The sequence below is a fragment of the Psittacula echo genome, assembly GCF_963264785.1.
Source record: "Psittacula echo genome assembly, chromosome: Z".
Taxonomy (NCBI): Eukaryota; Metazoa; Chordata; class Aves; order Psittaciformes; family Psittacidae; genus Psittacula; species Psittacula echo.
The window spans coordinates 15243860-15532217 of NC_137742.1; the positions used below are offsets into that span (position 1 = coordinate 15243860).

The following is a 288358-nucleotide window of genomic DNA, read 5'->3' on the forward strand; positions in this document are numbered from 1 at the left end:
TGTTTACAATGAAACCCGTGGTATTTGAATTATTTTTAAGGTACAATGAACTAAATCCAAGGAAAGTCTGTCTTTATGTGCACAAACAGCATATAAATAGATCAAATGCTGAAATGTGGCTCTCACATTAAATAATATATTGAGAGTAACAAGCAACAGTTGTGCAATATCCTTTTGGAGTGAATGTAAGGAATGAGAGTCACTTACGAGAAATAAAAAATTGATTTTTTAGTAATCGAGGGAATGGGCAATTCCTGAAACTATAGGTCTATAGTTTCTGATAAATTTACATTGTCTTAATCTTTGTTGAGACTTTAAAAGCTCTTATGCCCTGCTGTATTTGCCCTCTTAATAAAAGTACCAGACAAGTCACATGAAGATGTACTACAGCATGTTACCATGCACAGACTACCCTTTTACTGGGGTGAGCAATTGTCTTCTTCTTTGTTCCACTCCAAGGTGGGTACTCAATGCTGCCATTCCCCTTTCAAGCTCTCCAAAGAACAAAGATCTACAATGGAGTATGACATTACCACAACAAACCTGTCCATATATAACAGTTGGCATTTATTTCTCTCACATACTGTTTTAGTCTTACCTTATTCTCCCCTTTCCCCCTGCACCCAGCTTTTCATTTGTGCATATACATCCATATCCTTCTTTTAAGGTGGCAATGTGTAGGAAATTGTAAGAAATACAAATATTGACTTCTATACTGTATATGCATCAGAGCTGGTCTCTTTCCTAGTTAACTTTCTTAGACCCAAGAGAGACCATTGCCAGGCTAAAAGAAATAAATATTAAATCTTGCACTTCTGTGTGCATATACACAGGCAGACGTACTGGAAACTGAGACTCATTCTCTCACACACATGTGGGTTCATGATACCCGGACCCTTTCATTGTCTTGCTGTTCAGAGCCTTCACTGGAGTCGCTGACTCAAAAGACATGCAGGCACACCTAATCCTCCTTGTCTGCTCTGCAACACTCACAAAGGTCTCCAGGTTCCTGCAAAGGACTTATGGTCCACTTGTGGATCAGTTCTCATAGCAGCACAGCCAGCAACACAGTGGCTAAACATAAATTCATTCATTCATGTTATCCTTTCTATGCCTCTGATGGACGTTGACACCTCCAGAATACAATCTCAGGTCAGTTTTAGTGTACTCCTCCATATTACCCTCAGTTCTACCAATATGAGGCACCTGCTTAACCGCACTGCCCTAACTGAAATAAATAATTTACTGCAATACCAAAGGCACAAGATGCAATTGTTTTACAATTAAATTAATATCTGGTTTTCCATTTCAAATAATTTAGTCAGAACATTGTTTTAAAACTAAACATATAAAAAAGTTGAAATTTCATTTTCAATTTCTGCTAAATTATTTGAAATCTGATTCAAACATAGATCTCTCAGTCCACAGTAGTGAAAAAGATGCTAAAAAAATCCTAAGTTTATTCAGAATACGCCAAATGATAAGTTTACATCTTGTCCATAGGTTGGATTTATCTATCTTAGAAAGTTTCTTGGTTTTGGTTGACTTAAATAAGCTTGTAAGCTCTTCAGCTGTTTCATGGAGGGTCATATATTGGAAAATACTGCAATAAAGTACTTTGCAGGGGAATAAAATACTTGAGCAAACCCTGCACCATTAAAATAATGCTTAGCAAAAGAAAAAAAAAATCAATGAGGAGCTGAACATCTTAAAATAATAAGCAAGATGGCTAGGACCCATATCTATCATTTTTACTGCTTTAAAATAAAGCAATGCTTTTCTATCATTGCTTTCAGAACTTAGCAAAAGCAGTGAATTGAGTCCCTGTATATAACCCACCAGCAAGTGCTGAGACAGCAGTGTCTGTAAGGCTAATGGTGACACACCTCATTTAAAACTGAAAGCAGCTCCTAGAAAAGTGAGACTGCTACTAATAGGACATACAGTGAGTCAGTTCCACAAGTCTCTCCTGTCCTGAATCACACTTAGAATAAGAACACGAAACAGAAATTTTCAAAGCCACATCTGCACTTCATCTCACATCTTCACGTCATTTTCAAATGACCATTACTATGTGATCTCTAACTTGCATCTGCCTCTTCCCCCTCAATCCTCCCCTGAAAGCAAGACTCTTCTCCTGAAGATCTCCTTTTCTTTCTCTTCTCAAGGGTGACCATAAAAAAGGGCTGTGTAAAGGGAAAAACAACCCTGGATTTTACACACACAAGTCATTCCAACTTTGCTATCTCTGTTTAACAAGGTTCTTCCTTCCTGCTGTTATTAGTAAATCTCATGGTTTACTTCTCTCAGTATTGAGCTGGTAGATGATGTACAAAAGAAGAAGGATTTCTTACTTATTAGCTTCTATCGCCATTAAATTCTGTATATCTACCCACTGGCATGAAAAAAAATCTCTTCCTGTGGAAGGCTGTTCATCACATTTTTCATGCGTTGTTGCTGATATGTTCAACATTTTTGTTTCACAACTCAGCAATGAAGCAGCTATTGTTTCCAAAGTGCTGAGCAAGTCCAACTGTGGGAATGAGAGACGTGAGACAACTCTCAATAGTCTCTCTGATGGCTGCTCTGTGAGGTGCCCGGGCATGCGAGGGGAGAAAGCAGGGGTGAAGGTAAATCTAACTGCAGAGAAGAGTTAATTGCACAACTAACTTTTTGGTTAGTTACCAAGAAAGTCATGCTCTGCTTCAGTTTATTTTTTATTTCTATGCCAGCATTTTATTCCTTAGGAAAATTTCTGCTCTTTATGTATCTAATCAAGTCCATCCAGATTTACAGCACACATCACACAAGGCCAAGCATGCTCTAGTAAGTTTACCTGTCTAAACCTGTAGACCGGCAAAACCTCTGATGTAAATTTCACAGTACGAAATACCAAATTCCCAATTATTCTTCCTTTTGGAAATCCTTTTCTACAAAAGCTTGTGCTAATCTCACCATGAAGCAGTTCATTAGAACCCACATAGCACTTAGAAACAACATCACCTCAACCATCTTTGCAGATGATACTCTGCTTTTTCCATTTCTGCAATTTTCCTTATTGAAGAATTATACACTGGAGTAGTAAAAGGATCATACTTGCAAAACATATTTAGATAACAATGCATATGCCTTAGGGACATAAATATTTGACTTCAGAATAACATATACAGAGAGCCTTTGTGAGCTATGGTAGAAGAGACTGGAAGGATCAGAGGTACATATATATATATACGTACCTACATATATATAAAGAATGCAAGTGACAAGTATCTTTTTTTTTCCAAGTAAGAAAATTTAAAATAAAAAAACCAAAACAATTATCATTAAATATGGTAAAAATTAATTTACATTGCTTTGGAAAATGAGATCAACTGGAGGTAATTATTCCTAAAAATTCTTATTAAAATTATCAGTTCATCAAATATCTGTGTTTAGATTGCAGCATTTCATTCATCTTAATTCTCAAGTCCCATGAAACAAACAGCTAAATGCTATCAGAGATCACCTGTGCACTCTGACAAGAAGGTATTTCAAAGCCGTGGAGTGCTGCTCATGACTAACTGCTGATTTACGCAAGATAATAAGCCTCAGCAACCACATATATGAATTTGCTCCTGAATTTGCGAATACAAAACTATATGACTAATTCTATCTTAAAAATTAAGGTATGCATAAACTTACATTTGCACTGTTGGCAGGAGCCTAGCTGCAGGAGCCTGTGACAGTCTCAGTCCTTAGTCTTCAGCATGGGAAAGCTGAATGTTGAACTGGGCAGTCACCTGAAGTACATGAAGATTCATGTATGAATTCTTCATTCATCATGAAGAATGCTACACTAAAGGAACACTGAGAAAAGGTGTGGAATTATAAATGTATCTTCTGTTTATACACCTGTGTAGAGAGGAAAATAACACTATTCTGCTGAAAGCTTGTTAGTGACCTAATTCTACCAGCAGCTATTGTAATGCTGAGTGCTTGTTCCCATTTCTGTCTGCAGTAATCACTGCCCAAACGCCAACCGAGAATTACCTACTGATTAGCAAGCACACACACAGCAGGGCAAAAGGATAACAGACAAGAATCTAATGTTTTCAAGGATACATTTTTCACATATTAACACCAGTTGCACGAGTTGTGCAAAACACCAGTTGAAATAACGGGAAAGCAACTGAAAACATTCAATTTTCAAAGTATCAGCTATCACAGCATAAGCAAATAAATACATAAAAGTCACTGAAAATGAAAGTCCTCACAACTTACTCTGTACAGATGAAGCTGCCTTACAAGAGCACTCAATCTAACAGCACAAGAGAAAGATCAGTCATTTATTAGCAGTGGAAATGGTTTAATCCAGTACAAAGTCGATTTAAATACAGGATCAAATGATTACTTAGAGCAGTTTGAGTCTGAGAGATTGCCTGTTCTTGCAAAGCCTAAAACAATGCAACTATTTAGTTCAACAAGGTTACTTGATCACAGTTCTCAATTACCTACACAGAGAAAGGATTTAAGCATAACCCACAATTTAGGAGATACAACAGTCAATGCCATGTAGTAGACCTCCACTGAAAAGCGCACATTGTGAAAAGTAAAGCTAATTAAGTATTGCCAAAGCTTTTCAAGCATGAGATGAATGGATTGAAACAAAAATAAGACTGGATGCATTCCTAAAAGTAATGATAAATATAGGCTCAATACAAGTGTTCCTAGATTAAAGTTTTTGGTTCACATTACACCAATGTCAGACTAGATTAACGTGAGTCTTGCACAGATGTCACGTTAATAAGCATTTTAAAGCTGAAGGAAGACAATATTCAGGGGACAAACTACAGATTTTGAGGTAAGATTTAAAACAAGGTTCACATGATAGCTTGCTGGATTTACATCCAGACTGATCCTGTCATTTGTAACATGGGGCAACATTTGGTCAAAAGCATTTTCTTTCAAAAATTTCCTAGCATATTGAAAAAGAAACAAGCCAATCACATTAAATTTGGAGGAGAAGGCTGTTCTATATTTGGAATCATGACAATGCTATTCTAGCAGATGAATTACGAGTTACGTGCCTGGAGACCTGTACACTGAAGACTTCTCATAGCCATGACCTTTGGAAGAGTACGGAGCAGGGGGAAAGAGGGGAAAAGGAAGAGGAACAGGCAGACTCTAGAGAACAGATATTATTATCATCAGAACCAGCAGAAACCATAGCAGAATAAAGAGAGTTTGATGTTTATGTCCACCTCACACAAACAGTACTTCAGTGCTTATTGTACGTAACTCAAGTCAACACTGAAGTTGACAACATAAATATAGCACATTTTTGTTTTGTTTTTTTCTCTCTCTTCCTCTCTCTCTGCTCCTAGGATTAAACATTAAAAGCTTATCTCTTGGTTTTAGCTCCAGAATAGCTGTAAAACCTCAAAGGTCAAACATCTCTTTTGCTGCAAGTGCTGAACTTGATTCAAAACATGAAATATTGTGAAAATTAGATGTAGTTGGAATACTTATAACTTACATTCACCTTTGGGCTTCAGTGTCTGCGGAAGCCCCACCTATAATATTGACTGCTATAATTTTCTTTGATTTAAGCAGCATTTTTGCCCTGCAGTAATATTATGACCTATTATTTGAGAAAGATATTTTGAAGCTCTGTCCTCACTGATTTTATAGTTAAGAGAGGCCATTAGATCACCCAGTTCAAGAAGGGCAAATTTGTGGTCAGCCATACAAACAGGGTTACATCACATGATGAGCAGTATTGCTGTCTTGGCGCATGAGCTTCTGGGTGACCACGTTAAGTCCTGTTTGGAAGGAAGAAGGGCTGCCAGGTTAAGGCAGATACCACTAGACAGTCCCAAAAGGCAACTGCCTGCCCAGGCTAACCCCACGCTGGGCAGAGCCATGCCTCACCTCCCACTTGTCCAAATCTCCCTCTCCTCTGAGATTGCCAAGATACGCAGGATGTGCCGTACAACTCTCAAACATGCAAGTAATTTGAAATGCAGCTTGCAAATTTACAGAAAGCATAAACATCTGAGATGCTCAAACTGCCTGGTGGACTTCACCCTCAGCCCAAAGGCTGCAGGGGGGCTTGCCTTCACACTGTTTGGAACTAACGTGGAAGTCGTCCAGACTACACCACTTTGCAGCAAATGGCCCAGGTCACCATCTGGCTCCAAACCAGCATTTTCTGTGCTTCTTTGAACTCTGTGTTCAAAGTGTTTGAAATGAATAGAAAGTAGTTTTTCAGCTTTAGGCTGAAATGTATGCAGTGCCCAAGGGCACAACGTGGTGGGCATTTAAGGGCATAAAGCCACCTGGGATAGAACTGGCTTGTTCTGCTTACCATGCTTAGCCAAGCTTGCCATGGGTGATATCCACACCATCCAGAATAAATGTTTAACTGTGCTATCTAGTCAGCTGAGCCTGCATTTCCTCTTGGAAAGAAGTAATTGATTCATTTAGGGAGCAGAACTAGCTTAGACGGATGGCTGAAGCCAGGCTGAAAATGTCAACCACTTGTTCCTTGCACTTTTATTATACTTTTAAGCAACTTGTACAATAATGACAAAATTATGCAAGCATAAGAAGTATTCCAGCATACTTTTGAGAAAGTATTTATCCCCTAAAGAAATCCTACAAATAAAATGTTTTATTTAAATTTCATGATTATGCACCACAAACTACCAGACAACCTTGATACAAAGCTATCAAGGTTCAGTCAATACACAAAACTATGATCAGTGCAGCTATAGGTACACAGCAAGCACAACATATATCTCTATTTTAGTAATAGATGTATATTCCAAAAGAAAGTGCTTCTGACTGATGATCAAAATGCAGTAAGCTATACTGGCAGAGAACACTGGTATTATGTTGCTCATCAACACAGAAGCATGCAAAAAGAAAGAAAGAAAATATCAAAACTCCATGGTTTTCTCTTACCAGTGTTACTGTATCAGTGAAACTATTTGGCTGGCAAGGAAAATGTTGCAGCGCAAAAGCAACCCCAAGAAAGCCCTACTTCGTCTACAATCATTCTATGATCCTATCTACCTATGAAATTCCAGGATTTCAGGAAACTTAAGGAGGCCAAGGCTAGCTGAAAGGCTGTGCTTTTTGGTCTTGCAGGAGGCTGTCCCTGCATTGCTGGGTTCACAAGTGAGAAAGGACTGCTCCCTGACAACACATGGCCCAAGAAAAGGGAAAGCCATCCCGCTCTCAAGCGCACCCCTGACACCAACCTTACAACACAGGGTGCCTGTCCTCTGCTGTGGGCTGTGCTGTGGGTCTGATGTTTGGCAGGGTAGGAAGTGAGGCAGAAGGAATTGCTACAGTGCTGTCCTTGTTTCCATGACACGTGCTTTTATAACTTGTGCTCCCTGAGGTAAAAGGCATAATTTGGACTCAACAGCTGACAACTCAGCAGTTCTCTGCCTGTGGGATGAGGGAAAGCTGCTTCTGTTGTAGCAACAATCTTTGACCCAGCTCCAATGCCAGCTTCAGACTGTGCATGGAAAGGAGAGGAGACATATGCCCTTCAAAACCTTACACCCTGACCAACATTCATACCAGTGGGTTAGGAGTTATTTTTAGTTTAAGCACTTTCTGCCTGCAGTGAAACCTGCTACTAGGAGTGATTCCAAGGGACAGCAGCAGGCAAACGCAGACAGCAGCAAAGCGGCAAAAGCTCCTGCTGAGAATTTCTTGCTTGCAGGAAGTGCAAGAACCTTGACACATGGCAGGAGGGCTCCCACAGTCCGCAGATTTAGGGATTGCGCATTTTCCATGGGAGGAAGGACAGCAATGATCAGCAAAAACTAATGATGTACACCAAAAACAGTCCCTGTGTATTCTCAGTGTCAGATCAGAACCTCCAGATACCATTCATTCTAATTACCATCTTCTAATTTATAACTCAGTAAGGCAGGCAACAAACACAGGAACCTCAGCATTTGCTCGTGATTTGTATCTTAGCTGCCACTTTACGCCCCCCCAAGGCAGGTAAGAAGACAGCTCTGGCCATCTAGGAATTTATATGGCCCCCATCACTGCTATCCCAATGACTCTAGAAAAGATTCATATGATTCTGGAAAATGATCCTTGGAGATGCTTAAGCACTCACAAAAACCAAACTTTTGATGCTTAAACAGGGGGAGGAGGATGGGTTGAAGGAGAAAAAAAAAGAAAAAAAGAAAAGAAAAGATATGATGATAAATTTTGTAGGCTTCAGATGCAGTCTCATCTTTGACAGGGGCACACCACCTGCCTGATGCTCAGACACTCAGGATTCACAAAGCAATTATTCCCTGCCTGTGCCTGCTGATAAAATCTGCACAGAACCACAGAATGAAGTTCCCCAGAAAGAACAGAAGCTGCTGCTTTTGTTTATAAAGACAGAGCCAGAAAAATAAAGCAGCAATGGTGCTCCCTTTTTGTACAGCAGCCCAGCCACTGCAGCACACGCTGGGGTGCAGAAAATACCTCTGACTACCCCAGAGACTACTCGAAGTAACAGACAAGTCAGGATGCAGACTGCTCCAGCCCTTCTGCAGATGGCATTTGTCTCCACAGCTTAAGTAACCACTGACTTGGAGCAGGATTCCATGCCCTTGTGAGAGGGCATTTGCTAGAAACGAGGGACCATGGGTTCCAGGTCCTGCTCCCAAGGATTATTTATATCCTCCACATTAAACTTTTTATGGAATGAAATACATCAACTAGCTTTGGCACATAGAGCACAATCACTTCTCAAGGCTTACCCAGAAGTAATCTATTTTTCTTGGGTTTAGACAGAAATTTGATGCCTAACAGCCAGAAATAAGTCATAATTAAATCTCAGGGGAGATGATACACTAAAATATTTACCATTTCAACTAATTCTGGCTGATTATGATAACAGGAGTAAAACTTTCAGACCTGTTCTCCTTGTCTCCCTGCATGTGAATAAATGTCTAACTCAGAACAGCATCGCCTCTCAAAGAGTCACCAGTATCTCCCTTGAGTTCTCAATCCTTTCACATATGCAAGTATCTGTAAAGCTCCTTCATCAGACCTTTTCTTTTACTGCTAATTAATCTCTTCTGTATTTCAACATCAGTCTGAATCTAAGATCCCAGTGTTTCTACTGCATCCTAGATCAATATTGAAAATAGAAAAAAACTAACTCCAAGAAGTTTCCTGATTTTTTTCTGCCTTTCCTTCCATTGTTCAAAAGCTGCTTTTCAACAGCTGAAATAAGCTCATTTCAAGATAATATAAACTATAATTTAAAACTCTATCAGATCATTTTTGCTTTTGTCCAACACATGTATCAACACAACAGGAACTGCTGGATTTAGAATCCTCTGCATTCCTCTGAGCATTAGCACACAAAGTAAGTGGCAAAGAACCTCATTTACCTGGTCACATCATCTATTGGGTCATTTGCAGAGAAACGTAATTGGTCTGCATCAGCCTTGTGATGCAAGATAGAGTCAGTATTTATAAAAATCTAGATTGTTTAAGATTGCCAGGTACTTTCTTCTTGCTGTATTGTTTCATCTTTCAGTTGGAATTCTTGCTAACATACTGAATTTAAATACATCTCATAAAGTACAAAACTTGCTGCCAGTCACCCACCAGTCTGAACAATCTAATATTAATGCTCTAAAAGAGATGTTTCTAATAGACTTACAGACTCTGTTCTAGCATTACCTATGGATATTAATAAATTCAGATTTCCTTTGAACATTTACTAAAGCCCTGGGCTGGATGACGTTGAAGCAGATGTGATCTTATAACCAAGTTCTTAACTCATCAAGAATCTGAAAATTAAAGCCCCATGAATTCCCTCCTAAAGTAGCAGCAGCAGTTTGGCCACCTATGAGAGTATTGTTCTCTCTTTCTTGGAGAGCACCTCCACCCATACAGACGTTCCTGCGTATTCCTAACTTGCCTTTGGCAAGTCTGGGAGAATGCCCTCACCTAAAGGTTAAGTCTCTCCCTTTCCTCATCAAAGCCATAAAGGGATTTTGCACAATCTAACTCAAAGATAGTGCTTGCCACTGGTTGCTTTAAGTGACTACAGTGATATATTTGGAGAGTGCACAATGGAAATTGTTATCACTTAATAATGCTGACAGAAGTTTGAATAGGTGAAAGAGTGATAAGATGAAAGGATGCCTAAACTGAGTAAACAGAAAGCAAAATCAAAATCAGGTGACCTACTGACTGCCTAAAAGCTATACTCCAAACCAGCTCCAAGTTGGTGGCTTTTATGTTTCCCATTTGTGGACTTTGGCATAATTTTGTAGTTTAGATACATAGCCCTGCAGCTGACTGACACTATGCTGTCTTTTCTTAGTAGCCTCAGCAGACCTCTCAGAAGTGACCTGCAGACCTCTATCAAGCTACCCATGCTAAGTAATACCATCCAACTGCAGATGCGGCACTACTTGTTCTGTGGATTTACTCCCTGCATTTGCTTCTGTTTCTTCCACATCCTAATCCTTACCCCCATCAAACATAATTTTTGTTTTGATTTTGATTCCCACTGGGGCCAAATTCAGGAGATTTCTACGTGCATGCTTACCTTTATCACCAAAACCGTGCAGAAGTCAAAGCTTATCTTTATCACCAAAATCATACAGCATACAATGGCTGTGAAGTTAAGTACAAGCACAAACTTTCTGCAGATCAAGGCATTCATGCATTCTTCTGAAAAGATGTGCAAAACTTCATATAAAAGCACATGCGCACTGATGGATCTACACTAAACAACTTACTGTCCCACCTGGCATTGCCACATGCTGATTTGAGAGGGAAGATGGCATGACATGGACTTTAATCATCCCGACAGCTACTAGACCTTCTAAATCTGATGAAAAGTCCAGATTCATGTTATGGAGTTGAAATAAGAGTTTAAGAATTTAAAGTAAGGAATTTTACAGTAAGGAAAAAAGGCAAAATGGACTTCCAGGTGAGATGTCAAATGCAAGTCACACTGTCTTACTTAGGTAACAAGCTGGGTTTCAAATACAGCAGAAAGCTGCCCAGTGCCTGTGCGCTCCTGAAGGGAATTTGACAGGACATGGCCAGCTTGATTATGGAATTTTAATATTTATCTGGTTTTGCAATGGATATGTTAAGTGTGAAAGTCTGCGGAAAAGAATCAAAGTGACAATTACTACACAAAAGCTAACAGCCTATCCCCAGCACTAGATGATTACAGTACTTATGCAGAGCTTTACTCCCATTTATAGCAAGGTTCCCAGGCACCCACCAATAATTACAATTTAAAAACGAAAAGCCAAAACGAATATCACCAATTCTTACTGAAGCCACACAGAGCATGCCAGCACAATATGCCCAGTTCAGACTTACTTACACACGTTGAATTTTAACAAGGGAATGACGTTCTTTCCAGAACTACCTCAGAGGCTCAGAGAGATCTTTTCTAAACGCAACCTCTAAACACATTAGAAATTCAGTCACTCAAAACAGACACAGAAAGCTGCTACTGCGCTGGTGTCCCTCTACAGCCAGCGCGCAGCAAGACGTACAGCATGCCTGGATGCTCCCCAAACGCATAAGAGTCTCTGGATTACCATTCTAAGCTCCCCCTCTTTATGGAGGGGTGTTAACTTATTTCAAAAGAAATGTCTAAAAGCACGAAAAGAGGTATAAACATTATTTACCCGCCGCTCAGTCCTTGAACCAACCAATCTGCCGGCCAGCAGAATGAGCTGTTGACAAAACACAGCCTCTATTTAAGCCGCAGGCTCCGGCCACCGGCACAGAGGAGACGTCGGTCTGTCCCCCGTTCTCCCAGGGGAAGCAGCCGCGCTCTGCGCTTGCACCGGCTCCGACCCCGTCGCCACCTGCCCCAGCCCCGGCCCAGCCCCGACCTGCAGCTAAGCAGGGAAGCTGGCGGGGGGGCTTGGAAACTGCCCTTGGCCCCGCTGGGCCCCGGCCGGGCTGTCAACCTCGCCTCTGCCCCTCCTCGCCGGCACCTCCCCGGAGCGGACAGGGGGACGGAGGGATGGAGCGGGCACCGCGCCCTCGGGCCGCTCCCTCCCAGGTGCGAGCGGGGCAGCCGCCGGGAGAAGCCGCCCGGTCCCGGGGCCCGGCACTCACCCGCCGCCGCCTCGCCGTGCCCGGCGGCAGCCTCATGCCGCAGGGGCTGCGCAGGGCTGTCCACGGAGCGGTCTCGAGCGGCCCAGCTCCCGCGGGCTGCAGTGCGTAGCGCCGACAGGAAGGAGGGATGGAGCCGGGGCTAGAGGGCGGGAGGGAAAGAGGGAAGCAGGGAGGGAGGGAGGGAGGGATGGAGGAGAGGGGCTGGCGGGCTGCCCGCGGGAGGAGCTTGCGCCGCGCACCGCCCGGCGCCACCGCCACCGCCGGTCCTGCCCCTGGGGCACCGCTGCCTCCCGCCGCCCGGCACGGAACAGCCCGGACGGTGCAGCCGTGCTCCTCTCCGCCTTGGGGGCCGCGCTCGGCTGTAGGCGCGCCGGCGGCAGTTCGGGTTGTGTAGGGCAGAAGCTGTCCAGGATTTCGGGCTGACATCCGCTTTTACAGCCTTTTTTGCGGCCGGGGTGTAGTCGGGATGATGTTGTTACAGGTAACGCAGTGGCGGGTGCTTTCGTTGTTTCCCCAGTGGGCTGTGAAGAGAGTGCTGCTGGGCTACATGAAGCCATGGACCCAATCTGACCGATTCGGGCATATGACACTGTCAAATATCCCTCTTAGGCAACTATCCTGAGTATCTCCAGTGCTGCCAACCCTCTAGGGTTTGAAGTGGAGGGCCTGGACCTACAAACCCAGGACATTCTTGATTTAGTTTATCTTTGTATTTGCTCTAGTTTTTGAGGTCTGGGACTTGACCTCCAACATTTCTTTGAAGCCACAACAGCTACATGCCAGCCTCTCTTTTAAATTAAACTTCAAATCTTCACAATCCCAGTCTCAAGAGTCAAGCAATTAAAAAAATATATACCACGAGGCCCATAAAATCAGAAGAGTTGGCAAGCCTGTGGCTCCTTTCTTGTTCCCGAGTAAACCACAGCAGAGAGGGGAGAAAGAGTAACTACTCAGTTTTCCTTGCATTACTGCCTACATTTTCCTACAGAGGTTTTCCAAGTTGCTGTAAATTGTTTTTCTCAAAACCTGGGTGATAAAGAACTGCAAATACATGTATGTGTGAAGGTCCTAGGCCAGACGTGTGCCCCATCTTGTCTATGTGTATTTCAGGTCCTCAAAGCCAGAATCTCCTGCTATCCTGCACATTCCCTGCTCATCATTAAGTGAATACCGGCTATTTTGTAGACAAGAAATCTTCCACCATTTCCCCCCCTTCTGGTGTTTTTTGCTTATGCAAAGATAATTGAAATTTCAGTGGGCCAGCAAGAGACACATGAACCTTGTGGCTAGGTCATGCAGCTGAACGTAAGTCCAGATCTCTACTGTCTTAAGAGCACACTTGACTTCAGGCCTTGTATCCTGAGACAGTTGTCTATTCATTAAGCTGTGTCACTTTCTCAAAAGGAAAGACTAAGTCTCCTTATACACATACATTCTTGGGAAAGAAGCATTTTTCTTCTAAACAGCACTTAAAGAGAAGCCCTGGGCTGTGAATCCCAAAAAGAAGGTGATGTCTCGTCCTGATGCACATTGAAACATTCGTAGCTCCAAAGACAGACAGACTTCGAGAGTTCTCTTAGGGGTCTTTTATCTGGTAGGTTTAAGCAGCACATTAGTCAGCACTTCACAGTCCCAGATCTCTTCCTTCTGGGCAGATCTGCTGGATGGCTAGTTCTGTGGTCTAGACTTCAATCCAAGCACGAACAGGTTTGGTAGATCAGCTGCCCAAGACCACCAATTTTGCGTTTAGTTCCCTGTTTCCATTCTAGTCCAAAAGCCTTCCTGCCCCTCTGGCTGCGCTGCAGTAAAACTGGGAATATCCATAGCACCAGAAAGCTTGAGGAGAAGGTGACCATTTCACTGTACATGACTTATCCAAGGGAGGACTGCCTCAATCTTTCTCTTTCTAGACCTCATTAACTGGAGCCTGGTTCTTTCCCTAGAGCATTGAAAATGCTAACTGAAATTGTGCCACTTTTCTTTCCTGCAGTTTTTGTTATTTCACCTGTAGTAAAGGCTCACAGGAATCTCACTTGTCAGGAAGCTGTGTACCATGTACATGGTACCCTGTGTACTATGAGTAATTGTGGAAGATCTGGATCATTTTCTAGATGTTGAAATCAAGCAATAGCAATTTTTACTGTTTTGTCTTTTTAATTAGCAAGGCAGCTTCCCTGCAATTCACAGATACTCCATACAGGAACTGGGGAAAGAGTTGTGGGTTGGATTTTTGAGGAAGAAAAATGTGATTGTGAAATTAGAAGAAGCTGCCAGAAGAAATAAAAAGTAAGGGTAGTCCCTGAAGTTACTTTAAGGTTTTTATATTGTATTAATGATTAAATTTTTAATGACTGAGTTGGAAGTTAAGAGACTTTCTAGATCTGATGCTATTTAAGACAAGTCTGCATAGTACAAATTTCAAAGTGATAAAGCTACAGATGGTTGTTACCAATTATCTCTTTTTTATAGAGTGAAATATGCTAATCTTTATATAAATATCCCATAGATAAATGACTGTTCTAATTACCCTACTACTTCTCATCTGCAGAAAATATGCTGTCTATGCATCCTGTCTCATCATGGGACCTTTCCTGTAAAGTAACATAGCCACTATATTTTATAGAGAATCTTCTCTGCATGTCATACATATATGCAGGACATTTATTTTGTTTCCTGCCTTATCTCTGGTTTCCAGAAAACTGAAGGACAGATGCTGGAACCCACACTATGTCTTTATGTCATTGATTTTAACAGCAGCGGGGCTGTGCCTTTCAACATTAATGTTTTGGACAGTAAGAGGGAAAGGTTTAAGTCTCTCTGGATAGTAGGCTAGTTTTAGTTTACCTTAGATTATCTCAGGGTTTAGTATTACTTAGAGAGCAACATATCTGTTGTCTAGGTCAGAAAAACTTGTTGTGGCCTATAAGTTCTAAATGAAAGTGAGAAGGCCAGCTAGGACGTTTTCATTAATGAGAGTTTCCTGGAGCCATTTAGTCTTGTATTTAAGGGTGTGTTGGTTATTTATGGCAGAGAAAAGGAACGGATGTGTTGATGTTCTGGAACTTTTCCTTTGTGCATTGTTTCCCGTTTCACAGTTGTATTTGGCACCCACTTTCCTACACTCAATAAAGAATATTAAAGAACTTCCTTTGCTGAGAAGTTGTGCACACATTTTACAAATCATACAGTTTAACCAGAAGTTTGAGAGGTAGTACTTCTACCAGCATTAAGAAACACCAGAGATTGTAAATATATAATCCTGCCAGCAAAGGTTTGCCAGAGATTCTTATTATGGATGATCTATTCCTGTTTTCTTACAAAAAATTATTATATAATGCAACCAACAAGGCAAATTTGGGTCTGACTGAATGTATTCAGGAAAGCCAATAACAAAACTTACACTGGCTGTGATAAGAGCAAGATTAGTCTCTGTTTATGCCAAGAATAATCTCAAGTACTGTGGATAGTGCATGTTGTTTGGTGCACTCACAAAGCAACAGCTCTTTCCTATGAGATCTCAGTGGAAGCATCCCTGTGTTGTCAAGTTGAAGCAGAGCTATTCTTGGAAATGAGTACACTGACCCCAGAGAAATAAACTCTTTGTAATTAATATTTTTCAAATACAGAAAGGTTTGTTTATCATTAAGGACCTATGCTGGTAAATACAGTGACATGTTAGCAATATATTGCTAAAGGGTTTAATTTCATGGTGTCCCCTGCCTGCAGAACAACCATATCATGGGGTTTGTGTTTCCAGGGAGAAGCAATGAAGAACTTAGTTCTGCTGACCTGCACTAACTTAGATAGTGCCATAAAAGTAAAAAGAAATGGAAAGAAAAACACTACTTGCCAAAAATAATTAAATTGAAGGCACTTGCATTCCTTTCACTGGAAAAAATGCTATTTCAGATGCCTGAAATATACATGGTGTGGAAATACTGGATTCGCTACCAGTAATAAGACCCTTATGGTCAGCAATGAAGATAAAACTTCTCCTATGTATTACAGAGATGCTAGCAGGTGGATCTCATTGCCACACACTGCCAAGTGTCAAGATCTTTGTGTCTAAGTAGTCAGACCAGGGTCATTTGTGCATAGGACAGTGGACAAGGGGCACCAGCTGTTGAGTCCTCACTATGTTGAGTCTGTCTTGACTGGCAACAACAATTTTTTGAACAGGGTTTTTATACCCTCCTGAGTCAAGCCACTGTTATGCAGTGGTTTTGCCCTAGACCCTGGCTTGCCTTATCATCTAGAAACCTCTGGAAAAATTCCTGCCCGTCGCCTTATTTCCCCATTTTGTCATCTTTATGGCTACTGTCTGTCTTCCTTTTGGGAAGATGTTATCTGAGCCCATGCAATTACAGCATGGTTTTTGGGGGTGATGATTTGCCTGTCCTATGGTTTTATCAGAGCAAGGGCTTTGAACATTTGGTCTTATCTTGTAGTCTTGATGTAAACAACAAACTCCTCACTGTTCCCTGATGTGACTGCTGTCATTCATGTCATCATGTCCATTAATGTTTATTCTTTCCGTCCTTGCTATAATGCAGCTTTTGATGCTTCCACATGCAGGCATTTCCATTCCTACTTCATTCAAATGAGTCTTAATACTTCAGTTACAAATGTCTGCACTGGCTACAGTGGTCCAGCTCCTGAGAATGGACCACTGCTAAAGTTCCTCTGCTAAAACAAACTACATGCTGTAATCTGATTAGCAGTTGCAGGTCTGCTTCCCAATCCAAACATTTGTGCCATCCTGCAGTTGATTATACTGACAATGTGAAGTTCAGCACATGCTTAATCATCATGTTGGATGCATCCCATTGCTGAGTCCACAGAGTAGCATGAGAGGTCAGTCTTCAGGTCAGTGAAATAAGATACAGCATAGTTCTTGGAAAGAAATGAAGCTAAATATAAATTTCTGAAGGAACACCAACAAATGGTAACAATCGTACTAACTGTGGAAGGGTTGGTGGAACCAGTCCTAGAATTAAGTCTGCTTTATGGATATGCAATTGAAGAGGCTTACATTGCAGAGTAGTGGAAGAGCCTAATTACATGACAAAAAAGGAGGATTTATTAGAGTCAGAAGCTAATTAAAATTTGTAATAGCCGGAGAAACAAGGAAATCTACAAATAAAAGCTACTGAGAACACATCAGATGTTTATATACTTCTAATATTGCAAAGCCCTCCTTTGGCTCCCCAGCATCACTGTATCATATTCTTGCTCTGCTGCTTTCAATTATGCTGCTTATTTAGCAATTCTTGTCACTGTATTGGCCCTGTTTCCAGTGCAGTGCTGTTTCCATCAGTCATACCTCTCTGCTCACTGATTTTTCAGTTAGATATTACCATGTTTTCTGTATTTATTCCACAAAGACATGTCCCCTGTACTGCAAAGCTTAGTAAATTGATGTGTCAGATTTCCTGTGCTTCAGTTCATGAAGCACATGTTCAGGCCTGAACATGTCTGATGAGTGTCGGATGAATTTGAAGCACCCTAAGCTGTTATGAACTCTACATGCACTGCAGAGCTGATCTCTACATCAACAGGAGACATTCAAACAGAACTCATGTAACTCAGCTGAGCTTCAGTGGGTCTTGAGTGGCTGCAGTTTTCAAAATTCTCCCTGCTCAAAGTTTCCAGGCAGCATCACCCTCTCCCCACACTGAACCATATCCAGGGAATACACCACCTCCCATACTATCCTTGGACTGAGCTGGAAGCCCATTCACTGCTTGGAACCAAATTCCTATGCATCAACATAAAAGTAGCAAGACAAAGATAGCTCAGCTAGAGAAGAGGTGGAGATACATAACAAACACTTCTGAGGAGCACATGAAGTTCTATATTTATTGGTTCATGGCATTCCTTCTGTCATTCTTTCATTATTTTTTTCAGATGTGGGTTTCAATACCACTTAAGACAGTGCATGAGAGCTTGGGATATTATAGTATTAAAAGATGGGCAAATAAGATACTTTAAGGTGTGGTCTTGAAGGACACAATGGCAAAAGCCATTTATTAGAAGCAACTTTACCCTTTCTGCGCCTGATTTCAAAAATATTATTGTTTGGTGTGTCTCAGTTACCCTGATTAACTACAGTTCTCTTGCAGGCTAATAAAAGGTCTGTATTTGTACATAAACAGAAACTCTTAAGTGTAGTAAAGAAAATTATCCCAGCATATTTGAAAGTCAGGTTGAAAGATGTTTTCATAAAAGTAGGCAATTGTTTGCATTAGGTTAAATATGGTAGCAAATTCTGCATCCACTACAGGAGTTTCCATCAAGGTGGACCTATTTTTGTCCTCTGGTGTGTTTTTATTTTTATACAAAAACATCTCTACCAATGACGTACAATTCTAACCTCATAGCCACTTAATTACATGTCCACGTACATCCTTGTATCCTCCCTTCTGCTGTAACAAGCACATTTGCTTTCATTAGTTTCCAGATTGACAGCAATCTCAATTTGCCTCTGCACATCCCAAAGGAGCTGCCCTGCCACAGAATGATTTGTTGTAGCATCAGGGCTTTAAGATTAAGCTTCTTCAGGCAGAAAATTATTTTCTGTAAAACACTTCTTAGAACATGTGTGGACAGCACTGGAGACTCCAGAAATGAACATACATGCTGAAAACAGTGCAACAGAGCATGCTCTGTCTTGTGCCCCCATCTTTGCCAAGCTGGCTATCTAGGCAGCTTCCTTCCTCACTTGGGTTGCCTGAGATACAAAGAACAGCCATCCTCTGAAGCATAGCTCACCATGGAGGCTGCAAAGCATGTTCTTGAGAACAGATACTGTGAGTGCATGAAGCGCAGGCTGAGTTAGTGCATGTACTGGCCTAGATTAGGGTTTTTTGTTCCAGCAGTATGAACTTGAGCATCTATTGCATCCCGTCTGCTGTGATTCTCTACTGCATTCTGTTAGTGTAAACCTTTGCACACATCCACACAGTAAGACAGGTCAAGGAAACAATCCTTTTTTTTTCATTTTTAATTAAACTCCCCTAAAGGTATTTTTTAACTGAATAGTTCCCTTGCTGTGAATTACACTGAACACAAATATCAAGCAACTGCAAGGCTGGTAGGAGGTAGGAATAAGCAGGAATAAACAGCCAAGGGCAAGAGTTGAAGGAGCACTCCTGCCGTGTGTCAAACCACAGTCCTGGGCTCTAGGCTGTCCTTAGCCTCTGAGAGGTGGTGAGTTCAGCCTTCAGCTATGTGCCTTAGCCACTAGACTGGAGTATTTCAGGCATGGCCAGGCACCCAAAAACACAATATAGCTAGGACGCAATAGCCAGGACGGACTGACAGTAGGAACCTGAGGAAAACTGAGGGAACCTTAGGGAACTTGCCTTTTGTCCATTGTCTGAAGCAACATAGTGACAGTTGTGAGAGCAGAGCTGTGTCCATAATTGCAGAGATCATCTGGACTCTGCTCTTTGTGAATCCACATCTCAGCATGAAGGCACTGCTCATCCTCCACAAACCTCTATGACCAAATAATAAGGGTACCCATGTGGAAACTACCTTGCCTAAGAGGAGTACCTGGCTTTCAGGAGAAAATACATCCAGGAAGTCTTCATGAGGCTTCTAATTTCAATTTTGGAGGTACTTCAGTGCAGTCTCAGTAAAGATGTTTGGTTTTGGCAGGCTGGCTGTTGCAAACTCCAAGGGCTGACTGCCTCACCAGCCTGCCCCTCTTCCCTGTTTTATGCATGGTGTTGCCGTGGAATGCAGCCTGGAGCTGAACATGCATAAGTTACAGGCATAGCAGCACTCAGCATTTTAATGTTCCTCATACTTTGGTTAGCCTGCTAGTATAAAGGAAAATTTAAAGAGAAATTGAGATCTCAAAAAACATAAAGTCCAGGCATACTCTTTTCTAAATCTAAAATATATAATTACAAATCCATACAGGCATCTAGTGAACAGCCAAAAGGCTCACAGGAAGCAACCTGCTGAGCACAGGGCACTTGTTCTAGCAAAAAGGAAATTCCTGTTGTCTCATTTCTTTTCTAAGTTTGGCTTTCCTACACAGCTCTGTAAGCTGAAGTTTTGTTGTCTTCCCTCTTTTGATATGCACCAACAGGCAGCAATTTCACCATGCCTTGTTCCGGACCCCTGGCCTTACAGGTAGTTTTCCTTGTTATCTGTAGTTAGCAAGGCTGATGTCAAGGAAGACTCTGAAAATCTTGACCTTTAAGATGTAGAATGCACACACTCTGTAAAGTCACATTTAGATGGAGTTTTTTCTGGCTTTGGAGATGATACCATAAACATAAATTTTTTATGTTACATCTCATGCCATTTACTCACAATCCTCAGGCCTCCCCAAATAGTATTTGTGGCCTGAAACCCTCTCTTGAATTTAGACCTCAGAAAATGTTCTAAGAGAAAGAGAGAACATGGGAGAAAAAACGGATGCCATCATATGTTGGTGAAAACATCACCTCCAACTACAGAGGTGCTGAAAGTCTTGTTTGGGAAGTGGAAGAGCTTAGGTGCAATGGGCAAGGGTGGTCCAGGGGAAGTTTCCCATGTCCACACGGTGCTCTGACCACCTCATTAGGCTAGAGGGCACTGTCCACTCTGCTTTTAAAGCATCGACATCCCTCAAAAAACACCACTGAAGTTATTGAAGCAGAAAATGCTGGAGCAGAAGTGAGGGTGATTGTGCAAACAGTAGGTTTTTCCCCTGGGAGGGAAGGGAAAGTGCAAACTTCTGGTCCCCACTCCAGGGCATGCATTTTTTGTGTATTCAGGTGCAAAAGCCATGTTTTTCACATAGAATAGTTAGGCGTGCTGAGGAAGTTGGGAAGAAACTTGTATTTGCCCATGACAGTCACACTATGATTCACTCTGTCCCTTATTACAGGCAACGACCTTGACCTATCTTGTGTGATCATACCGCTTTCCTGGATTTTAGAGGAACACAGCTCTTTGTATTGAGCTATTCCAGAATGGCCTGATTCCTCCCACAGAAAAGCCAGCACAAGAGAGCCCTGACAGAAGGACTTGCGGAGGTTTCCACTCCTTCTACAGTTCAATGTAAGCTGTTCCAGTAGCAGGTTTTTCTTTAGGGTTCAAGTGGTAAAACGGTCCCCAAAGCCTTCCACATCTGGAGGAGACAGGAGCTAGAGAAGCCATTGGTACGTGCCAGCCAAAGTTCAGCAGCCATGAAAAAAAGGTGATCCTCAAGAAGTAAGGGCTGACTACACCATTTTGAGCTGGGAGTCCAGAGCAGCACTGCCCTGCAGTGATAACAAAGCAGGCATCTCAAATGTGTCCACGTCCACAACTCCAGAGTGAGACTCCAGAATGAGGAGATGCTATATATGCTACACCAAAGACAGTGGTTGCATAAATGATTGCTATTTCTTTGCAAGAAGTGGTTGCCAGAGACTGCAGGCTGGCTGTTGTTATTGCATTCGGATGTGAAGTCTGTCCTGGTAGTGCAGCTGGCCCTGACTCCAGAAAGAGGGAGTGTACCAAAGGCTTCAGGGAGAATTTGTACCAGTTTACCTGTGGGATGGGTTCCCACAGCTGGTAACAGGAAGAACAAGAATAAAGTCTGATTCCAACAGGAACTATTCAGTGTAGTCACAGACTGACTTAGAAACAAGCATTTCAGTTAAGGAAGAGACAGTTTGCAGGACAGTGTTACCTCAAACCTTTAAAAATGTTTAAAAATGTTCTTTGCTTTTGCCTATATCTCTAGCTGTGTTTTGGTTAGGGTTTTTTTTCCCCCTTTTTCTTTCATTTTATTATCCTGAAGCTGGTTAAAGAGCTACTCTTACACTTTTTTTACAGAAGATTACCTCTGCAGCCCCAAGTGTCATAGAATTTTCCCGACAGCTAGACCTCATTTCATATTGCAGCAGTCACTGACCAAATGTGATGCTACTCCTACCTTTTGAGATAAACCACAAGCTGCAGAACCAACCCACTAAATAGCCTCCCAGAAATGCCTTAAATTTTCTCCTCTAATTGCAGAACTGTACAGAGAAATAACTTTCACAGGAAATCTCTGTACTGGAAACAAATGGGAAGCATGAGACTCTAACGATTAGAGAGGAAAGGTTTTATTTGTGTTTAGCTAGCCATTTTCAGTTTTCAGCAGTTTGGAAAAATAAATCTACATAACTTATATTTTATTAAGGGACAGAAACCAATTCCATATTTATTAGCATGAATGTTTAACATCAAACCTGGCTGGGCAAAGGGAGTATGAGTCCATTATCTTTGACATATGCAGGAGCAGATCAGGCCTATGTAAACCTTTGCTGTTAGTTCTAGTTCTAGCGAGAAAAGAATTGAACTCTTTACTATATGACGTCTGCCCTCACAAAGCTTTTCCTGAAGAAGATGAATGGAGCAGAGAGAATGACTTTAGTGACATTATCATTAGAAAGATTGATACTTTACCACTATGACTCATTCTTCCCCCCTAATTTTATTTCTAAAAGCCAATTAATGATGTTTAAAAGATGTGTGTTAATGCTTGGTCTTCCAGACAAATGTAATTAACATGTAATTTGTGATTTTGCAATTTTACTCTTGAAATTGATGCAAAACATTTTGTTTTTCTTGAGGAAAGTTTTTATGGATGAAATCCTCTTGTTTGAGCAAAAGAGAACCAACATTGGGCAGCTCCTGAAAAATCTTACTGGTAATTGCTGACCGGTCTATACACAGTCACTACCTAACTTACAAATGTTACTTTCATTACAAAAGTTAGCTTTCCTGTAGTTCCAGGCTGGTACATTTCCTGTATTCGTTTGCTTTATTATTATAAAAGTATTCAGTTTGGTTTTACAAAACACAGAAGAGGCAACAATTAACTCTATCAAGGGAATATATTCCAACTTTCTAGTCTGTGGGTTTTGTGACCTTTAAAACCTCCTGTATGACCCTAATCAGTTCATAATATCTAAAATAATCTGAAATTATTTCCATTATTTACATATGATTTTTCATAAGCAGAAGAGGACATCAATTAATATTTTTGTATGACTCATTATCTAGCAAAACCTGAGGTGCTGATGGCTTGTGAAAAGCAAGAGAAGATGTGGAGATCCAGACCTAGAGAAAGAAAGTATGTAGAGCCATTTTAGGCATCAGCAGCATCATCACTGCCTCCCCAGTGCTTTGTGGAATATGATCCTATTCAAATGATTTTGATGACAAGAGCTTGCAATCTCTACAAAAGACATCTTTCAGTGCTGATCTTGCAGGTATGAAAAAGATAAAAGACTGTTCTTCATTTCCAGGTGAAATCACAGGGCTTGGGGTGTCCCAGCATCCTTACAATGTTTATGTAGTTTCCTACCACTTCAGAACAGCAGAACTGAAATAAAAAATTGTCCACAGAAAGTGTGAGTCTACTGTTCTTTGTAAAAAACAAACAAACAAAACCAACAAAACTAAAACCAAACAGAAAGTGGTTTCAACTAAGATACGTTTTCCCTACCCGAAATGTTTGTTAGGAGGATTCTCATGGTATATATTTGTGAAGGGCTATATAGCCAACAGACAAATAATCAGGAAGAGAAAGTGGCATAGAAATACCAAATGTCGCATGAAGTACTTGCCACAGGCACCTGAGAAAGTCAAACAAGAACTTCTGTGAGTGCCAGCTGAAGGAAACAGGGAATTATGAGCCATGGAAATGATTCCTGCTCTCGGAGTCTGGTGTACTCTGAGTATACAGATTTGCTAGGTTCTTTGCAAGTAAACTAGAAAACATCACAAAAGGTCTGAGACTGTCACTACCTTCTTCTCTGAATGGGAATAATCTACAATAGCTCGCATTTTGTTATTTTGTTCAAGTGGAAGGCGGGAGAGACCACATTGCTTGGAAGGGTCATATAAAACTATGTAAAATTATAGGATACATGCATCTTAGAAATATTTTAATACAAAGTATAACTACTGAGTACTGAGCAGCTGCTCAATGTCCAAAGTGATGTTTCCCTTTTTTCCTAATGGTTACTACTGCAGCCTAAAGAGCAGGCAACCAGCCTGAAAACTGAACACTGTATCTAGTCTTCATCTGCCAATAAGTCTTGTATAAGTATGCAGATTTGAAGAGGTCTGGGTCTCTTTTTTTGTTTTTCACTAAAACAATTTATAAATGTCAGTGTAATACATGGCATAAAAATTAATTTTCACAGGTGAGTTCTGTATTGGAAAATAACATAAAACATGGAGTTATTGTAGTGGTCAAGGTGGAAAGGTGTAGGATTACTCTGAGGACAATGACCAGGGCTTTGCAAATACAGTGGTCCCCAAATTTTTGCATAAAACACTGCTATGTTTTTGTCACCAAGCATAGCCTGACTGGCATAGTCACTGTAAAGAAAAGAAGATATTTTTGAAGGTTATCTGGCACCCACCATTCGTATTTGTTTCTGCAAGCACAAACCAGCAGTTTTGAGCTGAGATCCTCCCTCTGAAATAATGTGGAAATGCTTGCAAAAGAAAACCAAGTGAGAAGAAACAGGGAACAAAAGAGGGGCAAATACACTTAAGTCCACCTGTCACCAACTTCTGAATACAACCTCTTTCATATTAGAAGAAGGGGAGTGCATTTTTAAATAATAATAAAAAAAATTATGTCCATATTCTGTTACTGAATATGTAGCATTCTAACATATGTAATATTCTGTTACAGAATATGGAGAACTTGATGCACCTCTGGAAATGTCAGCGAAAAATGAGGGCTAAAAATCATTTATAAGAATGAGCTGAGGTGCTTCAGTCAGTTAAAACTTTTTCAGCAAAAAACATACTCTTTGTGTCTTCTGTTTGTGAGTTTTAAAGAACACTTTACCAGTGACTTCTCCTGAAAGACATAATTTGATCACGATAGATTTAAGCACTCAGCATTCAGTGGTGCCCATATGCTTTTCATTGGAGTCAAGAAAAGAATTACACTGGTGGTTTTCACAGATGAAGGCTTAGAACAAGCAAGGAAGTTTTGAATGATTTTAGATTTAATGACACAGGCAGATGCCAGCTTGAATGTCTGAAAAGCCACATGTGGAGATATGCAAAAAGATGAAACATGGCCTTTTAAACTACTCATACATGAAGTTTATCAGCAAAATTGTTATGGTCAAAGGTTTATTAAATGTTGTTTATGCTATTTTTTTCATTTTAAAAATAAAGAGAAGTGTAGGGTTTGTTTTGTAAAAGCCTATCAACACACATAGAAGTCACTATTTTGACGTGACCCTGAACTTCTAAAGGGATGAAAAACATGTTCTGAAGTCCAAAATCTTAAGTTGTTCATTTGTTGGAGAGATGATGCCTGCAGCAACAGATCTAACGCAGAGGGAACCTCCCGAGGAAGCCTGAATATGTTCAAAAGCTTCCGAATTATTCCAGTAAAAGTCCTTGTACAGAAAGTTCCAGCTCACTTCTTGTTTACTTGGTTAGCTGCTGTAGAAGAGTCACATAGGATTTCCCTAACAAATCACATGTTCTCATATTGCAGCATTCTTGAGCCAAATGCATAGAAAACCTTGGGTAACCTTTTCTTCCTGAATATACACAGAGAGAAATAATCTGTTTTCAACACTTCTGGCCCCTGCATTACATAGATAATAGCCAAATAGTGACCTATTTCGGCATATTTCCTCCTGTACTCTAAACAGCATCTGTATCATTTTCTGTCAGTCTTATCCTTAACTCACAGTACTTTATAAGCAAGAGGGTCATACATGCAGTAACATTACATGAGTGTAGGTTTACAATTCTGAATATTAGCTTGCGGGAAATTACTGTGTTCCATGTGCTGTGAGCTATTTTCCCATGCAGTTAGGCATGAGTCTAGAAGAGGTTAGAAGAGGCTTTGAAAGAGGTTTTGGAAAACCTGGCTTCCAATATCCGCTTTCTTAGGCACTTCAAAGTCACACGTTGCCTCGCCCTTGAGCATTTGGCTCTCATAATTGAATCTCTGAGCAATGAGGGCAAGGAACTGCCTTAGGTCAGTGTTCTTATTGCAAAAGATGCGTGAAGGTAGCCAATACAAAACATGAACAACATGGATTTGTCCAGCTTCCTACTGAAATGGGGAGATAATGAGAATTACATGTGTTAAGTTGGTACTTGTCAAGAGAAGGGGAGACCTGAATTCTAATGCCTGCTCCAAGGACTGCGTATGTATTGAACCCAGTTATTGTTTCACATAAATAGTCCTCTAAGCAGGTTTCCATCAGTTCATGAAAGTGCCTCAATTACTGCATTAAGAGTTCAGGCTCCTATTGTTTTTTTGCTGCTTTACAAGACTTGAAGTCTTTCTACAGAGTGATTTGGCTTTCACTGAAGGAGTGAAAAAGACAACATCCATTGCCCCTCTCATGCATACTGTTTAAGGAATGACATGCCTTATGTATGGAGTTTCCTTGAGCCAAATGAGTAGGACACTTTAGGTAGCTTTTCTTTTTCTTTTTTTTTCAGTCTGCACAGGAGACAGATATACTTTTAAGTACCTATGGCACTGAAAATATAATGTATAATCTCAATAATCACAATAAAAAATATTGAAATGTAATTTACAGTTCACACAGTCTTGGTGAGCTGTTGAAAACAATTCATACATGCCTTCCACTTAAGAAGGAAAATATGAGAAATATTTTCATTCCCGTTGTGAGGAGAGGGGATAGTGCACTCACAGCTCAGGCAAAAGGGTGAGAACGTGATGAGAATTTCCAGTGATGTTTTAGGGGTGCCAGATTTTTTATGACATAGTTTATTTTCATTGCTGTCATCACACATCTCTATCCATATTGTCACATGTAAAGCAAGACCTGCTTAAGTATAATTTATTCTTTTTAGGAGACTATTATCATAGGGTTTTTTTGTTTTCTTCATTTCAGGTGGAGTATGATGGCTTTCTCACCAGTTTGCTTCCACAGATGGCAATAAAAATCTTTGCACTGGCATCAGATTGATACTGATAGAATGTATCTGTAAGAATAGCAAGAGATCTCGTCAGGATTTCATGTTAGTAGTAAACACTTTGTTCAAATCCTCAAAGTGAAAAAGCTATTTTTGAATCCAATGAGCTTTGGATAAGCTGCTTGGATTCTGAGGCCAGAAGTTTTTCTTCACTCACATAGATTCATTAATTTTATAAGTACCTGCAAAATAGGCATGATTTTTTGTAGGTAAGAAAAGTTGCACAAAGAGAAATTTTAGTGATTCATTGACAATAACAGCCTAGATAACAAGTCTGTGGCCACACTAGAACATAGGTTTGTCTGGCAAAAACTAGGCACCTAATGTTTATGAAACGAATAAAACCGTATCTCCACTGCCATACAATCTTGAAATACACCCAGAACAGAAGCTCTGAACAGGAGCAATGCTGAAAAATATTCCTTCTCTTCAACTAATACTTTGCAGGCCAGGCCTGTGGTGCATTTCCATCGTGACCTGTGTGCAAGCTTTTCAGTAAAATATATCCTTCCCACATTTGTTGCAATTACAGCACTGAAGAGTTAATGTCCTCAATAATATTTTCATTTTTGCAAAGCACAAACTTTGCAAAACCAGAGCATTTTGTTTAAAGGATATGTTTAGTTCCCCTAAACCAAAAGAAATTAAAGGTTTTGGAAACCATGCCAAGCTCACTGTATAGACTGCACAAACTTTGTGGTTACTTTTGCCTCCCTGGTGACTCAGCTGAGGTTTCTTTGTATTCTTAAAATATAGATTTAGCTTCAAATTCACTTTAGCTTGTAGGGTTACATTTAATCAAATCTGGAAGATATTTGTAAAATATTTTTTCTTCTCTCAGTACCACTGATTCTTTCCAGAAGATGCTAAGTGTTTCATTTAGCTCTGTTTTCAACTGCAGATAGAACTTGGAAGAAAACTGCTAGTTAAAAATAAATCTGTTATAAAATTATTTACATGAAGGAAATACCCTTCTCTAGATTTCCAAGCCTAAAGGTGACACTGTCTTCATGGTTCCATGAAATCATACAGAATAGAGAGTTTGGGAATTGCCGGTGGTTAGCTGCATCAGAGTGGACAAGGACAGTTTTTGCACACTGGAAAGCATCCTCAAGCATGAGCATCCAGACTTACACATGCTCTTCAAGGACAAAAATCCCTATTTGTTCTGATTTCAGGAACATGGTCTTGTTGTGTTAGGAAAACTACAGTGTAACTCCTTTTGTAGTAGTTCAAATTGCTACAGAGGTATTATTTGACTCCAGGGATATTTTAAATGCAAGGACCAAGAGCATTATTACTCCATACTGTGTATGTCAGGGCAGCAGAAGGTGCATTTCAAATACTTAGGCAAAAAGATGGAGCCTCCAGAAAATAAATGGGAAAGACTTTTCTTCCATAACTGTGATTAAATCTCCCTTCAAGTCCACAGCCTGCTTGGTAATTCTGAGCAGATTAGCTCCTTGCACAGCTTCTGCAGCTTATTACAAATCAGCAGTAAATGCTCAATTTTTGTTTTAACTTTCAGTATAGTGTGTGGCCAGCCCAGCATTACAGTGTGCATTATAAGCATGTACAACTCAGCTCACTTTCACCTCAGTGGCACTGGCATTAGCAGCAGCTGGACATTCCCCACGTCTTTTGAGACTTATGGAGTATGTTCAAACTTCTGTTCAAGATGAAGTAGAACCTCTTAAAATACAAGGCTCATCTTTGTTTATTTGAGATCTATATGAGTAAACTCAGGAATGATGTAAATGGTGATATGGCTTATAGTTTGGTTTGCTCACCATTTGGCAGACCACAGTCGCAATGTACTTGTTTGTTACACATCTGCCTCTTACTGTGTGTGGCTATGCCTGCAAAGCACAGGTCTCTGCTGGTGGTCCATTTCATTCCCATGTACTTCCTTCCTTCCTCCCTTCATGGTTTTAGAGATCATACGGACTCATGGCTCCACAGTTTGCCCCAAACTCCATTAGGGCACAATTTTTGTGTTGCTGCCCATGTGTATTAAGAAGATGTTTTCAGCTTAAGTTTCCACCTCACTTCATTTTGACTGACCAGCCTCAAGCAGCAGTGGAAGGGCTTTCCCCAGATGCTTCTTGGTCTGTCTAGTGACATTCTTAAGCACACACTTTGCCTACTGAATCTATGGGGATTAAATCACTATTTATATATATTTAATTATAATTTTTATTCTTTATTGAACACCCTCACCTACCATGATTCCTAATTAAGTCTTACCCCCACATCCTTGGGCAATATTTTATTTCTGAAGTTACCTAATTTCTGTCTTTGTTGTTTAAGTAACTGACCAAGTGTCACTTCTATGTAAAATTAAAGACATTAAAATGGTCTGGTATATGCCGACCTCTGGTCTTCTGATTTTAACATAAAGGAACACAAATTCCTACTCCATTTAATTCCTCAGACTGGCATTAATATCTATGTTCTCACCAACATTCTGATTGTCAATGCTCTGAGGTAGCTCTGAGGTAGTTCAGCTACCAAAGTTTTGGTATGTATCGTTACCAGCTGCTAGAGAAGCTTGTTTAAAATGCTCTCAACAGATTAAAGCTAATAGTTGGTTTTATCTTTATCTCAAGTCTCATTTTTCTTTCTACTTTCTTGAAGTCTCCAATTACATTTGTATCATATTTTGTGTCTTCTGCAGGGCATCAAAATTATTAGTAACATCAGAAGGCCTGATGAAGATCATAATATTTCAGAAAATTTTGTAATTGTGCCATGACTCCCAGGACACTTTAAGAAGACATGAAGGAGCCAACGTTTCTGTCTACCCCCACTCTTATTTTCCAGAAACCACATTGCTATTCAGCCGTTATCTCTCCTGTGTAAGGGGTGGGTATATAAGACTCACAAATTGGAATTTATGAACTGCGATGAGCAGGGAGTTTTGTGATACTTATTACTGTCTATTTAAACAATTGTTTAAAAATCCTGGAGAAACCCTATTTTCATTCCAAAAACATCAGTTTGAAGAGTCTTTAAGCTACCTTATCCCACCATCCCACAAAGTCCTTTCCATCATCTCTCTTCCTTCAATAATTCAGTTTTAGAATTCCCAACATTTTGTTCTTTGTTGTGGCTGAAAGTTCAAACTGACTCTTAAATCTCTTAAAAATTTATCTTCTACAAACAGCTCAGCTATCTGTAACATGTCTATACTAAGAAAGTCATTAAGGAGCTCCCTCCCTCGCTCCCTCTGTCCATAACTGCATTCTTGCATTCTGTTCTTTATCACACTCACAGTTGATCTTGTCTCCATAAAATTCTCCTACTTTATACGCATTTTCCTCTTGCTCCATTTGGTCCACCAAATCCTGCAAACCCTGGACAGTCCTTTAGGTCTTTTTTGGTCTTATCACATTTAGCATGAGACCAGCTTGGAAATTATATTCTCAGTGTTGCATGTCCAGTTACATTCCCATGAGCTGTTTGATGATCCCTTGTTCCTTATAGTTAGAATTCTCCTAAATTATTTTATTTGGTTCAGTCTGTCATGATATCTCCTGAAGCCTGTTTTTAATTGCTACCTATTCCAGCCTGCCTTTCAGATACTTCCAGGATGTTGTGTTGTATCTGTAACTTGTCTACTGAATTTTCTTTTTTCCCTTTTGTTCTATCATTCTATGAGCAGCGTTATTGCTTCCAACCTTTGGCTTGCATCTTGAGACAAAATATACAATCTGATTATGAGGAACCACCTCTGTAGATAAATTGATATACCTGAGAACATTTTTATTAAGAAATTTTCTGTGCTATTCAACTGTATCCTTAACTAAATCTCATGTCATTCTAATTGTTAACATTGTAAACATTAGATTCCTCTCACTGTCTTCACAGAATCACAGAATCCGAAGGGTTGGAAGGGACCTCAAAAGATCATCTAGTCCAACCCCCCTGCAAGAGCAGGGTAACCTAGAGTACATCACACAGGAACTTGTTCAGCCGGGCCTTGAATATCTCCAACGTAGGAGACTCCACAACCTCCCTGGGCAACCTGTTCCAGTGCTCTGTCAGTCTCACAGTAAAGAAGTTTTTCCTGATGTTCACATGGAACCTCTTATGCTCCAGTTTACACCCATTACCCCTTGTCCTATCACTGGACATCACTGAGAAAAGCCTAGCTCCGTCATCCTGACACTCGCCCTTTACATGCTTGTAACCACTGATGAAGTCACCCCTCAGTCTCCTCTTCTCCAAGCTAAAGAGACCCAGCTCCCTCAGCCTCTCCTCATAAGGGAGATGTTCCACTCCCTTAATCATCTTTGTGGCTCTGCGCTGGACTCTTTCAAGCAATTCCCATCTTCCTTTTCTACTTTTGTATTACAACCATCTGCCATTATTTTGGTGCCACACTGCAAGATTCTTGAAGAAGATTATCACAATCAGCACAGAATTAATATCTTATGTTAGGTATTTCTCTGCTGGAAGAACATTTATTTGTCCATAATGTACTGGATGTTCCCCTAGCTTGAGGTACAGTGAGTTTGCTTGGTTTCTCTTTCAATGCTTATAAAAGTTGAGACTATCATTTCAGTGTGTTGATAATAAATCATTGGAGATATTGAGGTATAATCGCCTCTTGCTTGACCTTCTTCTTTCACCTTTGCTGTTACAATAAGCAGTGATAATCCTTCTTAAGAAGCAGAAGTAGGCTTGGACATTTTTCTCTGTATTTGATATAGCCCTTAAGGACCACCAGGGAATGATACTTCTTTCCATGACCATGGCCCCACTCAGTGTGAAGTTTATTTCCATTAAACTGTGATTGTCTTGTCTGAGTAAACCAGCAGGAATTTCATAAACTTTATTAGCAAGGCTATCACGTGCATGTCATTCTACATTTGTTGCACTACAGTTTAGAGTACTCCTAGCCTGGAGTACTTGAGCGTCTGGTAGGGATTAGCAGGCAGCAAAGAGTATTGATTGCAGCAAAGAGTCAATCTAAGCTTCAACAGCACAGAAAGAACAAAGGCTCCAACTCACACAGAACTGGAGTACTTATGTCCTTGCACTACTTGGAAAATTCCAGCCCAAGCACAGCACTCACTGCAGCTATCAGATACTTTGAGACATCTCACAGAACATACACTTTCATGGTCTTTCTGTCAGCACGTATTATGTCAAAATAAGAAAGAGAGATATTGTCCTTTACAGCAGATATTACTCCAAGATTCCTTTTTCTTATTAAAATCAATTGAAATTGTTTAGGCAGTAGACAACATGCTCTCATCAATGTCACGTCTAGAAGTCTGTGGGAATTCCTGTAAAGCAAAAAAACCCTTATGTGTCCTTTTAAGTAAAACTGGCATGAATTCCCTTTCTCTGGATATCTGCCTATATATGTATGTCTGACTATGCATATCTGCAGAGTGGCATTGCCACTGTGGGTCTAATTTGACTATTAAAAGAAAACTATAACTTAGAATTTCTCCTCAGAACGTTTTTATCTCAAATTCCATTGTTTGTAATACTACAGCACAGCCATACTTCCCTGCTGTTGAGATGCCAAGATCACAGCTAGAATGAAGTAGGAAGTGAAACACAGTAAAAAAAAAACAGGCTGCCTGTAAAGGATTGATTCAGCAAATTATATAAGCAAGTTTTAATTCAAGTGGATATTGAGTTTCTTTGTTGAGCACAGATGGATCTGAGAACAGAATTAAAATATAGCTCTCTTCTGAAATGCTCTGTTGAGACATTATCTCAAAACTGATAATGATTTTGTGTGATACAGAAGACGTTACAAATTCCTCCTACAGAGCACTTAGTAGCCTGTACCAAGTTGCACCTCAAAGTTGCACATGGAGAGTTGTCTCTATGCGTTTGTCTCCTAGGTTTGAATTGGAGAGGATATTCAAGTGTTTCCTTGGCTCTATTCCCAAACTGCTTGACTGTGCAGAGTTTTGCAAGACTCCTACAGGTATAAGTAACCAGTGATGAGGTAAACAAGCCAGCATTGGCAAGAGGGGTAGCAGAAGGAAGAGCAGCTACCTGGAAAAGCCTTTAGCTCACATGCCAACATTCCAAAATACCGAGGGAATATGCTCTGCTAACATTCTGCACTACAAGAGCTCTCAGATTTTAAAGAAGAGAAACCAGTGAAACTGGGGAAAATTCCAAAATGGGTAAGTACTTGGGATGCTTCCTATGCCACTTTAATAGATGCATTTCTAATGGATTCTTATTGCAAAATATTATACAGTAATACAATCACAGGATATACTTGATTGCAAATCTGGCCCCTCCAGATTGCACCACCACCCCTCTCTCCCCCCCCCAACACCGGAATAGTTTCCATATGGCAACAGATGAATACAGAAAAAGCAGAAAAAGAGACTTTGTAAAGAGCAAGACACTAACATGGAAATTAGGTCTGGGCTCAGTTTTACATAGTTCCACACCTGTAAATCTTTGAGAACATCACTGACGATGAGCACTACAAAATCTGTCATTGAGAACGTGTAACTCCTTCTTCAGCTAGACTGAAATAACAGGCTTTAGTTGAACACACAACAACTTTTGTCTATGACAGACCCAAGAATTGGAGGTCCAGAAGACAACACACAGAGCGAGGAGCACTGGAGCTGCTTAGAGCTGCCTGAAAGGAAACAATATGAGGATGTGTATTTACTGTGTTTTTCACAGCCTCCTTCTCCCCCATACTGCTACCACTTAGTGGGACTCATTTCCTATCACATTAAGGGGGAGTCTGTGTATGTGTATGTCCTATTTCTGCTCATCAGCATCTTAGCTGGATGATATGGATTGTGTCCATACCAGCTGTTCTCATTAAAAAAATGGACTCCATTATTGACTTACTAGCGGGTTAATTAGAACACCTAGACTGTGACCTGTGATCTCCTCTGGTTAAAATTTGAGAGCAGATCTTTCCTATGTTAAATAGAGCATATTTTTTTTTCCATTTCTCCCATAGAAGTTGTCTCTCTCCTTACAAATTATTGAAATAGTCTTTGGAGAAAAAAAAAAAAAGAAAACTGTTTCTGTCTCTTGATGCTTGGGACACAATCCTGGAGCACTGGGATTCTTGTCGTGGTTCCAAGCAGATATTTCAGTATTTCATGTGAACTAAAACTTGAAGACTCTAAAATATCTGCCAGTCTAAAATATCTGCTTTAGAGGGCTGTGACTAGAGTGCTCAGCTGAGGTGCTCAGCTGAGGGATGGCAGGGCTAGATTTAAATTCTTTCTTCTTTAAAGAATCTGGAGTAAGGATATAAACCCAACTCTTCTGTTTGCAGGGATCTCCTCTTCCTGTCTAACTTTGGAGTGAAGACCAATGCAGAGGACTAATGCCTAATGGTAGAAACTTCAGAAATGTTAAAGGCAGGAGGTCAAACACAGAGGTTTTAAGCAGCTAGACAGCTACTTGGCAACTGGCTCTGCTGTAGAAGTTCTTGTTGATAACATGGTACTGAAAAATGGGCCCTAATATATAAGCATTTAATTGTTCTCATAAATTTAGTTGCTGTGACTTTAGAGGCTATGCTGAGACCTTTCCTCCTTCTCCCTCAGTGAGATTCCGCACTGTCACAATCAGAAGATCTTTCCTATTTACAGTGAAAAATTTCCCAGCAGGTATTGTTTAGCGATCAAAGCATCAAGGTGTTGCTGAATGTAAAAGAATCATAGGGCATGAACAACACTTACTGCCTTGTGTGGCAGTTCTGGGCAGGCAGTCTTGAGATACTGGACACTGGAAGATAATGGAACTGCAGCTTGTGTAACTCCTGAAATTGTTTTCTTGTGCAATATAACTAAGACATATGTAGTGTTAAGGCTGTAAATAGTCTTATTATGTACTTCTTGGTCCAGAAGTTTGAAGGTAAGATTTTATAGTGGAACCATTACTGTTACATGCCCAAAAAGCTTATCTGTGTTTTCCAGGTTGGATCAAACTGAGACAGTAATTTCCCCTACAATCCTCACCCCATTTAGTGTAGAAATCCTATGACTACTAATAATCAAGAATTACAGTATAACTAATTATATATAACTTTTGGAACTGCATAAAATGAAATTTGTGACCCTTCTTTACTTCCAAAACTTATTGTGCTAAATAGAGTGTACTGAAGTACTTTTGGAAGTCATTACTTCAGAATAGGATTATCTGATTAAAAAAAACTTGGGAAATGGTTTTACTCACTGTCTAGATCATATAAATAAGCATGAAGTCTTCATTTTCCTTGGCACTTTTCAGCATTACTAAATAAGGAAAACAAAAAAATATGAAGCTTACCTGTGAAAATCCTCATCAATTCAGGTATGCTATTGTTGAACTCAATTAGCACTTTACAAGGTAAATATGTAGATGTGTTTATGATTCTCACCTTGCTTTATAGCTCCTGTTTAGAATAATGCTTCCTGTGTGCACGCTTCTAATGCTTGTATTCACCTGAACAACCTTTACATGCTTTCAGTAACCTCATCAAGAGCTGCTAGTCACCAAAAAGATACCCTTGATTAGTTATGTTCTAGAAATATCCCAGATTAAGTGAATCTACCTTATTGAGCAATTTAGTAACCAGGTACCAAAAATATAGTTAAGTAAATGCAGCTTTAAGTCTTTACTTTGTGGTCCATAAATAAGCCATATAAGTGAGACCACTTTTTGAAGGCATAAAAGATAACATAAACCCAAAATGTCATTTGATAAGCTTTAACTGCTTCAGAATAGTGCAATTATGTGAACTGAACATAAAAGAGCTACAGCTAGTATTGTATGCTGTTTGACTCAAAGAAAATATTTATTGAAAGAGATAGGACAGGGTGCTGAATTTTATGAGACGGTAATTACAGCCACTAAACAGGATAAGCATTCACTCTGAAAATCCATGCTTTCTAGAGAATATCCCTGAAATAACTAAGGGAAAAGATAAATAGGAAGAAAACTGAGCTCTGCCAGTCATGGCAAGACTGTTTTGTAGAAGGAGCAAACAAGATTAGCTATAATGAGATTATCAACTAATTCTGTGAGGCAATACCCACATAAATCAACAGACAAAGGGGAAAGAGGGAAGGAGCTGGACTCTGCAATAATTGTTAAAGCAGTAACGTATCAGTAATAAGAATAAGGCTTTTTCCACTCACAATGTGGATTACTGTTCTAGCTGTAGGACTATTTTAAAACTATAATTAAATATGGTATCTGATAGCAAGAGGTCTTCTGTCCAGCCTGTGAAGGGCATTAGAGCTCAAAGCTCTGAGTTTATAAGGGAAATTTCTTTATAAAGTAGCCAGAATTATCTTTTTACAACTTTTATTCTGTCAGTGTGTTCAAGCAAGACAACAGGACAAACAATGTTCCTATTTTGTCCCTTTTCTACAAATCACTGTTCCCTTTCTGCTTATTTCTCTGGACTCTTAAAGGCGCATGTGCAATAAGCCATCAAAACCAAGGTAAATGTGGTTTCTATCTGTTACCACAGAAGCAGGTCCACAATTAGATGAGTATAACCCATCATGGTAGAATCTCCTCTTTATTAGTGAGAGTTTACCTATACGGAGTCAAGCATGTGATAACCTTTGGAGGAATAATTTATCCCACTATAATTCCTGCTACCAAAGTCTGGTCTGATCTCTGGCTTTCCTTTTCCTGTGTTGTCACTGGTTGACTCAGAGTTCATCATATTTCCTGTGCTATTTAAAGAGCTTCTTGGGCTGGTACATTATTTTAAGCCTGCCTCTGTATTCTTTAAAATACCCACAGGAGCAATTTACCATACACAAACCATAGTAAATTCACAGTTCTCAGTGCATACAGAGATACCATATTTGGCACATTATATATATATATATACACACATATATATAAATATAAATACATATATATATAAAAATATATAATATATAAAAATATATATTATATGTATATTATATTATATGTATATTATATATATAATATATAATATACTTATAAATATAAATACATATATATATATATATAAACAAAACTAGGTTTGAAAACAGAGGACTCTGACCACATAACATTTTCATTTGCTGCCCATTCTTCAAACACACTTTCCATATTAGGGAACCCTACCACAACTGCTTGGGAAGGTCTTTGAATACAACTTGGGATGTGGCATGTGCATCATGCTGAAATGATCCTGTTATATCAAAGGATGTAGATGTGATCAAGAAGGATGAAAACTGGAACTTCTGAGAGCAACTGACTGTGAAAACAGAACTGTGTTGTGTCAGGACTATTTGGGTCCAATACTTGTGGTGTTATTTCATCTGTATACACCCAAGACCTTCCACCATATTTATTCTGCTTCTGCATGGTAGGAAGACTATTACACCTCATACTAGGGCCTCAAAAATGATGTAGCCTTTCTCCTTTCTCCTGTTGAGTCTAAACAAAAAGAATGTCAACTTATCTAATTTTATGAAAACTATTTTTTCCTATCGAATAGGCAGAATTGTGGCTTATTATATATCTAATGAATTTGAAAGGGAAAAGGTATGGAAAGGACCTAAGGTTACTCACAAAAGCCAGTGGGACTTCTTAGTACTATGTGTCCTGCATCACAGGCTGCCTTTTTTAAGAAAGGAGCAACCTATATGCAGAGGATTTCTCTAAGCATGATCTAGTAGGAGGATATAGGTCACACATCAAACATACTTGGATATAAACGTCCCACATATGAAAGACAATTGGCTCTTATTCATCCTTGTCATTAAATTTATTCTGTCCTTTGCTTTTTTAACCTTCTGGGCCTACAACATTTAAAGTAAAAAGTAAACAAAAGATCGGCTGAACCCAAACCAGGTTGCTGGCAGCTTGGTCTCAAGAGCTGTAAAGAAGCCAAAGCAAGCTGGCTCAAGGGAGTGCAAACAAGTGCTGGTACCAATTAAACAATTTTTCTCAGCTATTCCTCTTGCCTAGGAAGCATGGAGCACAGCTCCATCCACAGACCCCACATCCTGCAAGTGTTAGTGCTACCATGTGTGTAAATTCCTGAACAATTTGCAAGGATAGTGCCATCTAAAGATAAACTGGAAGTGATCTCTTCCTCACTAACATCCTCTTATATGTGCAAGAGCAGCTTCCTTCCCTTGAGCATTGGTAACCACAAATCCAAGCCCACATATGCAGAATTTCAGAATGGCTGAGGTTGGAAGAGACCTCTGGAGGTCATCTGGTCCAATCACTGTGCTCAAGCAGGTCACTAGTTACCTAGGACCATGTCCAAATGGCTGTTAAAGTCTCCAAGGCTGAAGACTTCACTACCTTTCGAGAGAACCTGTTCCTGTGCTTGGTCACCTTCCCAGTACAACAGTAGAGTGTCTCCTGACGTTCAGAATGGAACCCCCAATGTTTCAGTTTGTGCCCATTACCTCTGGTCCTGTCACTGGGCACCTCTGGAAATAGCCTAGCTCCATCTTCTTTACAGCCTTCAGATATTTATATGCATTGATGAGAGCCCCCCTGCATCTCATTGATCTCAAATGAGAACTCATCTCATTGATGAGATCTCTTCTGCAGGCTAAAGAGCCCCAGCCTTCTCAGCTCTTTCTCATAGAAAAGAAGCTGTAATACCTTGATCACCTTAGTGGTCCTTCACTGGACTTCCTCCAGTAGCTCCATGTAGGTTCTACCAGCTAGTGCACAAAGCTTTTTATTTTCAGCAATAGCAAAAAGCCCCCTGTGGGGTCAGTGGTCAGTGAAATCCTGTTTCCCACCACAACCATGCTGAAAGAGGTAGGGTTTCTGAAATTCTCTCTCAATTCACTTCAGGAGAACGGAAAGGAGGTTAAAGTGCCTTCCAATCCCTGATGGAGCGGTTTACTCTCCAGCACTTCAGAACCCATTAAAAAATTAACCAATCAACAAGCCCTACCCAAGCTCCACCAAACAACATCCCGCCCCCCCCCCAAAAAAAAAGAAAAAAACAAAACAAACAAAAAACAACCCCCACAATTACCTCTGAGAACATTAGTGCTTTGAAAATACTGTTTTTCATAAAGTTCACCTACTTCTTAGTCGTAAATGTTCCTTACAAAATCTCCACAAATAACACAAAAAACATGGTGTGTGCTTCCAAGTAGGATGCCTTACCCTTTTGTTTGCAATTGGTTATAGGATATATCAGAAAGAAAAAATGTGTTCCTAGGTCCAATGCATGAAGTCCTGCCAGCATATCATGTTTCACAAGTCAGTCTAGTATGTGTGATAGAATCTCTGTTCTTTGCAAGGCTAGCAAGGGCAGCATTATCTTAATTTTTTGCACTGCAATGTCAAAACTAGAGGCATGAATGTAGGACTCTGCTGGCTTGCTCTCCCCTTTCCCAGTACTTCACCTTCAAATTTTCCCTATCACCTGCACCAGGTTTGGCCAGGTTAGCTGGATGTCATGGGCTTTTTTCCAGAGGACAAAGTACTTGCATGTCATGTTGTGCTTCTCTTTTTAATGGGACAAAACCTTTTCCCTTTCAAAAGCTGATTATTCCTTTCTGTATAAGATTAATCCATTCATACCTCCTAGCAACCACCTGCCATTGCAAATCCAGCGAAGACAGCAGTAAACATCCACTAAGTACCTAATGCAAGTGGAGTTAATGAACTGCTTGTACTTACTGAAGTGTTTGTAAGTACTCTTCTCTCTAGCTAGCACAGCTGAAGATCTACACCACATATCTTTCTGTCACCACTCTCAGGAAAGAGATCTTGAGATCATCAGCAAACACAACAATGTGCTGCTGACTGTTAAACCTGTGCTTAGAAACTATGGAATAATACGCTCTTCTATTGAAATACCAAATGCACATCTGAACCTGGACTTACTATGGACCCTATGAATGCCATACAGTGACTGCTAAGGAGCTGGCAGAAATACCACTTGCAGTCATGCATTTAACCAAAGCACCTACATTTGGTGTTGTTATTCTAGGATCCTTATATAGTCAGTGGAAAGAGACACCTATAAAGAGAAATTTACATCTGAATCTGAACTGGACTCTGGGAGTGCCCCTTTGTCTCTCTCCACTAACTCCACAGTGAGTTAAGACAGCTGGATTTCTAACTTGGGCATTTCATCATCCGAAGGTAGGGTGAATCTGGGTATACCTTAGGAAATCCCAGTGTTTCACCTATGTCCCTATCTCTATGTATGAATAAGCAAAAGATATATAACCAGGCTGGTGTCATCTGATGTTTCCTGTGCATAATTTTGAGCTTGAACTCCCCTAAGCATCTCAGAGATGCACTTTATGTCAAGCAAAATTGTGGCCAGTGTAGATACTACTGAATTGTGAACATTTACATTATACAATTTATTTCAGTTTTCCCAGGGGATGCCCTCTAATGTCCTAGCCAAGTCTGTATGCAGGGGACAAGTATCTACTCTGCCTATTTTACTGATGAAGTAAACTCATTCAGGTTGTAACAACTGTGTGCCAGGTTCACACTTTCTCTCCAAACACAAATTTTAGAGGAAATATTGGCTTAAGAGGTTCCTGTCTCTTGCCAAATGCAAAGCTGCAGAGCTCTCTTTATTGCAGTAATACTACTGTTTGTGTGATAGTGTTATAATCTAGATCAAGAAACAAACCTAATTTGAAGAAGAAGCATCCAAACCCTGAAGATCTCTTAGACTGAAGACTGCATTTTAGAAAGCACCACCCACTGTAATAAATTCTGGGGTTGTTGTGTGGAGAAATCTGTTGTACTTCTCAGCTGGATTCAGATCAGGTTTATTTATTGCGTCTTGGCAAGTGAAAACTCAGGTCACACAAAAAGCAACGTAAGCAACTTATGATACAGTAAACTGTATGTGGAATACTCTGGAGAGCTCAGATAGATAGGAAAGATGGGATTCATCTCACTTCATGTTACACCTCTGCAACGTGGATCTCTGCTGCTGAAGATGTTGCCGTATGCTCCTTTAGAGATAATGGAGAGAAATAACATTTTAAAAATGTGATTTATTTCAGATGATAAGACAAACTGTGCTCTGCTAAGTGCCTGTTTCTCATCACTGACTGTAAGGAAGTGTGGAGTGTCTAGCTGAGCTGTGGGCATCTGTACTGTAGATAGCCATGAATTCCTCCTGCTTTTCCTTCAAGAGACATTGTCACACTGTTACTTTTGTGTCTGTGCATATGCACACACATGCACATGTGTAGATACGTATATACACACAGACAATTTAATTACAAGATAACATACATGTCTGTATGTGTTAGTCCCTATGTATAAGTCCATTCCCCTCTGATCTTATCATCAAAGAAGATTTCTCTTTATAAAGTGACCATGATATGTATTACAAATCATGTGGGTCTCTTCAAAGCTGAGAAGAAAGGCAACAAACCAGGTTTCCTTCTCTTCCCCAAGCTCTCCATCATCCTGTCAGCTATCAAACAGCAGAAGATTCATCTGCTAACAGCTCTCTCCTTACTCTTACTAGCTGGGACTGGGTTAAGCACAAAATCAAAACAGCACCAAGTGTCCCTATTAGCATAAAAAGCAGCCAGTCCTTGAATGTCCATTCTCCCTAGACAGTTTAAGCACACTTCCTTGCAAACCACATTAAATGATGTAAGAATGTACAAACTCCAAACTTCCAATGTTCTCCCTTTAACTAAGAAGAAATTTTAAGTTAAAGAAGTTATCTAATAACCATATACTAAGGGAAAGGTTGTTTGCTGTGGACACTGTGTTTACCATGTATTCCTCTTGCACAAACTTTCATATCTTCTCTGCTATACACACTACACTGAACACACTATCCTTTCCTATGCCTTGTGAATTAATCCACTCATTGCAGTCACACCTAAATAGGTGAAGCTGCTAGGACTTAGCCACCCTAGATACCTAGAGGCATACCTTTAATCTGCATTATTCAGCCTGAACTTCACTATTACTCCTTTCTCAGCTTGCAGATTGTAAATGTGTTAGACCTGCAAGAGTCAATGGCATGAAAAAAGTTCCAATACAGTTTGAAAAACAGCAACTAAGCATATTCACAGGTGTCCAACATATGGAGATTTCTGGGTTCTAGCTGCATTCTACATGGATTCAGAAATACAGAGGATTAAACAAAATTCCAGCCTCCTTCCTGCTGTTTTTCTGTCTCTTTGGACTAAAACCAAACTCTGCAGAACACAACATATTGCTTCTCAGTGTGCTTTCCTGCCAGAGCAATTTGCAAGCTCGAATTATGCATCACAACACTCTTGCAAGGTGGAAGGAAAATTAGAAAGCTGGCAACAAACCATCACTAGTTCGAACAATCTCAGGTAGGTCAAAGCTTACATTTGGGCCTAGGCATTTTAAGTGACAGGCCATGGGAACACTGAGGCAGAGGACAGGACCTCCATATCCCCGCCATTGTGAATGGAAATGAAGGCTACTCAGTGCTAACATGATCTTGGGCATCCCTCGAGTTTGATTTTTTCATCAAGTCCTGAAGCCAAGCGCTTTTGAGAAGCCAGATTCTTACAGTATTTAAAGCAGCAGAATGGGGATTGATAAGATCTCAAAAGCACTTACATCCCCAGATCCCATCTGAAATCCCATGGATACCAAACTAACTCTTTAGATACTTAATACTTTTTAATACTTTTTTAAAACATGGCCTTTCATAAGGCACATCAAATACAAATCTCGGAGGCTGTGATTCTCCATCCACTGAACAAACACCCTGCTTCCAGAAACAGTTTCTATCACCTTGTATTGTCTCTTATTGTCTCCCTGTAACATCCGCAGACGCTGCGGCACCATTTGGGCAATCTCTAGCAGTCATCTTCTGGGCCAGTTGAATGTTTATGATTTCTATTTCTTCCTGTTTTTAAAGTGGCTTATCTGGCACAACATTATTACAGTGTTATTATTTGCTGGCCAAATGAAAGTATGATTAAAGCAAAGAATATAAACAGCCTTTGGAAAAAGATGTAATTTAAATCCTTGCTGATTAATTTCATTCCTCTCTAGACTACCACTGAGTTTAGAATGAGATATGGGCCTCAGTCAAATTTAACATCTGGACCAAGAGCCAGGGGATAAATTCATAATAGTTCCTGTCTTTACAACAGAATAAACCACTCCTTTAACTCTATTCCCAGAAACTGGTACATTCAGCCTCAGGAGAGGACTGTGAGGTAAAACCCCATCTCTGTATCAGGCAAGTGTCTGGACCCCTGCTGCTTTGCAATCACGTGATGCTCAGCAGAATACTTTACCTCCTGAGAAGACTCTGGGTGATGATGCTTCCCAAAGTTAGAGAGCGCAATGGAGGGGCAGCCAGGAATTGCCTGCTGGTGAAGATGAAGCATAAAATAACCTGTTCTCTACTACCCCTAGCTCACCTGAAACTTTCTGTTACAGTGAGACTTTGAAGCAGAAGAAGAACTTTGAGCTCACTGAATACAGTCCTCTGGGAACTATCGAGTTTATTCATCAGGAATTATTCTCAACTGCCTTCCTGGGAGGAGCAAGAGGGAAGAACCTTTCTGTAACTGATTTGCAATGGGTCAGGTTCAGAGAGCATAAAATAAAGAGTCTTCTATGAGGCTGAAGTAACCCAGTCACTAGTGTAAGGAAAAGCAAACAAAGAGCTTCCCTTAGCTCAAACACTGTGGTATTCTAAGCCTGTGAACACTGACTGACTTGATATTATACACATACAGCCAAGCTCTGGCCTTCCCCACGTTTGCCCTTTCAGCAGCCACATCCTGGCTATCCCACAATGCACAAACCCAGCATGGCCACCCAGGCTGGAAGTGTGAGAATGGCAGATGCAGCAGCAGCTGTGGGCAGCATGGAGAAGCATGTGCTACAAAGGGCATGAAGTGCAGCACAAAAGATGCAGACGTGGAGAGGGCTGGAATCCTTCAGGTTGAGGGAATTCTCCCCCCACCAGTTTGGCTGGGAGCCACATTCCTACATTCCTGATATTGCCACCGAACAAGGCAGTGTTGTAGAGGCAAAGGCTGAATGCTTTGTTGTGGGTAATGTATGTCAGGACAGTTTGAACAGAAACCCAAAGTTTTACAGTTCCTGTGCTGGTCATATCCTGGGACCTGAACTTTAAAACACTTAACAGATGATTACTAGATTAAGTTATTCTGTAGTCTCTTTTGATATAAACCACTGAATTTTAAACTGTTTCTCTTACGTTGATCTGAATTACTTGCATTAAACTACAGCCTTCTTTCTTTTATTTCAGACACGATTTAGAAATGCTAAGACACAAAAAAATACTTTTCTGCTGAGACTACTAAAGAGATTTTACCTTGCAAATTAATCTCTGAGAATCACAATTGCTCCATACAAAATATGACAAGAGACTTACACTTCCATCAGCAGCTTATATGCCATTAAAGACTGTTTCTTTCATGTGCTGAAACAGCAGAACAGATAAGAAGTAGGAACAGACATAGTGTTCTGGTATTTACTATATTTTAGCCAACCATGTCTCAGGTGAATTACTCACCCACCTGTCTTCCAAGGGGTGAGAGATATGGGAGTTTGACACTTGAGAACAATGTTTTCATGCACTGATGCAATGGCTCACACACACAGGCAAGGGAAGAATTTGGAATTTGGATGCATTGCTTCACTATCTTCTCTGAAAGAGGCCTTTCCCTCTTCCTTCATAAAACACATGTGTGTTAGGGAATACAAAGCTTGCCACTACAGTTCCCCCTCCCTGTCCCATCCTACCACATAGATCCTTCCCTGCCTATGTATGTGTAGCGGGAAGAGGAGATACATCAGAATGTCAAGGTGAAACCTTCTGATTGCCACGCAGAGATCCTGGAACTCAGAATATCTTATAATATAAACTCTCATTGCACTCTTTTGGTATAGTGTCTATAGTGGTTACAGTCCATGGGACAATTAGGCTATGTTTATACTGGTAAACTACATACTGCCAGGAAACTTGTGTGCAAATCGACAATCAACTGCCTTCACCATTCAACTGTTAAAGCAGTTGAATAGTGGAGTATGACTTTAGCAGAGGCCAAGTAGAGCTCTCCCAGATAATTCCCAGGCATGCTTCCAGGAACCAGTCCCAACTGGTAGTCTGGATATAACCAACACATTTTGAAGGGCAAAACAGCTTAACAGCATGGACACAGCTATTCTGTGCCAGTTAAACTTGGTGCCAAAGAATACTTTTTGTTTCCTAGTATAGGAATTCCCTTGTATATAGTTAGCCTGAGAAGCCTGGCCTTGCCACGCTGAAGACAACTGATAGAAATAGGATATGAGCAGGTTTGGTTTTTTGCCGCTTTTTTCCTTCTCTCAATTCCTTCTGTCCCTATTTCTCCCTGTAAAATCTGTCTGTATGCTCATGCAGTGGTCCAAAATAGGCTAAAATCTGCATGTTATTTGGGTCCTGATGAGAAAAAGGAGGTCAGTTTAGGTCTGAGGAGGGGTGGGGAGGATAGAGAACTGCTGATCATGGCAATTCTGAAAAAGTATTAGTGACAAATAACAAGAACTGATATTTCTGGGTGTGTGAGCAGTAAAACACGGACGTGTTTCTTTTTAGAAACACATCCATGAGAGGCTCATTTACCATGAGCCAAGCCAGTCAATTGGAAATCTCTATAATAATTCATTTTTGTTTTTCTTATAAAGTGGACAATACAAGACAATGCAAAAATAACTTTTTTCAAACCAGATTCCCTTCAGTTTTTCTGTCTGAGGTGACTGGATCACAACTTTTGGAGAAAGTTTGTTTTCTGAAACAGGATCTGAACCAAAGGGCATTCAGAATCCTTTTCTTCATGGAAACTGTTCTATTTTTGTTAAATTTGATAACAGCTTGTTTTTACAGAATCAGACATTGATGCCAAATTGGAGCTGGCAATATAATTTAAAGAAGTGTCACTCTGGATATAAACAGGAAATGTTTAGAGTGCTGATCCAGTGATTAATGAATGTTTCCACATCGATATAGCAGCCAATTTTCCCTTTCCTTGGAGGCTAGTCCATTACATAAACTACAGAAGGGCCAGAACTTTGGTCCCACATATGGAAGTATACAAAAAAAATAGCACTTCTGTGCAAATGCTGCCATGGTTTTCTCCCGTTGAAATCAATTACAGACATTCTTAGTCACTCCAGTAGGAGTGGGAAGCAAGCCAAAGTCTGAAAGTTTTTTTGCTCACACCTCTTTTTTAGGGCCAAAGCAGTTTTCTTCTATAAGAATTCTCAGCCCTTTCTAAATTCATTCATAGATGCCACTCCTTAATAATCTGACTATAGGTTAGTGAGAAACCCCTCAATTTCCTCTCTCTGAGACACTCTAATATTTTTCCTGGCTGGGGGAAAAAAGAGTGAATTTGACTGAGTAGCTCTGAACCCTACTGTATGGATCTAACCAGACTCCTACAGTAGTCTTTTTAGGCTTCCCATAATCTAAACATACATTAAAAGGGAGCATAACTGCAGAGCCCTCTAACTGCCTGATCTAGTTGTCTGACCGAAGAGTACCAATTTAGGATAACAATAGCACACAGCAGAACTTGTTAGCTAGTACATGCTGTCTCCAGACCAGCAAACCAGTGAAAAGAGAAAAATAAAAGAGTATGTATTTATGTTGTCTTCTCTATTCTTTTTGCAAGGACATAGAAACCTCAGGCACCCAAGGGAGCACAAGACCTTTAGGACAGCTGCTTAACTTGGCACTTTAAGTTGCAAGCCAAGCATATCAGCATTTGCTTGGTAGAATTTCTGAGAAACAGCAACTGCTCTGACCAGAGCCTCTGTAGGCAAACTGAAACTAAAAATCAGGTGGAAAAAGAAAAACATGCTAGTGCTTTTCTAGTGAACTCATAGACAAGTTTAGACTTACACTCAAGAGCCAGCCAGGTGTTCCTCAGCTTCTGCAAGGTGTCAACAGATCTCTGCTTTTGCTGGAAGCAGCAGTAGTGAGGAGGACTCCACAGGAAACAGGATTACAATCCAGCATAGAGAAATAGAGAATAGAGAAATCCTTTTTTCTATGCTTTTTGGAGAGGTTTTTCTCTGGTTTTATCAAGCACAAGACTGCATTCTTCCTGCTTTTGCCATATGTTGGGCATCTGAGCTCTCCTGTAGCCCTTTGTTGTGTGAGGACAAGAAATCTCTGTATAAACATTCACCTACAACATAAAGACCATCTGAGGTAATAACTTGGCAGAAAGACTCTCTTATGTAAGAGGAGTTGCCCCAGCCTAAAATTCTTCTACCGCATTGCTTTCAGGAATGAAGGGTGTTTAAAGTTTATAACTCACTGGGTAATAGTTAACTTGCTAAATAGTGATTGTTCACTAAAAGAAACAGGTGACCTTAGGAAACAAAAAGAGAGTGACATAGCATACTTAAACCTTTTTACTAATGTTTAGCAGACAGGGAAAATCTATATTTAATATATAGCTTTATTCTATAGAAATGCCTGCATCATGTATGTATTGTGTGTCTATTGTGTGTACATACATAGCAATTAAATACTCTTATTAAGGCCATGACCTCAAGTTTGGTAAAGTTCATGAAGTTGCTATTGACCTAAATGACTTCAAATAGTTACCAGTCCTAAATACTCAAATTTGGAAGTCTCCACTAATGCTCATAAAATAAGGATTTCATTCAGGCTTCAGGCGTGAGTAAGACTTAAATGAGGCACAAGCACTCTGAAAGTCTGGCTCATTTCTTGAGGCCCATTGCCTCAGACCACTACTTCTCCTCTAGTTCTAACCAAAACACTACCTCACCTATTTGAAAAACAAGCCAAGGCCAATGTTATTTTTCACTGTGACACTGACTTCCATTCACAACCAAGTAAATAAACTGAACTCAGTGTTTATCCTCTTCTGCTTATGTGGTAGGAATGTGTGTATTTTCATGTCTATATTTATTTTGTGATCACTTTGTGCTTTCTGAGGCCACAGCTTTCAGAGTCATACCTGAGTATTCCCAGTATAATCAGACACTATTCAGGAAACAGGCAAGCTTCTGCTCTCCCTATTCAAAGAGATTAGCTATGTTGTCATGTTTCTGTATCAAAATTTCTTTTCAAGTGCAGACAGTAGTTTGCTCAACCACTTGCCAGTAGACAGCAGTCAGCTTAATCTCCTCATTCTCATTTGAGCAACTTGTCCCATCCTGCCAGCATAGTTCTTGGTATTGCAGATATAGGAAAGACTACAGCTGACTGTAAGAATGGAGCTGCATTACTGTATATACATGCACACATATTTGAGGAGAAAAATAAATATTAATTTATTACATTATATACCTAAATAATATATTTAGGTATTTAGGTACCAGTTACTTCCTTAATAATGACAAATATGGGAAAATGAGATAAATACATATGTTATAATTGGATGCATTTATCTTGGTCCTTCCATAGTCTAATTGTAGCTTGGTGAAGCACACACTATGCAGTGTAATGCATAGACTGTAATGCAAACAATTTCATTTCACTACAAACTGCCTTCAGTCCCAGAGTTTGTCTGAGATCTAATAAAGCTTAAGAAAGTCTTCATTCTTTCTTTCATTCCTTAAAAAAATGCTACTGTGGCTTTTGTTTTGTTCAGGCCTCTGGTTCAGCTATTTAATTTTCCTTTCTTGCAGGAGGTCTTGGAAACCTTTCACCATTAATGGATCTAACTTTTAATCTGAACACAGGCAAAACTGTCTTCAAAGTTACATTCTCTAAGAGAAATAAATGAAACTTTCATTCACTTATGAGGATCTATGCAGGTTACTTTTCACTGCAAGAAGCTCTCATTCATGTACAACTCTCTACATCAGATCTGTTAGCAAAGAACATACATCTCAGGAAGCAAGTCCTCCCTGTGACTGCCTTTGGTAAACACAAGTGTTAATACAACTGCTTAGAGAGATCTTCACATTAAAATTTTGATCTGACACCTACATCCATTAGTAATACAGAAGACCTGGGCTATCAAGTTTGCGTGAGACAATGTACTACTAGAGACATAAGCTAGTTCCATTGAGCTGACACGTCAAGTCTATGTAAAGCCATTTGGGGAAAGAGATTTGCTATTTTCACATCTCCTAGCAAGGTACTCAGTCCAAGGGTTAGATATACTGGTTTTAGCTCCACATTATTTAGTAAGAATACATAACTATTCTCTATTGGAGCATTACCAAGCACTAAAACATTCCACAATAAAGTCTGTACAGTACTTTATGCAGAACAGATTGAAATCTTGTTGTTTAGAGGGTCTTTGAAAAGTAGCATAGCTATTTTGAGCTTTCCTCTAGTCTGAACCAAGTCATCTGCAGAAGCAACTGTGGTAACAGTGCTTTGGATAGATTTTTCAGGGTACAATGACAGCTGGCTGCTCCATAAGGTAAGGGGAGCCAGCAGCTGAACACAATGATGGGATGGCAGGGCAGGGACCTTACCAGCTGGAGCTGAGACCCCACACTGCCCAAGCAAGCTGAGCAGGACAGACTCAGAGATGATAGCCAAGTTCAACAAAAGATCCAGATTATCAGGTGAGCTCATGGTGATACGGCAAGTCTGAGGTCAAGCCAGGAAGTAAATCCACAAGTCAGGACCAGGATCCAATTGGTAAGGGCAACCCAAGGCAAGATGCAGCTTAGCAATCATGAAGCAGGTCCACAGTGATGAGACAGATCTGAGAACAAGGAAAGAAGTCAGTCTGTGGATCAGGATCAATGGGATCCAATTCTAGGCTCAACTGAGGCTAAGTTAGAGATGAGTATTCCTGCAACATACCCCCATCATGACTAAATCCCTTACACAAGCTTAAAAAAGGCAGCTGGTTTCAAGGGCAGGGTGTTGTGGAGGCCCCAGGTGAGGCTGGTCAAGGCAATTAAGGCCTATGGGTACACCTATGGGACTTCCCAGATCCAGTATCAGTAGCTACAGTCTTCAAGATTAACTGAGTAATTCCAATTCAGTCTGTTACTCCTGAATCTGCATGTATGAGGAGACAGTTCCTCTTAAATCCATCATCATCAGATGATATTTTATGTATAATATATGTGATATTTTAAATATGGGTATTATAAGTACTTATATAATGAAATGATAATAAATTTTAATATAACAAAGCTCTTATCTATTTTTTCTCAACTATTTTTGTACTGCAGCTTTACTCACTCCTGCTATCTCTGTCTTCTCAGCCTTCATTCACTCTCATACTGACATTATTGGAAGACGATTCATTTTCAGTAGCAAAAGAAAACATTTTTTTCTCCATGCCCTTATAACACTATTCTTAGATCATACCATTGTTTTCACTGCACTGAACTTATCTGATGTATTACTGTTCATGTTCAATCAGCCATGAGTTACACAAGAAGGCTATTCAACCAGCGATTATTTGGATAGACACTCTGGCCAAAAACTGTTTCAGAAATAGAGATGTTACAACTGGTCACAGCTATTGCATGCTCTGGTTTTGCTGCATGCTCTGAAGAAGCAGGTGATTAAGGTATTCAACCATGACCTTCGTAATGGTACAGACTCCATGACAGAAGAACCACAAGTAACACTGCAGCATGAACAAACAAAGAAGAAAATGAGGGCTTAGAAGAAATGAAATGCAAATGAAATGCAAATTCACCTTTCTCTAAAGTTCAAAGAATTTGAGAGCAGGCTTTGTGCATGTACAGCTCCTGTGCTCTTTCTAGTATGTCTGGTTTAAGTCTCCAAATAATTAAACAACCTGATACTTTACAGTAACATTTACAGTCAGCATTCTCATTTCACACTCTCATTCAGATTTAAACTTAGCATCAAGAATGTAGTGTCCTACTTTGGAATTGTTACAAACATCCCATGTTTATTGACATACAGGTGCACTCCAAAGTGCTTCTAGTTATACCAAGAACCATCTCTTTAGGTCATGTGTTTCTGTGACCTACACAGGTTGTCTGGCTTTGGTCTAGAAGACTATGCCATGCCGGTATGCATGTAGGATGCAAGTTAAAGGAATGGGAGAACTTGTACATTTATAAGATTTTTTTTTTCCACTTGATAATTTTTGGACTTGAGAAGCTACTATATTCTTCTGTATGCACTTGCAGTTGCTAAACCACTTAGAAGGGACAGAGTGAAAAGACCTAAAACCCTATAAAACTATAAAAGTGTTGATTTCCATTTACACTGCACACATCTGCAGAAAGATAAGCCAAACAGTGTAAGTGCATCTTAGCTGGCTACAGTCAACCATTTTAGCTGCTGAATAGGACCATCATTTTTACTAGGTGATTTCAACTCTGGAAGCTTGTGGCATTTTGTATGATGCAGGGATCATTAGTTTAGTAGCCTTCTGTTGTTGATACATCCCTGAAGTAAAATTATATCCCTGATTTCTTGTTAGGAAATGATCCGGAAAGCTTGTTCGTTCTGGCAGTGCTTTGCATGCAAGCTAAAACTTAGCTACCCATCTCCTCACCTTCCTGTCTCAGCAGATTCTGTATCTGGAAAGAACAATAGGCTGTCATCTGCTACAGTCTGGCATTCTCTTCTAATCTATAGAAAGTAGACTTGAACCCACCATCAGAATGCTTTTCCCACAGTCATGCCTTTTATTTCTGTACTTAGCCTGGTGATCATGTTTTGACCATGACCTTTCTTACTAAGAACCATTAGTCATGCTTTGTCTATGCTTAGTATTCCAAAGTTCAGAGAAGTTTCACCTATCTGTATATCTTCAGTTTCTCATCAGTATAAAATTCACAAGAAATTATGTTAGTTGTGCATAGACAGATATAGACTGGCAGGTAACACATATGTTCCACATAGAGGTTAAAACAAGCAAGCAAGCAAACAAACAAACGGTACAAAAAAAAGAGATCAAATACTCATGCCTCTTTGCATTTCTATGAAACAAGGAGAGGAGCAAAAAGTAAAGTTTTTCCTCTATTTGCTGTTGAGAAAACCACTACTGTTCCATACCCAGAGAGTGGAAGACTACAAAGGCATTAATAATAGACTTTAAACTGCAGCGGCAAAGATGGAAGTTACATCTCAAGGAAAACCTTCTTCTAAGAAAAACAGTGCAGCTCTAGCATGTCTTGGTTACAGAACCCAAAGGTAGAATCTCCACCTTTGGAGGCTTTTGAGAACAAGATATGCAAATATCTGTTAGACATGATAAATGTTCTGTCTTGAGAAAGGAGATAACCTTACCCCAGGAAAAGGAAAGGAACCAGACAACTTCTAAGAGTCTTTCTGCAGGATTATTTTCTGATTCTTTGCATTTCAGCAGAGATGATTCATGGCCTGAAAAATCTGGCTTATTAATGGAGATCAAAAAGAAATTTATGTACTGAGTAAGTTTGCAAAAAAGATTAGAAACTCCATGGAGGCACTCTCTTTTAGGATATACCACAAGGATGAGAGTCTCGTTTACTGAAGTGACAATTTAACCTATCAAGGCTCCAGGCAAGTGTTTGTGGTGGTAAGCTACACTTAAAAAATTTAAAAAGTAAAATGTGATATGTAAACATCAGTCGTTAAAGGGCTGATGGCATATCCCTGCACTAGCACTTGGAGTGGCATTTACTGTTATTGCTTATAAAAATCTGTCCTCAACTAATTGTCTAGGTGCCCTCTATAGTCAGCTGGGAGAGAGAGGTGGCTCTTGGAGGTGATAGAGCATGCAGTGTCTATTTATGGGTTGACTGGAGAGGGAACCAACAAACACCAGAGATTAAAGCTGAAATGATATAGGACAAATTTCACTCTCAAAGTCTTGAGTTTTCTGAAAAATAGGGTAGAGTTCAACACAAGGAAAAGTGTTTGTCCTCCTATAACTGTAGGAATTAAAATTAATTCCCTCTGATCTTGGAAAGCTCCACATATCAGTCAGTCTTCTGCAAAATATCAGATTAAATAATTACCATGGTCCCATTCAGATTTGAATTATATTAATAAAAAAATTTGCAGTGACCAGTTAGATCTTATAGTTTCCACAAATGAGAACTAATGCACACATATTAAATATCAGTTATTAAAAAATTTCAAATGTAAAGGACTACATTGCCAGTAAAATTTTTTGCATAAGCTTAGAATTTGTCTGTAATAATAGACATTAGCATATACAAAAGATTGACAGTATATTCAAATTTAATGGGCTTGATTTAAATAACACATTCTCTAAAAGACTCATTATTCATATTGTCTTCTTGAGCTGAGCAGGGACGCAACATATTATAATTTGCAAGAAGAACTCAGAGTAGCAATAAGACAAGGGCAATGGGTTCAAACTTAAACAGGGGAAGTTCAGGTTAGATACAAGGAAGAAGTTCTTTACTGTGAGAGTGGTGAGGCACTGGAACAGGTTGCCCAAAGAAGTGGTAAATGCTCCATCTCTGGCAGTGTTCAAGGCCAGGTTGGACAGAGCCTTGGGTGACATGGTCTAGGGTGAGGCATTCCTGCCCAAGGCAGAGGGGTTGGAACTAGATGACCTTAAGGTCCTTTCCAACCCAAACCATTCTATGATTCTATTCTATGATTCTATTCTATGATTCTATAAAATAATCAAAGGCTAAATTTAAAGAATATAGAGCAGTCATATTAAAAAACAAAATAAAAATCTTTAAATAAATTCATGAACAGACATCTCAGCTCTTTTCGTTAAACAAATGATTCAAAATGCATATAGGGAATAGCTGATGTAATGGTTCTAAATTATAAACACATGAAAATTAGCCAAAACATTGCATTTATTACTTTGATTTCTTCTGTTTTGCCTGTTTCTTTGCTTATGAGTATTGACATATATGCTTGTATGCAAATGTTTTTAAAATACTCTTTTGTCATTTCTTTTATGGACCATGATTGTAGCACTAGAAGGCAGATAGGAAGAAAAAAAGGACACAAGTCCCATGCAGAAAGCTGTTGAGAAATGGTTTGTCTTAGTGAACTCTAGCACTTTTGTCTCCCTCTTTCTGTAATAATGAGCTACATAAGACTGTAAGTGTAGCCAGGGCCTATAAGCCACCAACAGTAAGATATCAGTGAATTCTCTCTCATCGTTGGTCACAGTCTTGTCTCATAAATGCACCAGCTAATAACTCACTGGATTATAACAGCTGAGAATGAAGAGATGGTTACCCCTGGAAAGAATTAGCAGGTATTTGGCTCAAGTTAGTATCATTCATTAGACTAGCCAGCATGCGTTTGTTGGAAAAACATCATTCACAGCTCACAATTTGGTAGAGTCTGAATGAAAAAGAATTCATACACTATGTCCTCTCAGGGCCAGATGTGCTGTAGTAATGATTAAAACCCATCTGGAGGTACCCATTTGTACCTGAGACAAATGCCTTTGTAAAAACCCTACTTTAACACTGCCCATATGTTCTAAGCAATACCTCCAAAGTTACAAACACTTTCGGCTCTAAGATGGTATTGTCTGCATTTGTCCTGACCCTGAAGATGCAGGCATCTGGAAATAGAGTACAATTCAGTGCAGAAATGTGGGCATGTGGCCAGAGTGGAGGAAGCTTCCCAACATTTCCCAGCCAGCTAGCCTCAACTGACAATTCCAGTGCCATGCCACAACACTGCTTTTCATTCACCCTATGATAAATAGTTTGCTCAGAGGACATTTTTCTTGCTGCACTGCTTGAGGCTAGCATAGGACAGAATTGGCAGAATGCACTGTCTGTACAGATGGACAGGCATCCTTCCCTACCTGTCCACCCTGGCACACGGAGAATAACTAGAAACAGCAAAGCACACATCCTAGGGCCTGCCAGGAGGTCAAGAGAGGTTCACATGGTACGATGCAGAAACAGGACAGATTTCATGTGAATCATACCTTTTTTTTCCGTTCATGGTGGGGCACATGCCTTACTAGAATGCAGACTGCTTCCCTTCCAGCAATCAATGCTTCTTGAGACTTGCTGATGAAAGCAAGTTTCTGTCGCTTCCGAAGGAATTAGTAAGAAAGATGACAAAGTGGCGTATTTATATTATTAACTTATCTCAGCATTTCATTTGACTTCATTTTCCATGGGAGACCTGTTTTACTCAAACATTCAGAGACAAAAATAAAGTGCCCTGCTGGTACTCTTCTTTTTTTTGTTTTTTTTTTTTTTTTTTTTAAACTCTGGTCTCTCAAGAGAGCTGTGCTGCAGACAGAAACCAGCTAGCAAAGGGCAGAGACAGCAATCAGGAGTGATTACACCATACAAAAATGTCAGTGGCATAACATGACTTAACTGTGATTCCACAAATTATAGATGAATGCAGAGGCAGAAAAATCAGAAGCAGAAAACACACTGTACCCTTTATATTCAAATCCCCCAAATTTTACCAAATTCTTCAGACCAGTTCCAGATGTTTACAGAAACTAGCGGCTGCTTTTTGCACTTCATCCCCTGAGAAATGGGTTTAGGGTAGAAAAGCTGACTGGAAAACTTGAGATTAAATATATACTCATCTTAAAAGTACAGATAGGTCATATTTACTGAGACTCAGAGAGTGGATTCCTACACCAAATGTGCTGATGGAAACAGGTCAGAAGCTGTGTGTAACAAAGAACAGAACATTTCAAAGGACATACAGAACATTGAGGTTTAAAGGGCTGGAACATGACCTCTAGGACTCTGCTCCTACAGAAAACAGCTATGTACACAAAGACCTGGAGGAGGAAGAGGGCAACATGGAAGCTTGCTCTCAGTGTTTTATTAGGTGCCTCTTCTTAGTGATGGACTATCAGCATATGCTTGAGCTGAAACCCACCTTGAGTTTCAAGTACAGGACTAGAAATACAGGGTGTCTTAATCCTGCATGCATTTATCAAAGCTTAGGGAGGGATGGAGGGTCTCTTCTGCTCCAAAGCAAGTTTTTGTAAGACAGGATTGACATTTGCTCTTGAATTAATGAAAGAAGCTATCCAGAGAGAACTTGCCTAGTCTGCCATCCATCCTGGACAGAGTTTCTGTTCTGAGAAAAAATCCTGGAGGTTCCATCATTTGTTTTTGGACTGTCTGAGAAGGAGAACTAGACTGACATATTTTTTTCTTACAAAAATAATCAAAATCAGCAAACAGCCCAACTGAAACATTAATGAAAAGTTTTCACCTTCTCACTTTGCTTTAACTCTACAGATAGATTTGTTTTATGTTAGTTCTGCGAGCAAAGCAAGAACATGCCAGCCCACCCCACAGCCTGGGGTGGGTTGCTGAGGTAGGACACTGCAGTGTACTCCAATAATCAGAGTCAATACAAGTAAATGCTTTTTCCTGCTCAGGTTAGGATTGTGTCTGGCTTCATCCTGGACTTTGGCAGAAGTTTTGTCAGTTCCGATAAATGGAAGTCTTTGCTTCTAAATCCTGCTATTGCCTATCCAAAACAGTTTACTACTGTTTGACAGAGACAAGAGTCAATCCTTTTTTAACATTTTCCCAGGACCCTGCACTGGTCTGTTACAAAGCATTTACATAAAAGAAATGGATGATTCCTCACTATCAAAATGTAGACAAATATTGCAATCTTTTGTGTATGGACAGGGAAGGGTTTGGTGTTTCAGGTAATAGCAATAACGTCACCTCCAGAGTCTATACATTAGGTGCTAATAGCTGCAAGTACCTGCTTCCTATACATCCTTTTATGTAAGCACCAATACACACAGATACATTGCATTCTGCAGCTTCTCCACGTCGTGCTGAAATCAGCCTAAATACAAAGTAATGTCCTTGCCAGAAAATTCTCCAAGCTCAAGGGCTCGAGGATCTCAGGTAAAGAACAGATGTCAGGAAATTCTGTTCCCTGGAAGATATATCAGGTTTCTTTCAACTCAGTTTTGTAATAGTAACAATTCTGAAGTTGTACTTCTGAAATTCCCTGGAAAATAGAGAAAACAGTTGCCAGTCAACAGCAGGGTACACAGAATGTCTAGTAAAATACTTCAAATCCCTCACAGTCTGTGTAAAAACCACACAAATCATATGTCCCTCAGCAACTGGTAAGTGACATAACATGAAAAGGTATTATGGTTACACAGATGGACATGAAGGGCTGTAGTTTCATAAGCAAGCTATTAATATTGTAAGGTCAATGCTTACAATACTTATTTATTTATTACAATTTTATTTATTTACAATGTTTATCCTGTCATGCTGTTCTTACACTCGAGGGTTTTGTCCGCTGAGCCTCTTTTTTCCTTTGAATAATCTTACTGAAAATAAAAGAGATGAAATCTAGGTGCAGACTTGTCTGCAGCTTAAGAAAACCTTTGAAGAGGCTACAGAATCATATCTCATTAAGAATGCATGGAGTATCAAGATCAAAAAACCTTGGCCTGCCCAACAAACCCTGCAAATGGGTGATGCCACCAGACAGGAAACATGTAGTGGCTCATCACATTGCTACAGTAAGTGTTGGATTTTTTAGCACTTGTCTCCTGTACTTCTTTTCAAAACCAGCACTGCAGATGCATGGCACTGTGAATCTCTCCAGTGATTCAGTCAGAAAATCCTGCAGCTTTTCCTCAGGGGTTCAGAGCTGATTGTAACTTGGCCCTTTCATCTGCAGCAGGGTGTCTGATAGATAAATGGTCTAATTCTTACTTATACCAAAGAGCTTATGGTGATATAGCCCCTCATATAAGTGTGATGATAAAGCTACTTACAGTGGTATGACATTGTCCTCTTCTAAAACAGAAAAAAAATCTTGATAATACAGGGGCATTCACACAACAGCCAGTCTAAACTTGGAAGTTTTACTGGCAGAGACACGCTGGTTAAGAGTGTGGGGAAAAACCAGCAGACATCTCTGACACCTGTACTGGCAGACACCCCAGAGGTGTCCCTAGATAGACAAAACAAGTTTCTGCATGGTAACTGTAGCTGCCTGTGTATGCTCTGCCCCACATGAGAAGCAAGGTAGTTTGAGTTAGCTTAGCTCTCTTTCACTGAGGTTTACCCAAGGTCTAAAGCCATAGTTGTACCAGCTTAAAAGTCAGCAAAGCTATTGAACTCCAGGAACTGGTAGAGACAGTCACAGCAAAACTGCTTTTTTACCAGTTTACATGTCTTTTCCCCAAGGAAGTAAGTACACCATTATAACTACTATAAATAAGGCCTGAAGAGCCTGTGTTACACCTCTTCAACTGTAACAGGAAAGATAAAATAGTCTAGAAGTCGGGGGAGTCTGAGACCACTTTACGCTTATAGTAAAGTGATACGGTAAGAGATGCAGTAAGTGATGCACTAGGACAATATATCAAAACAGTTATTAGGCAGATCACATATATATATTAAGCCATGGGGATTTATAAGCAATAACACTATTGTAGGAGAGAGTAAAATTGCAGGCTCAGGCAATGTCAGGGAAGCTTGTACAAGCAAGGGGATTCTGAAGAATGGCAAATTTGGACATCCCATTTGGGACTCAGAAGCTGGAGAGGCTGCAAATGCCTCTGCTGCCTCATGTAGAGTACTCTGCCATGTACATTTTTTCTCCCATTGTTTTACAGAGCTAAAATTAGTGCAGAGAGTGACTGTGGAAAACATGTTTGGAAATAAGGAAACTTGGCTGTACATGGCTTTGTTTTTTTAATCTGTATGTTGCAGCCTCAATTAAAAAAAATCAAGCCATTTACTTCAGACTTCGATCATCCTACTAACCATGTTGTGTTTCTGAAGCGCAGAGGAGGGATAACCTTTTCAGACCAAAGTCAGGCAAATAAGATGTCCAGTGTGGAATAGCTATAAAACCTAGGGTGGTGTTTCATTCAGTACTTCCTTGATGTTTTTTTATAACAGAAAGTTGAAAATTGCAAGGTCTCAGCATGAGGTTATGCTTCCATCCAGATGTCTCCTTTTCCTTCTATTGCCTGTGTTCCACAGCACTCCCAAACATCACTTTCCTTCTTTCCAGCTCTCTGCCTTCACTGCTGCATCAGTCTCGCATGGCTCCTTTCTCCTCAACAGCACTCACCATTACTATCATGATACGCCTAGAAGGCTGTCAGGGCCACGGGTGCTACAGGTCTTAATTAGCCTGATCAAGGTTTTATTCACTTCCTAACAAATATGTTCTTCCCTTCCACTCCACCTTTTCAGTTCCTGTAAAAATGTCTGCATTATCAGATCCCTTCTTTTTCCATCTATCTCAATATCCTCAAATTCAATGTGTCCTTGTTCCTAATCCCAGAGCAGCCAAAAGCTGAAAAGCCAAGTTTTCCCCACAAATGCATGCAGCTTAGATTGCCTGGCCATCGTTGGGCTAAAGTTAAGACTCTTTTATGGACCTTGGAAGCACTGCTTGGCAGACACTTATAGTTGCCTACCCTGACAATAACAGTTGTGATACCACTTGCTTCTCTTTTTCTCTTTGCGGACCTTATAAAACCTGCAGACAGGAACAGCTTAGATATTCCTATTCACTATTCCTCACCTACATCGAGATGATAATACAGCGAGCCTGCTTCCTTTTGGCTACCTCTGTCTTTAAATACAGCAGCAATCTATGACAGAATGTTCAGCACTGAAGACAGCTGTGGAGCTAGAAACAAATGAGAAACAGGTATGAGGGGACAGCCATCACAATACATTTATTCCGAGAATGGGAATCTTGCCTTCCTATAGAAGTGCCTAGACTATATACAGTGTGCTTTACTCTACTTTCCAGTAGAACAGAGCAGAATGTAGTTTTCTGATAAAAAACAAACAAAAACTGAGAAGTATCTTTTTCAACAAACATTTTCTTTTTTTTTTTTTTTTTTTAATTGGCCATTTAAAGCTTCCAAACTGACACTACACAAAAAGCTGGAGGGTTAGAAGAGGAGATACTGCTACCAAAATGACCTGTGGTGCTAATAAAGTGGGGAAAGTCCTTACATTGTTTAATTCTTCTCTGCCTCAGTCAGCTTCTTCTTGCTCTCCATAGTGAAAAGAAATGGAATTTATTTTATGCTCTCTGATCAGAACTGCCATAAAAGCTACAGCTGAAGATTCTAAGGAATATATTGCAAACCACTCTTGGACACCCTATGTATGGCAGCTCTTGGGAACTCCTCTACTGTTCACAAGAAAGCATGTGGATGATGGTTTTAGTTACCTGATTTAGTTTTAGGTAGTCCTGCAAGGAGCAGGAACTTGAACTTGATGATCCTTATGGGTCCCTTCCAACTTGAGGTCTTCTGTGATTCCATTAAATAGAGGAGCCTAGGAGTTAAACACTACATTACAGAAACCACATAGGCTAGAAGGCTTTGTGCAGCCTCTTATCAGTGCTTGTACATGTAGATTGGGAAAAGAAAAGGAGGAAATTAGTGATTGCACAATCGATCAAAAGATGCCAGGCAAGATTTAAGGGCAAATGCAAATCTGTTAGAGCTCTGTGCACACAAACTGGTGGAAACAGAGAATAGTTTGTGTAGTGCTTCACCACCCACAGCCCACAGCTCCCAAAGGCAAACTTCACTGGGGAAAAGCTGTTTGACAAAGGACACAGGGGTTGACCCTGTTTCAGCACAGATTTCTGCAAAACTCTCTGCAGTAGACAGAAGAAAAACATGCAAACAGAAGCCCAGGAGGAGAATGCAAAGTCAACATGTGGGTTAATTGACTAGTGGAGGTGGAGTGAGTGATTTACGAAGTCCCAGTATACTGAAGTCTGCACTTAACTGCTCAACAAACACAACAGTGCAGTGTTTTTGCATGCTCACTTGCCAGTAAGTGTGAAAACCAGGATGACATGTCTCAGGAGAGAAGCTGAATATATATTCTTTTCTTTATATCTAGTTGATGCCTCCACTGCAAATTACGAGAAATGCAGCTCTTTCCTTTAAAAGCAAAAGTGGAAATGGGCTTCTTGTCAGCAGAGAGACACTAGAACTCGCATTAATCTCACTTTCTTGCCACTAAAAAGCAGAGTTCAAACATCCGGCAACCTCTATGGATAGCTAATAACTTGGCTCTTAGAGAGCAAAGAATAATAAAAAATAAGATTAAAAAAAAAAAAAAAATTCTTACCGGAAAAATCAATGTGGCCTTTCCTCTTAATTGTAGCTTCAGTGCAGTGCATAAATTGAATGTAAAGATTTGCACCCTCTTTTGACAGCACTCCATAAAAAAGCCCACTATAGGCATGTGCAGTATTTACTGCTGGGTAAGTAGAAGAGATTCTATCTTTTGTGTATTGCTCGACCCTAAAGAAGAGCATCTCTGCTGCTATTTCATGTGCCTGACCAGTTGTTGAATATTAGTCATTCACACTGAGCATCTGTGAAACTGATCCAGGCACATGAAATTCCTTCATTCCCACTGTTAAAACGGTTCCTAATTACCTTTGCATGTACTTTCTCAAACACGAAGTCATGTTGGTTAGCCTGAAAAAATCTGCTCTAAGTATGTAGGAAGACAAACTGTACCAGTTATTATTTATAATTCATATGGTACGTTTAGCTTTACCAGTGTAATGCAGTACTCTAAACACAAAAATAACTCTGTAAAAAACCAGTCAGATCAAAGGCTGATGATAGTGATACATTAGAATGATAATAAATGTAAATGCTGACAACTACTTCCATAAAAAATAGGTGAACAAATGTTCATACAAAACAAGCATCAAAGTCATAGGAAGGTAGCCTTACCGCAGCAAAATCATTACAAGCTTGAAAACCTTGACTTTTTATTAATTATTCTTTAAGCCTTATAGCCAGCTCAGCAAAGGCAGGGTTTTGATGGCATGATTCGATACTTACTTTTCATGTGTGCCATGACCCATATGGTAAACATAGATTTGTAGCTTTTGCTTCATTTTCACTAGCCCTTCACATAAGAAGAGGTCTGACAATGTCTTTGAATTAGGGACAGTCGAAAAAACATCTGTACACTCAGACTATCAAATCCACTGATCTGTGTCTGTGGTAGACTTTCATTCCTGCCAGGTGGCAATAAAATGCATTTGCTGAACAGAACCAATAATGTTTCAAACACATACTCCACCTGTATGTGCTTACACACATTTACTATGCTCTCTCTTAGGTATCAAATCTAAGCCTTGAATAGTTACAGGCACAGGTAGGCACAGGCAGGCACAAGGAACCAAAATAAATAATCAGAAATAAAATTTGTGTCATTTATATAAACGCATTATCACCTCTGACTCAGGCTCCACCCAGCCTCTCCATGCTACACAATCCACCCTTTCCATATCGTATCTCATTCCCTCCTGCTGCCTGGTCCATTAGCTAGGCATGCAGTTTCTCACACACCACTGATCAGACAGTCTTTCTGAAGGAGCAGTATTTACATCTTCCCTACAGTGAATTTAAGAAGTGCTAATGGGACAGTGCTAAATCCTTTCAATATCCTACCTATCATTTATGCATCTTGAGAGGCACATCCTGGAAATCCCATCCTGCCAGAGCAGGCCCCAACCCCTCACTGGGAACCATGGCGCTGGACTAGGACAGTTGGTTCAGGTCTCCAGAAGGTACCCTGGGACATTGGGGCCTTTTAGAGGGTCACAGAATAATTCCACATCTGGACCATATTCCATAAATACGAGGAAAACAAAATTGGCATGCTTAATTTTTAGGCTTACTTTCTAGGCTTACGCAAGTACCTTGTGCATCCTCTTTGCCAGTGTACACTGAACACCCCTACCTGACTACTCTATTGCTAGGATGTAAGAAGGATCATGCAAACCCTTAGCATGTACCATGACCTCACCTTCCCTCTAAAATTAGGTTTTAAAGCTTCCTCCTTCTAGCCAGACTTGCCTAAAAATCAGACTCATGCTGATGCAAGTTTGATTTTGAAAACCTGCCTTATTATCAGACATCTCTGTCATGCAGACAGCTGTAACCTGTACTGTAAATGTCAATGGGAAGCTTAGTTCAGTGAATAGTATTCTTGTTTCATGTACTTTTCATCTACACAAAGTTCATATTTTCCTTTATATTTTTAAGAAATAGGCATTTCTTTGTTTCTTTCCTTTCACATGAAGTTACACTTGTATAAATGACTTTTTTTTTTGTAATAGCAGTTATTTTCCCATAAAATTCAGTGATTTCCACTTTAAAAATGAGAAAAAACAAACAAACAAAAAAACTCCACACTGAAAACAAGCTTCAAAATATTCATAAATAAATGGGGTTTTTTATTATGTAAAAGCATTACAGTGTCTCCAAGGTACTACAAATAAAATAATTTATAGTAAATGAGATTATTATTGCTGGGAAAAGGACCACTTAATGCCAGTTTTCTGTGGGAAAAAACAAATCAGAGTAATCCAATAGGGGTGCTCAGAAACATACAGCAAATACTTAAGAGCTTCAAGTGAAAAATACATGCTGAGGCAGCAATTTGGAACAGGGTCTGTCTACTCAACCTTATCTGAGGGAGGTAGTCTTAGTGTCCTGAAAATGACAATAAGAAGGCTATTCCAGTTTTATACCAACTTGTCCAAAAGAGTTCTACCAGCATAAATGTGAAGCAATGCAGTGTTGAGCCAAGCCTGGATACGCAGACCTGAAATAGAAAGTGTTCAGCATTGAGAGGATGTGAATTGCTGTCTGGAAATCCCATAAACAGATCTGTGTGGCTGCCCTGAGCAAAGCAGTCATATCAGGGTAAATTTGGCTCAACATATTGCTACAGCAAGCAGCTAGTGATGGGTCACCTTCCAAAGATAGCACTACTACAGAATTAGTAACTCAGCTATACAGCCACATAGCTGAACTGTTAAAAATCCAAAGCAAGCCTTGAAAATGACAAATAGGTGCATAATATCCACTAGATATAGATATCAATAAATGCATCAGAGGTTCATCTGACCCTTTTTACATTCACAGTATGGCAGCCTCTTCTTCTCCCACAGATGCCCTTGAAGCCCTGCCAAGTGTCTCAGCTGCAGTTCTCAAGTCAACGGGGATGATGGCATCTGGAGTTTACAAGATCAATAGTGTGGTAGGTTCTGTCCCCTGGACATTGAGAGCCAGTCACTATCTGTTACAAAGTACATTCAAGCTGAATTCTTAAAAACCTAAATGTCCACAAGTCCATGGGACTTGATGAAATCCATCCGCGGGTCCTGAAGGAGCTGGCAAATGAAGTTGCTAAGCCACTGGCCATCATATTTGAAAAATCATGGCAGTCAGGTGAAGTTCCCAACGACTGGAAAAAGGGAAATATAACCCCCATTTTCAAGAAGGGGAAAATGGATGACCCAGGGAACTACAAACCAGTCAGTCTCACCTCTGTGCCTGGCAAACTCTTGGAGCAGATTCTCCTGGAAGGCATGCCAAGGCACATGAAAAACAAGGAGGTGGTTGGTGACAGCCAGCATGGCTTCACTAAGGGGAAATCCTGCCTGACCAATTTGGTGGCCTTCTCTGATGGGGCTACGGAACTGATGGACAGGGGCAGAGCAGGTGACGTCATCTACCTGGACTTGTGCAAAGCCTTTGACACTGTCCCACACGACATCCTTGTCTCTAAATTGGAGAGACATCAATTTGGTATATGGACCACTCGGTGGATAAAGAACTGGCTGGATGGATGCACGCAAAGAGTTGTGGTCAATGGCTCGATGTCCAGCTGGAAACCGGTAACAAGTGGTGTCCCTCAGGGATCGGTGTTGGGACCGGTCTTGTTCAACATCTTTGTCAGTGACATGGACAGTGGGATTGAGTGCGCCCTCAGCAAGTTTGCTGATGACACCAAGATGTGTGGTTCGGTTGATACGCTGGAGGGAAGGGATATCATCCAGAGGGACCTCGACATGCTTGTGAGGTGGGCTGATGCCAACCCTATGAAGTTTAACCATGCCAAGTGCAAGGTCCTACACCTGGGTCGGAGCAATCCCAGGCACAGCTACAGGTTGGGCAGAGAAGAGATTCAGAGCAGCCCTGCAGAGAAGGACTTGGGGGTGTTGGTCGATGAAAAAATGAACATGAGCTGGCTTCAGTGTGCGCTCGCAGCCAACAAAGCCAGCCGTATCCTGGGCTGCGTCAAAAGGAGCGTGACCAGCAGGTCGAAGGAGGTGATCCTGCCCCTCTACTCTGCTCTCGTGAGACTTCACTTGGAGTATTGTGTGCAGTTCTGGTGTCCTCAACATATAAAGGACATGGAACTGTTGGAACAAGTGCCGAGGAGGGCCATGAGGATGATCAGGGGACTGGAGCACCTCCCGTATGGAGACAGGCTGAGAAAGGGGGGGCTGTTCAGCCTGGAGAAGAGAAGGCTGTGTGGAGACCTCATAGCAGCCTTCCAGTATCTGAGGGGGCCTACAAGGATGCTGGGGAGGGACTATTCATCAGGGACTGTAGTGACAGGACAGGGGTTAACGGGTTCAAACTTAAACAGGGGAAGTTTAGATTGGATATAAGGAAGAAATTCTTTACTGTAAGGGTGGTGAGGCACTGGAATGGGTTGCCCAGGGAGGTTGTGAATGCTCCATCCTTGGCGGTGTTCAAGGCCAGGTTGGATGAGGCCTTGGGTGACATGGTTTAGTGTGGGGTGTCCCTGGCCATGGCAGGGGGGTTGGAACTAGATGATCTTAAGGTCCTTTCCAACCCTAACTATTCTATGATTCTATGATTCTATGAGTTCAGTCTCATCTCATACGTGTGGTCTCATGAGGGACTCTTCATCAGGGACTGTAGCGGTAGGACGAGGGGTAATAGGTTCAAACTAAAACAGAGAAAGTTCAGGGTAGATATAAGGAAGAAATTCTTTACTGTGAGGGTGATGAGGCACTGGAACAAGTTGCCAAAAGAAGTGGTAAATGATCCGTCCCTGACTGTTCATGGCCAGGTTGGACAGAGTATTGAGCAACATAGTCTAGGATGAGGTGTCCCTGCCCTTAGCAGGGGAGTTACAACCAGGTGATCTTAAGATCCTTTCCAACCCAAACCAGTCTGTGATTCTATGATTCTATGTGCTGTGTTCTGGCTCTCTTTGACATTTCATGAGGCACTGTGGGGGTTCAGGCTATTTATTAAAAAAAACTACACATCTGTCAAGCTTCACCCATCTGAGGTTAACGCTTCTTTGCCATTGCCACTCTGTCTCACCTACTAATGAACTACGAGGAAATTGGTTTTGACTTTCCACATGCTTGTTGATGCAAAACAAACTGATCAAAACACAAGCACATGGAGGTGGAGAAGTCTGAATGGGAAATCTTCTGTAAGTTAGCTTATATGGTTAATGTTAGGATTAGCATCCTAACATTAGGATTATAACATCCTAACGTTACGATTATAACAACCTAATGTTAGGATGCTTACAATGTTAGGATTAGCATTTAAAGTAACCTGTGCCATAACAGTTTGCAGTTTGCAGAAATTTTTGCTCCTCACATGCAATACAGATGTGAACTAATTAATCCTCATTAGAACATCATCTTAAAGACAAAAAAGCTAGAAGAGAACAGGATTAAAGCTAAAATGCATTACAAACATTTGCTTACAAAATAAATGGCCTTACTGACCTTAAGGATGTGCTTGAAAGCTTCTTAGGTGTCTAACAGCTAAGTATCACTTGCATTTACAGCCAGGTTTCTAAAGACATTTAAACAGCCCATTTGATTGTAATTTGAAGTAGGTAGAAATTAGACAAAACAGCTGAAAAGCCTGGCACTAAGAAATTCATCTAAGTCCACACTGTGAAGACTGTGAGTGTGTGCCAATAGCATTTAATTGCTTGGACCAGTCTCATCTGGGACCTCCACCCTTTGCCGAAGGCCAAGGAGCTCCATGTAAGTTCAGACCAGGGCCTTTCATAACCCTGCCTGAGCTATGTTGTTAGTAGACCTACCCTCAGCCCTACCTTCTAGATGACTCTTGGGCCCATGTTGTAGCCTGGTTTCCAGTTCTGTCTCTGCTTCCATCTCCTGCTTCTCCAGACTAGACTTCCTGGACCTCATTCACCACCTCACTGTGTGTGGAGCCACTGAAGGGACCAGTTATCAACAGCCTTATTCTGCCCAGCTTGTTCAGTTGTGGTGGACCTGTGCTCTGGTGAGAGCACAGTCTGTGCTGTGGTTGCTCTTGGTTTGTCTTGCTTTGTAGAGTGGCCTGTTCTTGCTGTTCCTGCACATACAAGATGGAAACAGATTTTAGGTATCCTTCCTCTACTGGAATGAGTACATATAAGATCAAACCCAAAACTAGTGGTCTTTTAAAAAATGCTTCCACATTTCTGTTCAATGCATTGAGCTAAACCACAGTCTCAGCATCTGCATTGTAGAAACTGAACTTCTCCTACACATAATGATACTAACATAAAGTCAAAATTTGTCCAGAACATCATATAATGTTATGTAAGTGAACAGGGAATATATCACTGATAAAATAAAGTCACAGCTCTATTTTGAAGACCTGTGACATGGCTTCCCCACATTTTGTTTTTCAGGTAAAAAGATCTGATAGAAGCTTTGGAACCATGCAGGTCAGTAATATATAATGAGAAAATACTCTCTGTTGATTAATAGTTGAGAAGAAAATCAAGATAGCAGGTAGAAAGGAGGGAAACATCATCAGAATGATGTAACATCATCAGATGATGGAAAACATCATCAGAAAAAGCAAAGGCAGTAAGTAAATTAATAGAACAAATGAACAAAGTCAGGATCCAGTTTAGCAGGTGGAGACAACAGTGGAAATCAGCGCAGTGTGTCAACACTTCATGCTCTATCCATCAGCATGTGCAGCATAATTCTGCTGAAATTCAACTGAAAAAGAAAACCCCATGATTAGAACACATGGACATAGGGACTGAAAAACATGCAAACTGTGCTGCAATTCTTAATGGCATAAAAGGTAGAAAACTTACAGATTAAAACTCATAGAGGAAAATGAGTTCAAAACCATCAGAAGTACATTTTCAGCTGAGGGCATGTGGGAATTCAGCTGTAGTACTTTCATTTAGTTTAATTGGTGCCATGGTGTAAAATTCCTATGCATTAAGTTGTAAATGTACTCTGTGAAGAGTGGATTTAGGCTTCTGAAGGTACATTGAGGAAGAGTGAAAACAGCGAATTCACCATATTATGGGTTCTGAACATCTAAAATCTTTTTTCTTGGAGTTATATTATTACTGTCACTCAATTTTGACCTGCATGTTAGTAAATGCCATTTGCAGCAAAGAAAAATAATTTGCATGTTGTTAACCATTCTGAACCAGGACATGAGAAGGAAATACTTCTACTTTTGTCCCTTTCATTTTTTACTCAAGGGACTGTTTTTGCCTCTTCTCATCATGCTCATGAATTTTGTTCATGTCCTCTCTATGAATATTCACCATATGGAATAAGAGCTCAGCTGAATGCTTCAAATTAGGCCCAGTTTGTCTAGCTAAATTCAATATATTAACTTCTCCACTGTGAGAACCTAGGGGGATAGTGATTACTGGCACCAGAAGGTGCTAATGGAAAAAAGGAACCCTCCGAAGTTAGCATTCCATGTTTTTCTCCACAACAAATTGATGAAGTGTTGGAAAGTACTGACAGCATTGTGGATTCAGAGATAGAAGCATCTGCAATGATTTATAGGGTGAATATATTTAGTATTTTTCATAACGCAATCATGCAATGAAGCTGCAGTTCTTGTTTTTTTCAGTTTCCATGTGTCTTTAACCTAGCTGTCTTCTTCTATTCTTTGTATGATGAGTAGCCACTGAGAACATGAACAAGAAAGGGTGAATATTTGTTATCTATATGACCAGTATGCACTGTTTGCAGCAAATGCTGCTTCTCCTTTTAAATGCTCTCATGTTTCTTGTGTTTTCCCTTTGATCTGATTTTCTTTTTATGAGGTGAGAAATCAACTTTTATGAGATCAATTATGAAGCAAACTATGTAAATTCAATGACAGAACTTGATCTTGTTACAGGAATTTATGTCTGCTGAGAGACAACTTTTCAATTTCTGAAAAAACCCCACATGTTCAGATTTCTGAAAACAAGAAACTGAAAGAACCAAGATAATTTTAACTACATGCAGCTAGCTTCCAGACTGTTTCACAGTGTGTCACACTGAGTTGTCCAAAAATGGTGCTTGGCACAGCTTGCTTGGACCAAGATTATGATGAGAGATAATTTGGAAGACCAATGCCCTTTTGAGGAGAAATTTATGTGAGCCCTTTATGGCTACTATACATGTGATTAAAGAGAAGAGTTACTTATATCTCTTGTCCATTAGCCTTTCAAGGCTGCATTACCAAGGTTGTGTGATACAGGCCCTGTTCAAGAGTACCATACTATATATGTTTAATGATGACTAATACATAACAACTTTCACAGAGAAGTGACTCTAAAATGACTCGTAATTTTTCTCGTGGAACAAGGTAAATGTCCTGTTGAGGACAGCTGAAAGGTACAGCTCCTGTCAATGTTTTATGAGAGTGTTCGTGCATTGGTCTCATGGAAAGTTCAGGATTCCTCTGTGAAAGCTTCATTAGTTTGAGTTTGGCTAAGCTTTAATGTTTTTGAGATGAAAGGACATAAACTAGGAGAATAAACTTGTTTTAAAGGCGAGAAGGTCATATTGAGAACAATATAACTTAAGAAGGTTTACAAGCCTCCTAATTATCTTGTTGTTGGATTCAGATTTACACTTACTCCAGCAGTGTACTGGATTTCTGACATGCAACCAGTTCAACACAACTTCTCAGGTTCATAAAAAAAATCACTTTCTCTACCACCTCTGAGGTCTGGCTGGAGGTATGCTTCCAGCTTTTCTGATCAGCTTCCAAGTCTCCCTGGATCCATTCATTCTGTTAAGTGACACAAGGGCAGGGACTGTTCCCATGCCCTGGGCCAAATGGCAGTGCCCACACTGTACAGAGCTGGCTTTGGGTCTCCTTTGTGTTCTATGTGGTGATTATGTGACTCTAAAACATTTTCTGTATGTTTTTTCTTTCAATTTAAGATGTCTAAGGATAGGAAAAGGGCTGTGCTCAGAGGCAGAGCTTCAGCATATGAAAGGCACATGCTATTGCCTGAACCATACTCAGACAAGTATTTTCAGAAGGTGCTGGCTTACACAGACTGAAACTGTACCAGAGTGTGCTAGCAACTATGCAGCAGCTCAGTGTTTGCGCTCCACTCAAAAGCCTGTCTCACTTAGAAACAGAAACACAACCTTAGTGCCTCTTTTCTGCCTGTTCTACCCCATACTGTGGAAAGTGCTTTGTGTCCTGCTCCTGTTAAGTACATTCAGGTGTTCTTTTGAAGGAGGCCCTGAAAAACAGACATCCTCTCCATTATCTGAAATGCTTCTCCCAGGTGAATGCACAGACAAGATATAGTAAACTGCAACCCCTGCAGGCTCAAGAAAGGATTAAAGAATATTACACTCAATCTGTCAGTGGCTGTTAGGCACTCTCCAGATGCAACCACAGGCTCAGGAAGTCATTAAGCTGCCAATGACCGAAACTAGGACAGTATACCAGGCAGCAGATCACATCAACTTAGCTCTTGCTAGACATCTGTTACCGGTCCTTGTCAGGAACAGGATGCTGGACAAGAGGTCTTGTCTGCTTAACAGGCTTGTCAGCATGATAGTTCTTCTTAAGTGGTCAGAGTAATGATTTGACCTTCAAGAGAGGAGAAGGAAGGGGAAAATAGATTCTTCATCTTGCCTAGCACATTGTTTTTGGGTAGTAAAATGCCTAAAAGGTAATCTGTCTTAAGAAAACTTGGCTCCCAATTTCACCTAATGGATACCAATATAGGTGTAGTCTTATTATCAGGCACACTGTGAATATTTTCATGTGCTTATAAACACTGGCTTCTTAGGAAGAAAAATAATTTTAAATACATGAAAGCTGTAATATTAAATGATCTCTAATCTTCTTATTTCTAGCTGGTTTGCATACAAAAGATGACTTAGTTTTAGAAAATCATAACCTTTACACAGACAATCCCTGCCCACAGGCAGAATACATCAAAGAAATTACCTGTCATAATTTTTTACTTTCATGTACTCATGCAACGGTTCTAAGATATTTACTTAGTACAGGAGCACAGCAGAAAAGTGTGCATAAAATCATCTTCCAGCATTTAATAATACATACATTTATTTTTATGCAGAGATAATCCACCTTTTTTCACCTGAGATATTTTTTAAAATTGACATTAGAAAAAAAGACATGAGATCTACCCAAAATGACATATTACTATCAATTTATAATAATTTTGCCAATGCAGGCTTAAGAAAACCTACACCAGAACAAGCTGAGGTTTATTGATTCTTTGCTAGGTAGTTGTACTTCTTAGCTGCAAAACATTAGGCTGCAGGCATCTCAAATAAAACCTGTGGCTGAGATGGCCCATGAAGTTCATATGTAATACGGGAACTTAGCCCAGTATAGAACTGAATTTAAGTCAGAGACTGGTCTTATTATAAACAGTCTGAGAGAAGAAAGGAAAGGCTCAATGTTTAAGAAAATCAGCTGTTCACCATAGGACATCTGCAGACCTTGCAGGTGACTGTCTTTGATATTGACAGAGGGATGCTAGGACACATGATGGGGAAGTATTTCCTTTAAAACACGGGTCAACACATGGAAGAGTGGACAGGGAAAGACTTCAGTTCTGGACTGTGCCCCTGGTAGGGCTCTTTTATTTCAAAGGCAATGCTATGAGGTACAGACAAATTCTCATTTCTTTTCCTGCCTGCAGCACTGTAGAATGACCACTATCCTGGTCTGGGCCACTTGTGCAGGTGCCATTGATTTAAGAGCACACAGATGAGCCCAATCAGCTGCTTCTGGTGTCCTCAATGGGGCTGGATAGTCTTGATCCTCCACAGTACAATAAAAATGGAAGAAACTGAGGCTAGATTTTTAAAAATGTTTTGGGGACTCACTTTCCTGGGCTCCTGTGTTTTTCAGAAGGCAACAATGCATTGAAGACATCTATCATGCTCCAATTCTTGTGCATTCTAAGAGTCCAGCAGAAAATGTAACTGTCCCTTTGCTTTACTTTCTCTCCTCTTGCCTCTGAGTCACACTGTCATAGGAGTTGCTTTAGGTTGTAGAATTACCCAGTGCAAAAAAAGGCAAAAGGAATTGCACTTAGCCTTTTCCTTTAACTTTTCATTTAGAATTCTTAATAGGGCTAATGATTAAGGCGGAATAAAAAGCAAAGGTTAGAACCACAAATAGTGTAGGCAGGTATATGCCAGATATCATGTCTGTCTATCTCTAACACCTCTGGTTTCCCTGCTCTTGTTCCCACATAATCTTAACCAGAGGTCTCCAAGTGTGCCAGCTATTTACTTCCCTAAGAAGGTATGCAAGACAACCAGCTGATAACGCAGTGCATGTTACTTGTCACTCCAGAATTAGAACATTTCTAAATACTTCATTATTAATAACTTCAAGTTACCTGGTTGTTACAAGAAATGCAAAGGTCATAACACGTTCAAAACTTAGCTGTCAATGGAGCAAGACAGAAACTTCAAGCTGAACTTTTCTGAAAACCAGAAACAATTGATTCATCGTTCCCTTTTCTCTATGAATTAACTTAAATGAAACTGACCATAAAGAAGACAGCCAGCAATATTAAGTTATTGTTTCAATTACACTGTTACACACATTTGTTTTGTAAAACTTTAGCCATGCAAGTGTTGCTACACTGTTCTGGTTTGTTCCTGGTTTTGGCAAAACACCACCATTCCTGGGAGTAAAAATTGGGGAAAACAGATTGTATTACATTTAATAATTAATCGTAAAAACTTCAAGATTTGGACTAAATCTTGCAATATGATAATGGTACAATCTGAGAATGAGACTCATTGCTTGCATGAAGATCTGTTCAGATTTGGACAAATTACAAACTAATAGAAGAACCATTTATAGGAAAGCTTAAGAGCACTTGAACTAAGTCTGAACACAATGCAGTGCCATGCAAAAATGGTTATTTGGGTCCCAGTCCAGTGTCTCCAAGCCTAAATTTCTGCACAAGCTAAGTGAAGTAAGCAAGCATCATCCCACTGTATGTACGCTTTCAAGCCTTTTCCTTAATCAGAGCTGGCAGAGAGTCTTAAGCAATAAGTCACACCATTGATTTAAGAAGTTTCATAAACATGCATCATAGGGTCAGAAGGGAGTAGAGAGACAGTGCCACTTCAAAGACCAGCTCAGTACCAGAGTAGAAGACGACTGTAGTCAGCAGTTGAGAGAGCTATTTCCTTCTACTAAAACACTAACAAGTAGTGATAAGTAAGCTGTCAGTTCTGTACTCTTGGTATGTTACTTTACAACAAAATTAGACAGCTCCTTGGCTCCCTGTTGTCTCCCTGATTACTCTACTTCCTGTGAATCTCTACACATTTGGATTAGCTCCTATTGGTTGGGCTTAGACAAGTCTTGACTGTAGTAATAGCATGTCTGGTTATCACATACAGCCATGAGAAACAAAAAAAAAAAACCCAACTCTTACTTCAGACAGTGATATGGTATGGGCCATGAGGATGATCAGGGGAGTGGAGCACCTCCCATATGAAGACAGGCTGAGAAAATTCGGGCTGTTCAGCCTGGAGAAGAGAAGGCTGCGTGGAGACCTCATGGCAGCCTTCCAGTATCTGAAGGGGGGCTATAGGGATGCTGGGGACGGACTATTCATAAGGGACTGTAGTGATAGGATAAGGGGTAACGGGTTAAAACTTAAACAGGGGAAGTTTAGGCTGGATATAAGGAAGAAGTTCTTTACTGTAACAGCGGTGAGGCACTGGAATGGGTTGCCCAAGGAAGCTGTGAATGCTGCATCCCTGGCAGTGTTCAAGGCCAGGTTGGACAGAGCCTGGGTGGCATGGCTTAGTGTGAGGTGTCCCTGGCCATGGCAGGTGGGTTGGAACTAGATGATCTTAAGGTCCTTTCCAACCCTAACTATTCTGTGATTCTATGATTCTACGATTCTGACTCCAGCTTTCTCTCCTTTGAACCTGATGACAAACTCAAAAGGCTGTAAAAAAAGGGGGAAACAAACAATAAACATCTACCACATGAGTACTAAAATTGCAAAGAGCTGCCCATATTCATTTCAAATATGGGATGTTGAATAAAGCTTTTGAGGGGGAAAAATGTTTTTCTGCACAAAATGCCCAATGCAGCTCTCTAAAATCAAGCAGTCCTAAAGATTAGGAGAGGTCCTTTAAAAATAGCTTCTAAAATACACAGCCTTCTGTGTATTTTAAGTACACAGAGATACCATAAAAATTACTGAAACTACTGCCGGAAGAACGCCTGAAGTCATCTAGGTCATCTCACTGCCCAACTACAGTATCTGTGTCAGTTAGTGGTACTTGTCTACTTCATTCTTAGTTTTGTTTATGGGGATTTAAAAGTATCCAAAGCGACTTAATACAGAGACAAACCTCTACCTAACGCTTCTAGCACATATCCATGTTGCTGCAAATTCCTGTCCTCTGCAACACGTTACTCCTTTACTCTTTTCTGCAAATTTGAAGTGGTACTTTGCCTTCCCACAGTCTTTTCTACTCCAGACTAAACAATCATCTTTCTTTCCATCTTTCCTAACAGGTCATGTTTCAGACCTTTTGACCTGTAACTTTATTGCAGTTACTGCTCACTCAAATATTCCCTGAAATGATGCAATTCAGATACACTAAGGTTAGGAAGGTTGCCTAGTGGTGGCAACTAGTCATTAAGTTAAAACAATGCTCATGTGCTGCTGATTTCTAATCCCCAGCCTGTCAGTTTGTTTTAATTCTCTGTTGCATCTCATCATAAACTTCTTAATCCTCGATTACTTCTGAGCAGCACATAGTACAGTGAGACCACACACCTCCTACCAGGGCTTCTCATGGGCCTTTGTGTAAACATCTAATAGCACTCAAAACTACAGCTGAAGCACTTTGCAGGCTTGACAGGTTCCAAGTATGTTCTGACCTCCAGTGGACCTGGATTCATATACTGTTTGTGCAAAAGTGCTCAGTAGAATTCAGGTGGAAAATCTGATCAAAAGATTTGGGTTTTTTCTATAACTTCTCCCTGGCACCTTCCCAGGTCTCCAAGAGAAGAGTTCAACCTCACTGTTGTGGTTGCCAAGTTAAACAGCTTTTCCTGCATATTAGCACACTAATATTTCTCATCATGGATAGAGATTAGAGTTGATCACTGCTGTCAGTGTTAGGTAGTTCTACCCATGCATGAAATGATTTCAAAGGGGCTGAAGAGGGGAAAGAGAAACACACAGAGTTAAGAGGATGAAGCATACGTACTGCTGCATAATCATGAAAGTAATAGATTTCTGGAGGAGGTAGGATTTAGTCCTTTGGCTGCTTTAACAGAACAAATAGGAAATTATTTGCACAGAGCAGAACGAGGTCCAAGACATGTAAGGGCTTTATGTTGTTTCAACCATTACCTTTCGATTCACGTGGTTTAGGCTGTGCATTAAGAAATGGGAAAGCTTTTCCTGACTGCAGTGATGGAAGACCTTGAGCTCACTGAAAGAATAGATGGATAGAAGACATTTTCACCTCTGTTGCACAGATGAGGTCTTACTTGTGCATTTCTATGGTCCAGCACATAACTGCAATACAAAGCCAAGTAAAACTGCTTTGAGACAGTCAGCTTCTTTTCCTTACCACTCAGTTACTCTCTAACATTTTCTAGAGGGAAGCCAGACCAAAGGAAAGAAAACGTGCTATTATACATTTTAAAAACAGTGTTTACTTTCAGTGGCTGGAACAATTCTTTCCCAGTAGACCTTCCTACAAGATCTCTTCTCTCTTAGAATGCTCATTCAATCATGACTTTCATTTGATTTGCTTTGGAATTTCTAAGCAAATTATTACTCTCAGGTTTTCAAACAAGAAAATATGTTTTCAAACATGGTGTTATTTGAACCCTCAGATTCAGTTCTCTACTAGTACTGGTGCAGAACAAACTTGGACAAAACTCTAGTTATCTTAAAGGCAAATGAAGGTGTTCCCATGTGATGGCTACACTATATTTGAATATACTTAACCATATTATGCAAGGTTTCTGTATAGCAGAAAATACCTCCCAGTTTACTGGGGGAAGAACAATAACTTACATGTCTGCAGCTTCCAGATGAAGAAAAGGATATTGAAAAGCTCTAGACCATCTTACACGAAGATCATCCTAGCTTTACTGTGTGACAGCTCTGACAACCTTGCTTGAGAACAATTCTGCATGTTTGAGAAAACACCTGAAGCTTCGTTCTTTTGGAGGGAGGAATATGCTCATGGAATTGTTTCATTCTCTGAAACTTTTTAAGCTTTCTGAAACTGTTTAAATGCATGACAGGCCTTTACTGGCAGTTACTGGTCTTCTAAGTTGTAGAAGGTTAAGGTCAGAAGTACTAAATTTAATGTTCAAGTCGGGGGCAAGACAGTGATGCTGCAGGACATTCCATTTGGGAAACAAAGCAGAAGTCAGAAATAGATCAGGAATCAAGTAGAGATGAGAATTAGAACAGAAAGATGTTGGAACCTAATGCACATTCTTATTTATAAAATAAAAATGGAAATATCTCAAGGTTAACTTTTATTTTTACCATGAAGCTTCCTACTGTCTTACTCCTCAGAATCTATAGGAAAAGAATGTGTGCATATCTGAGAATCAACACTTTTGTCTCTACCTGCTGAACTGAAAAGAACAATACGGCTTATAGAAAACATCAGGACAAGGAAGTGAAACCTGTATTAGTAGCTGATGGAGGGCTGTGATATGCCATAGAGGAACCATGAAATACTACCTTTCTGCAGGAGTTGTTAGAAGCCTTCAACTGCTCTTTAGGCATTTTCTGGCATGCAGAGAAGCCTGTAGGGATAAAAGATACGCTTGTGCCTACATGCAATGGGAGGACATAGACCTAATTAAAACCTCTTCCCTGAATTTGTATGCAGGCTAGCATCACTAGTATTAGCTGGTCTCTGGTTTTTCTCTTATCCCACACTGGGATGGAAAGTGGAATCCAATAGGAGACAGAATAGTCTCTCTTCAGTGTTTGCCTCTGAAGAAAGGAATGATAAGCTCCAAACTTTCTACAAAAGCAAAAAAGCCCTTTAGACAAAGCAATATTCCAGCAACAACAAGGAGCTTTAATTCTTTGTTGTGAACAGTTTCCAGGGGTAAGTCAGTTAATGATAGCGTCAGAGCACTGAGAAAAGAAAAAAGGAAGGGGGTACCTGCACTTATCAGCTGTAGTTTAATATGCTGCAATAACACTTGGAGAGACCTTGATTATCTAGAGCCAAAAAGTGCTCCAAGAGATAAGTATCTTTATTTCATGTTTCTGCCAACCTCTTTCACTTTTCAGAGGCAATATGTGGAGGCCTGCATTAGTTATGCCGTAACATGGGATCAGGGCTGTCATCCTGGAGCAGTGCTTAGAAGTACTAAAGATTTGTCTGATTATACTTCAGATGCTTGAAAGATGGCAAGGGTATTTATCCCTAAACTTTGCGTTATGAAACTATCCTTTAGCAAATTAAAAGTCCCCCTTCTCACATCGAAAAAAAACTAAACCCAACCAGATTCTTAAGAGTCTCCTAAAAGTGCTTAGCAGTCCCTCAGAAATGGAATATTCTGTGAAGTTTCTTTCCTAGATTGTGCTGGTTAGCTGGTTAGCCAAGAAAATAGAGAACTAGAACTGGTGTTCGGATCAGCAGCTAAAAGGTCATGAGCTGATCTCTTGGGAGTCTTGGAAGGTGAGCTGCTTGGCAAGCTATTGGTGTTCAATCAACTCTGAACATTCAAATGGCAGTCATGACCTTGATATGTGGTTTTCTTCCTGGCAAAATATTACAAGTAAGGACTCCATCCCTAGAAACATTATTTGGGAGGATAGAAAGCATTTCTAAGCCAACAGCCCAAAAGAAAAGACTCAGTTCAGCTATAAAACAAAATAAAATATGGACCTCAAGGTTTGTTTTAGCAAAGTCTTTGGATAGGGCTTCTCAGTACAGCTTCAGCAGTTGATATACCCAGGCTGGTACAGCACTTTTGCAGTTCTGTGCACAAATAAAAAGATTTCAAAAGTAATTCACATGAATATTTCTCCAGTGTGCTTCACAGAACTGTGGAGTCACTGAAAGCCCACAAAAATTCCATGTGTGTGTTGAGTAGCAGCCCCATCCATAAAATGTCCCACTGAAGCCAATGGGACAAAATGGTACTATGGTACTGTATGGTACTGTATGGTATGTGCATCCTCATGGTACTGTAGCATCTCAATGATGGTATTAATTCCCCCTGTTTATATGTAAGGGATTCTGTGTTTCAGATGGGCATCAATGGATATAGGATGCTTAGACTTGGAGAAATAGAAGTGCAAGTATCTTCAAAGCTCCTCAAAATTCTAAATGAGGCCTAGAGATCTCAAGGAATATTTGATCCTATATTAAATGCCTGAACTCTACCTTCTGTAGCCAGCTGAAGAAATAAATCACATTCCTGCACTAAATCACTCCCTTCAAAGCTAGTCATGATTAGCCGAAAAGAAGCTGAGGGATTTCAGCAGGTCCCACAGCTATAGCCCTCTCTTCACCTCCCTCTCTGGTGTTCTTGGGAAAATCTAGTTAAGCTCCCCCCCATTTATCAGGTCAAATTTTTGGTTGTTTTTTTTTTTTTGCAGGCTAGTGCAAAACACTTATCCTCAAATGCTTAATCAATCTTGAAACAGAACAATAGTATAATTTTACACTGAAAGCTAAAATTGAAATATTATCCCCTTGTGAAAGCCCAGTCTAAAGTACAAACCACTGGTTGACTGTGCCCAAAAGGCTATATCAAGTCTGCTTTCATTCACAACTTTGAGGGTGATGACACTACCTCAATCCCGAAACAGGGCAGTCACAATCTCTAACTAAAGACCGAGAAAAGAATCATTTTCTTCAACACTAAATAACATAATTTAAGAGAATTCTTGTCTTTGTGGACAAGAATTGCTTCTAGATGCCCAGGCCAAATTATGAGGCATCTTACTCCCTGCAAAAGTAAAACTCCACTCTCAATATCTTGCAGCCTAGCATTGGTATCAGAACTAAGATGTTGTATTTCCTAGATTATATTCCCTTATTCCCCTTTGCATATAATGTCTAATTCTATACCCTTCAAAATATACCATCTTCAGAGAATATCAGTAGGACTAGCTATTTTAACTAGCCTGCTTCACAGGCTGAGCTTCTGAAAATCTGAAGTGTGGTGTGTTTACTGTCATTCAGCTAAGGCCCTAAGAATGTGATGTATGTCCTATTTACTTGATTAGCTAATAACTCAGAGCCAACCCCGTGCTGGGATTCCACCAGCCTCAGGCAGGAAAAGGATTTAGAGAACCTCCCTTCTACTCCAGCTGATTGATATGTACAGGACAAGCAGACTGCTCCAAGGTCCTGGAGAAGCTACATACCCCACATACACCCCACATACATCCCTTTTTCAGAGAAGTCTCTTCACTCATTTCACAGGGAATTCACTGGAGTTTCTACCATCTTTCCCCAGGTCATCACTTTCTAACTATTTGTAGACAGATCTGCCCCAGTATGAGGCAGTGTTTTTAGCTCTGTTAGATCCCTCCAGGATTCTGACCATTCGTGCTTCTCCCCTCCCTTCCTTCTCTTTCCCTCCCATTCCATGCATTTCTTCCACCAGTCCCCTTATTTTCTCTTATGTGACAGTAAACTGTTTCTCATCATTTCCTTATTTGTCATCCCTTCTTCAGAATCTAAAGGCTGACTAGTTTGAAATAGCAGTCTCCACACCTCTTGCACAATTTTCAGATGAGTGTTCTGAGCTTACATATACAACCAGGCAAGTCTATTTCTATCCTCCTTGCAAGTCCTTTTTTTCAAAGTCATCTACTGCTGCTGTATTGTGATTACTGTCTGCCAGTATGGCAGAGTTTTTCAGGGGATAAGAAATCACCCATAACTACCGTGTTTACCTTACTTTACTGCTGAAAATTATGTTTAATTTTCAGCAACGCATAACTAACTCAGATATAGAAAACAATGCTGGATTCTGTTCTGCCTCATATGTCATTGATAAAGCTGTCTTCTAAAGCTTTCCTTTTTGACTTTTGTCTCTGGAGACCATGACTGACCTAGAAGGAACTTGGTTTGGCTTTTACAAATACTGGTATATTGAAGTCATGGAGAAGGGCAGATGGAATGAAAAGAAAATCCCACAGAGCTCTTTTTAAAAAGATTTTTCTAATGACAGCTGGAATTTAACCAAGCCATTGTCCTTTTTTCTGAGTGTTGACAGCAGCAACACTTAGCAAGTACCTATATCTGCTCAGATGATGATGTGAGGAAAAAATGCTATTAAATTCAGATTCAGCATAAAAAAAGCCCTCAGACTGTTAGGTAGTTATTGCTCCTTTTTGAAACTAGCGTCTGTGCTTCACTTCAGAGGAAATGAAAAAAGGTATTAAAAAAATTAAGCTGTATTAGAATGAATGTAGGAAAAAGGGGATGTGCTCGGGATATAAACACAAGAGTTTATTCTATAAAGTTATTGGGTTTTTTTGCAATTGAATGTTCTAAAGGAAAATGAGATTTTGTTTAAAATCTCCTTTTCTAAAATTTATTTATAGACACATAGCTAATCCCATACAGCCACCTTTCCTGCTGCCTTCAGATGCAAGGTACAAGGCTTGGGTTTTGGATCAGTTTTGGTTTGTTTGCCTCTTTTTCCTTTCGGAATCACAAGCATTCTTAATCTCTTGAAGCTTGAATGGCTTCTTCTTTGGAGCTATTTTCTCTCCTCTTCCCTACCACTGACTGCCCTCCTGCTTTCAATCCTTGTAATATATTTTTGAGGCCTCCTCTCTGCACTTTCTTATCAGAATGCAAGGCATAAGTCTACTTGCTGTCAGCTGCAATTATAATGAAGCCACAGTTTAGCTTTTCTTTAAATAATTTCCTCATATTTCTTTTCCTTCAATCCAGACTTTTCTCAAGACTCCCTTACAAAAAAAAAGCAGAAGATAGGAAGTATCAGGGTCTATGCTACTGCCCCGAGTTTCATTGACCCTTTGTCCTTTCCTTGAGATTTGTGTGTTACTCTTCGAGACAGTGCTGGTTCCTTGAAATCGGTCTGAACTGAAAGATACAAGAACACTACCAGAACGACTGTGAAAACCTATTTTGCCAAGATCTTTGTATAAACTTTATTTTTCTCTAGATTATTTAGATTTTCTGAGTGTTACAAAAGATCTTTCAAAACCTAAGAAACTCAATAATCTCTTTTATTTGAATTGGGTTTCTCCTGATCATCTCTTCAAATGAAGGGAATGATTTTGCTGTTCCATAGAAAGTTTATAGCCATTTAAAGGTGTTCCCACATTTCTTTTGTGCAAATACACTGATGACTAAGGAAGGCCACCTACTTCTCCTAATGATTTGAGAAAACTACAACTATGACATGGTCTGAACAAAACGAATCAGCTCCAGTTAACAGTAAACTGAATGGTGCTCATTATATCAAGAGTAAATTGGCAAGACTACAGCAAAGTAGTTTCATTAACGAGTTTATCCCTGAGATACAGTTAAGCTGCTGGAGTGTGCATTTGTGCTGTGTTGCCAAAACAAATTATCCTCTGCTATAAAAGTCACTAGTGGTTTTTTTGGTACTGCAAAAGATTTAAACAGTCCAGAACTTAATGATCATAGTTCCTTTCAGATAAAACTGTCTTATTACAAGAGAGAGGGAACTTGACTGTTGGTCAGAGAAAAGGCTCAGGAAAAGATAAAGCGAAACGACTTCACCTCAGGTCAATCAATAACTTTGCACAAGTTCCAACCATTACATGCACTTCTCCACGTGCTCCAGAGAGAGCTCCAGGTACTACAGTGAAGAAAAATAGTCTTTACAAAAATCATAATTTTCAAAGCTATTTTCCAAGCATAAGGATTGGACCAATTAAGCACAAGACAAAACTGGGTCTATGCCACATGCAACTTTGAGAGCTTGAGGAGTTTTCTCTGTTCCACCCTAACCAACCCCTGAGCTGCCAAGAACTGAGTCAGTAGAAAGAGATTGCAACCATTTCTCCTTGCGCTGAAAACAGATAAGAGCAGATATGTCTTTCATGTCTGCACATTGGCCTTCTACCTCTAGCTTTCCTGTCCTCTAGCTTTCTCCTGTGCTGTGACTGAAGGTTGTAAAGAAAAAATGTGAAGGCTTCTGCCTATTGCTGAAGCATTTTGTGCTATTGTACTGTGATTTCATATGTACAAAAGCATTTTCTCATAAAGCTAAAATTTTAAATTTGAGTGGATGCTGAGCTAGGTAGCCAAACACTCACTGTAAAGGTGCAAAGTATGAGTTACTGAGGAAATCTTATTGCAGAGGGCAAGACATGCACTCCTGCCTGTTTCTGAATCTTGTGTGACTCCATTGAGCTACATTTTTATTAGCTAAAAGGATAGAAAGGCTGCACTGTCCCTATTGGACTGAGATGAAGACCTGTACACAACTGTCAGAAGTCTCCAGAAGCTTGGTCAAATGCACAGGAATCCTGCTGAGGCTGGACAATCTGAGATGAGCCTGCTGAATACACAAATGTCATGGAAGATCCACGACTTTTGGCAGCACTGCTTTTCTCTCTGACTGTTTTCAATTTAGAAACAACCAGTCATATCCTGTAGCATCTTTAGGTTCATTTTTATCTCTCCAACTCACACATGCACACACAGATAAAGATGAGACTTGACATTTGTGCAGGGAAGTTTTACTGCAGATGAAAAATTCAATCATTTCTGGCAGGCCTTACCATTTCTAACCTCTCAGAAGATTCACAGATGACCCAATACACTTCCTTCAACCCTACTCTAGCAAATAAACTGATGCAATACTTCCCGCTTTAGCCTAAGATTATTAAATGCTTGCACTGCTAATTTATGGAGACAGAGCTGTGGTTATTAAAGTTCAAATTAATATCTTATTTGAGAAACAAGATGTTCTCTGTATAGGTTTGCATTTTCAACTCTTGAAGAAAGCTGATCAGCTCCAATATAATTTTCCATCACTATTACCAAGCTGGCCATATGGCAAAGCACAATATGACGATTGGAAAAGTCTGCTTGTTTTGTCACTATATCTGCATACTAAAGAGAAGAAAATACTGTGGGTTTTTTTACAATTTAGCATCTCTAATCTCAGACAGTACAATCAGACTACTGTTGATAAGGTTTTGACTGTGGACATTTTTGTTTGCGTTTGAGTTTATAGGCAGAACCTGGCTTCCCTGTGCTTCAATATTCCAAATGCCTCCAGTGAAATCCAAACAAAGCTGCCTTTTACCAGAGTGCTTCTTAAAAACCTTTCTTAGGGTAAGGCATCCCTGCCCATGGCAGGAGGGTTGGAACTTGATGATCTTAAGGTCCTTTCCAACCCTAAATATTCTATGATTTTATGAAAGTACAAATTACCATACATGCATCAGTGAAACCTGGATCACACAAAGTTAAGAAATGTAAGAGTTTTTAACCCATTAGGTCCAAGTTTGAATATAATTTCAAACCACTGAAGTTTGAATATAACCGTGCAGATCAAAAACTTCCAGGATATAATGGATATCCTTACAATTGTTAGTTCAAATACCCCTGATGTTGTTCTCACTCTCTGCTGGTCATGTTAAAACATCTTTATTTTCCCCTGCCTCTCAGCCATGGTTTCCTCCTTGCACAACATTTACACAACTACACACCATTTTCACTGCTATATGGTGACACATCACCAACAGGTAAGCCATTGGCAAATTTTATAGTAGCTTTCAAGGCATTTTATTACTGCAGGCTACCACAAAGAAAATGTGCAGCAATGGGCAACCACAACAGAATTATCATGATCCTTTGATCCCCTCCCTTGAGTCAGAATGAACCAAAACCAGTGCAATCACAAACTCTTAAAAGTACATCTAAGCATCCACTAGCTGCTCAAAGGATTAATGTCAATTACACAGGAAAGAAATAATTTGTCTCTCACCATTCCTTTTCTCCACCCACATAGGATGTTTGGGATAGCTACAAAGATAACATTCACTGAGGCCAAAACAGAAAAACTGATATCATCAAGTTGTCATTCATGTATTCTCATGTAGGGTTTATGCATCCTTCAGAAAACTTTCTGGGTGAATAGGATTGGTGAGAAAGCAAATGAGATGGCATTATGGTTAGAAACATAGGTTTGCTGAGGAGTACTTTCCTTTTTGTGTGGACTGATCAAATGATGATATTGTTACTTCTTCTGAGTAAGCAGAAGCATGAGTAAGCAAAATAAAAGTATTTTTTATACAAAAGCTATCAATTGCAATGGTATAAATGGAATTTACATTAATTTAAAGGTACTTCATTTCTTCTTTAGGTCTGCTAAAAACAAGAACAAAATGTTACATGTGTTAAGTTATCAGCTGATAACTGAAAGGCCAGTCAGTATCTGGGACAGGAGACAAGTTGATACTGAAGCAGTGCATCAGTAAAGAGACAGAAAATCATACGGAGCAGCAAAGAAAAGAGTAGAAAGATGTTGAGGGAAAGTTCAAGAGTAGCATCTTCTACATGATTGTATCATCAGTGGTAAGAGTTGGTGTTTCAGTGATGTCAATGGACTTAACAGGTAAGTTTTGAGTCATAAACCATGGTAGCAAACTTCTCATAATCATGTATTCCCAAGCATAATTTTGATGATACCACATATCTCAGAATATGAAGAAATCCTAATGGAGATAGAGAATGACCCAAGGCCCACTACCCCATCAGTAAAACAAGCTCACTGTGTGACCATTCAGTATAATAAACCCAGATATATTAGTAATTTGTCTGGTTCTTTCAACTGATAATTAGGTGACCATGTTACTCAGAGATTTTTTTCCAATCTTAAACTGTTTGCTGGTAAATTTGATGACACAACCTTCTCAAAAATCCACTACACTTTCCACACTCTTGTTTTCTGAGATAACACCGTCTAGCCTCTCAAGTCAATAACCTAGCAATCATCACTGATTACACTCTCTTATGTCTTTACCTAGAGGTTAGGTCTAATTTTAAGCATCCTCTCTACATAACATTTCTATAACTTATCCTCTTCTACCTATATAGCTAGTTAAAACTCTTCTGAAGACTGCTGTCTCCCATGTCAGCCCCTAAGAAATTCCCCTCATTATCCTTGCTCATACCTATCTAACATACTATTGTCAGAATTTTGACTACATCTTTCAGTTTGACTGGCTACTTTTCTGTACCACACCACTGACTTCCTTCCTTGTGATATCAAATATCTTTTCTTTCAAGGCCTTTCATGGACTAACCCAAGCATGGACAACCTTGCTGACCCTCAAACCAGAGGGCTAGGAACCACAAGACACCCACCATATCCCTGAGAGAGCTGTGTGGAGAAAGAGCATAGTTCTGCAAAGATGACAGTGGCTCCCCAGGAGACCAACAATTCTGTGGTTTGGTGTTAAGCTGGGTCCTAGCATTATGTCGCAGTGTCAGCTTCAGAAACCCTTGCTGGCTTACTTTCTCCCATAGAGAGGCACTGAGAATACTCAGCAGCCTGTTCCAGCCTACCACTGGTGACATGACACAGACCTAGAGTGGAAGCCATGCTTGAACAGCTTGAGAAATACATGTGTTTGTATTGTGTTTGTTTCCCCAGAGCAAATTTTCACTCAATATCATAGGGATGTTGAAATTTCAACCATAACTAGACTGTCATATAATCCTGCTGCCAATACTTATCACATACCAATACTGTTTCTTTGTGCTCTCCTTTCTGCATAAAATCATCAGCTATCTTTTACTTCCACAGTTGTTTACATTTATTTTGTCCAATATTTGGGCAGGACCTGGCATAGAGGAGATTGAGGTTTCAGGAAAGAGCTTCCTCAATAATATAAACACCTACTGCTGACTTTTTCATCAATATGCCTTACCCCTCAGACTCCAGAACATTCCCTCCTGCAGCTTTCTGCTGAGAAAATTTCTTATGATTACACTCTATGAAGCATGTGGGCACTGGCTCAGTAAAACTGGTTCAATAAAAATGCTTAAGTAGAAGGCTTTTGCTGTTCTAAAGCAGCATCACCTTGATTCACTCTTCTGAATCCACACAGTTCCTTTTGTCATTGCTCTGCTGCAGAATTACTACTGTCGCTTTCCTTCTGTTTAAACCTGCCAGTTTTGTAATGGTTGACAATACCACAAAAAAGCTGGCACAGCTCTGTCAATTTTAAGAGTAGGAACCCTATCAGAACACTACCAAAGTGGATCTAAAACAGCTCCTTCCTTAACCCCATGATGGGATAAGCAGATTATCCTGGAACAAGATACAAATATGAGCTGCAAATGCTGATACAAGCTGTGTGCTGTGGTTCTCGGGATTTGTGCAGAATTAGCTTGTTTAGCTATTGCATTTCTAGCCTGGCAGCAGAGAGCTAACACCAGTGTGTCTCCACACAAAGGAGTAGGCCACATCACGCTGGGATGCCCAAAGCTGCTCTATGTTATAGAAGTACATTGTAGTGAAGAGCTTAAATCTATCACATACAGGTTTTCACAGCTTCTTACTCTTCAGTTTCTCACTGTTGCTTTCAGCTTTTGTGCTTACGTTGTGTCTCACGGCTGACAAAGATATTTTGCTTGCAGGCACTCAGCTCTCAACCGGGTGCTTACAGAGCACTGGTAACTTCTGCAAGCCATTTCAGGAGTAGAAATATCAAAAAAAAAAAAAAAAAATTGAAAGAGGAAATGGATTTTTCCTACTATCCATTACTGCCTGGATGCTAATAGCTTTATCCTGCCAGTGGCTGAGAATCTCCTGGAAGGAAGTGAATTCCCTCATTATTTTAATGTCATTTGAGAGCACTCAGTGCCTTCCAAAGGCACTTGACACCTCATAGGAGCAGATGCTAAATGCTCAGTACATTAACCATCTGACTGTTACTCTCAACCTTTTTGATAATTGGGGTTATTTAAAATGCCACATACTGCTGCTCAAATATTGATAACTCCTCTCCTGACCTCTTCCAAAGAATATAAATAACTCATTAATCATCACTTAGTTATCTTCTGCAAATAACAATACATGAGACAGACACTTATCTTGAGCTTTTTATGTAAACAATATTCTCTATCTGAGAAACTAGCAGTCTGTTACAATTTAATTTGGCAACAAATATTTGTTCCATTTAACACTTACTAAGTTGCTTCACAAAACTGTCCAGGTAGTTATTCCAAGTTTTTCCAAGCAAAACTTCACTACTAGACTCAGCTTTCTATTTTTTATGACAGATGGAAGAAGTACTAAGGGCACACTAATAATGTGCTTTCAGAAATTTTTTCTTTTCTGTGGAGAAAAAACTGACATTGAAGATTTCTTTAATGTTTGGTAAGTATTTGGAGACAGTGGTTTATTGGTATATAAAACATCTATAAACTTACCCCTGCGGAATTCAAGAGGGCAGTGAGAATGAAATAACTCTAATTTTCCCAAATTAGAAGCATCCAGAGTCTGTTTACCCTCAACTACACTTCTGCTTGAAAGGCAATGTACAAGAAATAAGAAATGTATTTATGTTGTCTTGTCCAGAAAGTGCCTTGGAAGCTTTTCTATGTGGACTTTTACTTGGGTAAATATTAAAATCATGAACCAGAAAAGCCACAAAAGCAATTAGTTTCTCCCGCATTAATCAATGCATCGATGTGTCAATAAACATAAGAGGGCTTGGAAATTTAGAGGAATTTGAAAACCCTAAAACGGCTGAAAAACTTTAATGCATTAACCTGCTGCGCCACCTAGCCTTGCCTGGAGGACATTTTCCCCTGGAATCTATTGCCCTGGAATAGTGTATCAAGTGTTTTTAAACACTAAGTACACACTGCATTTCTTGTCTTGAAAAGCTTTATAGCTAAATCAGAAAAGCTACCCTTGTGGAAGAAGACACGTTCTGCAATCCACTATGCATTTGTCAGCAGAAAAAGTCGGATCATACTGCTAAGTCATAGAAGTCCAACCTTGTGTGTGGCAAACACTACATCAGCAGAAAAGCCACCAGCATTTGTTTTTCTCAGGGCAGCAGTATAGACACTGAAGACAACAGGAACTTCCTTCTAATGTAAGTTTTATCACCAGCAGAGGCTTGCTGATACAACACTAGGGCTGTAATAGCATAATCCCCAGAATCATGGATAATAACTTCTGAGTATGTTCACAAACAGCTCTAATAATATGTTGTTTGAGCTGTTCCTTTCAAAGTCTGCCTCTTCCCTAGTTAATGGTCATTAACTGGCCACAGAGATCCCAACTCCTGGCACTCCACACAGTCTGCTTGATGCTGTCAGCTGACTACTCCAGGATGTTCTCACAATACCTCCTCTTCCACAATCCAGTCTTCCACAGCCTTGCCCAGATACACTGCTCAATGCAACATGGCTTTGCCACAGAGATTCTTTTATTCAGTATGGCAGATAGGAAACAGTGCACTAATTGTTGGCCATCAAACCACTGAGCATAACCATCTACAGAATCCAAGCTGCAGTCTTCTTTAAATGATATAGCTAGCCTTTTATACATTACAATATGCATTCACATTTTATTATCTTCTATGGTGAATTTATGATTAATTTCTTATTAATTACCTTATTCATTCACTAAATACACACTCAAGTTTCAAGCAGTAATAGCACTATTCATGGTTGTATAGCTTAAATATCTAAGAACTTCAGCTTACTAAAGAAATAGTACACAACACTAATGGACCTAAAATTTCAAGACCTTCTGCATTTTGATTCGTTCTTTCTTTAAATCTCATGCATCCTATGCCAGACTCTAAATTTTGGAGGAAGAGGAAAGAGATAGCTCACTAATTCTCAGTGACAGGAGTTCAGGTTGCTACTTCTAGTACATACATGTAACACCCAGCATTTTTAATTTTTCCATTAAATGCATGAATTTTGTCATCCAGGACGTATCAACACTTTATCATGAAAGGAGTTTGATTGATTCTGAGGTATTTTACATTATACAGCATTTGAGAAAGCTTACGTCTTGATTCTGCTTTCCACAGACTTTCCACTGTCAAGACTTTCAGGAACAAGGCTGCTGAATAAGCAATCCAAAGCCAAGACATGGAACAAAACAAACTTTTTTTTTTCTCATTGGTACACCAAAGGGCTTACAAAGCCATTTTCCAATTCATTTTACTGACTACTGTGAACTGACATATAAGCAGGTATATAAAGGTAGCATTACCATTTGAAGATGCTACTGTCAGTTATTTATCCAGCTGAAAAACTCAGTAAGGCTGGAATTTTCTGTGCCGGTTGTCTGTTGTAGGCCTCTGTATGGTTTTTTTTTAAACTTCAGTCCAAATGACTTAATAGTTTCTGAGAATGGCATTTGAAGGAAATCTGAAGAGTATTTACTGCTGTTCCACCACCCTCAAGGCTTGATATGGTGGAAATCCCCACACTAATTTTAAATAACTAGAAGAATAGGCCTGAAAGCATCTGGCAAGTTCATTTAGCCTGCTAGTTCATATTTCTCAATTCAGTTTACAGTAGACATATCCTGAAGCTGTGTGTAAACCAAGTAATTCCCTTATGAATTAGAACAGCATAGCATTAATTTGGGAAAGTGGAACACCGAAGGAAGCAACTATATTTTTGCAGCAAGTCAACAGTCACCCTGTAGGAAACAGTGCTTTGCCTTAGTCTCATTTTTGTAACTATCTGGCAGAAAAGCATGCCTGTACTCCATCATGTCCTGTCAGTGACTTCTTGCACTCCAGAACTCAGGAATGGCTTTTGGTTAGTCCCAAGCCACCAGGGGGATTTTTGCAGACAAGTAACCTGTATGTCATCTCTTGGTAGCTGTTATCTCCAGCTGGAATGTTACCTTTTGCATCTGAAAGCATTACTGTCCATACACTGATATGATCCTGTACCTTACATCCTTGATTTTTGTTATGCAAATGGTGGGACTCATTGTTCTCCCTTACTGCCTTCTTGCCCAGTGCGTTGCCTGGTTCTTCTTTGGTTACTCCAGTTTCATCTGTGCTAAACAGTAATGGGTATCAACTAGAGCTCCTTTATTGTTAATGGCTTCAGTGGGTAATATGCATGATTTCTCCATCAGATACTGAGTTAGCAGAAGACTTCCCATCTGTTCTTACATGAGAGTTAAAGCCCATATCACAGCAAGAATCCACAGGGAACCACCTTCTCCTCCTGGATATGTCCAAATCCATTACACAATCACTCAAAACAGGCTATATCTGTTGTACCTCGACATGATACTGCTGTATATATGACCTAAATAAATGCAGTCTAATTAACTATAAAGTTTATCAAGTAGCCCTGGTACCACTATAACTAATGTTCTGATCACACAGTCAGAACTCCTGAGTCCCTTTTTCATCCTAGCAAACTTTCTCACATTAAAAAAATAGCGAACTTTCTCACATTAAAAAAATAGCGCATATCCAGAATATCTGAGCACACAATCTCAATATATGACAATAGAAAACGACTTCGATCAAGAATGTTGCTCACTCTCCTATCCTGAAATCTATCACACTTTCGATATTAGTCCAGTGTTCCAAATACATAATGAATTTTAACCCGTGACTCCCCACACAAGTAAAAATGTTTGCTCTTGATGCCTCTTCCGCTAGTTTACCACAAGATGGTAGCAGAGAGTTTCTCCAGAAAAAAAAAAAAAAAAAACAAACCACACACAAAACAAAACAAAACAAAAAACAAACAAACAAAAAAACCCCCACAAACCAAACCAAAACCAACCCCCCCCCCAAAAAAAAAACCAAACAAACCACCAAACAAAAAAAAAAAATCCTATTTGAAAATAATGCCCTTAGTGCCTCAAATTTGAGACTCTGAGACTGGATATTTTTGAGCTTGATATCTTCAGGGTGAGCCAGTAAACAACACAGCTACTTAAAAAAGTTTTTAGGCAAAAGCTAGTTCCCCCTCTGGAATTTGTCTAGGTATCCATTAATCTGAAAGCCTGAATGCACGTGGCATCTCTTCATTCAAATTTCCCAAGCACCTAGACTTCATATGCACACAGCTGTTTCAGTGTGAGGAGAGTAAACCTGCACAAATGTCTCTGAGGTCAAAAACTAGGTGGGGGAATTCCCAGGACGCGAATTTCTGAAGGAATGACTATTGCATGTTGCACATATTTGTCCCTCACAGATGCTGAGGACACTCGCTTGTAAAATGTGAAGGCACACTGTCCTTTTATAATAACCTACTGACCAGAGTGCTCAATATGAAAGTATATAGAAGGATTCAGTCCTCTCTTCAGTTGAAAGAAATTCAAATATACACTTGGAACAACCCCCAGAAATGGCTAAAGGTACAGATTTAAGGATGGTGTAAATGAAGCCAGCCACTTTCCTCAAGTTAAGGCTATGACATTGTTGAGAAAGACAAAAGAGCTCATGGGAGTTTGAAAGGCAGCCTACTTGTGCCTTGTGCAACCTGATAGGAAAGAATAGTTCTGAGCCATGAGCAGGTTGGAATTTATCTACTCCGAAGAGAAACTAGGACTTTTAAAGATACTTGGGAGATGCTGGTCTCTAAACTCAAACACCCTCAAGGGTAAGTAAGTGTCTAAATTGTGTAAACACTCATTAGTTAGTGATGAATTTATTACTGTGCTTAACGCATTTCTAATACCACCACAAAATTTTGGTAGCTTTAGCATCTTTAATTTCCAATTAAGTTAGATGGAGAAAAGATGGGAAATTGTTATTAGATTAAATTGATGTACGTAAGTTTGAATTGTCTGACATGACAGATAACAGCCATAAACAAAAAGATTATAGAGAATAATTTTTTTTAGCTTCTGAACTTGGTTTGAATAATTCAGAATAACTAAACTGCAGCCTTTCCATTTGATAAGTGGGAGGAAATAAAATATGAAAGATCTACAGAACAAGTGAACTTCATGTATCTCAGTCTTCAATGGGAAATGGACATTGTGAATAAAACCAGAACTGAAAAAATTAAGCATTATATAACCAATTATATACAAAAAAAGTGACTTGAAGTTACATACTAATTCTTATGTTATTTCCTTACATTTCACTGCTTTTTCATCGTAATAACAATTGCTTTTTTGTGCAATTTGATTTTTGTGCAATTATTAGTTAATGGCAAATACCAATCCTTTTTTCTTCAGTAATTCCATGACTTATTTACGCTACTATGATTTTCATTTTTACACACCTACACTCGTTACTATTAGCTGAGATCATATCAGACTATATGTAATACCTGCACTATCTCTTTTTAGGAACCATCATTATTACTTGATCAAAGAGTATGCTGGAGGAGAGACTGTTGCTAGAACCACACAAGTTTGTGTACAACACACTGTAATTCAATAAAAGCTCAAGCCTTGCCCTTTACAGTGACCTACCACAGGCATGATGGAAATCTGTACAGAAAGCTCAAAGCATATTTGTGTAGGACACTTAGTGTGCACCTACAGAATAAAAGCAATTATGCCATTCCTCCCTCCAACATTTCATGAGACAGCTCAGGCTGGCAGCAAGGAATCCTAGCTTGACTCCAAGCTAAGATGCCATTAAGAAGCAAAGAATATTAGCACAGTCCAATACTAGCATAGCTGTACAGTTTCAATAACTCCTCTCCAGCTGTGGGATGACCAAAATTATTCCCAGAGGAACTTCATGAATACTGCTGAAAACCTTTTGTCATTCTGGCTGCACTAAAAAGAGCACCAGAAATTGTTCAGCCCAGTGCAGTTTAACTCAAGAACGCTTTATTGTCCTTTGCTCTGGAAGAGTATTTCTGCAACTACTAACTCTAAACAGAATTTGTTTCTCATTAGGAATTAAATCTTGTATGAGGAACATTGTTACGGAAAACAGTGCCACTGTGCAGTCGAAAAGCAGTTAGCAATAGCTCACTGTTTGGAAGGAATAATCATAGAATCATACAGGGGTTTGGGTTGGAAGGGACCTCAAAGATCATCCAGCTCCAACAACCATGGCCAACCTTCCACTACAACAGGTCACTCAAAGCTCCATCCAACCCAGCCTTGAACACTTCCAGGGATGGGGCATCCACAATTTCTCTGGCCAGCTTGTTCCAGTGTCTCACCACCATCACAGTGAAGAATTTTTTCCGAATATCTAGTCTAAATCTACCCTCTTTCAGTTTGAAGTCATTCCCTCTTGTCCTACATGACCTTGTAAAAAGTCCCTCTCGAGATTTCTTGTAGCCCCATTAGGTACTGGAAGGCTGCTCTAAGGTCTCCCTGGGACCTTTTCCAGCTGAACAACCCAACTCTTTCAGCTTGTCTTCCTAAGAGAGGTGCTCCAGTCCTCTGATTATCTTCATATCCCTCCTCTGGCCCTGCTGCAACATGTCCACCTCCTTCTTCTGTTGGGGATTCCAGAGCTGGATGCAGTACTGCAGCTGGGGTCTCACGCGAGCAGGGTAGAGGGGGAGAATCACCTCCCTTGACTTGTTGGACACACTCCTTTTCCTGCAGTGCAGTGTATAATGTCTTCAGTGGAGTTGGAAAGATCTGTCTTGGCTGATAACAGTCAACAATCTGATAAAAGATGCCTTGGATTTCCAAATGACATGAAGCTATGAGGGATCACAAGCACATCAGAAATCTGGATTAAGATTCAAAGACATGTTGAAAAACTAGAAAAGTAGTGCCTCAATAGGGAACCTTAAAGGCTCTAGTCTTTAGCAGAAATAATTGAACAACCAGGAAAGAGAACAGTTGGCATGGTCCATGATGTTTGGCTTACAGAACATTACAGGTGTATTGTAAATAAACAACATATTGCTTATGAGGATACAGCGCATACACAGATAGGTAGGAACAGAAGTGTCATCTGTGAGTTAATAAACTGTTGACAATGCTCCTGTTGGGAGTACTGTGTTCTCTATTTCTTCTTTCAGAACTGGACACAGATGTGAATAATGGTGATCATGACCTGCACTCTTTAAACGACTGAAAATCTTGTTTTGCCTGGAGAGGGCTGAGGAGGTCCAGTTACTAATTCAAAGGCTGCAAAACAGACAGGAATAAATTGGTCTCAATTAGTTTTAGGCAGACAGTGAGTGCAAAGAGCTAGTAAGTATTTTTGGTTTACATATGAGAGAACTTTCTACTGCTATGGATATTTAGCTCCTAGCTAGGGACTGCGTTGGAAGGCAGTGGAGTTTCTGGCAGGGAAAATTTTAAAGGAAAAATTATGAGAATGAGGTTGTGAGTGTGATTTATTCTTCACTGAGGCTTCACATGGCCTCTTTCACACCATGTTAAATATAAACTTATAGCTGAAAGGACTTAAAACTTCTTCATACAAATTACTCACTTTTAATAAGACAGTCAACATCTCTAGTAAACTGTTCAGAAACTCATGCATACGATCATTAGCTAACTAGAATCAGAAACTCTTGAAATACAGGCTAATATTTCTGATTCTACTTTAAATCATAGAATCATAGAATAGTTAGAGTTGGAAAGGACCTTAAGATCATCTAGTTCCAACCCCCCTGCCATGGGCAGGGACACCTCTCACTAAACCATGTCACCCTAGGCTTCATCCAACCTGGCCTTGAACACCACCAGGGATGGAGCATTCACAACTTCCCTGGGCAACCCATTCCAGTGCCTTACCACCCTTACAGTAAAGAATTTCTTCCTTATATCCAATCTAAACTTCCCCTGTTTAAGTTTTAACCTGTTACTGCTTGTCCTATCACTACAGTCCCTAATGAAGAGTCCCTCCCCATCACCCTTATAAGCCCCCTTCAGATACTGGAAGGCTGCTATGAGGTCTCCATGCAGCCTTCTCTTCTCCAGGCTGAGCAGCCCCAACTTTCTCAGCCTGTCTTCACATGGGAGGTGCTCCAGTCCCCTGATCATCTTCATGGCCCTCCTCGGCACTTGTTCCAACAGTTCCATGTCCTTTTATGATAAGGGTACCAGAACTGTGCACATTATTCCAAGTGAGGTCTCATGAGAGCAGAGTAGAGGGGCAGGATCACCTCCTTCGACCTGCTGGTCACGCTCCTTTTGATGCAGCCCAGGATACGGTTGGTTTCTGGGCTGCGAGCGCACACTGCCAGCTCGTGTTCATTTTTTCATCGACCAACACCCCCAAGTCCTTCTCTGCAGGGCTGCTCTGAATCTCTTCTCTGCCCAACCTGTAGCTGTGCCTGGGATTGCTCCGACCCAGCTGTAGGACCTTGCACTTGGCATGGTTAAACTTCATAAGGTTGAGCATTCGCCCACCTCACAAGCGTGTCAAGGTTCCTCTGGATGGCATTCTTTCCCTGCAATGTATCAACCGAACCACACATCTTGGTGTCATCAGCAAACTTGCTGAGGGCGCACTCAATCCCACTGTCCATGTCACTGACAAAGATGTTGAACAAGACCGGTCCCAACACCGATCCCTGAGGGACACCACTCGTTACTTATCTCCAGCTGGACATCGAACCATTGACCACAGCTTGTTGCATGCAGCCATCCAGCCAGTTCTTTATCCACTGAGTGGTCCATATACCAAATTGATGTCTCTCCAATTTAGAGACAAGGATGTCATGTGGGACAGTGTCAAAGGCTTTGCACAAGTCCAGGTAGATGACGTCACCTGCTCTGCCCCTGTCCATCAGTTCCGTAGCCCCAGCATAGAAGGCCACCAAATGGGTCAGGCAGGATTTCCCCTTAGTGAAGCCATGCTGGCTGCTGGCTGTCACCAACCACCTCCTTGTTTTTCATATGCCTTAGCATGTCTTCCAGGAGAATCTGCTCCAAGATTTTGCCAGGCACAGAGGTGAGACTGACTGGTCTGTAGTTCCCTGGGTCATCTATTTTCCCCTTCTTGAAAATGGGAGTTATATTTCCCTTTTTCCAGTTGCCGTGAATGTCATCTGACTGCCATGATTTTTCAAATGTGATGGACAGTGACTTAGCAAATGCCAGGTTACGCACACTATTGGTACTTACCAAAGATCTGCAGTTGGTGTGAGGTCTCTCTGCCTTGAGGGTCAACCTTGGGAGGTGCCCTAGCCCAAGGTGAGACTGCTATGCAGCCAGCTGCTTAGCAGGGATAGCTTAAAGGAAGCTCACTTAGGCAGTCATACTAATGGAATAAAGTGGTTGGCTTGTAGTATAACTACATGTGATGGGAAAGGTATACATAATATCCTTGTACCCACAAATGTCATTGTTCCTTGATAAATGAGTCTTGGAACACATGGCTATTCATGTGTTAATCACATGCATTGATGCTCACTTGTTCCTTTGTGAGTTTTCAAATAACATATTGGAATTAAAGAAGTTCTTGACATAGTTATGGCTTAATCCTTTACCTCCTTTGGAGCCTGTACCCAACTACCACTAGTTTAGTTAAGGAGTTGAGTGCATCCATCACACTTGGTCAGTTTTTCAGGTACTTTTAGCCAAGGGCAGAGACTCTGAAAGAAGAATATACATAATTCAAAACAAAACAGTTAGTTATTGGCTAACACACATTGGCTTATTATTTAGGGTTTAATAAGCTTTAGACTAACCATTAGCAAACATGCCACTCCTGTTAAGCTACCTGAGAAGTCTCTGCTGGACAGGCAGGTATGAGTCAAAAGGGGAAGGGTAACTTCTCACGGCTCTCTAGCATCACCAAGTTGCTATCCTCCACCAGCTCCATCCACACTAATAACATGACACAATGATACCTAGCTAGTCCCCAGCTAGACTTGACAAGACTTCCCCAGGTGATTTTTTTTTTCCTTTAGGATTTTATACTTTGTCATGTTGGTACTTTCCCTCTTGAACTACTAACTATCTCATGTCAACAGCCTTACATGTGTCTGTATTTCAATTTTCTCTTCTCTCTACAAATAGCTCTCATAGCTCTCTGTCCTGGGTTCAGCATTTACGATCTGGGCTTAAACCATGACACTCTCTCATAGCAGTGCAGTTATGCACCTGTGCCATATCAGAGCTGGGTGCTGGATACATGCACACAGGCAACTAAGCACCTAGCAGATGTGGGGTGAAATTCATAACTGTGGTAATTTCTTCTTCTGTGGTATGAAAAAAGAAGGTCTCAGGTTGGACCAGATGTTGCCTTCTAGGCCTTTCCAAACTACGTTGCTATGATTTGATATATGAAGAACTTTAGCACCTAACTTTGGGCTTTAAATTCTGTAGACACTGTGACACTTGACACATTGCAGTGCCAAGTCCTTTCATGGATTTACCTTTGTTCTTTTCTTGCTATTTCAGTTTTTCCACCTCAAATATGAGAAATCCAATAACTTGCTTTTTGAAACACTTTCTGACAAGGCATGAAAATTCCTTGTAGACATTACTCAATAAGTTGTTAGGTTTTTAGGTACTAATTAGTGCCTTGAACATTATTTCTAGATAGCAGTGAGTTCATATGTTCATAAGCCTGGAGCATTCAAAGGATAAGCTATTACATTGTCCATTCTGGAACTTAATCAGTGTGCAAAAACAGCATCCGAAATTATTGCTGCTACCTAAATGGAGAGGCAAGAGAGGGCTGAACATGTATAATCTGCAGAAGAGTTGAAGTGATTCAGAAAATGTTAAACATATCATAGTTATCTCCAGTAGAGGTCTAAAAGAAGAAACATTTTCAAACACAGATGAGGAGGCTCAAAGCAGAAAAGTGACTTAATATATTATCTTAAAAACAGCATCTGCAAAAGATTTTCACTCCTACGGAAGACAAAAAGGAGTGCAATGACACCCATTTAAAATTCAAAAAGTGCTAGAACTTAGCTGTCCTAAATTATTCCCTTTAGTTTTCATTACATGATGATATGCCATTTCCTATCAGATCCCTTAGTGTACAACCCCCCCATGTTTGATCTATGGCATATTTCTCAAATCCTGCTTTCAAATACAGAATTGATACATTTCCAGTATGCTTTTCTAATTCTGCTGTCTAAAAACATTAGAGGAAATAACTTATTAGCAGATTACAGAGAGTTGTGAATAACCATAAGGGAGGGGAAAAAAAAAAAAAAGAAATACAAAAAGCCAAAATTTTGGCATCCAATTTTAGACATCTTTCATATTTCTGAGTTCTTAAACAACTGTAACTGCCAGTATGGGGGCAATGAAAAATGAGTAAGTAGCAACCCTCTGTTAAAAGTTGTTTACATGACTCACACAGCACGCACAGAAACCCTGGGGAAGAAACAGATGTAGTTCTCCAGAATAAATATCTAAAGAATAAAGTATTCTTTGACTACTAATCATTTCCTTGACTAGAAAGCAAAAGCATCATGAGAAAAAGGAAAACCTGGCTAAAGAACAGGATGTTACTCAATAGAGGGAAGCATGAGATATCCCTACAACACACAGAGGCAGGGATCAACTAGCTAGTCAGCAACTCAGAAGAAGAAAAGCATCAAGGTGCTCAAGTGGATCACAAGCAAATTCTAAGTCAGCAACACTATGCTGTTACCAAAAACAAACAAAAAAAAAGGCAAACTATGTAGCAGGAAGCATAAGAAGTAATACAGCCTGTAAGCCGGAACACTTCCCAATCCATATTCATCCTTCCAACAGAAAGCAACCAATCTTTCAGAATCTGAGAATCCAAAGGAAGGCAAGGAAAACAGTGTCTTAATAGGTACATTATGTTTAACCTATAAACATACCTTAGAAAAAGTAAGAGACAGAAGACCTTTTTATGTAAAAGTGCTACAAACTGGAGAAACTTTCACCACGCACACCCTGAAAAAGGCAAGTAAGAAGTTTAAACAAACCTTTCTTACGAATACCTCTTCTGAAGGAGCTTGAGGCACACTGTACCTCTCTGAATGTGCTGCTGAGGCCTGTCAGATGGGACCCACAGCCCAAGGGCATGGCTAAAGGTGTGGTGAATTCCTCATCTCCTGTCCTGCCTTACGGTCCTATGACTCTGGGAGTGGAAAAAAAAAAAAAAAAAAAAAAATTCCTTAATGTGTCTTCTGAATGGGATTTTGTCAGACAGCTGCATGCGAGGCAGTGGTGCAGTATCACACAGGTTATGGACTTGCCTGTAAGCCTTGCTGCAAGAACCAGGCCACCTCCTCACCCCATCAACCTTGGTGGCCAGAGTGACTGTCCCTCTCCCTAGAGCCAGCCAAAGAGACACAGGAGCCCCAGGGCCATGGTACCAGAGGCACAGGCATCTTTGAGACATAGAATCAAGTAGGTTGGAAAAGGCCTTTGAGAACATGAAGTCCAACCATCACCCCAGGACTGCCAAGACCACTAAACTATGTCAGGGAGGGTCTCCTCTACATGTTTTTTGAACAGCTTCAGGAACAGTGATTCCACCACTTCCAAGGAAGCCTGTTTCAACGCCTAATCACCCTTTCAGTGAAGAAATCTTACCTAATATCCAATCTAAACCTCCCCTGGTGAAGCTTTAGGCTGTTACCTCTTGTCCTTAAAACTTGTTTCTTGGGAGAAAAGACAAGCCATCTCTTCTGTCTGTCGTTTTTCAGGTAGTTGTAGAAAGCGGTAAGATCCCCCCTGAGCTACCTTTGTTTCTCTTTTCTGGACCTGCTCCTGCACAATTTCTCTCCTGTAGTGAGGATACCAGAACTGAACACCTGATTCAAGGTGCAACCTCAGCAGTGCCGAATACAGGGGGAGTGGGGGGTGTGATCGCTGCCACTGGCTTGATACAAGGCCTTCTTGGCTTCCTGGGCACAAAGTGGATCATGTTAAGCTCCGTCAATCAGCACCCCCAGTTACTTTTCCACCGAGCAGCAAGGCTGGTGGAGCATTCCTATATGCAGCTCTTGACCAGCTCGGGACTGGGAAGATCGGGAAAGTGTCCTTGTGAGCAAAGTGTCCGTTCCCGGCTCCTCACTCTCCTCTCAGGCTAAGCCTGCTTGTCCTCCCCTCCGTGCCTGGCCACCTCACGGCCGGCCCTTGTCGCCGCTGACCCCGTGCCCCGCGGCCTCATCCCACCGCCTGACCCCCCTCCGCGGGCGCCGGCTCTCCTGAGGATGAGGCAGACGGCGGGAGGCGCTGCGGCGCGGACGGCGGGAGGCCGGCGGCCCGCCCCTGGGAGTACTGCCAAGGGAACCAGCCGCGCTTCCCGGAGAAATGGGGAAATTCCCGGGACGCTGCTCACCCGGCCCCCGCGAGGTGGGAGGAGGCGCGGCACTGCCCAGCGAGGGACTGCCACGCCGCAGCTCTTCCCGGCACTGATAGGGGGGGGCTGACGTGTCGCCCGTCTGTCCCCCTTCCCAGAGGTTGCAGCTCGGCGGCTGCAGGTGAGTGGTGCCGATTCCCCCCTGTCGCGGCAGACCCCCATTCCCTCAGTAATCTCCGCCTTCCTTCACCTCTCCTCCCGCGGAGTACCCCTGCGCTCTTGCTGAGTGGAGCACAGCTTGTTCCGCTTGAGGAAACCCGGCTTCTCCACCGCGGCACCTGTTTTGAAACGGTCCGTGGAGTTTTCACTTTGACTTTTAGTCTTTGTGGTACCCATTGAGCTTTTTTCACCCTTTGCCTGTCCTTTAACTCCCGCTCTTACAGGCATCCCTCGGCACGGCGGGTGCGGAAGGGCTGCCGGCAGGGAGTTCCACGTTCTCCAGACACACCGTCCCGGCAGCGCCGGTACTTGGTTGAATTTAAGGCGTTCTATGACCTGCTAACCTTCTCTGCTTTCAAAATGTCACTGCTTAACTACACCATAAAAGCTGCTAATTTGACCTGAGCAGCAATTATTTAGGTGAGCTACATCGTGGGATGTGGATGCTGCTCCTGCCAGGTGAATAGGTTTGGGTTTAAACTCTCCTGTTCCTACTACATCGAGAAGGTGTCGACTTTCTCAGACATGAAAGCTCGGACCTTTAAATCTAGCATCATACTGAGAAAGTGTTGCTCCTGGTTTCTTTTGAACAGCTGCAATCAGTCATTTAATGTCAAACCCATCAGAGTTAATGAGGGGGGAAAAAAAATGTAATCCAGAGTGGTTCTTGCATTCTTTGGAGTCTATTTTTTGGTATAAGCCTTTTTTCTTTCTTTTTATCTAACTATTGCAAGCCTGGACCAGTCCATACTCCAGCAGAGCAAACCAGATCCTAACAGCATTCCAAGTAGACCATGCCTGAAAATCATAGTAAATTTATTCTGCTGTTTTTATGAGTCATGCCACCATGTTACATGATTCCTTCTCCACAAGCCTTAGCATTTGCTTTCTGATGGGCAGGAGTAGTCTTACACGGCCTGTTGAGGACTTCACATTTTACAATCCCATTTTTTTCAAATATAATTTGCTTTTTTGTTTGGATTGTTTGTTTTGTTGCAGTCTTTGTTTGCAGTCTTTTGTTTGCAGTCTTGGGCCATGAAGTACATGATGTTTTCCTGTTTTGGTGAAGCTCTTTAGAAAATCAACAGAATGCATCAAAGAACTTTCTGTTAAAAAAAAAAACAAAACCACAGGAGGTAAAGCTATCCGTAAGTGATAAAATGATTACATGCCTACTAGACCTTAATTATAGAAATACATTTCTTCCCTATATAGCTTTTAAAACTGTTGCTCACCCATTAGATTGCGAAGGCTTATCAGGAACTTTCAGTGTCTTACATGTGTTTTGTGTTCAAAGTGTAATTGAAACCATTTTTAAAATTACCTGGGAGGAGAAAGCCTGAGTACAAGGCCTGAAGGAAGGGTTCATCAGCTTTAGAATTTGGTATTTCACCTATTCAGCTTTTTCAGAATTTAGAATTGTTGCAAATTAGCTGTGGACTTTTGTTTTCAAAGGGATATAGTGGGAATTGTGGGAATCAGGAAAGCAGAGGAACACTTTGTACAAATCATTGCCTTGGGGTGTTCTTGCTCGTTTTGGCACTTGGCTAGTTATCTGTCTATTCAAGAGTTAAAAAACACCTCCAGAGGACAAGTTAGTCTGTCTAAGGCCTGACTTGTTTTCTAGGGGTGTCTTTTTTGTGCCTATGAAAATAGTTTATTTGGTTTTGGCACCAAACATGTCAGTTATGTTAGCAACTTTCTACTGCATGGTGTATACTTCAAATTATGATTCTTATCCTCAGTCTGTCTGTCTATGAAGTAGAGGAAATTAGAATATGGGATGAAAAATGTCATGTAAATCCAAAGTACCATTATTACTGCTTTTGTCTCTCTGACAGTCCTCTTCCATGTCTGTTCTAGGAAAATTTATTTGATCAATAGTGTTTATTTGGTGTTCCTAATACTCTCCTGTAAATGGATAAAATTTTCTGGATCCTAGCAGCTGAAAACGTTTGTTTTCACAGCCTGAGTACAGGCTCTGATTCGTTTGAGGGTGTGGGTTGTGACTGGCAGCTGTTTCAAATAAGCAAAGCAAAGGGCACTGAGAAAGGAAAGTTATATGAAGTATGATTTGAAATATGTGGCTTGAGGAAGATTGATACAAACCAGATTGACTCTGTGGTCAGCTATGACTCGATGTTCATACCAGGGGCTTCCTTTTCTTGCACACATGAGTATTGCAGGAGAATGTGCACCACATGGCTCCAGCTCCCAGCCAATGACTACTCAATGCTATGAGCCTGATCTTGAAAGAGGTTTCAGTTAAATGTTGGTGCTTTAATGCCTTTAAAGAAAGGTTGGCAAAATGTTTATCTTGCGCATGTTTACCAGATGAGTAATGGGAATTTTTTTTTCCTCTGGCATCAGGAAAGTATTGGCCTGGATGGGACTTGAGGGATCATCTATGGCAGCCTTTTGACTGAAGGAGAAATAGTTTACCGAGAGATACTTATTTAGAGTATTTTCAAGCTACCTACTGAAGAAGATTCCATCTCTTCCCAAGGTAATTTGCTCCTACCTCCAGTTCTGAAGCAATTTTTCTTTAATTGCAGATCTCTGAACAGTTTGTGTTGCTGCTGAATATTATTGCAACTGCCGCCACATCTCCAAAATGGTTCTGTTCTACTGATGTATCTATCACTGCTGATTAATTTCAAATTAGGCTGGGGAGTCCTGAATCCATCTCTATCTCTTTTGTCACCCCCCAGGTTACATTTTTCCAATGGGAAGAATGACAAGAATAAATTAATGAATTAGAAATGTATCAGTGATTCAGGCTACAGCCTGACAAGACAAAAGTCTGCTTCATTTCCCTCACAGATGTTAAATTTTTAGAAAGAGGAAGAGTATAGGGTAAAATGAAAAATTTCTTGCTCAACTAACTTCAGTAGCACTGACAGATCATTTTGTGCCGATCATCCTCAAATTATGGCTTAGTATTTTCCTCCATATTATAAATAATTTCACAGTGTGAAATAATCACACTGGGATTACAATAGCCAATAACCAAATTCATCACAGAGATTAGAACTGTAACTACTGTTGTTACTAACAGCAAAGAATTAGAGATTAGGAGGGTGATTATATCCTTCTATTTAATACTTACGAGGCTATATCTAAAATACTGTGTACAGTTTTGGGCTCACAGTAGAAAGACTGTCAGACTGGACTGAGTGCAGCAGGGAGACACCAGAAGGCTTTGGAGGCTGAAGCACATCTAGGAATCACTGATGGAGCCAAGATTGCTCAGTCTTGAGAAGAGAAAGGTAAGGGCAGTTCCATTATTGTTAGTTCTTGGTTAATTAATTGAAAGTTACTGAGAAGACAGAGGTAAGCTTTTTGCAGACGAATACAGCAAAAGGGCAGGAGAGAACAGGTGCAAACACGTGCAAACAAAATATGGGGAGAAAATGAATATAGGGATATATGAATATAAGGAGGAAAAAACCTCCACAGTGAATGTGGTTAAGCCCTGGAACAAATTGCTTAGGGAAGTTGTGGAATATCCATCCTTGGAGTTCTTCACAACTCGTTTGGACAAAATGCTCTGTGATTCTGTGGTAGAGAAATGCCATTGCAAAATTATCTTAATGATAAATAATAAGTAGAAAAGAAAAAGCATTCAAATTGCATGTCTGCCATCCAAATTCAGAAACACTGGCACAAAGCTTCTTGTTCTTACCTGCAGTTCATGGAAACAAAGCACACAGGTTGGAGTGTGATGACAAAACATCTTGTAGGCTTAAAAAAACCCCTAATCAGTGATAATTAATTCTCAGATGAAGAACTGTGTGGCATGCTAGTACTGCATTCATATCTTTTCAAACTGGCGAATCTGAACCAAGCTATTCATCAGAACAGTGGTTGTGACAGTCACTTTTCTTGTGGTATTTGATAGCTGCTCACTATTTCTCAGAGGTAGTCCTTTGCCTTTTTAGGGTGGTGCTTTAGATACCTAAAAAACCTTCCCTGGTTTTCTGTCTTCATTGCCTTTGTTATTCAATTACTTTCACTTTTGGCAAATACGTCATTAATCTATTAGCAGCATGTGTTTTGTTTTAGTTTCTTTTTTAATTAAATTGATACAGTTGTATTTTGTACAACTGTTTTGATTCTCATGTAATCTTTGTAACCAAACTGATTTTTAAAAGATGATTTTATAAAGGTACTTAATTATTGATAAAACAGAAGTAGTGCTTGACATTAGTTGGTAGTAATTATTGCGTGTGATTAATTTGTTATAGTTTCTGCATAAGAATGGTGTAAGTCAGAATATTACTTGTATACGAAGGACTGTATTTCTTTTTTCTTGAATAGCATTTTATTTATTTAAATTTACTTCGTATTCTATTTTGTTAGAGAATTCCAGAACTTTTCCAATGAAAAAATGGTTCAATACCTACAACTGAATGTATTATCACAATTTATTATACAATATTATATTGGATTATTAACATACTGAATAGAGAAGAGCATTGTAGCTGTACAAAATATGTTTATATTCTGGTGGTTATTGTTTATATTACACTGCCCTATAGTAGCATACAGTGCTTGTACTATGCATCAATAGAAGTGATCGAGGCTGTGTCATTAGTGATCTGACAGTTTAGAGGACTGAAGAGAGATGGTTAAATGAGACATTTATTTTGATAGGGTAGTTGAGAATGCTTCTTAAGAGCAGAAAACGGTTTGGATTTGTTTTCAAAATAGGAAGCATTTTAAATAAATAGTCTAATATGTCATGACTTCCACAATAATTTGCCAAAATTATTTTTTTTGCTTAAATTATTATTTTTGCTTAAAGTGATACATGACAGGGCAAATTTTGTGTGTTCAACCCCAAAGATGTTTACAAAATCAGGGGTCCTGTGGGGCCAGGTTTTCATCATGCTGATATAATTAAGTCAGGAGTTATGCCACTGAACCAAACTGACCACCTTTGTATTAAATTGGTTTTAGAGCAGAGAGTCAACTCTCTTGACTTTAAAGGCAGTTTTCTTTTCATTTTTTATTCTGAAAAAGGGTATGCAGGATTTGACTTTGTGTCTCAATACTAATTTTGTATAATTCAAAGGAATAACAATCTATTGGAGAGTTACCAGAAGCTTTAACATAATCTGCCTTGGAAAAACTTCTTTTTTGTGTCACGTATTTGCCACTGTATAACAAAGAGCCATTCTATTGTGTTTATTCCAGGCAAAATGTATCAAATTATTTTCACTTTTAGGTATTAAATTTGATCAGGTGGTAAGCCTAAACTTAGAAAATCTATAAATAAGCAGGTTTCCCTAAGTAAGTGGAAGAGTCTACTAGTTGCATATGGTTGCATATTTAGATTTTTTGTTCATGTTGATTTTAGTGTTGTCTAAATACTTTTGAGGATATTGGTGTAAAGGCAAGAAAGACTGCAAAGCCTGTACATTAGGCAATGCAAGTTCAACTTTTAAAAATGGGGGGGGTTTCCACATGAAGCATTTGTGCTTACAAGGAAAACGTTGGGGCACACTGCAGCAAGGGTGTTTGTTGCTAGCATTTTTGGAGCCCTGGGTTGCAGGACTTTTATAATTTCCATGTGACCTTTAGAAACCTGCAAAAATATTTTGAAATCTTTTCTTTTTATCCTTTGGAGAAATTCAGAGCTTCTCAAAACCTAAGGATCAATAAATTGAAGTGTCTGTGGCTCTGAGGTGTTAAATTGGAGGTTTTCTGCTAGGAAGAAATTCTAGTGTGAGTTAGTGGCCCTTCTGAAATCAGTAAATGTTCTGTCCTTGGCTTTGTGGAGACAGAAAGTCATCCTGGTTATCTGTCTTGTGAACCAGTTTCAAATTCTGTTATGGAAACAGTGGTAGAAGACTCTATCAGTATTCTACACAGCTCCAGAAATGTAAAATGTGGAAATTAAAGATAGCTGTACCCATAGTCCTGTTCCTGTTTTCTGGATTCCTGTACCCTCTGTGCCTGAGTGCTTTTAACCGTTCTGGTGCTGAATGTTTTCCTCTTCCTTCTGCATGGAATTTGCAGGTTATTCATGTCTTATAAGATCTGATATACAATCAGTCCTTCAGGACTCAGCTGTGCAAGTCAAAAGGAATTTCATCAAAATGTAAGTGTAAACGCTGTAAAAAGAATGCTAGATAGAGCTATGTCATGCTTGAGGAGACAGTCCTAGGAATGGAAGCTGCTAAGACTTTGATAGGTTTATTTCAACTGCAGTCTTAACTAAAGCCCTCCATATAGTGTGCTGCCAAAGGGCAAGACCATGCTTGCCAGAGTCTGCTGGACTCATAAGCCAGATTGTAGGTGGAGCAGAAAAAGGCCTTTTGTATCTTTGATACTTTTTTTTTTATTTTCTCTCCTGGGTATCTTGTTACTTGTGCAGGAGTAAAGCCAAAATAAATCAGGACAAAATTTTGTTTTGATAGTCCATAGAAAATTTTAAGATACTGTGTTTTGTTTAGCTTAAATTGAACTTTTTGAGTGTAGGGTATTTTTCCTATCATGTAACCAGGTCCTAAAAACAGTTCTTCCTGAATTTCTCTTGAACTGCATAGAGTCTGTGTGGTTGGGTTTTTATTCATTCTTAAATACAGTACTACTATCTGGACTATTGCCTGGCATGCATTTTTCTTAAAAGAAACAAATAAAAAGAAATGTCTTCTTTCCTGATAAGTCTTGTGCAGGAAAAGGTGGATAAATGATGAATCACTTCATGGTTCTGGCAGTACTGCTCCCTCTGAGGACTTGCTACGCTACGTACTCACAGGAAGGTAAAAGTCTAAACATTTGCTTTTTTAGTTGGAAGCAATCTACAACAACTGAAGCTTTGGACTTGCGCATTTGTAAGTCTTTGGCGATTAAGTAACCTGTTACATGTTTAATGAAATTATTCTCTTTGGTAAGGTGATTAAGCAACTTGTATAATTACCTTTTGTAACCCCATAATGCAAAATTTCCTCTTGAATCAATTACTTGCAATGATGTGAAGCCAGAGTGTATTTATTCATGTGCCTCTCCTCTGTCTCATATTTTTTTGATCTGTATTCTGTCATCTTCAAAGAATTTATTTCCTTTTTGACAACTTCTATGCTTTTCTGCCTCTTCATGTTTGTGGTTCTTGTTTGTTTGGGGCTTTTTTTGTCTCATCTGTGAAAACTTAAGCACTTCTGCTGGCTGTTTTCTGATTGTGCGACAATATTCTGGGACCAGTTTTTTATTTCTTACACTTACATGTATCTAGCATAAAGAAAAAAGCCATATGCATGTATATTTGGAGGGAACAGAGTTGAGTATAAAGATAACTTCCCAGAATGCTGAGTATTTTAAGGTGAAAGTACTGACTGCACACTTGCTGTTGGCAGTAGCATTGGGTGTGACTCCTTTAAAAGAAAAAAAAAAAAAGGAATGGATATTTTGCATTGACTTTTCTGTGACTGCTATTAAGAAGGCAGAATTTACCAGACTACAGTCTGTGTTATAGAAGTTATATTGTCTTAGTGAAGTTGGTGAAGGAGGGTGGTTTTTTTGTTATCATACTGAAGGGGTAATATATCTGTTTCAGACTCTGTTGCCTCTCTTCAAACTTGAAATTCATGCGTTCACACTCTGTTCACCTAAGGTACCAACTCCTCACTTCTGAGACTGTTATCAATGCCCCTAAAGTGGCAAAACTTTGTAATGCAGGCAAGTCCAAACAGTTGCTGCATTACAGCAACTTGGTCATTTGTTTTCACATGCAGCTGTTCAGGCATAAAATTAGTCTCTGTGTTAATCATAAAGCTATTCATATAGTCTTGAGGTAGCTTTCAAGTAAAAACAAGTCTTAAGAGGCCTTGAAGTTTGCTAGGAGGGGAAGATTATAACTGTGAATGCTATAAATGTTTCTGCATGTGTCAGTCATACTACTAGAAGTCTTTAAGCCCCATATTGTAGCTCAGTGGTCTTCAAGATCTTGGGTATATTCTTAGCTATACTGTTTCTTTTGTTTGCTGGTACTATGTATAAGCCCTGATTGATGATCTAGATTGTCATATGCCAGGCTCTGCTAAAAACAAAATTGTGTGAAGTCTGAAGTGATATCATAGAATGGTTTGGGTTCGAAGGGACCTTAAAGATCATGTATTTCCAACCCCTTTGCCACAGATAGGGACGCCTCCCACTAGACCAGGTTGCGTAAAGCCCTGTCCAGCCTGGCCTTGAACACTTGCCAGGGATGGAAGTGTTCAAGTGCTGGACATCAAGCAGGATTTGTCCTCTGGTACCAGCCAGGGTGCAGGCAGCACATCCCCAGCTCTGCTGTCTGCTTGCAGAGCACCAAGATTGATGGCTCTCTGGGGCTAGGATGACTATGCCAGGCAGGCTGAGGTCCTATTCTACAGCTCATGGAGCATGGTGTGTGACAGCCCATGGTATGAGCTGGAAGCAGGCATGCTGTGCTGCATGCTTTGGCCACATCCTACGTCATCTAGTTAAAGAGAGACATTTGTACAGATTGTGAAAAACCGTAAACTAATGAGAAGTTTGTTGGGGTTTTTTTCTTAAGTTAATTAAATGTGGCAGGTGAAAATATTCGCCATGGTAAGAAAAGGGAAGACATTTTAGCTTGGACAAAAAGAGACAGAAGAGAGGCAAGCTCATCGTCAATGCAATGGGCACAGTAGTGACATTCTAGCTCACTCTAGAATTCTCTAGAGAAGGAGCAGAAAAGATGATAGGGAAATTCAGAAGATATGCAGGAGTTTCTTTTAATGGTGCACCCTGAAAAAGGAAGGGTTCTGCCAACTGCCTGGCTTAACTTGAGGTGTATTTGTTTCCTTTCCCTGAGAATATTACTTTGTGCCTTTGAATTTCATTGAGAGACTACCTGGGTCCCCTCCTTTATGTCTGTTTATTTGTGGTGGGCCCATCTGTTTCTCTTAGTTGCTTCAGCATTGCAAAAGGAAAACACAAGAATGGCGAGGTCCAGAGCTTTAAATCACCCACCTACTTGCATACATAAAATGAGATTCTCTCTGGGGCTTGGTATATAGTGCTTCAGGTAGAAGGATGATGAATGTACAGGTAAGTTTGACCAGAAAATGAGCAGCTAAAATTACATATTGGAGAGGAACAACATTACAGTCTCTTCCCAAGCATAAGTGGGATTTTAACAGCCTTTATCTTGTTTTGATGGTGAAGGTCACTAGAATGTGGGGAGATGAAATATGCCTTGTCTTACCTTCCCAAACTAATTTAAGATATTCTGCTTCCACAGTTATTGTTATGGCTCATTTTGTTGCCTTGGTTGTTCTGCTTCCTTACCTGATCGGTCCTTTGCAGTGAAAATAACAATATTTCTGTTGGCCAGTAAAACCTGAAATTACTGCTCCTTCATCATTCAGGGAAATGAAATTGATCCCTAGGCCTTCCACTTTGTTTATACATTTCAAGGCATCTACTAGTAGTCATAGGTGCTGGGTTTCCTTATGCTAGTGTAAAACTAATGGCCATTATTTTTCAAAAGCAAATGTCAAGCATCAGGTATGTTTTTTTTTTTTTAAGAACCATGTCATAACCATAGCCAAAAAGGAAATTTTACTTCTGCACGTGAAATATTTTTGCATCAACCTTGTGGAAGACACAGATGCTGTCAAATTCTGCTTTCATGTAATTTACACATGTTCATCTTTTCTGGTAATTATATATTAAGACTACAGGGAGAATTGATAGGAAGTATGTGTACATATATTTGTATGCATACTTCTTCCTCAAAAACTTTCATAGGTTACCACAGTTCTGAGACCAAGTGTTTGAACAATGAAGACTTGATTTCTCCCTCCAAGCATATCTTAAAGAAGCTCATGCCAGTAGTTTCCTCCAGATTGGAAGCATATGGCTTTAATTTGCTTTAAATTACTTTCAGTATCATTCAAACTGGAGTGGTTTAAAAATATACCAATGGAATTTGTTGATGATTTTCTAAAAGAGAAACAGTTCTTTCTTTCAACAGTTTTTTATCAGTTTTGGAACTAACGGAAAAATATATACTTTCCTCCATTTGTTCTTTTATAGGCTGAACTTGCATGAACAACTAAGCTTTGTCAGTGTCTGTATTTTCATAACTAATAAATATGCTCATAAAGTATTACTTGCTTCCTTTGATAGATCAGGGATTGTTATAAATGCTGCTTCTATTGAGCCTTTAATTTCCTACAGTTAATGTAAAGATCTATATGTAGGGAAACTGCTGCACAGAAATTAAGACGCTACAGGATAAATTACAAAACAGTTTGGATTGCTGCCAGAAGCATCTATCAAAATGTAGATTCTCAAACTAAATTTCCTGAATGCTTGCATTTGTGCCAGTAATATTCTATAGAAATGCTCAGGTAATCTTGGGTCAATGGGTGAAACTCAACTGGGAGGAATGACTAGAGGAGGCCATTCTGGGAAAAGGAGCTGCTGAGATCTCTCAGTCCATGTTGTCCCTAAGGAATGTGGCTGTAGTGGGACAGGAATGCCCAGAATGAGTTCTGTTTTATTAAAATATAGAGTTATTTCTGTGATTTCTGTGTCCTGTCAGCGTAAGCATTCTGACACTATCATTTGTAACAGGCAGAAGCATATTAGAAAGCAACTGTGTCAAAAGAAAAAGCCTGGTTACTTGGCTGTTTCAGCTCCCTGGCTTCATTAACAACCAGATCAATAGGGTTTTGTTTGTTTGTTTTTCAGGAAGGAGAGAAGATACAGATCAGTGAGTGCCATATTTCGTCTCTCCCAAGAGTTAGTTTTTCGGGGGAGAGGTGACAGAGCAAACATCTAAAAAGAGAAATCATGTATAAGCTGATCTATAGGTTTCAGCAGGGTAGTCTTCTTAAGGGCCTTTCCTTTCCTGACATCAAAAGGCACTTCAGTCTGACTTTTAAATTTATTTTATTCTGGAAATTAACTCCAGACCCTCAAAAAGAATGGAAGTACATTTATAAGTAGGTGTCTAATTCCAGAGGAGAATCCACAGGCCTGACTAAAGTACCTAAGCTCCGTGTAGAGCACCCATGAATGTGCCTATAACTAGAATATCATCTGAGCTGGTTAGTGGAGGGAAACTCTCAAACTCTCCAGTTAGGTCAGAGACTAAAATTGAGCCTGAATTTTCTGCCTAATGATGAGAAGGCTTGCTGGGGTTTGGGATTTCTTGGCATTCAGTCTTTGCTAATACATAGTGTTATTCTGCTAATACATAGTGCTATTCATTTTCATAAGACTATAAAGGGGATGGGTTGGTATTCCCATAAATTAGCTAGTAAATTAAGGGCATAAAGAAATTAAATAGCACGGCCAATCTAGTGGTAGGGGGACTGTTGACTAGTTTCAGGAACCTCAATCTAGCTGCTGATGCTTAACATAAAAAATTATCTTTGATATCAATAGCATGGGTCTTGATTACTTCCTCCCCCTCTTCCATCCCCGAATCAGAACTGTCTAGTTTGGATCCTATCCACTAGCTACTGTTGTTTCAGATTTGCTTTGTAACTTAGCTAAACTCTAATATTATCATGTCCTTTTTGTGTTCCTAGAATCCATTGTGTTTCCAGTGACGTACCTTAACATTTCCAAGGATTTGGCTCTTCAGCGGCTGCTGGTGGAATGGGATGTTGGCAAGTCAGCACATGATGCTGAGCTGGCAATGTCTTTTGAAATACAAGTCCGTCGAACATATGAAACTAGTACTATGTGGACAGTAAGTGTATTTTTTAAAAAAAGGTATATTAGTTTTTACAGTATAAAGAAAGCTAAAGGAAAATCAAATGTTCACATGCATATGCAGATAGCTTTCCTGTATAGGTTTACAACTTAAAACATACTAATTACAGAACTGTACTAGAAATACCTCTGTATTTCTACCTAGGTGCCAGACTTGGTCTAAGGTTATGCCCAGTTTTTGTATGAAAAAAACAAAGAAAACTGGCTCAGATGAAGTGATTTCCAGCTGTGCAGAATGTAGATATGCCTTGCATACCTATATTGAGGGATTGTGGTAGACAGACTCAGGAGATCTGATTTTGAAGGCCACTACTTCCCTTTCAAGGTGCAGATCCCTTGAGCAGCTTCCCAGAAACATCCCTTCTACTGCTCCCAAAAGCAGTCTTTTTTGTAGCATGATTACTATCCACAGGGGACTGAGCATGAGTCATGTTGCTGCAACTTCTCTCACCTTACAAACCGAACATAGTCTCAGTGTGAGTGAAGCCTTCTGAGCCCTGTGCTTGGCCCTGTTAGCAGTTATGTTATACCCAGTTACGTTATACTCTTCCAGTTAAGGAAGAAATAGTGATGACTTGTTTGCTAAGTCCCTGTACTACTGGTTTTCCTTAATACCTAAACCAGCCAAATTTTCTGAAGAGGTGGAGATCACTCAGATCATAGGCCTGTTCCTGATATTTTCCCCAGTTTGTGACTTCAGTGTGAGAACTTTTGTCTCCAAAGAAAATTTCCAAAATAAATTACCTCTGACAAAAATCCTTTGGGAACTAAAGGAATATTTTAGGGATATTATAGCTTACTGTGGATCATCTGCTGACGGAACTGTGAAAGAATACGCACATGTTAAAACTTAGTAAAAGCAAAAAACTGTTCTAGCTTATTTAAAGCTTCTATTTGTGAGAAAGGACTGAAAGGAGAGAAGGGCGGCTTTTTTCTGTAACCAGAAGTCAATAAAATAAGATAGCGCTGTTAAGAATCACAACTTACCCTGGTCAGCCAAGCTGGTATTATTTTATCTGTATGTTTGAAGAACCACATCTTCACTGCAGATGAGTCCTATGCAGTTCAGATACTTTTGACCACGGATACATGGGATAGGATTTTTAGTACTCCATGAGTAGATCTAACCTTGAAGTGAGAAACTGGGGCCATATAACTACAACTAAGTCGGGTTTTGAAGTGTGGTGCTGGAGGGAATAGATGCCATCCAGAGGAACCTGGACATGCTTGAGATGTGGATCTTATGAACTAGGCCAAGTGCAAGGTCCTGCACCTGGATCAGGGCAATCCCAAACACAAATACAGGCTGGGCTGAGCAAGGATTGAGAGCAGCCCTGAGGAGAAGGACTTCGGGGTGTTGGTTGATGAGAAGCTCAACAAAACCCGTCAGTGTGCACTCACAGCCCAGAAAGCCAGCTCTATGCTGGGCTGCATGAAAAGGAGCATGACCAGCAGGTTGAGGGAGGTGATTTTCCCCCTCTAAGAAGGACATGGACCTGTTGGAGCAAGTCCAGAGGAGGGCCATGAAGATAATAAAGGGGCTGGAGCACCTCTCCTATGAAGACAGGCTGAGAGGGTTGGGGTTGTTCAGCCTGGAGAAGAGAAGTCTCTGGAAGACCTTAGAACGGCTTCCAGTGCCTAAAGGGTTCTACAAGAAATCTGGAGATGGATGTTTTGCAAGGGCATGTAGAGATAGGACAAGGAGGAAAGGAATTACTTTTAATTGTCAGTGGGGAGATTTAGATTAGGTATTAGGAAGAAATTCTTTACTTTGAGGGTGGTGACACTGGAACATGTTACCCAGAGAAGTTCTGGATTCCCCATCCCTGGAAGTGTTGAAGGCCAGGTTGGATGGAGCTTTGAGCAACCTGATCTAGTGGAAGGTGTCCCTGCCCATGGCAGGGGTGTTCAAAACTAGATGATCTTTAAGGTCCTTTCCAACCCGAACCGTTCTATGATTCTATGAAATCAGCAAATACTTTCCTACTCTGCCTGTCACTGACGGTAGCACTGTCCTTAGCTGTTGGGCCTCAGATCTACCATGAGATATTATCTGCATAAATCCTAATTGGCTGTAATTCAAAGCCAGGACTATGTAACCTAGATCATTACACAAGGTGCACCTGCAGGCAGCTGCATTTGTGCATGCTGTTATTTATGTAGCAGCCTGCACAAATAGCATACAGAAAGTCTCTGAATCTGTTTCTTGAGAAGCAAGGCCTGACTCACAATTGTGTTGTTGGAATCAAATAGTCTTGCCAGCACATCAGTCACACCACTGCTGCTAGTACAGATTTGTAAGCAGTTACTCAGCTACTAGTTGCTTAGTGTGAGATCATGTGAAGCAAGTGGGTTTCAGAAATTAATTTTTTCAAAAGCATTTTTCTCTTTTGAGCTTTCTTTCATTGCTCGTGTTTTACTTTCAAAGTTTCTGCACATAGCCATGTTTTCAGTGCTTTGCCTTACTGCTCTTTTTAGGAGTTTCATAACACCACACTTGATAAATCCGGAAAGCCTCTTCATTGGATATGGGATTCAGACATACCTTTGGAATGTATGGCACACTCAGTGAGAATCAGGAGCAAAGCAGAAGCATCAAAAATCTGGAGTCAGTGGAGTCTGTGGGAGACTGTGCTAGGTAAGCAAAATAAGACTTTGCAATATTGGTTTTATTTTTTCCCAATACAAAGCTAGATTGTAATTCACTGGTGACTGTAATACTAAAATGTAGTTCAGGACAGATGGTATCAAATCAAGAATCCATTTCGAACTCTTTCATCTCTAAGCACTAATCAACTATTATTATTGTGGTTTGGTTTTTTTTCTAGTAATAGTAATATATACTATTAAATAAGTAATACATATACTTATATATAATAATATATACTTATATATAATATATAAGTAATAGCAATTGTTTAGCCATTGTTTTAAGTTGGAGACCGTCTTCCAAAGCTGTCAGATCAAAAGTTTTAGATCTTTTCTTGTTAATACATTAAAACAATACAGTACACAGAGTGGCATGGGATCCTGAATCGGCACTGGAATAGCCTGTCACTAGGTGGGATGCAGTCCTGGCCTAGTCTGAGGGAAAGGGTAAGAAGTGCATAGCTGTGACTACATCATCTACTGCTTTTGTCTGGAGTTCATAGCTTTCGTTTGTATTAAAGAAGCAGAGAGAGAGGAGCATGTCAGCTCTTTATGTCACTTGGAATGAACTTCTGTGAATTATGAGTGTAAAGAGGGAATGAATAAAGTAATTCATGATATCACAAAACCCTTTTTTTTTTAGATTACTATGTCTTACTAGAATAGTTTGGTTTCCAGATAATTTATTTAAAACAAAATATATAACTGCTTTATAAAAAGTGACTACAGTGTCTTTATGAAGAAACACTAGTCTTATTTGGAGCAGCAAGGGCTTTTAGTTATGGGAGACATCATGGATAGTAGAAGAATTGCAGATCTCTATACTTGGAATGTGGCACATAAATTGCCGATCTCCCCCCACCTTATACAATGGGAAATAGGATGCAAGTCTCCCTTGATTTCTCAGTAAGCTCAGTCATGGAGATTTTATTGTTTCAGTTGAAATTGGACATTCCAAGTTGAGTATCCCCTTACTGATCTAATGCATTCGATGTTGTTTCCTCTTAGCTGAGTGCTGCATGAGCTTCAGAAGATTATGTTTTTCAAGTCCCCTGCTTATGATCTTCAAGAGCAGGCATTTTGGCTGGGCATCAGAATCTTTATTGGTGTGGGAGGTAGTGTTCATCAGTAAAGGCAGTTCTTAAATGCACACTCTTTGTTTCTCCTAAGTGAAAGACAGGAAGGGAGATGAATTTAGTCTCTTAGGTAGTTTGTTGGACTACATTATATGTTTCTGGGTTTAAGAGAAATATAGGTATAATTTCATGTGGAGTTAACTAAATAGAAGTCCGTGAATGGATAATATAATATTAACAGATTCTTGTGTAAATGCTCAGTTATGTGTTCTGGTTGAAGGTTGCTGCTATGAGCAGATTTTGAAATGGTCTATTATGTATTAATTTGCAGGCTTGGACACTTCAAATAACAGTGGACCACAAATCTTTCCAAATGAGAAAATTGTAGAGGAGGGCTCTGACATCACACTTTGTTGCATTGGAAGGAAAGGTCAAATACTTAAACAATTCTTTCTAGCCCCAGCTGTTCATGTTTTCAGTCACACAGACAGTCAAATCAGGCTTCTCACTGTGAAAAATGTGTCACATCAAGGAGTGCCTCACATCACTGTCTACTGTCAAGAGTCTTGCGATGAGGAGCAATGCTATGATCATGCAGTTTTCTTTGTGGGTAGTAAGTGAATGCTTTATTACAATTCTATTTTCCTGTTGTTACTAATCAGAAATGGCTGTGGGGAATTGGCGTCCTGTTATGTGCAGCTGAACTCTGTTTAATGTCTTGACTTCATATCTGTACACTTGCATATAGAAACCATTAAAGAATAGCATTAAATATGTTCAGATTAATCTCATTAGTTGACCCTAGGCAGGTGACTGATTTTTTTTTTTTTAAATATACCTACCCACTTAGGAGTTCAGCTTCACTGTCTGTGTGCATGTGGTAAAAACTCTGCACAGTCCCCTTTTGAAGGCTAGTAGCAAGTTTTACAGATAGAAGACAGTGCAGATTAAATTAATCAGTATATGTATAAACCAGAAAACAATAACATACAGAAGTGGTCGGATTGAAATTCGTTTATGGTGTTATCCTGATTTCTCTGTGGAGTAGTCATTGAATAAGCATAACTGAAATAATAACATCTGTAGTAACCTAGACTTTGTGGGTTCTTGTAGTTTGTTAATATAGTAAAAAGGTTGATGACTTCTGCCTTGACTGCCATGCTGTTGGTGTTTTCTTTGTTTGTTCCTTCTGACAAGAATCACCTGATGCACCTAATGATTTTTCTTGCCAAACTCAAGACATGAGAACAGTGACATGTACTTGGAGCCAAGGAGGAGACACGTATCTTTATGGATGCCATTCACCAAAATACACCTTGTATGAAGAGTAAGTATGCTCATTGTTATATTAACTCTGGCCTCTGCTGTACAGAACAGTTATGTACTTTTGTTTAAAATCTGTGGAAATGTTTTATCCTTGTTGCAGTAGGCTGCTGCCTCTTTTCAGCTCACTGATCCTTTATTTAACAAAGTCTGAGCAATGCAAAACTGCTGTCAATTAGACTACTTACAACAAAGTTCCAGGTTCATGAGAGCAGGTTCTGCTTGATAAACTTATACTAACCATTCTTTTGGGTTAATTTGTTTGGATATCTTTCAGTATGTATGAAAACACCCTGCAATCATAATATAGATAACTGAAAAGTGTATCATAATTACTGGGTAAAACACACAACAGGTAACTAGGATTTAATCAGTTGGTATTAGTTGGTATTAGTGTGTTCACAAGCAATTTACATTAATGCTGATGCAAACTGATAATTCCCACCTAATTCTCAGCTAGCCTGATTAGCCTCGCTAGTACTTTTTCTTTAGGATTTTATAACTACATTCTAGTGTTTCCCTTCTTTTTAGTGTTTTTCCTTTTCTTGGGGAGGGACTATTCATCAGGGACTGTAGTGACAGGACAAGGGGTAATGGGTTCAAGCTTAAACAGGAGAAGTTTAGATTGGATATAAGGAAGAAATTCTTTACTGAGAGGGTGGTGAGGCGCTGGAATGGGTTCCCAAGGGAGGTTGTGAATGCTCCATGCTTGGCGGTGTTCAAGGCCAGGTTGGATGAGGCCCATGGCAGGGGGGTTGGAACTAGATGATCTTAAAGTCCTTTCCAACCCTAACTATTCTATGATTCTATGATTCTTGAGCTACTGACAATCCTACTTCTGCCTATAGTTTCTATAATTTCAGCTGCTACACAGCTGAGGCATATCAGACCTGGCCCTTGGCTCCTTGCTACAGAGGCATCTAAATGGAGAGGAAAGGGCTTACAGAGAAAGGGAAACAACAAACTTTCATCAAAAGATCTCAGCAGAAGGCAGGTCATCACTGCATTATACCTTCGCGGTCTCTTCATCATTCACTTCCATTTAGACATTATGATGCTGATTTCAAAATGGAAGGTTAGAAGATGCACTTGAAATCACTGCTTCATTTAAAAGCATATTGGTAGCTAGGTGAATCGTTTAATTCTTGGCAGATAAGTCCCTAGTTTAGAATTTCCACAAGGAAATAACTAAAAGCAATTTAGCCGTGTCATAAAAGGATAAAGTAAGCTTGACTGTGTCTTAAAAGTATGGCAATTTAGCTGTGTCTTAAAAAAATAAAGTAAACTCAGTCTTTGAGGAAAATTTTATTCTAATTGTAAGAATAACTGTAAACATCCCATGGCAGGCTAGGGGAAAGAACTGGGTAGCCTCTTTTAGTGCCACTCCCCTTTATTTTTTATAATGTTGTATTCTAGTTGGGCATTTTCAACATCTATGTCAATTGTACATTATGGAAAAACATCTTTCTCTCTTCATCTCCCCTCCACCCCCACTTTCTTTGATAGGTTTTCCCAAAAAAAGGTTCCATGCACAGTAAGTTGTTCTGAGCAGTGCTCGTGTTCTTGGGATATAGGCCAGCAGAGGATCCTGAATATCACAGTGACTGTGGAAAACCCACTGGGAAAGAAAACTGCCACAGATATTTTTGATGTAACTCACAGAAGTAAGGTGTTTTCTATTTCTTTGTTGAGGTTTTCTTGTCCTCCTTCTGATCCTAATACTTGAGTGTCCCAATTTAAAGGATGGAAGTCCTTGATTTTTATCTTCACAGTTTTTATTAGTTTTCTGATGGTGTGCTATAGTTACCTGCTTTCTTTTCAGTTTCAGCCTTGATAAGTTGTGTTAATGGTAAAAAACAGCTTCACTGCAAAGGTCAGATTTGGTTACTGAAATGACCCCTAAATGCTCAAAAATCTGCTGCTTTGCTGAAGCTGGTTCATAGTATAGGAAGCAACATGATACAAAGATATAAAATGGGAAGTTCAAGAAAAATGTCTGTGTCAGTTACTTGGGAATGCAGTCCTTTCTCCAAGGTATTATTGCTGATGTTACTGTCTTGCCAATACAAAATGGAGATGCACATTTTGAAAAGTAGGTAAATAAAATTACTAACACCTCTCCAAATGAGTTGTGATGCAGGTATAAGCAGCCATTGCCAGGAAAGAGGTCATAGTGCTAACCTTTCTTGATGCTAATATTGAACAGTAACGTCAGCAGTGCTATTGTAAGGGCAGAAGAGTAGTTCATCATCAGTGAAATAAAACAGGTTATTCTGTGAGCAGTAGCTGATGGCTGTGGTTTCTTCCCTGTGAGTTTTATACTTCACCACAGTGTACCCCAGGTCCCATAAGTTCCTACCTACTTCTGCCTCAAAACACCTGGGTATTTCCGGTGTATCCAGCAGTATTTCCATTCTCCTTGTGCCTTCTAGCCCCACCACATCACCTCAGTGTTCTGAAGATCCTGTGGCAGTGTTAGCTATTTGAAGAAGCAGGAGGCAACAAGTACTTTGCTTAGTTCTGAAGCTGACTCTTGAAGCTGTCTGATGGACAGGGAGTCTGGTGTAACTGCTGCATTCTGGCAGTGCTCAGAGGCATTGATTACAGTTTTGCTAGACATGCTTTTTAATATGAATTGTAGGAACTGATGTTAAGTGCCTGTCTTTGATAAATTTGTCTCAGAAAGTCATGATAGTTCTAAAAGTTGAGTATTTGAATGTTTTGGGGGTGGAAGAAATAGAGCAGAAAGAAAGTGAAGGAGCAAGTTAAGAGGTTGTAGTGATACAACACAATTTTATAAAGTAAGTTTTCATGGGAATTCAGGCTAAAATAGATTAAATTCAATGTGCTAAATACATTAAAGTTTTACTAGTTTTCCAGTTCTCATGATTGTTAAAAGTTAAAAGTGATATATTTATGAGTTAAGCTTTTAAATAGTGGTTGCTGTAAAGTCCTTTATGTTTTTTCTGATCCTGGACACATTTACAGTAGAATTTTCCTTACTTAAAGGTTGTCAGTGAGTAAAGGAAAACTGATGTCCATGATTTCCAATTCTGCAGGTGGCAGCTGGGACCCTCTGTATCAAAGCTCCTTTGAGTCTGGAAGTCCTCAAGTTGTAATTCATTGTCCATTTAGAATAACAGCCAAAGCTGTAAACATACCGCTTACTCACATGGCCATGTCTTATCCCTTACAATTGTATTGATAATATGGGAGAATTTGAGATCTGCTGCTCTCACTGAATACTGCTTACATAGCAGGAAAGAATCTCAGAAATCTTCTGGAAGAAGTATCATTGGCATTGTTTACCAGGGAGTAACTACTGTCAGGAGTCAATGTGAGAGATATGAATAAAATTTCTGATGAAAAGGCTGGATTCTGGGATATAGAAATGTGGGAAATGTTACTCACTGTGCTACATCAGGAGCCTCCACCAGCTCCCGGATTAGAGAATTTTCCAGTGTGTGCAATAAAAGTCTCTGAGTCTGTCTTTTGTTCACAATTTTCTAAAATATTTCCAAGTCAGCACAAGGGTTGTTTTGTTGGGGTTTTTTTATAATATTTACTTGCATTTATATTCTGAAATTAATTTTTTACTAATTTAGGTATGCTTCTCCTAGACTGGCAAAGAAATCTGTATTTCTTATTTGCTTTTACTACTCAACTAAAATACCTTAAAATTCCTTACGTTTTATGAGAGCTAACTCAGATCTTCCATTGACAGTTTATCCTGCAGCACCTTCTCAGCTGTGGGAAGAATGCACAGATACCAAAATCACATTATATTGGAAACATCGAAACAAAGGAATTGAACTCTTTTGTCAGACTGAAGTGCTCCTACCTGATGGAAAAGTAGAACTGGTATGAAACCCGAATTTCATACACAAAAAGATAGCGAGTATCTTTTGTCATGTGAGATTAAAAAATAATTCCCCAGCAATTTAAATACAGTCTAAATCTCATGTTGACGTGTCTGTTTTCTGGATTTGTTTGCTCTACACTCAGGATAGCTGGATAGGATAGCTGTTTGCTATTGCTTATCTTGATTTATCATGTTTTTATTACTCATCTCATCTTGCACACAAATGTTGGAAGGCATGTTGAAGGCTTTTTTCAGGAGCTTTCTGTGTACTATTTACTGTACTTGATGGCAGTGTGTCTGGTTTCTAGTGAGGGAACCCTAAACAGTTTTTCTTACCACGTTCTTCCATTTCCCTGAAGATTATCTGAGTGGCCTCCTTGTCTTGTTCCACCTGTTTCTCAAAGAGTTAGCCAGTCTCACCATTTGTATGTGTACTGTCGTTCCTCTGTAGCTCTTATCTTATGAAGGCAGCTTGCTTCTAGCATGTTAAAAAGGCATTATGAAGATCAGGATCAAGTTGCGTCCAGTCTTAAGTATTGCTCAGGAACTGTTAGGTCAAATGGCTGCTGAAATTGATCATTGCAGAAAACAGTTTAGAGGAGAGGCTTAAAAGCATGCTCACTTTCTGACTTTTGCTAGAACTCTCTCTGTCTCTTGGGAGGGAGTGGAGGAAAAGGGTGGGGGAAAAATGGAAAGAATAGATGCTGTGCATAGATCTGAAACAGCATACTACTTACATGAACTAAGTAAGAGGCCCAGACTCTGTGAGGTTAAGATCTCAGTAGATTCCCTGCTTGATGTGAAAAGTAGTCACTTGACAGGTTGAGAGTGAATCATACTCAGTTACACTGAGACAACCTGTAGACTTCTTTTTGGATCTCCCAGTCTTTTGATCTTGTGAACATCTTTTTTTAGGTTTTTTTTTTTTACTATTGTTTCATGATTATCTTTTCCAGCTCAAACTTAACTGGCTACTATAGTATCTAGAGGAAGAACTATTTTATTTTTTTTTTTAGACAAAAACGTCTTGCTAATGAAGATGAACTGAGCCTTAACTGTTCTCTTTTTCTGTCTTGCAGCATAATAGTTCAGACACACACCTCCATTATGCCTCACAGAGCATTACGCTGGATGGACTGCAGCCATACACTGAATACACAACTAGAGTGCACTGTGGAGCAGCTAAGCATTTCTGGAGGTGGAGTGAATGGAGTGAAGCCCGAACCATCAGAACAAATGAAGCAAGTATGTCCAGTCTATTGAGAAGGAAAGCTTTAAAGATGTTCTTTACTTGCCACCTCTCTTTGCCGTTTGTTGCTATGATCTTGCTGTGTAGCTAAAGCGGAAGCCTGTCACATGCATAAAAGTAGAGGCACACTAAGCAAAATTTAAGTAGGTGTCTCTTATTAAACAACTCTCATCCTAGCTGTCAGTCTGCCATTTTATCTAGTGCACGCAGATGACTGGGAGGATGGGCAGACTTGAGTTACAGTGTTCTGTGAGGGCTGGAAGAATGGTGCAGAGAACTGGGAACTGCAAGCAAAAAAAGATTTTCTAGGGAGATGAACGAGACATTCATTCAGAAAGAATAATGAAGAGAGAAAGAAGTTAAAGGATAATGCTTTGGCAATACCTGGCAGTGATGGGGAAAATGGAAAAAGAGGGTTTGGGGTTGGAATTTCTTCAAATAGGAGGAAACAATTGAATGGTTTATCCTTTCTGCGCTTAGAACACCTTTGATTTGCTGTATTAATTGCAGTTCCATCAGGGAAACTGGACATCTGGAGAGAAATTACACCAGTTCAGGGGGGCTGGAATGTGACCTTGTTCTGGAAGGTAAGGCATTGATACAGAAGCAGAAGCAAAGCCTTTCATGAACAGCTTGGAAATTTCTCCCATGAACTTTAACAAGTTTGTGTGCTCTTAATACCACTTCAGTATGAAAATGTCTTTTTAAGAATAGGAGACAAATACCATATATAACGTATGTTAAAACATATGTAGCTTTGTGCTGTCCTGGCATTTCAGACATATACTTCTGTTTTTCTAATTATTATAGCAAGACAAAACCCATTACTGAGATTTCTGCGTTTCTATTTCCACCAGTATGCATGTATGGAAACAAGTATTTATATTCTTACTGAAGTAATATATCCAATTAGTTATTTAAAGTTCTAAATGTTCCTTTTTTTTTTTTTTTCAAAATTTAGTAAGTAATTGGTGTCTACCCCTATAATTTTTTCCCCAGCAAGCACCAAGTTTTCAAGCAAATGGAGAAAATATTTCATATGAAGTAACCTGGGGAAAAGTAGAAGATGGTTCTAAGTCTGAAAGCATGTCCTTTTCATCAGTCTACAATAGCACAAGGATTTCCATTGACAACCATTCTTACAGAATCAGTATCACAGCAAAGAACAATGTTAATTATTCACTTCCTTCAGTATTGATAATCCCTAGCACTACAGGTAACAGTTTTCAGTTAGTTTCCATTATGAGAGTTTTGAAGCTTTCCAGTATGAGAATTTATCGTCTTGGGGGAGCAAACTAACCTGGCCTGTTAACTCACATCGCTGCTATCTGAAAATTATTAATGTGTTATTGCCTACAGGATGTTAACTGCATGAATATTTAGCTTAAGTGCCTTGGTCCATCCCTTACAACAGACAGTCTATTTTGCACAGACAGGCTCCGCAGAGCAAAACACATTTAGCCTTAAATTAGAGCCTCAGGCCTGCAGCTGGTGCTGTGAAGATACAGCCAGTGCCTTGCAGAGAGCTCTTGTGTGTGATTAGCCTCTTGTTATTATGTCTCCAGGTTTCTGAAGTTTTATGAATATATAGTAATAATTACTGGATTTTGTTTTAGCTGTCAGCTTTCAGCCTGTGAAAGATCCAGTATGTCTGATAGTGAAAGAATGTGACTATTTTATTATTATTTTTTTAACAGTTTAGCATAGAAACTATATTGATCTTCGTTTATGAATCAAGGGTCTTATGCAGGAAAACAATAGTGACTATGTTTTCTTCATTCCTAGACACCAAAGAGCTTAAAGAAGAACAGGTTAATGGTACAGATGATGGCATTTTTATTACCTGGGAGCCCAGACATATATATGACAATTACATTGTTGATTGGTGTAACTTTCCAATGTTACAGCCTTGCGATTTTCAGTGGAAGAGATTTGGGCCCAACACTTCCAGTGCTCTGATCAACTCAGGTGAAAGATGAACCATTTTTCTTTCTTGATGCCTGTGCAACAATCTTTCGTGCTGTGGGCATTAACTGAATTTAAGAAACAAATCCTGTGGAATGTTGAAATCTGTGCAGTGTAGGTGTAATTCTTCAAAGGCATGTGGCATCAAGCGTTGCCTAGCAAATGAATTAGACACCACGAATGTACCAGCACTAGTAAGCCTTGGAAATCAGCACAGTATTTTAGAAAAGTCAGTACAGCATTTTAGAAAAAGCTCTTCTGAGTGGCTTGTGGTAATGTCTTGAGGGAGGATGGTGAGTTTGATGAAGGAGTTAAAATCTTTTAGCAGGACAGATGCAAAACTGAGCTCTGCCTTATCTGTAACAAGGCTCAGAAGTTTAGACTCCAGCAATTTAACACCCATTGTGTAGTGAGAGGTTTAGTGCTGTCAGTGTACCACAAGTGACGTGTCTCAGAACCAGTCTTTGCTTAGGACCAGTTGTGTGGTTTTTCATCCCAGTGGTGGCTGGGAAAAAAGATTCTAGCCATGTGAAAGTTGCTCTGATGTACTTCCACATCTGAAAGAATATAGGCTTCCTGAATTCTCTAAAGCTGAGTTCACTTTGTAATGAAACATGTTTGAACAAAATTTGACTGAACATATTTCAGTATGCAATGAAGAGTCTATTGTGCACTCATCTTCAGTACACTAGGGCAACAAAAATATAGTAATAATCCCCCTCAATATCCTCTTTCAGACAGAATAAATTTGTTCAATTCACATCAGACACACTAAGAATTGGTTTATCCTGTGTCTCCTTCAGTTGCCTTAAGAGCACAATAGCCCACAAAGATTTCTAATGTAGAAAGTAGTTAAGTAGAAGCAAAACAAAGAGACAAACCGTAACCCATTTTTTAACTAGTTCCACTCTTTTCTAGCTGCTTTTATTCCAGGGGTGAGATACAACTTCCAAATCTATGGATCTGTTGCTAATAAAGCATCCTTACTGGAGAAGAAGACTGGTTTTCTCAGGGAGCTACGTAAGTTGGCAATATACTTAGGGTTTGTGTGTTTGCTAAATTCATCTGTCACAAACAGAAGAATTCCACATCCTTACTACTACAAGTACCTAAAAATGTATTTGCTGTGTTGTCTCTATATGAGCATTTAAAAGTTGTACAACAGTGTACACAGCCCTACGTCAAGCATATTTGACTAGTGCAGTGACCACATAGAGTCCACATTAATTAGAATAGCTGAACAAAGCTGTGATTAGCAGTCATGTGGACAGGCATAATGTGGACTGCATGAAGGCTCTGTGGAGAGCTTTGGCGTTGTTCAGCTTTTAAATACAAGTAAGATAGAAGCACCACTTGGGACTGTAGATGTTTTTTAAGTGAACATTCTTGAAGACTAATGGTAAGTTTAACCTGAATTTCCTTTCTTCCAGCTCCTGTACTTGACCCTGTTGTGGAAAAAGTTGAACTGACTTTCAATGCAGTAACACTCTCTTGGGATTCTTATCCCATAAATGAATCACAGTCTGGTTTTGTGAGAGGCTACCATGTTTATGTGTCACCTCTACAAGAGGACTGCAGTTTGAAAGGATCCCAAAAACATGTTCTTCCAGGTAACTGGGCTCTGGGATTTAGGAATTTATGTCATTAATGCAGGTGAAAAACTGTGTGGCTGGTGCTGATGCTGCAGCCTCTTAGAAAGTGGACATTAGCTCATTGGCTCATTAGCTCATTGGCTTATTAGGCAGTACACAGGTTTCAACACCTGCTGCCTTTAAATGCTCTCTAATGCTTGAGGTGCTAATGAACGGAAGTGGGTCCTGGCTTTATACAGATTTATAGACTCTGTCATGTTGTCCATAGTTCCTTTTAACTCCAGTGTGAGCTCCAGAAAAGCTTGTTGTAGTACTGTAGGAGGAGTCAAGTTTCTGCCTCTTATGATCTGAGTTCTGGATGAATTTTGAAAACATCTGTTTGTGGTCTGCTTGGATGAGAGTCATAGGAAGCATGCTAGTTTTACTAGGATTTGGGGTATTTTAGAAACAGATGGGATACAGTTTATTTCCTTCAGAATTGGAGCACTATGTGAATTCCCTATTTAAATTCTTTTATAGCGAAAGTATTTGTGCCTGTGCTCTACCATGGAGTTCAGCAGAACTGAGCTGTGGGGTGGCACAAAGCCACATTTAAACTTTTATATCTGATCTTCCTGCTCCACAGTTAAAACTGCCCCAGATGACTTCGCTCCATTATAATTTTCAGATGTTTCCACCATGTTTCAGGATAATTTCTTTTCCCCTTTGCCTCTACTTCCAGTTGGGTCATGTCCTGTGTCAGATCCTTCTGCTGATTAGACTAGTACCAAGCTGAAAAGTTTATGTTGAACTGAAGGAGGCTTACATAGATGAAAAAATGAACATGAGCCGGCAGTGTGCGCTTGCAGCCCAGAAAGCCAACCATATCCTGGGCTGCATCAAAAGGAGCATGACCAGCAGGTCGAAGGAGGTGATCCTGCCCCTCTACTCTGCTCTCGTGAGACCTCACTTGGAGTATTGTGTGCAGTTCTGGTGTCCTCAACATAAAAAGGACATGGAACTGTTGGAACAAGTGCCGAGGAGGGCCACGAGGATGATCAGGGCACTGGAGCACCTCCCATATGAAGACAGGCTGAGCAAGTTGGGGCTGTTCAGCCTGGAGAAGAGAAGGCTGCGTGGAGACCTCATAGCAGCCTTCCAGTATCTGAGGGGGCCTACAAGGATGCTGGGGAGGGACTCTTCATCAGGGACTGTAGTGACAGGACAAGTGGTAACGGGTTCAAACTTAGACAGGGGAAGTTTAGATTGGATATAAGGAAGAAATTCTTTACTGTGAGGGTGGTGAGGCACTGGAATGGGTTCCCAAGGGAGGTTGTGAATGCTCCATCCCTGGTGGTGTTCAAGGCCAGGTTGGACAGAGCCTTGGGTGACATGGTTTAGTGTGAGGTGTTCCTGCCCATGACAGGGGGGTTGGAACTAGATGATCTTAAGGTCCTTTCCAACCCTAACTATTCTATGATTCTATGATTCTATAGAAGTTCCTGTCAAAACTAACCTAACCATAGAAGTATCAGGTTTCTGCAAGTCATCCCAGTTAGACTTTAAAATGTTTATATCAAAAATTTCTTGCTTTGCATTTTGTCTGAGCTCAGACAAGGGGCATGACTGGAAAGAGGAGGAATAATATAACCCTTTTCTCCCTGGGGTCTGGAAGTTGCACAATAGAGAGGCAAAAGAGGGGTCTTTTCAGGCAGCAAATTCTTGCTTTTGGTTATCTTCCAAGAACTTGACCAAGGCTTGAGGGCTACAAGATTCTGGTGAAAAAGGAAACGGCAAAGCCCAAGTCATTCTGTTCAAAAGCTCTAGTAAAAGGAAATTAATCAGTTTCAGCTTTTGACAGCAAGTCATTAGGTGGTCTGTCAAAGGATGTGCAATGCTGTGGACAGTCCAGTTAGAAGGAATGTTGAGTTCCAACCAGTGTCAGTGAGTCAGGACACATCATCCTTCTCAGAAGAATGTACAAATTGCAAATGTTTTGCTGCTTTGGTTGTCTAGCATCTGGGTTAAGATAATTTGTCACATTTAGGGGAGAACTTAACTGCAGCCTTTCAATACTTGAAGTGGGCTTATAAGAAAGATGTAGAGATTTTTTTTTTACCTGTAGGTAAGAACACCTGTAGATTTTTTTACCTGTAGGGCCTGTAGCCATATGACAAGGTACCTGAAAGAGGGTAGATTTAGACTAGATATTACGAAGAAATTCTTTACTGTGAAGGTGGTGAGACACTGGCAGAGGTTGCCCAGAGAAGCTGTGGCTGCCCCATCCCCGGCAGTGTTCAAGGCCAGGTTGGACGGAGCTTTGAGTAACCTGGTCTAGACGAAGATGTCTCTGCCCATGGCAGGGATGTGGAACCAGATAATCTTTGAAGTCCGTTCTAGCCCAAATCATTCTGTGATTCTGAGATTCTATGATTCTGTCTTATCTGTTTCATTTTAGATGATTCGGTGCTATGTAAATACACAATTGAAAATCCAGAAGAAAAGAGATATACCGTGAAACACCTTTTGTCAAACACAAAATACAAACTCGTAGTTAAAGCATATACAGGTGGAGGGGAGACTCCCATTGTTAACTTTATATACATAGATACACCGCTTAACTGTGAGTATTGGCTGTGGAAAATTTGTCTTCTAGCAGAAAGAAAAATATTTAATCCAATGTGACATACATAGAGAACGAATCCAGCTGAGAACCAAAATGTGTATACCAACACGGCATTGTGATACTTCTAAGTTGCTATGTTTTTTTCCATTTTAGAAAGAAAATAATTTTACATCCTTATTGAAGTTTTATATCTTTCTGGGAAGTAGCTGAATTTATGCATGCTTACATGACTAGTGTGTCCTGGTTGCTAGAATGTGTTGAAGAATTGCATTTTGATTTAACTAGTTTTCTAATATAAATAATATATATGAATAATAACAATATATAAAACTACAGACCTAGTGCAAACAGGTAATTTCTTAATGGGCTCTTGAACTTCTAATAGTGATTATTATTCTCATCAGTCTTTAAATCCATTGTGAAGTTAATTCCTGCGTAAGTCAGTAAGAAGGGATTGTTGGCTCGAGCACCGTAGTTTGCTAACTAGGCAGATCTGGTCATCAAGGAAGAACAGGATGTCACTTGCTTGTAATTCTGTTTCCTTGAAAGTACCACTCAGCAGTCGTGGTTGGAAAACTTACTATCCAAACCAGAGATGCCTGGTTTGGAAAAATTAGTTGGGGGTGGAAGTGAAAGGGGAGAGGCAGGAAAGGGTGAAGCCTTGGTTCAGGCAAGGAGACTTGATGTTTTAGGCTAACTAGCAGAACAGTGCCTGCCTCAGACCTACGTCTAGCTCTCATTAGCCAGCCTTCACTTGTGCAGACACAGACATACATACAACTGCACAGGGAATCAAAATCCTTAGCTAACCAGGAAAAAACAAAAGGAGAATGCAACACATGCCCATTCCCTGCTGTGGTGTGTGGCAGGACACACAGACTCACTGGCACAGGATAAGGGCACTGGGTGGGGCAGGACAGCAAGCAGTAACTAGTGCTCCCTCTCTGCCTCCTTATAGCACCAGCTGTTTTGAGGAAAGCATAGCCCAAGGCTGTGTCTTCCAACAAGAAGGAAACACATTGGGTTTCTTGTGTCAGTGTAAGCCCTAGGAGAGCATGAACACTTGTGTAGCGTCTGTCTTGCTATAAACCAGCCATACCAGAGGTATGGATGTTCTGTCAGCATCTTGTGGTAAAAATCTGTCTTCTTCGGGGGTTGAAATGAAACCTAAGTGACGTTAAGTGAGGTTATTGTTGCTTAGCTTTTGGAAATTAACCCTTACAGTTAAGGTGTCAACATGAGAATAAATTAAAAGCAAAGTAGTATTAATTAAATTTTGGTAAAGGAAATCAAGGTTCAAAGACTTGGAGCTGTATCCCAGAACTTCCAGACAAACTACCTTGCAACCACAGACCACACACACAGTTTTACTGCTGAGTTAGTGGCAGCTATCCCATGTGGGCATGATGTTATTTTTGTCCTAGGAACTCAGGCTGTATTGACAGAGTAGAATTGAAAACAAATTCTTAAGTTATTTTTCTACCGTAGCCAACATGCTGTACCTCCTAGTCCTGCTAGTGATCGTTCCTGCACTAGTAGCAGCTATATGCCGCTGGAAGATAAAGTGGTAAGTTTTAATGCATTTTTCTGTTGTAGACAGAGAACGTAACTAGCGTAATTCACAAACCACAGCTGCAGCTTGTTGTTTCCAGCCTGTTGTAAGGCCTCATTCATTTTTCCTTTGGCTGTCCAACTGTGTGGATGGATGATTTAAGTATTTGGCTTATGGCATTTGTGACACATATCATCTGCTGCTGTTTCTGTACACATCTATGTGTGGCTTGTGCTGGTACAATATGCTTTAATGAGAGAAAAAACCCCTATGATTTGTTTTGCCCTCTTATTTCCAGGGTGAAGGAGTGCTGCTGTCCTGTAATACCTAGTCCTAGCAAGAGCAAAGTGCTGTCATTCAAAGAGTTTAAGGTATGACCATTGAAAATCTAGTATTTTTCATTTTTCCATTCTTTGATTAGTGAAGTTTCAGAAAAATACTCTCCTGGTGTTGGCTACATTTAAAAATGAGTGATGCTTATTATACAGAAATCAACATAATTTAATATCATCGTTTAGAGAAAATTCTTTCGATATTCATTTGACTCTACATTGATTATTCTATATTCTGTAGTCTATTACTGCAAAAAGTGAAAGTGGAACTGGAGAATAAATTAAATCTTTTGATACAGTAGGTGACTCATCCAGTATTACTGTTCAAAACCCAGCACTGTCTGAACACAACAGACCAGAGAATACAGCACTTTGCTGCAGCCTGTGAGCCGTCTACCCCATCCTCCTGCCCCCTACATCGCAGCAGGGGGCACTACAGAGATGTACTTGCTGGCGCCTGCGAGGATGCAGGGAGACCTGCCGGGCACTGCCAGGTCTGGCTGAGAGGAAAGGACTGGCAAAAGGCATTCAGCTTCTCCTGCAGGCCCGTCGAACCAGGGTCTGCTCCTTGCAGGAGGGGTCCAAAACTGGGGACACTTCTTCATCGTGATAGGCCTGGGGCTGCTGCTGATTTGGCTGCTGGTGTTCACTGAGCAGTAGCACCAGAGGGTGGACACTGTACCACCTAACCTCTGCTGCTGCTGCCTTCCTGTCACTTGCTGGTTCAGGGTAAAAAGTGCACACATCAAAAACTTGGCAAAGGCTTTAAAGCAAAGGGACATGGTTCATTCTTGAAATGTAGTCATACTGAACTTACTTAGATATCTCTAAATAAATACTCTTGATAAATGCCACATAAAATACAGCTTCTGTTGGCATTCTGTACGTGTTTTCCTTCAGTTTGTTTGTTTATTTGCAAAATCCAAGCTCAAAAAAATTATAAGACAGTAGAAGAAGTGCTTGAAATAATCCTTCCCTTTCCTTTACTTCGGGCTTATTACTTTGAGTAATTATTTTGGTTTATGATCTCTTGTAGATTGGTTCTGAGAAAATACTGAAAATAAGTGACTGCATTCCTGACATGCTAGCAGTGGACAGTAAGGCCGAAGCCCAGAAGCTACATCCTTGGAGCCAGTTGTCTTCAATGACAACAGATGATAAGATTGATGATCACAATTCTTCCTGCATTTACCTTAATGAAAATGAAGAGAGAGACTTTACACCCACACCTACACCTCAGACTCATACTTGGTTTGAAAATTTTGCTTATTCTTCTCATCTTGCAGTTGAATCTGATCCCTATCAGCTACCAGAGACAATAGAAGCAAGCAAGCCAGAACTGTCAGTCATGCTGTACCAGCCACACCTCTACTTTGACATTTGTAAGGAAGATGTTGCCTCAACACCCAGAGAAACAGCTGGCAGAAAGACCAACCTGAGATATGTTTCACAAACAGATGTGCACTGCCTAGGGAGGAAGCTTTGATGTACTCTCCTCCTTTGACTGCATCCAGTTTTTGGTTACACAATGTAAATAAGAACTTACAAACCCACACATTCTTTGGATGAAGGCTTTCACAAGCCCAACTGCACTACTTCAGTTAATGTTGAAAAGCTCTTACTGCAGGACTAGTTTAAAAATACTGTCTTGTGCACAGGAACGATGTGTGCTATGGTTTCATCACAAGCTACAGGCATTATATCAGCTTTACAGGCAGCTTTGTGGCCTATATTATGTAGAAAGTTAGATCACAGCAGTTCATCTTAGTCTGATGCAGAGAAGTACTATATTTTGCAGAGATTAAAAATGTATTCAGAAAGTAGAGGAACAAGTTAAAGAAGCGAGAGTGCTCACAGAGTGTGTTTATTTTACTTACTCTGTGAAGTAAATTACAGTGTGCTTACTCTGTGCTTTGGCCACCCCAGCAAGTGTGGGTTGCAGCTGTGATGCAGCGTTACTCAGCTTTGGGGTGTGCTCCAGCCCAGTAACACTGGGGGGGGTGGGTTGTATTTTCCCTCCCTTAGGTGATGTAAGGAATCAGCATGGAAGGCTTACCTGCATTCAGTGTGTGGCACATTGCTGAAAGATTAGAAGGAACTTTGACTTCTCTAGGAGTGCTACCCTGTGCACCAAAATACCGTGACTGCCCTGCTTTTACTCCCCTTGTCTTCTAACTACACTTGGTGGGTGAAAGAGCACAGAAAACAGGTTTTTATAGGGTCCAGGGTTCTAACAGGGTCAGGCCCTCCTAGTGGGCTGCTGCGCTGTTTCTGGTGACTGCCTTCTCTGGAGGAAAAATGACCCTTTGAAATCCTGAACAAAATCTCATAACTGAACAAAGAGATGTGGGGAGGTGAGTGGAAAGGAGCTGTTATCAACAGGACAGCTGTTTGCAGAGGTGTTACCATGGCACTATTTCTCTGCTTGTGCAGAAGAACTTCACTTCTTTTATCATTAACCCCTGCACTTATGCAGCAAGCCCCAACCAACCAGGTAAGCAGGCATATATGCATAGGTATATGAATTCCATTTGTGAAGAGTGTCATATTCAGGCTCTTGGCTGGATCTCCCAACACTACTTTTGCATGTACTAAAAATTGTATTTTTATTCTAACCAGAATCTCTACAGTAGGCAACAGGGAATTTGGTCTTCCATTTGAGCTAAAAAGACCTGTACTTTTGTAGTGAAGCAGAAGAGCTGGAATTGATCTGAGTGTCTTAGCAGATTAAACTCCTTAGTACACATGGAACTCATTGGTTTTGCTTAACTGCAATACTATCAATATCTTTCATGATTCAGGTAAATTGAATTCTTTTACGACCACAGGACAAGTAGTTCTTAGAAGGGAAAACATGAAGTGTTTTTCTACAGTGTGATCTTCAGCTAATTTGTTAAAATGCAGTTACTCATCTTTCCTATGTTTAACTTTACAAAAAAACAAAGCAGCTCCAGAGAGAAACAAGTGTTAATACTGAACCATGTCTAGGATTTATAGTGTTGCTTACAGATGGTGGTGTACTGTCCCTGAGCTGTGTTGCTCAGGAAAACTCACAGGATCTTACACAGACTTTGGGTGAGACAAGCGTTGCCTGCAGAGGGAAAAGTCTTCTGGCAGGTAGCAGTGCAAAGAAAAGTAGACAGGCCAGTGGCTAGCTGTGGTTGCTATCTGGTCAGTGCAGACTGTGCTGTGCCCACACGTGGGTCATGCATAGATTTACTTCAGAAGTAGAAGAAAAAAAGGGCCTTCCTTTCAGCCATCAGGTAGTGAGGTAAGGAAACAGCACAGAGAACAGAGAAGGAAGAGTGATGCTGTTCAGTGGAGACATCCTAGAGTTTTCCTCCATTTATATTACTCTCCTTTGAGTTACAGTGAATCTGAAAGTTTGATACCACAGTATCCTTGTGGCTTAGAACACATTTTCTTCTCCAGTGTTTCATCATAATCCTATATACTTGCCTAGTTTAACAGCTTTACTGCTAGGAAAAAGGACAATAAACAGAAGTGAGCTGTTCAGGCACTACTGAAATAAAACGGCCTAGCTCTGCCTTTCAAGAAAAGGTGTGTTTATTTAATGAGGTTTGAAAGGTATCCTAAACCAAGAGCTCACATCTAAGGAACTCTGATACACAAGTCAGTCCAAAAGCCAAACTACCTGACAAAGCCTTTAAAGTTCAACACGCTGCAGCTCCTCACACCAGGACAGCTCTATCAGAGCACAGATCGCTGCTTTTGAAGTGTGTGAGAAAAACCACACACTGTCTGTGGTGATTCCATCCAGGGAGCAAGTGGAGGGGCCAATAGAACAAGCTGTTCATTACTGGTGGCGAGACACCAAGGCCCGTTGAGACATCGCACCTCAGCTCCGCAGGTCCTTCCCACAGAGATCTGGCACTGATGAAACTGCTTTGTCAGGAAGCCAGAGGACACGTTGCCAGGTACCATCCGATGGCTGGTGAGGCCATAAGAAACCTTTCTGCTGGCTGCCCCTGAGGGCTGACATATTGTGAAACCACCTGTGCTCAAAAGCACACACAGAGGATTCCAAGGAGGACACAGTGACCTTTCCAGGGGCACAGCCTGGCCATGAGAACGAGGAATAAAGATTAGAGATGTGTTTCTGCCTTTGTGGAGAGGTATGTAGAACTTTTAGATTTAAGACATCTGTCTTGTATTAATGGTTAAAGAATTCAAAACTGTTGTTTTTCTCTTTTTATAATTCAGCTTTCACAGCTGCCTTTGAAATGCTAATACTTAAACCATCACATAGTGGAAAGTTATTCTCAGTTATCAGTATGCTACATTTGCAAAATAAAGATGGTATATAAACTCTTTAGTTCCCTTGTTTTTGTAAGACATCCTAGAAAGCATTAATGTGAAAATGTATTTTTAACACAAAAAAAAAAAAAAGTTTATTTGCAAAGCTTCAAGTTGTTCTAGTTAACTGGTAACTTAAAAATTTAAATAGAATTCCAATCCATTTCTAGTGCTGAGAGGTACACATGAAACCAGAACAGTTGTATGAGGTTTAAGTACATTTTATTAACAATGCATCCCTTTGATAAGACTACGCTTCAGAAGGCTTTTAATGCCCATTGACATGAACTGTACACACTATAAAAGAAGAAAAAAAAAAAAAAAATAAAAAAAACCAGAAAAAAAGAAAAAGGAAAAAAACCAAACCAAAACAAAACCAAAAACAAACAAACAAACAAAAAAAAAACCCAGAAAAAAAATCAAGGTGGGCAATATCATTTGGGACAAGCCTCTGTTTAAATTATACACAGCTCAATGCAATATTCTTACGGAAAATATATAAATACTTTTTCTTTCTATGTTACAGGTATACAATATAAATCAGATTTCAATGTCTGTTCAGTGACCTACAAACACTAGAACCCCCAAATATGTAGCAGCTTATTACTAAATAAGAAAACACCACACGGGGTAGGGAGAATAAAGTCTTGAGATATTCCTTGATCCCCTTTTTCCTCAGAAGGATTAATTTAGACAATCTCTTGTAATGAAGTTTTAGGGATGCTGACAGCCCAATACTGGACCAATTTTTCAATTAAATCTACAAAGCGTCTGCCTTTTCTCCCCTTAGACATTGCATCTTGTGCTGGAACACCCTATTCAGTGACAAAATGGTATCTTACACTTTTTGGCATAAATTACATTTCTCAAATAGAATAGTGTGTTTTACAAAGCAACTCAAGCAAAATGTGCAATTTCTGCATGCTGTGGCATTGTTGTCCATTTACATTACAAAAATAGTCAAAAGAATACCCACATTCTTTACTGAACATAGAAATCTGTTGAAAACAAAACTATTCAGGGAACCAGAACTGGGAGCTAAGCAAAATCTGAGGAGATCTGGGAGGCTTCTAGTGAAATACAAGCATGTTTTCTAGCATGTTCCCAAAGGTCTTTTTATAGTTCTCAGATTCTGCTCTCACCTAGTATACCCTTAATAAGAACAGGGGAATAGAAGTGTAGCTTAAAAAAGAAGTTACAGGACCTGCTTTCAGCTGGCTTCAGTGAAACCCCGAGTAACAGGATTTTGTGTGTAACCCTGCCAGGGGGCGAGCACAGACCTGGGAGATGCTCCCAAGCCTGTCAAAAATTCTTCCACTGGGAGTGCTCAGCTTGAGCTCACACTTAGAAGGTAACAACCAGCTTCCTGCAGTCCAAATACCAACTCTGGGACACAGGATAAGAAGGAGCAACAGCTGGCTTCATCTCTCACTAAGCTTTGATTACGGCCTATTTCTTGAATAGCTACCTCTCTCTTCAGGCACAGTAAAGGTGCTACAGTTTTTTTCAGTTTCATTGCAATCACAACTCTCCTTCAAGACCACTACATGCATTTCAAAATAAAATGACAGACAATCAGGATTCTCACTGCTTCCTTTCCAAATGTTTATAAGGGCAGACCACCTCAGTGTGTCAATCCACCATGCTCTTAAAGTACCGAATGCTTTAGCACTTCATTGTGTCTTGTGAATAAACATGAACAAAACCCAAGGAAAGCACATTTAGGGTACCTATGTCAGGTCAAAGAACACCCAGATGGGGAAAAGCAACTGTTACAAGCGTTATCATACCAGGGGCCCAGCATGCAAGTCTCCTCCAGCTCCAAGTGATGCTCATGAGAGCTGGGAGCTCTCAGTATCTCTGAATTTCAGACAGCAGAAAAAGTCTCTCTCCAAAAGGGCACTCGCAGCACCCAGCTCCATCCTCCTCCCCACTCCACTCATGGAGAGAAACAGGCCGTTGGGGAAGTAACTGGGAGACCTTTAGTTAGCTGTCTGGCCTTTGAAAGGGCTCTCCCCTTGCACTGACTGTAAAAGCAGACTGAAGAAAACTAGTCCCCTAACTTAGTAGAGCTAGCCTCTCCTTCCCACAAAAGCTTTCACCTCAGAGCTGAGCATTTTGTGTTAGCATAATTAATCATTTGGGAGTTTCCTTTGCCACAGCAACCAAACTGTATTTGTATATAGTGCAAGTGAAGGTTATATACTTCACCCTTTATTCAAGCATTTACATCAGCAATTGTTTGGCTTGGAAAAATCACGAAGCAGATGGTCTGTCAGCTTCCCTTGCAAACCTTTTCAAGAGAAATGGAAGGACTATTAATCAGGGTTAATATAAGCACAACTGTTATTTACTACTATTTTCTTAAGTTTTACCATGAAGCAAATAAAACCCCAATATACCAACTTTGAAAGGGATATCTGAGAACAAAAATCTATAGACTTGGAAATTCACAGTTTATAACTAGGCCAATATCAGACTCCTTCAATTACAGCATCCCTTCATTTGCCAATTAAAATGAAACACTAATGTGAGCTTCCTGTAAATAAGTAAATTCATTCTGGAAATGTTGTATATTATGTACAGTACAGACTTCCCATCCTCTATGTGTACTTGTTGAAATCTACTGACACTCATACATTTTCAGGGAAAAAATAAATCACGTTTTACAACTGAATCTGCAGCCATAATTTTTACATCATGTTTCTGTTGTCATGGATCCCCACACAAGCGAGTACTTAAGAACAGGTAAGCATTTCAGGATGGAGTCTTTCAAAAGCATACTAACACCGCTTTTGCTTACCTTTTTATAATCAGAGGCCTCTGTATAGTGCTTCCTATATTAAGTGCTACAGGTTAAACTGGTAACAAATGAACAAAGGTTTTTGTGTTGTTTTTTTTTTTTAGATGCAGGTGATAAAACTTGTTTATTTTGCTTTAACTGCAGAAAAATAACATGGAGTTGTTTAATGTAACCCCATAGAGTTATTAAAACAAATCTCTCATACTCTAGCCTAACTGAGGTAGTGTTTGAAACTACGGTATAAGATACGCTAGCCCCATTTTTGGGAAAACTACATTATTTCCTTTGGAGTTTATACCACTATTTGGTCTACTGTGATTGACATTTTGGTTTTACAGAAGCATTTATTTCTTATGAGCAGAAGTCCAATAGTTACCGGATATTTTCAGAGCATTTCAAACATGCCTTGACAGACAGATGTGTTATTTGTGTCACTAACCATAGAGTTAAATCGGTTTCTTTTTGCTCCTTCTTTCAGTGGGAACTCGTGAAAAGATAATCTTAGGAACTAAATTTAACTGTGAGCAGCAACTTACAATCTGCTTTACCAGAACATGACGGTATGCAGTGCACACAAAAACTCAGTGAAGTGATAGCTACAAAGCAGTGCTTATGTGTCTTGTTTTACTGTTCACAGGACTATCTATTGAAATCTCCAGTAGCATAGCTAGGAAGAACAGAGTTGTGAGCATCAGGATAAATTCCACTTATCTTCACTTAAGTATTAATCTGACAATTATAAAAAATGGTAAAAGTGAATGGAAAAAATACGTTCTACTTAGTACAGTCCAGCTGAGTTATTCCTATATCAAAATCAAAGGGTAATCCCTTCTATTACAGGCATTCTAACAAAGGTGGCCATGCTACTGTATATACACATTTGCATATATTTATATTACCTTCGTATAAAGGCTTCTGAATCTCTAGATCCATAATAAAAGTGTAAAATTGACAGGGATTTCTACTTTTTTTTTTTTTTTTTTTTACAACTTGCACTCATTAATTTAGAAACCTCACCAGCAACAAGATAGAGGCAACTATTTCAGTCATCAACAGTCACTGTCTTATTTAACTTTTGCAACAAGTCCTAAATACCAGTATAAAATTATAAGTACTGCTGCTCCAAAATTTGGTACTTAAGGCTTTTCACTACAATTATTAGTACTGTCTGATGCTTGATCACTCATCCATTGAAAATCCAAATAAATCTTTGTTTTTATAAAAGGCTGTTTCCACGGAACTTTGAAAACACTCATGTCTTCTCACAAAAGCAGCAATGATTAAATGTCTTCAAGTTTACTTTATACAATATTCATTTATCTGATACAAATCATGCTTTTTAAAGGATTTTGGTTAAGAGTAAGACCAACATTCGTACTATATGAGCATGAATGTAGAAACTGCAAACACATGCATATCATTCAGGGAGAACAATCTGATTTCCGCATCTTAAGTTTAAATGATTTGTTATTTTTAAAAATCAAACTGTAGTGAAAGTCCTTAACTGGTTCAGATAAGATACATGTATGTAAATGTCATGAAATTGGAGAGACTGCTAATAAAATGACTTAAAACTATAGCAATATTAAAATAACTTAAAGGAAACCTCAGTGTCACTGAGGCTTTTCTTTTTGTCTGAAGTTACAAACCTCCAAGTAGTGTTATAAACAGTACAAAAACAAACAGAGAAAGGCTAACACTAACATTAATCCCCTAGTCTCCAAGATTACAGCACAGATCCCCATTGCTGGCAACGGAATGCACCCTCATATCTCTCTCTGATTCCTGGTATCCAGCATTTAAAAAGCAAGGCATCATTCTACTTCTCTGGAACAGAATTGTAAGTCAATCAAAAAAAGATGTCTCTGCATGTTGTCTTATTTGTTTGTTTGTTTTTCCAATGAAATGAAAACTTGTGGAGGTGTTCAGTGCTTGGCTCTTGCATATACTGATATTACTATTATTAAAACTATGGTAATGTTTAATAAATCCCCAAAGGGCTCAAAAGACTTGGACAGTAATTGGTTGAGGAAGAAAGTTTTCAGTTCAGTCTTCAGGTACCAGCAGCTTCTGGAACGGTCTAGCAGATGATACTTGAAGCCTTTTATCCAGTCAGTCAGAGGCTGTCTGAGGATTTCAGAAAGTCTATATGCAATGCACTGCATGAGACAGAGGTCAGGATTCAGTTGATGTATCGATCACTGGAGGCTTTGTTGGTGTTGCTAAAATAGCCTCTGCTTCTTCATGCATCTAAGAGAAAAAGACAGAAGAAGTATTTGTGTTGCTAGTGATTTTTGCTAAATAGATATCATAAAATGGGTTCCTTTAAGATATATCTGAAAGCATCCATTATTCACAACATGAAACCTGCACACAGCTGGTGCAATTTGGTGCATTCAACACATCTGAACACTCCACTTACTTGTAAGAACTGTACATCTTGAAATAGTTCCTGAATGAACCTTCTAGATGGAAGCCGAAATGTACAATGTGCTAACAAGTAGGACACCTCAGAGTAAAGGCATATGTCATCAAATGCTTGGGGATATTTCTCCTTAATTCTGGAAAAAACAAACAAAACAAAAGCAAAAAACCCCCAACAAAACCAAAACAAAAAAAAAACAAACAAAAAACCACACACACAGAAAAACAAAGCTTTGTTAAATATCAAACAGGTTTCCATCATATTTAAAAAAAAAAAACAAACAAACAAAAAACCTCATTCAATTAGATTTTGATTGTCATCATTAAAGTAGAACTCTTCATTACTAGGCATCGTAAATTCTAGGTCTGACAAAAGTAAGAACATAAGGGCAGCATGACTTTGTACAAAACTGCAAGAAATCTGTATTAGTGAGATGAAACAGAATATACGATTTTTAAAGTTGTACAGAATTGCTGTACACCTGGAGATCACCTATCCTTAGAATAACAGACGTAGAAAGGGAACAGTATATTAAAGAATTGGCACCCACATGTACAGCAGTAACGAGAGAAATCTGAAAAAGCTAACTTAATTACCTGTAAGCATTGTTAAAACTAAAATGAACATTTCTTCATTTTCTTGTAGCAGTCATATGCCAATTTCCCATGTCACTACCCCGGGAACCTACAGGTTTTATTATGATATTTGGTACCTGGATTTATATTCCAGTATTTTAACACCTTTTCTTTTTTTTTTTCCTATAAATTAATTTCAGTAGTTGCATTCTTGCTTGAAGGAAATTTGTGTTTCTCAAGAAGTTACTTTCAGTTTGTTATTCTCTTTATCTGATATATGTTTCTTTGCAAAATGACAAAAAAGAATTACTGGTTTATTTGGTTTGGTTTTTGTTTTTTTTTTTAAAGATGTGTGATACACTGGGTATTGTAAAGGAATATCACTATAGTTGAACTACCGATTTTAGAAAGACTGGGGAAGAGTAAGAAATCAAAGACAGAGCAAAACCACTAAAAGAACAATTCTTTGTTTAGCCTTTATGTTATATTCAATCATATCTGCTTACAATTTTTTGATGAGTAAGAAACAAGATCTTTGGGATAGTGATTAACATTAAGAGCATACATACAACAAATTGCTAAAGCATCTGAAATTTACTGAACTTACGTCAGCAGTCCAGTTTCATGGCCCTTAGTTCCTACTGAACTACTCAAATTGATGACTAAACGTAAGACTTCCTTCCGCAGAAGTATTCTGCACACTGGTGTATCATCTGGGATTGATTTTACTCCTGGAAAAACAAATTAAACAGGATGGGGTTTAAACAGAATAATCTTTGTGCTCATCTTATGCCAAGTAAGTCTGTTTTAGGATTCCATAAACACATACACATGCATTTATGTATGTATTCTGAACTTTTAATAAATACTTCATTTGAATGTAAAACTTAAAAAAAAAAAAAAAATAAATCTATTTTCAGGAACTAACATAGAAAGATTTTAATACTGTAAACTACCATTTCATAAATGGAAAAGCCTGCAGGATTCAATTACAGTGCTGTCTCTACCACTAAACCATGCTGCAAACTGGGTGAGTGATTACCTGCTCTGTTTCTATCAGATGCTGCAGAAGTTAGCAAGCAGCTACTTCCTAAGAAATTACGATAATTCAAAACATAAAACATCAGCCTGAAAAGAGGAATGTCTTTCTCTTTACCGAAATTCAGAGCTATTTAATTTAATAACCTGCAGAAATGTTGTATAGCAAAAGCAATACTTAACAAATACTTTTAGAGTTAGTCTTTAATAAACAAAAAAGCTTCCAAACTTACCTAGCATAAGCTCTGTACTCTTGGTGCTGCTAGCTGAACCATGGGATACCGCATCACTACAGCCTGAAATTCCAGAAAATTTGGAGGAATGCACATCTAAGTGATTGTGTATGGTCTGTCCACACCAGTCAGTATATGGAATGTCTGAAAAATCTGACATGAACATGATGTTGTATCTTTGTTATTCACAGTTTTCCTCACTTCAAATGCTTTTCTTATTTTCCAACAATGATAAGCATTCAAGACACTGATGCAAGATTCTTCTGGGAGGTTTCACTATCCACAGCCTTTGTTATTTTTGATTTAAAGAGATAAATATAATATCCAAACTTCTAATTGTTGCACAGTTAACAACCACAGAAAAACATAGGTCTGAAGGGACTCCTGCAGATCACCTAGTTCAGCCTCTTGCTCAAAGAAGGGTGAAGGTCTTGCTCCCCTCAAAATGAGGTTATGTTACACTGCAAAGAGGTTCCTTCCCCTTATGTTCAACTGGAATTTCTACTCCTACAGCACATGTTCCTGCCCTCCTGTCCTTCGGCTGTGCACCTGACAAGAGCCTGGCTCTGCCATACCTCTAATCCCTTCACTACTTGAAGACTACAGCTGGGATTTTATTTGCCATCCCTTCTTGATACTGAACTCAAGCTCAAACTCTGCTTTCCGGGCCATTCCTCACATTGTCCTCTTTGTCGACAGTACTCTTTATGTGCTACTAGCTCATGTGCAACACTATTGTAAAACCGTGATTATTCCTACTAGGTATCCATTACTGGATTATGTTTCTGTTAGAGATTGCAAACAGTCGCGTAACTTCAAGCTCTGCAGAGGAGGTTAGGAAAAAAATATACTGAATCTGATCTGAATCTCAAAATATAAAGGAAGATAACTAAATCCCAGAAATTGCAGCTCAACTTAAAAAGACTCCTTAGATTTCCTTTATTTTTGTTCTATGGTACAGACTTTCTCTGAAGTCAGACTCTTCATAAGCTTGACAGCAAGCGCCAGTTTCCAAGACACAGAGTTTAAATACTAAATAAGGTTTCAAACTTTATATTTTTATAAGCTCTTAGAAATATTAAAAAAAAAAAATCATGCAGGCACCTAGTCATACTAACACTACTAGAAATCAAAAAGCTGGAAATGACCATAGAAATACCACTGGGTGCACAGTGAGCTTACTATGGAGTATTAATTTCAAGGTCAATAGTCAGTAAGAAAAAGAAACCCTCACAGAGTAATACATTTTCAAGATGAACAAAGTTCACTATTTTCCTTCAGTTTTACCACATTTCCCCACAAGGAACACTAACCTGTACGACCATATGAAGAGTTCACTTTACTGCTAGGCTGATAACCCAGTATTTGAACACAGACACAGTAAAGGCAGTTCTCATCTGTGTGCTCCTGCAGCCCTGTATCCTCTGTACCTTCTAAAAACTGAGAGGCATCTGAACGGCTGGTATTCATTATTTCTGTGAGACTGATCTGCTGTCGGAGCATCTGAAAAGGGCTTTTGACAACATCACTTGTACCTGATGGAAGACCTGTAGATAAGCAATTAGACATCAGAAAAAAAACCCAAAACCCAGCAACCATTATTTCAATTAAATTTCCCCTTTTAAGCCTGGAGAGGGTATGTGTGTGTGAAGATTAGAAACTTTTGAGTGGTTAAGCTCCCAAGATTGTTAGCATTTGGGAAACAGGTACCACATTTTAATCTCAGCTTATCACATATAAGGAACCATGGCAAAAGACATAATTCAACCTCCAAAAACACATACTGTACATACTTACTGTAAGATGATGTGTCGTAAGTCCTGAATTATGTCAGCATTAGTAATACCCATGTAACATTACCGATTTTCACAGTGTCAAACAAGATTAGTACAACAATATACTAACGTTTAAACAACACATGCATCAATGAACACAGAAGCACAATTAAAAAATCCTGTAACTTAGTGCCTGTAGTAGGAAGAAACTAGACTCAACAACGCAGACACAAGAGAAGACACTTTAGTAACATGCTCTTCCCTAAATGGAAATACTAACAAATATAATTTTGAACAATTTTGAAACTTAGCAAGCTACAGAAACACGTTTCCTGGAAAACCAGCTTTATATATTGCATCAACAACAAACAAGAAAAAGAAATGTCAGTAACGTATGTCTATTTAGGTGTTCAAAGTGCTTGTAGTACAGTTCCAGTTAACTAGGAGGTAAGACAACAGCTATCGTATACAAATACACAACAGAAAGGTACAGCAAAGGAAAAAAAGCAGTACCTCCTGCATCAGGTGCAAAGACCTTAGCCCCATGATCATCAAATGGAGGTGTGGTTTTCTTCTGGAAATATGGAGTTTCTTTTACCTGGAATATTCAAGTGAAAATTAAAATTAGCATAGGTGATAGCCATACATAAAGGACGAACAGATTTTATGACGAAATAAAGTCTTGTCCATTTCTTACTTCGCAAAAAAGATCTGATTAGAGAAATTAAGAATGGGCTCATGAGTACTAAAGGAAGCCAATGAGAAAAACATACATTCATGAATGAACATTTATTAAGCAAGGCTTACAAATAGTCAGTAAATGTTAAAACAGTGGTGACAGGCTGCATGGAAACCTGTGACCCAGAAGTGGATACTAATGATCTGTCCATGATCACTCTACATCACTGGAGATATAAGCAGAGCAGTGCAAAACCACACAGGACATCTAAAATGTTGCCAATAAGATGTAGTATTGTCAAGACATAACTCTCCAAAAAGACTTGAGAGAGAAGAAACAATGCAACGTAAATATGCCAAAAAGACAGCGAAGGAGAAAGAAAAAGTAGTTATTTCATCAAAGGAGAATACAAGCAGGTATGATGGACAATATTGACCTTGCTCTAGTTTTACTAAATTTTGAGGTTACTAAGAAACTACTTGGGTTTGAAAGACAAAGTAAACTAAAGACAAGGAAGCCCACTGATTTACCTTTGACATAGACAACGCTCTGCTTTTGATAATTAAGTAACAGTATATTAAACCCTGTGATGCATCAATTTGAGATGGGAATGTGTTTTAACCATGCAGAAAGGTGGCAATTGGTAAGACATTTAAAATAATCTATTTTAACCTAAATATACGCATATATATACATGAGGTTAAGTAAAGACAATATAATTTACTGCTATGACTACATATGCACACATCAAACTAGTCTTTATGGTAGCAGGAAGTTTACTGTGGGATTATGCATATCACTTACCATTGACCAATGAAGGTTTCAATTAGTTGGCTAAAGAGGTGCTAACAAATGTCCACAGACTGTGGATTTTAGTACAAAAGCCAATGTCAACTAAAGATCTTATGACATTATTTATGCTACCATTGTTTAACACTCTTCAACCTTGTGTTATTATTTGCCCAATACAAAGCAAACAATTTTCTGTAAACTGGGTTAGAAACTCTTGCTCTCCAAAATGCATTCTTTGGAAGTATCACATCCATTTTTCCCGATTTCTCTAGATCTAATCTATTCTGATGAAAATGCAACAGTTGACTACCTTTCAGTATGAAAATGCAAATAACCTCAGTAAATTATCACATACATACCTGAAATATTTCATTGATATCCACTGGGAGAGCAAGGCCAATGTAATCATCAGAGCTACCATATGTAGCATTAGAAACCATGGAGCGAACAGAAGAGGAACGCTGAAGTGTGTTTTGGTTAATAGGACTTAACAGATCTTCTTTATCTAATGAAGCATAACTTAAAGCTTTCATGAACCTGCAACATTGAAATAACAACTCACAATCCAGGTACATTTCTCATTCTGGCACATTAAAAGTTAGAAGGACTGATGACACAATGACTATTCCCACCTTCCCATTGCAGAACCCAGAGCTTGTTACTCTGACAAATTACAACTATAGGCTCATTGCTTTTTTCTGTCTTGTACTGTATTGCATAGTTTGCCAGTTCCTCGGATAAGTATTTTTTCTTCGAAAGTCCTAGGATAAGGACTTACAAAACGGCAGGATGAAACTTTTTCTTGAGGGCTGCCAACCCTGCGAAACCACAAATCTTCAACTTCCTAGGCTTCAAAGATTTACAGCCGAGACCCAGTCAGTAAATACTGAAACTGCTAACTGCCATATTCTGAAATGTACCTATATACTGAGTCTATCTCCTCTGGATACTCAGAAACTCCAAGCTGAGCAGGCACATCCTGCAAATGCAAAGCTTGGGCTTGCTGCAGTACCAGCAATGCAAGCAACAAACTTTTTTCCTGTACTCAAAGCTGCCACCCATTAGGTCACCCGAGCATGGAGGAAGAACTGGCTCAAGGTGAATGTGCAAAGAACAAACTTGAACCTGCGCAGTGAGCAGAGCTGACTGCGACAAGCAGCCCTCAGAACAAAGAAAGAAATAGGTTAGGAAAATGGGATGAGAGAGAGGAGGCTGGAGTCCTCAGTGCTGATCAGAGTCCTGATGATGGAAATTGCTCATTGGGCCACCTGTCATTTCACTTCTTGTTAAAGATAAAGCCAATAAATGTTTTCTGTCAATCAACCTACGTAGACGATCTATATTCACTGGGTTAAAGCTCCCTAGTAAAGAGACACACCTCAAGAACAGTAAATTTTAATTATTTTACTGTAAATTATTATACAGTAGGAGCTAAAGTACAGTAAGCACTTGATTTCTTGACTTTCCACTTCAGAAATAATTTTCTTTACAAATAATTTTCTATTATCTTTTGGTTTAGATGGGCAATTAAAATGTATTCTTATTCCTGAGAGGTTAACTGATTCATACTGAGATAAAAGTTACATTATCAAGGTTTGACCATGTAAGGTTCAAGAGATTATTATGCAATGAGAATGCACAGAACACAAGTTATAGGATATCCTATAGTTTTCTCGCTACTAAGCAATTCTGACCAATGCTAATGACAGAAGAAGTGGACTTACTATAAAAATCAAGCCATACTTCAAAAGAATAAGAGGAAATTGCTTCAAATTGGAGCAGGGAAGGCTTAGATTAGACATTAGGAAAAATTTCTCCATAGAAAGGGTTGTCAAGCATTGGAACAGGCTGCCCAGGGAAGTGGTGGAGTCACCACCCCTGGAGGTATTTAAATGTCATGTAGATGTTTACTTAGGGACATTGTTTAGCAATGGACTTGCCAGTATTAGATTTATGGTTGGACTTGAGAATCTTAAGGGTCTATGATACTAAAATTACCCCTAATATTACCAATTACATTAGTTATTTCATAATAAAACATTCTACAATTCCTCTCAGCATAAAATTAAAGATAGAAGCATTAACCCTAAAATTTGTCCCTGCTTTTCCTGGAAAAGTTAACAGATATATCATTAGTAGTGATAAACACTGGTAAGTTTTTATGAAAGCATGTCAGCAGATGGTACGGTGAGAGCCACGATCAGGATTCATGATACACACATCAAAATTTTAGTTGGCCTTTAAAGACAAAGGTGGGAAATTTAGCCTCACAAAATAAATTAGGCAAAGAACAACTAGAGACATAATAAAAAACCCCGATTTACAGCTGCTACCTGCTATGACACATAATTTTCTCAATAAAGTATGAATCAAAGAAATTTTTCTGAAGACTGACACAAAAATAGGCTTGGCAGAGAAAAATGACATATTTCCTTCCAGTTTATTACTTTAACAGCAGAGAGGGACAACATTTAGCTGGAAGTAGTAACATACTCTGAAATTAAAAGAACCACAATTATTCAGTGCAGGCACACAGCTGTAACCAGTACATGTAACACAAGTACTAGCTATATCATAGTCTTGCCAATCAATTATCTAAGTTACCAACACAATTGGACAATGTCTTGTAATATGCATCTCCGCAATTTTTTCTTCTCTGAGATATGAACACTCCAGCTGTTTCAGTTCAACGTTAAAACTGGTCAGCTCGAATCCCTGAGCCTACTCAATGATAAGAGACCATGAACAGCTGAACACCGGGAATACTGTTAGCATTACATTGCATGGAGTCTCAGGATGAAAGCCCACTGCAAGAAGGCTGCTTTGCATATCAAAGGCATGACTGCAAGGAATGGCACATTACTACAGCCACAACAGAACCTGTATGACCACTGAAATTACACCAATTTGTTCCTGCATTAGCACAGGAAGCCAGTGACAAAAGCACGAAAATGCACTTCTGATTTCCAGGATAATGCAGCTTAACTACTGAATCATCCTGAATTTAATCAGCACACTCAGTCTAGTTCTAACTGACCCAAGGGAAAAATACTTATCTTTTATACCATCTTTGCAGAATCATGTGAAAATATCAACACAGGAATGCTGCTCTTAACCAGGAAAAAAATGCATAGCAATAAACAGGCACTTATATACACTCAGCTGGATATGTGGAGTGCAGTTCAGGGACTTGCTGTTCTGTGCAGTAAGCAGGTGACTTATGTACTGATAGCTTCTTCCCCTTCTCTCACCTGAGAGGATGTTTAGCTAACAGCTGAGAAATAAAGTATCTTTTCCCTCTCAATACCAATGTGAAAATCCAATGCACCAGCTAAAAGATAATTTGAAAGGAAAAATCCGGTAGAAGAGTTTTAAAGAGAAAGCTGTTAAGCACTGACTGCAGTTGCTGGGAACAGTGTCAATGTCATGAGCTAGGTAGCTTACATAACTCTCCAATTAGTCTTCAGAACATCTAATATTACTCAAAAATAAAAAGGTGACACTGCCATCTAAAAATAAACGCTATGAATAAAATCTTTGCTCTGTTGTAGATAAGAAGCAAAACTGACATTCCTATCAGTGGTACCAGTATCTCATCACTGGCCTCAGCAACACACATACAGCATACCGGCAGGAGGCTGTGTCCTAAAACCTCACCGAATGGCATTGAGAAAATTCTCATCTGCAATATGGCTCATGTAGTGTAGTCAAAGCTATTTTGTGTGATTTCAACTTCAGTAATGTTAGCAGTGTGACTGTATGTAGATACTAAAAAATTAAACAGGAAGCCAATGTAATAAAAGGAAACACTTTGCCATTAACAGCACTGAAAGGGCTGAGCACAGCTATGAAAGCTGGGCTTCTCTGACGGCACTTACAGAGTTGAGAATTCTCATTCTATTATTCTCCTAGTATTGATACTGCTTCCAGTGAAGCTATGAATCATCCTGCAACAACTGTCACTTTTAGGTGAAGTTGGAAAAAAAAAAACCCAAGGTACTAGAAAGACACTTTTCCCATTTAATTGCCCTTACACCTCTGAAGTAAGGAGCACATTATAAGCTCTTACCGGCTTGGGGTTAGCCGAGAATCCAGGCTGCCAGACTTCATGGTAATAGTGTCAGTAAACAGCACGTCCTTTGCTGGAGATGCCAGGGCTTCTGAGTGAGACAGTGAAGGATGCATCCGCTGCTGTTGTAAGCGTTTTAGTGTAGCATAGCCAAAGGCATCTCGAGAACTTGTGTAGCTAAAATTATAGTCAGCAAGACTTTTTATTGTAGCAAGAGAAGGAGCTTTAAGAGACTGGGCTCTTCGAGGAAGTGTATGAGAAGAGCCTGGTGGCACCAGAGATACAGAGTTGGACTTTGAGAGAGGCAGGTGGTTAGACTGTGGTGTTGAACAGAGACTTGGTTTAACTGTTTTTGTGCTTACCACCGTACTCAAACTTCCACAGTCAGTATCTACATTCGTAGTGTCCACACCTACAGTCTCTCTTGAAGGGCTAGAGCTCATTGAGCTTATGCCACTTGTTGTGGTATCTGTATTAAAACTCAAGCTACGACTCTTGAAATGTGTTTGTGTAGTACCATCTCCTATTAGCTTTTCTCTGCTTGTGTTTTCCCGGTGAATTTCATTTCCAAGACCTTTTGGCAGCTTGAGATCATTTTCTCCAATACTTGGGGTACTATCAGTATCTTCCATGTGCTTACTTCCGACAAAAGAAGTTTCTAATCGTAAAGTCTGGATTTTAGGAACTCTGAAAACAGGGTTTAATTCTTCCCCAGCAGGAAACTCTATGCTACCAGAAGGTTCTGTTACTGTACGATTTCGCCTCAGGACTGATTTACTGTCAGATGATGCCAGCTTTCCTGCTTTTGGATCACTGCTACTTCTGTGTTTTTTATTAGGGAGAGTAAGAGAGTTTAGAATGCGGTTTTTCACAAGCCTACTAGAAGAAAAAAAAGGAAAGGGACTACGGTCTTTGTCCTTCGAAGGTCCAGGTCTGTCATAAAATATTTGTTCTGCATCTTCAGTAATATCTAGGAAGAATGTGCTAGTGGAAGTACTACCAAAACGGTCATCCTCCATGATGAACATACCTGAAATTATATGAGACTTTGTCACTGGAAGTGGACATGTCTTTGCAACTACGCTGCAAAAAAGTAAGCAATTCTACAAAACCTACAGTGAGAGACTGACTTACTGCAATTTTAATTTAACATTTTGTTAACTCAGTGTAAAGCACGAATGTTGAGGAGTACCTGAGCTGAAGGTCTCACTGCTTCAAAAGGAAAGCCACAGTATCCTATTTCAGTGCAAATATCCAGCTACTAGGATTACAGTCAATGTGCTTCTTTTATGATATCTAAATATCATTTAAATTCTAAATATTCATAGCAAAATTAAATTGCATTAGATACTCAAAATATACAAGAGTTTAAATACACTAATATTCTTTGTGTGTGCCTACACACAGAGAATGTATGCATTTATATTCTAGAATATTCCTTTGAGGACAACCAAGTAAACTTTTTATAAAAGCATGGAGATTTCTACAGAGTATTACAGTAAGCCATCATGACTGGACATAAAAACTAGTAACTTAGCCTACGTTAGAATTTCTTACTTCTATATCAAATGTAAACCTAAGACTTCTCAATTGCGTGTATCTCTCTGAATGACATATAATTCTCTCCCCTTGCTTGCATTCTCCTTGCAATAACAACTTTGCACCATTTGCCTGAACCTCACCATGGCAAAGTGTTGGTAAGAACACCAAAATGCTGCTTTGTGGTGTTTTTTTTTTGTTGTTGTTGTCTCTTTGTTTTGTTGTTACTTACTTGAAGGGGCAGATTCGCTTTCGCTGTTGTGCCTAGAACTGGTGGACTCAGAGTTCAAGCTAAGAGTGCTGGGTATAGAAGAAAGTTCATTGCAGAGCTGCTCCATATCATCAGGGACCACTGGCCAAGGCTGTCTACGGCTGTGTCTCACTGCATCCCAGTTGTGATGCTTCAAAATGTCACATCCTTGTTTAGTTTTGGCTATTAGACCAAGCACGTAGACACAGGTTCTGTATTTAATGTATACATAGGAGGAAAAAAAGAAAGCAACAATAATAGTATCTAATTTAACTAAACTTGTTCTCTTTTGAAAGGAAATAGTTTCAAAACAATTCTGCAGAAACTTCATAAAAGTGCCAAGTAGCTTTATGTTCATTTTTACTTGTAACTCAATTGAAGCTTCAGAAATGCATTAAAATATCTGAAAACAATACACTATTCAAAAATAAAAGTTCATTATTACAAGAGCCTGATTACATAAAGTAGAAGTACCTATTTTTATTTTTTAAATAAAGGACAAACACTAATGCAGTAGCAATATTAGGCAAAATACCATCTATTCATCCTAAAGATTCAAAAAAGTTATTGAATAAAAATGCTGGAATAATAAATTGATTCCTACAGAGATATAAGGAATATTAAATTTTTTTAAAAAATAATATATTTTTTCATGAGTTTCATTTGTTTACTGCATGTTCTTTCATGCCTCCTACAGGACTTCACAACTGATACTCTGTTATCAATGTTCAATGATCAATATCTTATTTCCAAGTAAGTGCAAAACTATATTCATATAAATTAGGTTTGACTATTTGAAAACCTAGGCAATTGCCATCTGAAAATTTTATGTATAAATCAGATACACATACCCTCTAACAGAGAGAACTTCACAATGTTGGGCAAGCGCCATTATATCAGGAATTACATTCTCCTCCTGAAGCAAGTTAAGACCCCAATTTGATGATCCAATATTGCCCTGGAATAAAAGTTTGTCAAGTAAGGTTTGATTCTGACATGATCTGCAGTACTACCAGTATAAAGCTTTTGGCATTTTTGTTTGTTGATAATATAGTTTTAAGCTCTATCTTCTTAAAGCAATTAAGAGATCCGAACAACATTTTTGGCATTTCCTAGTCCTTCAAATCCAAAAAAAGGCTCATCACACTATTAACTACTATGTATTCCTCATTTTACGAATTCTACTACAACCAGCACTATGATCTCGGTTTACTCATTTTACATCCCACTTGCACTGATGTCTTATTACATATGTACAATATTTTTCACTAACAGTCACCTTGGGCAAATGTTCCAAAATAAACTTTAAGGAAGACAGGAAAGACGCAGATGAACAGCTGACACTGCAAAGCAAATTTAGAAGTGTAGCTTGGATAGACACAGACAATAGGTTTTTGCCTGTCCTGAGCATCAAGAGTGTCACGGCCATATATATTTACATGCATCAGTGGCAGCCAACTCTTTCAGAAACACTGAATTTTGGACCACCACAGTACATACATTAAAATCAGACCACAGAAACTTGGAACTACTGGTTCCATACTAATATTGTTGCTACATCTTTTTATTTATTAAAAAAGTAAAAAAAAAAAAAAAAAAAAGTGAATACTGAAAAACAGAACAAAAGGTGCAGTAAACCATTTTCAACTGAAAGTTCAGTAAGGGTACAGAGAGCACCAACTTGGGAAAAAAAATAAAAATCACACATTTTATGACAAAAGCCCTAATTAATGATTTTACGGGATTTTGTTAGTTATTTCAGAATCAAGAGTCATGACAAAACTCAAACAACTGCAAGAAGTTTGTAAATCTGTTACTAACCAAGGCCCAAAGGGCTGCTTTCAGCTGCTTAATTCCTTCCCACTTATCCAGCATTGGGGAACGAACAGTGTAACTCAGATCTGTAACAATACTCTGAAGGAGAAAAACAGAACGAAAAAAACATCAGTTGAAAATGAAAGCAAGACCTCAGTCAAACAGGTTCTCTTGCATTTTTAATAAAAGGTAAAGCAATAATTTAAAGTATGCACCCTAAAATGTACAGTTCTGGAATAATAAGCATAAATTAACAGCAGGGGTAATGCAAGTAGAAAATTTTAATGTCACCATTGATTGCTTAATCTGTTATCTTTGTAAAATCTGAATTAACTTGATGCAGATGCCCTGGGTTCAGCAGTAGCAGTCATTTCTCTCCTCCTTAGTAGCTGGTACAGTGCTGTGGTTCTGACTTTCAGCCTGGGAACAACACTGATAACACCGATGTTTTTAGTTGCTGCTCAGTAATGTTCACTCTGACCAAGGACTTTCTGAGTCTCATGCTCTGCCACGAAGGAAGGGAAGCCGAGAGGAAGCAGAGACAGGACACCTGACCCAAACTATCTAAAGGGGTATTCCACACCACAGCATGTCATGCCCGGTACATAAACTGAGGGCAGTTACCCAGAAGGGCAAGATCTCTGCTCAGATCGGGCTGGGTATCGGTTGGCGGGTGGTGAGCAGTTGTATTCTCTCCCCTTGTTATTTCCCTTATCATTATTATTATTGGTGGTAGCAGTAGTGGTTTTGTGTTATACCTTAGTTACTGGACTGCTCTTATCTCAACTTGTCGAAGTTATATTCTTTCGATTCTCAGTTTCATTTTTGTATGCATAAAAGGGTAGGCACAGTTTTACCTGTTAGAATACAATTCACTCACACACCGGCTGAAACTGTTTTTATTCTAAGATTTTGCTAGCCATTTTAAGGAAAATGTTGCAAGGTATTTTTCTGGTATTTCAGTTTCAGGGAGAAATTCTACATGAGACTAGATGTCAAAGACTGTCTTCACAACTTTTTGGCCCCACATAAATTAAGACATTCATAATCAAATTATTTTGCGATGACCGCTAAATGACATCTTTTTTAAAACATTCTAAATAGGTTACAGTACTCTTTAAAGTCATTAATGTTATAAATAGTTATTATCCCCACCTGAGACTCCAATAAATGGCAGCCTGTTTTATGGTGCACCAGCTGGCCATAAAGGTGAACTGGCAGGTAGACATGCGGTCGCTGTAATCTGGAAGAAAGAAATCAGATGCTTTTCCAGGAATTCTGGTATTTTATTTTAAAATAAATTACACTGCAGTAATGCAATGAGTCACTCTTGAGCTTGTTCAGACCAAGAGGATTCTTTTGGAGAATTCAGAAAAGAAGAGAATAGAATATTTCAGTTGGAAAGGATCTACAGTGATCATCTTGTTTAACTTCAGAACAAGAACAACTTCAACTTCAGCCCTGCTTCAGGGCTGACCAAAAGTTAAAGCCTGTTGCTAAAGGCATTGTCCAAATGCCTCTTAAACACCAACACGATTGGGGCATCAACCATCTCTTTAGGAAGCCTGTTTCTGAAGTTTGACCACCCTCTTGGTAAAAAAAATGCTTCCTGATGTGCAGTTTAAACCTCTCCTGGTGCAGCTTTGAACCACACCCATGTGTGCTGTCACTGGGTACCAGGACTCAGAACCTCCCCTCCTCAGGAAGCTGTAAGAGATCAAGGTCACCCCTCAGCCTCCTTTCCTCCGAACCAGGCAAACCTAGAGGCCTCTGCCACTCCTCACAGGACATTTCCTTCCAGCCCTGTCAGCAGCACTGTTGCCACCTCTGGACACATTCAAGGACGTTCACATCCTTCTTAAATGGTGGGTCAAAGCACTGCCCACAGTGCTCCAGGTAAGGCTGCACCAATGCCAAATACAGCAGCAGAATCACCTCTGCTGACTGGCCGTTGATGCTTGTCTGATGCACCCCAGGATGGGGTCTGTCCTCTTGGGGAACGTTGCTGACTTACACAGAGCCTGCTGCTGAGCAGCACCCCCAGATCCCTTCCTTCAGGGCTGCTCTCCAGTCACTCCTCTTCCAGTCTATTCTTGTGCCTCGCATTACTCACTCCTAGGTGCAGAATCCTTTGGACTTGCTAAATTTCACCCTATTAACGGCTGCCCAATGCTTCAATATATCTAGATCCCCCCTGCAAGGCCTCCTGTCCTTCAAGGAGGTGAACAGCACTTCCACATCTGGTATCTTCAGCAAACTTGATAATGGATTGCATTTGACTCCTGCATCCACATCACTGATAAATATATTGAACAGAACTGCCCCTGGAGTCGAGCCCTGAGAAGCATAGCTGGTGACCAGCCACAAGCCAGATATAGCCCTATTTACTATAACCATTTAAGCTCTGGCTTTCAGCCAGTTCTTTGTCCAGCACACTATGAACCCACTCCTCCCACAGTCAGACAATTTGTCCAGCAGAATGCTGTGAGGTACAATATAAAAAGCCTTACTAAAATACAGAAAAACTACATCTACTGCCTTTCCCTTCATCCATTAGGTGGATGACCTTATTATACAAGAATATCAAACTAATCTCTCTTTGTGAACCTGTGCTGACTGTGCTTGATGATTGCCTTGTTCTTTAAAAGCTTTTCAAAATTACCTAGCGTGATCTTCATAATTCTTCCAGCAACTGAGGTTAGAGTAACAGGTCTGTAGTTTCCTGGGTCTTCCCTTATGCCCTTCTTGTAAACTGGAGTAACACTGGCTAGCCTCCAGTCAGCAGGGATCTCCCTCAACTCCCAAGACCTGTGGTGATCAAGAAGGGTCTTGCCATAACATCTGCTAGATCCTATTGATATGTGCACATTCAGCTGATGCAGCTGGTCCCTTACAATTTCAGTGTGCACAAATGGAAAGTGGCTGTTCCCACACTTGCGATCCTCTGACTCAGAGGACCGGGCAGCCCAAGACTGATCAATGTTATTAAAGATTGAGGCAAAAAGCATTGAATGCCTCCACTTTTATTTCATCCCTATTTATCAGGTGACCACCTTCAACAAGTATTGATACAATGTTTTATTTAGACCTCCTCTTTCTATTAACATATTTAAACCCCTCCTTATCTGACACAATACTGGCCAAATTTTAATTCTAATTGAGCTTTGGCCCTTCATGTCTTCTCCATGAATACATGAACCACAACTCTGTAATTTTCCTGTGAAGCCTGACCTCACTTATAGAGATAACACAATTTCTTTTCTCTCTTAAGCTCCACAAATCACTATCAGAAATTTCTCCTAAATGCCTATGGAGTAACTCAACAGTGCTAACATCCTGGCTGAACAATCAGTAGCAGACACCCACTACAATACCTCCTTTATTTTCCATCCCCCTAATCCTCACCTAGATGCTCTCAAACATGTTACTAAGCACTGTACAGTCAAACCTTTCCCTTACACACAGGGCAACACCTCCACCTTGCCTTCCCTGCCTGTCCTTCTTGAACAGCCTGTAGCCCTCCACCCCAGTACTCCAACTATGGAACTCATTCCACCAAGTCTCGCTAAGACCAATGGTATCATAGCTCTGCAAACTGACCAACACTTCCAGTTCATCCTATTTGTTTCTCATACAGCATGCACTGGTGTACAAACATTTCAGATATGCTTCTGAGCTATCCATGCTCCCAGGAGCAGTGTAAATGTAAATTAGGCTTTCCCATCCTCAGGCGATGCTGTATCAACCCTTGGCTTACCTACTGCAATCCTCTTGCTATACCCTATCCACTCAGTTCAAAGCTCTCTCAATCAGTCCGACCAGCTTATGCCCGAAGACGCATTTTCCAAAATTTACCTTTGGTTGCTCCGACGAACATAGTTATCACCATCAACAGGTTTGCGGTATGTTGTAAGTGCTTCATTTAGTTGTTCTTCGATCAATTCAACATACTTTAAGTTATATTCCTAAAAGAAGACACAGGTTGACGTAATACATTTAGTGGATTACGTTTTTTATAGTATGGTAACTTATAAGGAAGGAATAATTGAAGTCCTCCTTAAGGAAGGCTGAATTTTTATTTTTTTTTTTTAAGATCTGAATGTGGGGCTCATCCAAATTACTGCTCTTCATACATACAATGAGTTTGAAGAGTTGACAATTCATACCATGACTATTTTCGTCAATTTGCCAAAAAATGAAGAAGGAAATACTTCACATCTGACTTTAACCTGAAGAATCCCAACAGACCATCATGCGCTTCAGTATTCCTACAAAAGTGTCAGCTTATAAACTAGTAAAAAAATTGCCAGAAAGAATGAGACCAAGCACTTATAGTCAATTGTGAAAACAAAATAATGCATGGAGAGTTTTATTCTATTAATGGCAATGATACATTTTTCTTAATGGTCTTGTGTTCTTATTTACTTCCTAACAGCATAAGCTAATTCTATCTTTAAGAGCTCTAGATTTAACTTTAGTAATAACCAGAGATAATGGGTATCTTGAAGAGTAGTATTTCTTTACTTACTTCTGCAGGTAAGACCTTAACACCACAATTATTTAGAAAGTCACTAAACTCCTGAAATATTTCTTCCTGAAAATTTTTGCTGAAATATCCAAATTATATAAAAGGCCTGGATAAATTAAAAGCACGTATGTGCAAAGAAGCTTTGGAACTGTAAGTCCCTGTCAACCTTCTTCAGCAAAATCATTAAGTCACTGAGGCAATAAATATATGGGCATTAGCAATACAGTATTTTAAAGAATCTCTGACCTTAACCTGCATATTCACACTATTCCTCCTATTATCAAGCACACTTTTTATCCTTAGCATTACCTTTTGCCACTTTTCCATTTGTTTTGTTACATAACCTCTTTCATTTAGGTATGAAAACCCCTTTGGGATGGACAGAAATCTGCAAAGTAATATCAGACAATTAATACTTCAGTAAAATCACGTGATTTTAATAAAAAACAAACACTTACTTGTTGCCAGTATGTAAAGTCAAAGAGCACATTCAACATTTACCTTAGAAGTAGAAGCAAACCCTTGTCTCCAAGATGAGAAAGAGCTGGTTTCATTTGGATAAGGGCATGAAGATTGGCCTAAAATAATTAAAAATGCATAAGGAGTATCAGAGTATTACATAATTCTGAAAACTACAATTACAACAATCTGCCAGCAAAGCAGCAGGACGTTTTTTACAAAAGGAAGTATCAAACAGTTCTAACCTCCTCCTTATACTATCTACTTCGGGTACTGCACTTTTTGTCATTAAATATGTATCAAAACAGCTGAATTAGTCTGAATTCATATTTTAAATTAGGCATAATCCAAAAATCTGTATTTTCTTGTCATTAATACCGCAGCATTTTCACCAAGGATCTTCAGCAATAGTTCTACATTTTCAAGCATACATAGTTCAAGCATTTTCAGCAATAGTTCTACAAACTATTAGAAAGTCCATCAATGACAATCAAGAAAGGAAACCATCAGTAGCTTCTTGCATACTTTTACTTTGCTACTGAGGAAAGGAGTGGGGAACAGCTTATGGGGTAGTGTGTACCAAAAAGAGGTTGAAAAGAGAAAAGATGCTCACCTTGTCTTCACATGCCTCATCTAGAATATCAAGTGCCTCAGAAGAAATAGTTTTATTTTTATCATGTAACTGGGTCACCAGTAATTCAATCCCCCAGTTGCTGAAGAACTCTACATTCGCTCGCAGTAACACTCGCAAGTGTTTTGTGGCATACAACCTGCAGCTCTGCAAAAGTAGGGAAAATGCTTCCTTTAACAGAAGAAAAATAGCTAATGTAATTAATGATTTATCAGAAAATACATTTCAGTGACTGTATTTTACAACAAGTAGCTGTGATGCACACCTGTAGTGAAACTACAGTCTCTCAGAGAGCTGTTTCTGTCTTAACAAATGTGAAATTCGAGTCTGAGATCACAAGTAATCTGTGCATTGCAAGTCTCCTTGGAAATTCCTTATCAATTAGTCATTTACTGTGACAGCAACACATGAAGTAATCAGAATTAGCAGGAAAAATACCCTGTAAATGGTCAGTTCAACTGTATACTCTTTCATTTACACAATGCTTTGCAAAAATGCTAACAACCAAATACAAGAATCTCTGGGGAATTTATGTTAATACATTTTAATTTTTTCTCCTAAAAGCATTTGATCTTCAAAACGCCTCAAAAACCTCCTAAATAGAAAGTGTTGCTTTCTGTAGTAAGATAGTTTCACAGCACTTGGTTTATTAGTATGAATTTCTCCAAGTGACAGCAGAACAGTTCCTGTATTGCTGTTCAAAACTGACTGAATAAACAGCATGAACTGATCAACACCATTTTCTGTTAGAAAAAATACAAATAAAATAGACACAAATAGGCTTAATTGACAAGAATTTGCAGTGTTCTGGAGTAAGCACAGAACAAACATCACAATGTATGTTTCCTAAGACAAGTGCCATCTATGCTGAGACAAACATAGCTGGTAGAAAACAGTATCAGATGTTCAAATCTTATCTTCAGTTCTTCAGTTCCTACACCTTTAAGGCTATGACAGACAACCAAGTAATTTTCTTAGATGTTAAAATATAATTGGTCTATGCTGGGATGCATGTGAGTACCTGTACTGCAAGAGACAGGTGAACTGGCCAGGTTGGACACTTGAAAGAAAGAGTGGAAAATGTGAATGTGCATAGTTAATTTCCAAAACTTTGTCTCATTATTTCAACTCAAAATATCACGTGCACATTTCCACATATTCAATATACAAAGGCTTATTTTTTGGAAGAGAGACAGAATAACATACCACATGTATCAAGAAAGACTGTGGAACAGTCATTTGAAACTCTGACCTAGGCTGCACAATCACGTTGAAATGGCTTGCATTCCATTAGTGGTACACCTTGTTCTTGGAATAGACAACTAGCAGCGTAATTATTAAAAGAAGAGAACAACAGCCATTATGCTGAAATGATCACTCGGTAAGTTAAGCTTACAGAATAACACAGTAATACAAAAGCAGAATTCAGTGTTACACTAGTTCAAGTGTTAAAATCTGTCTAGAATGAATCTTTGTTACTGCTGCAACTATACAAGTATGATACAGAGAAAAAAGATCACAATTTTCACTTCTTGTAACATAATTTGTGAACAGGAATTAATCAAAATAGCTAGCAAAGAATTAAAACAATTATTATTTTCTGTTTGGAGGAAAAAAAAAGAGAAACTCGTGACTCTGATGTGACAATAAAATGGCAAGTAAAATTTACTGCAAATATACTTGAAACAATGAGCTAAAGTGAAAAAATACTTCCAGCTTTATACATACAATGGGCTCTGAGTCCCTGTTTGAATGGCTGAATTCCTTAAACACAAATACAATGTATGGTGTGAAGTTCACAGCAAACTGAAAAGCTGCATGAGCAGGAGTTTCATTTCTCTGAACACAAAAATAAAAACCTTTTTGGATATATAACAGCTTAAAAATCAAGTCATACACCTTGAATAACAAAATAAACATCTAGTGGCAAATAATGCTGGCACATAAGTAGAATCAGACTTACATCAGTAGCTGCTGTCAGGATTTTAGAAAGGATGACTCTTGCTAACCCATCTCTGCTGTAATCCAAACTAGAAACGGTCAGTTTTAACAAGTGATCCTGGTTCTTCAAAGAACAAAGATTAAGAAGACTGGGGGGAGAGGAAGTGGAAACGGAGAGAGAGAATAAAAAAAAATTTAGTCTTTGAACCCACTCAAACTGACTTATTTCAGTCATGAAGTTAAACTTAAGTACTTTGAATTAGACTTTAATTTCTATGCATAATACAAAGTAAGTTCTCATAGGAAATGAAGTTAACTCTAACCTGTTACATCTGTGAGAGTCAAATGGGGAGCAGACAATGCACTGAACTGCAAAGGGGAAAACCCCCAAATGAATATTTTTTTATAACTGTTCACTAATAATTTTGTCAGCATTCTTTAATTAGTGACTTTGAGCAGGAAAAATAGTGTTCATGAAGCTCTGTGAGCAATTCCTCATTGTAAAACATTCCCCACTATTCTAGCTTGTCATAAGGTTAGTGCTATTAACTGTCTAGATTTTACTGTAAACTAGGTTTTCTTACACTAGTAGAAAAAATTGCATTCTAATAATCATTGAAAACAATTTAAAAAAACCCCAGAGTACATCAATAGGCCTTAGTTTATTTGGACCTTAACAAAATTTTAACTTCACAGCTTCACTCAAAGATACTAGTCTGAATTTGGGGTACAACATGCATCATGGCATTTCACAAAGAGTATGATACCTGCCAGTTTTCAGTGGTGTGTGGGTTTTGCTGATTTGTTTGGTTTTGTTTCCCCTCCTCCCCCCATCTTTTCAGTAGAGTATCATCCTTCTTGATACTGATTTCTGTCAGATAGACGTGGAATTTCATGACAGATTCACAAAATCTGTCAGTAATGGCAGCCTAAAAGACTCCTCCTTAACAAAACCCAAACAAATGAACACACTCCCCTCCCCCCTAAAAAAAATCCCACCCCAAAACAACACCACTAACACCCCCCAACAAACAAACAAACAAACAAACAAAACAACCCGCACAAAAAAAAACAAAACCAAGGCATCCCTCCCCACTCCAACTGGGGATCTTTATTTTTCAGCTTTACAGATGGTGGTGCCCCTGCAGGTTATAATTTTCATCATACCCATAAGCACAGTTTAAAGAGAATAAAAACACTCACCACTGAAATACATTGCATTTTTCAAGCATTTTCACTCCATGCGGGTGACAAGAAAGAGTACCAAAAAACAGGAAGTAGTGCTGGCTAAGGGTATTCAGTAACCCATTATTTTGAAGACTACGCTCAGGTTTCATTCCTGATGAAGAGTTAAGCCAATGTACAATATCTTTAACCAAGTCCTCCAGGTAACCTTGTCCATCCTAATAAAGAAGAAGCTATTTACTAGAACTTGGTGTCTCGTTATTAAAATCCATTATTTTCATTTTCTTAAAACGTACAAACACAATGCAGATACAAAACAGAACGGCTGACTGGAAAACACAATTCAGACTAAAGAAAAAGGTTCAAGGCAAATAAAAGGGCTTATGCTTGGAGACATTTCAGGAGCAATTCTATTCTTTCCAGGGAAATGACTGTTCAACGACATATTGCTGTGACCTGAGGCATAAAAATTTTTTAGCACACAAGAAGAAAGGAGGTAGAGAAAGGAAGGATATACGTAGCAAAAATTAAAAGAACTCCAAAGCCTAAGTTGCATTTAAAGTAGCTGTATTTAATAATATTTAATTATATATTATTTATAAATATATATTCATTATATTTAATAATATATAATATATAATACAATATATAATATAATATATAATATATTATAATATATAATATATTATAATATTATTATAATATAATAATATTATATTTCTTTATTATTAAATATATTATATAATATATTTATTATATTTAATAAATATAATTTAATAACTTCTACTTATACACAATCATCTTCCTCAGTGTCTCATCTGGGTAATTTAAGATAGAATCATAGAACCATAGAATAGTTAGGGTTGGAAAGGGTCTTAAGATCATCTACTTCTAACCCTCCTGCTATGGGCAGGGACAGCTCACACTAAACCATGCCACTCAAGGCTCTGTCCAACCTTGCCTTGAACACTGACCACCAGGGATGGATCTTAAGTTATGCTTCTTAATTACATTGTCTATTTTATTTTTAACATCCAAAGTCTACAGAAGTCTTCACTAAAATTGAGTTTTTTCCTCTTAAGTGGCATACAGCAGCACTACTCATTCTAAAGAGCTGAAAATTTCTTACCTCTTCTGATTCAAGAAGAAATTCAGTAAACTGACAACCCACCACAGTGAGCTGCTTAGCCTTTGCATACTCCAGATCCAGGTTGGCATACAGTTTACTGCTAGGCTTGTAAAAATATAACAATCTCCTTACAAACCTATGGAAAGTAAGAAAAGATAGCTGTTTTGCAGTATGACAAGGACAGGCTCACAGTACAGAATGATGCTGGTAGAAAAGTTACATTATCACTAAATTAGTTTATTGGAAATACATTTTCAAATGCTATTAAAAAGAGTAGCAGGTAGCAGTAATGAGACTATACAGATACACCTTCAGAGATGCAACTGTACTACACATTATGAAGGGTTTTCCATGCCATGATTTAAAATAAGCAAAGGAACTAAAAATCTCTACATTCTTAGAACCCACAGCTTCCTTCTTCCCATGCTTGTAATTTACTTTGCTGCAGTTTAGCCTGTGGTGGAGTTTCAAAGACTATACTATCTTCACTTAAAAAGACCAAAACAAGAATTTGTGACATGAATTTTCTTCAGCTACTTTAGTTAATGCTACTGTGAAAAATACATTTTTGAGTTCTGCCACGAAAAGGCCGTATTTGTTCTGCAAGAGTATTTTCATTCAGCTCACTTTAGCATTTCTGTGGAATAACATAGTGATTGCACATGCAGACTCAGACTTTTTGAGATCATGGTATATATAGCTTGAGTTCTGCATTGCAGAAATCTTCAGCAGAGAGCTTCCCCATATCAATTCTTTGTCAAAAAATAAACACACACTTGTGCTTAAAAATAACACAGAATGTTCTGTCTGAAGGTAGGTATGTTGAACATTAAGAAAACTTAAATAGAGCACTGAGCCTTTGGTAAAAAAGTGAGAGTAAGCCACTATCCCAACTCCAAACACAAGATGAATTATAAAGGCAATCTGAGGGCTTCTTCAAATTTTGTCAAATGAAGTCTATTTTATTCTGGACTACTAGCAATAAATATGTTATACATATTAACACATTTATATGTGTGCCTGTATGTGCATAGTCAAATGTATATATATGTATGTATTTCCATGTACATGTGTAGACACACACTGCATTAACTATATTTCTATAAAATGAACACATCCCTATCAAAAATATCTGGAATTTCACAAAAGTAGCAGAAGCAGCTTTCCATGCCTACAGAACAGAATTAGTCTCCAAAGTAATTTCATCAAATAAATTTCTGAAATTCATGTTAAAAGGCACATTCAAGCACTAATTATAGTAACACTATTACCATACATGCACAAAAGTAATAAAAATGCCTAAATGCCAACAGATATGAAAGGAACCAGAGCTGTACTTTATTTTCTCCAAATCACTGATGCTTTCCTTGCCATTAAGAGCAACTAGAAATAACTTCCTTTTAGTTTTTGATGAAAGCTGAACTACATGAATGTACAATTGTAGACCTATTGTGTCAAAATTTGTCACGTGTTGACATTAAACAGTAATATATTAAATATCAAAGAGGTAATACTTCAGGGTTTAAAATGAAAACAGGTGTTTGTAAAGCTGGTATGATTCTTGTTAAGGAACAAACATATAAAGTATCTGTGCATGGAGAAGAAACTACTGAAGCTTAAAGTCCTATTTAAAGCAAATCCTGCAACCTTATTATGTTAATTTGCTAGTTTGCTCCTTATCTAGAGATTAAGTTTTACAAGTTTGATATGCAAGAACAGTTTACTGCAATATTAAAACCCAGTTTTTCCAAATTTCTCTCTGCAAAGGAAGGCTAATTTTTACATACCTGTGTAATTGTTCGTCTTTATAGTTCCTTAGGTTTACATTTGGCCACTAGAAAAACAGCAAATATATCATTATATGAAACTTGTACATCAGTCCTTGATTAGTCACTCAAATTTTGTCATTACTATTAAAGTTATATTTATGTAATAAATAGAAGTGTAAGTTTTCTTGCACCTAATGTTACCTATAAAATCCCCTTATTTTATTCACAAACCCACACTTCCTGCCCTAATAACTACCTTTTTTTTTCTAGAGAAGGACAGGGAATGTCAATCACATGCAATGTGTATATGGCCCCACTTCTAATGAAACCAGCAAACTATGAAAAGCTAATGAAGAAAAGCTTTTTCAGTTTCTTCTCTGCAAATAAAAAAACTGATCTGCATGATAGAGAAATAATTTTTTGTAGTAGTTTCATTATTACTTGTTTTAAAATAATCACTATTCTGTTACAATTCACTTAAATACTGCTTATTAAAATGGTATTTAAACTCTTCTGCTGATATTTCATGAATGTTTTAAGAAGGATCACACGAAGCCATAATACTCCTTCCTGGACCCATTCTTTCTATTATATTTTCCTCTGGTTTTACAGCCATCTGTTGTCTCTGTCGCTTCAGATCTACTTTTGTTGCTACTAGTAAGTATCTTCATAGAACAGATGGAGAAAACCTTCACAAACCATTCTTCTTTCCTACCTGATACACTTCCTTAGAGACATAAAACGCATAACTTAATGATTCATAGAACTGACTACACTAGTAACAGTGCCAGATAAAGTATGAAGCTCTACTGTCAATGACAAAGTTACAATTCCTCCATACTGACCACTGCCACTTTTGCTGCTCTTTTAGCAGCTTAGACAGCAAGCTCAGCAAGTAAAAGAAGCAGTAAAGGACCACAAGATGCAAGTAGTGGGGTTGTTAGAAAGCTGATGCTCCACAGCTGTCCACAGTCTGCGACAGAGATAAGAAGATCCGCATGAGATAGCCATGTACAAACACTGGAATCTGGATCCTTCTCATTTGAAGACTAAATATGGACCACTCTGATAACATTATCTTAGCTTATGCTCGTGTGCATTTTAACAGAAACAGAAATGGTTAGAGTTAAACCAGAAAACACACAAATTCCTTATTCTAAAACACAGAAGCCCCTGATTTTGAGACATTAGCAACAGTTTGACAGGACACTAGAAAATCTACTGCTGGAGAGGTCTGAGACAGCATGGAAACTAGCAGCTTGACTTAAATTTCACGTAAAAAAACCCTAACACCTTAGTTGTCAACTACATAAAGCTTCCATAGTCCAAGTATTCCTCTGATTAATTAGGAGTAAGATTCTGAAAAAGTCCGTTCATATCTTTAATACTGAATCAAAAGTAAAAAAAAAAAAAAAAAAAGATCTGATTAATCGTCATAGATCTGTAGTAATCCACTAAACTGCAGTTAAAAGCCTCTGAAAAGTGAAATTTGGTGGAGCAAAGCTACTTTAATATACATATTCAGGTCGTTATACAAGACAGATTCTTGCTCTCTCAAGTCTCAGGGGTTGAGAAAAAGAGGAATGATAAATAATTAACAAATATTTAGGGTTTTTACTGTTTTAATATAATATTATGATTGTCACCATTAACTCTTGATTGTCCTTTGATTATCTTTATAAAAACACAGTAAAGAAGACAATAAGAAAATGTTACTTGAGGTAACAACAAATGTCTTTGATCCACAGAATGACAGGAGCTATTTAGATTTGAAAACTGTACTGAGTACCCACTCAGAAAGTATTGTGTTTAAAAGCTGTGCATTAAATATATTCCAGATAATGCCCTCCCTATTTTTATTTTATAAAAACAAGTTAATTTTATAATAAACTCTATTATATAAGAATATTTGTATTAGTTTAAAACTTAGGAGATTGCATATGGAGTTAATGTTAGAAAGTCAAAGCTCGTATGTGAAATGCAGACTTCTTTCAATCAATTTTGTACAACTAATATCACACCCTTTTTAAGCGTACCTTCAGTATGGTCCCTATTAAATTCCAATTCCAGTCAAGATTCTCTTTATGATTGAGAACTTGGCTGTCTCGAAGATTCATTACAAGCGCTTCTTCTGTATCCTGGAATACAGACATGAAAAAACTCCAGCAAGTTTCCCTGCACCATTTTTTTCAGTCTTGTCACATGACATACTTACCAGTCATGCAACAATCATTAAAAGGGGTATGCTTCATAGTAGTTTACGTTTGAAAGTAAACTGCATGGCTATAATCTAATAGCAAGAGATCACAATTGGTCCCAAAAGGCATCAAACCTTGGTGTAATTTCACTCCTCAATTTCTAGAAATACAATATAGTATCCACAAGTACCTAACACAACAAATTAAATAAATAAAATACTACAAAGAAATCATGCAAATGACTCTGAATTAAACCAGAGTGAAGCTTGGGGGGCAGGATCTAAGCGTCCAAAATACGAAGTGAAATTCAGTTTGGAAAAATCGGTAATACCTTTAGAATAAAGATGTCTTTCTGCACACGGTACTGATCCCTTTTCTGGTGTGTTGAGATAGCTTTCTGAATAATGTGATCTAAATGGAGGCTGTAAGGTTTGGGTCCTCTTTTCTTCATCTCATGAAAACGTTTCAAGCAGTTGAGTGCGGCACTCGCTCTTCTAATAGGAAAAATACCCTATGATCAGTATTTGGCAATTGTTATCCAACAGCACACCACTGCTGTATCTTGAATAAATAAACATAGCCCATGAAAGAACCAACCAACAATCTGAAGCAAACAAGAAGAAAATAATTTTCTTAATACAAGTTTTCTTACACCCATAGGCATCAGTCTTGTACTGAAATTATACAGAAAATTATCTTTCAGAATTTCTATTAGTGAGGAATCTATCACACTTCACAGAAGATATCGTAAAGCTTAAAGTATAGTGAGATGCCACAGTAGAACAACATTCTGCAGTAAAGAGTTGAGTGAGGTAGTTTCAACTTCACCTAACAATGTAATACTTGTAAATTCTGTTGTTTATGAGTTTTGCCTGCCCCACTTTTTTTTTTTTTCCTTTTTTCCTTAGAGGGTGGCAGGAGTATAAGCAGTATTTCTGTTCTTTATATCTAAATAAGTCAGCAACAGCATGTAAGAAGTTTTCCAGGAAAAGATAAGTAGCAATAGAAACAGCAGTTGACAAGGACAGAAACAGTAATTACAAAGCAGTGGTAGCAGAAAAGAAAACTGCTGAGCAAAATAAAATAAGGAAGTCTAAAATGAGGAGGTAAGTCTACCTTTCTTCCTTGTAAATAAAAATTCTCATAGGGGAGTTTACTTTATTATTATTTCTATTATTTTCAAATAAAAGTACTTTTGGATTTGGTCACTTATCCAAATTATTTAAACTTAACTCATAACAGGGCTTACGAATTTCCACAGTATGAAACAACACAGTGTTGACCAAAACCAAGGTGTCACCCCAAATAAAAAAAAAAAAAAACCAAAAAATTTACTTCTACAAAATCACTTTCTTTCAACAAAACCAGGAAGTCTCACTACTCTATCAGGTATGTCTACAAATGTCAAAATGCAACAAAAAAAATGCAGGTAATCCAGAAATGTGTCCCATCTGCTCTTCATCCTTCCTCTGATCCACAACTTTGCTCGAGGGAAATCTGTGGAGTTTCAGCTATGCCTTTTTTGAAAAATAACTGTGTTATCACCTATCAAAATCTTCTACTGACCTATCAGAAACTTTCAAAACTAAAGAGCAGAAAAGCACCAAGTTTCTTTGAATCACTCTACAAACAGCATTTATTTCACAGTAGTATTTCAGAAAGAGTTTGTAATTTATTGCTGACAACACAATGAACAATAAAATAGAAAATTATGATACATTTATCAGCACAGTGATGTGACAAGGGAGACCTGGAATGGCATGAGTAATTAACAAAGACATTTCCTATAATTTAATGTTAGAAATCCTCCCCCCAAAAAATAACCATTTAAATTAAACTGTCTTTACAAACAAATGCAAGTACATCAGGCAGCATTTATATACACATGCTTTTGTTTGCTTTTAAATAAAGATAGTAAAGGTTTCAGCTACCAGAAAACTTGTAGGTTTTCACTCATCTGTAGAAGGAAAAGAAGATGTAAATAATTTTATTTAAGTGGAACTTAGAATTCTTACAGTCTTTTCTCTTTCATGATGTCAAAAGATGCTGCCATGTTCATTAGTGTTGGTAAGCAGTGCAGGTGATGGCTGTGAGAATGAGGAAGAATTGTGTTTGCCTAAAAACAACAAAAGACCAGTTAGAGTAACTTATTACAACATTTTCAAGCCATCTGTTTAGGATCAACATTTGAAGAATCTACCACTTTTCACAATACTTTCACTAATGGCTTAAAACAATTTTGGATTTCAGAGCCTTCTAATTTATTTAAGTGTTAACATGCAAAAACATGCAAAGCATCACATATCCTGATGTCATGTGTATTAAAGTACAAAGATACTTAAAACCAGAAACACAATTTAAGCTGATGATTTCCATTAAAAACTTTCTGCACAAAAAAACTCAACAAAACAAAACAAACAAAAAACCCCAACTCATTAACTAAATTAACATCCTAAGTTACCAGACACTGAATTGCCTTTGTTTTGGAAAACATAGGCAAGTATTTTTGGAAATAAAACAATGAAAATAAAGAAATTACTTCAATCTCCTAAACTAAACAGAAGCACACACATTTGTTAAGCATTTTAATAAACAATTCTCTCTGACTAATGAACTGTCTCTTCAGAAAGCCAAAAAATACCTGTGCTTTGCAGCATACTCAAATGTCAGTAACAGAAATATGGCATACAGTTATTACAAATTCCTCTTTTTAAACTACATGGCTGACTGAATACTTCAGAAATTTTCACCAATTATTTAAAGAAATATTACTAAAGAGGCTAAAGGACAGATTTGTTGTAATCGTGACCCATGCTGCTGAGCTGAGATGTTGTAAACCACTGAGGTAATAACCCATTCTTTTTTGGACCATTAACCATCACTGAAATGAGTCGATAGTCTGAATTTGCAGACTACGTCTGGTAACTTATATTCAAATTTTTGCAAAAGTTGTATTTTGCAATCTTACAATCTCTTAAAAAGTAGGGTTTTTTTCAACTTTTTTTTTCCAAATAACTGCAAGAAAAGTCATCAAGAAGTGCTCTGCTGCATATGCTGCTCTTGCCATCAAGAGAGGATGAAACAAAAGAACTGTTTTGCAAGAATGGTAAATCATATTACTTCACACATTACTAACAGCTCCTTGTGAAGCTGAAAGATAGCACTGGAGCATATACGAAAACAGTAATATCATCTCTATACTAGAATAGTTTAAATTAAGAGAGAAAAGCTACTGTAAAACGTACGTTAGGTTGAGGGAAGCAGCGCAAAGTAAGTAAGGTCTGCTTGCCTTCTCTATAGCATGGGCTACCCATAGCAGTGCTAACAGAGCACTCTGCCAAATTGTAGTTGCCTGAATGAGTAATATCAAGTGTCCTGGACATACCAAGCTGAACGTAAAGAAAACTTTTCATTTATCATCATTCTGAGGAAAGCAAAAATCAGAAAGTCCTCTTCCCAGACACAGCAACTGATGGACAAGTTTGCAGGACTCCATCTTAAAATACAACTGGCTAATGAGGCAAGGAAGTGTATTGGTGAGAGTCTGGGAGCTGAGGATTATCCTTGGAGCAGAGTCTGTAGCACTTTGAATACTTTCCAACCAGTCTTCCTGGTTTTGATGTATGAAGTGCCAAAATATGTAGTATAGATTAACCCATTATTCTGATGAAAAATAGATGTTCTAAATTCATAACACAAATTCAAAGCTATAGTTGGAAATACATTATTTGCAACTAGCTACTATTACTAGTTATTCTCAGCACAAGTTTTACTTACCATGTGCAAAAGTTCTCCTAAAAGGATAGTTGCTCTAACAGACACATGGTCATCACTACTTGTGATCACTTCAACCAGACCCTTCAAAAAGTTAAAGAATTATTACAACACTTAATGTATAACACTTTATTTAAATATTTATAGGTAAAGAGCAGGAAGCATCTATTCAAAAGTCATCAGTTACCTCTAGAAGTCCATTGGTAATAAAAGCTGAAAGCACTAAAGCCAAATAATTATCCATGAGATCAGGCCTAAGGAGAAAAAAAGTATGGAAACAGTTTAGAAAGTTAGTTTCTTATTGTGTCTGCAAGAAAAAACAACAAATATTTTGTTACCACCACCACAAAACAGAAACAAGGGTTTACAGTAAGCTCATTAAACACTCACCTTGACCTGGCTCGATGGGGTAATACAGTTTTAGCTTCAGCAGCTACAAAGCCGTCAGAAAGTCTCCAACAGTCCTGAAACCTGCTTGGATCTAGGACAGTATGGACAATTGTAATTATAACACAGGATTTCATAGTGTTATTTTAATGGTTATCAGTACGCAAATAACAGTTCTGGCAAAAAATAAAAACTAAAAATAAAAAATTAAGGTTTTAAATTATACAAAATTTTGTCAGAAGGGATCTCTAGGAAGTTGTCTAATAGATACTCCTGAACAAAGTAAAGCTAACTTCAAAGCTACGACAAAGACTGTATACACGTGTTAATCACAATAATGACATTTCCAAATCATAAACACATTAAACTTGTTTAACATAAAACACTGCTACATCAAAAAATTGAAAATGTACATCCATATAATGCAAAGTAGCAAGTTTGCAACACAGACCAATATATTTACTTATAAATGCGGAATAAGGATTAAACTTTTATAATCAACTAGTTCGGAGAATTGCTGGAACGCTACAGTCTGAAACTTGCTTCTTTAGGGCTCATACTTCTGCACTGTGAAAGAAAGCAGAGGATGCTCTTGGGTTTAGAATGGAGTAATTCTAAAGATAAAAGACTAACTCTGCTCAATACAAAGACATGGAAAAGCATACACTTGCCCTAGGAAAAGTCTGCTTAAGTGCAGTGGAAATGGCTAGCACACACACAATGTATAGAAAAGACTCCCATTCAGTTACTTTTTTTGTAACATTCCCTAACTCTTTTAACAGATCAAGTAAGTCCAATTTGTAGTAATATGTTTACACAGTCATTTGTGTAAATGCTCCATTATGCACCACTGCTGATCTTTATCAAACTTACAACACGTAACAGCTGATAAAGAATTTTAAATAGTACTTCAGAGCACCCAATGAATTAGTTGATGAAACAGGTAATAGTGACATAATTTACAGTACAGAGGAGACTGTGAAGGGTTCAAACTTGTAGAAAGGCTTAGTAGACAAAATTCTTATGTGAACTGTTTCTAAATACTCACCTACACTGAGAAGTGCCTCAATAAATTCTTCTGCATTAACAGGGAGAGGAAGGCGAAATATATCGTAGAGAACTTCAAGCAGACCTCGCTACCAAAAAAACCAAACAAACCCAGAATTTAATAGATTTACAAAAGTTGTCCTTTTGTTCTCTATTAATATCTAAGTTGATATTTCTAGAGTGTGCTAAAATTGGTATAACCGTTTCAGGTGGGGTTTTTTTTTTTTGGTAACATGATTATATTGATAAACTGAAATAATCTGAAGAGTAAGAGAAGAGGCTTGCTTACTTTAGAATTGTGCCTTATCACACTGAATTCTATAGAAATTCAAGCTACTTGGATTACAGACTTTTTAGAATAGTTACTGCTGCAACCATCAACTTCTTGGTTGGTAATTGGGAAGCAACATTTTTATTTATCTTGGATTTAACTCTGATTATTACGCTTTAAACTGAGACAAGGAGGCACAAAAGCATAAAATGTAACCAGTTCTAAGTAACTTTAAATTTGATGGCTTTGTAATGGAAAATAACTGAGGTGCTTGAAGGTCGTTGACATAGTTCTAGGTCCTTACGACCTTAGTACAAAAAGTGTAAGAAAAACAGAACAGAAAAACAGGACCTGGGGATGGGGAGTATCCGGGACTAGCAGATGTCCACCATGGGCACAGTTAAACTAACTGATAAGTAGAAGGACAGAATGATTGCTATGTTTTTTTGGTGTTAATGAACCCATTAAGCTGGTATAAACATCTACTGGGGAGTATCCAGACTAGCAGATGTCCAGGATGGGAGCAGTTAAACTAACTGATAAGTAGGACAGAATGATTGCTATGTCTGTAATGTTAATTAAGCTGGTGCTACAAAGACTGCCAGAAGTTATGAAGATTGTTAGAAAAAGTAAACGACACTCAAAGACCACCATCACATTTTTGTATGCATGCAGGCAATTGTCTGTAAAATGATGTAACTCATACATAGCCTCATGAATATGCATGTATGCCCAGTGACTATATAAGGATGGCCTGTAAAGCAATAGAGTGATACACGTTAGGAGGAGCTATCCCCCGTGTCTTCCGGCGCCGCAATAAAGAATACCTACTTGTCAACTTGAAACTTTGTTGGTTGTTCCTGGAGTTTTCTCCTAATCAAAACTCGTAACTGCAGCTACTGTGGAAACGCTCTGACTTGGGACCAGACTGAAAATTAATTTATGTATTTTTCTCTCCTCCATTCCCTGCTCTCAGACAGGGTGTGCTTTTCACAGGATTTTTATAATGGAATTATAAAGTCAGGGATCAAATAAACTCGAGGATAGTGGTCTCAGTGGAGTCTGTGTTTAAACCACTAAATTGTTAAAATTTTAAGAATATCTTAAGTAGAACACCCAATATTATACCTACATCAGTACTAAATGTTTATCACCTACCCGTATTTCCATATTCGGTATACAGAGTACCCCAATAAGAGACTGAATCCCTGAATTTCCAGGTTTGCACAGACTGATAATACCTAGAAAACATTAAATACTTAATAATATCCCTACACAAAAAAAAGAACCAAACCAAAAAAACCCCAAAACAACACAACCACAAACCAAAAACATTAAACACATTGAATTTTACTTCCACTTTGAGTACAAGCACAGATAATAGAACTTACCAATCATAAAATATTTTCACCTTTATCATGCCATCTCCTTTCCAACAAATAATATTTAACAAAACTTCAATTAAAAAGAATTGTTTCTTCATTAAAAACTATAGATATTTTACCCTTTCTGCTGTGCACAGTATTTTTAATTTATCTGCAAAAGCAGCATTTATTAAATAAATGGCAGAAAGAAAAGATAAAATTGTTGGTAAAGAATGAATCTTAAACCTGAAAGATCTGAATCATCTTGGCAGAACTGTGAGAAGTTTCTCCATCAAAAGGTGTATCTTAGCCTACCAAATTATTCAGTTCCTTTTAACATAAATGAATTCTAAGCAGCAAGTTTAAACATACTTGGAATATCATTCTCTGTGCACAGTTTTAAACCATCTTTTCCTAAATGACTAATGCTCATTTCCAGTTTCAACATCGTAGATTTAACTTTGCATAAAACCTCAAAGCCTGTCTTATAATTTGGTCCTTTCATACTGTATTTTTGCTCAGTTTAGTATTTCAACATAAATAGAGAAAACCTTCAAACTGTTTCTAAATGTTACACCTACAGGTTACATTGATCTTTACCCTCAATTTATATATGTCTCTTCATCAAAAATGTGGCTGCAAAGACAGTAATCCTGCTCATTTCCTTGACCACTTCTCTTCATACTTCACAGAATGAAAATGTACAGATAGATGCTATTCAGAAAATAAAAACACTTCTCCAAAATGCAACTTTAAATGAACAAAAATAATTCACTTTGTCTTACAGATCATAAACAAACCTCAAACCATTATTCATTAAATATTACTAAAAAATGGAAAACATCATCTACCAATTTATTTTCACTAATATAAATTTAATGACGTGTTTAATATGAACTCTACTATAGTCCTGAATTTCAAAACTTCATGTCACAGAAACTTAAGACATGTACATATGGCCATGTATGTAATAAGGACATTTAAGAGTGCTCCAAAATGCACCTCAAAGGTCTTTTGCAAGAGGATGTAGTGGCCACATCCCAAATGCAATGCAGAAATAGGTTTGGGTGCACGCAGTCATTGTTGCACGCCTGTTTTATCTCTAAGGACATGATTGCCTATGAGGATAAAGGACATAACAACCACCAGCTCTGAAGAATAATACAGCCTAGGAAATCAGGAAAGCAGAACAGTGTAACAAAAGCAGTATAGATATGCAAAAAAACCCACCCAAAAAGCCAAAATGAGAATCAAAGCCCTGCAGTCTGGTTTGGCTGCATGTCCTTTGGGAAGACTAACAGCATAAGGACATCTTTGTATTAAAAATACTTAAGATGTTAGGCACCAACATAATAAAAAAGGGCAACTGTTTAACAGTGAAAGTGCCATGGAAACTAATGTATTCCAAGACAATTGTTTCTTCAGCCACTTGAAGTTTCAGGCATATATAATTAGTTCAAAGTGCCTGAAGAGAGTTGCTGCATCTTCCTTACTATCAGAAACTGCTTCCTAAAATTTCAAAGTTTGTCACAAACTTCTGAAGCTTCCTCCCCAAACAAATGAGAACACATGCAAAAAAATTCTGAAGGATACCTGGATATTAAAAGAAGCTTAGTGATCATTTTCAGAACACTAAAAGACACAGCAAATAGTCTTACAATGAAGAAGATTCTCCATACAGTTTGAATCTTTAGGAAGTATAGCCTGTAAAAATCCTACTCAAAGTTTTGGTAAATTATCATATAAACTGATAAAGTTTATCCGCAAGACACCATCTTGTCTAAAAGAGTGAGCAGTCCCTAAGGCAGTATCTTCATGTTAGGTATTATAATAGTGCAGAAACAGGATTTAGGAGAAAAAAAAAAAAAAAAAAAAAAAAAAAAAAAAAAAAAAAAAAAAATGCTTTTTCAATTTAGAAGTGTCTTCTACACAAAAAGTCCCAAACTGGTAGTATCTCCTCACACAGAAAAAGATTTCTTATTTACACTGGCAGCACTGGCAGAATGATCTCAAGAGCAAATTCTTACCTTATGATGCTACTTCCAACACCCTCTCACTCAGCAGATGTCAAGAACTACCATCAAGATACAACTTTATAAGGCATTCTATATGAGAGGTGGGGAAGTTGTGTCTTGTCAAAGTAAACTATGTATGTGTCCTCAAATTTTACAATACCAAAACACATCACTAGCATTGTATGAACGTATTCATAGAAATTAGACATATCAAATTAGACAGACTGTCTCTCAAAACACTCTTGTATACTAGAAAATAAAATTCCCCTTCTAATCATCCAGCTTCAAACAAACAAAAAATCTTACCTGCCCATGATCGAAATGCTGCCACTATTCCCATTTTACTAGCTAGGAAACGTGCTTCTCTGTCCTCTCTGTCATTAAAACAGCAAATGTCACAGTACAGTTACTTACTAAAAACCAACCAGTGTTACTAATGTAGGAAGTAAAAAGTAGTTAACAGATCTTAGATGGGTTACAAAATCCAGAGTGAAAGAGATAGTTTACATATGCATATATGTGTGTATATGTATTTATGCAATATGTACAGAAGCACACAGAGAGAGAAAGATTAGAATTTTTGTTACCTCCCCTTTTTCAGGGGAGTTTCCATGGTAGGAGGATAACATCACAAAGTAAACACCCATATGTGGTCAGACAAATCACTCTGCACCTCCCCTGACAGGAAGTCTACATTAGGGATCTAAAGATTTGGATCTTACTTTGTTATCCAGACCTAAGCATCTAATGACATTTGGTAATTAAAAAAACCTCAATAATTCAAGTTGGAAGCAATCTCAGGAGGTCTCTAATATCAAAAGCTGGACAAAGAACTTATAAGCAATCAGACCAGAAGTCCTGGTTTCAGCATTTCATGCTCAGTATACAAACTGAGGGGAGTTACCTGTAAGGCCCAGACTGCTCCTCGCTTTGGGCTAGGTATCGGTCGGTGGGTGGTGAGCAACTGGTGCATCACTTGGGTTTACTAATTTCTTTTCCTTTCCCTCTTTTAGTTTTATATTCTTTCCCCTTATTATTTCTCCTATCATTATTATTATCGGTGTTATTAATTGTGGGTTTGTACTATACCTTAGTTACTGGACTGTTGTTATCGAACCCCTGGGGTTTACATTCTTTCGATCCTCCTCCCCATCCCTCCAGGAGCAAGGGGGTGAAGAAGTGGGGGAGTGACCAAGAGGCTGGAAGGTTCTGTGTTGCTGTCTGGACTTAAAGCATGACACCAGACCAGGCTACACTCCAGACTTGGGTTTTAGGAACTCTCAAGCATCAAGGCTACAGGACCTCACTGCACAGCCCATTCTAACACTTAACTAGCCCCACAGAAAATTCCACCCCCCCACCTTCTCACTCCTTATATCAAGTTGGAACCTCTCTTGTTTCAACTTCGCCCAGTTGCTTCCTGTCCTCCCACCATTCACCACCATGAGGGGCCCAGGCTACACCATCTTCTTAGGTACTAGAAAGGCTGCTATTTGAGGAAGCATGTCCCCAGAACTTCTCCTCTCTGGGTTACGCAAGCCCTTTTAAACGTTAAATGTTTGTTTAGTATTAGGTCAATGCTTTTATTTTCATTTTGGAAAGAAAAATAGTTCAATTTCAGTACCACGAACACAACTGATAGCACAAGTAGCAGCACTGGCACTTACTTGACTTGTCCTTCTGCTGTATCTGGATTATGCCTGTAGTGAAAATCCGTGTAAGGAGCTAAAATTCGCTAAACAAAAAAAAAAAAAAAAAAAAAAAAAAAAAAACAAAACACAACCCAAAAACAAAACAAAAAAAAAAAGAAAAAAGAGAAAAAAAAAGATATACATTACATACATTACTTTCACATGAGAATACAAACAGGTCTTGCCCTTTCCTCAGTCCCACTCCAATCTGTCATGTTATTCCTGCTTTATAAATCACTACGCTCTTAGCCTAAAATACTGTATTTTAAAGATTTTGCACTAACACAGAGGGTGAAATCCGAGATTAAACTTAAACATTTTCATTAGTAATACAATGTTTAATTTCTGTCACTAAATAAGTAAAACTGAACCCACCTCTAATTCTACATCTGCTCGCACATACTGTCGGGTCTTTGGATGATTAATGAGGTGCAAAACTGTAGTTATGAGAGCCTCATTTATTCTGCTTAGCTGACAATCAATCACATTTTTCAAGATGGTACTTAAACCACCCCGAAGAGCCACCACCTCTGGATTCTGAAGTGCTAAATAAAGAAAAACACATCACTTTGACCAGTGGTAGGAAAAAAAAACATTTCACGGCTTAAATATGACAAACTTGTCTGTTTAGTACATTTGTATTTTTCTTCCTGAACACTGCTGAGGCACATGTAAAGCTTTTAATGGAACTGACTGACATTAGCAATGAACTGAGATTGTGAAAGGTATATATTATTATAGTATTTTTTATATTCTAGTATAAATATTTTATACTAAGCCCAAAGAGTAACAGATTATTTATTTCTTTAAAACAGAAGTTTGTCTTCGAAACACTGCTGAAATTATTTCATACTGATTTTGAAAAAACTTTGAAAATCAGCACCCACAGACAAGTATAGGGAGCTGGGATAAGCCACCATCCAGATAGCCTTTAAGTGGTGGACATATACACTGACTTCCAAAAGCCACCAAACCACAGTACCCACTGTGAAAAAAATTAAAGGAAGATGTTTTGTAGTTCTCCAAAATCCTGTACATTTGTCAGCGTTTCACGGATGGAATTCTCCCTACTTTCAGTCCATTAGCTTTAGAAACATCAGCTGCAGCAGGGAAATATTTTTAATGTAAACTAAAAATTGGCAAGTCTTAAAGGAAAGAACAGCACCTGAAATCTTCAGGTACTTAGATTTTGATTTTAAGTTAAAGTGGTTTCAGTTTATATCAAACTAATGACTAAAATCCATGAAACTGACATTAAGAGTATTTAACATCTGATTATACTCTCAATTATTTGAATATCATCTATTCAACACAAACCCACAGAAAAGAATCTCTTGAAAATTGATGACAACCATATAAAAATTTTTCTTAATTAGCTTTCAGTTATCTTACCTAGTTCACAGATAATGGCTATACATGCTCGAACCATTCTGTCTCTTTCTTGAAGACCATCATTTCCAACTGCTATCAAAGAATTAGTAATAGAACTGGGGAACAATGATGCATTCACAGTGATCATCTGCCAAAAATGAAAGAAAAAGCCCTCTGGTTTCTTCACAGTATTTCTCTAAATGTACTCACAGATTCACCAGCAACCTGTTTCCTAGATACAACCAGACAGACTACTTCATTTATTACTTGGTTATACCTGGCTAATCCTCAGAACTATTTCCTTTGCTCTTGAAATTCTTTGTCAATTTACTTTACCATTCTCTTCCTGCGTCACTTTTTTATTTTTGTATTATATTTTCATAATTGGAAAGGGTTACAAATATGACTGTTGCAGTGAGAACTATGGATACCTTTTTTATATTTCTTTTTCCAATAATTTCTTTATCGGCAATGAATACTATACAATGACACAGTAGATTACAAACTCTCCTAGATTAAGTCATACCACAGCAGATTCTTCAATACCTATTCAACTGTTTCATTAGCCAAGACTAAAATCTGCTGTTTCATACAGAGATCCTTAGATTGCTGCACACATTTCAAACACATTAAACTGAAAGCAAAGATGAAAACAAGACCTGCGTCCAATTAAAGCAACCAATCCTTCAATTAAAAAAAAAAAAGGGCAACAAATTTGATAGAAAATAGAACAATGTATGTAATAGCCAATGCTCCTTTAGACTACTGAAGGGTCCTGCATTATGGAAATCCTCAACAGATGATCAGAATTTACACCAGATTCAGGAGCAAACCTCTGTGAACACATTAAAGGCAAAAAAGCCCTGCACCAGAACAACCAACCAATACCATCAACTCCTTGCCCTCCCCCAAATGAGGCTTTGACTGCAAAGGCTGAGTAACTCTTCACATTTTTTCACAGTTTGTGAAAATTAAATATACATATCCTTTTTACTCTGGAACATGAACATCACCAATCAAAATGTATTACAAAGGAGGAAGTAGGTTATCTGACTGCTTAAAAAGGGAAAAACGTAATGTGTTATAGCCCACTAAACCATGCAACTTTCTTTTTTTTTCTACTAATAAATGAAAGTGAGATGTAAAAATAAAAAAATTTTCAAGAAAAAGATAAATAAATAAAAAAATCCATCAAATATCTAAATACTTAAAGCTAGTTTCCAAAGTTTTTGTTTAATATCCCTTTTGCTGCCAACAAAAGCAAGCTTATCATTATTTTTCCAAACTTGTTTTGCCCTATATTCACTTTACAGCTCCTTCAGTATCTCATAGATATCTGTTCAGATAAAGGGGATTAATTGTTTTGCCTTCTTTGCAAAGTATGTCAAAATAAGAAGAGATCAACCATTTTGGCAAATACACTGTAACACTTTAACAAGTTCATTTTTAAAATGTGTTTTTGAGAAACTTCTTGTCGTATATAATATCGTCACCCACAAAACAGGAAGCTTTAAGATAGGACTCTAAAGAAAAAACAAACTTTTCCCCACCCACAGAGTCTTTCACTTTTACAATGCCACGAACTAAAAAGAATTAGCAGTAAAATGAGCATACCAATCTACTTCTACTAAGCTTTCACATTTGCTTCTATCCTGCTCTAGGTATTGAAATGAAGTTCTAAAGACCAAGGACAGGTGATGCAAGACTACTTACAAGCAGCTATGATGAAATAAGTATGCCTTTGTTGTTTAAAGATTCCTCTAAAGAAGAGGAAGAAAGAAGGTGGCTCATACTGTACCTAACCCTGACTCTTGCTTTGAAAATAAAAACATTCCCCTGTGTATTAAATTATTTTTAAAAATGGTCTTACTGACTTCTATTAGATGGAGAAATAATTTCTGAAGCAACTTTATGCCCTTCTTTTCATGGCTGAAGACACTGCTAAACTGTAAAGCTCCTATTAGGAAATACAGATGCGACTACAGTCAAAGAGATAGTGAGCACTCAAAACCTTAAAACAATCAGAGATTTAATTTAAAAATTTTAAAATTATCTTTCTCTTCCTGCATATATTTTTAAAAGAAATTTATTACATGCATTTTATAAATTCATTAAACAGGATGTTTTATATTTTGATTTTTTTCCTACTCTATGAAAAGAAAGTGTGAAAATATCTTAATTCTGAAGTTTTGTATCTATCCTAACGTAAGCATTTTTTTCCATCAAAGATAAGGTTAAAGAATCGCATCAAGAATTTGAAACTGAAAATAGTTCTGTGATGCTGGTGGAACCCAGTTCAGCTCTTCCACGGCTCACAGTAAATCACCTCCTGCACAAATGAATTAACTGTTTTATCTGCCATGTGCTGTCCTCTTCTAGACCTTTATATAAGCTTTTAGAAATCCTGGTATCAAGACACTGAGTCCAAGATACTGAGGGTGATGGAAAGATGACACCAAGCTGTGTGGTTTGGTTGATATGGTGGAGGGAAGGGATGCCATCCAGAGGGACCTCGACACGCTTGTGAGGTGGGCTGATGCCAACCCTATGAAGTTTAACCATGCCAAGTACAAGGTCCTACACGTGGGTTGCAGCAATCCCAGGCACAGCTACAGATTGGGCAAAGAAGAGATTCAGAGCAGCCCTGCAGAGAAAGACTTGGGGGTGTTGGTCGATGAGAAAATGAACATGAGCCGGCTTCAGTGTGCGCTCGCAGCCAAGAAAGCCAACTGTATCCTGGGCTGCATCAAAAGGAGCGTGACCAGCAGGTCGAAGGACGTGATCCTGCCCCTCTACTCTGCCCTCCTGAGACCTCACTTGGAGTATTGTGTGCAGTTCTGGTGTCCTCAACATAAAAGGACATGGAACTGTTGGAACAAGTCCAGAGGAGGGCCACAAGGATGATCAGGGGAGTGGAGCACCTCCTGTATGAAGACAGGCCGAGAAAGTTGGGGCTGTTCAGCCTGGAGAAGAGAAGGCTGTGTGGAGACCTCATAGCAGCCTTCCAGTATCTGAAGGGGGCCTACAAGGATGCTGGGGAGGGACTATTCATCAGGGACTGTAGTGACAGGACAAGGGGTAACGGGTTCAAACTTCAACAGGGGAAGTTTAGATTGGATATAAGGAAGAAATTCTTTACTGAGAGGGTGGTGAGGCACTGGAATGGGTTGCCCAGGGAAGTTGCGAATGCTCCATCCGTGGAGGTGTTCAAGGCCAGGTTGGATGAGGCCTTGGATGACATGGTTTAGTGTGAGGTGTCCCTGCCCATGGCAGGGGGGTTGGAACTAGATGATCTTAAGGTCCTTTCCAGCCCTAACTATTCTATGATTCTGTTCTATGATTCTATTAGAAAAGTGCAAGAGACGGTAACAAAAAGAAAGTGTGAAAATATGGAATGTGCCATTTGGGATGTGTGCCACAGTATTTCCTGTGAGAGTGAGCTTTCTCAAGTACTGACTGCCCTATGCTAATGCATGCTTAACTCAGATAGGACATGTGAAAGTTGTTAATTTTACTGGCAGGCAGGTGGGTTGGCTTTTTGTTAGTCTGACAATGTCTTTTAAGAAAAAAAAAGAATGTTCTAAGTAGCAAAAGGTGTTGGGAAACATCTTTCATCAACATAGTTCTCAGCATCAAAGAACATGCATCCCATGCACAGCATCCTTCTACAATGATGGAGGAAAAACCAGAACTGGTGGTCACTCCATGATTTTTTTAAATGCTTATCTTTCAGGATCATTTCTTGAAATCAAACTAGTGGAGTTACTTCTCTTGCTGCATCTCATATATTTCAAGCAAGACAGAAGTCTTTGATCTACTAAGAAAAGTCAAAAAAAGACCAAGAAAAATAAGAACATTGCTCTGACCCAAATAAAACCAATTATAAATCTGTTTCCATTCCTCTTCTCATTTAAGTTATGCTGGCTTCACATTGAAGCTCTCTTTTTTAAGCAAATTAGCAAAGAACTTTTACAAATTGTGACTTCTACAAGGATCCATTCCTTTATAGTAATGTTCTTCATTTATTTGAGTTTGGGGGGTGAGGGGGTGGTGCTGCAGCTTTAAAACTTTTTGGTGCAACAGTTTATCAAACATATTATCTCTTCTACAAGACAGAAACCAAGCGAGCTTATTATACGAGAAGAAATTGCACATCACATTTCCATATTTTCAACATATATATATAGCTAAAAAAATACATATACACACAAAACAGATTAAACACACAATGCTCCTGGGGAACCACTCTTCCAACTACCTAAAACTTTACTTGAGGTAGTTTTTGCCAAGATGCTCAGTAGAAGAATATAAGCACAATAAACAATAAGTCCAGCATAAAGGCAGAATACCTTATATAGCTGTATATACCAATTTCTCTAAAATGAACTTGCAAACACAGCTACCAGCTTCAAACATCTCAAATCTGTGGGTACACCACACAGTAACCACCACAGACTACCTACATCACATTGTGTATCTAAGAACTATGAATAGCATGAACCTGTATGGAGACAAAGCAATAAGGCTAGAAACATTCCCTCAACTGATTATTCCAGCATTAGCAATTTGTCTCATTTCTCAAATGGCAGAAGATCTCCCGTCCTTGATTCACAGATCCTTAAAACACACTTTACAACAAATATAAGTCATTAGATGAAACTTAATATATGGTTCTTATATCCTTGCATTCATTATTTGAGAAGTTTTTCCCAAATCTTGTCCAGTTTGATATCTATCAAAGGAAAATTAGCAGGATTCTTCTAGCCCACTCAAGATCCTCAGTGGTGAGAGATTAAAATCAAAGCAAGTGTCAGTGCTATCCTTCCTTCTCTCTTTTGAAATATCAGCTATAATTTCTTCTCAAATCAAAGTATGGTATTAAAGACTGTGTAAAAAAAACTGCTGATGAAGAAAACCAGGAGTCAGTATGACTGACAGGCATAGCTGATAAGACCATATATTAGGTTTTACCTTTCTGACTAATCGAAGTGCTTGTGTTCTTTCAACTTCATTACTCTGCTGTATGTCAATGCACCTAAAACAAGTTAAAAAAACACATTTTGTTTATAAACAACATTAACTTTCACCTTAACTGTTAACAATTTGTGTTAATACTTATGAAATTGAATAAACAGAATAAAAGGAGTATTATGATTGATTGTTTAAGAATTCTGCCTTTCAGCAAGCATACCTATTATGACTGGTCAATTAGCTTTGGTTTATATTCTTTCAGTTATCTTCATTAAAATTAAATCACTAGAATGTTCTCAAATATACTATGGCAAGGCATAATGACATTTGTCATTTCAAATGAGACTAACAAAGTATTAGTAATGTTTCACATCAACATGTTTTGTGTGTGTTCTGGGATCAGAAAAGTCCTTTTACTCCAAAAAGATGAAACAGTACACTAAAACTGACTATGTATATATATTTATAAGCAGAAACACACATCTGTATCAGTATATTGAAAACCAAGAAGATTTTAATTAAGGAAGCACTAGAAATGCTAACATTTACATCTACTTATCATGCTTATCTTATTGTCTCATTGTTAGTTTGCCTGTTGCTACTCTTCTCTTGAATCATGGGTTATAGTTAAAATACAAATTCTTGAGCATGAGCTACTTTTGTACTAGAGGCTCCAAAGCCTGATGATAATAAGAATTACATCTCCCATAAAACTTAAGACATTAAAATTATTGATGTTTCAACCTTCTAAGAACACCACAGATTAATTTATGATTAATGGCATTTATGATTGAAAACAGAAATTTGTATTACTCATAGTATCATTATTTGTATTAGCTTGTGTAATATATTATCCTTCTATTTCTAAAGGATGTTATTCACATTGAAGAAAAACGGCTTTTATAAAACTACAAATCAAGAATGTAAGAGGATATTAAAAAACCTGTCTCAACAGTGAAAAAACAAGTGATTTACAATTGTACAATTTACAAAAGAAAGAACAGAAAAATTACCTGGCTATCAAGTAATCCACTTTCAACTTCAGGACCTTCTGCAGAATACTGGAGTCTCGAATTAGATAGCGGAGAGCTCGCAATCCTGCTGCTCGCACCTCTTTTGCTTCATTCAGTAAAGCTAACCTCAGACTACAGTGAAGAAAATGAGGGGTACAAACAACTACTTAGCAGCAAGTTGACTTCACCATCTGCAGCTACTATCTACTCGTTTAAAATAAAAAGTCTGCTTTTTAAAAAAGAAAAAAAAGGAAAGTGTTCTGCATTAACTTTCCGACTTTGAGACACTTACCTGTACAGGCTGGAAGCCAAATCTTTCCCCTGCCAGCAGATATAGATATGTCAATCTGAACAAGCCACAAACCAATTTCCAGCCCCCTCATTCCCCAGAGAACAGCTTGTATATCCATGAAATAATACATGACCAAGACCTGTATACAACTTGTTATTTAATAAAACAGCTGAGCACAATATTAGTCAAAGAAAATTAACAGGTAGAGCACACTTCCTTCTCTGCTAGACTGCCAACCCATAAGCCCGGGTCCTCAAAACAATGTTTTGAAACAAATCTCACAAGAGACAAATATGACAAAGGGAGACAAATCTGCACCTTAAGTAATTATATGCACCACTCACTGAAGATGTTATGGCACCACGTTATTTTTGGATGAAATATGACAGTCATAACTTAAGCAGTCCTACACTGCACAGATTTCTATATACTTCATTTTAACACATAACCAAAACATTACTTCTCTTTATACAGATTTTAAAAGCATTTTGCTTGCTCTGAAGTGAGCTTTCTTAAACAGAACTGTCATCAAAACTGCCATCACAATATAATTCCTAAATTCACTATCTACGTAAAAGGAAACAAGATACTGAAGGCCTCTTGAGATAAGTATTAAATGACACACTCCTTTTGAAAGACCTCAAAAATTCACCCTTTTTTCCTTGACTACACATGGCAGGGGAAATACCCCAACCTCCCTATAACATATTTTAGTAGGATTCTTTCAGTGGACATCTAAGAATGTAAATACTTCAGCATGTGACAAACAAATGGCGTAATTTTTTCCCCTTTCTTATTCTAGGATAGTCATGCATGGTAATCAGCTACTCCAATGCCAAAACTCTTTTGAGTAGTACCGGAGAAGAACTGGCCTGTTGAAAAGTTACTGTAACAGGAACCTACTTTCAGGTGGTATCTAGACAGAGTAGGAAGGCTGCAATACTAGGCACAAATAAAGACTAACTATTACTTTCAGCACAACGTAGGAAATTACTTCAGGAAAACGCTGCTGCTATCGTATCAAGTATGATTCTTACATAAAAAGAGTGCCACTAATTGATTCTGTTTACTTAAGCTGAGCTAGACGCAAATTAGAAACAGATTCTCTATACACTGAGGTTAAGAAAAATTCTTCCTCTAAAAAAAGCTGTACTAGAGAAAAGATCTACTTCCAAAGTTATTCAAGAAAAGCAGAAAGTAATTCTTCAATTGTGCTGACTGGATAACTGGCATTCTTTACATCACAGATAAAAAATTATTTCTAGTTTTGCAGCTTTCCAGAGATGAAAGTCTGAAGAATGAGCACATAAGACCCAGTTCTACTCAGTGATATTTTTGCATTTGGACTTTTACCTCACACTTTACAATTGCTTTGGATATTACAGTTCACGACACTTCAGTAGAGTTTCCTTTTAGGGCAGAAGAGACCAGTAGTCACAGAAACGGTTTTGTTGCTATCCATGACATTTCTTATTAGGATATACCAAATCTGGATTTCCCATCACACCCCCCATTCCCCTCCCCTGCTCCTCCCCCAAGTACTTTTACATTTGAGAGGAAACATTTTTTGAATGGCAGGCCAAACCAATCTTTAGACAAATAGTTTCTCAAATGCAATCAATGATTTCAAAACTCATTCTAAATCTCACAAGGATGCTCTTAATTCGTAGACAGACATTAATTTAAGAATTTGCAACACTGAAACCACTACACAGGACAACGCTATCATAAGATCCAAAATCTAAAAGCAGAAGGTACCAAAAAGGGATGTGTCACTATCTTTAAACAGTGAGAATGCAATGAAAACATACAGCTAGCCAGAAAGATAATAGACCTAAAATAAAGGCCATAAAATCCTTAAGGGTCCATTGAAAGCAGTGACATATAAAAGCATACGAGGATGAACAAAAATACCTCCATTAAAAAAACAACAACAACAACAAAACCCACAAAAAACATCACCAGTTACTGACTGAACTGTAAAAACCTGAAAGAAACCTGACCTTATAAAGACAACAAACACACGCTACAGGAGACAGAAAAAATGATATGTAAGAAAACCTATGTGTACTTGGCTGTATGTGTCTACATGTTCTGACTTCTCAGCTGTGCCACAAGGAGAAAACCTGAAAAATTATATCAGATGCCCCAGATAACCCAAAAGAAAAAGAAGAAGGAACGAAGCAAGTGACAGACTGACAGAGGCACGACTGATACAAGCATTTTCTTCTCCTATGCTAAAGCCTTTTTTATTATACAACATTTGAGACCACAAAGTGAAAATGATGGAAGAACTGGAGGAAATCTGTCAGTAAGTATTGCCAGCAGCCCACCAAGCTTCACATGAACTATCTGCATATATTTGATAGCACCGTATTATAAATGGTTGTGGCCATGATGGAGAAATGGCAATAAACAGGTCTATACAAAAAGGACTCTAAAAGGCATCCAGAGGACAGTTAATGATCTCAAAATAAAATTACCTCAAAATAAAACTGGTTAGCCATGTGAAGCACCCAGTACTGTTTACACTAACTGTATTCTACTAATCTTTTTACAGACTTGAAAGGAGTTATTACAATAATATATAAAAAGGCATAAGATGTCACTGAAGACTATATTAAGGGATATAAAGAGATTATAGAATGATGAAAATTAGTTTCATAAATCAAAATATGAAAAAACAATGGAAGAGCAGAAGTGAGTGGAAGATTTTTGCCCTGGCAAGTCTTTGTCCCCATTTTTATCCAAGTTCACAATCTCTTTTTGTAGGCAGTATTTAGCGTACAGTAACTGATTTGGAAGAAGCAGGGTGGGTGGGTGTGCAGAAATACAGATGACAACATTATTTATATTAATAAGAATAGGATGGGGTGATAAAAAGCTCCAAGGGAACTTAAAAATTATCTGTATGCACAGTTAACAAGATGAAGCAAATTCGAGATTGTTAGATGTGACTTCACACACATCAATGCAAAAACTGTGTTTTAAACTCATACTATATGGCTCATCAGATCAAGAAAATTGGTATGCACATTCCACATGCACCTATTTGGCCGAAAGTGCCAAAAAGACACCATGATTGTGTAAGAGAAAAACTAAGCACAATACTACTTACCCTAGTATTTTAAATGTCACTGCAGAAATGAAAATAACTTAAGACAGAATTACGGGTTATAAACACTGAGAGTGACAAAAAGTCTGAAAGAGCTAATAAAGAATGGAATAAGAAAGGATATTCAATACCTATTAGAGTATCACTCCTGCACCTTCTTTTAAAGCACCTCATTTACTCACTATACAAAGATAACCATGGTTTTGACAAATCCCTGTTTGATCCAGTCAGGTAATAGTGAATAATCTGAATTGTGCTTTCATGGCCAAAGCCTCTTGGCACATTTCTAAAAGACCTCAAATGTTTCTGAGGCCTACCAACACTCCATTTTCTTCATGGCTCAAGGCTTCCTCTCATCTGTCAATGGTATGGTGCTCTGGGAACCGGGAAGACCCATCTACACTGGGAATGACAACAAAAGGTGTCACTATTATCTCCATCTGCTGGTAGTAAAAAACTAAAATTAGGCACCTAACAAAATTCTAAAAAGAAAATGAGTTCTAAGAAACAGATTTCTAACTTGAAGGCAATCGCAATTATTGCAGACTGTGACTGTCTTCAGTTTGGGTAAACAGTCTACCATGGTTAGTGACCTCAAACCCTAGGACTCTATAGGAAATCTAAAATTATTCTTGAAATCATAATTCTCTTCTAGTTTAATGCTCCCAGACTAGCCATTTATACCTCATAAAACCAGAAAACTCACAAGGTACTTCTTGCATTCAAATAACTTTTCACATTTTCAAAGAAAACTAAGTTTCCTCTGTAGAACAAAAAGGTTTCCCTAGGGAAATCCAAGATAATGTTGGGAACACCAGCAGAGCAAATTACAGCACTCGCATGTTATGTCCAAAGGAATACATGTACTTAGCCTACCAGAAGGTTGCTTCCAAAATCTATTAAAAACTTCAGATGTTTGCAAGTTACTCAGAATAACTGCATATCTTGCTATATAACAATGCGCAAACAGAATACTACCACAGAATGCCTATAACTCCAGCAATATTTTTAAGTTTGCCTGAAAAGTCAGTATTTCATGAAAACAACCCATCCTATAAATATTTCTGAAGAACCACAAATAAGCATGATTATGGTTGTTAAAATGTTAGTATCTGAGTGGAAACCTTGAGTTTAAAAATTAACAGCATAGCACAATAACCTACACACACACATTAAAAATTTACTTCTAGTGTACATACACAAAGGACCCACCGGACTGACCAAAATAACACCAACCAAGGTAACTTTCTTGATATATGTTTTTAGAGTTTGTTTGTTTGTTTTGGGTTGTGTTTAGTTGTCTTTTGGTTTTTGGGGGGTTGGTGGTTTTTTGGGTTTGTGAGGGCTTTTTTTTTTTTTTTTTATTTTGAGGAGCCATTTTTTGCATTTTTCTAAGCAGAAGGCTATTTTTCTTCATGTGTCTGCTGAAAACACCAATATCTGTAATTGTGTTTGGATTAGCAGATCTTTCTGCAAACTTCCGCCTATAAAAACAAACACTAGTATTTGCATAACCTTTTAAGGCTCATATTAAAAAATATTTACCAAAGAACTCTGAATTTTGAAGTTATACTCTTAAGTGATGTTTAGTCCCATCATAAAGCACCATAACAGATTACATAAGCTCAGAAGAGAACTTACTAAAGCTTACAGCAAAACATGCATTCACAAAAATACACTAACATTTTTTTAATTTTTTTAGTTCTAGCAAGAAAAAATTCTATTTAAAAATGAACTTACAATATTTCCACAAGAAGTTACACAAGTATTTCCAACATTTTACTTGAAGAGTGACTAGCTTTTCTAAGTTTGATAACTAAACTGAAAGAAGACAAGAATCATATTAAGTACTAGATCTTAGTTGTTTCTACCACCTATGTTGAGTCTCAGGATAAATTTACTAATGTTTGCGTAAAACCACAGAAGTTCTGGAAATAAGCATGTAGTTACTTTTGACTGTCAGAAATGGCCATAAAATATATGTATAAAAATATACTTGGAAGTACATACACAGGGCATTTTAGTAGCAGGAAACACAATGTTACAGACACATATACACAAACACAATTAACATAAATGTTTATCCTTAAATCCTGATGCTACATCAAAGGTATGCTCTAAATTCTGTAGGTGCTCATTTTCACTGCAAGTGCTTTCTGCAAGCCCAGAGATATTTGGAAGTATTTTTACTCTATGGGGAATATAAGTAAGAAATGCCTCAAAGTGAATAATCTATTTCTGATTTAACTCAGAATATTTGTAAGGTATATGTTTGAATTCGGAAATTTAAACTCATTAGGGAAACAAAACACTAGCTCAGAAATAAAGTTTAGTTAATTGCACTTAGAAAAATTAAAGTACCCTAGTAATACTCTAGTGTTCCTTACTACTTACCATATTATGATGCTGTCATACGTAAAACCTAGCTTTTCTTCAGCATGGCCAATATTACAAAGCAGCTGAAAATAAAAAAGAATAAAAAAAAAAAAAAAAACAACATGTATTATTTGTAACTTTTTCAAAATAATTATGTAAAACTGTAGATATCTGGCAATGCACTCAAAGAAACCTGAGGAATTTTATTCATGGCAAGGAGAAGCGTACCAACTTCAGACTTCCCTCAGAATTTCTGCTGTCACTTTTCTGTTCCTATATACATCATTCACACACAAATTTGTGGCCTCCTATACTAGCAGAAAGTTTGCACAATTGTGTAAGGTGCCTACTGGTCAGTTTTTCAACTCCAAGTAGCTAGTTTGGCAATTGCTAACCTGAAAAGAGATGAGAGAGACTGAAGTCACATTTGCATTCAAGAAGAATGAACTCTCAGGTGAGAGTTATGAAGCAACGATTGACACTGCTGGTCTACTATTATGTTTGGCTGCAGCAGCAGAAGTGTCAGGAAAAAAAAAAAAATCAGAAGGCATTGCCAATGGTAAGTGTTCTGTAACTGACATTTGGCCTAGCCTGCCATTGATTCCATAGAACTTGTACCTCTGAAAAACACCAGTACAGAGGCTGAATTAATGCACACAAAACAGCACCTATACACTGTCGCAAATTCTGAACATTTCAACTATATCTATCCATTCTGAACAGAAGACTGAAAATTTACAAGCACAGCTTTTACATTTAAAACCCATTTCAAAAGGAGGAATGTAGTGCACGCCAATGTTTTAGCCTCCTAAGGAAAAAAACCAGTCCCTTCTGTAAGAAGAGCTGATGCTGTTCTCCTTTGCAACAGCAGCAAAGAACTCTCACTTACTACCCCTAGCTAAAATGCTAAAATACTTATCACATCCAAATCCCAAATCACTTTTCCAAGCACTTGCAAAAACTCAAGTGACTAATACTGATTGCAATAGCTTTGCACTTTGTCCTCTCTTTTCAAAACAGGCACGTGTTCAGTTCTAAGCCAGCACAATATTAACAGCTTCTCCTCAGTGAGGAACTCAGGAAGTGTTTGTGCTAACTAGTGAAAACATTAGAATATATTAGAATATATCAAAACCTGTGCCGCATTCTTTGTATGTATTTACTACTAACAATAATAATACATAAAAAAAAAGCTAAACAGTTAAAGTAAGGCTACTGTAAGTTCAAATATTAAACACATTCCATGCTCCCATTCTACTCTTCACGTTCATCTGAAAAACCAGTATATTGCAGACACTCTGCTTTTAATTAAACCTATTTTATTAGCTTGATGGTTTAAATTCAAACAATACTTTCGTTTATGTTCAACAAGTACAAATTCTTCCAAGGATCACATCACATTTTAAGATAACGACTTTTTGTACTGTGAGAGAAATGCATAGTGATAATGCTGAAATCCAACGTTGTTAATGAGACAGATTATTAAATTGGCCTGGATCAGCTCCACATCTGGGTTCAAGTAATGTCAGTTTATTGAAATATTTTGGATTTTGCATTTTTCTTAACAGTGGCTATAACCAAAGATGATTATAAAACAGAAGGCAAGTTACATATTTTTTTTCACCACCATTCGAATTTAATTGATAATAAAAGACAATTGGCATATTAACTGGTTATAACAGCATGTCACTTCCTAGCATCAATCTATTTTTATGCCATGTTGTTGGGTTGCCTAAGGCCACCACTGCTGCTTTAGCATTTCTATTGGCATCTTATGAACTGTAAAAATTGGCTGGCAGAGTGTAAGCAAAACAGTGTGAGAAGATAGCGAGTAAAAACAGTTCATTGTTCACTTTCAGACAAGTACACCAATAGTTGTTTAGGCTAATCATTTATACATCTAAACATCTGCACAAAGGAGAAATCCTCATTTAACATCCCACATTATCCTCAACAGTGTTTCTTTCCTACTTTAAAAACTCCTATAGAATTGTAATTTTGATGTAGGAAAAAACATTCTTGAGAAAGCTGCTAGTTTGTGCACTACTGCATTCCTGAAGCAAGCCTCCCATCACTGCACTCACCACTGGTTTTCATCTTGAGTGGTCCTGAGATGAAACTAAAGCAGATGTGTTCCAAGAACCCATCTAACTTGCTGCTAATGAGCATTCAGTCCATCGGACCGTCTCTAGTCTAGTTCTCAGTAACCACTCTTACCAGATATATATAGTGAGGTTATTAGCTCCTCAATACCAACCATTTTCTTCTATATAATCTCCCACTGCACACATCCCTACTAACATAGAAAGAAACTCAAAAACTTAACCTTATCTTGAAACTCAAACATGGTCATGTAACCTGATGACAGTTACAACTTTCACTAAGTTTAACTGCTTTGCGGATGCAGATATCTGAATGTGTTGATAATTATTATCAAAGTGTTTGAGGATGCCTATGAACACGTGAAATATTTCAGAGAATGAACAGATAAAAAAGCCTAAAAAAAAAAAAAAGTACGAGATTATCTTTTTTAGCTATTAGTTTATTCTCATTCCAATGGACCACCATTACTTATGTATTAGCTTTCTTTGCAATTTACACATAGTAGTGCAATTACAGGACTTCCAGCTAGAAAAGGCTTTAAAAGACAAACAGCAAGATCAGAATTCAAAATGTTTCAGTAATTTGAAAGGAGTGCCCTAATTCAGTAAGAAAATTCAATTAAATAAAAGGAACAGATCCTTTACGGTATCACACATGAATAAGACGCAAAAACTGAAGCAAGTCCAACAGAGAAAGAAAAGACGTCCTGAAAGCATTCAGAATGTTAAATACAAAAACGAAATTCAAAAAGAGAGCAAGACTTCTAAGTTCCTGTGAACTATAAATTAAATGAATTAATGTGATGCAATTTCACAAGAAAGAAAAAAAAAAAAAGAGTAATTTTTACCCTTAAAAATACTTATAGGACTGCATTATGTTTGAGATTAAGAGACTTTTTTCATCATTTCCCAAGCTGCTCTTGAAACTGTAAAATTTTAGGTGCGACATTTTAAAAGCAGACAATCTGGGAAAAGTAGAGCAGAAGAATGCACAAGGCAGCTAGAAAATGTAACCAATACATCCGTGAAGGCTAAGACATTGGGTTCATTTAGTCCAGGTGAAAAAAAAAAAAAAAGTAAGGTTGGGTTGATATATGTTTAAAGGAGAAAAAAAAGGTCATGAAGCTGTTATAAAGAAGATACTGTTCAGCTCTGGGTATCCTCAATGCTTTGGGTATTTTTTTAGTTATAAATGTCTGATCTTAAACACATCATAAGGAAAACTTTGCCATTTCGTCTCATTTAACATTCAAACGATCTTAAGCAGGTCAATGATTCTGGCCAAAATGCAGTAATTTTTTTAGATGGCTGAATTCCTGACAAATCCAAGTAACTGTCGTATGTTTTACTGTAACATTAAACAATTAACATGCAAGTCATTGTAGTCTAAGTTTGTAGGCAAGCAGTACCAGAATATTAAAATCTGCGTTAGGCTACACATTGCTGTATTTCATGAAAATGGCTGTGGATTATCATATCATATAAATGCCTGGAATTATGCAAGTATGTTTATATTTCCATATAAATATATCTTGCAAAAGGTATATATTTTTATATATACACAATAAATGTTATTTATTTCTATATATACACACATAAACACAGAGAAAATACTTTGCTTGTTAAAACTTCCAACAAGTCAACTCTTAAAATTGAAAATGTTTGATACAATAGCGAATGTATGGGAAGAGCAAAGACTTTTTGCCAGTATGATTTAATATTAGCACAAAATGGTACTTACACTAGGCCAGACAGTGACTAACTCACAGTGAAGGGTTTTTTTTCATGTTTACTGTCAGCTATGAGCTTTTCATGCTACTTGGATGAGTCATAGCAATATGAGTAACACATCAACATGTCTTGGAAACAGTAGCTCAAAACAACAAAACCACAGGAGGTCAACAGCATACACAAGCTAAGCGCACACCAAGACCATTCAAATTTATATTCAATAGCATAGTCACAGCAATTACTAGGTAAAAGTAGGATATTAGTCTGTGCATCCAAATGTAATTATTACACTGTAATTTTGAAAATACAGTTTTCACCATCATTGATAATATCCATGAGAAGACTACTCAGTAGGTTCTAGTCTGAAGAGAAGCCTCTACTGAAATTGTGGACTGTGGATTTATACCCATTAATTCTCCAGGTTTGTTGCACATCTGAATGCCCCTAAGCAGTAGTTGTATTTATATCTGCTACAAGATTCATCTTGAAATTTCAAGTTTTGCCCACTGTGGTTTAGCTACATGGATGAATGTTACAGTCAGTCAACACTACATTCAGATTCTAAGATACCTGGGTTTTGCAAAAGACAAATGAGACTCTAAAATGACGGACTATAAATCGGACTGAGACAGAATCCGTGAAAGCCTCTATAGCCCCAAACTCCATCTATATCTGTATAGTGAAATTTAGCAGCATAATCAAAACCTCACAGATATACACAGCAGAAAAGTAGAGACTCATTAAATAATGATGAATGAGTTTTTAGAAGATTTAAAATATTATTTGCCATATCACATTGTCTAGTCAATTGCTATGCTTAAGCCAAAACAAATTAAGGTTCATTTTGTCTGTAAAGAACACCTTTCTTTTTCAATGAAAGATAGAAATCCCTATAAACACCACCTGGGGATCTTTTTTTTTTTTTTTCTTTTCTGTTCATTATTTAAATACCCTTTCAGTTTTAAAAAAAGATATTGAGGATCTCCCAGAAGCTAATAGTGGGATAAACCTTCTATAATAAAGGGTTCTAAATAAATAGTTCAAAATATATTTTCCACTAGGTAAATACAATTGTACAGTTCTTTCTGGTTTTTAGTAATTTATCACTTACTACTTCTCATGGGGGTGGGGAAAACCCCAAAGAAGTAACCATGATGTTTTGGTATTAATCAGCAGAAGCTGGGAAACTTCAAGGTGCTCACCCTATGTAGCTGGCCATATAAAGGAAACACAGGTAATTCTACTCAGCTTGCTGAAGCCAAAGGCACATATCGAGCTTGTGAACTGCTGTGACAACTGAAGGTATCACTATTTACTGGAGGTCAAATCCTCGAACAGTTTTCATGTCAGAATTCAGGTTAGCTTAAACAGTTATACAGTTGGTTTGAAAGGAACAAAATTATTTTTTGTCTAACACAGGTTAGGCTGTAATTTTGTTCACAAACTGCAGCTTCACTTATTTAGGTGATGAGCACCAGATGAGGAAAAAAAGTTCTAAGTTTTCCACTGCTCAACACTAAACATACCTTTCCACAGCCTGAGTACCACCAAACTTGGAATGTTAATTTCTTGGAGAAGAAACCTTACAGTGCCTGACGGGAACCTATGTTCTGCAGCCAAAGTGCCAAAAATGTGAGCAGTAAGGTTTTTATTAAGAAGTATTAGGTAAAACTTGATGAATGAAATGCAAGTTTTTCTAAAACATCATGTTAAGCTTACTTTGCACAGTAAGTATGAGTGCTGTGGGGACTTGAATATTACTTGTTAATGTTTTTCTTGAAGCGAAAGACAAATGAAAGGGAGTTACATCAATTAGGAATGCAAGCTTCAAAAAAACTATCCGCCTTACGGTATCATCCTTGCAGACAAAGTAACAAATCCTGTTGACTGCTGATCATCATTATTTTAATAAGTTTTATATATTTAACTTCTGCATAAAATCTGGAGCCTAGCTCAGTAATTTCTGAGGGGTGATTCTTCTGAAGCCAGAAGAAGCTGTGGCTGCCCCATCCCTGGCAATGTTCAAGGCCGGGTTGGACAGGGTTTGGAGCAACCTGGTCTAGTGGAAGATTTTGCTGCCTGTGGCAGGGGGGTTGCAACCACATGAGCTTTAAGGTCCCTTCCAATCCAAACCATTGTGTGATTTGGTTCTTTCTCCTTAAAAAAAACGGGGTAGAGGAAACAAACCCCACCTCAAAAATCCAGTCCTCTTTCAAGCAAGAAATCTGAACCTAACATACCTGAGACATCAAGTTTCATATTAATATCAAGATAACTATCACAGTTTCTGTCAGGAAAGTCCACATTAACTTACATTACTTGTTTTTACATTAATATACTCATTTTGCTTCCCCTGACCAAAAAAGTAGTACAGTATTTCTTCCAAATGTGAGATTTGCCCAGCCTTTGAAGGAAAAATTTGGGGCAGTAGCCAGCAACTGCTTAGACTGGTGCTGATATTTTCTTTTAATAAGAATAATATTTCCAGCAGGAGAGTTAAATTTTATATATTTTCTGTATTACTTTATCAGAAATATGCTATTTAAAATTTTTGAAAGGTCTTTTCCTGTCTACAGGACAAATATCCTAGACAACTAGCAGCCTTTCAAAAATGGATCACAAAAATGCAAGAATTTACAAACAAATCAAGTTCATCTTCAACGTTATTCCAAGACACGATACAAGCATCTCGGGTCTCAGCACATCTACCTTCCCCACACTCCTATCTCACAAATGGGGAACTGAGACTATTTCAATTCATGGTAGAAGGCCAGAGTGCAAAAAGGAAATAAAACTATCTCCCCCAAGCTCCAGGCTTTCACTCTTAACCACTAGAATAAAAAACACAGAATTGCTCCAACCACAAGGCAGATAACACAGTACAATTTGCAACCTTCATCTACTTTCATAACTGCATTTACAGTTCTAACAAAAATATAGTTTTCAAAAACAAACGTAAAAGGCAAACATTTATAAAGCAGATATTCCAGAGAGATGACTGTAAGAACACATATTCAACATTAAATAGAGTAGGATGATTCTCGTATATAGGGTCACTTTGATTCACGATCAAAACCAGGTTAGGAACTACAGTCTGTCTTCAAAAGTAACACTTCACTTTAGCAAGTTGTTTTTCCACAAATTCATACTTCCTTGACAGTCTTAACTCCAATTTATGAAAATCTTCCCCATGTTTTTGTAAGCATTTTCCATTTTATATCACCAGGTTAAGTATAAAGAACATATTCTTCAAATATTCAATTATGAAATAATTCAATTTTTCAAAACTATCTTTTTAAAAGAGTTTTGGTTCATCCTCTAATTACAATATGCATCTTTACAACTTTACCACATCTAAGGGTGCTTAACATCTGATTTTCAGTAGTAAAATCAACACTATTTTAACATCCATAGTTTTGCATATTGCCTTTTCACTGGGAATCATGAAATCAGCAAATCTAATCCAGCTCTTTAATTTTAAGGCAACTACAGAATTTGGAAGCACTCACATTCAAAAGTTTTCAGATTAGAACAAAAAGGAAACAGTTATGCATCAGCCTTTTCTACCAGAATAAAGGGCTTTCTTGCAACACAGTTTGGAATCTCACTAAAAACAGCAACATTTTGTCAATTGTGGATGTCTGACAAATAGAACGAGGCAATGACCCAAAGAAGAGATTTCACTATAACTAATTTCAGATCCTCAGTGAATGCTGTGCACCTACATGCGTTCTGGACCAACTCAGGAAATGGAGCATTTACAGATTTGTTATAATGCACTAGAAGATAGATTTATTTACTAGTGATTTTGTCCTCAGTACCTCCTGCTAACTGAATCTCAAATAATACCACTGAAGAGCTGTTCAATCTTACAAGGAGTGCTTTTAACAGCCAAAAAGCATGTCTACTTAGACGTTTATTGTGCATTTTGTCTTTCTCATACCAATTGGTCCCTCAAACCCACCCCTGAGCATTTTTTCTTTCACCTGAGATTGCCTCAAAAATGTCAAGTAGCCTCCTGGTTATCTTACTTAATGATTCATTACTAGCTTTTAACCTTAATTTCCCCACAAAGTTCTCCTCAACTACCTTGTTGCTTGGCTACCAATGATTGCAGGATCATCTTCATGCACAATGCCCCATCTGTAGTGCTCTGTCAGAACTGTGTACAATTCTTTCAGAGTATCAGTCAATCCATTAAGGTAATACTCACACTGAAGTGCAAAAATGTCTTCTAGTTCATGGACTAGGAGCATTTTTCCCTTGTTTTCATAAATGGAACGCTGGTCCAACCACAACCATTCAGTATGCTACAACAAGCACCATTTTTCTAACCCACTACCTATCTCCCATCAGCTCTCTCTGCTCCTCTCTACAGGCTTCTCATTGACCAAAAAAAAAAAAAAAGACGGTACTCGCTCTCCTTCTGAAGGCCTTTCCTGGCCTCCTTCTTCAGCCTACACTCTCATCCTGCAGTAGGCTTTTAATTCTTGCCTCCTGTCAATTCGCAATGACAGCTTCCGACATATCCATCATACTTTCAGGCAAGTACTTGTCACATTCCTATGACTTGGAAGCATGTATTCAATAATACAGACTAGAAATCATCCACTTTAAGTCTTTTTTCACTGGAAAACTGCAGTGAAAGTTGCTGTTACTATTCTATTAGCATCCTAACCACCATATCATACTCATTGACATAGTCCTCAACCTTACCACACTGTCAGTTTACATCAATGGAGTTGGCATTTTACGTTTTTGATTCAATTCTGTGAAGCAGGAAGCAATCTTTAGCTTTTTGTGCAGCAACTTAACCCACCACTTGTTTTATGACATCATTTAAGCTCTTACCTTAGTAAAATTATTCAAGTGACCTAGTTTTCTCATATTTGAAACGCCTTGCAATTTGGCTACATTTTGGAGAATCTCTCTCATATTATCAGAGGGTTCTGCAAAAGAAAACAGGCTATTAGCAAATACAGTTGAAGAAAAAGTCAAAAATCTACACATGCATTCAACATGCAGTTTTCTACATGTAACAGTTCTCTCCAGCTATTAATAAAGGATGCTGTTCATTTTCACCTCAAGAAGGATCAACTTGATCTGTTTAGAACCAAAATCAGGCATACCGAGTTCTCTAGAATAAATGCTAAAGCCCACAGAAAAGAGATACTTCTATTTTAAATGCAGATTTTAATCAATATGTTCCTTTTACAATTAACAAAGATATTCATTTAGTGGCTGAAACTCCAATCCTAATGTCTCGCAACTGAACAGCTTTATCTTTAACCCCCTTGTAATTTAAAGACAAGAAGTAAATGTAAAGACAGCAGTAGAAAGATAGCATGTTACTGCTGCACCACTTGACTTTTTTTCCCTCCTGACAAAGGGTTGGTGGAATTTGGAGAAAACAAGGCTCTTTTCTGCTTTCCATATTAACCTCCCTGTACAATCACCCTAAACTGTAACTAGAGGGCTAGGACTTTTGAGTGACATGGGAAGTGAACTACAAGATATATGGGTACTAGGAACATCATGCCCTTTCTTCCTCAGAGTCCACTATCCCAATTGCAAAAAAACCTCTACCAAAACCACGAACGAGGATTCAAACACTAACTGATAACCTTGCATTCTGGTCTAGGAAATGGAAAAGGGTTACCAAACATGGTGAGAAGAGACAATATTGCTCCATCTTTGGGAATAAGGTTGGGGGGAGTTGCAGCAGAGTGGGACAAGCAGCACAGAGTGGGGCTGGGCACAGACTGCTGCACACAGAACTACTGTAACATGAACTGCAGTGAGCTCTGAACATGGTGGTATTGCAGTGGGACAGTCTTCAAAGGGAGATACTTGAATGCAGGATTCTTATGCAGTCTTGGATCAAATAGGCATTGTATGATAGGCACAACAACAATACTATCAACAGTGCTGTAGTCTGAAAAAAATGACATATCAAGGCTATGCTGCAGATGTGAGCTCTTAGAAAGTATTACATTACCAAAAAAGGAAAAAAAAAACCCTCACTACATAAAATGAAGTCTTTAGAAAAAGCTGTAAGAGTCCAAACACCAGACATCTGGAAAGCAGCAAAGAGAAGGGTTTTGTGTGTGATGCCCCACACTAACTTCAGTAAAAGAAACTTGCTTCCTACTGCAGTATGAACAGCTACAGCTGAATTTATCCTTAATCCCCTTGTAATACAACTGAATATCCAGAAACCACATAGAGTTTTTTACTTCCCTGTTTATCCTGAAAGGATATTCGTATATTTTTCATAACACAAAAGAAATCGTAAGCGTCAGAAATGTAAAGAAAGCACCTCCTTCACCATCTCTCTATAAGTGAAGCCAAGTTTTTAATCACCTTCTGTAGTTTAAAAACTTTAAAAACCAACAAATTTGAAAAAGCAGACATAACTAGCCATCTTATCAGGATACATCCAGATCATATTTGCAAAGACAAGACATGTACTACCATCAAGAGTACAAGACAGTATTTAAAGAATTAAGACACCTGAATTAAGATGTGTAAACCTGTAAATGCATTGTAGCCAGAGGAGATCTTGTCTATCAGCCAATGAAGTTGAAAGCAGTTAAACTGCTTAGCTGCAAGATGCCTACTCAAGCATAAGGGGAATCAGTTACATTGACTACACTGCTTATAACAACACATTAGCACATGTACAGACATGCTACTGCCACAAAACATAGTCGTGACTTTTTGCAAAGGATCACCGAGATTTTGAGGAGGCATCAATCTCAGCCTTCACCAGTTTGATGTGAAATACCCTCTTCCACAAATCTAAGTCACTGCCATAAGCTGTCAGTTGTTGGATACTCAGCCACAAGTGCAGGCTGAGCTACCCTGCACTGCAGAATAATATGCATAGTGAAACTGACATCCAATGACTCTGAACTTAAATTGGAACACGTGCATGCACCTCTTTGAATCCCCACAGCCCAGCCACTGAAAACAAGAAATCTGATACTATCACAGAAATTAGAGACAGTGAAAATCTTACTAGATTCATCCCAAGTTCAGGATTCCTCTGCAGAGTTTACTCTTCCAGGGCTTAACTCAGTTTGAAAGGTTTGCAATAGCATAAGCCATAAAAATGAGAACAAGAGAAACACTAAAAACAAGCAAGTTGCGACAGTTACGGCACTACAAATAGTCTACACCACAGCCCCTAATTTCAAGGGAACATAACAGGAGAGGAAAATTTGTCATAATTTGGTTTCTTTATAATACAGTCTGGCTGATTTCTATGCTTTGGCCTGCCTTATGTAATGGCAGGGGGTGGGGGAACACTCTCCAGAATGTTCTATGTCAATTCCCTGGACAACAAGCAGCAAAAATAACTTTCTAAAATTACTAGAAATATGCTTAGAAGCTTTAATTTTCTAAGTGCAGATGGCTACATACTTCAGGTAAACCTCTACCGAAACACAGCTCACTATACGGACAAGACAGACCACGAAACCTCTTACATGTCGCTGGCAATGAACTCTTACATTCAGCTACGTGATAAAGTGAGCACTAACGCAGAAGGAAGCAAGATGCGCTGTGCAGAAAGGCAGCCCATTGGGATATGAAGAAACCAGGACATGACAACGCTACCACTTCCCATGTTGACAAATCTGTAGCAATGGTAGGCCTTTATAATAAGGCCACCTAATTAAAATGCACACTAAAATCACTTTATATAGAATCATAGAATAGTTAGGGTTGGAAAGGACCTTGAGATCATCTAGTTCCAACCCCCCTGCCATGGGCAGGAACACCTCACACTAAACCATGTCACCCAAGGCCTCATCCAACCTGGCCTTGAACACCGCCAAGGATGGAGCAATCACAACCTCTCTGGGCAACCCATTCCAGTGCCTCACCACCCTCTCAGTAAAGAATTTCTTCCTTATATCCAATCTAAACTTCCCCTGTTGAAGTTTGAACCCGTTACCCCTTGTCCTGTCACTACATTCCCTGATGAATAGTCCATCCCCAGCATCCTTGTAGGCCCCCTTCAGATACTGGAAGGCTGCTATGAGGTCTCCACTCAACTGCAGTTACAGCAATATCTCTTCACACAGTCCTCTGTGCTGAAAAAACTTCTCATTTCTAGAAGGACAGAAAAGTTTGAGGAAAGCAATCTTCGTAATGTTTAGCAGAGCAGCCAGGTATTTCCCAGAAGCTTCACTAGCAGACAAGTAATTTGAAGCAAAGTGGGGACTACAGTGTAAGATCTACAACACTGTGGGAAAACTGAGAACACAACAGATGTTTCCACTGGTAAATTGATAATATGAATACAGCACGTTGGCTGGCTCAGACTTTGATTATATCAACAGCACTACTGCTGCAGATAAAACACGATAGTAAGGAAATAAACACCCTCTAATAGCATACTACTTCAGAAAGAACTAAGACTGCAGAAGCTTTTTCAGTCAAGTCTTGTCAGTTCAAGTCTTGTTTTAAACTTCAGAACCAGCTTCTTGCAAAAAACATCTTTCAAGAAAAGTTAACAAAAAAATTGTGACATATTAACTCCAAGGAAAGACTGGCTATCCTGTTTTTCCTCTTCTGGCGATTCATCATATATTAGAAAGAAGTAGAAAATTTACTTAGTTACTGAAGCATGATTCATCTTTACTAAAAATAAAGCCAACAGGGAAGGTAGGCAGGCTTAACAGAACTCCACATGTGGCAGATGTAAAAAAATTTTAACAAAATAACACAACTTCACAAATTCAGATATAGTCTCTTGCTAGTCTGTCCTTTCATTAAAATAGGCTTGAAAATAGACTAAATACATTCTGGATTCTACCAACTAAGACATGTGGCTTTCCTGTAATCAAAGTTTAGATCCAGTGCCGCATATCTTCCTGTCACAAAATCTCATGCAACAGCACTGAAGAACTTTTATTAATGCAAAAATGGAAAAAACATGGCACAAAATGAAAGTCATCTCCCAAAATAAGAAACATCATGGCCCAAACATTTCATTCTCAACAGCTCATGCTGGTGTTGACAAAGCCTTTTGGTTTTCATTTGGTTGTTGGGGTCTTTTTTTTGTTTGGTTGCATGATGGGTTTTTGTTTTGGTTTGTTTTTTTTAGGACCCCACTTCAGACCACTGCTGCTGAGAATTCTTAGCTCTGGTTAACCCTTACTCTTCAGCTCTTCAAAAGTTTTTACTTTTCTGTTCAAGAAAAGACAAAGAAGCTACTTGTTATAATTTTAAGATCCCTCAAAAGTCTATTATTTCCTGACTTACCTCATTTATTACTGATATGCTGACTCATAAAGAATAATTTCTTCACCAAAAGGGCTGTCAAGCATTGGAACAGGCTGCCCAGGGAAGTGGTTGAGTCACCACCCCTGGAGGTACTTTAAAGACATGTAGACGTGGCACTCAGGGACATGGTTTAGTGGTAGACTTGGCAGTGTTACGTTTATGGCTGAACTCTACGATCTTAAAGGTCTTTTCCAACATAAATGATTCTATGATCTCGAGCTGGCCCATAGCGAAAGATAAGTATCTTCACATTCTTTGGCATGGTACTTCTTTAAGGGTGGAGCTGTGCAAAATGACTGAGCTGATGTTACTACTTCTGCCAAGATGCACTTTCTTTCTCTCTATTCTATCCCACTATATGATACACCCTATCCTTTACACTACTCCAGCACCTATCAACTTCACATTAAAAAAACACTAACTCAGCAGCATACTTTTAATTCTTTTGCTATGTTAGTTTTCTGCTGTGATATGAGTCAAACTAAAGTCTTACAAAAATCCATGCAGAAGTGGAACAAGCCATTCACAGGCAGAGTGGTGGAAGTGGGACATACCCTTTCCAGAAGGCACCTGTTAGAAAAAAAGTCAGACTTTTTTTTTTCCCCTTTTAACCTGCACTTAACACTTGGCATATTGCCCCCACCGATGTACACAAAGCCACTTTGCCTCAAATCTCATCTAAAAACTTGGTATGTACAAACATTTCAAGCCAGCATACTTGTATTCTGCAACACCAGCTTAGCTTGCTGGTCACTACTGTCTCATTTACTGCGTACCTGCCTTCTTTTTTGGACAGCACGCACTTTCAAGTAGCAGATATCTATTCTGTGTACTTCTGATACATCGGTTTCTTACGCACAACTATTTGTGCCAATTAACATTCAGTACATGTAACGATAATCTTCAGCACAGAGCGACACTGGTGTTTTTAAAATCCTATCCTCAAGAATTCCATGATTCTCTATGACTCAAAGTAATTCACAGATGTATGTATATTAAAAGTCTTCAAAGTTGTGCTGTTGATTTGTTTTTGAACTCCCATAACCTTTTAGGGCTTGAATCCTTTTTTCACCCCTACAGGACTGTGACAGTGCTCTTCCCAGTGAGAATCATGATGCGTTCTGACAGATCCTATTCTTCCAAGAGAAAGAATACCACAGAGCTCCAGCTACACAAAACAGCCAGCACCACATCTAATGCAGGGATGAAACAGGACCAGCAATAGCTGTATTAGCACAAATGACAACTTTTTTCCCCTGACAGATTTAGCAGGATTGTTTGACAACATTCAGTATACTAGCAGCATGCCAGTTAACTATTCCATTATGCATATGTGAACAAAAAGAAAAACAAAAACAAACAAAAGAAAACAAACAAAAAAAACCCCCACAACCCAAAATAACAAAACCAAACAAAAAGAATGGTAGGCTCTAGCAAACAAATTTAGGAACTCTGAAGTCAGGCATAATGAGTTAATTTATTATTTATATGCATCATCTGGTAGATGCTAGGATAGTATCTACATACACTAGGTAAACTCTCAAGTGAGAGGCTGCACTAGCAACTATCACACCTACTGGAATCATAGAGTCAAAAGTGAAATAAGAGACTAAATGTGCCTAAAGACTCCCTTTAAAGGAGGAAGTTGTACAGTTCAGTATTTCATCACTAATTAAGAACACAAGAGATATCTTTCTTTGACTGAAGGAAATAAATGGATGATCCTGGTGAACTTACTGTACACCTCTACATCAGAGATTTTTAAAGTCTAAGTGATAGGCAACCATATGCTGCAAAGCTGCTCTTAGTGGCTCATTAAACTACATGCTGCCAAAATGGAGCAAGTTGAGTGAAACACACACCATCTAGAAACATGAATGGACCTTCCTCCATTCCTACTGAAATAGCAATGAGTTATCAGTTAATAAAAGCAATGAAATATTAGAAATCAGTTAATTAAAGGTGTCTATCTAAGCCTAGATGACAGGTAATCAATCTGCTGAAACACTTTTAACCTTTAATAATGAAATCAAATACCAATGAGGAGGCATATCCTGCCATCATCAACTTGCTTAAAAAAATAATCAGGACAATTATGTAATATCTCATAACATGAAGTATTCTTAATTTACATCTAATTCAAAATGTGGAAACTGCACAGAAAAACAATCAAGTTCTGAGAACAATGGGAGAAGAGAAAGCAACAAAAAGCAAACTGCACAACAGACATGACTCCTGAATTATTTATATTGATGAACCAGCTCCACTGTGCCATATTGAAAAAAAATTAGTGAACAATTTACATTCAACCTGATTTTCAAAACCACAGTAATATAAATGGAGATACACCTTCAGTCTAGACATATAAGGTAAAAACATACAATAAACAGTTGTTTGTATCAAGTTTAGATAGTTGCTATTATGTTGAAATATGTACTGAATACTAAGCCAGACAGACATCCTATATGATCACTGTTAAAATGCTTTTATCACACCTGAATCAGTAAAGTGAAAAATATTTTGCACTGATATAGTGTGATGTTTATGTTTTGCGAAATAATTCTCATAAATTTTAGATTTAAGAAAACACCACAATGTATAACAAATCTTAAAAATCAAGAGTATCCCCTTGAAAAGTACAGGTGATCAAACCCAGTGATTTCTGCAGAATGTACCTAGAGATTCATTTGATTCCTATAGCTTCCATGGGTAAATGGTACAAAAAGCACTTTATTTTGAACACAATCACAAAGAAGTTGTTCAGGTTCATGAAAACAGAAAGAAAACAAAAGCTTCAGAACTCATTATTTTCATTCTTGCTACTTAAAAAAGCTGCGACTAGATTAAAGTGGCTCAGTAATGCAGAAAAAAAGCACACTTTGTCTCTTTCACAGCAGTCAGCAAAGAAAGCAAAGAACTGTTCTTCATCAATCAGGTAGAAATTAACCTTCACATTATTAAAAAAAAAAAAAGAAAAAAAAAGTCTAATGACTAGTAAGCAGTGCTAAAGACAGCATATCCAAAGTAGGATCACCAATCACTAGAACCTCAGGTAAGAAGAAAGTCTTCTACCACGACTACACTTAGGAGTCCAGTGCTTCCTACTTAGCTCTGTACATCTAGACACACATGTATAACCTTCTGTAAGTAAACAGGAAAGTAAAGATTGAATGCTTACCATAACTGTATAGATTTCTCTTCTGCAGATGTGCACAGAGTATTATACATTAAAAGATAATTTTGTTCATGTTCTTAAGTATGGATAAAGATGACAGCAAATACTCATTCTGGTGTTGCAGTCATCCTGAAGCAAAGACAGCAGTTCAAATATGGACCACGTTCCAAATTACAGCGTTATTTCTAACCAAGAGCCTGAGATTACATGTGTAGAAAGCCATCCCTACATCCCCACACTTGGAATTATACTAGTTACTTCCCAGAGTGTGATCTTATATGCCAAATTTGCAGACAATATTGCTTTACTGCTAAAACTTCTGAAAACCAGATCTTGTAGTTGAAATGTTAACAGCTTTTCTAGCACCTAAAGCTACAGTATTATTACTTCAACAGAAACAGAGAACAAAGCTGAAGATTGGCCACAAATTATTTGACATTGCTAAACCTAAAATAACTTTAGATTTTGAACACAGAGAAAACTGAAGGACCATTCCAAAGAATACCTACAATGCCAATTTAAAAAATAATTACACGTATCTTTTGATAAACTATTCTTTCACTGCTTCATAGCAGTACACAAACTACTGACCTGCACAAATTTCCCCAAAGACCAATAATAAAAATAGTATTAAAGTTAGGTACCAAGGCAGGTTTAAAAAACCCTGTTCTTTACGTAACTTGTCTATTCATAGAATGAAATGTTTGATTTAGTCCTCCCTTTACATTTACACTAGGTCTTCAACTCTCAGGAAGACATGATCTTAATGCCAAGAATCTTAGCAATCATTCTTGGTATATACAGTCTTTATATACATGATGACTAAAACCAAGAGGGGATTATACTCTCCTAATACAATTTCTCTCATTACCACTTTCCATTAAACAGAAACAAATTATTCCAGAATATACGGTTACAAACTCTAGAAGAACTTTCTCTAAAACTTTCAAAAGTTTCAATGTTCAAAAGGAAGAGAGAAGGAAATGAGACAACAAAATGAAACACAAACAGAGGCACAAAATGCTGTAGGCCAGGGAACACTCCATAGCAGTGTGACTACGTGTATCTTTGCCCTATTGTTGTACTCTCCTCTGCATCAATTATCAGCTACTTCAGAGACAGAACACAAGGCTGGCGCAGTACAGCTGTTCTTACATTCAAAACCCAGTAAAAAGCTGGAGAATAAGCCCTTCTCAGGTTAACAACATTGGTTATGTTGGTATACAAATCAAATTAATACTTTCCAAAACATCAGCTATGAATTTGAATGGTGAATGTGAGTTCATTGTAATGGCATAGAAAATCACCTTCAGTTCCTCCAACCCATTTTCTTCTTTCTTTTCTGCCACCAATTCTGCATTCGTATCATGTATTCCTCTGAATATTACCAAACTTGACAGGCAAGTTGGTAATACTATTACTGACATCAGAAAAAATTTGTGAAAGGGAGAGATATGATCATATCTTCGAGAATATTCCCAATTAACATTCAGATTCTCCTCTGCATCATTTTAATTTGTTCAAGAATCCAAACTCATAATGTTGTCCAGTTAAACAGCCCTTACAGATAAACTCCAAGCTGTTAGGAGGCAGTCACTGTCCCCAGAAATACCTTGTTACGCAGGGTGTCACTTAAGAAAAAAAAAAAAAAGCCTAGCAACACTAGTGGCTGTGCAATCACTCCATTTGCCAATGAAGACATGAAGGCCAATCTGCCAAGACATGGAAGGAGCAAAATAATAACATGCTCAAACATTAATAAAGGCATACAACTAGAAATTGCAAGTAATTCACAAATAGCACTAACTGCAGAAGGAAACCTTTAAACTGTGACAAATGCGTGATATGACAACTACCCTCCTTAAAATGCTATAACCAGAAGATTTCAGAATAGTGCACAGACTGATGATGCTTGGGAACTCCAGTCCTTTGTATCAGAGACAGGACAGGTCTCATCTGCCTGTTGTTGTGACTGTTCAAGACTTTTTCTACTGGAAAGGTAATTTTCAGAGAAGGGACAGGAAGCACCATATTCATGAATTTCACAACATACAAATGCAATTCTTTAAACACAGATGACACCTAATTTGTTAGTCAATTTCAACTTACAAAAATCTATCCTACTAAAGGAACAAGCTAACCTAAAAAACTGAGATAGAAACACCCCATTTATGGAAACAGTAACTTTTTTCCATTTCTTTTCGTTGTATGTCATGAAAAAAACCAAACAAACCCTCAGTAAGTCTACCCATGAGAATCACACAAGGTTTGCATAGAGGAGATGATCACATCCTAAATTCTCTAGATATGAGGTTACTAAAGCTGAATTCTGACTTCACTGATGCTCAGAAGGTAATAAAGGAAAAAGATTATAGATCTAATCTTTTTTTAAAAAAAAACACAGTAACTTTGAGGCAACAGTTGTTCTTGACAGTAATCTATCTGTATGAAGTAGTTATTTAATACATGTATTTTTGTGTAGTCTGTGTACACTTCAAGCAGAAAATCAATCATTTATATGGCTGAAAAAACCCCAGACAAAATTCCAATATTGTTTACTACACATTTTACATGAAGCAACTAATGAAATTATTCTTTGTTACTTTTATATTTTTTCCACAAATCAAGCCCATATTGCTTTGCTTTAAATACCTTACTTCTATGTACAAGTATCTCTGACTAATCATTCTGTAGTCTTAAATCAACAGCTGTACTTTATTGGTTATGAAATTTATGTAGATGGTGCATAGAAATGTACCTCTCATTTCAACCACACTAACCAACAGCAGCCATTTCAAACACGGGTGAGTAGCTGTCCTAGCTCATGTTTACTGTTTTGCCATCCTTTTTGTCTGAGATTCACAAGGTTACTCAAAGTACCACTGATAAACAGCATGAATTTAACTACCCATCTCTCCAACTAAAAGGAAATTAAAAACTTTTGTTCTTTTCATTTTACATTACAAACAATGAAATGTATTTAACTTCTACATAGTAACTAAAGCAAATGCAGTAAAAGCAGTTTTATGAACTGCTACAGGAACAGCTACCTAAATAAACGGTCAGATGTCACCAAAACCACAGCAGTAAGTAGCACCCAGACTAAAATGAGCTTAGTCAAGTCTAGATAGTAAAGAACAAACCCACTGAATTTACAAACAGAATCTATGACTCAGACTAATTAATTAATGAACAGTGTTCATTCCACGGATATCGCTGTTCAGGTAGAATTTGGGAGAAAAGATTTCCTCATAAAATTTAGTTACCCAAACCTATTCATGCCACTGTTGAGCTTGCTACATTGATGAATATAAAGAAGAATGCAAGTCCTACAGAGCTTTGAGGTATGCGCTAACAGTAAAATTCAGTCTCACAACTACAAAAATACAACTCTTAAGTAGGGGTTTCTGTTCTTTGAAGTTGGTTTCATTGTTTTGGTGAGTTTTGGTTTTGTTGGATTTTTTGGGGGAAGGTTGTTTGGTTTTGTTGTTTGGTTGCTTTTTGTTTGTTTATCTGCCCTAAAAAAAAAAAAAAAAAAGAAAATCCATTTTCTCTCTTATACATCTTTACCAGCATTCCTTCTCTTCACAAGATGTAAAGATTTGGTGATCTTCACTGATCATGCTCTGAGGCTTTACTAGCTCCTGCTTTTTTCTTGATTCATTCTAGCCAAATTCTCCATCAACATAACAGGTGGTTAGCAAATGAAAAAAAAAAAAAAAAAAAAATCTCCACTATGCACAAATACATTGAAGCTACAGATTCAAAAACTAGAATAAAATATAACCAATAAAACAATTTGTTAAATATCAGCCAGCACTTGTGTAGCAGTGTTATGGCACCTTCCCTTCTGTATCAGAAGTAATCAGTATAAGGAGTGCTGCTCAATGTGCAAATTCATCTGCACTATGGTATAAACATCTGCCTACCTGCCTGCACTTAAAAACAGTTGCAATGAAAAGCAAACCTCTTATTTTATCTAACCTTTTGTGTAGCTATAACAGCCTCAAGTCACATGCTTGTGTCTTAGTTGTAAGAAGTTAGCTGGTTTTAATGTAGATGACTCGTGCCATTTATTATTTCAAAATAAGAAAGTCTCAGGCAGGAATCTCAATTAGCATTTAAGATTAAAAAATTTACCTCATTTTTCAGTACATTTCACCAAATTAGTCAGTCATCATTTCAACATCAATTCTCAAGCCACCCTGTGGCATTGTTCTTTTCTGCAGTATTTGGGTTTGGATGGATATAAACAGTTGGAAAACAGCAGGTTTTCATTATAACTATTTCACTTTTTTCCTCAGTTGGAAAAGTCCACCTGACGTTAGCATCTCTTCTCTGTTATTAGGGGCAAACTTATGAGATTGATAGGTAATTGGTGGTAAAGTATGCATGAAGGTCACGAGATTGAGCAAATAAGTGATGTATTTCTTTCTGGGACGGCCATCGTTGACATAGCTTCCTTATTTACTGTAATTACGATGAGGGGTGTGTTTCTTTACATAGCATCTACACTGGATACGCTCTGACAAAAAAAAGAAATCCTGAAACTAAGCATAGTGTTAATCTCAAAAGGCGGTGGGGTGGAAGGGAAGGGAGGGAAGGAAGAAAGAAAAATTAGGAACATTTATGACAAAGACTAAAACATTCATACCAAGAAGGCAGGAACTAGAGATATTGGTACTTCAACAGTTTCTAAAATTAATAAGATTCAAATGACTCTGGGGGGTGTGGGGGAAAGAGGGTAGGAATCAGAATCCTATAATGCTGTGGAAACACAGCATAGCTTAAACACCTAAGAAGATATTTATATGGATCCCAATGACAGAACGATTTTGTCAAATATAAATAGGAACCACAAGATATTAGGACAGTCATTTCATTCTTTGTCCTCCAGAATGAGGGCTGACATTTGTTGAGCACTCTGAACCACAGAAGCAAAAAAATAAAGAACCCACCCACAAAACCAAATCTATAGATGCTGCACACGAAAACTTTACAGACTGGTACAAATGCAGATCTTGAAAGACATGGTAGTGCCCAGCTCCTAGAGATACCGTAACACTAGGTAAGCAAGTTAGAAGGTTTTTCAAGTTGCCTTTTGTTAAGTTTGTTCTTCATTAAAAACATTGTTCCTGTTATCAAGAAATAAAATGTGAAAATATTCTAAGCACACACCATCTTACTAGCTCTGAAGTTTTAAAACTGTAAAAGTAGTAATGCTTTAGGAAGCAAAGCCAAAGGTACACAAGAATCATTAATCTAACCAGGCCAGTGCACTCTAGTCACCAAAACAATAGTCAACTAAAGGGCAAGTACAAACAGGGAAGCTAAGTGCATGCTTCATTTTGCAGAGTATACAGACTCTGCACTTGTACCTCTCTAACCTACCAAAAGGTAACACGTTACCCACAAAGTTGGCAGGCCAATATTACCGATCAGTTCCTTTTTAATGTCTACATATGAACAGAACAATATACAAGAATAATGCAGAAGAACATATCTCAGACAGCAAGACAAGTAAGATCTCTCTCCAGCTGTTTTTCAAGCTGCTCTTCTAGATCTCAGGAAAAAAAGAAAAAAAAAAATGCTAATAATTACCTTCTTGCTTCTATTACAGCTTTTGTTACAGATTCACAAATGAGGGAGCAAAAAACTAGCTATTTCTCTGTGTGGATCTAACACAAGTATCCTGCTACGGTTACTTATCACAGTGATGGCATACTACAAAGCCAGGGTGAAAGGTACCCACACATTTTGTTTATTTGGGTATTTTTAAGGTAAGGTTTCGACAGTGTGCTGGAGCCCCACTCCTTCCTTTACAAGCCAGAACATATACTGCAAGAGTACAAAAAAAAAGTAAGAGGCTCCTAGTAACAGTCTTGCCATTAGTATGCAACAAATGCCTTTGAGCCACCAAGGAAGTTACCATTTATGCCCCAGTCTCCCATTGCCTTGCTACAGGCAGTTCACTCCAAAATGGGTGGGGATTTTTCCCTCCCCCACTACTTGGGCTCTCAGTACCAGACAAGTGCACAGCGTCCCTCCCTGCTTCTTCCATATTGATGGAGGAAGCTGGAAACAGCATGGTCATCAAATCTCAAGCTCGATTTGGAAACTAAATTCATCTAGCCTTCTCTGACTATCCCACAAATAACCCTTAAAAATGCCTGACATTTTTGTGGGCTGTAAACTGCAAATAGCATCCCGAGATGTTTGCCCTGCATGCAATGCGTTACATTTTGCCATGTGGGCACATGGAATCAAATACAACATGGTTTAAAATGATGAAAGCACAGTACAAAAAATAATACAGTTCAGATCTCAAATTATATGGAACTTCTGTATCTCTTACTTTTACCCACATGATAGGAGGAAATGATGGACAGTAGCGGCAAAGAAGGAAAATGGTAACTTTGCAGATAACAATAGCCAATTTTGTGAAACACATTCTTACGCAGAAAAAGTCAGTTTCCTCAACTACTTTGTTCATATCTCATATCTGGCTCATGTTGTAGCTAGAAGACTCAACATTTAAAAAGTAGAGAGAACTAGCTGTACAAAAGGAGCCATCTACGAGACATCTAAGAGATATCTAAGAGACATCTAAGCGCTATCTCATAATGCATGTTTATGAATAATAAAGTACTGATGTTGGAGACAGGTACATTTCAGTTAATTAAAAAAGTACAGTACCAGAAAATGAAGACTGTTACCCCCAAGAAGGAGGAAGTGAAGACAGAGACATGAACAGTACCTGACCATCAGCACTTGGCACTCTTGCATCTCTCTAAAGCTTCTGAAAAGTTCTTAACAGCCACTGCAGGCTCAGAGCTACAGGAATCCGAGAAAACTGGGATCCCTTGAAGGAAGGACATTTAAAGGAGCCTGACTACAGATGAAGCACTGTGAGACATGGTTCTTCAACTATGCAAGTTCTAAACTACTTAGGCCTTCACCCAAGGACAAGTGCTGAAAATCAGAGCAAAGTGAGAGACGATGGTCGCCCAAGAGAATAAGGAGATTCAGGCATCAAGGCAAGAAAAGAACTTAGCAGCAAATGATGTGTGGATTACACAGCCTTTTACAGAGCCTAAAGCTTTGGGAGGTATATACACTTCTGTAATTCAGTTTGGAATATCTGTAAAACAGGCAGAAACCAAGATGAATTATGCTAAAATCACGTAATGCTTGTGCCGTCATTACATACACAACCATGACCAGACTCAATGCAAAAATTCCTACGGAATGCACTAACCTAGTCGATAACTCCAATTGTCCTTTCTGGCCTTAAAAAGTTATGAGGTTGATTCAGTAGTCTAATTAAACCAATCTGCCTCATCCCCCTGCTAATTCCTTCCAGATGACTGTAATGGGAGTTGCACGGGTGGCTAGTCTGTCCTCCTTTTCCTTTTCTGTTCTATTCTGAGCAGGTAATATAACACAAGGCCAAAACCTGAGCACTTCAAATCCCAGTTATTAACTGCAATTTGTAATCAACAGAAGAACATGTGCTGGGGACAATTTTTGCAGAGTCGATCATCCTTTCAGCAAACTGACTTTCTTTAGAAAATTACCATACCAAAAGAATTTTCTTTTGAAAAAATGACAGATTTATCAGAATCCTCTTAAAAGATGGAGGACAGCCTGGCTTGAGTGGCCCATAAGGAAAAAAAAAAAACAAAACCAAAACACACACACAAAAAACAAACCCAAAACACAAACACAAAGCAAAACAAACAACAATAACAACAACAAAAACCAAAACACCACAGAAACAAACCCTCAAACGAACAAAAAACACCAGCAACAACCAAAAACACCAAGGAGAAAAAAATCCCCAAAACTATGAGGAACAGCAAATCATAGACTTTACATTATAATCTTTAACCAGTGTAGTCTTATGCACAGGAGTTCACACACACATACACATGGAATGCACCATCATATAAAATGCATTTCATAAGCATTATTATACACCATTTTTAAAATGGCAGGGCACCAAGAAGGCTCTAAAGAGTGAAACCATACTATACAAGCCACAGTAAACATAGCGAGTCCCAGGAAAACATGGGCAAACATGCAACTACAGCTGCAAAGGCAAGAGCAAACAAAAAGCACACAGAGAAAGGCAGATAAGCTCTACAAGAAGCAAAGCATTCCCCCAGCCTTACTGCACAAAAAGCCAGGAAGAAGTAAGACCCACAGCAGCACAAACAGGGCTAACATCCTCCCTACACCTATTATTAGTTCTGAAATACTTAATAACAGCACTGGCCTCTTGCATGGAAAGAGTGTAGTTAGTACACAGTCCACAGGTAAGGCCTAGCAAAGGTTTGACTTGTATGCTAAGTCATGTTTGCCAAGCCATCACTAATAGCAATCTGTTTAAAACAAGGCAATACCAACATAATTTCGTATGTTTGTAATAAAGAGGACACTATAACTAGAACCATATGTCTGAGGCACTGTTTATGGTGATTTTCTTCTTTGCCTAAATCAGATATTTCATGTTAATCAAAACAAAGTTCAGCTGACTGGGGAAACAAAAACCACTAGAATATTCTTTAAAGTTACAGAAAACATGAGCCTTGTGGAAAACTACGTGATCCACTCAACACAGTGGATCATATCAGTGTATTATCAGTACAGAATGAGGCTAGCAATTTAAAATATTTAAACTAATCACTTATGCAACTACTGCAACAGCTGAAAAAAAAAACATTTTGCTCAGAGTGGAAATCAAATTATGATCTAGCTTAGTTAATGTCCTCCTGAGACTTTTCAACTTTTTACTTTTGCTTTCTCTTTAAAATGAGGTTAATACCTACCATGGATAGCTGTATGACTACTGATCAGTCAGCTGTGGTTTCTCTGACAAAAATCCAAACTCCTTACTTTTTTGATAACTGGTTCACAACTAAACATAAAGCAGTTTCTTAATCAGCTGCAACTACCACAACATTTTTAAATAGGGGCTATATAGAGTCAAGTGCAAAACATCTTTCTTTCCGTTGTACTAAAAAATTATTTTGCATCTTACCTGAGAGTCTATTTTATACTATGATACACATGAAGTAGTTGTCCTGCTACTACTACTGTCTCGTGGAATCAGCAGGTGACTGAAAATGCCTCATGGCAAAAATCAATATCATAAAATAGTCACCTATCAAATTCCAAATAAAAGATTTCAAACTGAGCACATGTAAAAATTACCACTCTAGAATTTAAATTCTGTGCATTGCTCTTCCACATCAAAACAATTCAGCATGCTACACATCAAAAAGTTACTAAACCATTCATTAAAATCCTGATACTTTAAATTTCATGAACAGGTAACACTGCTTACACTGTGTCATGTGCTCAAACTGTTAAAGCCTTTGTCATACATTTTGTTGACTAAAGTTTCATTTGTTTTAAAGACAGTGTCTCACTAACACAGTCATGTCCATTTGGATACAGGGTGGGAGGAGACGTAAGAGCCCATTTCTTTACACTGAAAAAACCTCAGCACTTTTCCCAGGAACAAAAATACACTTGCAAACATATGTACACAGAGAGATAGCTTTCAGCCCATGGCAAAACTGCTTAATAAAAAAAAAAAAATCTAAACACTGATCTTACTGAGGGAAAAGAGAAATAGAGGAGGAATTGCTGATACAGCCTCTTACTAAACTGAAAACTTGATTGATGCTGCTAATATTTGTACTTCCTTTACATTTCACAGTCGTCTCATTGATTCTATCACTTCCCTGCCTACTTCCCCATAAAATGGACCTATTCAGGATAGCTGCAGCCCTGATCTCCTGAAGCAGAACAGTCATACTACAACCATGAAATTTATTCCCTCCCCCAGACAAAGATCTTCTGCCCCAAGAACAGTCATTGCTTCTAGTGGGCCAGTTCGTTTTCTGCATTTTATTCAGCTCCTTGAGAGGGTCTAACCCTTACCCTGGCCCTCAGCAAGGCAAGATGAACAACATATTTGGGTAGGGAACGAGTTCCTATTTGCCTGAGACGAAATCAGCTGGTGTGTAGCAGATGTTACTGTTTCTTCCTCTTATCTGTGTCCCCGTTCCTCCCCATACATCTGAGATTAGTGAAGGATGTTTGGAACAATTTAACAAGTAAACGGGAGATAAGTGCCCTCTGGTCTAACCGCAAGCGGCGCACAGCAAGGACGGTCAGCCGGCATAGGACAGAGAGGGGTCTACGATAAGGTATGGCGGCAGGTCCAGCCCCACCGCAGAAGTGCTCCCCCAGGCCGCAGCGCCCTACCCGCCGAGCGGACCCGCGGCCGGAGGGAGTCCCGGCGGCGAGGCCGACGGCTGCGGTATGGCAGCTGTAAACATACAGCTCCGTCTACAAAGCACAGTCCCCTCTGGAAATAACCCCAGAAGCGGCCGAGGAGCCGGTGCCCCCACGCAGGAGTTCCGCTCGCCTGCGGCCAGGGACGGGCAGCGCTACGGCCCCACAGTTCCCGGGCAGGGGCTGAGCAGAGGCTTCCACCTACGGGCAGCACCGCTCACTACAGGTCGCCGGGCAGCCCACCGGCGGTGGGCACAGGCACCCCGCTACTGCTCCACCACCAACCACCGCCCTCCGGGCGCCGCGGCCGCTCCGCAGCACCAGGCCGCTCGCCGCCGGCGGCTCCCCCCGCCCCCCGCCGCGGGCGCGCAGGGAGAGGCAGGCGGCACCTCCACGCCTCGCCGGCCCCCAGCCCGTACCTCGGCTGAGATCGAGGGAGACGTTCTCCTCGCCGCTGTCGTTCCGACCTGCAGGGAAGGGGAACGAGAAGCGCGTTATGCTGACGGAGAGGAGGGAGCCGGAGGAGGAGAAGGGGAGGAAAAGAAGGGAGGGTGCGGCTGGGCAGCAGTGCGGTGCGAGAACCAGCCAGGGCACAGCGTGCGGCCGCGGCCTGGCCTTGCCCCTTACCTCGGATGCGGAGGTGCCTCAACGAGCGGGCGCGGAGACTCACCGCCATGTTTACGGCCCCGCAGTCACAACACCGGAAGCCTCGCCCTCTCTCGCGAGGAGCAACCCACTGAGCCGTCGCCACGGCCGGCACCCCCACGCCGCTCCTCCCCTCTCTCTTTCCCTTCCGCCGCGACGCACGGCTGGTTGAGGCGAAGCAAGGCCGGGCGGTGCTGGTTGGGCCGCGGCCTCTGCCGGGGTGTAGCGGCGCTGGTGACGCCGATGGGGGAGTTCAAGCACCGGAGGGCCAGTGAGAGCTCCCTCCACTCCGCCTCAACGAGGCGGTCGCAGGCGGCTCCGCCTGTTTGTGCCACAGTTCCCGCGGCTCCGAATGGCGTGGTGGGCACCCTCCGTGGTGAGGGAGGAACAGCGGCCGTCTCAGAGCCGCGCGGTGTCGAGGGCCGCGGCCAGCGCCGCGGTTCGCTGCGGGGCTTCTCGGGCAGCTCAGCCCCGAGAGGCTGGAGCTCAGGGAGGTCTGAGAGAGTTTCCCCACTGCGCCACAGGACGTGGCGAACTCCTCTTTGCCGTGCTGGGAGCCGGCTTCCTACATAAGCTGTGCAGTCACCACATCAGAAGGGTTTGGTCTGTCAAGTGAAATTACTTTTTGCCCTTTGTTTTTTTTTTTTATATGAGGTTTGCCCGTTTAGTTTTCCCTTTCTAAGCTGCACTTGCCTTGTTGATGAGATGATAATTCACGTGGATGCGGCATGACCATTAACTTTGTACACCGGATTTTTCCTGCACTCTGCTTTTTAATGTGTGAAGTAATTAAAAACAGGGAAATGTCTTCTCACTGCTTTCTTGATTTATGCAGAGTAGGTCTCTCTGCAGTCTGAAGCATTGATCTATTTCTTACCTTGATACTCGTTAAACATACCTAATAAAATGTGTATATATGCAAAAGAAAAAGAGAAAACAAACAACCCTCAGAACTCGTAAAGAAGTCTCACTAAAAGAAACAGTATGCTTACATATACTTGCTCTTGTCCTTTTTAGGCAAAAGTTTAAACGAGGAGGTAGCACCTTACATCATGTCCTGGCACTTCAAACAGCTGTAGACAAGGCAAGTTCTTTCACACAGACTTCCAGATTCTTAGGGACAAAAGCAGCAAGCAGTAATCAAATTGAAGTGTAGAAGTAGCCAGCTGTATAAAAATAGCTTCACAAGCTCAGGTAATTGTTTTCCTGCTTTGTACTCGTCATTTTCCACACCAAGTTTTCCCTTCTCTCTCTCTCGAGATCTTTCAATTCAGGTCCTGCATTACTCATAAAGATCTGGTTTTATTAGGTATATATGAACATTTACATTTCATGTCAAATATTCTAAATAAGTTTTTATACGGATTGGTGCACTTCCAAAACTTAATACTCATTTAGGAGATTAAAATAATAGTTTACAAAGCCAGAGTTTAAAAACTCGGGCATCTCAGTTTGTGGCAAATACAAGAATCCTGTTTTAATAGGAACATGTCAAGTACATTTAATTTTAAATGCAATTTTCAACAACTTTCGTATTTTGATTTTATTTTATATATAAAGATAATGATCCTGAGGAACCCTAGGTTTACCCCAAATTAAGAGGTCTAAACAATAAAATCTCATCCATCCATAACACAGGACCAAAGTGAATGAAACTTCCTTGAATAATTTCATCAATATGCCTCACGGCTGTCCTTTAAAATTTCATGTCTGGGGAACCCTTGACTTCCTGAAAAATGTCAAATGAACTGTTGCTTCTGGTAGTAACTTTGTATCCTGTTTATTACAATTCTGCCGGAAATGGTTAATTTCACATAAACTCTGAAGAACCACTGAGTGTTGCTCTGCTGCTAAGTTTCTGCATTGTATCTGAACTTGTAATCTGCATATAAAATGCTTTGGACCCTCATGCTAAGGGCTAGAGCCATTCAGCACTTCGTTCTTCCCTTACCGATGCAAAGAGACACCATGTATTTTGAAAGAAACAGAGTATCTTGCAACAAGGGAGAGTAAGAAAGGAGTAAGGTTTAAACTCACAGAGTACTCTTTTGCAGCTTTCTTCCTGCAGACGCCTTTTAATAATAGAAATATTTCACTTACTAACCCTAATTCTGTGGGCTCCAGAATTTTAAGTTTTTGTTATGGTGAAATGGAAAATTTGAAGTACACACCACTCGTAACTACCACTTACATACAAAGGAGCTCCTGAGAAGAAAAAAAAAAAAAAAAAAAAAAACCATGCAGAAAAGTGAGTCCAGCCTTGAAAATCCAGCCTTGAAAATGTCATAGTCATTGCTGGTATGAGGACTTCTCATCCTGTGAGAGTAGAGGACATTTCAGGATCTATTTTTGGAACTTTTTCCATGTTCTATTCCCCCAAGAATGTGGGGAAAGAATCACAAAAGATTAAATAAAAAATTGTAAAGATTCCATATGTATCAAATTTTCTACATGTTTTCATCAGCCACTGCTGCTCCTGCGTATGCAGGAGGGGAGAAATGTTGGGGGGGGAGCTATTTAGCCATTTTAGAGGGGAAAATTAATACCAAAGAGAAAACTAACTTGTTCACTGATCTGATGGCTTATCTGTGTCACAAATTGCAATTGATCAGCATAAGGTGGCCTCTGATTCATTATTTTTGGTTTTCAGTGTCTAAATTGCAATAAGTAAACTTTCAATAAATAAACTTACAATAAATAACATTAAAGAACATATGTTTTAATGGCCAAATGGGGAATCAGACTAGTAAAATTTTACTTCTTAATTTATAATTTTATGTCACTATAACTTCTTTATATAGATAAGTAGGTCTTCTGAAGCCAGGGATATGGTATGAAAGCAGAATTTATGTGACTTTCATCATATTTTTCAAATATGATGGACAGTGGCTTAGTAACTTCATTCCCCAGCTCCTCCATCCACGGGTCCTGAAGGAGCTGGCGAATGAAGTTGCTAAGCCAGTGTGCATCATATTTGAAAAATTACGGCAGCCAGGTGAAGTTCCTGACGACTGGAAAAAGGGAAATATAACCCCCATTTTCAAGAAAGGGAAAATGGATGACTCAGGGAACTACAGACCAGTCACTCTCACCTCTGTGCCTGGCAAATCGTGGAGCAGATTCTCCTGGAAGGCATGCTAAGGCACATGAAAATGAAAAGGTGGTTGGTGACAGCCAGCATGGCTTCACTAAGGGGAAATCCTGCCTGACCAATTTGGTGGTCTTCTATGATGGGGCTACAGAACTGTGCAAAGCGTTTCACACTGTCCCACATGACATCCTTGTCTCTAAATTGAAGAGACATCAATTTAATAGGTGCACCACTTGGTGGATAAAGAACTGGCTGGATGGCTGCATGCAACGAGCTGTGGTCAATGGTTCAATGTCCAGCTGGAGATAAGTAACAAGTGGTGTCCCTCAGGGATTGGAGTTGGGACCGGTCTTCTTCAACATCATTGTCGGTGACATGGACAGTGGGATTGAGTGCACCCTCAGCAAGTCTGCCGATGACACCAAGCTGTGTGGTTCGGTTGACAAGCTGGAGGGAAGGGATGCCATCCAGAGGGACCTTGACATGCTTGTAAGGTGGGCTGATGCCAACCTTATGAAGTTTAACCATGCCAAGTGCAAGGTCCTACACCTGGGTCAGAGCAATCCCAGGCACAGCTTCCCTTGGGCAGAGAAGAGATTCAGAGCAGCCCTGCAGAGAAAGACTTGGGGGTGTTGGTCGATGAGAAACCTAACATGAGCTGGCAGTGTGTGCTCGCAGCCCAGAAAGCCAACCATGTCCTGGGCTGCATCAAAAGGAGCGTGACCAGCAGGTCGAAGGACGTGATCCTGCCCCTCTACTCTGCTCTTGTGAGACCTCACTTGGAGTATTGTGTGCAGTTCTGGTGTCCTCAACATAAAAAGGACATGGAACTGTTGGAACAAGTCCAGAGGAGGGCCTCAAGGATGATCAGGGGAGTGGAGCACCTCCAGTATGAAGACAGGCTGAGAAAGTTGGGGTCGTTCAGCCTGGAGAAGAGAAGGCTGCATGGAGACCTCATAGCAGCCTTCCAGTATCAGAAGGGGGCTTATAAGGATGCTGGGGAGGGACTCTTCATTAGAGACTGTAGTGATAGGACAAGCAGTAACGAGTTAAAGGTTAAGCAGGGGAAGTTTACGTAGGATATAAAGAGGAAGTTCTTTAAGGGTGGTGAGGCACTGGAATGGGTTGCCCAAGGAAGTCGTGAACGCTCCATCCCTGGTGGTGTTCAAAGCCAGATTGACAGAGCCTTGGGTGACATCCCTGCCCATGACAGGGGGGTTGGAACTAGATGATCTTAAGGTCTTTTCCAACCCTAACTATTCTATGATTCTATGCTTCTATGAGCTGCTGGCATGCTTCCTTTCCCACCTGCAAAGCATGTTGTACGAGCACGTAGCAACAGATCTCCACTGTCTTCTGAAGTTTTGCAAAGGCACATTAATCTCCAAACCATATTAAAATGTTTCTATATGCTCAGGGGTGGATGCGGGCTTTTGCACCAAAGATGACCATATGCTGGTTTGTCCATTTGATGCTGCAAGAATCGCTTGGCCTGTTTTTTCTTATGTAAAATGATCTCAGGCTGTAAAAATGTCTGGCTCAGCAGAAGCTCAGGGTCAGGTCAAGAAAGGTGCTAGTGGGCTTTTAGTTTAGAAGTTCTACATTCTGAGACAATGAAATACAGATCATCATACAATTTTCAGAAGCTAGACAAAACTGCAATATATCAAATTAAGTTATTTGGAGTCTGTACTTCCAGTGGTCACTCTTAAGTGACACAGAGGCACTAGAGCAGACCTGCACGATGCCCGGCATACACATTCTCAGACCACCAGGTGCTGCACAGTGTGTATACAACAGTATGAGCCTGCACACTGCATCTCCAGCCAGTGACATAGAGCAGTTTGTGGAAGGGTGCAGCTGCAGCTGAGTGTTTGTGTGCTTGTTGTGCAATGGAAAGTGCTAGGATCAACTAGGGAGAGGGTTGTGCTGAAAGATTAAAAAGTCTTCAGATGATGCAGGAAAGGAAATTAGGGGGAAAAGATGACCCTACTGGCTGCAGCTTGATCTACATAAATCGAAGTCCTTTAATGAGACATTCTTGAGGTTTATTTTGTGTGTCTCTATAATACAGCAATGAGCAGAAATAGGAAAGGTACTTCTTCCGGTGTATAAAATCAAGTGCCTCCTGGGAACAGTGTCTCCTTGCCCTGGACCCTGCCAGAGGATCCAAGAAAGTATGAACATGTCCAGACCTTGACTGAAAACCTAGCGGACCTTGGGGTATCAGGAAGGACAGTGATTTTGAAACACAAGGGCAATATGAAAGCATGGATATTGCATTTTACACACATCTGCTCCCTTGGGAATCCAGCTGCCCCATGAGGTTGCTTGGAAAGGACACGGTGACATGAAGATCCTGTAAATATGTGCTGGGCCATCTCTGTACAGCCTCACACTGGTTCTGAGCCAAAACTGTTTCGTTTGGCCAGAGTGACAGAAAAGACCATCAGTGTCCAGTGCCCAGGGATGTTTGTTTCCTGGCACTGCTTTAAGTGATTAATATGGATGCAGCTAATGTGCCTCAGCTCTGTCTGGCTGTAGGCAAGGGGTGGCGGGTGAGGGGAAGGGAGTTGCCAAGTTGCTCAAAGTGGGGCATTGCAGAGGATAAATGAAGCAAAGAGGACCCTAGTGCATAACCACGAGGTCTAGGTGGATGCTGAATATTTTTTGTTGAACTTTTGAGCCATGTGTTGATTTTTTAATTTGTCCCTTTTGGTCTCATGTTCACTAATCAGCTTTTTCTGTAAGGGGCAATTTGCAGTTTGCTCCCCAGAGAGGCTACTTCCACTGGATTTGCGTTCTGGGATGTGATTGTGCCCCTGGCTGATGGAAAAGGAGTTCTGTAGATAATTTTGTAAGTATCAGTAATACAACTTGCAAAAGCAATGTGATTTGGCTAAAGAAAAAACAATTTCTAATAAAATGTTAATCTCAGGTTTTTGATGTTTGTTTTTTTTTTTTTTTTTTTTTTCTGGAATTGCTCTGATTTTGAAAAACAGCATAATATAAGTTAATTCATTAGTATAGTACTCTTAAATCCAGCTAGAAATAAAAACTAGCAATAAAAACCTGAATTGATTGCAACTAGGTGGAATGTTAATATTCCTTCAGTATCCAGAAAAGGAAGAAATTAGAAAAATGACCATACAGCACATGGCAGAAAAGTATGAAGAGTAGCAATAAGTTTCAAACTAAAGCAACAACAACCAGCTGCAAAATAACAGAATGTCAAGTGATGCAGAAAGTCTTTCTGATTAACTAGGCAGATTGCTAACTAGATTGTTAATTAGTGCAACCTTACACACAGGCTCCCGCTCATGTAAGATTGTTCACAGCATTCTGTGCTGCGTAATCCTATTGAAGCTGTGAAAAGCAACAGGTGTTGAGTTTGGGTATGGTTGGCATATGGTTGACCTGAGGAAAAAAATCTTTAAAAACCACAGATGTTAAGTGTTTCAGTCCAAATAAACTCCAGCAATAGTGCTGGAGCTGCATGTAAGGATAATTTATCACCATTGAATTCAAAATCCGTGTGGCAGCAGAAGCTGCTTTTTTATAGGGCTTCATGGTCTTTTTTTTTCCTTTTTTTAAATTTAATTTTAATATTTCCCTTGGCCATGGGCTGACAAGGGCTGGCTAACCTTTTAATAGCAATGCTGTTATAAATCATGGTATCCATACTGAAATATTTGAATAGCTGAGATGCTCAGCAGTCAGTGGATATCATTAGAACAGGCTTCAGTCCCTTAGATGGCTGATAACAAGTAAATGTCTATGAATATAGGAGCAGAAAAAGGGTTGGGCTAGAAAATGAATCCTTTTTTCTTTTTCCTTTTCTTTTTTAATTTATTTTTTATTAATTTAAACTGTAAATTAAGTTAACTAAATTTATTTATATACATTATCCAAGCTTAAGTACTGGAAAAACCTCCCCAAAACACTGAGGGCAGAACTAAGGTATGTTTGGCCTGATTTAAAATGCTATGGGATAAACAGTGTAGAGCACAAAATACAAGAATTCTAAGTCTTCTCAGTGGTTGGTGACTCATAAAACCTCTGCTGGTGTCACCCACAGAGTTAGGAATCTTGCACACAAAAAAAAAGAGCATTTAAACAGAGCAGCTTTTAAAACTGGGATGAAAATGAAAGAGCCAGGGGCAGGAATGCAAAAGTAGGGGAACAGTTTAAAAGGGTGAAAAGAGAAAGGAACAAGGAAGCAGAAAAGCAAAGAGCAGAACAGCATGGTCAGAGGATGAAGGAAAAGAGGAATAATTATAGGGAACAGGAAGTAATTGAGAAAGCAAGTCAAAGAGTACAGAGAACTTATCAGGTGGTGAAAGGAGGCAATGAGAATACAAAAATAAGGGTGTCTTTGTATCAATACAGAAGAAGAAACTGGTTTTACCTGCATGAGACAGAAACTGCGTGCCGGCATTGTCTAGGGCAGGAGAACTTGGGAGAAGCTGAGATGCAGGAGAAGGCAAGGGAGCTTGGCAGTGTGTCCCTTCTGTCATCAAGGAAAGAGAACAGGAGTCCTGGTTTCTGTGTCTCTGGTTTGTGTACGTTTCCACCTGAAGCGCACCCACACGCAAATGAGGGATCAGGCAGCTTTTCCTGCTAAGACCTTGAAAATCAGGAATCGGGCCAAAAAAAGAATTAAAAGGCAGGAAAATAAGCGAGTACTGATTTTTCTTTTCTTTGTCTGTCTCATGATGCTTGAGCTGTAGGATTTGGCAATATTAATGAAGTAATGCAACTCATATAATGTTTCTTAAAACCTTGGTATCCATCTAATTCACATTTCATTCGCATTTGTGTTGATGTGTTGCATACTTCCTTTCTGCCTAACAGTGAATGCTTTAAGTTTAAGCAATATTTATGTGTCAGTGTGTTAAGAAAGAAAATAAACATAGTTTCCCATATTCTTTTCAATTAGGCCCACAATATAAAAAGCCTTGAGCAAGAAACTCTATACTTTTAATAACAACTTAATCCTCTCAAAGTGCTTTAGAAGGCGGCAAGTGGAGATAATTTAACAAACTTTATGTATGTTCAGGAGCCAGCTAGCTAGAATGAAAGACAGAGAAGAAAAGCTTCGTGAGATCATTGCAATTTTGCTCCACCCAGGCAGAGAAGGGGACCTGGGGCTACCACGGAGCTGAATGTCCTTCTGCAGTGCCGTGGCTAACTCTGTGCTGTGGCGCAGAGTTACCTCCAGCTGGTTTCAGTGATGGAAACTGGTTAGAGTGACCCTTCAGCTGCACCCCTACCTTGTTTCTTTGTCAGGCTAAGTAGTCAAGGTGGCAGGCTTGGAAGGCTTAGCTGCAATCCTGAGTGAATGGCTTCTGATAAATAAGTTAATCCTTTCAGAACTGGTTTGGGTGTCTCAGCCTGGCATATCCCCAAACCATATACACGAAAGATTTTAATTCTGGGAAAAGCCATAGACCTGACTCAAAACCATGCCAACAAACTTGCTGTCGATATGTAGGTTGGGTGTAAGTGGAGGGGACAAAATAGACCACTCAATTCTAGAATTTGTCCGCAGTTTTCATTAAGTTTCAGAATGTTATGTAAACTATTACTTAAATTCACTTTTAATCAGTATTGCCTATTTGCCCTGTTTTTATTACTGTGAGCGTGGTATATTAAAAATACTCATTTGGGATGCTAATACTTTTTAAACACAAAGTGTTTAATCACAAGTACAGGCAAAGAGATGGAAAATGGTGAGAGTCCTAATCTTGGAAAGTACAAAAAATATAATTAATTTAGCTTTAGCAGTTTGTTTTTATATCCAGGATTAATGGATATGTGCCACAAATTGTTTTCTGTTTGTGCCTTGCTTTCATACACCAAAAACAGGGATAAAATATTTTCCTCTCTCATGATAAATCTGTTACTATTCATAGGAAATCTGAGATATCATTGTGATGAATGCCATAAGAAGCTAATTCTGGGTGCAGCATGGGCTTGGGAAGATTTGCACTAAATAGAGGAGTGTCCAAAAACTGTATAAGCAGGGCTGAACAACTGCCTTTTCTGTTAACTTTCATCCAGGCCATGCACTAAATGAGGCAGGAATCCTGTGGAAAAAAGTACTGAGACCTCATGTAATTATAGACTGTGCACATAGTTAAAGACACATCCACAAGGATGCAGAGCGGAAGCTGTGCAAATACAAACTAATTTCTTGCACCTCCTAGCATTTGAGTGCTTCACTTTGTAGAAAAGCTACGTGCAAAAGCTTTTCTATGTGACATGGTCTGGAGCTGCTGTACAGAAGTCCTTCTAAAGGTCCATTAGTTTCCTCAGAGGTTGTTTTACTTGACAGAAAATATACACATCCAGAGATACACATATGTGTACACACAAACATACTTACGCCTATAGCTGTCATGAAGTAATGTTGTGGTGAGGGGTAATATAATTCACACACAGTAAATCTAGGTTCCTCCACTGAGTTTCCTTCCCTCACTAAAGCACTGATCTTCACAGCTGAGGTGGATTGTGCAACAAGATCTCACATAGAGGAGTTTTGTTACTACAGTGGGAGAAGTAGCCAGGGGATCTGCAATTATGTGGATCAGGAATATAAACCTCTTACACAGGAATGAACAGGAGATCAGCTGCATTCCTGCAGTCCAGAGCCCGTGCTAACAGCAGAGAAATGCTCTAAAGCTCCTGAATTAGAGAAGCCTTTATTGCACTCCCAGTTTTGGTTTTGCTTAGCTTGTTTACTGGTGCAGCATAGAGGTAAAACACAGATGAAAACATCTCTGTTTACCATAGCTGTGGTGTTCATGCTGAAGTCTAATTTTTGTGTCAATATTTTGATGTTTTCACTGCTGAATGTTTTAGCAGGCAAAGCCAAATACTCCAGGATTACAGACCGAGTCTGGGGAGGGAAAAATAACCAGAGAGAACAGTTTTCCTTTTCTTTCTTTATGTTCTTCAAAAGATAACAAAATAAATTACAGGTGAGAAGACCTTAAAATACTAACTTTATTAAACTGCCTAAGTATAGATTTTTCTGCCTGGAAGATTTTCTGCTTACATTTCACTTTTTGGATAGTAATTACTGACAAAGAAATGCCGTATTGTAGTTATGCTGCCAATAAAGTTGGTTTTCACTCTGCTAGCCGCTCGGTGATAATTTTCAGAAGTTACTGTTCAGCTGTTGTTCTACTTTGGCAGAAAATAGTGCACCCATATTTCTTGTCAAAAAGCACATTTTTATTAAGAAGAGAGAAAAAAAATGAATCCAGTTAACAAAGTTGGTAAAATAATGAAAAGAAAAAATATACAATGCAGTAATTTTTCAGTGTGTAGTACCTTTTAAATACATTTATACACCCTGTAACAACCACATGATATTTGATCTGCACAAACAATACACAGATTTTTAGCTCAAAGAATCTTATGATTATTTCTTTTCATTATTTGATGTATCGTATGACAAATTCAGTCAATATATTCAGTAAGGAAACATGGTACCTACAGCACATCAAGGCTAAGAACATTAAAAGCTATTAAAAATATATGACTGAAAAATCTCACAAAGAATAAAGTTCACTTCTTTTTCAGGGGAACAAAAGACGTTTGTGTTCTACTGAAGTCTTAATACAAGATAGATAAACTATTCTCAGAAGGGAAGTTTCTTTGTTGGTCTTAGTGCAACACGTGAAATTTACTATCAGTTAAAACTAAACCAAGATCGGGCATATATGCTAGAATTTAACACAGACTGTTTTGCTACAACTAACCGTGTAAAACTAATAAGTGGTTGCGTATTTCTAAATGTCTGCCTTCTTTCTCAGTTCTTTGGTGTATCACCACTTTGATGAGGATACCCTCTTGAATGCCCTTGAAAAATAAATAAACCACCAGCAGCAATATAGTGAAATAACCAAATGCATTCACTGCACTCCATATAATAAAGCAATTTTTAAAATTTGGGTGCTGGTGCTGATGTTTACACAGAAAATTGGTATTTCTATGCCTGGATGCTGGTTTGAATAACAAATATGGAACAGGAATCTCAAGTTTGCATATAGCTTTTCAGTGTATTATAAGTGATTTTAAATACAGTATAAAACAGCTTATAGGCTACTATCTCAACAGTTAAAATTAACTGTTAATTAAGTTTGATATCCCCATAGCATTATACCTCCTTCAAGATTTACTGTATTTTGAACTGTCAGTGAAAGGCACTTGTGTAAGATGAAATCTCAGCACCACTGAAGGTAAGACCAAAACTCACTGACTTCAACAGAGCCAAAAATTTTGTGTTTATAAGCTGAACTTGCTAGTTTTGCTACATTGCACTGGTTTGCACAGTGTACTTTACTTCCCTTGAGGATTATAGGAGACTTGATTATCAAGAGGATTTGCTTACACTGATCCAGCCACACTGATTATTACAGGGTTTTGATGATCTTGCACTACAGAGAAAGCATCACACATTAAAAGTATATGTTCCATTTTCTGCGCATGCTCACCCTCTTTACTGAGAGTTCACTATAACTGTCTTTGGATTTCCAGTGAGTTCGGATATGTAAGTGCAAAGTGATATTTATTATTATGATTCATTTTTCATTTTACTTTCGTTTGCTACTTGCTCATTCAGAGAACATCATCACAATGATTCTTAGGAATAAATGTTGTTTCTATATTCTCATTCAGCCAAGTCTAAAATACAGTACTTAGATGAAAAAAGTATTATCAAAATATATATTTAATGTATAAGTTATTTCCAATCAATTTGTCATCAGTTTATAGGTCCATTTTAATGCCTAAATTACTATAGTGGCAACAGCAACAAACTAAACAGGAACTAAATCTTAACCTAAATGTTCTGAATATATTTTGAGCAATGCTATACTATAATCTATAGTCTATACTGTGCTGTTCTATGGTTTATATCTCAGAGTGCTGTATGTAAGACAGATAGCATTGTTAGTAATTTACTGTTAGTCAAAAAGTACTTACAGAATGGTCAAATGAACCTTAGAAAATGATATTCTACCATTAGTACAACACAGAAAAAGAAACTTGAGCAATAATGGTACATGGCTGTACATGTCAGCGTAGCTAACACTACTGCAGTTGGAATGGCAGGTCAGCAATGTATTGTCTTCTCTGATGCCCACTTTTGATTTCCTGTTTTCACAACAGGATGTTATCACTAAAGGAAGCATTTCTTTTCAGGATACTGTCCTCCCCAGAGTAGGAGTCTCTGGTATTTAATAGACCAGAGCCAGAGTAAAACCTGTTCCCAGGGCTTGTTGTCATCTGTATGCTTCATAGACCTGAACTGGTCTCTCTGGGTATAGCTAATTGAAAAAGTGTTTTTACGTGGACTATCATAAATGTGGAAAGAAGGTGGAATATGGTAACCTTAACTTTAGCTCATATTCCCTGAATTTTAATTGCTTAGATAAATGGCAATTCAAATGTCATACAAAGCAAGGAATGCAAGAACCCTGAAATCCTAAAAAAAGATTAATTGTACATTTGTAAGAATGTAACTGAGTTAACTTGTAATCAGCTTTAGTGACTTCTCTTGCTTTCACAATTAGCAAGTCTGAAATAGATTTTGATCTTCAATGAACCTCTTACTTGAATAAAATTCTGCCTCAGTCATTATCATAGATGCAATCTGCAATGGAAATAAAATGCAAAAATATTAGTATTATATAGTATTTCAACTCAAGAATAAAGTTATTTGGTGTAATTGAATACTGTTATTGTATTGTTTGAAATGTTCAACATACCATCACCAATATCATCGTAAATCTCTCCATCACTGTAAATCAAAAAAAGAAAAATAATGTATGTAAAAAATTGAGACATCAGACCATAGAATCACACAATGATTTGGGTTGATATTACTACTTGCATGCAGCTACAAAATAGCGTACTGATATGGTGCAAAATAGCGTACTGATATGAAATAATTAATTAGCTAATTAGGAAATTACAATCTTTGTGGTAACAGTACTGTGTTGAACAAGACGGTAATGTCAAAAGATTTTCAGTAGAGGGTAGAGTTGGATACATTTCTGACATGCAAGGCTTTTTTTATTAAAAGTTTTTTGACTGAGCTTTTAAGTAGCTATTCTAACAAACTCATAGAGATACTGCCATAAAATAATTAAATTGCTTACTGATTTTTTAAAAAATGAAAAGCAGAAAAGATGAGTAAAAAAAATCATTATGCCCTTGAAATTCTTATTTGTTTCTGTATTTGGCACTGCCATAATGGTTCTGGAGTAGCAGCTATTTAGTTAATGAATTTAGGTAATGTTGATAAATGATACATGCTCCGTGAATTTTTACAATATGCCACTCAGATACATGAATAGGCCCATGGAAGCCAATAAGGCTATTTATATGCATAAGAAATGGGTGTATAAGTGTTTGCAGGCCTAAATTCTAAAAGTGACGTCTGATTTGGTGCTTAAGGGTCTAACATAACGCCCATTGAAGGAAATGGAAAGACTTTGTCTGGTGAGAGTTTTGAATTAGAACCTAAGTGCTGAACTCCATGCAATTATTTGGAGCAACACTGAGCCAAATCTGCTCAATCCCAATGAGACTGAAATAATATTAAACCTAAAAAAAATTGGTCAATGTTAGTTAAACAGTTGAAAATGGAATCAATACACTTAATCCTAGTAACATACCGTTCATAGTATACTAGAATCCATAGATTCTAGTACTAATAATGTTTATTTTGTGTAATTTTTCCTGATTTAAACCAGAGTTTATGGTTAAGCAATGAGGAATGGAGCCCTGGAAAATCTCCAACATGGATGTGTGTGACTAATTCCTGAAAAATCTAAACTCCATTAAAATAAATGAATTTGCAACACTAGAATGACACACTAAAATAACTACATTTCAGTTTTATTTAATGAACAGTTTAGAACAAAATTGAGTGTTACAACAAATTTTTTCAAATAGATAACTTTGTACTTACTTCTGAACTAAATCACTTCTCAGAACATAGCCATCTGTAAAATTGAAATATATATGTATTTAGTTAAATATTTGTGTTATTCCATTGCTAGCAGTAGTGAAATACAGTTTTTCTCTTTTAGCTGTTTCAGACAGAAAGACATAACAGGTGGATAACAACGAAAAATAGGTATATACTTGAGGAAAATTATGCTATGTCCAATTTTAGTTTTAATCATTATTTGCTTGTTTAACATGGCTTGGTGCCTTAGATAGGGAATCAGAATACTACAATGGCTCCAAATATAGTTAGATGACTACTGTGCCAGGTACCTCACATATTCATAAAATCTCATTTCTCTTGTTTTGTTGCAGTAGTTTCCATTGTGTACAAAATTAGTGCTGAAAGGAGGAAATAGTAATACAGTTTGTGTGAGATTAGGTTTTCATCTTATATTTTAGTTTCCTGGTTGCATGATAGAGGTTTGAAATAATATCTATTAACACAAAGTAAAGTACAGTTCATGAATTATGGCACAAAAATGTGGTATAATAATAACCTCATATTATTTATAATAATAAAACCCAGAAATATGTATATAGGACAAAATGTCTTTCAAGATGTATACACCAATTAATCATTGACTGTATTATATCAATAAGAGCTCTTTATATAGATAATGGAAATACCTTAGAAAAGCTGCTCACTAGTGAAATATTTTATTACTCTGCTGCATTACTAATTAAATCAGATAAAACTGCATATGTTCATCAATATATCTAACATCTTGAAAGAAATGCTTGCTGTCTTTGGTAAAAGAGATCTACAGACATATTTATCAGTTGATGTAACATACAAGCAAAGAGAAAGCTGCAACAGTAATTACATATTTGTAGGTAAACATCAGTATGTTGATACAAAATTAGGACAATGCTAAAATGAGAAATGTGATCTTGTGTTATATTTGAAATTACTATATAAGTTTCCTTCTTTTATTCATTAGGAGGCTTACGTGGTCACACTAAAATGTCAGGTTTTAGTAGTTCATACACAATACATAGGTTTTAGAATAAATATGTTAGCCTGACTTGTACATTTCCTTTAATTCCTGGAGGCGATACTGCTCCATGTACTTAGAAGAACCATTATATAGTATAGAAAGTATTAGTTTTCTGCTAATATTTCTTGTGGCAATCCTTCAAGTCAGTCCAGCTGAATCTCCAGATCTTATAGTTTTACCTTAAGGAATTTTTCTTTTCTGATACACAAGACATGAAAGTCTCTTAAGTCTCTCTCTCTTTTTTTTTTTTTTTTTCTTTTAATATAAATGCATAATAATGTCCAGATAATCTCATATTTTGTGTTAAGCCTTTTTCACATACAAGCCCTAATTTTGTTCTAACTGAAATTGCACTTTTCAAGATATTTACTAATAGAGGAAACCTTCCCTTGCAAATTGGCATCAGTCACAATGAGCTAGTGCTGTTCCCAAAGTTGTCATATTGGCAATCTTTGAATGGCCAATGTGAAATGTCCTATGATTCCTGTATGGAATATTGAAAAAAATTATCTGGCAAGACTAATATCCCTAATAGTCCTGCAAATTGTAATAAATAACTAATTCTTATATACTGCTTTTCTTCATAAAGAAATATTTGCATAATTCATTTTAACTTGGTGTATTTCCACCTTAAAATAGGTAGATATCAGATACTGCTGTAAATCTCAAATGTAAGTAAGGGTGGGGTTTTTTTCCAGAATGTGCTATATATAAAGTAGATTAGCAATTTGCTATGTGAAGGCCATAATGCATTAAAGACATTGCCTTTTAAGGAAAACCTCTGTCTTCTGCTAGACCGGAAGGTTGCCTAGAAAGACATTAATTCTATGTGATCGTATTTTATCTGACACTGACCTGCATTACCTTCTGTTTAAGACTGGACACCTAGCCAGGATGAAGCTATAGATAAAGTGTTCTTCAAACAATTGGGATAAGTTTCATGATCATCTGCCCTTGTTCTCGTGGGAGACTTCATCCTACCAGATGTCTGCTGGAAGTGGAACACAGCAGAGAAGAAACAATCCAGGAGATTCTTGGAGAGTATGGAAGATAACTTCCTAACCCAGCTGGTGAGTGAGCCAACTAGGGGGGATGCCTGGCTAGATTTGCTGTTCCAAACAGAGAAGTACTTGTGAGTGATGGTTGGAGCCATCTTGGGCAAAGTGATCACAAAATGATTGAATTTTCAGTCCTTGGAGAAGTCAGGAAGAAGGTCAGCAAAATCTCCACCTTAGACTTTCAGAGAGCTGACTTCAGCCTATTTAGGACACTGGTTGGCAGAATTCCTTGGGAAACATTACTGAAGGACAAAGAGGTCCAGAAAGGCTGGACACTCTTCAGGAATTAAATCCTTAAGGTGCAGGAGTGGCAGGCGGTATGTGCTGAAAAACAAACTGCTGGGGAAGAGACCAGCCTGGCTGAACAGGGAAATAGTGCTGGAGCTCAGGGTAAGAAAAAGAATCTATCACCTCTGGAAGAAGGGACTGTCACCCCAGGAAACGTACAAGGATGTTGTTAGGTTGTGTAGAGAGGAAGTTCGAAAGGCAAAAACACAGATGGAACTAAATCTGGCCACTGACATCAAAGATAATAAAAAATGCTTTTTCAAATATATCAACAATAAAAGAAGGGCCAAAGAGAGCCTCTATCCTCTGCTGGATACTGGGTGAAACCTAGTGGCTGAGGATGAGGACAAGGCTGAGGTACTTAATACTGCCTTTGCCTCAGTCTTTAATAGTCACACAGCCATCCCCAGGGTACTCGGTTCTCTGAACTGGATGACAGAGACAGGGAGCTGATTCAAGTACCCATAATTCAGGAAGAAACGGTTAGCAACCTCCTGCTCCACTTAGACATACACAAGTCTACGGGGCCAGATGGGTTCCACCCAAAAGTGCTGGCAGAGGAGCTTGCTAAGCCACTCCTCATCATCTATCAGCAGTCCTGGTCTAGTGGGCAGATCCCAGAGGATTGGAGGTTGGCCAACAGGACGCCTCTCTACAAAAAGGGCAGGAAGGAATCCCGGCAACTATAGGCCTGTCAACCTGAGCTCTGTGCCAGGGAAGGTCCTGGAGCAGGTAACCCTGAGTAACGTCATAAAGCACGTGTGGGAAAACAGAGAGATCAGGCCCAGTCAGTATGCGTTCATGAAGCGCAGGTCTTGCTTGATCAACCTGATCTTCTTCTACAATAAGGTGACCTGCCTGGTTGATGAGGGAAAGGCTGTGAGCGTTGTGTATTTGGATATAAGTAAAGCATTTGACACTGTCTCCCACAGCATTCTCCCAGAGAAATTGGCTGCTCATGGCCTGGACAGAAGGATTCTTTGCTGGGTTGGAAACTGGCTGCATGACTGAGTCTGAAGAGTGGTGGTGAATGGTGTCACATCTAGTTGGCGGTTGGTCACTAGTGGTGTCCTTCAGGGCTCGGCATTAGGCCCAGTGTTGTTGAATATGTTTAGTGATGATCTAGATGAGGGCATCCAGTGCATCCTCAGTAAATGTGCAGATGTCATCAAGATAGGTGGGAGTGTTGATTTGCTGGAGGATATGGAAGCTCTGCAGAGGGATCTGGACAGGCTGGATCAATGGGCTGTGGACAGTGGTATGACGTTCAACAAGGCAAAGTTCTGTGTCCTGCGTTTGGGTCACAACAACCCCATGCAATGATACAGGCTTGTGGGAGTGTAGCTGGAAAGCTGCTGGGTAGAATACAACACGGGGGTGCTGACTGACAGAGCTGAACATGATCCAGATTGTGCCCAGGCAGCCAAGAAAGCAAACAGCATCCTGGCCTGTATCAGCAATAGTGTGGCAGCAGGGCCAGGGCAGTGATCATCCCCCTGCACTGGGTAGTGGTGAGGCTGCACCTCAAATTCTGCGTTCAGTTTTGCGCCCTTCACTACAAGAGAGACATTGAGGTGCTGGAGCGGGTCCAGAGAAGAGCAACAGAGCTGGTGAAAGGTCTGTAGCACAAGAATTCATGTTCAAGAAATAACAAAAACATCTTTAATTGTTGACTTTCCATCTATTTGACTTTCAAAAGGTAAAATCATATCTTTAAGATATGAGAAACTAGTGCAACTAGAGAAAATAACTGAAACCGTAGGCACTTAACTAAAGTAGGATTCAAACTTCACTAATGAATGTGAAAATTGACAAGAGATCTATTCAGAGGTTTCCAGGGAGGATATTTTTATTTGTTTTGCTCTTTTATGCATAGCAAAGCAGTCACTCTTGTCACTGTTTGAAAGGCTTTGAAGACTGTGAGGGAAACAGCAGACATGAACTACTTTCTACTTTGTTATTAGCTTAATTCAAAAAATGCAGCAGTGAAAGCTGCACTTTGGGATGTGGCTACACTAGTGTAGCCCATATTTTGAAAATCATATGGGTTGTCATGCAAGAAATTCTCCTTCACGCTGCAGGCCTGCCAAGAAGAAGGCTATAATCCAGATTGTAACAGATGAGTACAAAGTGGGGAAAAATAGAAGGAAAGCGACTGTATCTCCTTGAGAGGTGCATAGCATTGTACAGTCATTACATTGGTCAGAGGTAAAAAGTACAGGGAATAGGAGAATTCTTCTCTTTTGGATGCAGTCTTCCTACACAGTGAGTTTATTAGGAGATTTGAAAAATAACAGAAACACATTGATAAATTGAAACCAGCAGTAAATAGTCCAAACTTCTTCAAAAATGCAAAAAGTTCTGCCAATGCAGGCCCCAGGCAAGGGTTTCGAAGAAATACTAGATGACCTTGTGCAGCTCCCCTGACAAGCAGGCATGCCTTGAACCAGCTAGGGGGTGGAGGAAAGACTCCTAAGCAGTTTCCCACACAGCTTCTTGGAAAGATTAAGCTTCCAAAGTAAGAATATTGTTACTGATGTTCCCTTGGCTGCAATCAATGGGCAAATGTTTCCCAGAGGTGCAGCAAGGATTTTACTTTTACTAGTTTCTGTGAGGTATTATAGCTATGCTCTTTTTGGCAAATAGAGACAGAAGCAACAAAATCATCTGCTAATCTAAGTTGATGCAAAGCAGGATTTACATAACTAAGTTGTATTTTTTCTTTCATTTAGTATCTCTCGTCTGTTGGAATTTTAATTGCTTTAAGACAATCCTATATTAAAGCAATAAAATAACAAGAATTTGCCTCTTGTCAACCAGCAGGCAATAAAAAGGACAAATACTAAACTCTGCTTTAGTATGTCAGGGTAGAGAATTTTTTACGCAACTTGACCCAATCATGCTCTAATAATCTGATTTATACTACAGCTTTTTAATAAAACTTACATTTTCCTTCTCCATTCCTGCACAGGACCTTGGTATCATCTGTACTTTCTATAATTTCAAGAGACTCCCCTGGTTTAACTTGTAAGTCTTTAGATCCCCACCTTCTCTGGGGCAAATGCTGGACTGCTGTGGTAGAGTACATAACTTTAATTTCACCTTCAAACTGCAAAAATAAAATAAAGAGATGCTGATTAAAAATGATCAACATAAAACTTATGATCATGCATTTCTTAGACCAATATATTCCCACTTATTAGTTAATTTTCGAAAATAAGGCAAAAGATTGCTTATGCTATGTAGAATGTGCCCATGCTTGCATTTGGACTTATAAATACTCAGGTAACTATTATTACAAATACTAACACTTTACATTTGAAGGCAAAATAATTGATTACTGGCAAATTAAGGGATGCAAATTAGAGGATACAATACAGATATTTTAGTATTTATATTTTATGTGAACAAAACTTACTTTGAACTTTTTTCTGAACTGTTTCTCTTCTCTTTCCATATTTTTAAACTTCTGTGCATCTTTTTCATCCGATTTGTATTTTCCAAGCCTTGCTGATTTTGATGAACTAAAATAAGAGGTTACAAATAAAAACTAAATTAACAATACATCTGAGGTATTGACAAACTTTTTGATAATTTATTGAAAATGCATTTGCCTTCAGGTGTGTTTCATATGTTTTTGCTACTCTACAAAATTAATATAGGTAATGCAATACAGATTTGATTTCAAAAGAAATATAAAGTTGGGGTTGTCTTTCTTAGTATTCTCTTTTAGTGAGTTCTGATGTTAGTATATCTATCACATAAGTGAATATGGAAAATTATTTTACATTTCTAGCTGCTACAGCAATAAGAACTTTAAATCTACCAAAAATAGATTAGATAGATTATACCCATCACTTTAGAATCACTAGGCAAGGAGCAAATTTTGTGAAGTCTATGTATCTTTGGATAATAGCCTGAATAACACGTCCCATTGTGGAGGCAGCTGGAACCTCGTGGCCTTTCATACAATAGCTGTGTTAGTTCTATGTGCCCATAGAAGACCTTGCTACACAAGAGAATCTGCATTACATGACCCATTTCAAGTTCAGTTGTTTTTTCCACATCCCCGATCCTGTTGACTTACGCCAGAGAGCATGGAAGGGTTTCGTACCCTAACTCCTGATGCCATACATGGGAGTTCAAATTCTGACCCTACTTTTTGATCCTTCCTGATCTCTTTAGGAGTTGCAGATGACAGTTTCACTGATAATGAATGTATGTCTCTGTGTGAACTAACCTAGATTTGGCTTAGGAAGGCTATATCTTTTCCTTTGTATACTGAGTTCAAAGAGCTATCTCTGTTTTAATGCCTCCAGACTAGACTATTGTAGTGCACACTTTAGCTCCACCTGAACGGAGTTAGTACAACAGAATGTGACATGTTGCAGTCATTTCCATAGATGCATCTGTACTTATAACACGTCTGTGCTCCAGAGATGGCCATAACTTCCTGATACAGGGATAGAAGTTCTCCAAGCTGAACTTTACACTGCTATATGTGTTTCATACAGCACATTGTCTGCTTTTCTCTTAAAACATTGCAGCAGCTTAAATCAAGTACTTATCGTATCAGTCCCCAGATTCTGATAGGAAAATAACTACATGCAGAAAATCTACAACAAAGTACTATTAGGCCATGCATTCATTTCTACCTTTTGTCCATCAGGGACTAGATTTGTTGAAATTCAATGCATGCTTATTTTTTCTGTAGTCTAATTATTATTTCACTCTGAAATGGAAGCAGGGAATATTCAACCTCCATTGTCAACAGTAGAGTCATGAGAACTAAACAACACCGAATAAAGCATGCATTAGTAGCAATGTGCCTGTAGTAAATACTTTGAAAATGTTTTTCAGTGTATTACAGATTTCTAATCAGGGGAGAGATTTCCATTTTCTTTTGCTTGAGGTCAGGCAGGGGAAGAGAAAAGTCTGAAGAATCTACGTCATCATAAACATCATTGTCTCCACAATCTGAAACAAAAGTTTTTAAAAGAATGGAAAATCATTATGCAGTCCTTGAGTAGTGAATACATTGTGTTACAATCTACGGCACTGTAGCCGTTTACTTTCTATAGTAACTGTGGCTTCTCTGTTTTCCACAATGTACTGTGAAAAACACACACCTGCCAACCTTTTCAGAAGACTCTTCATTAATAATAATAGGTATTCACTGATATTTTAATCTTTTGATGCTGAGGCAAGTTTTAGCACGTTGGCTATTTTAATAGCCTTTAATCTTCATTTTAATGAGTCCATTTCCCACCGTATTTCATCAAAGTATATTTTTGGAGTTTGATTTTAATGTACACACAGGCACCTCCATAACACTGTGGTCAATGCAGCGTTGCTTAGCAGTGGATATAAGTCACATATATGTTAGGGTTTAGACCATCTTGCAATGCCAAAGCGGTGAAAAGAACTCTTACCCAAGAATATACTTTGAATCACATTTAACATATTTGTAGAGAGGAAGCAATTGTTGAACTCATCAAATCAACGGCTAGAAAAATCACAGTGGGAAATAAAAGGTTTAGAACTCAGTTCTAGAAAAAGCCTCAAAAATTGTAAGAACTTGCTTTTCATTTCAAGGCTGAGCTGATATTTGCGAGTATATATTCTCACACAAAGACACTATAAGTGATAAAAATAGCAACAAGCATCTCTTTTAAAGTCTTGCATTAAGTACTTCTTTCCAAAACTAGCTTTTCATACTAATGTCAAATAAAACAAAATAATGTAAATCTCACATAGAAAAATCACAGCTTCTTAAAAAAATACATTAAATTGTTTTCCAGAGAGCTTGCAATGTATATGTATCTCTTCATCTCTAGACAAATCAGTCACAATATTTGAAATTTGTTTACTGGAACTGGGTAGGCAATGGGAAATCCTGTTTCCTTCCTTAAATGTATTTTTGTGACCAGCATAATACAGAGTAATGTATACAAAAAAAGAAAAAAAAAAAAAAAAAAGATTGGGAATCAATATGGAGACTGAAAAATACGCTGTTAATTACCTTTTCCAAACTGCTTTGTTGAAGGAGGCATGCTGTAAAAAAAAAGGTGCTCATTAAGTATTTATATCACATTAATAGGCTTTTGCATCATTTAAGTAATTTAAAAAACTTTCAACAAGGGCTCCAAGTAATCTCCAGACATTTTGAAGCTCTGCTGACACCAGCAATACTTATAGACTAAATGGATTTTTACCACTAAATCAAAGGAAAATGGTTCAGAACCGAATGAGAGAAGATGGTGGTAAAACCAGCAGTTGCTTATTTAACCTGTAGGCAAGATGGGTAAAAGACAATTTTTGCATTATTCTGTTGAACACAATATTCTTAAAATTTGGATTATGGCACTAGGTTTGCCAGTTTGTCTCAGATACATTGTACTGGTGAGCAAAGTACATTTAAACTGAGGATACAGCAAACTTACATCACCAGATGATGCATTATTTTGGCACTCTTCACCAGAAAAAAAAAAAAAAAAAAAAAAAAAGGCAATTTTAATTACCAGACTTATGCAACAAATGCAGCTTATTAAGCAAATATCTGTATTATAGACGTGAAAAGAAAGGAGATCAGTGTTTTTGCAGAGAAGTATCATCCTGAGCTGCAATTTGATGCATGATTCATTAGGTTGCTGTAAGAACATGTTAGTAGCGTGTGATCAATTTTTTTTTAATTAGTTAATGTGCACTGTGATTTCCTGTCAGACTCTTACAACAAATTTCCATTATCTTCTGCCACATTGACTTTGGTTGGTTTTTCTCGTACACTTTTCTTTTTGTCATCTTTGACTTTTAGCCTCTTCAAGATTCCCCAGGACCAGAAACCATTCTTATCTTCATCCTGCGATACAGACCTTTGGAGTATGGATGCAATTATCACAATGTAAAATGTAACATTCTTTTTAAAAGGTCCAGTTTAAATTCTCCATTGATGCACATAATTCTCATTAATGGCAACGATGTCTATACCACAAGGTGAGGACTCTTATCTAAATACTAAACGCTAAAATGCAGAACTATAATTATATATGTCACATCATTAGTAGATATTGAGATGTATTTGTAGGTTTAGATATTAATCTAGTGGCTTACTGTTTTCATGTTGCTGCTCCAAAAGCTACCTTTTTACTTTATTGTTCTCACTTCAGAGCTATTCTATCTAGTTGGGAATTTGTGGATTTTCATGACTGCAGCTGCTTTTGCTGACGTATCAAAATTAATTACAAAACAAAACCACTCCAAAAGACCAAAGAGCCTTTTTCTTTGCTTCATGAACCCATCCTGATATATATCCGGCAATATATGTATCGCTGATCATCCTAATATTTGCTAATTATTATTCCTAATATAAACTGAAATGTAAACGCTCTGCTAAAGAAGCAAAATGATATAAAACCATACCTGGTTGCAGCATCTTCATCATTTATCCCATCATAAATATCTTTATCAGAAGGAGGAGGTGGGAACATACCTTCAACAGATCAAACATGAATTAATGTATTATATTAAATGCTGGTGAATAGGGTATTCAGTATGTATATATATATATTCATATATATATATATATGGCCTCTTTAGTATGTCAGATGTGTGTGCGACTTGTTCAGTATCCTTATAAATGGAATCTTTTTGTAAACCAGTACAGCCCATTTATTAAAACAGTGATTTAGACTTGTGCCAGTTAGAAATGCCATTCACAGCATTTAAGTGTGGTACTGCCAATCACAACAGCATGAATACCAAAAACGAATGCATTTACACTGTATTCCATGGAGTCCTAAATGGCTAATTTTGGCCCAGTCCTTATGATGACTGATGGCTTTTACCTTTTCGTGTGTGACTCTAGTGATGATGGAAGATGTCAGACGAACACTTTCAACAACTGACATCTTGTGCTCACCCACAGAAGAAAGAGGCAAATGCAGCGTAAGCCCCCCATTTTGGTATCTGGTTGGTTTTTTTTGGTCTTCGGACCTTTCAGCCCCACCTCTTTCGGTGCAGGGTTAGCTCATTTTCCATGTCCAGTTCTAGCCTCTGGCCAGATTAATCACTGAAACCTGTACTCTAGCTGGCAGCGACTTCATTCAGCACTGCCAGGGGATGCTTCTGCCATGACTCGTATCTAAACTCTAAGCTGAGAAGATGAGCTGTGCTCTTGTGATCAACAGAGAATCTTCCGAAAATACATGTGCTACCAAAGGGGAAACTGTTTGAAGGTGCATTCTTGACAGTGTGAAACAGCTGCAGTCATACCAGTTAGGACTCCAGAGTATCAGTGAAACTGAAGTTCCACTTAACTCTGTCAGCAAAATTCAGCTTTAATTGGCATTATTACTGGCTATTTCAGAACCAAATTTCTCATGCACAAAAGCTCTTGCTCATGTTAATATTTTGCCGATTATGTATGTGCTGTTTTGTGGGATGATTTACCTTCACAAAAAGAAATTAGTTTTGTCATCTTCTGGCATGCTTCTGATTCACAGTATCTGAATCAACACAAGTTCCCATAGGTGGAAAGAAAGTGAATTTAGCCACTATACTTCCTTGTTTGTTGCCTGTTAGCTAATATTTAGCATGGTTATGGATAATTACTGTCTTATTTGGAAAGTGCAGATTTGAAGGTAAGCGGTATGCAGAAACAATTCCTCCTCAAAAGTATACGTAGAACTTACTTCCAGATCCACTTTGTCCAGCACTGTTACTGGAAAAGCAAGTGAGAGACATTTTAGAGAAAAATAGTCATCCTTTGGAAAATGAAAAACCCCTGATCACCCACCGCTTCTCAGCATTTTGACTTTGGTACTCATCTACATTGCCAATTGAGCACTACAGGTTCTGCACTGGAAGCTCAGGCATGCTTGTGTGTTTTGTATGGGCAACAACTAAATGTGCCAGTTCTTTTTTCTCTCTCTGTTTTCACCACATGCACACCAGTTTCTTACAGACAAATGCTAGTTACATTCTCACTAATGCTAAAGAAAAGGTGCCATCTAATTCATAATTAAACTAGCTCTTAGATGAGGAAAGATTAAGTAGGTTCAGGTAAAGCAGGAAAAATACTGAATCTTTTTCTTGGGAATAATTATTTACAAATCAGAAAAGAGTATTATAAAATCTCATTCACAGTGAATCAAAGGAGAATGAGAGACAGTTGACGATACCATGTTTAGTTAATGTAAAAGACAGTACTTTATAAGTAAATCTGTGAAGCAAATTCTCTATTTGCCTAAATCAAAGCAGATATTCCAAGCTAATGAAGGTGCGCATTTTCATACAAGCAGAACATTTGGTCCTAATTGTTAGTAATTGTTAGCAATTTCCAATTGTTAGCAATTTTCAATAAAGTGTCATTTTAAAGGAAATGCAAATTGATGTCTACAGCTATAGTGATTTAATATATTTAGAACATATTTCATATTCTTGTTGCTGTCTTCAAACTAAAGTACAAAATAGGACTTAGGATCATAAGATATTTCATGTTGGAAAGGATCTCAGGAACTCATGAACTCAAATTTGATGGGGATAAAAATATAATTTGACTGAACACTAAAAAGTGCATCCACATCATTTAGAATAATCCCTTATAAGGGGATTTTCTTGAGAGGAAATGTTAAACAAATAAACCTAATGCTCAACTAGTTTTCATTGGGTGATGCTTTACCTCTAACTCCATGTTTCTAACATTTCAAGGATTCCATATTAGCCCAATATTCCAACAATAATTGAAAAAACCTGGTAGTTACACAGTAGCTGAGATTATTTCCAGGTCAGAGCCTTTCTAAGACTTTTACATATTTTGTTGAACTCTTGTGCCAAGAAATCCTAAAATACAACAGCCTTAGTAGTCACTAGAAATATTTTGGAATATTAACAATACTATTTGATCAATAGGCTTTTTTTAGGATGGCATTCTTACAATGCTTTCAAAACATACTGATGTATGTCAGACCTTCCAACAACTCATGCTTGTGAACTGAACAGAATGCTATTCATCACTAGAGAAGATAAAAATGGCAAAATACATCTTAAAGGATTTAATGAATCTGAGCCATTCATTCATCCTTCCAAGTTCCTTACACTGTTATTTTAGTGTATAACAGTGTGAATATTCTTGTTTGCTTTTGGATTCAATAAATTTTCTGAATTCCTTGCATTGAGGTGGTTAATTGTAATGCTTGCCATAGTGAAACTGGTTGGCCAAAGATACTTCTGCAATGAAGTACCTAATGCTCAGTTTTTCCTAAAACCTGGGACAACTAAAGCAACACTTCTGGCTAGGTTACAATGCCATGAGACCGATGTGCAGGGAGGAAAACTGATACTGAACAACCTGGGAAAATATCAGATGCAAAACTATATTGGCTGCTGAAAGAATGCCAGCCCAAAGTCAGATCTGATTTATAATCCTGCATGTTTTGCATTTTATTCTCTTTTGGACTGCTAGGTCCTCTTCCGATAGTATGGATTTCTCCTGAGTATGAGTGGTTATAGATGCTGGATTCCAGAATCCATTCTTGTTCCTCTGACTAAATCAGTCTGAATAGCTGTTACACGTTTCTTATATAAATAAGTGTTCTTTTGTAACAAAAGTCAACTTTGCTGTTGTAAACCTTCCCCTGTTTAGGCTGACTGGGGCGAATCATTGGTTCCTTTTCACTCATTCCTTATACATACTTGCTAATACTGTCCTGCTGTCCAACATCATCATACACTTCTTGGTCACTCTCTGGACATTTCACAGAAGCTCTGGTAGGCTGTTGTTGCTTTCTTCTTAAAGAATCATAATCAATTTCCACCATGGTTGTTTTAATGTATCCATCTAAATGAATGAAAACATGTAATTATGCAGAGGTAGTTTTAAAGCTCATGGTAAAGGGATGTGTTTAACAGAAGGTTCAGAATTAGTGGTTGAATTGTTCTATGTGATCTTTGAAAACTTTCAAAGAAATGTCTCATTCCAAGTAGCCTCAGCTTGGGTCTCCATCTGTCTACACAAGTATAAATCTCAGACCTGTCTCAGATCTGCACCCAAACCCTCCTCAGTTGGTGTCAAGTTAACTTCACCTTTATTTGTTTCTCAGGTACAGCAGAAGAATATTCTGTGCAAATTCCAGGAATGACTGGGCAAGCCCCCTTTCTCACCTAACCTTGGTATCACTGCAGTGGCATGGAGTGTTTTAGGGCAGTCCTTGACATAAAGATTCTGACAGGGCATTAGAAGGGAGACACACTTTGATTGCACTGATTTTGCTTCAGGTTGGAAGACATGCTGAAGCTGTATTGCTATCCTCTTATGCCTGGGTTTTTTGTAAAAAAAATCTGGTTGTACCCCTGAGTGCCATGGATCAGGAGAAACTTACAGCAAAGCAGTTGGCCTGGGATTGGGAACTCTATGTTAAGAGGAATTTCAGACAAGTGTACTGCCTGTATAGAAGAGAGCATGAATGGTTTTTTCTGAATGTGAAAAATATTTCTGCATTTCCTGAAAATGGAAAATCTTCCCCCCCACCCTGCTTCTGAGTGAACCCAGTTTTTACTGTGTTTCTCCCCAGATCTGTAACTTTTTTTTTTGTCTTATTTAAATGATCAGAACTGATTTTCGTCTGTTGTTTGGTCTTCTTCACAGACCATTACTGGCACCCGGTGAAACAAATTTGGCTGTACCATTGACACTTGTCACTGAGAAGCCCTGTGCAGCTTGTGGTTTGCTGATGCAAGAATTGGTTTATGAAAAGTAAATTAATTAATGATGTATTAATTAATTGACTGCACATGCTCAAGAGAATACCCTTCTTCCAGCCCTCACCAACATTTGTTTTGCTGTGTACAAAATGATCCATGCAAAAGACTTATTAATGAAACTTCAAAGTAGCACAGAAAAGCTGATATTGGAACTTGCCTCTTGAGATCATCTTGGCCAATTCCTCTGCCCAAGTAAGACCTGCTAAAGCAGGTTGCTCAGGACTCTGTCCTATCAGGTTTTGGAGATCTCCATGGAGGGAGGCTCTACCACCTCTTTTGGCAACCTGCTCCCTTGCTTGGTCACCTTGACAGTAAAAAAGTGTTTCCTGATGTTCACACAGAATTTCACGTTTCAGTCCGTGCCTCTTGCGTCTATCAATTCTCTTGGGACAACAGAAAGATCCTGGCTCCACGTTCTTTATACCCTCTCATTAGATATTTATGAACAATTATAATATCTCCCCCTGAGCTTTCTCTTCACCAGGCTGAACAGTCCTGGCTTTCTTAGCCTCTCTTTGTGTAAGACATGCTCCTGTTCCTTAATATTTATTTTTTTTTTCACATCCAGCACTACAAAGTACTCATCTGGTATTGTTCAGTTCTACATGTGTGAACTGTCTTACTGAACTGTCATTTTAGTCTCTTTAAAATCAAGCAAGTGCTTTAATAGTTTTCATTGATTTTATGGCTCAGTCTTTTAATGTTTTTGCTATAACCCAGGAGCCAGATCATAAACTCCTTATCATGCTCATAGGTCCACCGGTGATGTTTATGTTATTAGAGACAGATCTTGGATTTCAGACAAAGTAAAATCTATAAATCAATAAGGAATAGGAATAAGACAAACACTTAGAGCAGGGCCCTATATTATCTGCTTCTATTTTAGGAACACCTATGATATTTTTAATACACAGACATGAAAAAAAGTGATCCTTGTTATTTACGTGATACTATTTGAAGGTGGACATGGAATTACCTCTCAATAGGTCCATGAAGATCCAAACATATTTTTCCTAATTTATTCTAGTGTCTGTAGATGTTATATTATCTTCTAAAATAACTTCTTACTATGAACTAAGCTTAGCATGCCAGCTAAAGACAGAAGGGTGAGTTATGGGAATTATTTACTTTGGCGGCCAATGACTCAACCTTGGTAAGGCTACTCCTTGGTGTAATGCTTACATGTTTGCTATCTTACAGTAAAAACATTCAGGACCACAGGGAAGAAACAGAACTCACAACATCCTTTTATCCTGCCCAGCCACTTTCCTTCTGGATTGTCTGTGAGGCGAATTATTTCAATTTCATCCCCCTGTTTGACAGTCAGCTCATTCTTCCCTCCCTTGTGGTCAACACAAGCTCGTGCCTGATGAAGGACTTGGATGGGTCCTGTTAACTGCAGAGAAGAAGCAACAGAAGAAATTGCAGATGTGGAAAACCTAAGTTCTTTCCAAAACTTTCAGACAAATGAGAAAATAATTGTAATAGAATCATAGAATCATAGAATAGTTAGGGTTGGAAAGGACCTTAAGATCATCTAATTCCAAGCCCCCTGCCATGGGCAGGGACACCTCACACTAAACCATGCCACCCAAGGCTCTGTCCAACCTGGACTTGAACACCGCCAGGGACAGAACATTCACAATTCACGTGGGCAACCCATCCCAGTGCCTCACCACCCTTACAGTAAAGAACTTCTTCCTTATATACAGTCAAAAATACTGATTACTTGCTTCATTAACATCTAAAATAGTCTAGGCAAATAAAGAGAAAGGCACAACTCCTGTCCCCAGCTACCCAATTGAAATTAATAATCATGAATGAAAAGAGAGAGAAATGGCATAGCAGTAGAGCAGCTGAAGAAGTGACTGGCAAGATGACAGAAATACAAAGTCTTAACCCAGCGAAGTAATCACCTATGGAGCCTTTTACATGTTCACAAAATACACACATATTTCATTCCAGTGGGCAGCTCCATGTAGCTCCAGCAGAACTACTCACAGAATCATAGAATTTTTCAGGTTGGAAAAGACTCTTAAAATCATTGAGTCTAAGTGTTAAACTAGCACTGACAGATCCACCACTAAACCACGTCTCGAAGTGACACATCTACATCTCTTTAAAGTATCCACAAGATGGTGACTCCACCATTTCCCTGGACAGCCTGTTCCAGTACTAGACAACCCTTTCTGTGAAGAATTTTTTCCTAATATGAGTCAACATATCAGTAGCAAATGAGGTTAAGTCAGGAAAAAGTAGACTTTTATGAGGTCTTAAAATTAAAGTGAATAGCTTCCTTTTCCAGATAGAAAAGTAAAAGCTTCTGAAGAACTAAAGAGTAAGGATTAACCAGAGCTAAGTAATCTCTGTGGCAGTGATCTGAACTGGGGACCTAAAAAAGTAGAAGAATCATAGAATAGTTCGGGTTGGAAAGGACCTTAACATCATCAAGTTCCAAACCCATCTGCCATGGGCAGGGACACTTCACACTAAACCATGCCACCCAAGGCTTCGTCCAACTTGGCCTTGAACACCTTGAACACCAGGGATGGAGCATTCACAACTTCCCTGGGCAACCCATTCCAGTGCCTCACCACCCTCACAGTAAAGAATTTCTTCCTTACATTCAATCTAAACTTCCCCTGTTTAAGTTTTAACCCGTTGTTCTGTCACAGTATCACAGTACCACAGTATGCTAGAGATTGGAAGGGACCTCAAAAGATCATCTAGTCCAATCCCCCTGCCGGAGCAGGAACACCTACATAAGGTTACACAGGAATGTGTCCAGGCGGGTTTTGAATGTCTCCAGAGAAGGAGACTCCACAACCCCCCTGGGCAGCCTGTTCCAGTGTTCCGTCACCCTCACTGAGAAAAAGTTCCTACTCAAGTTTAAGTGGAACTTCTTGTGTTCCAGTTTGTACCCATTACCCCTTGTCCTATCATTGTTTGCCACTGAGAAGAGCCTGGCTCCATCCTCGTGACACTCCCCCTTTATATATTTATATACACTAATAAGGTCACCCCTCAGTCTCCTCTTCTCCAAACTATAGAGACCCAGCTCCCTCAGCCTTTCCTCATAAGGGAGATGCTCCACTCCCTTAATCATCTTAGTTGCCCTGCGCTGGACTCTCTCCAGCAGGTCCCTGTCCTTCTTGAACTGAGGGGCCCAGAACTGGACACAATATTCCAGATGCGGTCTCACCAGGGCAGAGTAGAGGGGAAGGAGGACCTCTCTCAACCTACTGACCACCCCCCTTGTAATACACCCCAGGATGCCATCGGCCTTCTTGGCCACAAGGGCACAGTGTTGGGTCATGGTCATCCTACCATCCACTAGGACCCCCAGGTCCCTCTCCCCTACACTGCTCTCTAACAGGTCGTTCCCCAACCTATACTGGAACCTGGGGTTGTTCCTGCCCAGATGCAGGACTCTACACTTTCCCTTGTTATATTTCATCAAGTTATTCCCTGCCCAACTCTCCAGCCTGTCCAGGTCTCGCTGGATGGCAGCACAGCCTTCTGGCGTGTCAGCCACTCCTCCCAGCTTAGTGTCATCAGCAAACTTGCTGATAGTACACTCAATTCCCTCATCTAAATCATTGATGAATATATTAAATAATACTGGTCCCAGTACTGACCCTTGAGGCACTCCGCTAGATACAGGCCTCCAACTAGACTCCGCCCCATAGACTACAACTCTCTGGCTTCTCTCCTTCAGCCAGTTTGCAGTCCACCTCACTACCTGATCATCCAGACCACACTTCCTCAATTTAGCTATGAGGATGCTGTGGGAGACTGTGTCAAACACTTTGCTGAAGTCAAGGTAGACCACATCCACCGCTCTGCCATCATCCATCCACCATGTTATTTCCTCATAAAAGGCTATGAGGTTGGTCAAGCATGACTTCCCCTTGGTAAAGCCATGTTGACTGCCCCTCAAAACCCTCTTATCCTTGATATGCCTTAAGATGGCACCAAGGATAAGGTGCTCCATCACTTTCCCAGGGATGGAGGTGAGGCTGACCGGTCTATAGTTACCCGGGTCCTCCTTCTTGCCCTTTTTGAAGACTGGAGTGACATTTGCTTTCCTCCAGTCCTCAGGCACCTCTCCCATTTCCCAAGACTTGGTAAAGATGATGGAGAGTGGTCTAGCAATGACTTCCGCCAGTTCCCTCAGCACCCGCGGGTGCATCCCATCTGGACCCATGGATTTATGGATGTCCAGATTGATCAACTGGTCTCTAACCCATTCCTCATCGACTAAGGCAAACTGCTCCACTGACCTGACTTCATCTGAGGTCTCAGGGGTACAAGACTCTTCAGGACTGCCTTCGGCAGAGTAGACAGAGACAAAGAAGGCATTCGATAACTCTGCCATCTCTGTATCTTCTGTCACCAGGGCACCCATCCCATTCACCAGTGGGCCTACCTTGCCTCTGGTGTTAGTTTTATCAGCCATGTATTTGAAAAAGCTCTTTCTGCTGTCCTTGACCCCTCTTGCGAGATTTAATTCTAAGGAGGCCTTAGTCACTACAGCCCCTAGTGAAGAGTCCATCCCCAGCATCCTTATAAGCCCCCTTCAGATACTGGAAGGCTGCTATGAGGTCTCCACACAGCCTTCTCTTCTCCAGGCTGAACAGCCCCAACTTTCTCAGCCTATCTTCATATGGGAGGTGCTCCACTCCCCCAGTCATCCTCATGGCCCTCCTCTGGACTTGTTCCAACAGTTCCATGTCCTTTTTATGATAAGGACACCAGAACTGCACACAATACTCCAAGTGAGGTCTCATGAGAGCAGAGTAGAGGGGCAGGATCACCTCCTTCGACCTGCTGGTCATGCTCCTTTTGATGCAGCCCAGGACATGGTTGCCTTTCTTGGCTGTGAGCACACACTGAAGCTGGCTCATATTCATTTTCTCATCGACCAACACCCCCAAGTCTTTCTCCGCAGGGCTGCTCTGAATCTCTTCTTTGCCCAACCTGTAGCTGTGCCTGGGAATGCTCCGACCCAGGTGTAGGACCTTGCACTTGGCATGGTTAAACTTCATAAGGTTGGCATCAGCCCATCTCACTAACATGTCAAGGTCCCTTTGGATGACATCCCTTCCCTCCAGTGTATCAACCGAACCACACAGCTTGGTGTCATCGGCAGACTTGCTGAGGGTGCACTCAATCCCACTGTCTATGTCACCGACAATGATGTTGAATAAGACTTGTCCCAACACCAATCCCTGAGGGGCACTACTCGTTACTTATCTCCAGCTGGACATTGAGCCGTTCACCACAACTCTGCGTGCATCCATCCAGCCAGTTCTTTATCCACCGAGCGGTCCATATACCAAATTGATGTCTCTCCAATTTAGAGACAAAGATGTCGTGTGGGACAGTGTCAAAGGCTTTGCACAAGTCCAGGTAGATGACGTCACCTGCTCTGCCCCTGTCCATCAGTTCCATAGCCTCATCACAGAAGGCCACCAAATGGGTCAGGCAGAATTTCCCCTTAGTGAAGCCATGCTGACTGCCACCAAGCACCTCCTTGTTTTTCATGTGCCTTAGCGTGCATTCCAGGAGAATATGCTCCAAGATTTTGCCAGGCACGAAGCTGAGACTGCCTGGTCTGTAATTCCCTGGGTCATCCATTTTCCCCTTCTTGAAAATGGGGGTTATATTTCCCTTTTTCCAGTTGTCGGGAACTTCACCTGATTGCCATGATTTTTCAAATATGATGGCCAGTGGCTTAACAACTTCATTCGCCAGCTCCTTCAGGACCCGCAGATGGATTTCATGAGATTCCATGGATTTGTGCACGTTCAGGTTTTTAAGATGGTCTTGAATCAGATCCTCTCTATAGTGGGCCTAAGGTCTTCATTCTCACAGTCCCTGTGTCTGCCTTCCAAGACTTGGGTGTGTGGTCAGAGCATTTGCCAGTGAAGACTGAGGCAAAGAAGTCATGAAGAACCTCAGCCTTCTCCAAATCCAGGATAGCCAGTTCTCCTGATAGCTACCAAAGAGGGTCCACGTTGTCCCTAGTTTGTCTTTTATTTGCTACGTACCTATAGAATCCCTTCCTGTTATCCTTAACATCCCCAGCCAAGTTTAACTCTAACTGGGCCTTAGCTTTCCTAACCTGGTCCCTAGCTTCCCGAGCAACATCCCTGTATTCTTCCCAGGCCGCCTGTTCTTGTTTCTACCTTTTATAAGCTTCTTTTTTCCTTTGAATTTTCCTGAGCAGCTCCTTATCCATCCAAGAAGGTCTCCTGGCCCTCCTGCTGCACTTCCTTCTAGTCGGGATGTAACACTCCTGAGCTTGTAGCAGGTGATCCTTGAATATCAACCAAGAGTCTTGGGCCCCCCTGCCCTCTAGGGCTGTATCCCATGGAACCTTACTAAGCAGGTTCCTGAAGAGGCCAAAGTCTGCTCTCTTGAAGTCCAGGGCAGTGAGCTTGCTGCACGCTCTTCTCACTGTCCTGAGGATCTTGAATTCAACCATCTCATGATCGCTGCATCCAAGGCTGCCCTGAAGCATCACATTTCCAACGAGCCCTTCCCTGTTGGTGAGCACAAGGTCAAGCATGACCCCTCTCCTTGTCGGCTCCTCTATTACTTGCAGAAGGAAGTTGTCTTCTGCACAATAGAGGAACCTCCTGGATTGCTTGTGCCGTGCTTTACCGTCCCTACAACAGATGTCAGGGTGGTTGAAGGCCTCCATGAGAACAAGGGCCTGTGAGTGTGAGGCTTTTCCTATCTGTCTGTAGAGTGCTTCATCCACAGATTCCTCTTGATCAGGCGATCTGTAACAGATCCCCACAGTAATGTCTCCCATCACTGTTCTACCTTCCCATCGCAAAGAAGAAAACAATTCACAAGCAAACAAAAAACCACCAATCAATCACTTGTTACTTGGGGCAAGAGCAGTTGTAGAGAGCGGTAATTGCCCCCCTCAGTTTCCAAACTAAACACTCACAGTTCCCTTAGCTGTTTCTCATCAGACTTGTTCTCCAGACCCTTCACCAGCTTCTTTGCCATTTTCTGGACCTGCTCCAGCACCTCAATGTCTCTCTAGTGAGGGGGTCAAACCACGATTTCAGGTGCAGCTTCACCAGTGCCCAGTACAGGGGGATGATCACTGCTCTGGCCGTACTGCCACACTGTTGCTGATACAAATTGTATGAGTAAATGTGCATTAACATAAATATGTCTATCACATAATGTCCTGTGTTTACAATTCTGGTCTGTAAATGATCCTACAAGTACTCACAAGAGATGAGCACAATGTCTACTGGAATTCAGGATTCTCTTTGTGAAATCTTTAGTACATGTTATGAAGAAACCATTTTGGATTTAGTATCTGTGACTTTAAGATATATGTGATTTTGCAGAGGCTAGCAGCCTTCAACAATTACAGACTAGCTCAGGCAGTGAAGAAATGTGAAAGAAAATATACACTAAAATGTATTTGTCTGCCTTTAAGAATAACAACATACCTTGATGGCTGCAAGAGAGCAATCTGCAGTCTGAAAGCATTCTGTGCACTAATATCTCCATTTCACAGGAGTGATTTGAAAAACAGACGTGGGGCCTGCCAAACACCAGCTAACCCACTATCATTAACTATTACTATTTTCCTTCAATATTTGCCTCTCAGCTCATGGCAGTCTCTCCACAGCAGACCAAGGCTATGATGTGAAAGAATCATCATGGCTTTACTGTGTACAGAGCATAATATGAAGAAAAACAAAGCTGCCCACTATGTACAACGATGCTGAAAGCAGTACAGTGCAGCACAGTGAACAGGCATTAGTCAACAGAGAATGACTGGCAGGTTTGTAAACTGTGGTAGCATGCTGACCACCAGCTATATAAAAGTGATACAAACCAGAAAGAACTGTCTCATTATTTAGCCCCTAGCTGGATGCCCTTTTAGGTCTCTTTAGACCTAGGAAAGGGTAATGTATTTTAGTATAATGTTGAAATCTCTTAAGGGCTGGACACAGTTGTGTTTGACTCCAGTGAAGCAAAACCTATTAAGTATATGTGATTCAATTTCCACTTTTATTAAGGACTTTTGATGATATTAGTGATGTAAATGCTTTTTAGACCAAAAAGTGAAAGGAAATGTTTTTAAGACTTTTTTTTTTACATGAAAAGAATGTGGGAAGGGAGTTTAATGAAAACTGTGTAAGCACTGAAACTGACTTTGCCCTCAGTACACAGCCTGAACTCAAGCATATGCCAAATATAAAAGGGTAGCTTAAATCTTTATTCAGAATTCATCCAGGTGTTTGAACTACCTATCATAACAAATAGTTTGTTTCTAGCTGAAAAGTCTATTTTGAACTTGGGAATGCTGAACAATGCTTCTTACATATCTTTGGTTAGATTACAAAACAAAAAGCTTACTTTGAACTTCTTCCTTATTTCCTGCTCTTTCTTTTCTTTTTCCTTTTGTTCCTTCTTCTCTTGGTCCATTCTTTTTTTTTCTTCCTTGTCCCACTTCTCTTTTTCCCTTGATGATCTGAAAGTGCATTGCCAGGATTGAATGGAAATGTGAAGCAAATCTCATTAAAGCTGCCTTTTCCAAGGTTAACAAAGAATTATATGTGGTGGAAAAAGACTGACATCAAGCCTACAGATTCCAAACCCTAGTCTGAATGCAACAGGTAGAGTAAGCAGCCCTTTATCTTATATTACAAATATAATTTAAAGTGGCTGTCGTTAAGAGGACAATATACCAGAGAAGTTTATCTGGAGGTAAAAAACTGGTTCTATGTGCATATCTAAACATTTCTGAACTAATTTTAGAAAGCAAGCTTGGAAATTGGTAGCTGTCTGGGTGCTGTGGCACTGACTGCAGCTGTTAAATATTTACTCAGGCCATCAGTGGTTGATGCAGCCTGAAATGCAGTCTGAGCTACCACTGGACTGCGGTTTTAAACCTAATTGCATTCTACATAAATGACAGTCAGTCTTCTGCACCACATCACAAATATGCTTATCACACCAGGGTACATTGCCTTCTGTGCCTCATGTACTGGATGGTACTGAGATCTAGGCCCTGGGATGTAATTAGGACTGTAGCTACAGCTCTGCTGTTTGGTGCCAACGGTTTCACTGGAAAAGCTGTGCTTTACAGACCCTACTCAACTGACTGAGTGTGGGTCCCTCCTCTTCCTTTTTTGGTATTTTAGCTAAACTAATATGCTTAAATTATATTAAAAACAGAAGACTGAAGAAGGGTTATTGCTTTGGTTATGTAGTTTTAAAATTATATATTTTCAGAGTGAATTAATGAGTTTTTGCTGAAAGTCATTCTACATCTTCAACAAGGAACTTCAGGCTGTTACTAATTCCAAGGGAATTAGCTTTTCTTTGGCTATTGTCATACAGTGAATCCCATACATTTAGACATTAGCAGGACAAGAGACTTCTCAAAGGAAGGGACTAAATGGCAGAAGAATAGGTCGAGTTCATATTCTGTTTTGGTACCTATGCTAGATGAGTGAATTGTAAATCCAGCCTTTCATATGAGTTCTAAGAACACTTACCAAGAATGCAAGAAAAACAACCACAACAAAAGCTCTATCTAGGACCATAGTACCTAGGGGCTGAGCTTATTTTTCCTCCTAGGCTGTAATTCCAAACAGTGATTCAGACATGTTCCTTAGATCAGAAATCAGACTTTTGTTATCTTGATCATAGTAATCACATGATTTTATTGCAGGAGTTTTTCCAGCCCAGGGCATAGCAGATCTAAGTAGGAAAGAATCTGTAAACAACTGGACTTTCTCTAGGTGAAATGAATGAACGCAACAATGCCTGGCAGGGACTACAGTAGAGTCACTCCTTTGTGCTAGGTGAAATAACTTTGTTAACAAGCTTTTAGTAATAAAGATACAATAGGTTCTAGAGTTTAAAATTACTACCTGATGTCATTTATGTCTTCATACATCTCACCATCACTTTCTTGGCCCTGTAAGAAAAATTCAGTTTTCAATGGGAAGACATGATGAAACTGGACCTGCTATGTAAGCTTCATAAAAACTATATAAAAACATTTCCAGCAAAATGAAAATACAAACAAGTTTAATCATCCCAAACCAAGTTACTATGTTATTCAAACCCACTCTTCCTTTTTTTCCGGCTTTGTTTTTATGATACTGCATCTATGAAGTGCTGGTTATAATCATACTAGCATGTTGCTTAATCCAAAGTGGATATTTCAAGTACAATGTTGGTGTTGATTATTGCACTGTCATGATGAAGGTATTAGGGTTAGCAGTAGTTAAACTGGAACAGTAGGGATCTACATGGAACTCAGATGAGGGTCTCAGAGACTGTTTTAGACCTAATCCATCTAATATATCTACTTAAAGACACCAATACAAACCTGTGCTGAACTGAAACAAGTGGCTTATTAAGAGAATAAAACAATGTTGTGGTTTAAGCTGTTCTTGCTTTTGGAAAATTTTAGTGAAACAAAATATTAGTGGAAATAGAAGGGGTGATTTTGCTTTTTTAAAAATCAATTTCTGGTGTCTAACCAGCTTTCATAATTAGTTCCAGTTTTCTCCACTTAACTGATTTTATTTCTGTACTTCACAATAAGTAAGTGTTTCTACAATTGACTGTCAATATACTGGATTCATTCAGCAATTAGTTTTCTAATGTGTTGAAAGGATTTTACTAAATTTGTAAGTTTGCGCTAAAAGGATAGGTTTGTTATGGACAATAACACTTACCCCCTCTGTGTTTTGATGACCTGTATGACAAAAAATGAAAACAGGGTATTTATTTTTTGATGTACAGGAAATAATTAATTCTAGCATTAACTATTTACAAATTGCTAGTAACACCAGTGATATTAAGTAGAAACATGTGCAGGCTTCTGACTTTTAATGAGGGTATGAATGCAAAAATCAGAGTTTTTTTCAGTTTGCTTTTGTAATACACTGTAAACTAGAAATATCTACAAAATAGCATATTTCACCATGTATTTTTAAAAGTGGAATTTTTTTTTTAAAGATTCTTCAGTGACAATGATGAACTTACCTATGCTATTTGTTTACAAAAATGCCTATTTATACAAGAAAGTAGTTGTTAAAAATCTAGTAAGTCCAAATAGACCTCAAAGAACTTGCTAGCATGAGGCCCACAGCTGAATATGGAGGCAAAGGCTCTTCTGCTAAGCCAGCCTCTACCCCGAGCTGCAGGAGAAGAAACTGCGAATTTCCTCCCTCCTCCTTACTCTGCTGGCAGGTGAGAAAAGAGCTTAGGCTTAATTTCAGCTCCACAGCTCACATTGCTGTATGGCAGATATGGCTAGCACACTAAATGATGCTTACTGTGCCTGGCACAAACCAAGTCCTCCAGAGGAGAGATCAGAAGGCAGATTGAAATTCTTTGTGTCACAATCTGCTTCTCTGGCTGCTCCTGGTACAACATAGTGACTCACTGCCTTTTATTGAAGGCAGACCACAAAGAGACATGAAAAGCACAGTCAACAATTCATTTTTTTTTTTTAATCAAGTATAAAACAATGCCTGTTTCACCAGAGCACACAACTTCAGCTCTGGAAGAGCAGCATTCCTTTTGGTTCAGATTTGAAAACCTGGTAATTTATAGTCCCAGCATATTTCCAACTGAATAAAGGGGGATATTTAAAGCAGTTCCTGATAGTCTGTCATATTAATTATAGAACAGTTAGTGTTATGAGACACCTAACTTCAAGCATGAAACTGCAGAAACAACATAATTAGTAACACAAGTCACTCACGGATACAATTTCCTTTTGCTTATCTTATAAATACAGTATGCTTACAGCTTCTTAATTAAAATGTATGCATCTTACCTTGTGAAACAAATTCAACATCATCATAATTTTCTTCATTTTCTGGACTTCTGTAAATATGAAAAGGTGGACATGTGAAACCTAGGAAGATCGCATTTTCAAGCACCATTGTTCTGGTGGTTTTTTTCAGCTATTTTATACAATGGGTGGACAGGCTGTTGAGCCTTATATGCTACTTAAGTACCCATGAGATTCCCTAATTGTTCTTAACAGCAACTTTTTTTTTTTTTTTTTTCCTCACATGGGGACACCTAGATTCTGAGTATAAAAGGAGAAAATGAGCCAAAGGCACTCTATGAAGAAGAACTTACCTATGCTATTTGTTTACAAATGAAAATTGTATGAAAAAATATAATAGGCAGATAGCCTGACTGAATGCAAAGAATCTTTTGGGCTTTTTAACCATCTTCACAGGTGCAAGCTTCTTACACAATGCATAAGCAGAATGCCAGACTTTTGCTTCTTGTTAAATATAGCTCTAAAATATGCTCCTTGACTTGCAGAGCTTAAAGTCTGAACAAGGGATAAGAGGAACAGTGGTATAAGGTTAGGCCAGGTAAAAGTCTCTGATGCTGTTAGATTTAAAAGTGCTGTCAAACTGAGAGAAGCAAGAATTGAGAATGTAACTAATAATAATATCAGGGACTTTTAACTTTAAAATACCTTATGTTAGTTGAAAGAAAACTAGAGCTGACAGCCATCAACAAAGAAATGTAATCAAAGAAAGGACTTGAAAGCAGAATGTGATGTTGTAAAATTGGCCTGATGGAGAAAACAATCAAGACAGGGTGAAAGGAACAGTGTCAGCATCCAGGCACACATTTTCAGTAGCAGGAATGGTCCAAAGGGCACGCAGGAACAAGAGAGTGGAAGAACAATCTGTAAGTAAATTTTCCAGATTCCTGAAGACAAAGAAGGCACACTTGGATCCCAAGCACTTGGAAAGGAGGGTGTCTGGGGAGCTGCAGCAGGGGCTGCAGAGAGGTGGCCGGTGCTCCAGCTGCTGGATGGGGTGGAGATAGCAGCTCCACAGGGTTGCCCTGACAGGGCCAGGGGAATGGTTCCACAGCCCTGATCACAGCAGCAGTGCTGGGCTGATGTTGTCACACCATCCATACCAAAGTACAGTATTTGTGCTAATATGCATCTCTGTAATGCCTAATACATTCTCCCTGTCATCTGTTTCCTGCTATTTGCCATAACCATTGGCCAGAGAGCGGGTCATTATTCAGGCTCAGCTTGTTTCTGGTCAGTTTTGACACTAGATTGAAGTGGGTTTAGCTCTTCATCACTGAGAGGTTCCCATTTTGTATGCAGCTCTTTGAGGAAGGATCTAGAAAAGAGCCCTATATGTGACAGAGGCTTTTCAGTGTTATCACAACAGGCCACAGCACAGCCCCTGGTGCAGTTTCACAATCAGCACTGAGCTCAGTATCTCTGGCTTGCAAAGTGGTTTCCTGGGGTATCAACCGATAGACCTGACCCTCCTGGTCCTCTTTCCCCAGAAAAAGGCAGGGGAAAGCTTTAGTCATTGACACAAATGATTTTCTACCAGTGTATGAAGCCCTTGAACTGTTCTGGTGTAATGAACCCAGAGGGGTGTCTGTTACCTCCCTCCTCACCTTACCAACAGGGCAGAAAAAAGTGGGTTTATAGATAAGACAATTTGAGGAAACAATTGAATAGATGGAGGGTTCAATCTAATCAAACCTGATTCCAAACAGTCCAGGGACAGGGTAGGACAAGGAAAGTGGTGTGGACCTCACTGTCACAGAAATCTGGAACACCCGCAACTTTAATCTACTACTGCATGAACAAAGTAATAGAAAAAGGTGAGAAAATAAAGACCTTTGGCTTTATGTTCACTTACATTGTTTCAAAGCTGGGCTTGATGTTTCTGGGAGGCAGGTTAGGAGCTGCTTGGGTCTGCAGAGATGGGTGAGAGGCTGATGGAGGAGGTGGCAACTGCATAGCAGGGTGTGGTGGAGGTACAGGCAGGGAAAGTGCTGCTGAGGGAGGTCCTGTCTGTTTGAAACTTTTATTTCTAGGGTCTGAAAAAAAGCAGGACAGTCTGAATTTATCAAGCAAACAACTGAGGAAGGAACATCACTGTTTACATGAAGCATTAGGATGCAATATCAGTACTGCACACACCCCAAAACAAACACATTTTGTTGAACTCACTTAGATACATTTGGTGCCTTATCTCACCAGAGTAGAGAGACTCTGCCTAGAAGAATATATAGAAGGCCTTGAAAGCTTTTTTGCCAAGATATGAATAAGACTCAAAAATATTAATTCATCCACTATTTAAGCTCTTTGTCTTAGAATTGAATTATCATTTAATTCTACAAATTAGTTGAAAAGATCAGCTGCAGATGAGCAGATCATCATGTGAGCACTGATGCAGTCTTGCTGGAGTTTACCTTGCTCAGAGACAGAGTTTCAAGGGAAAGAATGAGGGATGAAAAGATATTTTGGCACTGATTAAGAGGTATAATGGTCTCTGTACATCTTCAAATATATTTGTAACCTAAGTTGTAAAAAGCTGGACTTAATTTCCTAGCAAGCCCATACCAGAAAAGTGGTAGTTTGAGAAGCTGCACAGAAGCTACACAAACAGGTGCAGCCTAAAAAACACGATGATGCTGTGCACCAGGCACAGATGTCATAATACATGAGTGGGTTGGTATGTGTGCATGTGTGCTGCACTGAATTCATGCTCCATGTACAACCATAGTAACCACTGCTTTGAGAGTTCACATTGAGAGAAGTTATTCAACACAAGCAAATGATATCACTGTTTGGATGCCATGATGCCATGAAAACTAGAGTTTTATTTCAAGTATCATGAGTGGATTTAAAGGTACTCAGAAAGAATTGTCCCTAGCTGTACAGAGGGAAGTCCAGCAAAATCTAAGAAGAGGAGAGAAGAAGGAAAAAGAAAATCCACAGTTCAGTTAAACCAACTGAAATTGAAAAGAATCCTTTGTTTTCTGGAAATTTTCTTCAAATTCATACCTGTATAGTGGAAATAAAATCTTCTCAAGAAAAATAAAATTTCACTTCTTTTTTAGAAAAATGTGGTTTGAACACAGAACAGTGACAAATATTTAGTAATGCTTAATACCAAGACTGAAAGTTACAGAAACTACTGAAAGAGCTCCCTTTAGTTCTTTAGGAGTCTAAGAATCTGTCCTTGGGAGAAGGACAACAACTATTTGAAGGACATCTCATGCGTCACATGGAAATCAAAGCAAAATTACGAAGCCTTGACTATTTTTCTATTTACCAAAAAAGAACTCAAAAAATTTTGGATATGCTGAGTTTTGGATATGCTTGGAGTAACTTGTCAACGTGTGTCAGCAGCACTGCATTTGAAACCTGTTAAATTCCTCCATTATTTAAACAGCAGAATACTAAAAGTTCCAATACTGCTGATGACACTGGTGAATTCTTTGGTTCTTTAGTTAAGAAACATTCATCTTGCAAAAGCAGACCCTTACAATTTAAAGTATGCCAAGATTAAAGTTGTACGGTATCACGTATCTTTTTATTCACACATCTTTTAATAATTTTTATTCAAAAGCATAATCTAAAAGTCAAGTAAAATAATCCTTCCACTTCGTAGGGGGGAGGCTACTGCAGGGTTAATGTGTGCCAGCTGGAGAGAGTCCATAGGAGAAAAGTGAGAAAGTTTAGAGATCTAGAAAACATTGATTCCTAGATATATTGAACAAATGATGGTTGTTTAGGGGAATATGATAAGACTGAGGGAGAACAAAATTAATACCTAAGTCTCTGGCAAAGAAGAAAGGGAAATGTTTTTTCTTCATTTCTGTGATGGAGAAGGCAAGAAGTAATGTGTTTAAAGGCCAGCAACATTTGTTAGGAGTCACTTTCTAATACTAAAAGTGGAATTTCCATGGCTTGAATGTTCATGTTGAAGAAGTAGAATAAACTTATGGCATGAATAAGTTCTAGTACACATATGGATGGACACCAAACAGCTTCTTTATGTCCCTTGCAATTCAAAATGGCATCTGCCGTTTCTTGTCATATATTTTAGAAGACATCACACATAAAATACTTGCTCTGTATTGAGCCCAACAACTAGAGATCTACTAAAACACAATTTTGGCTAAAACTTGTCTTCCAGCAAGGTGTCGCACTTGTTTGAAAATGAGAGAAGGAATATACCACTACAGAGTTTAGTTGAGTTTGCTCACTGTTAAAATTTGTATTTTACTGTTTCCCAAGGTCATCAGGCTTCAGGTTCCATCACTTTTATTTTTACCTTTGCTTACTAGATTAAAAGTCTTTTTGTAACCACTGTTTTCTACCCATAAAGCACTGGTACCACTGAACTTAACTAATATCTTAGATTTTGTTTTGATAACTTGAAAGACCCAAAGTTTTTAGCCTCTTCTCAGAGCATTTCCTTCCCTTCCCCCCCTTCCCCCCACTGCATCCCCCCTCCCCCCCCCCCGACACCAGCAATTAATTTGTAGCTATTTCTGTAATCTCTCCAACTTTGCCAGCGTTGTAAAAAATCTGGCAGTGGGATTCTACACAGCATACACTTGTCTGCCACATGCAGTGATGAATATTACAAGCCATTCTTAATCTGGCTGTATCTCAATTGATTGCATCTAGGGCATTTCAGTATTTTCTCCAATTGTTATCCCTCCTCCTGTTTTGGAAGTGCAGATACCTGAATATCAAACTAAGGCCCATTATCAAAATCTTTTATTCAAAGCCTTTGTAACTCTATGAAGAATTCTTAAGGGTAAATCTCTAAGAATTTAGGATTACAGGCTGACAACAATTATGCATTAGACTTTTCTCTCACAACATTGTCCTTACTAATTTGTAGAGTTGTTTAGAACATCTAGATTTGTTCCCAAGACATTACACAACTCTTTGCAGGTATGGTTTATATTTCTTCATTCTACATATGTACTTTGAGTAAAGACAAATTTTGTCTAAATGAGCTGAGATTACATATGATTTTCTCTTGTTGTATCTGATTCTCTGAGGACTTTGTGTTCCCATTTAACTCTTCATAGTCTTTATTTACCAGCTATAATATCTAATTGTTCTAAAATCCCTGATAAAAATGAGTAACACTGGCAGTCTAAGCATATATCTACAATTGAATTCTTTTAAGCAGATTCTAATGAAAAAGAAGCCAGAAAGGTGTGTTTTGTTTTGTTTTATTTTTTTGTTTTGTTTTGTTTCAAAGACATGTTAGTTGGTATTAATCATATTGTCAAATTTCTATGTTTTAACAGGGTCATGTTTCCCTAATACAGTATTGTGTATATGCATGACATGCATAAATGCATTATGATTTCATACACCACTACTTTATTGTAACTATTTTTTAGGATTAAGGTAAAAAGTCTGTCCAAGTCTCTGTGCATAATACTTCTTTCATCTGATGTCTCTTGGGAGCCAAATCCGGGCAATAGGAAACTGAGCCAGGAAAGGTCATCACGTGCATTTTAGATTAATTACTTATTTTTAAGTATAAGGGCTGAACAAGCTGTCCCTTTTAATTTATATACACTGCTGGAATCTAACAATAACTGAATGATCATCATATTAATGTAAACAATGCCTTTTTATTTTCTAACTATTAGAACTCACTCTTAACTGCCTTTAGAGTTGTAATTGCCTACACTTATAACTGAGACTGATGTGGGTGTAAAATGCTGTAATTCTACTACTGAAAATAATGGGATGAGTTACATTTAGTATGAAAGGTGACATTTAGTATGAAAAAGCTCTTATAGTCGGGCCCATGGAGCCAAAGATAGCAAATGTTTCAGTACTGTTTTATTTCCTGTTTTAACAGAGCATTTCATTTTGACTCCAGTTCCATCTTTTTGTGTACGTTTGGTACACTAAGGATATGGAAAGGCTCTGTGTGGGTAAAGGAACTGAAGTCAGCTCTGGACACTCAGAACAAGAAAACAAATTGAAATTACATTCTGGCTTCACATGTATCCAAAGCACTCTCATCACAAGAAACAGTGTTAAGGACCATCACTGTGTGGCAGCTTTGACCACTAACAAACAGCTCAAGGACCAGATAGCCTCTTCCTGCTTCTTGGGACTCAATTTTTTTCACATGCTGTGCTGTACTGAAGAAACAGATGTGGAAACTGAAGCTCTTCACAAAGAAATGAAAGCGTATATGAAAAGGAATCAGTTCCTCAAAACCTCTGCAGCTGTATTGCAACTAAGATAAATTTGCCATAATAACTGTCCATAGAAAGTACCAAATATCCCATTAAACTGCTGCTTGTCATATTAAACTTCTTTAATTGTGCTGGACATCAGCACTTACAGCAGGACTATGTACAGAACACTTCAAACACTTCTGTGCTCTTGGGGAACCTTCTCAAACAACTTCCACACGTGCAGTGAGCAAAGGTCATGTGCATTCTTGGAGAATGTTTATTTATCCAGAAGTTTAGGGCACTGAAGTTGGCTTGGTGAAGAACTTGTGACTTTGACTCTTGTCATTCTTGGCTTGTGAACTAAAAACACTGATACCTGTTTGGCAGCTGACATAATACCCAGAAAAACATCCCATCTTCCCTTCATATCCAGATATTCCGTGTTCAACAAATTCAGAAGAAATCAACCTGCATTTTAACAGTACCCTAATACCTCTCCTGTGTGAATTCCAAGAGAAACTAGTTAAAACCCCAAAATAAGTCCAAGTGTTTGGAACCCATGTACTTTACATAGTCAAAAACAAGTTTCAGGACACAATGGGAAAAAGACCCATTCTCACCTTGCTAAAATCCTCAGTTCTCTACTGAGATGCTGCATTAAGGGATTCTGTAGGTACATTGCGAATAAAAGACGGACTAGGGACAACATGGGCCCTCTCTGGAAGCTATCAGGAGAACTGGCTATCCTGGATTTGGAGAAGGCTGAGGTTCTTCATGACTTCTTTGCCTCAGTCTTCACTGGCAAATGCTCTGACCACACCACCCAAGTCTTGGAAGGCAGACACAGGGACTGTGAGAATGAAGACCTTAGGCCCACTATAGGAGAGGATCTGATTCAAGACCATCTTAAGAACCTGAACGTGCACAAATCCATGGGACCTCATAAAATCCATCCGCGGGTCCTGAAGGAGCTGGCAAATGAAGTTGCTAAGCCACTGGCCATCATATTTGAAAAATCATGGCAGTCAGGTGAAGTTCCCGACAACTGGAAAAAGGGAAATATAAACCCCATTTTCAAGAAGGGGAAAATGGATGACCCAGGGAATTACAGACCAGGCAGTCTCAGCTTCGTGCCTGGCAAAATCTTGGAGCATATTCTCCTGGAAGGCATGCTAAGGCACATGAAAAACAAAGAGGTGCTTGGTGGCAGTCAGCATGGCTTCACTAAGGGGAAATCCTGCCTGACCCATTTGGTGGCCTTCTGTGATGAGGCTATGGAACTGATGGACAGGGGTAGAGCAGTTGATGTCATCTACCTGGACCTATGCAAAGTGTTCAACACTGTCCCACACGACATCTTTGTCTCTAAATTGGAGAGACATCAATTTGATGGGTGGACCACTCAGTGGATAAAAGAACTGGCTGGATGGATGCACGCAGAGTTGTGGTGAATGGCTCCATGTCCAGCTGGAGACCAGTAACAGGGGAAGTTTAGATTGGATATAAGGAGGAAGTTCTTTACTGTAAGGGTGGTGAGGCACTGGAATGGGTTGCCAAGGAAGTTCTGAATGTTCCATCCCTGGCGGTGTTCAAGGGCAGGTTGGACAGAGCCTTTGGTGACATAGTTTAGTTTGAGGTGTGCCTGCCCATGGCAGGGGGGTTGGAACTAGATGATCTTAGGGTCCTTTTCGACCCTAACTATTCTATGATTCTATTATGCTACCCTGAGATGCTAATCCAGAAATAAGTGGTGAATTGTAGGGAATTCCCACCACTGCTAGGCATCCTTATTGGAGTAACAGAGGCAAGAAGAAATTAAGTGGGATAAGAATCAGGGGAACCATATTTTGTCCAGGGCCAGTCCCCCTATTTCGTTTTTAAAATCATAAAATAAATCGGCCTCAGGTGCAAGGGTGTTACTGGTGAAAGTACATGTCTCTATTCATTCCCCTCTCTAAATACCAAACTATTAATATGGCTTGGGTGAGAGATTGGCACATAGATAAATAATGGTATTATCAACCTAGAGCAGAACAGAAGTACTCAAAGGAAAAAAAACCAAACAAACATGTTTAGCACTCACACCTGCAATTCAGCATCCACTGGCTGAAGATACAGACTCTCATGATGAATTCAACCTTTATTCCAACAGAATATGATTACTTGACGCAAAGCTTCTATCTGGCAACAATAGAAATCACCTTGAAAAAGAGATATTTTAAAGGAAAGAAAAAGTAAAATCGAGAGGAGAGGAGAGGAGAAGAGAGGAGAGGAAAGGAGAGAACAGGAGACGAGGGGAGGGGAGGGGGGGGAGGGGATGAGAGGAGAGGAGAGGAGAGGAGAGGAGAGGGAAAGGGAAAGGGAAAGCGAAAGGGAAAGGGAAAGGGAAAGGGAAAGGGAAAGGGAAAGGATTGTACCCGGGCATTCCTTAAAGTGGGGTCTGGACTCAAGGAGGGCAATAATCAAAAACTTTCTGTGGATTTTGTTTTCAAAATGTGAGCAGTGTCTCCTATAACCTTCATGTCTCTGTTGTTACAGGATGTCTGACAACAGCATAATCAAAAGCACTGAGCTTCAGTAATGTTGCAAGTTTACCTGCTTACTTCGAGCAGCTCCAAAGTAGCATAATTGTGAAACCTGAAACCATGGCTTGCATCTAAATTAATATGTGGGTTAGGGAAGCAGAGAACAGTTCTCTGCACATTTTGAATTAAGTAGGAAGTGAGTGATCAGCTTCTGCAGATGTTGCTGCAAGTTGTTAGCAAACCCTCTGTAAAACCCAGAAAGCTTCCCAGATCTTGCATATAGAAATGGTGAAATGTTTTGCAGTAAAACTGAACACCAATATTGCATTTGCAGAGTAGCTCAAAAGCACTTTGTTTTATTAAAGGATGCTTCTATCCAAATGCAAAACTGTTGACTGTGTAACTACTCATGAAGTCCTGAATTTTTTTTTTTAGTACAGATCTCTATCCATTTTAAGACTACTTTGTTGATTGCTGCTTGTACATAATGAAAAACATGATCAGAGATAACAGAGAATTTGTCTTTTTTTAAGCAGAACTTCTCATTGATCTCAACTGGGAAATCTTGTTTCCAGAACAGATGCACAGACTACCTCAATGGTATTTCACCTTATACTTAACAACTATTCATTATGAGTCCCAGACTACACATCTGACAGAGGGTATTCCCATTCTGTGTGAGAATGTAGAGAAAAATAGATGAAGGATAAACATCACTCAAAAGTGAATGTCTAAGTATACATTTAGGATTGATAGCTGAAAAATATTAAGCATGTATGTAATCTTACTCCCAAAAGAAAACCCACAGATTTCATCCAAAGTCCTTTGGTATGTTAAAGCTCACCACACTGAGCCTTATGGTGACTCAATACAAGGTTAGATATTCAGAACACTTCATTTGAGAAGTGCTGCTGGCATAAGGAAAGTGACTTCAGACTACAGATGTGTAATCGTATGCAGATGCCTATCCTTATTTAAAGGGGAACACAAAATTAATTCCCAATTGAAATACAGGTGAAACTTTTCATTGTCTGATAAGAAGCCTTGAAAATTAGTTCTTTTTTTTAATAAGAAGTATTTATAACCCTGAGCCGGTTAATTTTGCGCTGCATGGTATACTCCATTTCATATGCATGAATAAAGAACAGCAACTGGAAGTATTCAGAGACGGAGGACAAACATAATTAAGCAAACAGAATTACTCAGTTGCATCAGTTTTACTGCTTTCTTTCTAGCTATCTACTTTCTATCACCTTCCATGATAAAGTCCTGGCTGTCTAATTTTTTTTTCCTCAACATTCCCTCATAAAAAGTCTTTTTGTATATGGTGTAATCCCAAAGACATTGTGTTAAACCCATCCAGCACTCACACTGTTGGGGGTAGACACTGGTTTCTAATACAGTGTAACACGTTATGTGTTCTGTTCAGTTCTTTGCAGAAGTCCAGACCTACTGAGTGAATATATTAGACACATACTTTGATTCATAACAGAAGAGTCCTCAAAACAATCCAAACTGCATATCATTGTGTGTTTGGAATTCCTATTAAGTGATCATTTAGGCTTAATCAACAGAATTAACAGGTGCATTTGCATGATTTACCTTCAGAGTCCTAAATTCTGCATCTTAGATTCTGAAATCTTCACTCAGGAATTATTATAACTCACTCAATGAGAATTAGCATAGTCAACTGCAGGAATGACTCTAGGATTCTTACATAAACTATAACAAGTGTTTACATGAGAAAAATACATTTTCCTGTGCCATCATACTATGATATAAACAGCCCATATCTTACTTTTCATTTTACTAGAATCAGATAATCTGGAAGAGAACGAGTGTGCCACATAAGGCTGAACAAACAAAATCAGAGATAGTTAGAGGAAGATATACGAATTTGCGAATTGCGTAAGTTATAACATTTCGTGACTGATAACTGCCCTCTGGTGGTTTATTGATGGATACATTTTATTCCTTTATAAGTAAAAAAATGCATTAGTTTATTTTAAAGATATTGTGAACTGTTGTAGCTAAGGAAATGATAATGGGCAATGAGTTTAAATATTGATTTGCAAAGTTTTGTGTACTTTTGTTCCTATTGCACAACAACAGCAAGTTGTACCCAGAACAATCTTCTGCAAGGAATTACCAAAGAATGGCTTCCCTGAAGACTTATTTGATCTATAACTTGGATTAGATTTATCTATTTCCTTAGGCAGATAAATAACTTCTCATTCATATTTCTATCAGGATGGTTTAATTCATTTTTAAATTAAAGTGATTTATATTTCGCAGTGCCGTAAGGCATACTAGCAGTTTCATCTGCAGTCTTGTTTACAGATTTTAGCAGAATTACATGGTGAATCCTTGGCCAATTACAGGTAATACTACAAAAACTTCAGTGTGGCAGGGTTTCTCCCATAGCATTAATATTCTTTGCGGTGGAGGCCCTTAAAGAGTCTGAAAAATTCATCTCCAACTGAAGGAGACTGAAAGCATGTCTCCACTCTTTGCTTGTAGAACAGCTTAGTCTTACATGTGTATTCTCTAATTGTGGTGCATGTAATTATAGCTGGAGGATGAAGATATGAGCAAAAAGACTGAGGGAAATTTAATTCACCTGGTCTTTTGGAACTTACAGTTTGAACTATAGAAAGATAGTCAAAGAAACAATACTGAAATTAAAAAGGAACTCAGAACTCTTTTTTGAAACTAGTCTTATACCAGTCCCATGAGTAAGACAACTCCTTCGGGGTCAGATATACACAGGTGATGTCAATGCACTTGTACCGAACTACGTACATTGTCTGATATTTCATACACTGATGAATGATTTTCATGATAAATGCACAACTTTTAACTATATTTCAGCTGACCATTGTCTAGTTCTAGAAGCTTCAAAACTGATTCTTCTGTTTCTCAGAGGTGTAAAGTATTTCAGTCTTATGCTGCTGAACAAGAATCATTTGGGTTCTCTTAGAGGAGAGAGAGGAATGTCCTTACAGAAAAACTGGGGAGCTTTTACATTCATTTCCGCTAAAAACTACACGCAAATACTCATTCAGTTTTTCTAGACTCAGCAGAGTTAAGTTCTTGGCGGATCTGTACGATCATAATTTCAAATTCATTTCCATACTTTTAAGGTAAATGTATGGGGGACCAATAATAATACACATCAACATCATGAAATCTAATAAAAGACCAGGTAAAAAAGCACTGAAGGTCTTCAAAGTCCCATAGTTTCTTTTCTCAGTCCCACAATTTTCATATTGCTTGAAATTCAGCATTTTAACTCTGTGAGCAGGCATTTTGTTGCACATAATTATCATTCCATTCTGAAATTATGGTTTTGACACTTTCTTGAGCTGTTACAGGGGTTTGTGGCATACTGTCGTTCACCTGTGCAAACAGAGATATCTCATCATTACACACAGCTACCCCCACCCTCAACCGCGTTGTCTCATCACCTGCTTTTAGTTTTATCTGTCTTAGAAACAAGATGATTTAGCTCACGTTGCAATTCTTTTTATTCCCTTTCACCTCAATACTGAGCTATTGCATAACTTTATCCAATCTAGCACTGAGGTAAAAAAAGAAAACCTATATTGATCTTTTAAGTCCAGATTCTGCAGTAAACAGCCGTGACATCCTGTGATAAAAAAAATCCCCTGCTGTTTGTAACTTTGGAAGCTGCTTTTTCAACTTGTCATCAAGTAAGAGGAACAGTTGTTTCTAGAGACTTTGCAAAGACAGTTAAGACATTTAACTGTCTTCAGAAGTAGTGCTTGATTGTGACTTACTTTGCCAACAGAGTGTTGCGATAAATTTGACAAAGCACCTCAAATTTTAATTCCTCCTTTCTCTCTGGTGTCTTACCGAACTCAGATAGCCATGTCACTGCGTGGGTATATAGTCTGCTGCAGAACAGAACCTCAACAAGGACTGCAAACAGAACCATTAACCAAATTATAAATTGTGAGAATTTTCTTAGATGCATTCTTGTCTTCTAGATCCAGTAGTTTCCTTTCATTTTTGCCAGTACAGCTCAAAATACTCTCCATAGCAGAAACCTCACTGTTCATTAACAAGATGTTCAGAGGTGTTTAAAGCCTTCAACTGACTTGATGTGGGTGGCCATCTGCACACACAGGATCCCACTGAGGTCAGCCCAGGTGCAGTTCTATGAAAGCAATGGTACGGTTGTGGCCTCATATGGAAAGCCGTCAGCAAATGACTTTGTCTTGTTTCTGACAAAGCACCCATTTGCACATGTTCATTATAAAACAGTGTCATTAGTATTACTTTCTGAATCTAGAAAGCACATGCATCTCACTGATTCTGAGCTGACGTAAATATGATCTACTCTCAGGGAAAATTGCTGTAATGGGACATAACACAGGAATTTACCAGAGTGCTACGTATGCACAGGCCCAGACAGGAATTTCTTAAAACCTGCTTTCACTGGAAAATAGTAACGCATCAATAGTTACACTTTCCTCAGCAAGACACTTGTATCTACAGAAACTTTATCAAGAAAAGTTTTTTAAGACCAGGTGAAAATTCTAATCCAAAGCAAGGCCAACACCAAACCAGCATCCCTTAGTATTCCTGCAGGAATGAAAATCCTTCTCCCATACATGACTGAGAGCGTTACCTCAAGGTAAGTCCTTCAGCCTCTAATGTTTAAAGTTATTTCGTGCCCAGTGAATATCTGATTACAAAAAAGGTGAAGCAGTTTTCATGGGAAAGGATAACAACCAAAGAAAAAAGGCTGAATTTATACTTCTGAGTAAACAGAGTTCAAACTCTTGCTTTATATCAGACAATATAAGGTTTTCTGCACCACAAGCACATGCCCTAACAGAAGTGTAATGACTGCTGTATGAAGAGCTTTTCTCAAAGGACAACACAAAACCTAACTTTTGCCCTAGTACGTATCACCCCACCCCCCCACCCCCCCAATATTAGATCTCAGGAAGCTTCATTGGGTGGGAAAACCCTTTCCATTTTCTTGTTCTTTTTACTCAGCACCTGAATCATGGTGGCAAATTAGGCAACTGTGGCCAGTCAGTGTTTAACAGGACAAAGTAAAGAGCAGGAATTTGTGTTGTGGGGGTGGCACCTTCCTGACATGACTTTGGTGCTTGAAATGACAGTTTAAAAAAAAAAAAGGAAAAAAATCCGTTTAACTGCCCTTCCAAAGCAGGTAGGTTTTGTTGTTTGAGTTTAGTATTCCAAGAAACCCATCAGCGATGAATAACTGTTGAGCTAAAAACTAATTTGTTCAGGATTCATTCTAGAACACCTGGTCATTCCACCAGAACTGTTCTATGGAGAGTTCTGGCCTCATTAATTAAAACCAAACAGAATGTCAGGTCTACATGCCAAGTCTACACAGGAATGCTGAAGATCAGAGCCACTATGAACAGCTTCGTATAGATGTGTTTCCTAAATTTTTGAGTCTTGCCCTGACCCAAACACTGTGAGGTAGAGAAGACCATGTCTGACCCTTTAGTTCTGCTTAGTTGGGTGTGTATTTTGCAACATGTTTAGAAAAAGTCCTGTGCCACCACACCAGGCACCTCCAACCTTTGCTCATGTTCTCAATGTGACTCAACCAGGCTGGTGATTGCGCTAGTGCTGGTTAGTGACAACTGGAGATCCTCCTTCTAGAAAAAGTTCTGGTTATAGCCTTATAGCCTTATAGCCCTGTTCACAGTATTCATTTTTAATGATTAAATATTACTAGCCCTTGGTTATAAAAAAAGGATGAGAAAAAATGCTTTGCGTCCTTAACTGCATCGGAACCAGAAAAAAAAAAAAAACAAAACAAAAACAAATAAAAAGTAACATTATTCCTCCATTACTTAAAAATAAACTAAAAAATGTACTTTTTTAAAAAAAAGTAGTTGCAATTTTGGGTGTCTCAAGCCTTTATCAGGACTTCTTAAAGTTCTAGCTAGCAAAGCTAGCTGTTTTTATTGAATCAAAATATTTTCTGGTGTCATGTGCTGAAAATGCTGTCTTTCCATTTTGAAACTGCTCTGGGCATTCAAGTAAAGCCAGCCATGCTTAACAGTGCTCTATCAAGAAGGGGCAGCTGCACAGACTGTTATGTATTGGCATATTTCTCTTAAAGAGATTTTAAAGAAACTTACAACATTTGAGGATCTGGCTTTGGTCATGGATTTGTGAGAACATTTCCATAACTGTAGAACTAGACAGAAAAAACCAGGATGTAGCAGCGGACAAGAACATACATTTTATGTTACTTATATGCTCCTAATTTTTAAATGAAATTAATAATAATAGAATATATAGCTGCATGCACGCTCTGTGGTTTTAGTGTGGCTTTTTGTCTTTACAGAAAGTCAGATCTGAGCTTTTTCATCCAGTCATAATCCTTTGAGTATCTTCTCTCTCAGGAAGACAAGTCTTATGTGCACTCAAAAATACTGAAGCACGAACTATACTGTATTCTAAATACGGGAGGCACAAGGCCAAACTTTTTATCACTTAAATTACATTAAAGTACCTGATGTAGTGCACATGCACAGTGTGGAATGATTCAGACCATCTATCACCAGCTACATTAGGCATCTAACTGTAATGGTCTGAAGCGGAGCATTAGGCATCTCCTTTTTCCACTGACTACACTGAAAATTTAAGAGTCTAAGTCTGATCTGTTTAATTAAATCAAAGCCAGATGGTTACAGCAGACTAATGTGCATGAAATGCTCTTCATTATTAGAAATTACTTAGCTGTGTGTACCACCTGACAAAATTAGTTGCACGACATGACTGGTTAAAATTACTTGAGCTAAAATATATATGTGAGAATTGAATATGTCTTTTCTTCTTGAGCTCAATGCAGACAGCAGTGCATTAAGGGAGAAGTAAAAACCCAAACAACCCAACTTAAAGGCAACTTAAAGCTTTGATTTTAAAATGTGATCAGAATTTCTTATGCAATCACTGCTTCTTGCACCTGCTGCTATAAGGAAAAAGAGGAAGCCTCCTTCAGCTACTGTAAAACTTGTAACAGAAACGTATCAATTGGCATCAGCCATTCCAGCTGGAGTTGCTGTTTTTAACTTTATAGAATTGTTGAAGAGTGCCTAAAAGCCTTTTTGAAAAACCTTAACCCAAATTTTGAAATACCGGTGATTTAATGAGGAATTAAGGACATTCAGAACCTCACAAAACTGACCTCTCCTTCAAGGAGCTGACAGTGGTTATGTGGACCTAACTTTAGGAAACTACGTTTTTACATGAGAGTTTCAAGGGCATATTTGGAGTACCTCAGAAACAGTTTATATCATTGTTGCAATTTGTCTTTTGCAGTGAAAGCAACCTGTTAAAACAGAATTCTTTGTGGGAGTGGAGTTGCAGCATCTTCTTTTTTTCACAAGGATTTGTGTCTTTCCAGATATTTCAAGACAATTCCAAATTTTACAGAAACCTAGTGATAAGCCTTAATAGTAATGCCTGTATTATGACCATCGGGAAGTTCAGAGATTTGGTTCTTTACAAAAGGAGTGAGGCAGACACTCAGGCACTACTAACAGTGGTACTGCTGCAATCATTCAAATCTAATAGAAAACACTAAGTCTAGGAGATGCTTTTGGAGTCTGGATTCAGATCTGGGTATAATATCAATGCAGCAAGTGGGAACAATTGATTCTGTAATTTTGCTTAGTGTTCAACCTTCTAAATAAACCCTAAAATACAGTAACTTATAAGGTCACACTGTCATTAGTCATTGTGAAATGCAAAAACAAAATAAAAAAAAAGTGTGGTCACTACAGGTTCTAGTGTATCATTTTGGTGACCCTCAAACCATGCCCAGGAAGTTACCATTGATAAAGGGGCACACGACATGAACATCTCGTTTATAGGAAGTCAGGACTTAAATATCTGTTAAGAAAAATACTTACTTTAAAGTAACGTCTGTTAAGAAAAATACTTACTTAACCTGATACAAGTTATAGCTACCTCTAGGTAGTTTTGAAAACAAATAAACCCAATACAGAAAGAATTCATCCTACACTTTATCATAGAGGGAGGGAGAATATAATTTTAATTTTTGTCCTGAGTGGAACAGACACAAACATAGGTTAAAGCTTTAAAGTGTTGTCTGACGCATAAGTCTCATTATTTTTGAACAGAAGAAGGGATTCCACCTGAAATGAATTGGGCAGTAAGTGCATAAATACAGCAGTACCCAGGAAAACAAGAACAGAGAGGACTCACTGTCTTTTAGGCTGGTCTTCCGAAACCTTTCCAAGTCCACACTGGGAGGTCTGCTGGGCTTCTGCGGGGGCTGGCCCAGCTTGAACAGCGGGGGCAAGGGTTTCTGCTTGGGTTTTCCTGAGCTCCTGTCCCCATCCTCTTTCTCTTGTGATCCACCTGACAGCCTTCCTTCAGTAAATACTGTGTTTGTCTTATGGAACTTAGAAGAGGAACCTGACTCTTCCTGGGTGATTTTGTTGAGAAAGATGTTCTTGGCAGCACTCATTCCCTTTTCTTCAGTCTTTTCCTCCATATTTTTGGGGGTTCCTTCAGATGAACCAGAACAGTGATCAGTAGGCTTCAGAGCTATGTTAGAAAAATGACTGCCTGCAGCTTCTGCAGAACAGTTACTATTTTCATCCATTTCCTTTGTTGCTTTAAATGAGTGTATATTTTGTCTAGGGCCTGATAGTCCTTTTTGCAGAAAAACATTTTTATTAGAAATGTCTTCATTGTGGGAGACATCATGGTTTAGGGAACGTTTCTGTGCAAGAGGTGGCTTAGAGAAAGAAGACTTGGGCTCATTTTCTTGTGTTGCAGACAAGAACTTTTCCTTAACTCCAGTTACTTTTGAAAATGCTGGTTTTGCCTCGCTCTCCTGTGGCGCAAAATTTGGGTTTGGTTTTGCTCCCAGAGCACTTTTTTCTTTCTCATGAGAAGCAGAGTTAAGGAACCTGTTCTGTGCAAGTTTTGGATACAGAGGCGCTGGCTCTTCCTTTGCCAAGTCACTGGTTTTGGTGGGGAGTTTAGTGCATCCAGCTTTTTCATAATTTTCTCTGTTAGTTGCCTGAAGCTGAACTCCAAACCTTTGTGCCACTGGTTTCAAATACGGGGGCTTTGGATCCTTCTCTGTTTTATCATCACTTGAAGGCTTGACTGCCAGAGGAGGCTTAGGTTGAACAGGTTTGTGGAAAGTACTGAGTCCTGAAGAAGAAGTTGCATTTCCTTGGCTTGCAAATTTCTCAAATGTTGCTTTCCTTGTCTGTAATCCTGTATGGATAGGTTGTCCAGAGACTTTGAAGGGATGGCTGTTACCAGAAACATCTTCTGTGGGGTTGTTGCCCGTGTTAAATTTTGCCATGAGTGACTTCACATCTATCCTGACATCCTGTAAGCATAAAGAAGATAAAAAGAAAGAGCAGCAATGAGAAAGTCGTTGTTGCAGTGTTCACACATACTGTACTTTAAAGAGTTTCCTGGTCTGAGGCTTGTAGTACTGCTGATTGGCTGTGGAGATATAGTATCACATCTTCCTGTAGGGTTAGAGCAGCTTTGTATTTTATTATATCCTTGCTGTGGCTATGCGATCTTTTAAAATTTTCAATGCAGGTACTGCCCTTAGAGCATGGTCATGCAGCTCCTTCTGGGCATACCAAAAATTCTCTTTATTTCTAGAATTAGGAACTGAACACGTTATAAAACCAAGAAAATGCATACTACTTTAAAATTAATATATCCTTAAAAATATGAGTGTCCTATGAGATGCATAGACTGTACTAGAACTTGGATTACCAGACTAGTGTTATTCCTGTAAAATCCTTAGAGAACTACAAGTTCCCTTGTGAAAACAGAAATTCTTCTGTTTTGGGGTGTGTGTGTCAGTTTTTCTTTCCCTTCTCAGCAATTTTTCTTCCCTGCTGCTCCCCCTTTCCTCTCTGTGTGTTCTTGTTCGTCTTCTCCATTTTGTATCTGGAAAAAAAAAAAGTGCATGTGTGGATGGAGAATTAAAATATGTGGAGTAAAACAGGAAGATACAACAGTCAAAACACCTAGAAACTCTCAAAGGTACAGAACTTCTTGCAGGAAAAAAAAAAAAAAAGTTGAACAATTCCAAGTGGAAAACACATAGCTTCATTTGAAACTGTTTTAATTTGTCAGCCCTGTTCAACAACTTTCAGGACTCTCAGTGTGAACTGAGAGCAAAAGCTCAATATGTTTGAATTCAGCACAATTAAAACACAGTGCAATGAAGGATAGGGGCAATAGGGAGGCAGCTGGACTCCTGAGCTGGGGCCAGTTTTGGGTTCCAGGGGCCCCCTGCAGCAAGGACTCCTTTCAGAGCCAACAGTGGAAGCAGGGGTGCAGCTACAGCAGATAATGGTGGTGTATGGAAGATAAAATGTAAGACTAATGGTCAAAGCTGGAGTGTTACAACTAGAAGAGCTCTGAACTGTTTGTTTGAAATTAAAGGAGTATCACTACAAAGCACAATAAAAGGGGGTCTGAAAAATATTTTAGAAAGAGGTTCAAGAACGATATACTGTCTTTACTAGGTACAGTTCAGTAGGTATTCAATTGGGGTTTTTTTGCTTCACTAACAAGAGCTTCTAAATTGGGGTTTGCTCCTTTTGCCTTCAGTTTGATTTTATCACATTACATGAATTGCCAGTTACGTTGGAATAGTTTTACCTCTGACTTCTGCAACTTAAAGTTATCTTTCCCAGTCTTTCAGTATCACCAAGAAATTAATTCTTTCCAAATACTGTGTATTATACTACAAAGTTACTTACAATAAAGACAGACAAACTAAGACATGTGAAACTTACCCCCAGAGCACCATATTGTCATTTGTTTTGCACATACAAAGAACATAGGAAGTACACATATACTATAGAGATTATCAGGTGTAAGCCATCTGCTGCTATTTGATGCATATGCACTCACACACACAAAATTACACTGCAGAAATGTGTATATGTATCACTAATCATTCAAGATTTCTTCCACACTTCTTCACAAAGAATTGATTTCATTCTCTTAAGCAGAAAGTTAAGCTAATTGCAGTGCCAGAGAGAATAACACAATTTTTTGTCTCTGATCTTTTTGACTTTGTACTGCATGCTTTTGACTTTGACTTAGACTTAGACTTAGTAATGCATGCTTTTTTTTTTTTTTCAACTGCTGTAACAAAATCTAAACCATCAGAGATACTATAACTTCACCTTAGTGTCCGAAGTCTTCAGAACTTATAAATTACAATCTGATCAGCTGGTTGGCCAACTCAGAAGCTCATTTCTTTTGAAAGTTCTAGCAATACATTGATTCTTCCACTACCTCTTCCATTTGAAATTTAAGAAAAGGTTCTGTGTCAAATTTTAGCAATGTGATCATCCTGGAAAAGAGACATTCATCAGGCAGACTTTTGGAAGCTGGAAATATGGCTTTGAAGAAACCTATTGTTATGAATTTGGTTTCTCAGAAGTTTTCTACATCTTTGTAATAGCAAGATCAATTATATTCATACATGCCTTAGAGTGCACTGAACCATTCATGACTGCCATGTTATGACTATCAATGGATTTCTTTTAATAAGTTTCTTACCAGTATTGTGAACAAACTTTGCCCTAGTCATGCAGATTTACAAGCACTTCAAGAGTGAAAAGCTTCTGGGCATGTGGAAGGGTTTACAATCAGCAGTGTAGCCTCTGTCTTTTATTACTTCTCAGTAGTAAACGGTAAAGGTAACGCTAAGAACCGGAAACTGAAGTCTATCTACTTCTCTTTAATGTACCTAACCAGTTCCTGCTTTCATAAGGTAAGTTATACTAGAAGCCATATTGTGGATTCTAATGTAAAACCTGACTGGCCAGGGAGATATAAAAGGAACTGGGATAATGAGAAAATCTTTCATTTGTTGCTATGCTCACAGAGTAATCTCCGCAGCTTCTGTTTCCCTTCCCAGAAGAGACAGCAGTTACCTATTCCATTAGCACACACAATATACTGTAAATCATGAAATGGGAACTTGAAAAGATTCTGAAGAGAGATTAAGTTCACCATGCCCTTCCCCTTTAAAGTGCAAAGTGCCTGTGGGACAGAGGAGTCTTGTGCAAGAAGTACTTGGGTTATTTTCTGAACTTTCTCTTTGTACTATATTGGGAAATTCAGTGCAAAATATTTTGGATTTTTGGCTTCTGATCTGAACTGGAAACTGCACATAAGGTGCACAGTAACATTTGCTTTGATATAAGATGTTTGCATTAGTCAAATGTGTTTACTCAAATCTGGAACAATACTCGGGTTCTAGTTTCCGTTCCATGGATTCATCAGGGAGATTTGTATATGCTGTACTTTCCCAGCCTCCCACTGCCTTCAACAAAGACTCACACAGATGTCAAGATACACTTGTACAGACTTCTTCCACAACTGGATCTTAATTATACCTCAGTGTAAACAAGGGCAATTATCCATTCTTTACAATGTAACTGCATATTCCTATACAGTGTAATAAAAACACAGAAATACTAATGTTTCAACTGTATTCTTCTTGAATTCACTGTGAATATTCCAGTCTCAACTAGAAGCTTGATAAAAAAAAAAAAAAAAGTTGCTTTGTTTTGGCATAAATATGGTCTCATTATTTACTTTTCAGTCTTGGTGAAGCCAAGCACTTCAACTTCCCCTTGTGCTTGCTCTTTCTTCAAGCAGCATCACCAGATCAATAAAAGGGTGTGCATATGATCCTCAATTAAGCAAGTGAAATATATATAACTGTTGACTCTACAAGGCACTGTGCAATGCTGTCTAAGTGATTCCCTGATGAGAAGCTCACACCCTCTGTGTTATCCTGAGAGCATAATTTCAAACATCCTTCTTTAACACCAGCAAGGCAAAACCAGCATACTCATGAGTACATGTAGCTGTTAAAATTAGACAAGACAGTGTTCCAGCCTGATCACACTGCATTCTGTACCTTTTCCATTGTGCATTACTCTACACTTCCATTGTCCCTCTCTTGTCACTTTTTCTCATTTTTTACCTAGTCATAAGATCAACTACATCATATTTCAGGAACATGAGAGGAAAATATAGCTTATACACTCAAGGTCAGACTGACACCAGAACTAGCGAAAGTGTACGGCTTGACCAGAACAGCCAGATGGCATCCCAGTTTGGACTCAAACTATTGTCACAGCTGATGCACAGGGCCAAAGCATCTATCCATTCATGGTCATCTATTCATTCTATGTCCTGCTAAGTTCAGCACAAAGTTTAACTCCTATTTTCTGGCTTTTTTTGGTGCCTGTCTGTGTCAAAATAAAAAAAAATGGCAACTATTGGTAACTCAGTCTTCAACAGCCGAAACCTGGCAACTTCTCCACCAAGAAGGTCTATCCAATAAGAACAGGCTAGCTAATATTTCTTTCTGAAAAGGGATTACCATTTTTCTTTTAACATGGCTTTATATAGTCACAGACTGTCATGGTACTTAATAATTTGGGTTCTAAAAATTATTTTTCTCATATGTTAATCAACAGCTTTCAGAATAATGGAAATTTGCTAGAGTAATAGCCCAGCAATGAAGCAGACAGATCCCTCTTCATTCTGAATATAATGTATACAGTGACTGCCTTATGAACATCTTTGATTTGACTCTGGTTATTCCACTAAAGGTAATGTAACATCTCCAAATCTCCAGGAAGAAAAATGTAAGTTCCTGCCACTGAAAAGTTCCTACCCTTATTTCTATAATTTCAAGATCCCTTGTTATTGTAAAAGAAATTTAGTGCAGTTTTAAGACATTGACTACCATTCTGACTTACTGATGGAAATAAAAATATTATTCATGACCCACTACAAACAAATTATATTCAGATATCTCAACCCAGGGCATGGTATATTAAAAAATACCCCACTCACAACCAACCAGCCACAAATAATGAAAAAGGCATTACTAGAGAATAATTGCATTTAGGTGAAATAATTTCTGTTATTATTCAAAATGCAAAGAGCACTTTAAGTAGGACTGCTCTTAGTAAAATTTCAGGGAACCAGTGAAAGAGAGAAATCCATGTTGTTAACCTGGCATCTTTTCAGCTCCCTAAGTAATTTTAAGTAAAATCTACAATTAAAATTTCCAGTTATATGACGTTATATGTAATACCTCATACCAACTCTATTTCTCATGGAACTTTGCTCATTTAATTCTAAGACAAACGTGCAACAATTTACCTTGATTCCCCAAAGCTCTCCAATACTTTGATACAGGCAGAAAAAATGGTTCCTGCAATGAGACAATCCATGGGTATCTCACTTCAGCAGCCTGGTCTGTTTGCTAAGAGGAGTTCTGCTTCTCAGCAAGGGTTTGCATAACAGTGTTGCTTGTGGGTTTCATTATGATCAGTGGAGAAAACTGCTCTCCTCAGGATATTAAGCAAGAAGTGGTGGGGGAAAGGGAACTAAAATGTGTTCAGACTGGCTGCTGCTATCAGCAGTATTCAACATGTGATGCATTTACCGCATATTGCGGAGTCCTGTAAAACCAGATTGATGTATATAAGGTCAAGTCATTACAAAGTAATGGCTAACAAAATTTGTGTGATAATTACAGGTATAAAGACAAAATTGGACCGACCTTGAAGTCTAGTTCCCTGCTACCACTGTGTACACTCCCACTCCTCAGGTGTCTGCTAACATGTTTGCTTGCTCGTTCCTTTGCCAGAAGGATCTTAAGAGATTCTGCTGGTAAGTCTTTTACAGATTTAGCTTTGTGGAGTTGTGTTTTTTTTCTAAACTATGATCATAAATTTCTTCTGCCTTTCTGCCTGTGAGTTCACTACACAAATCAAAGACTTTGAAGGATAATAAAGGATTGGAAAACCAATACGGAGGAAATAAACGTCACTTGAAATTCTAAACCTGTGTTTGTGCTAAGTTCAATCCAAACCACAAAGGCAGACCCCTCTATTAAAGAGACCCCAGTGAAGGTGCTGAGCTCTTCAGAGGGATGGGATTGCAGAATAAAAATTGTTTGTCTGAGCTTCATAAAAGGTTGCTTGACTCTTCCTCATTGTTTATCATGTCCCTTTCTGCACAAAATTTAAACTACTTTTTGAAATATTTTGGGGTGTCAAAATAATGCTTTGGAAACACTCGATATTTCCAGCTTAATTTTACCAAAAAAGATCTATCTTAGCTAGTTCAGAAGCTTATTAGAGTTCTGGATGGAGCTTATTTGAGTTAAAAACACTGCCACATGCTTTTTATTAGCCACTAATCAATGATAACTAGCTATTTTTTTTTGTTGCATAACACAATGGGGTTTTTCTTAGTAGAAGAAATGCAGTTCTTTATGCTATCCATTCTGCTAAACAGTGGATGTTATTTATAAAATTGTGTTTATTCGTGAAAATAAACAATGAACACTGGTGATGAAGCATTTATTATTAAGGAATATTAGACATTGTGACTGTTGCTATTCTATCTGACAGTCCTCATGACCATTGATGTTCTGACTGTAGCAATACAGTAATTTTGCATGGTCAAACACTGCTGCAAAAGCATGCGCATAGTACCAGCACTAGGCAAATCTTGCAATGATCAAAGGACAAGCTCATCTTTGCAAATCTGAATGCTAGGCAGTACATGTCATCTTCTCTTATGTCCAATACTCAGAAATAAATATATTCATATCTGATAGAACATTTCTGAGAATATAAATGGCAACAAACACAATTAAAATAACTGTTCATGCTTTGAAATTTCTGTGAAAGTTGCACATCTGAAATGTCTATCATATGCTTCATTTTACACTTGCTGGTGGAAAAGCTTCCTGGATTCTCTCTGTTTTTTCCACTTATTTCTGTGAAGGATGTCTGTGGTTAATTTGGGGAAACTAGCTATTCTTAGGTGAATAAAAAATTTGAAGGAATTAATATTTCAAGGAACAGGACCCACAAGCCTGAAAGCAGCTTATACATATTTTGCCTTTTTCTTTTTCACAAAAAACAACAGCAGTACCAGCAACAAAATCACAAGATTATATTCAAGCAATACAAGAATATCAGCAATGGTAATACCTTCTCATCTATAAACATGCCATTCAATTCTCTGTGTAGACCAAACCCAGCATCTAAATCCCAGAGTAGCGATGGTGTGTTACTGTTCCCATGTGCAACTTTTATGACTGCATCTCCTAAGAATTTTTTCATCAGAGCATTTATTCAACTTTTTCTTTCTTTTTACCTTTCTGAAAAGTGGCTGCTTAGGAATTAAATTTGACAAAAATAGAGGAAAAAAAAAAGTGGGTAAGAACTTCACTGAGTTTCTCTGCCGTAAGTGCTAGTCCATCTTTTTAAGATATTTTTCATGTATTGATATTGTCCTGTGCTCTGAAGTAGTTTGAATGGTTGGGCACTCCCATCAGAACACCTCTGACTTTCCAATTCAATGCTTACAAGGAATATCATAGTCAGGATCTTGTTACCTCCATAGTTCTGTCAGTACCATGGTTAGAGATGAAGTGAAATGATATAAAATAAAAATACTTCCTTTTCTTTCCATGCTGTTTTTAACCTGCTTCATTTCACTAACCTTAGTGTATTAAATGATCCCAAAACAGGTGAAACATCATAATAGAATTATGTGGTAAGTGAAGCTAGATAAGAACAAGACAAAAATTATTGGCTGGGGCAGGTAATCCTTAAACCATGAATATACGGGGGAAAAAAGTATGTGGGAGAAAATTTTTGGACAGATGCATTAATATTGTTTAAGCAAGTTTGACAGTCTCCTTCCTAAGTCAGAATAGTGTTGCTCTGTATATCTGTAATATGCAATGCATGCAAATGTGAGGAGTACTCAGTAAGAGAAAGTCATTATTAACACAGTTTTCCACATAAACTTCCTGCTGCCTGCTCACTCTTATGGGGCTTTTGCTTCCTAGTGGCATGCTAGGAGCAGCAGCAGAAATTACACACTTTGCCATTGATCATTTCTTTGTACATACCTGTCCCGAGAGAGTTACAGTCTACCTGTTTTCATGCTGCTCCATGATTACATGTATGTGAACCTCATCAGAGGGCAAGGCAGAGAGCCAGTAGCCCTGGTTAGCAATGCTGTGCCACTCCACAGAGTTAAAGTCTGGGGAAAAGTGCCACTGTGCTGCAGCGGGGATCCTGTGACATCATCACTTTGGGAGTACCTGATTTTCAATAAAAATTTTATATTGGTAAACATTGTCAGGAGCTTCTGACTCCCATTGCTATAGCATGCTATGACAATAAATGTTTCTTCATGGTTTTTCAGTCTATGCTATCTTTATGTCTGCAGACAGAACTAGACTTCCTGAAAAATGTGCTGCTGCATTTCCATTGGATTGACATGTGAAGGTGGTTTTACTATTTCTGACACAAGTTTGATGTGTTCATGAGTGAATTAGCAGCATTCTTTCATGTATATACGCACTGTCATGCTTATGGGAAAAAATGGGCTTTCCAGATACTGCTTGTGGACAGCTACCATGCAGAACTCCCTGAAAGTTCAAGTCAATGCTGTGGCTCCTTAAAATTGTCATAATTCAAACTCTATACTCTTACAACCATTAGCTATTGTTGTTATAGTTTGACAAGGAGCACAGAAATCTCTTTCCACTATTTATATTTTTCTGTCCTAGAAAAAGTAGATCTGTCAAATTCAAGAAAGAAGTCAGATGATGCTGGCAGAGTCTCTTTACCCCAGCTATGTTTTGTGAAGGATATATTTCTGCCATGAAGGAAAGCCCAGCGTACTCCAGAGCATAAGGGTCAGGTGCACATTAAGCTCCTGGTTTTCTGCTTGGGTGTATCCACTGTAATAAATCACTCTTTCCAGAGCAGAGTCCTTCTCATTGACATCTAAAGCTGATGGAAAGCACCTGCCATACAAAATAATCTTGCATGCAAAAAGTCTTTTATGACTTGACCTTAGAAATGCTCTGTCAGCTCAAATCCCAAGAAACTCTTTGAATACAAAGCTTATATTCAGGTATTAACCATCATGTTTCAGAGAATTACTCATCTTCAGTGCCCTGCACTCCCTGCTCTGTGCTCTGCCCCTAGGCTGCCCTCAGTGTCACCTGCCATGTCACAGGCTCTTCCCTGCCCTTTTTGCTGTGAAGCTCACACACAGAGGGCTCAGATTAAGCGGCTTTTGAACTGCTTATTTTGCTCTGCAAGCTCTGTGGTTTCTGCCAGTGTCGGTGCTCCTGCATTCTGCCTGCCTGAGTTCAGCAGCAGGAGTTCAGAGGAACTGAAAGCAGCGCTGCAACAGAAAATGCTCCAAACAGACCAAATGGGAACACCAGACCTCTACTAAACCCTTCAGAGGCACCAGAAAACCCTCCTGAAATTGTAGAATTCCCCATAGCTGTCAAGAGCCCTAAAGTGTACAGCTGCAGCCCCATGAAGTACAGGGCTTGCCACAGCGCCTTTATCCCTAGCATCCCACAGCTCATGCCTTGTTGAGGGCTGCAACTGATCATCAGTGTTAGCTTGATTAGATGATTAATGAGCTAAATTGCAGTGATGTGCGTGTAGCTGTGATGGCTGAGTTTGCAGCAACCTATTCCTAGCCTGAGGCAAGGGGGATGGGGAAAGGATCTGCTAGCCATCTTGACAGGCAGGCAGGCAGGCAGGCAGGCAGGCAGGCAAGCAAGTAAGTGGTCTTACTGGCTGGGAAGTTGCTAGAAGCTGTATATGAGGGGAAATCAGTAGAGGCTGGGGTGAGAGGGAGGATGTAAGTGCAAGGCAAGTCTAAAGGGAGCTGGGCATGAGCAGTCTGTGTGGGGAAAACAGATCTGGCTGCTGGGGAGCACAGGTACTCATGCTTCCTTAGCCCTCCTCCTCTGTGCCCCTCAGCAGCGTTCATGCCTGTGCCCTGCCTTCCCGCGCCATCAGCTCACAGGGCCCTGACTATCTCTGTGCCTCCCTGCTGGGGCTCAGGCTGTTACAGAGGGACCCAAGGCTGGTTGGAGCCAGCACAAGCCTGAGTGCACGTGTGCATACAGCCATCTTAGCATCTGCTGTCACCAGTGTCCTGGCACCCAGGGAGAGGAGGAGAGAGCCTAAACTGGGGGAAGGGGAGACTGAGTGGGAAGAGAGGGAGGATGCAACTTGCTCAAGGAAGAAGTTGCTTAGGTTTCCTCCCCATTCACCCTCATATAATGGTGGGGGAGCGGATTTATCCAGTGGCCTGGCTTTCCCCTTGGCATCCCCCACAGCTGCTGATACCAGGAGGAAGAGGAAGTGGAAAAGCAAGAGGAACAGACTGCTTTAGCAAGACACCATTGACTTCCCTTTCTCCTCAACATGTCCTTCCCTGCCTCTGGCTGTAAGGCAAAAATATGTGCAAGAACACGCAAACATCTTACCAGGAGTTGTGCAAACCTGGGGGAGGGAGAGAGGGACACCCCATATTTTCACACTCAAACTTAACCTCCTTTCCTGTGCTCTTGTACGTTAGACCCCCATTAGCTGTGCAAATTTCCTCTACTTTTAGTGCAGAGAAGCAAAACAGAAACCCGTGTTTCCTAAAACACATCTCAGTTCCAGGCAAGGCCCTGCTCTCAGTATTTGCCCTTCTGCACTAGCTTATGGAGGCATAGAGGACTTGCAGCTGATGTCTGTGCCGCCTCAGGTAACAGCTAGCTCAGTTATCATGAGCTTTCTCTGGGAAGAGGGTAGCAAAGGGCTATCTCTCAAAATCTCCTCCTTAAGCCTCTAAAGAAAAGGTTTCAGGTGAGAGCAATTTAGGTTTTATTAACATGAGATGATTTCTTACAAACAACTCTTCAGTCTTTTCCTTTTAAAAAGTGGAAGATCAGACCTACATTTAGTAACCATTGCTGAAATCGCACCAGCTGTGATCAGGCTGCTTTTGCTTTAAAAATATATTTGCCTAAAAAAAAAAAAATAAAAAATGTATTTTCATGGTCACATTTGGTAAGTAAAACAATCTCTAATAAAGTTAAGACAAAAATGTCTTTTAATGAAACTCAATTGGCATCTTTCTGTTTTTTATGTGCTCTCAAGAAAATACCTGTCACAAGTAGGACCAAATTTGGAAACATCTGAAACAGAGAAAATGAAAGTTCAAGTTAAATTCTCAGTTGCCATGAATCTTTTACCATTCCACCTCTGCACCCTTTCACAATGCTTTTGTGATAATTAGTATTATTTTTCTCATGGTCTTGAATTTCAACTTTTTAGTTACCATATATGCTGTATTACAAACAGGCCTCTGTGACAGGATGAAGTTAGGGTTCATTTTTGCAGAGCTAAAGCTGTGTTGTAAGGAGGTAGGGAATGGGTTGGGATCCCAGTCTGTGAGTAGTATCAGGTAGAAGGATGAGGATGTAGAGTAAAGGTCTGAGTTGTGGAGGGGAAGATGCACATCAGAAGAGAGGGGAAAGGAAGACAAGAACACTTTTCATCTCCAGCTACTGCCATTGTGCAAACAGGGTTCAGGAGTCCCCTGTGTAGGCCTGGCATGCATTCTTTCTTGCTATAGACCTTTTCTATTTATTTATAAGTCACTGTTCATCTGTTTGCCACATGCCCTATGCACCATTTCTGCAACTCCTCCAGTAAGTCAACAGTTTAACCACATCAGTGGGAAACTCATCAAAGAAAAAATGAGCTGAAAAAATGAGCCTATGCTGTCATGGTGTTCAGTCACTCCAACTAGTTGTACCTTCTGAGGAAGCAGTATGTTCTTAGTGTTGATGTGGGGCATGGGTCACCTAACAATTACACTTTTAAATGTTTCCCCAAAAGGCTAGAAGCCTGTGTAATGACCTCAACTGTTTTTCTCAGCAGTTTGTAAAGATGTCTCAACTACCTTCCCTCTGGCTTCCTACCACAGAAACTGAAGACTGCTGAGCACCACATAATCACTGAGAAATACTCAAAATTAAAAATACTCAAGGAAAGGAAAGAAAATGAGAGAAAAGGAAAGGAACCATGGTTCCTTTCAAAGGAAGTGCTTTTCAATCCAGATAATTTCACTGGTGGAGGTGGCAAGATGCAGCATTTATATCAGCAATATAAAGAAACATAGTATTAAAGTAACTGCACTAGATGTGTGCTTGACTGAAGAGTCCCTCAACTACTGTTGCAGTGGAGGAGAAGGAAGGTAGGAACACAGACTTTGACCATAACTTCATGACAGCTTGGTTTGTTAGACAGGAACAAGCAAAATAAAAACAGTGTAATTTCTGTGCTACGCATGGGCAGAATCCTTCTTGTTCCCATCTCTCAACCAGTGCTATCCTCCAAGGTCTTCCATATGAGCCTTTTGTTGTTCTTATACTTTTTTTCTTCAACCATCTGACCAGTCAGAGAACTGACAGAACCTCAGAAATGCTTTCATGTAAGCAATCTCACATTCTCTAGTGTGAATTTTCTTGTGTGAGCAACACATTTTCCAGGATTGTCAGACATGAAATCAGGCATCTGAAAAAATGTTCAATTCAGTATGTTGAATTTTAATTAAAAATAAATGCAGCCCTTTATATGATTTCTTAGTACAATTCCTGACATCAGTAACTAAGACAATGGTTTGGCCTAAGTAACAACTCCCACAGCATAAACATTTCAAAACCCATAATAATGTCAAAAATGTTCCCATGGGAGTTTTGATCCAAGACAGTAAACTTTAGAAATGAAACCCCAGTTTAATCCAAACATCTCTGAAGAGACTGTTTCAACAGAAATTTTCCTAAGATCTGCCTAGGATTTGCACCATGCCTAACATCCTTTCTATGGCCCAATCCTTTGGGCTTTTAAAAATGTTTATTTTTACTATCAATGGATTCTCATCCCTGATCCTTAGCAGGTAATAGCAGATTGGTCACAAAGCCTGCTGGATTTAAAATGACTGACTAACTTGTCATATAAACCCATAAACAAAGGAAATGGGAAGTTAAGTAAGAATGTACTCATCTATGCCTCTGACAATCACAGTAGAAAACCAGAATCAGTTTTCCATCTGCTGACAGCCCTTTTGTTAAAGTCACCTTTATCAGAGAGTGTACACAAACCCCAC

The 288358-nt window shown here is 38.9% G+C and overlaps 3 protein-coding genes across 9 annotated transcripts; 1 reads left to right on the forward strand and 2 right to left on the reverse strand.

Annotated features, from left to right (window-relative positions):
- Positions 1–106507: 106507 nt before the first annotated feature.
- LOC308232465 (oncostatin-M-specific receptor subunit beta-like) lies at positions 106508–137709 on the forward strand. The gene is made up of 17 exons (XM_080638693.1): positions 106508–106546; positions 107114–107210; positions 111996–112159; positions 114661–114820; positions 116239–116520; positions 117105–117234; positions 118737–118894; positions 120955–121091; positions 122172–122337; positions 122852–122928; positions 123341–123557; positions 125225–125326; positions 125737–125916; positions 128336–128500; positions 129992–130070; positions 130354–130426; positions 131424–137709. Exons 2-17 carry the CDS (start codon positions 107138–107140, stop codon positions 131871–131873), a joined length of 2613 nt encoding a protein of 870 aa, XP_080494819.1. The 5' UTR covers positions 106508–106546; positions 107114–107137; the 3' UTR covers positions 131874–137709.
- RICTOR (RPTOR independent companion of MTOR complex 2) lies at positions 134829–218378 on the reverse strand. 6 transcript variants are annotated; one of them, XM_080638690.1, is made up of 38 exons: positions 217462–218377; positions 217254–217301; positions 198909–199006; positions 190243–190307; positions 184442–184573; positions 183429–183492; positions 178479–178605; positions 177462–177631; positions 177063–177130; positions 175702–175769; positions 173175–173257; positions 171747–171834; positions 170702–170792; positions 170499–170565; positions 170315–170395; positions 168553–168653; positions 166869–167031; positions 166376–166477; positions 164358–164404; positions 162571–162706; positions 161460–161659; positions 160279–160405; positions 158298–158462; positions 157727–157803; positions 157535–157613; positions 156553–156662; positions 153853–153940; positions 152704–152796; positions 151734–151840; positions 150865–151094; positions 149094–150123; positions 145384–145561; positions 144067–144151; positions 143209–143325; positions 141779–141931; positions 141115–141238; positions 139930–140068; positions 134831–139757 (listed from the first exon to the last, which is right to left on the reverse strand). In XM_080638690.1, the coding sequence occupies exons 1-38, from the start codon at positions 217508–217510 to the stop codon at positions 139683–139685; spliced, it is 5025 nt and encodes a 1674-aa protein (XP_080494816.1). In that variant the 5' UTR covers positions 217511–218377; the 3' UTR covers positions 134831–139682. The 6 variants fall into 6 exon arrangements, with proteins under 6 accessions (XP_080494814.1, XP_080494816.1, XP_080494815.1 ...); XM_080638689.1 differs by having other exon boundaries at positions 141779–141841; positions 143092–143325; XM_080638687.1 differs by having other exon boundaries at positions 134836–139757; positions 143092–143325; positions 217462–218376.
- Positions 218379–227726: 9348 nt separating this feature from the next.
- Positions 227727–280563, reverse strand: FYB1 (FYN binding protein 1). Of its 2 annotated transcripts, XM_080637375.1 has the most exons (19): positions 280508–280563; positions 274517–275663; positions 259421–259601; positions 257551–257600; positions 256442–256461; positions 255626–255672; positions 254103–254217; positions 246942–247098; positions 244635–244779; positions 242633–242661; positions 241362–241431; positions 240674–240814; positions 239965–239996; positions 238811–238919; positions 237361–237466; positions 236889–237051; positions 231558–231591; positions 230350–230381; positions 227727–230234 (listed from the first exon to the last, which is right to left on the reverse strand). In XM_080637375.1, the coding sequence occupies exons 2-19, from the start codon at positions 275634–275636 to the stop codon at positions 230212–230214; spliced, it is 2574 nt and encodes an 857-aa protein (XP_080493501.1). In that variant the 5' UTR covers positions 275637–275663; positions 280508–280563; the 3' UTR covers positions 227727–230211. The 2 variants fall into 2 exon arrangements, with proteins under 2 accessions (XP_080493501.1, XP_080493502.1); XM_080637376.1 differs by lacking the exon at positions 240674–240814.
- Positions 280564–288358: the final 7795 nt, after the last annotated feature.

Bases quoted from the DNA above. Each gene is read 5' to 3' on its own strand.
- LOC308232465 (XM_080638693.1), top strand. From the start codon at position 107,138: ATGATGAATCACTTCATGGTTCTGGCAGTACTGCTCCCTCTGAGGACT. The intron at 118,895-120,954 runs GTAAGGTGTTTT...TTCCATTGACAG, and splicing joins TTTTGATGTAACTCACAGAA to TTTATCCTGCAGCACCTTCT. The intron at 122,929-123,340 runs GTAAGGCATTGA...TTTTTTCCCCAG, and splicing joins ATGTGACCTTGTTCTGGAAG to CAAGCACCAAGTTTTCAAGC.
- FYB1 (XM_080637375.1), bottom strand. From the start codon at position 275,636: ATGGCAAAATTTAACACGGGCAACAACCCCACAGAAGATGTTTCTGGT. The intron at 259,602-274,516 runs GTGAGTCCTCTC...GCTTTTTTTCAG, and splicing joins GAAGACCAGCCTAAAAGACA to ACCCTAGAAATAAAAGTTTC. The intron at 256,462-257,550 runs GTAAGATGCATA...TTTGTCATACAG, and splicing joins TGTTGAATTTGTTTCACAAG to GTCATCAAAACACAGAGGGG.
- RICTOR (XM_080638687.1), bottom strand. From the start codon at position 217,510: ATGGCGGTGAGTCTCCGCGCCCGCTCGTTGAGGCACCTCCGCATCCGA. The intron at 183,493-184,441 runs GTAATTTTTCTG...AACTTGTTTTAG, and splicing joins GTGGATTACTTGATAGCCAG to GTGCATTGACATACAGCAGA. The intron at 150,124-150,864 runs GTAAGTAACAAC...ATATAATTTCAG, and splicing joins AAGCGAATCTGCCCCTTCAA to GTATGTTCATCATGGAGGAT.